Source organism: Pseudopipra pipra, chromosome 1 (genome assembly GCF_036250125.1).
Source record: "Pseudopipra pipra isolate bDixPip1 chromosome 1, bDixPip1.hap1, whole genome shotgun sequence".
NCBI classification, from domain to species: Eukaryota; Metazoa; Chordata; class Aves; order Passeriformes; family Pipridae; genus Pseudopipra; species Pseudopipra pipra.
Window position 1 is genome coordinate 89,488,513 of NC_087549.1, and position 288,358 is coordinate 89,776,870.

General features: G+C 41.6%; 3 protein-coding genes and 3 long non-coding RNA genes across 15 annotated transcripts; 4 read left to right on the forward strand and 2 right to left on the reverse strand.

Moving 5' to 3' along the window:
- Positions 1 to 952: 952 nt before the first annotated feature.
- On the forward strand, positions 953 to 7,053 carry LOC135418792 (uncharacterized). The gene is made up of 3 exons (XR_010432665.1): positions 953 to 2,696; positions 5,855 to 5,959; positions 6,220 to 7,053. It is a non-coding gene; the product is annotated as an uncharacterized LOC135418792 (long non-coding RNA).
- Positions 7,054 to 7,067: 14 nt separating this feature from the next.
- On the reverse strand, positions 7,068 to 36,579 carry ADTRP (androgen dependent TFPI regulating protein). The gene is made up of 6 exons (XM_064664353.1): positions 35,955 to 36,579; positions 28,670 to 28,804; positions 27,144 to 27,245; positions 18,007 to 18,122; positions 14,077 to 14,228; positions 7,068 to 8,175 (listed from the first exon to the last, which is right to left on the reverse strand). Exons 1-6 carry the CDS (start codon positions 36,105 to 36,107, stop codon positions 8,132 to 8,134), a joined length of 702 nt encoding a protein of 233 aa, XP_064520423.1. The 5' UTR covers positions 36,108 to 36,579; the 3' UTR covers positions 7,068 to 8,131.
- LOC135418801 (uncharacterized) lies at positions 18,117 to 54,772 on the forward strand. Of its 2 annotated transcripts, none has more exons than XR_010432673.1 (3): positions 18,117 to 22,765; positions 23,869 to 23,961; positions 53,969 to 54,772. It is a non-coding gene; the product is annotated as an uncharacterized LOC135418801 (long non-coding RNA). The 2 variants fall into 2 exon arrangements; XR_010432672.1 differs by lacking the exon at positions 53,969 to 54,772 and adding an exon at positions 31,098 to 32,222.
- Positions 54,773 to 105,253: 50,481 nt separating this feature from the next.
- Positions 105,254 to 237,012, forward strand: HIVEP1 (HIVEP zinc finger 1). 9 transcript variants are annotated; one of them, XM_064664453.1, is made up of 10 exons: positions 146,865 to 147,240; positions 147,569 to 147,716; positions 156,642 to 156,725; positions 175,633 to 175,686; positions 197,811 to 203,755; positions 209,949 to 210,082; positions 211,403 to 211,578; positions 213,590 to 213,694; positions 224,365 to 224,882; positions 227,798 to 229,549. In XM_064664453.1, exons 2-10 carry the CDS (start codon positions 147,677 to 147,679, stop codon positions 228,971 to 228,973), a joined length of 8,232 nt encoding a protein of 2,743 aa, XP_064520523.1. In that variant the 5' UTR covers positions 146,865 to 147,240; positions 147,569 to 147,676; the 3' UTR covers positions 228,974 to 229,549. The 9 variants fall into 9 exon arrangements, 7 of the variants coding, with proteins under 7 accessions (XP_064520550.1, XP_064520557.1, XP_064520545.1 ...); XR_010432676.1 differs by lacking the exons at positions 146,865 to 147,240; positions 147,569 to 147,716; positions 156,642 to 156,725 and adding exons at positions 169,530 to 169,794; positions 231,746 to 231,851; positions 236,473 to 237,012 and having other exon boundaries at positions 227,798 to 228,877; XR_010432677.1 differs by lacking the exons at positions 146,865 to 147,240; positions 147,569 to 147,716; positions 156,642 to 156,725 and adding exons at positions 169,530 to 169,794; positions 231,746 to 231,851; positions 236,473 to 237,012 and having other exon boundaries at positions 227,798 to 228,817.
- Positions 141,591 to 146,426, reverse strand: LOC135418833 (uncharacterized). The gene is made up of 2 exons (XR_010432692.1): positions 144,584 to 146,426; positions 141,591 to 141,937 (listed from the first exon to the last, which is right to left on the reverse strand). It is a non-coding gene; the product is annotated as an uncharacterized LOC135418833 (long non-coding RNA).
- A 31,429-nt stretch (positions 237,013 to 268,441) lies between the features above and the next one.
- Positions 268,442 to 272,718, forward strand: EDN1 (endothelin 1). Its single transcript, XM_064664531.1, has 5 exons — positions 268,442 to 268,838; positions 268,998 to 269,139; positions 270,130 to 270,288; positions 270,561 to 270,668; positions 271,436 to 272,718. Exons 1-5 carry the CDS (start codon positions 268,775 to 268,777, stop codon positions 271,572 to 271,574), a joined length of 612 nt encoding a protein of 203 aa, XP_064520601.1. The 5' UTR covers positions 268,442 to 268,774; the 3' UTR covers positions 271,575 to 272,718.
- Positions 272,719 to 288,358: the final 15,640 nt, after the last annotated feature.

The following is a 288,358-nucleotide window of genomic DNA, read 5'->3' on the forward strand; positions in this document are numbered from 1 at the left end:
CACCACCACTAAAAGGAAAGGCATTTTTTCTGACCAGATCAACCTAATTTCTGTCATGACTGTTTTGCTTGTTGGTTTTTTTCCAGCTGACCACAACAGTGCACTCATGGAATGATGTCCTGCATTGTTTCCTCTGAGTTGTTTCCTTTCCGTCGGCTCTGGAAGAAGCTTGCAACATGTGGAGGTCAGAGGGTCAGACCTGGACCCACGTGCTTGTTTCTCTAGACGTATAGATGCTGTTTCCCCAGAGGAGGAAGTCGCTGCAGCTGTACATTCAGTGGAACATACTTTTATGATGAATATACAGACACGTCACTAGGGACATATACTGGAGGATACATCGGAATGGCACAGACTTTGCCTACAGGCTGCGCTTTACGTTGGTAATGATTTTCTTCCTTATAAGGGATGGTCATATTTAAAGAGAGCATATCTGAGTCTCTCCCACAATCTGGTCTTGCAGGACACTTCAGGTTCGGGTTTTTTTTTTTTCTCTTTTCTCCCTCCAGTATTTCTCTAACATTCTTCTGTGACCTTCTAACACTGCAGATCATTTATCAAATAGCCAGTAATGGCTAAACAGAGGCTCATTGTAGCAAGGACTTGCAACACTTTGTTAGCAATAAATATGATGTGATTAGTAAATACATTGTGATTCGGTTGCATTTTGTGGAAATATCAGCTTCAGGATTTGCCAGAAATTCCTTTTTAGTAATTTTTTTTTTAATAAGCTTTCATCTGAAATATTTGAAGTGACTTTTCTTTGCTTGCTTAGTTTTTTCTACACTCTGATTCAGGACTTAGGTTAAAGTTCAGCTCTGAATTTGTGTCAGAGTCTAGAACCGAGGCTTACAATGACTAAGTAGAACAATGATTAGACGTAGAAATGTGATGGAAAACTGGAAAGGCAATTTTCACACTGCGCACAGCATGTATGCGAATTTGTCCTGTCTTTCAGGGCTTTCTTTATCAATAAATGTATTGCTGATGGAAGATGAATGATCTTTTTATCAGGAAATGTGCAACACAGACAACAACAGGTTGAAGTTCCACTGGTTGACCAAAGTGCCTCTGCTGTGGCCTGGACTATTGATAGCAGAAAAGCTAAGGTGATCCTTCACTGGTATTTTATGAACTACACATCGGAAATAAATTCAGTAATTAAGGTGGCAGTTTGAAATAACTCAATTTTTTTCCCCTTTATGCTTTTCTGCAGTTTTGAATTCAATACAGACTGCCCATAAGCTACAGGCTATATGTATACCTAGTGAGTCTATGATCCTTATGATTTTTAGATATTTCTTCTTCAGATGAGGGTTTTCTCACAGTGGGAAGCATAGTCATTTTATATTCCTTCCCAAATCCTCATTCAAACTGACTCTTTCTAAAACCAGAGCTGCATAAAAGCATCATTTAAGGTGCAATTGCACAACCACTGTGCTCACAAATAATATGCAAGTTTCAGTGACAGGAGTACTCAAATATTTGTTTTCTTTTCACTTATACAACAACATGAAGACAGCTGCTTGACTAAATGCTTCACTATCTCTTAATATAAATTCTTCCTCATAATGTTTTTCTCTCTTCTATCCCCTACCACTTACTTATTTCTACTCCACCCACTTTCAATGTTCCTACAAGCTTTTCAAATTGTTCTGCTGTTTTTGGGTTTATTTGTGCCGTACACCATCCATAAAGGCATCTCTGGAACTTATAAGTAGTTTTGCAAAGACAACAGTGGGAGACAGTTACACATCATATTATTTTTGGCTAGATCCTACAGGAACAATGGCTATTGTTTGGCAAGCTAGCAACAAGGAGGCTGCATTAATGATGTAAGGATTTAGAGCCTGGGGGTTGTTCCTTGAATGGTTGTGAGCCATTTTAAGGTATGTGTGATTCAACAACACTTAGCAACATGTTTTTAAAAAAGAAAAAAGGGAAAAATGGAAGGTAAAAAAAGGAAAAAAAAGAAAAAGGGCAAAACAACCATGAACCTGAAACTATGGATAAAAATAATGTCCCGTATGAACGTTTGGTTTTTTTCCTCTTGCACATAATTGTTACATGTGTTGATCAAAATTGCCAACTTTCTATTTATTTTCCCTCTCCCTGTGATTTCGACTTAATAAGATGGTGTCGGCTGTTTGCGGGATGCCACAGTGGGACAGCATCGGGGGTGTGGGACAGGGGTTGCTTTTGGGCTGGGGCTGCGTTGGACTCACAGACGTGCAAGTGAAATAAGGTCAGTGCCAAAAGACTTCCCCAGTGCTTGAGGAGCAAACGCTAGTGCATCTGTGGGAATTCATGAGTCGGATCTGGTAACGAAATATTAAATTAACACTGTTTATAATCTTGAAGCGAGCCCCGGTCGCTGCGTCCCGGAGCGTCACCGGTAACGTTGAAATCGCCCACAGCCGCACACAGCGCTGCAACGACCTGCTGTGGGAGAGAGGTGGCAGGCTGCCGGGATGGGAGTCGGCCCTTCCCGGAGCTTGGGGGTGGCGGGGCTCCCCCGGGAGTTCCGCCGGCAGCTCCCGCTCCCGCCCGTGCCCCGCCATGCTCCGCGCACCCAGCAGGCGGCGCTGTGGGGCCGCCGCGCTCCCGCCGCCCGCGGTTCCTGTCGCCGGGGAATGGCAGCGAAGGGAGCAGGAACGGCGTCTGAGCCCCGCGTGGAGCGGAGGTGCGGAGTTCTGGTTCGGTTCTCGGGGGGAGGGGGAAGCTCAGCGGCAGCGGTATTCCCACTTCAGTGTTGAAAACAGGGGCACTGGTGGGGCCGCACCTCGAGTCCGGTGTTCAGTTTTGGGTCCCTCAGTGCAACAAAGACATTGAGGTGCTGGAGCCTGTCCAGAGAAGGACAAAGGAGCTGGTGAAGGGTCTAGGGAACAAGTCTGATAGGGAGGAGCTGAAGGACCTGGGGTTGTTTAGCCTGGAGAAAAGGATGCTCAGGGGAGGCCTTATTGCTCTCTACAACTACCTGAAAGGAGATTGTAGCCAGGTGGGAGTCAATCTCTTCTTCAAGGTAAGAAGTGACAGGACAAGAGGAAACAGCCTCGAGTTCACAGAGTATCACACAATCACAGAATATTTTGGAAGGGACCCACAAGGATCATTAAGTCCATCTCTTAGCCCCCCACACGACCATTCCCAGGAGTCACACCATGTGCTTGAGAGTGTTGTTCAAACACTTCTTGAACTCTCTCAGTCTTCGTACTGTGACCACTTCCCTGGGGAGCCTGTTCCAGTGCCTAGCCACCCTCTGGGTGAAGGATCTTTTTCTAATATCCGGCCTAGACCTCCCCTGATACAACTTCATGCTATTCCCTCAGGTCCTGTCACTAGTCACCACAGAGAAGAGATGGTGCCAGAGGAGGTTTAGATTGGATATTAGGAAGCATCTCTTCACTGAAAGGGTTAAAGAATTGTCAGGCACTGGAACAGGCTACCCATGGAAGTGGTGCAATCACTGTCCCTGGAAGCATTCAAAAGACATGTAGATCTAGCACTTGGAGACGTGGTTTGGTGGTGGACTTGGCAGTGCTGGGTTAATGTTTGAATTCAATCGTCTTAGAGGTCTTTTCCAATCTGAATGAGCTTATGATTCAAAGTGTGGTTCTTCCCTTTTTGAGGCACACTTCCACAATTGTTCTTCTCTCTGTCCATGTCTAGAAAAGCCTGATGAAAAGAAATGCTTAATCATGGAGCTCTTCTTATATACGTGTCCTTATTTCCCACTTGGGCACTGATGCCCGGGCACAGTGAGCCCCGCTGTGGACGTGCCATGGGAGAATGTGGCTGTCACATAACCACAGCCTGTGTGAGTTCTGACTCAGCACTGAGACTGCTCCCATGTTATGGGGAGTTCCTTCTGCTGGCCAAGGCAGGGAAGGGTGCTTCATGGGCCTGAACAAGAACAGCCCCTTGTAAACCTCTGGGTGAGAGTTCCACCAGCAAGGCAAAATGTTGTCTTGCCTGCTCAACGCTCCCTGTCACCTTCAAGCCTGAGGCCAGCCACCTCTGCAGCACAGTTTGTCAACTGGGGGCCTGCACTCCCCACAGATGGGCCTTTGCCCGCGTGCACATATTGTGTGCCTGCATTCTGTGCCAGATCCAGGGGATGCTGCTACCAGAGCAGTAGAAGGAAAACCTGGAGTTTCCAAACACAGGCAGAAGTGATGGTGTATTGTAACACATGATCTTTTAGCAAACTAAGTGATGGATCTGTCTTTCACCTGCCAGCTGGTGATGGCATCGTCACTGGGTGGTTCCATATCACAAACTTGAATTAGCGTCTCAAAACGAAAAGCAAGTTGGTGTTGGTATACACTGGTTTCCATCTCCTCTCCTTAAGGAACGTAGTCCATACCAACAGTGAAATCATATTGTTCTACATACTTGGAGGAGGTAATTCTGTTTGTCTTGGGTGTAGAATAAAGCATTATTCTCTTTTCTATGTGCTGTTCTCCAGGTAGTGAGGGAAATTACCCTCTCAAGCCTAAAGGAACTTGAAGGTTTGCTTAAATGATTTGAGAGCAGTTGATAGAAGGTGACAGTTGAAACACTAAGTATTAAATTTTATAACTCAGAACTATTATTGGGCCATATCCTAGAGGTTTAACTCAAGCTCTTGCTTTTAAAAGTGACACCAGTGTTTGGAAGTTAGACTGAAGTGTATTGACATCAAACACCTTAGGTATTTGGTTTGCTTTTCAGAAACAATAAACTCCTTGCAGGGTAGGGCCTCTGGAGACTTAAAAAAAGGCAAAAAATCTGTTTTGGAGCTTTGGACCACTTGTTACAGGCTCTGGCCTATTGGAATTGTATTTGGTTTTTACCTGATTTTTTTTTCCAAATGGTTAATTCGAGGACAAACAGGTCTTTGCTGTAAGAAAGAGCTTTAGTTCAAGAGCACATCGTGACATTGGTGTCATATGAATCCACCCAGCCAATAACCTCTTCCTCTGAGGTAAAAGGTTATTACAGATAATCAGTAAGATTAAATACTAACAAAAAATATTATGAACCCGTACATGAATGCAATTATATTTTCCAATATTTACTGAATAACTTGCCTGGGAAGCGGGTCTTAGTTTGGCTCTCATGGTTGATTCTAAGCCTTCTCTTACCCAGACCCCCGAGACTCTGGTTAATTTTGTGGCACAAAATATTTAATTATGTGCTCTGCCAAGTGAATACAAGCTCTCAAATTGAATTTCAGTGTCCCTGGGCAACTATTTTAAACACTTTGGTAGAATATAAATGTGTATTTTCTGCATGCCAGATCCTGGCTACATATCCATCAAAGTAAATCCTCAGTAGTTCCACTGAAGGCTTGGAACAATCCTAAATTATGTTATTGAGGTCAGATTGTGACCCTGAAGCTCTGGCTGGCACCCAAACCAAGAAATTTGTGTGGGAAACGGGATGGAATAAAGTAGCACTTGCCTATGCTTTTTGTGGGAGTAAACTGTTACAAAGGTGTGAGTTAAGATGAAAGCTCCTAATGGTGGTGGATATTGCTGTCCAGCTGTTTCTGTTGGAAACATCTGTGTGTGTGTGTATGGGATGAGTCCCTATTTTCTGATGGTGCTCTGTCTCAACTAACAACCAGTTTTGCTTTTACCTCCCCTTACTATTCCCATCCCCCTCACTCACTCCGAAGTAAAACCACTTAATCTTATAAAACAAAAGTCCAGGGGTAGGTTCTAGTTTAGGTGGGTTTTTTCCTCTGGTGAATTTAATCCTTCATTTTCTCTCTGCCAGATGCAAGTGGCAGGTCTAAATAGTATTAATTGTGGTTGTCATACTGCAGAGTGCCCCGTTGAAAAAAATAATCGCTGTTTTTTCACCCAAGGGTTTAAGCAGCGGTCCCTCCATCTGAATGGGAGGACATCGTTTCCCTCCCCATTGAGACTGCACCGTGGAGCAGCATGAAAGGATTGCTGTACAGCTGCGCTGGGTGAGTGGGCGGGCATCTCATTCAGTAATAACATCTAATTTATACAGCCATGAAAATCTACGGCTATAAATAAACAGTTCTGACTGACTTTTGCATACTTACTCAAAATAAAATGATAGAGGGTAATGGACTGGAAAGAGAAATCTGGTGTAAATGTCGTAAAGGGCAGATCCTCACTCAGAACACTTCGGTAAAGCCTTTTAGAAATCACAGGGAAAATGTTGATTTGTGAGCAATGAGACATGCTTTCCTCCTTTCAGGGCTTCAAGGGCATCAGGGAAAGGAGCAAAACAAGCCCAAGATCCCAGCAGTTGTGTTCTGAGGACAGGCATTCCTGACTGCTTTCCCAAAGTGCATGCAAAGTGCATGACTGGAATCCACTTTCTCTCCATACAGGATGTAGCAGAGAACAGTGCCTCTTCTGAGCCCTTTTCGAAGAAAGAAACGACATCTCCCGTGATTCTCCTCAAAGCCCTAGTTTCAAATCCTCCTTAAATGCCCTGTATTCCAGCAGCACAGTCACCACATCAGATCCCAGAGGTACTCTGGTGTGAGCAAGAGCTTAGGGTGAAATCTGCCATTCAACCCCTCTGGTTGGAAGTGGAAAGACCTATCCCTCTGTTCTGGGGACCAGACTTTGTTTCGAGTTTCTGACATTTAAACTGTTTGTACTGGACTATAAGTACAAAATAAAAGAATTAAAAAAAAAAAAAAAAAAGAGAAAGAGATAAAAATGCACAACAAACCTGCACTTTCTCTTCTTCCCTAATTCCCTTAATGTTTTTTCTTCTGTCTCTCTTTCCTCTCACCAGCATCTTCCAGCTGAATTCTTTCCGTTTCTCCTTTAGCTCCAACAGAAAAGGAGGGAGGGGTGTGTTTGTGTGTGGGGACCTGTAACAGTTTACATTCCCCTTGCAAACTTAGCTAGAGCTAGTTATCTAGATAAGCTGGGAAATACTGAATGCATGCACGTCTTTCATTGAGTTAACTTAGTTTACAGTCTAGGCCTAGTATGTTAACTTCCTAGATTAGAATTTTTATCAGGTGCTTAGCATATGAGAAGAACAATCTTATGTATACACATTATCTTTTATTGCTCACAGGCAGCTTACAATGTGTTTCATTTTTACTAAGCTCCAGCAGCGTTCGAAAGGTGAAAATAACACCCCGGTGACCTGCATGCACAGTAGCTCTAAGCGAGGGTTTTGGCAATGAGCATGGAGTTAGACATTTAAGTACTGCAACTAGTTTCAAATCCTCTTTAAATGCAAGAATAATAACAAAGATTTTTCTTTTTCACATTGACCATTATGGAACACTTATGTACTTTCAGGCTTGCCTGTTTATTGGAGTTTGCAAAGCAGATCTCCAGTGTTTTAGATGTTAACAAGATGTTGAGGCTAATAACAGAAATCAACTATATTGAGGAAGATTAGTAAACATGTGAATGGAGTGTAATTATATGGCAGGCAGCTTTATGTTAAACAGTGCTTTAAATTAACATGCTTTCTGTCAAAGCAATCATACAGTCAGTATAATTAGGTTACTTTTGCTGTGAGATTAACTGAAACCAAGAAAAATGAAGAAAGTGTTGCCCTCAGATTTCCTGTTAAAATGAAGGGGAGATATTAAGCATGTTAATATTACAGAAAGTTTCTTGTTAGAAGAACTTGGCTTCATGGTGAACTTTCTGAGCAGACATTTCTAATTACAGTCCTTGTTAGCCCAATTTGTTATCTAGCTAGCTTGGAAGTCACAGCACTGTTAAAATTATCTCTCCTCTTAATTTTTTCCAGACTTGATGAAGGGCAATCCAAACAAGAGTTGGCTTGCTTTCACGGGTCTTTCACAGAGTGGTGCCAAGCTCATGAGGGAGTGCATTTACCAGTGACGAGTTTTAACCATGGACACATCCTCACGTACATTGTGCAAGAGATGAGAAATCTGTGTAAACAGATGAACACAATTTTCTTATTCATAGCAGTTTCAGAGTTATCATGTAAGAGGCAAACATTTCATTTTTTCCACCAGTTTTCCATATGTCTGATGTCATAATGGCTTCACCGGAAGCTGCAATGCATTGGAGAAAGGATTTATCACAGCTGCATTTATTTTCCTCTACTTCATGGCTTCAGCATTCATGGAGAGATCGTTTGGCTTCAAGAGAAGGATTCACTTGCTTCTCCATTTGTGGTCCAGTATTACTATTGAATCTCCTGTTTGGACACAGAGAATAAGATATTATTGGGGGGGCAGGATATAGAGGGTGGGGGAAGGCCCATTAGGAGGAGGAGGATGTGAACCTGGCCCAGCCTCCCAACATCCCTGGGGAACTCTACCCGTCTGGGAGTGGGAGTAAACTACGAGTGCATGTCTTGGAACAGCTGCTAATGCTAAAATGCTGCAGAAGTCAAATGAGCCTGGGATGTCCCCAGCAAGTAACCTATTACTCAACTACTGAGGAATGATTTGAAATGTACCATGGGCCTCATCCATTGAGAATAATTGTGCTTTGCCAGTGGGAGAAAGTATCTACCACCAAACAAACCTAGCTTGGGGTGAGAGTATGTGAAAAACTTTAAAAATAAAGCTTGTCTGGAAAAGCAGCAGATAGATTAATACCTTCACTTGGATATCTGGAGAATCCTCACATGGCTGGTCAGGACAACACAGGACCTACTGAAATCCCACAGCTTTCTGAAGCACCACTTAGGGACCAGTTGTGCTACTGTGGGGCACCACATGTGGCAATAATCAAATATATTTGGGTACATTATCTAACACACTGTCTCAGCCTCTCTTCTTCCCTGATGATGATCATTCACTCACATGAGACTCTCTTTTATATGTTCCTTCCATGTCCATAGATTTCTGAGGCTCTGAAACACTAATTGCTGTATTTTGTTTCTCTCCAGCCTGCATAGCGTTTGGCGATTGACCTGATATGGAACAGAATCTTGGCATTTATTCCTTCCGAGATGATCTTGTATTTTGTACAGACCAAACAGATATTTTGAAGACCACAAAGAAAAAAATAGCCTCTTAGGCCAGGGCCAGCATGTTAACCAGCACCTGTTAATGTCTGGCCTCCACTGATGAAATCATAAGCCCTGGGTTGCCACAGCTTCTGATCTGGTCTGCCTCCAGTGGATCATCAGATAAGGTTATCACCAAGAGCAGGACATGTAAGAGGTAGTGCAGATTTCCTTTAAACAGCCAGTTGTCTCTACCTGAGGGGTAAGCTGCAGCTTGGGGGAATGACAAAGATGAAAGATATAAATATGTCATCACAGGTTTGTGGCACAACTACGACGAATGGATGAGACCAAAGTAAATACTCATATTTGCAAACTCTGGGATTTAAGTCCTCTTAAATTTGAGTTCCATTCATCACCAGCAGTATGGTGAAATTACAGATATAAACATTTTTTGTTCACTGAAAGGAAGAGATAGACTTGGACTCATTCTTTTTTTTTTAAAGGCATGATACAACAAATTAAGATATCTTCTGGAAAGGGGTCTGAGTTTAAGAATCTCTTCTGGATACTGCAATAACTAAGGGTGTAACTAGTGCCTGGAGTGATAACTACCTGCAGAACATCAGCATTTTAGCATGCATACAAAAACTGTTCATAAGCCTGTACCAGTACATTGGTAACACAACTTCATACCCCACACAGTAGCCCTTTGCATCCCTTTATTTGCCATTTGAGTTTCTGCAGTCTCAAGGTCTGTTCAGAAGAATGAGAGCATCAAGAATTCAATCTTTTTATAGTATTGCCTTGCATTACAGAGATTTGTGTGGTGCCACATAGGCTGGATTTCCCAATAGCTGGGTGTCAAGAGAACTTGGTTTCAAAAGCACATAAATACAAAAATAAAACTCAGAGAAAATAATCATGTTACATGTTTCTGGAAAGTGCATTTAATGCAAAAGTGCTCCAGAAAAGAAGAGGAAAAACAGGTTAATGAGAAGATTGCTACCTAACTTTAGTTCAGCCTTAAATAAATACATAAATATGATGTAGCACTGTCTTTCCAAGATATTCAATAGCTCATAGAAGATCTGGAGGAGCACATGCATCTGTGCACTGAGCATGAGAAAGTTACTCCACCATAAGTTTTCTCTCTTTCCTGAGAGCAATGGCTTATTCTTGTTGTGCTGCCTTATCCCTTGCTTTATAATATCTTCAATTTTGGCTTTGCCCTTGCTGATGTTCCTCAGCCAGCTGCTGGCCAAAGCTTTCCCTTTTGGAATACAGCAAACATACAGCTGGGCCTGTGGGAACTGCTGCCTGCTCTGACAGTCAGCCTCCCTTCCTCCCTTTCTGCCTTGTTTCTCTCCCAAAGGACAGTTCCACCACCTGGGGATGAGCATTCCTCTGCAGTTGGTAGAGGCTTTGTGGTTGTAAAACCTTGCAAGGGGTTTGCCTGGTATCCCTCAGGAGGCGTTTCAATCCCTAGTGGAGCAGGTAGTTGTTGCTAGCTATAGCTTCTCTCCACCTACATTTCAAAGTATTGAAATGAAGCAGCTGATGAATGTTGTTTTGGGGTTTTTTCCCAGATATATTGGAAGACAAATGAATCTGCTCCATCCTCAAATGCTGGTTCTAGAGAAGAAATCTCAGTTGAAATGCTGCTCGGTCTGATGTGGAGAAATTTGATCCAAATTTCTCCCAAGGATCTGGTTGTCTCAACAAGAGCAAAACCCGAAGGAACACTGCTTTGCTTTATTTTTGAGGATTCTAGTTTGACTGGTCAAAGGAACATGAGATCAGTTGCCTATGTGATGTTTTCCACCCATCAGGAATGGGAGAAGCTATCACGTGGTTGATCTTTGGTACTCAGACCCTGCAGCCAAATTGTTGACTGAGGTAAATTTATGGCAGTAAAAGAATCAGCTCATTGTTTCAAATTATCCTCTTTGGAGTTTCTGTATTGCTCAACATTGTCTTGTACTCTAGAAACTCTGGGATTTAAAACAAAAAGAAGTCATTACTGGTACTATTTTCTGTGCCTCTCAGGCTGTGCAGCTGGGTTGCCTTAGTTACCACCAGTCCAACTGTGCAAGGGGAGGGAGAGGCACATGAGAGAGAATACATTTTTAAAACATCCAATACTGTATGAAGCAGTTTGTCTATAAATAATAAAATTAATTTAGGGTATGTCATCTTCTGGTTGTTCTGAAAAGGAAAAACAAGGTTATATTATTCTACAACCTGGATTTTCTAGCTCTCAGAAGTGATACTGTATCCTTTTGGTCAAGCACAGGACAATTACTTGCTTGAAGCAGAAAGCTGCCATCTGTAGTCTTTGGAATAAGTTGGAACTAACTAAGTGTGAAAAAGAGTAAATATTTATGTAGCTGGTTTTAGGAAAAGTAATAGTGGCTCAGAGTTATAAAGGAATGGGGAAGAGTCCATAAGAAGCATGCTATGCTGTGGGACAAGCTTCATTTGCAGCCTACAGTCTGCCACACAATCTATGTCCAGAAGGAAATCAGGCTTGCCACTCTGGTGGAGCTATTTGTTAATTATTTCTTGCACCTTCGAGTAAACACATCTGGGCACAAACTCAGCAACCGTTCTTCCTTTGACTGGGAAAGAAAGAAAAAGCAGCAACAGCCCTGGAGTTTTTTTCCTTTGGGGAGGATCCTGGTGCCGGCAGCCAGGGCAGGGCGCTCTGCCTCGTCAGATCCCACCGGTATGAGGTCTAATTGCTCAGTGGCTACAGGTGTTATTGAAGAAGGTGTTTTCAGATGTGCCTATAGGAACCTAGTGGATAATTACATTGCTCTGTAACCCAAACTGGGCCTTTGGGGGACTGAGCAGGAAGCAAAAGAGAGATCAAAAGTGCCCTTCCATGTACATTTTCTTTTCAGGGAAGCAGGAGGTAGGCAGAGTAGAGAGCACAGAAAGATGAAGAGATCTGTCCTCTACCACCACAGAGAGTTTTACTTTGTATGTGGGGGTTGGGTTTTGTTTTGTTTTGTTTTCTGCAGGGTCATTTTAACTGCATCATCTGCCTTATTGCGATGGGAAGGTGAGACAGGAAAGGGTAGGATGAAAAAAGGTACATGGAGCCATTTTTTCTGGGGGAACAAAGGTATGCTGGAATTGTGTCTTCATTCAGTTTGCAGCTCTTTTTATTCTGGTAGTGCTGAGCCAAAGATTTGTCTCAATCAGGAACATATTAAGAATTTGGCACACTGTAATTTGGAATAGCTTCCCTGTGGCTGTGCTTCAATGCTTATTGGGACCTTGTTATCGACACCAGCTTAAGGAAGTCCTACCCTTCTCTTGAGTGGACACAGCTGGGAAATGAATTGGGAAAAAGACTTTGTACCAACATGGGGAACTGTAGCTCAAGGGAAATATCTTGCACATGGGTGAAAACACCATGTAATTGTTAAGGCCAGGATTTTATGGCTCCTTTGAAAAATATCAAGTATACGTGGAGAGGCAGACCCACCACACACAAGAGGCCTCCAGGGATCACAAGAGCACACCATGTATCAGTGGAGAATATCATATATGCTGTGTTTATATACATACTCTGAGGTTGCATTCATGCTACCACAACTGGAGGTGCTTTTCAGCCTTTTTGTGTGCACAGAAAAGTTGAGTGCTTGCCCCAGTTTATTTAGTCAGCTGTTCAAAATGTGTTTTTGCAGTTAATTTGATCTCTGCTTAGTATGACCTTTTGTCCAATCAATTAACACATTGGAAATCAAATTATTTTAATTCTGATTATCTCCAATGTATGCATCAGGCATACTCTAGGCCTGAAATTACTATACTCTGACATGAAAAAAAATCTGATACCTCAATGTATCAGATATCTCATATAAAGACTCACACCATCTTGTAGTGATGATGTAGTCTTTGATTGGTAATAGTTACTATTTATGTGATAAATCTGAAACCGGAACTAGTGCGGAAAGGCTGCAAATCAGTTTTCATTTACCAGCAGTCCTCATCTCATATCGTGTTTATGCAGAATAGAATGCAGCCAGAATTTCCAAACGTTGACACGCAGACCAAGCATCTTATTTGCAAAGGTATCAAGCGGTGAAGTTGGTTATTCAGCACATTTGAAAGTCAATCTGCTGCTTTTAGGTAGCTGAGTATGGATGGTGAGAGACTAGCTACAGACACTCTACTTTGGCTTGACAGGCATGTGAGACTTTGCAAAATGGATCAGGCATCAAATGTTCCCTGAGAACAGAGGGAGGTTGTCTTATTTATTTTCAGAGGTGTTTTTGCAGTGTTTTTTCCTTCATCAGAAAGCCAGTTTAAGAAATTGCAAATGTTCACACATTTGTCCTAAATAAAATACACACATTTTTCTGACAGAAACACTTTCATCCTCAAAAACTTAATCTTGAATTAAAAAGGAAAGAGGAAACCAGAAGGGATAATGATGACAAAAACAACAGTAACAACAACAATAATGATAATATCCAATGCCAAACACCCAAAGGTGCTTCCTCAGTTCTTTCTTTCCTCCAACTGTTGAATGTGTCCTCCTAAACTGTTTTTTCCCAACTGCCCATTTGTCCAAGAAAGCTGTCTTTCATTTTCCTTAAATCACTACCAGTTATAACACTACCAAAGCAGAAGGGAGAAATTCTCAAGAGTTTGTAAAACTTTCTGAAGTGCTGTTTTATTCATGGAGCTGCTGCCACGATGCTTTTGCTTGGATACAGTAATGCATTTCTATAAATTGTCAGTAAACAGTGCTGTTCCCTAGTCTGACAAACACCACGTGATGCAGGTGTAAGAGTTTTAGCCAGGGAGACAAGGCTTCTCTGGACCCTTCTTTGAGTAGGAATTCAAAACCAGTGATTATGTTTGTAAGAGACGCTTCTTTAGCCACATTTGAGAAAGCTGGCCTGGCCTTTTTTCTGGTAGGGTTGGGATCCTTGCTTCAATTTGTTCTCCCTTTGTTAGTAAGTGGGCAGGACTTGGCAGTCACTATCAGATACCCAAAATGCCATCACCCCCCCTCAGTGTACTAGTGCCCCCTTCCTCTCCCTGCCTGCCTAAGCAATCACAGCAATTAATTTTTGATTTGTTTTCATATGGATAGAAGTAATAAACGAAACTTGGACTGACCCCATATCATACGGTTGAGGAACTCTCCAAAATTGTAGAAAGAGACGATGACAGCAAGGCTACCGGCAAAAAAGGCTGCTAGTCCAGGTGGGCTGAACAAAGCAAAGAGAGGATATACCCACTCTCCTGTTACAGAATAAATCCACAGGACCCTAGGCAAGGAAGGAGAGAAATCACCTTTGGTTAGGACCATTCAGTTAGAAGAACCACTTAACTATTTCTAACTCCTGAAAGGCCAAGTTATCAAAACGGTCTTGATACAGAGAAAATTAGATCAGCTGTCTATACATCTCCTCAGCACTTGGGCTATTTGCTGTGAAGCACACTTAAGCTGCTGCCAAATTAAATGGGTTTCAGTGCAGGTTGAAATGCACAAAATGTTTTGCTGTCACCCCGGTGACATTGGCTATTAACAGCAGTAAAATAACACTAAAACAGCGAAATGTTCCTGAACAGGAATGTGCCCTTGTATATGCTAAGTGAAGCTTATTCAAATAAGCTCTCACATGTGTTTGCTCTCTATTTACAACAGCTTTTCAGCCCCTATCCAGATCTCGAGGGCTTGTGGAGACAGTGCTGCTTCTCCCTGCCTCAATCCTGCTGCTGTTGACCACTGTTTTGAGGAGTGGAAAGAAGTTTTCAGGAGGCAAGAGGGCAAGGACAATTCTCCAGTATCTTTTCCTTTGGTCTAAGAAGAGGAAGAGAAGAGGAATGGGTAGATAGGAAACAGATGCAGCTGCTTCACTCCTTTTTTCCAGAACTCTTTGTAAAGCATAGTTTGGAAAAGAAGGAAAAGGAAAAAGATTAATATGTCTGCTTTATAGGGTTTATTTTCTTCTGCTTAGGCCCTCTCTTTCTGCTTTTTTCTTCTTTCAGAAAACATGTTGTAGTGCCTGTCAGTTCACTGGTACTATTCTCATTGTTTATGGCTCATAAAAGTGGTTTGTAGAAAACACCTGAACTTAAGAATATAAAAGTGGTCTTTATATACTAAATATAGGAAAAAATACAATTTTTGTGACTAAAATTATATATATTTGTGTTGAATATGTAAAGAATATAAGAAATAGGGTTGGTCTCCAGTGATTGTTGTAAGATTGTGCCATTCTAATGATGGACAGCACTTCCCTAAAACAAAGCTTTGGGTCCAAAAGATGCTAAAAGGTTTAATTCTTGATTAAAAAACCCCCACATATAAGGTGAACGCCATACTTTCCACCATCAGTGCTAACATGGGAATGCAATCCCACTCTTTCTGATGGCAACCAGCCTGCTACCTTATGCTGAGCATCATTCCTCAAAGAGAAGTGACAAACAGGCTGCCCTACTGTCTTGCAGCTGTGTCTTGACACTGAGCAATGGGAGAGTTCTAAGGACAAAAAAAAAAGTTTGAAAAGATGATTCTTCCTTTCTTTAGTTAGAGAAGGAAAGAGTGGGGCATAAAAAAGGTGGATTTTTACCCTGCCTGTAAATTGAGATTTACTAATCCTCATCAAAGGGATAGAGTGGAGAAATGGAGGGGATTGGTAGTGGAGCTGTCTGGACTGAGCACAGAAATGTTTAAATATAGAGACTTATTTTCATGATTTAAGGTTCTTTCATCAAACAAACAGGGCTGTGAAACACAGAAGTAATTAAAAAATAAAAGCCTGCAGAAAAGGCCACTGAGGGGCTAAGCAGAAATACTGAAGACCAGGTGCTAACTGGAGCCTGTGCAAATGTCGGCATGTGTTCTTCACTGCACAGGACTACTCTTTCCGTGTTGTGTCTCAAACAGTAAAACAGAGAATGAAAACTGCCTTTATTTTATATAATGAGGAGCTAGATTATCTTGATGCAATTTGGCCAGCTGGTGTGTCTCATATGAAGCACTCCACCTTGTGTTCTCAAACCCAAATAAATGACTATGCAGGGTATTCAAAGCTACAGTGAAACCCTGCTCAGAGGCAGGTGCCTGGTGCAAGCCATCGCTGGTGCTTAGTTTCTCTGCTACCTTGCAGGGACCAGCTCTCAGCCCATTGACACTGCAGCAATGGCAGTGGCAGTTCAAGGAGAGGCTTTTAGGAAGGACTCTGTTGCTTTTGATACATACAGTGCCTCAATGGGACTATTAAATCACCAGGTTGCAGCACCAACAGTAAAATGTGTACCTATGTTAAGACTTCAGTGCACAGGCCTGAAATTCTTTATGTTAGTTGAAAGCTGTTGTCTGTGGTTGCAGGGAATCAAGAAGAGGAGGCCAGAAGAAAGCAAATGGGAGGTTTCTTGCTGACCTGGGAGCAGTATTGAAATCCTAATATTTCTATCCAGTCATCAGGGCCCTGGGACAAAGGGGCCAAGCATTCTAAGGTACCACCTTCCACTCAGGACCCTGGCAGCACCATGCAGCACCAACTCACAGAAGATACTGGGAGGGCTCAATTGTGTTGATGCTTGTGTTAATCCTCATCCTTTGGTGTGGATTCAGATCCTGATATGAATTGTGTCTCCTGAAGGGTGAAATTGCTCAGCCGAAAGGAAATTTAGGGGAAGACATGGCACACATGGCTGTACTAGTTGCTGGAAGAGCAGTCTGGTCTCAAAGACAGTAAAACTCAAATGTCAGAAGACAAGCAAAACAAAGCTGGTGTTAAGCAACTGGGTAAATGAGAACATAGAAAAGGAATTCAGGAAGCCGTGGTCGTAATCCTATTAGGCTCTGGGTTGGATTAGGATAAATGGCTCTTAAGTTCCTTATGTAATGTAACAGTGAAGTCCCCTGCTTCCACAGTCTCTCTTACACAAACTGATGTGTTTCTAGTCACACGTGTGACTTTCATCTGTGCAGTTCATTTTCTATTCCAAATTTTCATTTGGTGGGCTGAAAGTAGTCTCTAGCTACTGGTGCAAACTGGTGGGTAGGAATGGGAATGATGGGTTCCCTCACAGTCCCAGTGACTTCTCAGAAACCTTTGCATGAAGACAGGTCACTTTCCTGCAGACCTGTATCCTCTTGTTATCCTCTTCTGTATCCTCCACCCTAAGGCCTGGATGTTTCCTCGGCTCTGGAAAGTGATATCACAGCATACCCTGAAATTATACAGACCCCTTCCTGAGCAGAGTCTCAACATGAGGCATCCTCAGAGTATTTTGAAGTGTTGGCAGCTGTCCATGGTTATATGGAGTGGTAGTGCCTCCAGACCCCGGTGCTGCAGCCAGGATGCAACAGATGCAAACCCAGCTCCAGGGGTGCATGACGCACACACAGGAGGTACACAGATGGCTATGGGCTGGAGTGGGAGTGCTGATTAGATATAGTTTATTCTCTCAAGATCGTTCTCCAATGTGTTGGGGATCAACTGTGGTACATTGTTGGAAATGTAGGCGGTGTCCACAGGTGGAATAGGAGGTGCTAGTGGGGCAGACACCTCCTTGCTACCCATTGGTTTGCACCTGGCTCTGAGTATCATTTTCTGTCTCAAGTTTCTAAACCCAGCTGTGTGTTTCCCTGCCAAATACTGAACTGAATTTTACTCCTCTCCTGCTTCCATGACCCCTAGACCTTTTGAGATTTGGTGTTTTTGCAGTGAGCAAGAGAGCAAGTTGAAGTAAATTGATGGTACTGGTAGAAATAAAAACTCCAGTCCAGCATAAATAACTCAGAGTACTTTGGAGTTTATGGCAATTTAGTTGCTTTTCTATAAGAGGCCTTAGAAGAGCAGAAGGTACTGTGTAAGGTATCAGTACCTGTACTGTGTTTGAAGAAACCTCGTCTACCTACATCTGGAAATAGTTTCCGTGGGTCTCAGCTGAGGTTTAAATGATTTCTCCACAAAACAGACTGTTGTCTTCCATGTACCTGGGCGAGAACTTAGATCTAAGTACAGCAATTGGCCTTGTTTTACAAAGTAGATCACTTGAAGAAAATGTTTTAAAATACATAATTCTTACCAACTGATATACAGAAAAGCGACAAATCCCAATAGAATCAATCCCTTCCTCTTTGCTGGGTAACGGTGTGGCAAGGCAAGGATTTCCAGGAGAGCAAATGGCAATACAGCTGTGTGCTGAGGAAAAAAGAGAGTCTGTCACTGACTGATTGCAGTGCCTCACCTTCAGTTATTGCTGATCACAAAGCTCAAGCACCTGCCTATAAGCAAAGGATTATTTAACAATACTGAGTATAATTGTATACAAATGTGCATACTTGGTTTTTTTCATAGTGAAGAAGTACCCCTACAGTAATGAGCACAAAAATTTTCTTGTTAGTATGATGTAAAAGGTACTGTAATGAGGTTTGCCTGTAGCGTTATCTGCGTTACTTTATAATAGATGAGCTCTCCTTTTGCATTTTTAATGCAATAATTTTTTTGTTAATTCCCACTAGAGTACAAAAGTTATTGAATTCTATTGTAATGTGCACTTGAGGATGTAAAAAGTCTGCTCCTTGAACTCATTAAGCAATTGTTGGATTGCCTTTTTGTTCTCTTCAAGTCACTATTGTATTTTGTATATTGTCATTTATTACTTACTCCAGTGCAATTGCGGTGTGTTGTGCTTCTCTTTTTAAACTGAAAAATGGGGTGGTAAACATACAGAGGACTTCACTTAGCTGTGATTGAAGATGATGAAGGAACTTCAAAAAAGCTTATTTAAGAGTTAGAAAGGAGTTAGCTTGCTGGAGAAGCGTGTTTTCTTCTCTTTTTTTTTTTTTTTTGTCAAAGAGTTTGTATTGTATTAAGTAGATTCAGTTTCAAAGACTTTTATGATAACTGTCTGAGCATGGAGGATTTTCAGCAGTGTGCAGACAATTTGGTGGCACTGACTGTTTTGTGGTGAGCAGCTGCCTCCAAGAGGAGGTGGGGATGTTGGGAGTGCAGCAGAAGGCCTTCTGCTCTCAGATGTTGAATGGACAGTGTAGGGACTCTTGGGATGCTAATGCCTTGATTTGTTGACTGATTTGTACCAATTTCAGAAAATAATTTGTTTTGGTGAAATTTCCAGACTGAAAGTTTGGTAATATTCCCTGTGCAAACAAACGACTTCAAGTTGCAATACCTAGGAGAGATGGCTTAAACAATGTTGAGGAACAACACAGCAAAAACAGTCAATGAGATGCAAAGGTGAAAACTAAAGCAACTGTAGCTGACTAGTTGGTTAAATTCCTATTAATTAAGGAAATATTTTCATTAATTAAGATAGGGGGAGGTATGGGAGGAGGGCAACAGAGGAAGATAGACTTTTAAACAGAAAAAACGTGAAACTAAGGATTTCTTTTGTATTTTTCCCTAAAGGCACAACCTGCTGGATGTATGGTATGAAGTTTCCTCTTGTCCTAAGGAAATGACTGTAACACTTTCAATGTATGTGTCTGTCAGAGACTTTGCTGAGTATCTGATATGACAGTATGGTGTCAAAGTTTTCTTGCTGTATATTTATAGTATAAGTTGTCACAAATACACATTAAATTCTTTAAATGCACATTGAGCTATATATAGCATGCATGAAAACAGTCTTTACCTATTTGTTTGAGACAGACATCCATTTTTGTCTGCTGCTGCCAAGTGACAACTCCCTGGAAGCTCCATGTCCTCCTTCAGCCCTCCCAACACCCCTGGGAGCTGCTATTCATACCTGGCTGTCCTACTATCAAAATAACCCTTTCGCCTTCGTTATCATTTTTTTCAGAGAAAAGAGATAGAAAAGATTTATTTGATATTCCGTTTCTCACTCACTGGCATTGAGATTTCCTTCTGTTTTCTTTCACAAAGATATTCTTCAGCTCCACAACCCGCTTAGTTGATCACATAGGTCTTGTATCAGTACAAGTGATTCCTGAGTTCATTTATCATGTTTCCTTTGTGAATATAAAGGTTTTTCCTTTTGTCCACAACTCCTTCTCATGTACACATACACCCCAGGCCAGTAACCATGTGGGAAAATCTTCTCTTGCATTTCTGCTGTCCCAGAGTCCACTGGTGGTTTCACGTATTTCTGCCAAGCCAAATTTGTCCATTAACAGTAAAATCACAGAGGAATTTCTGTCGAATATCTGAGCATGTTTATGACAGCAGATGTGTATTTATACAGCAGACACCAGAGGAACAGGAGGATGGCTACAGGGTGCAAAGCTTGCCCTTTGCCTACGACACACAGCTGGATTTCCACACGATTTTCCTCTCGCAGCAGAGGGACGTTGACTTTGGCAACATCGTTAGTGATAGACCATATATCATGGTTAATCATATCTACTGAAAGGCTTTAAAGGCTTCTCATATCCTTCTCAATAAAAAAAATTTTAAAAAAGTATTTTCTCATTCAAGTTATTTTTAACCATAGGTCTCTAGTGCATAGTCATTAAATATATTTTCAACCCTATTTAGCTGAGCTTCATATCCTTAAACTGACATATATGTGAGGAGTACAGTATTTGTATGGGGCCAAATTAAAATATACAGTTTTGCCTCCTCCTTTAAAGAAAACTTAATAATTAAGATCAGATTGACATAGATCAAAATATTGGCAAAAATTGCTGGAAACAGTGACTCATTTTTTATTTCAATTAACAGTTTCTCGGTTTCACATGTAAACAGTGAAACTGTCAAAAGTAATTATCGCAGAGGGAGAAAAAAGCCTATTTCACTCCAAAGTAAGGAAAACAAGCTAAAACAATAGCTCTGTGTACTGATGAGGCTATCAATGAACCAAAGTGAATCAGAGAGCTTTTTTTGACTCTTGGCAGGAATCCTGTTAGTACTTATTTTTATGTTCTTTGAAATATTAATGTATTTACTTGTCTAACAACCTCTGTTTGTTGAGGGAAGCTTTCAGCTTACAAATTTTGCAAGAGCAAAGTATTTTAAAAGCTGGGTTTTTTTATATATTTCTATAATGAAAAGATAAAAGTTATGGGACTTTCCAAATTGTCAGAGGCCTTTGGTTAGCTAATCACACTTTTAATCTGAATTCTGCTTCCAAACATTCAATTTTAAAATCCTTTGTGTCTCTTTTTGGCACTTATTATGATTTTTAACTTGTGTTTGGTTTCTTTGCTTCTTTCCTTACAAACTCAGGTGAATCTGAACTAGTTAAAAAATTGCAAATTTATTTTTGTAGCTCATAAACTCTGGCATATGAATACAGGGGGAAGAAAGTTTCTTAAACATATGTTGAACTTTATCCGAAACATTGGCATGTTAACTCATATCCTGCAGAGAAGAACATTCTTTTCCTTCTTTACTTTTTGTTTCCCAGGATACGTTTCAGGTTCATCAGTTTAAACTGAGATAAATAGTCCTCTCTGAATATTTTTTCCACTCTTTGATAAGTCCATATGGAATTTTTACTTCCCATGTTTTGAGTAATTTGTGCGTTTATTTAATGCTATATCCTCGTTTCGCCATTGAGAATACAAGCACAAGCAAGTTTCCTGGGGTTGAGAAGACAGGGTTGGGTAGAGTTTGTGTTCAGCTGCAGGCTCCAGCCTAGGCTGAGTTTTAAGCCCATGAATAATCTCCCCAGAGCTGCTGAGATCACTCGTACGCCTAACGCGTGTGCTGCAGTTGACTCGGTTTGACCTTGTTTGACTCCAGAGTGAAGGAAATGATGCCTCGGTTGACCATAGCTGTTTGTTTCTAATTTGTCTGCATTTACATACCCTCCATGTCTGCTTTCCATTAACATGTGAGACTTTAGGGAGGGATTTTTTTCACAAACAGTTACCGCTGGCCAACCTAAACTCCACTGGGCACAGTTGGAGACCATCAAGTGCTTTTGAAAAACTGCCTGTGTTTCTCCTTTCAGACAAATTCCCCACAGAGACTGTGTGCTGACAACCACTCGTGACCAACACTCATGCTTCTATCTTCTCCATCAGTATGTTACTGCAAAGAAAAAGCAAAACCCCACTTTGGTGCTGCCTTATGAGGCTTGTAAGCCAGTGTTCATTGGTTGACCCTTGAGGTGTTTACTCAGATATTCAGCTCTTTGTTGGGAAACATCCCCTTGTCTATGGAAATTTCCTTCAGTCAGATTCTTTCATAAACACAGCCTGTGTTATCTGAGCATAATAAAACTAAATGGCTTCCTGTCACGATGACCTCTGTTTAGTTTTATACTCATAATTTTCTGAATCTCTGTGTGCTCTTTCCTTTTTTGGCCTAATTTTCGAACAAATCCCCACTTTTGATTTATTTTGCTATTATTTTGCCTTCATTCAAATGCCTCCTTCAAAATTTTCTTTTCCAATATATCCTTATACGTTTTTCTTACTCTCTTAACCTCTCTTTAATTTTTGGGGTGGAAATGGCTTAAGCATTATTGTTCATTTTATTTCTTTAACTAGTACATTGCCATGTTTAGTTAAAGAAATAATTCTCTCTTAGAGTTACTGCATATTTTACGTCTTTTATATTCTCAGCCATCACTGCATTTCCAGGGAAACACAGATTTATTTTATGGATAGAGTGGGATGTACAAGGAGTCCTGTTACTGAGCAGGTGTGGTGGCAAATTAGTCAGGAAGCTATTGCTCAGTTTAATTCTAGCAGCACTCCTCTCTGAACCTTCAGCTACTCTCTCTTTCTGCCCTTTCCAGGTCCATTCATGCTCATCTGTAAACCAACATTTTTTTTTTTTCTTAGACACATAGGTAGTTCTGGAGCATTGTTGTGAAAAATGGATGAAACATCATACCAATTGTATGATCAAAGGTAAAAGAGTTTCAGAGATAAAGTTTCTTTCTTGCATGCATGCATTTTTGGTAATAAGGCCCTGGCTGAATATCCTACTGCTTACTAGCAAATGTTTTGTCTCAATGTCAATGCCAGAATTTTAATTGCATTTCACCCTGACATTAGATATGTAGTCTAAGAAACTGATGTTGCATTGCAGCTGGAGGCTGACATGAGACTGAAGTGACACATCCTTTGCTGTGGAATATTTGTCTCCAGCTGTTCCTTTGCGGGGTGGGTTACGGAGGCTGCACCTGTGCACATTGGGGTAGCAGCAGCCCGGGAGGATTCCCTGCCATAACATTTGTGTGTGAAACACATACTTTCTCCCTGAGGAAATGGGCTTATGTCAACAAAAAATGGAAACTTCAAAAAAATCTATGTAGTGCTGGGAAAAGCTAAGCATCTTTGCTCTTAAATGTGTGGGGTGATTAATTTTGTGTGCCATATCCCTCACACATAACATTCTTCTTTGCCAAAAGCTGAATGTAGCTGAAAGCCTATGAGTGTCCATCGTTGCCAGACAGCTTAAAATTGAGATACTGTGAAATGCAAACAAATGGAAATGTTTCTCTCTGGTATAAATGTGCAAGAATTATTAAGCATTAAATACCACTTGTAAAGAGAATAATTTAAGATTGCCAAAGATGAACCTGAGGTTGTTCTTGTGTGCACACCTGGAGTAATGGTCCAGTTAGAGTGGCCTGAACAAGTGGGTTTTGCTCTACGAACTGATTTTGCACCCCCTTTTTTGGTTAGTGATGCGGCAGCTTCCTAAAATAGCTGTAGTAATTTATATTCATAGAACTTATTATTTTCCAGATGGAAGTAAATCACTCTGATCCAAAATACCATTTCTGTTGATGTAGTTGTGTACACACTGGGGAAGGTAAGGCTTAGCTATGTAGGCAGAACACAAGCAGCTTGTGTATACCAAGAAGCTCCAAGATGAGAGGGAACATTGTGAGTCTTGCTGGTATTCTTACTGTCAGGGCATCAGTGGCTTGCTTCAGTGAAGGAAAATTACTTGTATGCACACAGCTTGTTCTCTCACTGCCTTGCGTTTTCTTTTATACATTCAGATACTGCTTAGGTACATCAGGGCAAGGTTCAAAGGAGATTCAGAGGCTCAGGCCATGTGGACTCTGTTGTCATCTTTGCTGAAAATCTGCCAGGTAAGACGTGTTTCTTCTGTGTCTCCATTTACCATCCCTCCTTTTCTATTCTCAGCTTTTTAGCTTACAAAGTCCTCTGAACATGCATTATTCACAACAACCAGTAAAGTGCCTAGGACACTAAAATGCTGATTTTTGTAAAGGTGAGAGGGTAACATGGCTAAAGAGTAAATTAGAAAAAGAGATGGCTGAACTAAACTTAGCTGCAGCCTGGAAATAGAGAAAATTTTGATTTTTTACAAGAACTACCCTACAGACTGAAAATATAAACCTTTTTTTACAAAAAGACAATTCTACTGCTACCATTTTTTGTGAACACATGTGGTCAAGGCTGGTGTGTATCTTTTGTTATAGATTAAAATGTTTTTGAGTTATCTCTTCCGAACCACCATCGCCCCTCTTTGTTTAGTGTTCAGTTCTGTCAGACTGATGTCAAAATGTAACATTCCCCAATACTGCCATGAAGTTGAAAAATATGTGCATATGGTTTAATAGAACCTGCTGTCTCCAGCAGTTAGTTGCCTTCTGGAGGGTATCCAGATGTTGCTTGGAAAGAGATGACTGGGAAAGAAATAAACAAATTCACTTGACAAATTGGCCAGCATATCTTTTGTCTCAGCCATCTTCCACTTCAAAAATCTTGTTCAAATAAAATAATTGTTCTTGAGACATAAGTAGGGTGGGGTTTTTTTCATCCATGAAGCTCCAAGTTTTGTATAGAGATGGTAAAACATAATTATCACAGGTAAACAGAAGTGGAAACTGAGGCTCAGCCTTTGGATTAAACTCAGGAAAAAAGCAGAGAGAAACCCAGATAGTCTGGAATATTTGACCCCTTCAAATATTAGCAAAATTCCTTTCTACATTAGCCATCCTTTCCGCAAAACAGAGGATATTTCTGCTCAGACCGCAAAAACATACCTAAACTGTAGTGCTCTCTCCACAACTCTGGGCTACCTGGTGGGCAACAACACTTTCCCACTGTAAGAGCAGTCCATGTGAGGGAAAAAAATGGCCAGTTCATTTTTGCAAGGAAGGTGCTGCAGCATCACCACAAGCAGCTCAGTATCCTGAAGTGATTTTGCGTGCTTGTTCTACAGTTACATAACAACATATGCTTTCTCTATTTACCATATTAAAATAGACCACGATTTAAAAAAAAAAAAAGTACTCCCACTGCAAATTATATGGCACTGACATTTACTACTGATAGACCAGTGTCTTTTTCCACCAAAGTCAGCTACATGCTGCCTCAATCTGCCATGAAATGTCTGGAATCTCAGAGCCATAATGTATAGCAATGTGCACGAAAATGAACCCAAAGAAAAAGTGTCCTCTTGGCAATCAGAATTTGGAGATTGTCCCTTAAAGTGTTGGTATCTCCCTGCAGCTCCCTAGTGTTTCCAGTGATAGTGTTGGAAGAAAGAAATGCCTCAGTCAAGCCTGAAGGCACCTGTTGGAAGGTGTGCCAAAACACAAGGATTGTCAATAGCAGGGATCAGTCTATGCTGGCGGCACATGTTTTACACTTGATATTGACTGGAAGGAAAATTTCCCACCCAGGAACTGTCAAGCGCAAGATGTCTGCAGTGTATTAAGAGCTTTAGAAATAAAATACTAGGTTGTGATAGAGGTTTGCTTTATGCAAAGTTTCTATCTCGTCAAAATAATTTTCAGGAAGAATTGTTTTTCCTTTTTTTATCACCTGTTTTTGACATTTTTGATAGGGAAAAGCTTTTTGTTGTTGTCAGAGTGACTCTGTTATGAAATGTAGATATAGGTAGGGTAAGACAGGAGTTATAACTAATATGTTTGAGAGATTCCTGCAAAGAGTTCTTGCATATGAAATAAAATGGTATGTCCTAGCGCCTCTCAACCTTACCATGTCAGAAAGAAATGTGGAAATGGAAAGGGCAAATTCTCAGCTGTGTGCTGGGATTAAAACAAGCAGCAAAGCCTATATCCTCTCAGCTCCACTATGTACCCTCCCCTTCCCCAGCACCTCCATCACTGTGAAGATTTTAAACCAGTTGCCCGTATTGCATCCTGGCCCTGAAACCAGCATGATGCTGAGGACATGAAGAATTTGTCATTTTTGTGGATGATGATTTTGAGAGAGAGTGGTGTCCTCTTGCACCCTTTCACAGAGGTTTGGACAGCCACAAAAAGGCCCTGGTTGAGATGAATTGGTGGACAGAGAGCTGGTGATGAGGTTAAAAGTCTGTGATGGCTGTGGTTTATCACTCGGGTATCAGCAATGCGGACATGCCTATGTGTGTTTGGATTCCAGTCACACATCTCTGATTATGCCTGTCCAAATCAAGTGGCTGCTCAAACCTCCAGCAACTGTCTTCAACCAGACACCCCAAAACCTCCCACGTTTACCTCCAACACCCATCATGAACTGCTGCAGTGGGTTGCAAAGCGCTATTCTTAAGAAATTAAGTCTGGAGAGAAATGAGTCTTCTATGCGATTATTTCATAGTTTTTGGCTCCTCTGATTCAGCCTAGCACTGAACCTCTCCCTTCTCTCCCCCTTCCCATTAGCCCCATGAGGCCTCCCTGACCTTGCAATCCACCCACAGTTTCTATGTTACTGTCAGCCTCCTTACACTTGACTGATGAGAAATATGTGATTATTCAACACATCATAAAAACGGCCAGAGCAAATGAAGGAGAAATCTGGAAAGTATTTACAGAAAATCTGTAAACAATCATTGCAATCCAGCTATTCAAAGCTGTGCACACATTAGCTTATTAGCTATAGACCTGTCAGATTTTCTTTGGTTATTTCACCTTTTTTAAAAAATTAAGAGCTGCTTTGTTATACTCCCAACCGTTTTGTATTTTAGAGACTTCTGTTAGCAGAGACAATTTCTTTCTTGAGCTACAATAAGTGAGATTTTTTTCCTTCTGACTGCACATCATTTCATTGACTTCAGAGGTTTGACAAGCACCAATTCACTGACATCCTTGTGTGATAAAAGGCTTCTTGAGGCAGCTTCAAGCACATGCATCTGCTTGCTGTGTACAGCTCAACATCAGATTCAGACAAGCAGGAAGGAGGAGGTGAGAAAGAAGAAGCTGTGAAACTCTTCTGGAAAGTGACACAATGCATTGATGGGACACACGTTGCAAAGTCTCCATCTTCTCTGCAAGAGGCCAAGGTGTTTCTTACTCACCATAGCATGGTTTAACCAGAATGGGATCACTCTATCAAGGCTTCTGGGGTAAACCAGCTCTCGATTGTAGGAATACAGTGTCCAAAAGGATATACACACAAACTGGAACAAAAACACAAAATAAAAGAAATTTAGAAAAGAAAGACAAACATAATTAGGATAGGATTTAGTTAGTGCTTTCATTTCTGAGAAGGCAAAACATTTTCTACATGAAAAATGATGACACTGCCAGATGAACTCATGTTATCTCACATTTAATCTGAGATGCAGTGTTCTGTGTTGATACTGGGAGAAAAAACCTCCTTTATAAAGTGCCAACACTGACATTTTCTGTGGAATCCAAGATTAGCTGCTTCTTCTTTTTTCCCTTTCCCTTTCCCTTTGCAGATGGGATCTTTTGATGGTCCAGGAGTTCTCCTCAAGGGACTGTCTGTCAAGCCTGTGTTTTGCTCAGTGACAAAGTAAAACCACATCTTAGTAAGACAGTTCACATAGTCTTACCCTTATCTTCACAATTCATAAACCTAATTCAGAAACTGAAGGTGAAAGCTGTACTTTGGCCCCCCTTTTTTTCCCAACAGAGCAGGATTTACAGTGGGAGAACTTAACTGGAGGAAATGATCCCTGGTATCAGTTACTGATACCTGGAAGCTGATTTGCATTTTGTTTGGCCTGGCTTTGTATTTGAGCACACTTTGTGGTTAGGGTTGGAAATCAGGGGTGTGAGATGCTGGAAGAAGGAGACCGAGCCTCTGTCCGGCTAGCATGGTGGGGATGCCTGGGGGGATATGACAGCAGCATTGTGAATACTGCTGTGCAGGGAAGACAAATTATCCAGTCTCTCTGACTCCATCCCTGTCAGGACATTTTTACTGAACCAGCTAGCTTGTGGACCATGTTTAAGCAGTGCTTCTCAGCCCTTTGAGATTCAGAGGTGGCTGCAGGCATCACTCTCAAAGAGTGCACCTACATGTATAAATAACCCATCAGTTCCTGTCCAGCCCCCGGTGTTTTGATAAACAGCATTGTCTGTGAGGGAGTAGGTGATACATGATGAATCTGACATAAGCTGTGACTATAATTATTTTTCCATGAATCTGTTTCTCTCCAGTGCTTATTTAAAGCCACACTGGCTTTAGAGAAGGAGATGTGAGGTTTTGTTGTGTCTTAGGTACCCTCTCATGTCCTCCCGACCTGTTCTGCCCTTTAGAGAAAAGCCCTAAGTTAATAAAGCCACAGCTATTTGAACCATGAGATTAACGGAGAGGTTACACCTCATTCACCCTTTGGGGTCAATCTGTGTCCACTCAAGGACAGTAACCCTAACATTTGTGCAAGAGGCTTTGCTTTCAACCATGACGGGCTCAGCATTGTTTCTTCTTCTAAACGGTCCAAATCTACTGCAAATTCAAGGGTAAAAGAGAGCCCTTAGTTCTTATCTCTTTTATACACATACATGGTATGCTATATACCCTTAAGGATTTATGCAAATGTTATTTTCTCGTACGGAGACAAAGGTTACTTACCGTGGACACTGGGAAAGCCAGGACACTGAAAAGAAGGTCTCTGCTGGAAATTACGCACTTAGCACATCGCAGTTTCTTAATTAGTCTCAACACATCAGCCAGGAAGGACACCCCATAGAAGACGGCCTGCAAAATCTAAAGTAATTACACCTAATGAGGAAAACTCATACAACTTTCATTAGCACATACCTCAATGAAATCTGTCCTTGCTCTTCAGGGAGCTGTTTTGTTCGTGAGTTGCAAGCCTGCAGTGAGGGAAATAGCTGTTGGCTAAATCTTTTTTTACTAGCTGAAACTGATTAAAGAAAGTTGTTCAGGAGATAACTTTAACAATATCTCAGTTAATAGACTAAACAGAGATGTGTGATGTGATTCAGATGGGTGAAGTGATTCAGATGTCGAAAGCCAGCTCCCTCACACTTTCTATGTTAATTGTTGACGTTGGATGTATCTGAGCAGGAGAGAATAAAATACGCCAGGAAATGTTTTCTGTAAAGCAATTGCTAGATGGATTTTCCCACCATTTAGCCAACACAGGTTCTTTCCAGGGACTCACAGTGCAGTTGATATCACTGTCAAGTAGTTCAAAATGCTCTAATATGAGAATTAGGTGCAGAAGTTATCCAAAACAGAACCTCTTTTGCTGAACTCAAATTCAATAAAGGATTTCAAGTGCTTAGAAGCAGAGATCCAGACCACTGAAGTTTTAGTTAAGTTTACATAGAACTATTTATAACTAATGAATTTTAGGGATGAGAGGTTGTGTTTTGGGTTCAGGGTTTTTTTTTATTTCTTTCTTTACATCATTTACAAGCAATGAGGGAGGGATTGTTTGGGGAGGGTGCTAGGAGGATTTGGTAAAGAATTAGGCAAGCGCACACAAAACAGAACTCCACAAATTATGTGTGAAATTGTCAGAACATTGTGGTTTAAGCCAATATTGCTTTTCTGATTGCTTCATTTTCTCTCCTAACACTACACAGCAGATAGAGACGAACCCAGTTTGTCAGATGCACAAAGGCAGAGCTTTGCAGAAAAATACTTCTCCCACTGCCTTGCATTCCCCACCGAGTCAGTTCAGTTTGGTTAACTCACAGGGTGGCCCCTTCTTTTTAAGGCTAGATTCTCCCAGAGTGATGCAATATGGGAAATGCAGACTACTGCAAACACGAGACCAGCTAGTGATACTTAAATGGAAAGATGGTTACAGCTTTCAGGATGAGATCTCTTTTGCCATGATCTCTACTGTGAATCAGATATTTATTTAAAGCAAAGTGTCTGAAGTTGTGGCTGGTTACTTCATCAGTTTCTGAAGAAGCTGAGAAGGGTGGTGCTTGGGAGGGGAAAGGATTAGTGCAATGCTTTTCCATGAGAAATTCCTTTTTTATCAAAGTATCTGAGGGGAGGAGGGGACTATGTTTTCACCATGGATGTTGTCAAACAAGTACTTCCGCGAGGTTTAGTCTGGAGAGGCTGAGTCTTCCTGGGCAGCTAAATGACCATAGTTTGCAGTTATCTACAACAATCCCCATCCATTTTGTGTCTTCTCAACAAAGGGAAAGATACATTCTTCCTGCCCTATTCTTTCTGCAGTCCAGAGAGTCACCACAGTAGACTATATCCAGGTGCCACTGGTGGAGTGTCCCCCCTCCCTGTGCAGACCCGCAGCAATAGAGGTAGAGAGGAGCTGATACAGGCTGGGTAACTGGCCCACAGTCACCGAGGACAAGGTATCAGAGGTCACGCATCACCTGGTTCAGCTGCAAAGCCCCATGTTCCCTATCAAGGCATTGGTTGAACAGCCACAATTTTATATATAAAAAAAGCCCAAGCAGCTTCATCAGAACCCACATATGGTTCTGTTCAATTCTGAGGCACCCAAACCAGCTCTTTTAAATGTGTTGTTTTTCTCTCCCCATTATTACCATTAGCCTCTGTAACTGCAGGCACTGTCTCAGTCAGTAGGGATTCAGCCCTCTAAGTCATGGGTCTGGTTCAGAAAAGTCCATGCTGGGATGCAGCATACTCAGACACAAACACATGTTCAGGGCCCAGTCCTTGGCCTCACCAGGGCACCAATACCAAGTCCTTGAAGAGCTAAGAAAAGCCTGGTAATAAACAGAAGCTCTTATTATGCCCTGTAGAGTCAGCAGCAACTTTCTGTAAAAAGCATAAAAAATTAACATGAGGGTGGTGACAGTCTGGTGACACATGGTGACTAATTGCCAATAAAGCAATTAGGGAGAGGCCTGGTTCCCAGAGGATGAGGCTATTATTATCTTGTTCATGGTCAGCCTTACATTAATCATGGGACAGGGATAGGCTGTGTCTTTCCCCGCTTCAAAATTAACTAAAACAAACATTTCTGAAAAGAAACAGTCCCAAAACAGCCACATTCTCAGCCTGGTAAATATTTCTTCATACACAGGGGAGGACAATGTTATCTTCTGTATGGAAAATGCTTATCTGAACATGTAACCTGACCCATTTCTCTGGCTGAACATGAAGAACAACTCCTGAAGAAGTTTGAACTCAGCCTCAGAAGCTTGGATGTGTGCTGCTGTAGCTCTGCCCTTGTTCATCACCGCAGTTTCAAAGGGGTTTCAGACATTTCAATGATCACCGTGTATTTCCAGAAGCAACAGAAGATTGTACAAGTAATTTTCAAGCCAGAAAACTGAACTTATCTAGAATCATCCCTAGTAATGCTCAATCTGGCACTGTGCACCCCTGGTAGATTTGAGTCAGAGCTCCAAACCCACACAGGTTATTCCTATAAGAAAGGTGCGTCCAAATATTGCAGCCCTTCACTAAAGGGAAAATGTTGACATTAAAAAAAAAAAAAAGGCATGAAAACATCAAATTATTCCAGATGTCCTGTCCTGTGAATTTCTCAAGCAGAAGTACTGGCGCTCACAAATCCATTTCAGTCGCTCATGGAATATAAATCTGGCTGTAAATAGAGAGGATTCCCTAAAGTATTCCCACACGAACAGAAGGAAGACTGGAAGCATTCAGAAAGCTAACGATTAACCCAAAGAGGAGAATATGGATATGATTATCCCTGCTGGAGAGAGGCTGCTTTCCCCTCTATACCCTGCAGAGTTCCATGGTGCTAGGTGCTGTACAAACATTTAATTTGGCCAGATCAATTTTCCAAACTGAGACTCATCGTGACAAAGACAAACCTCAATTTTTATCTGCTGCAGTGATCAAAAGGGTGTTTCTGTTTAACTAACCTGACATGATTTACTTTTGTGTATAAGATCTTGCCATATGTGTATATTGAAAATCTTCAACTAGTACAAATAAATCGGCTCCAAGCTCTACCCTTAAGGGACGGATAAATCCAATATTCTGAGCAAGTTATTAGAGTTAACAGTCAACATTTAGTGTGGATGCACATCCATTCATATGATAGTGTCCTGGAAAATATCTATGGTAAATACTGGGCCTATTTTTAAATAAATGCAAAACAGATTTCAGGGGAATTGAAAAGTATTTCCATTATGAAAGACAAAAGCGCAAGGAATAAACTGGGGCAGGAATGCAATTAATAGTTTTTAAAGGTGCAGTGTGCTCATTATGCAGTGATTTACTAATAGATTTACAGCAGTGAGCAGATTTTTATGAGCTTGGATATTTCAGGCAATGAATGATTCAGCTTGTACTGTTTTGTGTCACAGACAAATGAATACAAAACTGTTTTTATCTGTCATTTCTGCTTGTTCAATAATCAGTCAATGAACTCCTTTGATACAAAACCCACTTATCTTCCCCCCCCTACAAAAACATTTCCTTTCTGAATCTTGATTGCTATGATCATTAAGAAGATGAATCTGAAATAATGTCAGAGCTGTAGCTCTCTTGGGAGAACCACATGATTAGGAAGGAATTGAATGAGGTGCTAGAAGAGGGTCATATTTTCCAGCATCCCTCCAGCAGAGCTAGGAGACAAGTGGCATTTCCGTCCCCAGAAAATGCCACTTTTCCCAGTATTTCCATTTCAGATCAGAGTGAGCTGGCCACAGCAGCTTTCCACAGAGGGAAGTTTTTAAATGCAATTCCAAGGAGATAAGAGAAATTTTGGAGGGAAAATTTCCAAGGGATTCAGACAGCCAGTGCCAGAAGCCAGGCAATCACAGTCTTGCAGGACACAGGCAGAAGAGCTGGACAAAGGCTCTGTATGCCTGGCTTTGGGGAAGCCTCCAAGGCACTACCCAGCCCTGTCCAGCACAGCAGATCCACCAAACCAGAACAACCCAATGTGAAGCTTTTGCTTGCTCTTCTTCCCCATGACTATACCTCCCAACATTCCAAGGTTTTTCCTGGGACTGCTTCCAAACTGGCAGAAATTTAATGCATTGAATGTGCACCTGATGGATTTGTGTGGTTGACAGCCACCTCTTGTTCTTTGATGCCCCTCAGCAGCAAGAGGGAGGGCCTTAATGCCAAATCATGGGACAACTCTTTTAGGTCCTGCAGAGCCCCACAGAGAGCACCACAGCATTCTGGGACATATTGTCTTCTCATCCTCTTCCTGTCTTATATAGTGGATCAAGAATCTTTTGCCACCATTTTACCAACAAGTGCTATCCAGTTCAGTGGGAGAAGGTGGGCTGAGGGCATTTGTTTCCCCAATCCTCTTCCCTTTTTTGGTAATCCTTTCTTGAAAAAAAACCACATCTCTGTAGAAGAAGGATTACTAGCCACGAAGGAGTAATTTTGCACACCCTATCCCATTGCCACGTTTTCTGCATGAGAGATAGGCAACATCAACCCAAACCATCTCTCTGTTGGCTGACAACTCCATTTTAGCATTGGGATCAGATCAATGAGTGGTTAAAAGATGTGAGACTGGGGAACTGGAGCAAGGGCCCTCACTCATGGAGATTTAATAAGAAGTAAGCTATTTGGCAGATCTGGAAATGAGCTGGCAAAGGGAGAAAATACTGAGGTGGTAAACCTTTGTGAACTTTTTTTTTTTTTGGTCAAAGCGAAGCCTGACTGTAAAATTGCCAAAGAATTTCAGGATACTGAGTGCCTGACAGATCAAATACTAGGCAAAAATCAGTGCTGATGAATGCAAAGTAATGTTTTTCAGAAAGAAAAAGCAGCTACAGTTATATATTTCTCAACTGTGGGTTCTAAATTAGCTATCACCATCCAGGAAAGAAATGTTGGACTCACTGTGGATAGCTGTCTCAATTTGCTATCTTCTTGCCTACCAGTGATCAAAAAAGACAAATAGAGATTTAAGAACTGTCAAGAACAGATAAACAACAAACAAGGAAACACCTTTAGCCACTGTATAAATCCATCTCATAACTCATAACTCAGTGACAGCAGCCTGCCCTAGTTACTCCCTCCTGAAACTAGAAAAACTGCTACAAGGGGCGGTAAGGATGCTTTAATGAAAAAAGTAACCCTTTGTGAAGAGAGATGAAAAAACCTTGGACTTCCAGTTTACAGAAAAGACTAATGAGAGGAAAATCTGGTAGAGGTCTCTAATGAGTGGCAAAGAAAACATGAACAGGGATGGATGATTAAATTACAATATAGAAGTAATGAAGCACCCAGTTCAGTTGTCAGGAAGCAGGTTTACACCAACAAAATGAACTGCTCTTTCACCGAAGGCACACATGCCTCGTGGCACACAGGATAGGAAAAGTACCAGAAGTATGAAAATGTATGTTTTTCCTTTAGATAGATGAAGGGAAGGCTTTGAGTGTGTATTAGCTACCTTGGGCTGGATTTATATTCTGTCTGGGTTAGTCAGCATGCTAGTGGGATGATAGAGCCATGGAAAGTTCATTTTATGCATGTACATGCTCATGTCTTGTGCAGCCTTTCCCTGATCATCCACTGCTGGTCATTAATGGAAGGTGGATGATAATTTCAATGACTATTTCTACATCCCAAAATACTGGGAGGTGAGTTACTTGCTTTGTCCTCTTGTTCTCCTGCTTTAGAGCTGTGTGATATACTGGATGGTAGATTTCATTATGATGGTGCCAGAGTGTGGGAGTGGAGATGCTGTTTTGCCTGAAAATATGGCTAATACTTTAGTGGGGCCAGCTATCCCCAACAAATAGATATACTGATACCAGACAACATAGCAATTAACAATACAAATGCCACCCTGACTGTGGTGATATATATGTCCTCATCCTTCCACAGCTGGCTTGGCCACTGAGAAGACCTCTGTGGCTTCCAGAACCCCAGGTTGTTGTTCACATGCCATTCAACATCTTTCATTGCAAATGTTTCACAGAGTCACAGAATGGTTGACAGGGTCTCCAAAAGCCCCTCTTGAAGCTGGGGACCCTTTAGGCTTCCACTGAACTCCACCATGAGGTGTTACATTCTGAAGAGTAAAAGTAGAAACATACCCTGGACCAGACCTCCCACTGATGTTTAGCTCTGACAGAACGAATGAAAGGCTATGGAGGTCCCTGCGGTCATCCTTCAAATTAGCAAGTGTCCCTGAAATTGTTCCTTTATAGGAAAACTCTCCACAAGCCTGGTCTTTCCACTGCACCACCCTTTGGGCTGATGATGAACCCTTTGGGCTCTGAACCAGCCTTCTCCCCTGGCGCATCTCACATGCTTTCACTTTGATTTCTATCCTGTGAAATGTCAGCATATTAAGGGAACCAGAACACATCACAGTCTATGTTTTTCTGTGTATTTTCAGGAAATGTAGCAAACAGTTGATAGCATGGCTGAAACTCATGTAATAATGTCACAAGCACCTCTCTCTACAGGGTGGAATTTCTTTCCCTGATGTTCTCAACTGATTGACAAACTAAGCATGTACTCTGAATGGCTAAATTAGCACTGTGCTGTTTTGTTTTACGTTTTCTGTAATTTACAGGACATAAAAGTCTATTAAAAATTTGAAGTAAAACTCCAAGCAGCATTGTAATGCATTGAATTAAAGGTTAGAAAACAGGCACCAAACTTGCATATGTACTGGCTGGACATACCTATACTTTTCTGTCCGTCTCCTCAATGACAGCTTGTCTCTTTTACAGGGAGGCAGCTAGCTTCAAAGTACCTACTGAAAGCCAAAAAGCTCACCAGCCAATATTCTTTCTGCAGGAAACCTGTGAATACATTTCACAACACAAGCACAGATCCCTCCTTAGTTTCCTTTGGTGTATAAACTGTTAAAGGAAGCAGTTTAACAGCAGCAAATATACCAGCTGCATATGTCTTGAGGCGCAGATGGCAGACAAACAAATAGACATATTGGTATCACTGTACAACACGACTTGCTTACCAGATTGAGGACTGTCAAATATTTCCACTGCCCACCGTAAAGGAACACTTCAGATGGCCGCTCTTCTGTTCTGATGTATACGATGGAATAGGCTACAAAAAAGTACCAGACGAAGGCAAGGCAATGGTATGTGGCGAGAGTAGAGATTTCCATGCTTTAGCTAAGAGATAATTGGTCTGAAAGCAGCTTTTCTCTTAAGGTCCTCGGTTGCTGTGCATGGGATAGGGCAGGGCAGGAGGTTTTACTTCAGAGCAGACTCGGGACACGATGCCACTTTACTCTTGTCAAAAGGAAAAATCATAAGGCCGTGAACTTTGCTTCTGTTTGTTTCCCTTTTCACTGTACAGATAGGCTGCGGGGGGGGGGGGGGGGCAGGGGATGAGAAGAATAGGCTTATTCCCCGGATTTAAATGCCTTGCTCAAGATTAACAAAGATTAGTTGCAGAGTTATGTAAGTTTTGGGTTGGTTTATTTTTTTGCAAAAGTGGGGGGAGTTTTGCTGCTGATTTTGTGTAACAGGCTGTCATATGTTGGGTAGCAAGTGAAAACAAGTGGCATTTTCACTCGTAGCTGTGGTGCAGCCATGACTCCAGCTCAGCTTGGGAAGCCTCTGTGACTGCTTTTTCCTTGTGCCAAATGAAGAAGTGGGAAATGTAATGGTATGTGAAAGGAAAACCTAGTTGATTTGTTGATAGGCTATGGAGGTGGCAAGGAAGCTGATATGATTACTAGCAAAGGTCCTTGGGGTTGAAAACCACTGTGAGTGTTAACATTTTGTTGTGGGAAAAGGCTCTGCCACCTTTACCGGGCTCCCCACTGCTGGGATTCATCACAGCCATGCCCGGCAGGCTGGACAAACCCAAAGCTACTTTGAAGCTTTGACAGGGATGGAAACACAGGGCAAAGGCCTTAGATGACAAACATGAAGTGCTGAGCAGCATGTCTTACCCCCCTGCTTCTTTACTTGCTGCCTTACTTACCTTCAGACATCCCCTCTTCCCTAGCACAACATTATGTCACCATTGGTTCTGGGCTGAAGAAGAAAAGAACCAACACACAATGACCCTAAAATGAAGCAAACAAAAAAAATTCCCTGGAAATGCTCGTTTTTCCCACCCCACCTACCTCACCAAGCAGCCCTAATTAGCACTGGAAAATACACACAGCATTTCCCAGAGTTCCTGTAATTGTTGTGTTGTCAGCAGTAATTGCCACCTGAGTGTTTCATGTGGGCCTTGACAGGGAGTGGGTATCATGTCGCAGTCCACAGCTGGACCTTCTCCATGCAGGATGGGAAGATGGGATGCTCTTCCCATCCCTGCAGAGGTTGCCCCAAGGGGAAGGGCTGGGCTTCAGCCAAGCATTAAAGGATCTCGGTTTTTCCCCTTCTAACTGGCCTACAGGCAGCATTGAGCAATCTGCTATGTTTTGGTTTGGTTTGTTTTTTCTCTGTTTTTTTTTCCCCTTGTACTGGACGTAATGCTCCACATGGGATAATTTCCTATAAACTCAGAGAGCAATGTGCATGAATGTTGGGAAACAGACCTCGCACTAAGACACTTCGATATTCTCCCGTGTTTCATTGACTTCTCCCCTAATTCAGATTGCCTGCATCCAGATTCCCCAGGCATTCCAGCCATCACAATCCCAATGAAATATTGCTGCCCCACTTAGGAAAAATAGATGTAGAGCCTTTTGTGGTTATTTGAGACTAGAGGAGAAAACCCCTTGCCAGAAAAGAAAAAAAAAAGGGGAAAAAAGATGGGATTATGTTTTTTGTACTTGGACAGTGTCAACAGTCTTTTCATAGAATCCTAGAATGGTTTGGGTTGGACAGGACCTTACAGATCATCTGGTTGCAACCCCCCTGTCATGGGCAGGGTCACTTTCCACCAGACAAGGCTGCTCAAAGCCCCATCCAACCTGGCCTTGAACACTTCTAGGGATGACTGACCCATAGCTTGTCTGATCAATCTGTTCTAGTGCCTCATCACACTCACAGTGAAGAATTTCTTCCTAATATCTAATCTAAACTCACCCTCTGTCAGTTTAAAGCCATTACCCCCTATCCTGTCACTACATGCCTTTGTAAAAAGACCCTCTCCAGCTCTCTTGCAGGCCCTCTTTAGGTACTGGAAGGCTGCTCTAAGGTGTCCCCAGAGCGCTCTCTTCTCCAGGCTGAACAACCTCAACTCTCTCAGCCAGTCTTATAAGAGAGGTGCTGCAGCCCTCTGATTATCTTCATGGACCTTCTCTGGACTTGCTACAACAAGTCCATGTCCTTCTTATGTTGGTGGCCCCAGAGCTGGATGCAGCACTCCAGGTGGTGTCTCACAAGGGCAGAACAGAGGGGCAGAATTACCTCCCTCAGACTGCTGGCCACTCTGCTTTTGATGCAGCCCCGGAAACGGCTTGCTTTCTGGGCTGTAAATGCAGATTGCTGGGTCATGCTGAATTTCTCATCAAGACCCCCCAGGTCCTTCTCCTAAGGGCTGCTCTCCATCCATTCTCCCCCAGTCTGTATCTGTGCTTGGGATTGCCCTGACCCAGGTGCAGGACCTTATGTTTGCCTTGTTGAACTGCATGAGATTTGCCCAGGCCTATCTCTCAAGCCTGTCCAGGTCCTTCTGGATGGCATCCCTTCCCTCCAGGATGTTGACTGCACCACACAGCTCAGTCAGATCAGCAAACTTGCTGAGGGTGCACTCAATGCCACTGTCCATGTCACCAACAAAGATGTTAAACAGCCCTGGTCCCAGTAGGAGCACTACTTGTCACTGCATTCCACTTGGACATTGAGCTGTTAACCACAACTCTTTCAGTGCAACCATCCAGCCAATTCCTTATCCACTGAGTGGTACATCTGTCAAATCCATATCTCTCTGGTTTAGAGACAAGGATATCATGTGGGACAGTGTCAAATGCTTTGCTCATGTCCTAGAAAATCTAGCAGAAAGATTGCTGGGGAGGGGCAGTGCTGTTATGAGCTGCTCCGCCTCGTCAAGACTCATGGCTTGACAAAAGGCAGGAAGAGAACAGGACTGTGGCATCGAAGGGCCCTTTTTATTAGTAGTTTGCATACCAAAGGCACCAGGCAGTCAGCACCTTTAGCAAGTTATCTTCACACCAGTCTTTCTGAGGTTTTGCTGTAGTACAACTTTAAAAATGGAAGGCTGAGCATTCTGTTCAGTAGGTGCTTGGATGCATGCAAATGAATGTAAATGTATGCAAAATGGCAAGGTATGTTTTTTCTTTTCTGGAGCATCTTGGCCAGTGTGGCTGGGAAGGTGTCAAGTGCGGTGACAGTTTTCTGATGTGGACATCTGTCCCTCAGACTGAGACCATCTGCTTTCTTTTCCCATATGCAGGAAGGAAGATACATACCCTTCAGCCTAGATACGGGATGAAGTTTGGATGCAGAAACATCACAAATAGGATCCGAAATCTAACACTCCACACTTCATGGAGTCTTTCTTATTTCACAGCCAGTGTGATGTAGCAAGCAAATACACTGTACAGGTCATATCTTATGCCATGTCTCCATGGGTATGAAGGTTCAATGGAATAGAAAATTCAGCCCAAATCTTTGTGCAGTGAGTGGAGAAAAGGAAGAAGGAGCACACTGGGGCACAGGCAGATGTGCTGCTGCAGGTCTAGTGGTACGGTTTAGGGAAACACTATTTTCTATCTTCTTGGCACCACAGCCCAGCTCACATCTGCTTCTCCCCTGGAGATGAGCCACATTCACACACTCTGCCAATGCTCCTAATCTGCTTCAGGGTCGCATCTGATTTGAGCAGCGATAGCTGACTTTGTGATGAAGTAAAGTGGGAGCTCCCCGTTAATCCATTAACTATGGTTCAGCTGAAGGATAGTAACAAGTAACTGGGGCTTTAAATCACCTTGCTTCCACTAAAGCTCCTCCGCTTATGCCCTGTTCTATGGGAGTGACTTAGGCCATCTTGCTTGACTTTGCACCAAAATGGGTTTGACTCACTCATATTATTAGTATGGTTCAGGTACAGACATGACAGCAAGCAGTGTAAAATGGTAATATCTTAGGTGATTGCGTGTCTTCACTAGTGGACATGGTATTTCCAGGCTATCAAGAAGTCCCCAGTAAAATCCATCATTACCATGTTTAATAAACCACCTCAGTCTGTCACTACTGAAGCAGCTTGTAGAAATAAATATTCTTGTCTCCTCAAAGCTGACAATTCATTTAGAGAAAGGCACCAGTTAGGTGCCTTTCAAATATTGTCCAATATTTTTGCCCTGGCAAGATTTCCTCTCTGCCAGGGTAGCATCCAGTGATGGCAAAATAAGCAAGAGCAAGGCAGGAAATTATTGGCAGGTGATAGCAGTTAAGGCCAGGTAGAAGGAAGGGATTTAAAGCAAGCAAAATCTTGGGAAAGGTTTGGGGACCTAAAAAGAAAACTGGGGTTTTGTGCTTAGCTGTCTTTCCTAGGCACCGTCTGAGAATAAGGGACTGATACAGAATAGGATCTTGCCTCCCTCAGAAAAATTTTATAGGGTGAAAAAACTAAAAGTAGCCAAGTATGTTTTTCTTCCAGTTTTCTGACGCTTATGTCCTTGACGCAGTTCTGATATCTCACATGTGGATGTCCTAATTTAGTTATTTTTAATTTACTGCTTTGTAAGCTGGCTTGCATTAAAGGTACCATCCCTTGAAAGAGAGGTCCAGGGCTGCTCTTGTACAGCATCCTCTGTACACTACATGAGTGTGTCCAGAGACTCTGCCTCTGCTGCAATCTGGATTAGTTGCAGGTAGTGCAGGGGTCTGTGTGGAAGATGTATTTTCTTAAGCATTATTTGAGAAAGCTTTTTAGCACATAGTGTGAGGCTGCCTGAGTTCTATGTCCCTAGGGATATCTATAATAACAATGTGTTCTATGACAGTCTTGATGTATAAAATGAAACATAATTGGCAAAATTACAAGCTTGGCATAGTCTGCTCCAGGCATCCTCAAATCCTGAGACAAACTCCCCCAAATCATGTGGTAAGTGTAATTCACAAGACTTAATTCTCCTTGGTTTTATTTGTCTTGGGCTTTAGTAGTTTCTATCTGATTTTTGGAACTTTTCTTTGCAGCCGTGTGAGTGACAAATGTAAAAACGCTTTAACTGCTAATAAAAGCCCAGCAATGCAGCAGGGACAGCACTAGGTAATGAAGATCGATAAAAATATCCTGAGAGATTTCACTACAAATCTGAGAAGTGGCAATGCTGTAACATCTACCTGATGTGTGTGGCAAGCAGGAAAGTTATACAATTGTAAGCTTATGTATCCTCTTGCATAGGCCTCTCCTCCTTATCTTGTGTGAGATAATTTTTGTTATTACATATTTTTAAGGAGAAGGCAGGAAGTGGCTTACATCATCTTGGTATTTTTGTTCTGAATTGAATTTAAATGGTTGTTCCAAAATGCCAAAATTCAGAGGGATTTTTCAGTCCCAAAGGGATGACTTGGGTACAAGAAGAATCCGGATTCAGTAGTTTAAAGTACTTGCTTAATTTCAGAGTTTTTCCTTCTCATTGAGTTTCATTGGCTTTTAAACTGTATGTTTATTCAGACTGCTAAATGAAATGTCACTTTGATCTGAAACCAAAACTTCCTGTGTAACAATGATTTGACATTTCTGACTCTTTAAAATGAATGAAAATTATGACATTATTCAAAACAAAACATTTTCAGCTAACAACTTGGATTCTAAAAGTAGATATGCTGAAATTAAGAAACATTTGATCAGAAAAGTGCTTGCCTATCTCATTATCTCCTACTCATAGGGGAAATTAGTAACTGTTTACCTTATCACCAAACCCTAAAAGTGTGTTTTCTCTTGGCAAGCTGAATATTGCTTAGAAATGAAAGGCATGATTTTCACTTATTTTCAACAGCTTCCAAGAACTTACATACTTTTTGAAGAGATCTGTAAGTTGCTTCCTAATTTTCCCTTTTGCCTTTTCTGTCACAGAGGAAAAATTAATATTTAACTTTTTAGACAGATTGTCCACAACCAACCTGAAGTTCAGAGTGAAAAAAGCAGTTATACCACAGTGTATTAGGGAAGAAATGCTAGAGTATTTTTTAAATCCAGATACACAAAGTACGACTGGTTCTCATTAGACTCCTTCCTGCTAGATAATCGTGTTGGACAAGTTAAATATGTATTTACATTAATTTTTTTTGCTTTGCCCTTTCTAGAGGGAGCCAAGAAACTAGTCTTGTAAAGAGATGCATGTTTGATAACATACTGAGTATCAAAATGTTTTGATTTTGTGTGAGGTTTCCTCATCTACCACTGAAACTCAGGAACTTCTAGGGTAACACACAATAACTCTATGACAGAAGAGTTTCATAAAGAATTATGACACAGAAAGCACCTTGCTGGACTCATGGGATAAGAACTGGAAGAGGCAGAGTAGGAAAACCGCAGAAGTCACATTTTCATGAGTCTAAGGAGACATCACTGGCAGCTTTTTTTTCCACTTGCTGTTCAGAAGATAGCAGATCTAGCATAGCTTATTCTTAACATAGTCTATTTAAAATCATAAATAACTATTCCAAATACAAGCCAAAAGAGATCCAGCACTGACCCCACTAATCAGTGCTTGCTGAAAAGGTGTAGTTTATGTGCAAATTCTAACTTAGATAATAGTTTATGTGCAAATCTACCTTAGGTAATATTAGATTAGGTATTAGATAATAAGATAAAGCCCTATCTATAGTCTGTATTAGTATAGTACCTAAATCTGTTGTCATAATCTTTGATACTTAGATTGCAACAAATGCTGGGCAGAGGATATAACTGCTTATCCCTGTCATGTGCATGGAGAAGTACAACCCAAAACAGTGAAATGGTGTCCCAGTCACATTGAAAGCCTCTGCTGAAACATAAATTAATGATTATTCTCCTGAAGTCCTGGTGACATGTAAAGCACATTGGAAGGAAGGATGTAATTCTGCAAGAGATATTGAAGAGGTGCTGGTTTGCTTCCCACCACTGGTGTCATCTTGATAGGTAACCCAATGGGTTATAAAACATGTCAGAGTCCCAAGAGCTTCCTAAACTCTGCTAGGTGCTAGGGACCTTGCAAGTTGGCCAGAGTAGCAAGTACAAACATCTCCTCTCTGTGGGTACACTAATATCCTTTGTGCATCAAACTCCTGCCCAGTTCCTGCTCCCTACCAGACACTGAAGAACAAAGTAAATTTTTCAGTCTGTCAAAGGCGGGGTAAAGCAGAGGTTGCAACGTTTTAGTGACACTGACAATATGTTAACAGAATAACAAAGTTCAAAGCAGTGGGTTGGTTAGATTGCTGGTCTAGCAATGGGGGCAGAGGGCGGGTTTCCTACCTAAGAGCAGGCATACCATTGCTGGGGTCTTCACAAAAGATATCAGCAGTGCCTGACACAGCTTATGGATCTGAACCCTGCTTGTGTACTGAGCAGTCAGTTGCTAGTTGGTCCTTGCTGGAACAGGGTTTACTCAAAGGACTGTTCAGGCTCAGCCACAGCCTAAATCTCCTGCTCAGCTCTGCTGTGAGGCATTGCTGTGGCAATTAGACTCTCATGAGGCAATGTCAGCAGGCAAGTCTCTAGTTTACCAAGTGAATGCTGCTCTTCATCTCCTCCTTCTCAAACAAAAAACCAAATCCCTCAACAGAAGCTGTGTGTGAAACCAATGGTATCTCAGTGTCTTGGCTGCTGTTCTTCACCACACTTCTGTGACTGTGAAGAGCTGGCAGATTGCCCCCTATTACCCTTTACCCTGGGAAGTTCTGTCTGAATTTTCTTGTCTCTGTGGTGAAGAAGGGATGGGGAAGGGGCAAGCCCTGCCCTGATTCCTCAAGCTGAAGTGGCCTGCTCCCCCTTTCCCATTTCTTTCTGTCCTGATCACCAGGACCAACCCCTGGATAAAGATGTTTCCCAACGCTATCACTTTTGCGAGGAGGTCAGTACACTTCCCCCAGCTTCCTCTTAGCTGTCACTTGTATACCTGCTCACTGTAGTTCCTAATTTGCACAGACCTTCCTCCCTGGGTGGCTTTTCGTACCTCCTCAAAGTGCTGTGGTGAAATGAGTGTGGCTCAAAGAGCTGTGCCAGGCATTACCCAGTTCTGACACAGCACCTATCTACAGTATGCCGGTGCTCTAGCAGTGCTGCAGGTGATGGAGGTGGCAGTAAAAGCACTTCCTTTCTGGTTCTGAGACCATCTCTCTGTTTGCAGGCTGTCCTTGGGACACACCTTTAGCTTGCCCTCTGCAAGGGAGTGAGATGCTACTGGGAGCCCTGTGCTTCCTGTAGCATCTGTGACTTAATTTTTCATCTGCAGCCAGGACCTCTTTATTTGATGTAGCATGTCACAATTTCCTGGACTAGATTGATTTAGTGGTGGCTTCTGACGGGGCATTTTCCCATATCAGTTTACAAGAATGGTTGTCTCCTATAGCAAAAACTTACCGTATGTAGAAATGAACTTGAGTGAGGGAGAGAGGAAGGAAAAAAAAAGAGAAAAAAAATTCCTCGCAAATCCTCAACACTTTTTCATCCACCTAAACTTTCCTTCTGCCACTGTCAATTCCATTACATGATGCTCATTGGCACATTTCCTTTACTTACAGCTATTTTCAGTGCTCAGGAAAAGTGCCTCCAGCTTTTGCAACACTTCATTTGGTTACTGGTCAGATAATCAGATGTATTTGTGAGGAATTTGAGGTTGGAATAAGGCCATTTGCTAGGAAACTCTTTTGCTGCCTCCTTCTCCCTGCCCTCTGAAAGCATGTTGTGCTTCATTAACACTAAATGTGTTTGCAGGATCTGAACTTTCTCAGTCATATGCTTTAGCTGCTTAGTGAAAACATAGGCGGTTTGTACACCTTTATGTTTCTGGGATCAACTGGTAGGGGGAGGCAGTGTTTGCTGTTAGCTTCCCATCTCAAAGGCTTGGAGTTTTCATGCATTCTTGCTTCCTAAAAGTGGGGGTGGAAAAAAAATGGGCCCTAGCCAAATTCAAGATGCTGGTTATCAGCTAATCCTACTGTTTACAATTCACACAGCAAAAGAACTGCCTGTGTTTGGCAGTGAGTTTGAGTTCATCTGCAGAGTGCAGGACAGAGCTGCCTTGTTTTCTTCAGAAGTTTTCGGCTGGTGTTTAATCGTAACACTCAGTGGCGATGTGCCATACTGCTTTCTACTTTCATGTTTCGAGACCTTTTAAAGAGGGAGGGTATCATTGCCCTTGCTTTGAAGAAGGAAACCTGAGTTTCTAGACAAGCAGTGCAGGGGTGCTGGTTCCAATATGTTAGATGGAAGCTGGTAAAAAGACAAAGAACAGTTAGGAGTTCAGAGAGTTCTGTTTCTTCCCAAATGTTGCCCCACACTAACATGCATTGATGCTGAGTGGTGCTGCTGCAGATGTCTGACAATGGGAGTCTACTTGTGATGACTCCTTTCAGTATTGGTGATCAAGGCAGGAAAATACACGGGGGGAAAAAAGGACAAGAGTGAAAAAGCCTCACCTCATCCAGATCTGGATAAGGCTTTCCCTGGGAACCATCAGCACCAACCATGCAAGCCGAGGTGGTGATTTTCCGGGGTGCCAAGCCTGGAGCCTTTTTTGCAGCCAAATGTATCTGAGACTGGGTACTGCTGCCTTCCAGTGGTGCCACGCTGGCATGGAAGCAGTGCTGGTGTCACCTAATGAAGCTCCAGTGCCACCTCTCTCTGCACTTGGGGCTGCCAAGAGGAAATAACGGCCTCTGCGTCACTAGTGACAACTTCATGTTGTTGAACTAGTCTTTGATCCCTTCCTCCTCTGCAAAACTGCACAGTGGGTGGTAAATTAATCCCTGGAGTTCAGCCCAGCATGTATGCAGAAAGCAGAAAGCACAGGGGAAAAAGTAGGTGATGCTGCACTGCTGTTGAGAGCCTGGAGCTTGCCTGTGCCCTTGGTTTTAGCTTTAACTGACTTTGGTGGCAGAAGCTCTCATTTACATCAATATAAGTAAGCATAGTCTGTGTTTCTTTCCTCATGTCTGCTGGTGCAGTCGTACAATAAGCATGAATCCAGATGCCAATGCTCTTCTAATTATGCGTTGTAGTCATTGTGGAATAGAACAGCCTGCTTCAGTCTACCCTGGCTGCAATGAAAGGTAATGTTGTCAGCTAAGTGGGCTTGGTGTTAGGAAACTGGACAGTACTTCTTCATGACTAAACCAGGAACAAAACAGTGGAGAATCCACACAGGCTTTAGTAGTGAATGAAAACTGAGGAATAACCAAATAACAAATGTAATCAGTTAAAGGAAGGGACTTACAGTTCACATCAGAACGGCAGGGACAGAGACTACCTTTCCATTTTCACATATTTTCCTCTCTTACCCTTTTCTCTGTCTTGCACTCCTCTCCATTGGGATGTAAATTCCCAAACTCAAAAGCTAATATTATTTTAAGACACTCAAAGGGGAAAGAAGTTTTGCTCTGTATGTGACTGGAAAATGGAAAAATATACTCTTAACGTATAAAGGGCTGTAAGTTTTGTAATCTGCTAGCTAGCTTGGTGCTGAAGAAAACCGATGCTGTGCTAGAATAAAAGGCTTTGCTGAGAATGCCGGTGACTGGATCAAACTACTGTCTGCTGAAAATGTCTAGTTCAATCCCCCTAGCTGTAGCTAGGATGTTGCACATGACTGTAGCACATGCCAAGGATGCTTTGAAGTGCCTTTTCTGCTTTTATTTTTTTTTAAAAACAAAAAACAACAAACATGAGCTGTAAAACATGCAATTCAGGAAGGCCAAGTATCACGTGAGTATTGCTGTCTGCACAGCACAACGAAGGTCTGTGCTGAATGAGGTTAGGCCTCTGTGGTTCTTTGCAGATATTTAGTAACAACCTCGAGCAGAGCATTTTGACTTTCCACAAGTTCTTGTAGTTCAGCAGATATGTATTCCCCTCAAAGAGTAATCTATATACCCTGGCAACTGCTATTTTTTGGCAAAGTTGTATTTCACTTATTAAAGCTTAGAGTTAGGCTGTTCACATTTTCAGAGAGTCTTCTTCAAGGCAGAACAGCTATTCTAAAGACAGTGTACTGGGATAATGACTTTCAGGCTGTCCAAAGCTGCATTCCTTAAAGCTTCTCCATCAGTGCAATAATAAAGACTGAGCCACCTGCATCTGGGCTGCATCTGTACTGTGTGGGAGGTAGAAACTGTGGTGCACTCCACAGCCCTGCTCTCTTGGCTATCTAGATGAGGCTTGCTATTGAACTTCCCTCCTGTCACATGCCAGAATCTCGTTCCAGTGGAGCCATGAAATACATTGTGATAGTATGTGTGCACACAGGCAAAACAGAGTGGAAGTAGAAAAGGCTGGATCATGCAGGAGACAGTTTCCATGAGGATAGCAAAAGTCAGTTATCAAAAGTCCTTCAAAGGACCAGAAGGGCTCCTACCCAGGATAGCTTGAAGGTTTAGGACCCAAAGCTGGCAGAGGGATTGACTAGTGCAGCTTTGCCTAGTTCTGGTGGAAGCCTGTTGCAGAGCAGATCTTGGGCAGGGTGAAATTAAAGTGTAGAATATTGAGCAGATCTGGTCTGCAACAAAGATGACTTGCACCTTCATGGAATAGGAGCTTGTTTCCCAACAACACAAAAGTCAGGGCATGTGAGGATTTTGCTATAGATTATTGAAAATGTCATCTATGTGGAATAATCAGATAATTTAAAAAAAAAAAAAAAGAGCTAAGTGCCCCAAAACTGTTTCTTCAACAAAACTAGTTTTTGTGGCTTCCAAGTGACTCCACAAAATTCATGGCTATGCTAGACTTGCAGAAGCCACTCCAATACTGGCTCCAGCTTACAGGAGAGAGAAGATAACAGATTTTACCAAAAAAACCTCGTACAGTGGGGAGAAAACAAGATACAAGAACAGAAGTCCTCCTTTCAGTCTACAACAGGAGCCTTGTACTTCAATGTTGTGACTTTAAATACATACAGTTAACAGTAAATAGGATATCTTGTTTACTCTTTGGCTTTTTGTTCTAGATATATTGTAGAAATTACGAAAAAAATGCCAGAAATTCATATGGAAACAATTAGGAGGACATAGATTTAAGTGAGCTCTGAACTGACTCACTAGTGCAGTGGTCTGGGCATCTTTAAATGATGAGTTTGAGGATTGCCGTTGCAAATCTGAAGCTAGCCACGTAATTCTGTGGGACATGTATGGACCCTTAAAAAGTTACTTGAAGGGTATTTCTGCAGTGGAGAGATAAACCATCTGTTCTGTGTAACTGGTTTCATTGAGTGTACCTTCTCTTTCAATGAACCTCAATGGTCAGCTTCACATTTAGGTCACTCAGAGAAGTTTGGCTGGTAAAAAAAGGTGAAGTCAAGGAATGAAAAATATCATACGAGCTACGGGAAAAAGTAGGAGGGCAAGGGGGAAAGTAGACTGAAGGAATAGAAAGAGGAAACAGTAAACAGTTTCCAGGAAGCTGGAGCATAACTTTTTCAATCTGTTTTCCTTTTCAAATGTAGTAGATCACCTGTGCATGTAGGTATCTACATCAGTTCAAAGTGTCCTTGTTACATTTGGACATTGATTCCTTAAGGGAGGATATACTGCTAAGGCTTAGTGAAGCACTGAGGGGCATTCTCTCTTCTGGATTCCCTGTATTTATTTATTTTAACATATAATGTCTGTGCATGTGCATATATATATATATATATACAAAATGTTGGTGAAAACATGATGACTGGCCTTACATGGATTGCTTCATCTCTGTTGGAAGAGTGCTATGATGGAAGGAAGGGTCTGTATTGGACTTCTGTATGAGACCGTGGTGATAACCACTCTTCACTCAGAACCCACATTTAACCTGTAGGCTGCTTATACTGTGTTTAAGCCCCTACTCAAAGCAGGATAAATTGAAAGCTTGAGTAAATCCAAGTAAATGTGCTTGAGTAAATGCGCTGATTGGGATCTGTAGCTGTAACTGGGAGCTCTCAGATTTTAATTAAAATGATAAAGCATACATTTATCAGCCTTATCCCCAAACCAATGACCTGACCTGCCCCCAAAATTAGATGATCCTAGCAGCTGCATGTGTGGATGCTTGCTCTGTGTTAGGGTTAATTCCTTTGCCCTCACTTGCTCTGTTTTTTCCCCAAGGACCTCATGGTAAGTTCTCTTGTTGCTACTCCCTGGAACCTGCTAAGCTCTATGTGTCCTCAACGGCAAAACTAACTCATTTCCTTTCTTGTTTCTCAACTGTTGATATGAAATAGCAGATAGTAATCAGTCTCTTCCTCCCTCTGAATAGACCCCACCACCACCCTCCCCAATGAAGGATGCTTTGTTCTCTCCATGTAATCCTATCTTTCCTTGCTTCTGGTAGAATATTTCATTGGGGACAAATCTGTTTTATTTGAAGCGTTGGGATACAGAAAGTAAGCGTGGTTTTTCCTCTTTTGTTTCTGTTTTGGTAAACTTTGTTTGAAAGTCACTTGAAGCTCAGTGGCCCAACATGTTTATTTTGGAGAGAATACAATCCCTATTAAGCTACAGTGGTAATTTTATGTAATATGTATTTTGGTAAGTGGATAAGTTATCCGCAAGTCCCAGATGATGATATGTCTTGCAAGGAAGATGCTGAAGAGGGCCAAGATTCCAAGATTACTGTACAAAGTAAGAAAGCATCATCAGAGGGTGAACAAAATAGAATGTTTGCTCTGGGGAAAGAACCAACCGTCTGAACTCTGAACTTGTTTTCATGCACCTCTTCTTACTGTTGCTTTGAGCCCTTGACAAGTACTTGTTACAGAATTTCCTCTGAGACTTGAACGCATTTATTTAGTTCACCATTTGTGGTGGGGAGAGTGAGGAAAGGTGATGTGATGTGACCTGTGTGTGGTAGGGCCAGTGCCTCACCTACAACCTCAGGCCACCCTGTCCTGATCTTCCCACAACAAGTATTGTGGAGGTGCTGCCCTATGTGTTGGGCTCTTCTGGAATGGTTGAATTTTGGATGCTTGAATGATTGTGTAAATTGAAATGGATGAGGAGAGGAGCTGTGCTTGGACATGTTGCTGGGGTACAGTATTAAGTGCCTCCTCTGCAGGGCTGTTCAGCCAGTGAAGATAATGACTGCTGCTGCCACACTGGGAAAGTGGTCTTTAAAATGAAGAAGGCTAGGCAGGGCTTCTCCTTCTGTTTTCTTTTTTTCCTTTTTTTTTTTTTTTTTTTTAATAAAGAAATAGGAAGTTCTGAGGGTCTGCATCTGTCTGGCATCTCTCCAAGCCAGCATTTCTCAGGAGCTACCAGTTTTATTCTGGGAATGATTGTTGCTGTTTTAATTCTGCTTCTTGTCCCTCCCAGCCTCCATGTTTTTTTGGGCTCTGCTACATCCCTCCCCACCACCTTCCCTTCACCCCTTTTGGACAAACTGTAGTAGAGCTTGCCTTGGTTAAGAAAAATTGGGCTAGACAGGGTTGGGCAAGGCTTCTGACTTGTCACAGAAAGGGCAGTGAGGAGTAAATGTGGTCACAGCTGAGTTTATTTTGGAGACAGCCCACTGGTCCCCTGCCCTTTGCCCGGGCCCTGACACAGGCCCCAGCTGTGCCAGGGAGACCAGCAGTGTTGAGGGGGCTGGTCCTTGTGGAGGAATAAAGAGCCTGGAAATTCCCAGTGGAAAAGAGCAAACTCATTATTTTATTTCAACCTGGGACATGCAAGCTACATGTTTTTTCTTTTCCTTCTCCACTTTTCATTTACAATAGAAGAGAATCTCCAGATCCAAGTAAAAATAACAAAAAACCAAAACCAACCAAACAAAAAAACCCACCACCAACAACAACAAAAAAACCAACAACCCACCCAAACACTTGCATTCCTTTCATTTTCACACATATGTCATGATTTGGATAATCCTGCCATTCTAAAATAGTGAGTTTTAATGTGCACAAGCTGAGGAAAGCCAGTAAAACTGGGATGGCTCAGCAGGAGGAATGAGTTTCCCAGAGCTATGTTCTCCTCGGGGCTTTGCTTTCCATTTGCCCTCCTGTCCCTTGGGCACTGTGAAGGGGCTGATGCATCTGAAAGTTGATGGTTCTGTGCAACAGCTGCAAATAATCTCAATCCCATCTTTGGGTCGGAGGGGAGGGGAGCATCTGGCTTGTTTTTGTTTTGCTTTCCCCAAGCATTGTGCAGGCTGCAGTCTGTTGGCAGAGGCATCTAGCCCCAGCAGCTTGTGAGTCAGTGTGCTGGTGATGCTCCATGGCAGAAGGAGAGCTGCCCGCAGCCCGTTGTGACTGGGGAACCATGATCCTACGTAGGCGCCGAGCTCAGGGATGGGGATGTTTCTCCTCCTGCCACAGAGGAGCCAGGAAGATCCCCATCACCACTGACAGTGGTTAGGCACAAGGCACATGTATTTGTAAAGGTCTTTGGGAATACAGTTGAAAAACAAACTGCTTTCCCTTGATTTTCCTTTTTTTTTTTCCTCCTGCAATACTTAAAAGTCCCCTGGTGCTTCACCCTCCTTCATAACACTCCCACAGCTCCTCTGCCAGCATCTCCCTTAAAACTGCAGCTAAGCAATTACCACTGCTGCTCCCAGGGTGCTGGCTCCCGGAGGGATCAGTGAAGGGTCCCAGGGAGATCTCCCCACTTGTCTGCCAGTTAGGTTTAGCAAGAATTCTACGTTGGGGAAATCCCACGTGTCTCCTCTACAGCTGTACGCTGTGTATGTGTATATATATATATGTGTGTGTGTGTGTGTGTGCATACATAGAAAGATATTATTTAGTGGTATAAGCCCTCATTAATGGCAATGGGATTTGTGTGGCACACAGCCCCTAGGAAGCTATTTGATAGCTTACTCCTCATTTGCAAATCTTTGAAGCCAATCACTGTACCTGGTGATTAAGGGGTTTTTTTGCAATAATCTGGTGCAGCGAAAACAGAGGCCTCTTGGTGGTTTGCATGAAAAGGCTGCTGAGCGGGTCCTGTGATTCATGGGCCAAAAATAATGTGTTCTGTTTAAACAACGTTAGCTCTGTGATACAAACTGAAAAAAGCCAGTGAAATTTAAAGGGACCCTGTCAAATCAGCTCTAAAAATAATCCCAGCCAGCTGTGTTTTGGTGAGTGGGTGTGTGTGCTCACGTGGTATGCTCCCTCTGGTCTGCCAGTTTTGTCCTGGGTTGTGTTTTTTTTTTCTGAAACAGGCTAACATGACATTTGAGCTTTGCCATCTGGTTGCTCAGTGTATGAAATGACCCTGTTCTGGGAGAAAGGCTCTGCCTTTGCCGTGGGAAAGAGCACCCCCATCCCTGGCCACAGTATAGCCCCATCTCTCCGAGGGAGGTGAAAAGTGACTGGTTTGGGATTTAACATCCTAAAAGGATGCTGTAGTAACACTGCTGGGTACCATCCTTTAACTGAGCATGATGGTGGCAGCACAGGGTCCCATCCATGCCCGATCTTATAGTGTTTGTTAGGAACCCTCAGGATGGAGTGAAACCCCTTCTTCTCCTTGCACCTCCCTGAGTTTTGGAGGCATCTCTTTCCTGGGGAGTGTTGTGACACTCACCTACAAGCGCTCATGAGATGAGCTCCTCATCATAAGATAGCTCCTGTTTGTAGGATAAAGCTCACTTTGAAACTGGGATTCCCCTTCAGATCTGCAAAAAATTTTCTGTAGCATAAACAGGCATAGTTCTGCCAATTTGCACCTTGTCTGACCTCACCTTGCTCTTCCCAGGAAACAAATCCAGGCAAATCTCTGTAAATTAAATCATTCCCCTTTCCCTGTCCTCCTCCTGGGCATGAGAAAAGATGCATAAAAGATGTATATAAAGCCTGTGTATGTGTGTGATGCAGCTGCTTGGAAGAACAGAAGCAGGCTCCAGTTAGTTTCCTCATCTGAAGGAGAAATGGGAGATGGAGAGTTACGTATTTCTCAGTGCCATTTACCCATGTGCTGTATTTCCCCAAGTCCTACCTTCTTAAGTCAGAAATGTCAATAAATAGCTGCTGGGGAACTCTCTCCTGCAGAAATCTTGGTGAAACATCTTTACCCTATATCCAGAAGCAGCTGCCCTCTTTGCCCTTCCCTTTCCCACACACCCACAAACTTTCTTGCTACCCTTTCTGCCCTTTTGAGGTTTCTGTCGCAGAGGTCCCTGCCCCATGGTTGCTCTGTCACTGGCAGTAGGAGGCTGAGCATCTCCTTCCCCCTTGGGTAAAAACTTCAAAATCCAAAAGATCCTTAGATCTTCCATGCGAGGCAAAGGAAAGATGTTGAATATGTGCAGCATCTGAACAACTTTCCCCCTGTTGTCGCAGGAGGAGCTGAGTGCCAGATTGAGGTGCTCTTTCACCATCACTTCTGAATTCTTTTTCTGGGTATGATTTCATGTTAATTCGAAATAAGATCTCCAAATTGCAGTATTCTTGCCCAAAATAATTGCAATAGTAAAACTTATCCCAAATCCTCCTCCCAGCATGCTTCAGAGTAGCTGAAGCATTTCCATCCCACTCATTTTCTTGACAGTATAGGTAGGGATTGTATCTATTGCGTCATGATACCTGATTGACTGAAATTTGAAGCAAAGGTGGCTTTGAAATGAAGTTAAACAACTTTATTTTAGTACACTGAAACTGTAAATACTGCTATCAGATTCCTTTTTGGTATTGACAACAATTACTTTTTGATGTTATTTCCAAAACAAAATGTCATCAAAACTTGATGTCTTGGCATGATTTTGGGTTTCTCTGATTTTGCTGGAAGGCTGCTTTCCAGGGGAACTTATGCTCTTCCCATGGCAGTTTTCTTTTACTGGATACTTACTGCTTCAGTCATCTCCCACATGGAGGTGAATTGTGTATTTTGCTGGAACAATACAATAAAGCCGATTAAAATAAGGCTGGTAGTAGGGTAATTATACTGATGTTTGCATTCCAGTAATTGATTTTTTTTGTTCTAGAGGATTCTTCCTTGTCTGTGGGCTTCTAAGTGTAGTAAAGGACAGCAGTGTCTGAGGACGAAGAGAACATCTACCACCAGAAGAAATCTGGCAGATATTCAAAATATCAGATAACCTCCGGTGTTCTTCCAGAACACCTCTCAGGTGTTCACTGAGAGGGAGAAGTAAGAAAGCTTTCATTTTGATCTCATTACTAGCACTGAAATGCCAAGGAGTTCAAAAGAACTTTTCATCTTAAGAAGGAGAAAGGAAACTTTCAAGATGTTCCTCTGAAAATAGTGAAATGAAGACACACAGATTATGGTCTTTCACATGTACTGATCTGATCCTAGGAAGGAAAGACAGACTGGAGGAAGAAAAATAATTCTAAAGCACTTTTGACCTGGTGACAGCAGAATGTCCACTGTTCATCAGCATGAACTCATTAGTTGCCTGAAAAATCAGAGGTCAGAGCAAGTGTTGCAGAAAGCTTTTGTAAAAGTAATTTCCAGATTTCTACCAAAATCTCCAGGAATACATCCCCATTTTCTGTTTACTGTCTGCAAATGGGTTGGCTGGTGGGAGAACTATAGAATTAAAACCAAAAAAAAAAGGGAGGGAGCATAAAATCACAAGCAAATATCAGAATAGTCCCAAAAAAGCACATTCTGAATTCCTCATAAGCATAAGTGTGGGTGTTTTTCCAAAAAAAACAAGTTATTCATTCAAATGCAGTAAGACACTGGCTGATTCGTGTGTTCAATCATGACTAATCACCACAGCTTGGATTTTGAATATTAAATGTTTGTGGAGTCTGCTAACAAATTATGTGCATAATTTTTATCATGTAGATTAAGTTATTTGATGAATTATGTCAGACAACACATGTCTAAAAGTTGGGACATGTTGGTGGACAATCTGCAAACAGAGAAAGTGATGGGTGTGAAGAAATACGTGCCATAATTTCCTATGGATAATTTATTCATTTCTGAATTTGATTCCAAGATGTTTAGGTCTTAATTTTTCAGCAATAGCCATTGAGTTTTTGCTGGGTAACATTTAAGGGGGAGCTATCTCCCTTCAAAGTTAAGGTATCAGAACCTGGTATCTGCTGCTACACTGCAGAACTGCCTCCCAGTAGCTGTGTAGCTACAGCCTATTTGGTCTGCTCGTGTCTTGTATCTCCTTCTCATGTTGCTGCCAAATGCAGCTCAGAGAGGCAGGCAGAGCTAGTGAAAATGTCACTGGCATCTTGAAATTACAGGAGTAAAACAAACAGCCTTAAGTATATAAAGCTGATGGTTAATCAAGTGGAACTAGGAATTAGAAACCAGCTTGCTGAATCAGAGAGAAGCAATGGCCTGATTAAAGAAACAAAACTGAGTTGGTAGGTGAGAGCCACTAAAATGCAGGACTTCATCAGCATGTGAAACCAAATCAATGATAGACCAAGAGTGAATATGAAAGCACTAAGTCATGGTATCACAGAATGGTTTGTGTTGGACGGAGACTGTAAAGATAACCTGGTTTCAACCCCCTGTCACAATCAGGGACACCTTCCAGTAGACCAGGTTGCTCAAAACCCCATCCAACTTGGCCTTGAATACCTGGAGGCAAGTAATGGATGCATGTGTGGATGGGGCATCCACAGCTTCTTTGCTGACCTCAGGACAAAGATGCAAACATTATGGTGCTACACTCAGAGCTGGGTGAGTTGGATTAAAAGGTGTGTTATTTAAAGTATGGCTGAGGTACTCTCACTGGGTTGTTAGTGGGGTGCTTTACCAGTGTCTGCCTGACTACTTTCCTGGGATGGCCTTTCCTTGCAGTGAAGCATTTTAGCACCCCTGAGATTTGGCTGTAGGTTGTATTTTTTCCCAGTAGAGGCAGGCAAATTCTGTATCTATGCCTTACTGCAATTCCCCTCCGGCTTACTGCATATGTGTGCATGGCTGTTGTGTTGCTCACTCGGGCCCCTCGGCTGGTTAGTGTCATGAAGCAGGGATATTTTATGTATGATACTAATGTATCGCAGCCCAAGTCCATCTCTAAGGTATGAGCTAGTTTGAAAAACCTTAATTCAGACTTTCTAGTGTATTTTATAGGGTTAAGGACAAGAGTAATGCTGTGATTTGGACTTGGATTGCTTACAGCATTGACTGCACAGTTAATTGAGAATTTCATGCTTTGGCGCAATTTGTGTTTGTGGAAAAAGTCTGAAAACAACCTGACATAGCAATCAAATGTATATGGTAGGAATGAAAGCATACACAATATCTTTGCCAAAGCATTAATTTTGAAGTAGTTTTGTCAAATTAAATTTCACCCTAGCTTTCTGTTATGGAAAAATCCTAAAAACACTAGAAATATCTTTGTAGGGAAATCCTGGGTTCTCCAATTGCCATTGACTTCCTGTGACCTCCAGAACAATGAGTCTTCTTACACTGTCATCATCTGCATCCGTAGGAATGTGTCTGTGATTTGCCACAAATTAGGCAATGATAGGCAAAGAAATGAAAAAGAGGTTTCTCTCTCTCTTTTTTTCTTTTTAAATTCCAGTGTCAGCAGCTGGTTTTCATACAGGGCTCTGTCCCCTCCCTGCTTCAGCCTTTGCAGTTGATTCCACCAGTGAAACTTAACTATGCATAAAAATGAAATAAACTTGATTATCCAATCTGAGATACAAAGCAAATGAAAAGTATAAGCTGACACAAACCAAAAGGATGATGCTGGGTTTTTTTTCATTAATAGGATTTTCAATCATTAACATCAGCAAGTACATTTATTATTAGTCCATTTGTTTGGGCTCTTAAAGTCACACCATCCTTCTGATGACGAATTATGTATGGTAGCAATCAGGATAAGCAAACCTGTAATACAAGACAAGATTGTTTAAAAGGTGCAATCACCAGAGTGACACAGCACTGTAGATCTCACTGCTAGCAATAAGACCAGGAGCCCCCAGTCCTTCATGAGAAACTCATAATTTCAGTCCCCTGCTGCCTCAGCCACTTTCTTGAGGAAGACTCACTCACACCTCAGGTTAGCTCATTATGGTATGCTTTTACCAAAAGTCTCAGAGACAAAACTGGAGGCTTCATTCTCAGCCTGCTGAAGCTCAGAGAGATGGCTCTTAATTATTTCCACTGATGCTGGAACAGGGATGTTATTACACCTAAAAGGAAAATTGGAAAGTTCTGGGGAATCTGTACTAGCTTCCAAAGAGTACTTTGTTGTACATATGAGGAAAAAGGTTTCCTAAATATGGGACAATTTTTTACAAAGCTTGTTACTACCACAAGCCAGTAAAGTCCAAAAGTTGGTAAGCTTCAATTAAAAACAAAACAAAACAAAAAAACACACCACAAAACCTCAAGCAAAGAAACCCCCAAACAAACCAAAAAACCCAAATACAAAAAGTCCCACACCAAAACCCCCACCCCCCAAAAAAAAACCCAGTCACAGGATAGTTACTTGATTAACAAGAATATGCAGAAATGTGCTATTGTATGTTATCAAACTTCAGAAATGTGTGTAACAGTAGCTGAAGGAACTCACATGTGTTGAAGACTGGTGAGAGATCTGGTCAGGTAATCCCATACTTAACTAGTTCTTCATTCATACATGGGATTGTATTTCCCCAGGGGAAGAGCAGCAAACTGGCTGAAGTGAAACTTGCTTAGTCACTCCTTTGTCCACAAAACCACCCATCTGACCCATGTAAAATTTCCAGGTCTGTCATCCTTACAATCCTCATGATGGGATATTTAGAAAGTTGTCTGTGCTGTTATGGGGCATCCTAGAAAAGGGATCCCTCTGTCTTGGTAATCCCCTTTGAAGGCACAGTGCCACAGGCAAAGTGTAGGTGTGTGGAGAGGCAAAAAGATAAAGGAAAGAGGAAAGAGAAAGTGGAATTATTTGTTTCTCTCATAAGAAGTGAAAGGATTGATTGGTGTCATGGGAGAAATTAATACCCACCGTGACCATGCAGTATCTTCAGGCTTGCTTGATCTTCCCTTACATGGGGACCTATCCATCATCTACCGGATTTTTTTTTTTTTTTTGTGGAAGGATGGTTTGGGGAAAATAAAACACTTTTGTTCATTTACATGAGGAAAACAAAGGCTTCTCAGTGCACAGGTATCCATTTTTAGAGATACTCAGAAGTCTTCCGGACATGGTCCTGGGCAACTACCTCTGGGTGACCCTGCTTGGTCAGGGGAGCTTGACTAGATGATCTCCACAGGTCCCTTCTCACCTCAACCAGGCTGATGTGGTCCACCTCCAGAGTTTTCACTTAAAGCTTGTGAGGAGTCCATGTCTTCACTGGAAAATGGTGGGTGCCAGTTTCCAAAAACTTAATATTGGAAAGAGAGAGAGAATAATAAGCGAAGAACAGCAGAGCCTTTTCAATGCCTTAGAGTAATGAAAAGTGAATTCTCTTTGTTTTAGACCATGCTGTAGTAATTGTGTGTGTGCTTTCTCTATTGATAAATGTCTCCCTAACTCTGGCTGAGACTTCTCATAACAGGAATATCAGGGAAAAAGATTAAATATATGTCTAGCAGCACAACTAAACTAACAAACAATTCCACCCTCAATGCAGTCTTTTCCAACCCAAAGCTTGGAACACAAAAGGGGAAAACATGCCAGAATCCACTTCGTTCCTTAAAAAGCTGTTCTTTGTCTACAACTTTACCCACTCTGGAGCAAATACAGAAAAGCAAGATTTTGACTTTTTTTTTTTTTTTAAAGCTTTTTTACAACATCAGATGCTGTCTGTTTAGGGTTTCTCTGACCTTTGCAGTGCACACACGGTTCATTAAGTTAGAGAAAGACGTCATGTCAGTCCCCTTAGGTCTGACAAGAACAATGGCTTAGGTAGGTAATCACCGGGAACCTGCTGCTGCTTCTGTGTTTGTTGAAGGCCTGGGAGACATTAGAGTAGGCTTGGCCAAAGACAGTGCAGGGCAGGCACTTTTTTTTGGAGAGAAGTGACACAATAAGCTGAGATATAGTTGGAGAAAATATCTGAAGCATGGTTGAAAAGTTGAAACCCCACTAAACGCAAAGAATTCTTGGTTCTCACAGTTCTGTAAAGAAATGTCTTGTAGAAGTCTAGAACTGCAGCACCTCAAACTCTTTTCTAACCTTATGAATGGTCGATTTCCTCCTTTTCCTAAAAGACAAAAAAAAAAAGGAAATGTTTTTAATCCGTCATTTAAGGATAGTGGAGAGTCTGGTGGTGTCTTTGCTTTCTTGCTGGGGAAGTATGAGATGTGGCAACAGGGAACAGTGTTGTGGAATGACTAATGGAAAGGGAGGTACTCTAGTTTGGCATCTTCCATGGCACATGAGTAGTTATTTTAGGGAGATGCTTTTTCCCATAAAAATGAATGTCAGCTTTGCTAGCAGTTTTTTCTTTTCTGGTTGTAATCAGCACTGTGAACAAGTCCCAAAAAACCGTATTCACAACTGACTTATACACATAAGCATAGCATACAATAAATGTGCAGGATCTTTGAAAGCAAAATTCAAAGAACAACTGTCTATGTGATTGTTCTTGTTATAAAACAATTTTTTGATTCCAGAATTTTACTGAAGGGATAATGTGTTGTTTCCCAAGCTGAAAAAAAAAAAAAAACCCTGGAAATGAAATGTAGAGTTTTCCACCTGGCAGATCAATAGCTCTTCAACATTTTCCTTTTTCTTGTGTTTCCCAAGTGAATGCCTGTTATTTGGAAGCATAACAGAAATAAGACAGAAAATGACTGCAGGAAAATTTGAAGCAAAGTCTTTCATTTAAACAACTGTAACACACAAAGAAGCAATGAAATCTGATTTTTTTTTTTTAATTGCAAAAAGAAAGTGAACAATGCTGCATTATTGCACAACACTCTGGATTTGCGGGTGTTGGGCTGAGCAGACCCTTTTCTAATGGCAGGCAGTCGGTGTCTGGAGGAGCATGCTCCACAGTGGCATTTCCAAAGCATATAACATAGATGTCCACAGTTTTTGCTATGTGCTTAGCACTGGAGACTTTGATGGTGTTCTTGCATGATAGCTGAATGCATGAAAAGAGATCCCCAGTAATGGTTAAGTAATGATGAAAAACTAGGATTCACCTATGGCTGCAGAGACGTCTCCAGGAAAGTCTGAGTTGTGCTCAGAGGGACGAAGATTGGGCCAAGTTGTTCAAGCAATAGTGCAAGGGCATTGGTCGCTTTAAAACTTCTGAATCTGCAGTGAATTTGATCCTTTTGAGGGAACAAAGTTACCTATGTGGTGTTTTTGGGGGTTTTTTCCCCTTCTTTTTGCTGATTCATGGAGTTGCACCTCTAATATGAAACATCGGCTCGTCTCCTGCAGCCTCCTTGCTTGTGTGCAGCTGTGGTTTGCTGCTGGTGCTCAGAGAAGCACTGATGTTAGCAGGATAGTCTTGCACAAAAGTGCATCTGCCAGTGGCACTGAGCAGAGGCGTTGGAGCTATTTGATGCTGTCAGTGAGATAAAAAAGCAAAGCTATGTCTGTTTGAACAGCAGCTGTCGGGGTAACGGAGCTAACACAGAAGCAGAAACAAACTTACAAGTGTGGCCAAGCCCAATACTCTGGTCTTACCAGGTCTTCAAGAGGCCATAGCAGGGTGGTTGCTTTGCTTGGCAGATGGTTGATAGGGAGGGAGATTGTTGAATGCTCTGAAAGTAGGCTTGGAGTAAGAGGATGACACTGCTCAGCATCTCCTTAGCCATCCATCAGGTGAGTCACAGTGGTCTCATGCACATTGGGTTGTCCTGCCCCAGCACCTTCGACAGGGGAGCATTGGACAGGAAAAGGGATCCAATCATCAAAGCATACATGGTGCAAGGACAACACCTCAGCACTGCGTGTTTCCTGGGGTGAGTGGTTCATTTCTGTATGCAAGCAGGTACCGCTGTCTAAGACAGGGATGCAAAAAAGCTGCCAGCTGCCTGGAAATCCCTGAGATCATCAAGAAAGTTGGATCTGTCCTGACACCATAGGATAGAGACTGGCCATTAATCATTCACTCTCAGCCTCTCTCTTTGGGAAAGAGAGAGTTTCTACCCCATAGCACTAGGGTATGCCTTAACACTCATGGCACAAGCACTGAGAAAGGACCTGAGGAGAAGACCTGGATGGATGAACAAGCACCAGCTGTAGCAGGCAAGTTCAGCCCTCCCTGTCCAAATTCAGCAAAGCCATTGCAGAAAGGTGCTGGAGCTGGAGGACATCCCTGATGCAGGAGCAAAAGGAGAATGGCTGCTGTAACACAATTAGCTTAGGGAATTATGTGCTGCTCAGGAATGCCAGGGGTGTTTTTACATCACCTTTCCACAGCAACTGCTCTATGCTCACCCCACTATCCACAGAGGGAAGGAAACTGAAAGAGCCAAGGGATGGGTGGAGAATGCGTGATGAGGGTAAAAAAATCTGTGAAGAATGAAGAGGAACTTGGGTGAACATCGTGGAACACCTATGAGCTATGGCAACATTCCCTGTTTGGTAGGGACCTCTCACAGGGCCAGGTAAGACTGGTCTAGGGGCCAGCAGGACTGCTTCATGTATACCCTACTGACCCTTCAGGCTCCTTCTGTAAGCTCTTCCTCCTAACCTTCCCTGGAAGCACAGTGGTATCTGCTCAACCCTGGGGCAGAGGAGGGCTCAGATTATCCATCAGTGCACCTATCCTCAGTTTATGGCCACAGTCAGTTAGCACATACTTGGTATTGTGCCCCCTCTGATTTGATTTGATTTTAAAACCTCTGAGGAGCAACAAGTTTTGCCTGTCCCTGGTGGGTGCATTCCCAAAGCCACTAAAGAGGATAAAGAGAGTATTCTGGGTGAAAGCAATGGGTCTGGTTTTCTCAAAAGTTTGGTGGGTGATTCTGAGGACTCAAAAGGGAGCTGAGTTAAGGACCAACGGTTTCCAGCAGCCTCTAGATCACTTCGGCTATGTAAGGGTCATTAGGCAAGACTTGAAGTATTCCAAATCACTAAAGCCCGCATTTCCAATCTTGGCTATGTTTTATCCTAACCATCACCCTGAATGCTGCCTTTTATTCAGGACAAGTTGTCTTTTCAGCAGTGTTTAAATGCATTCTTAATGTGAATTATCATGTTTTATGGTAGAGCATCTGAAAAAGAAAGAGAGGCTTTAAGAAAGCTTTTTGCTGGCAATAAATTAGATCCAAATTTCTGTGATAAGCTGTAATAGCTCTTCAGAGCAGATGTATTTTATCAATTTAAGAACACAGACTGAGAAAACATGTACTGCATTCAGACTTCTAAAAAAGTATTTTCATATTAGTGTGTACACATTCAACAATAAATCTATAGAAGCTATTATTGTCCTCCAGTTAGACGTGATACATCTTGTGCTGTGTCTGTTATTTATATATAGGATGACAGAGTCACTTTTCAAACCACAAGTTGCTTCTTAATGTAAAGATGGGTACGAGTGGATATGATGGGCTACTGGCCCAGTTCAGTCAAGGGACAGGGCATGTTCCCAGGCAGATAACCCACCCACATGGAGTTTTATAGACCCACAATACCTAGGAGAAACCTCTCACAATTATCTGCAATCCAGTTTCCTGGCATAGGAACCTTCTCAGCTGCTGCGGTTGCTGCCACACCTGGTGTGAGATGTCACTGACACCACCTTCCTCTTTCTCCTCTTCCTCCCAAATGTCTGTGCTCCCAGCCCCCAGGGAGGGAGGCTGGCATTATCTGCCAGCCTGGACTGTGCTGGACCTGCTGCCATGTCTCTTGTTATGCCAGCAACACGTGCATCATGCCTCGCTCAGAGGAACGCCTCTGAGTGGTGATGAGGCTGTAAGTGGTGTGGGAAATACCAGCTAGGCTGTCCAACACTGTAGTGATGGTCCCCTGAAAAATCAACACATTCCCACTCCCCCAGGTGCTTCTGTGGCATTTGTCTGAGATTCTTCAGAGGAAGCAGGTCCACCTTCTCTGAGTATTATATGGTAGGTATGGAACATGGTCCTTTCCCTTGCCTTGTCATCTTCCACTTTTTCAAAACAGTGCCAGCTGTAAGCGATCTGTTTTTCTCACCTCAGCTGTATAGATTGTTGAACACCACCAAACAACATTTTTTTTTTTGCTTTTTAATATTTTTTTCTTGAGAAGAGAATATTTTGTAGAGAAGCCTGCTCAGTTTTGTACAGATTTGTATCTGTTTTTCAACTCGTGTGTGAAAATAGTCAACAGACTTTACATAAATAATCCTCATCAGAAGAAAGAGACAAACAAGGGAAGGTTTTGCTAAACAAAGGATTGATTTCCATATCTCTGTAGAACACAGGGCACCCATAAATTGAGGCAAAGGCCTTGAATCCCTAGGATCTTACAAATACAGACTGTATGACTTCTGTGAATGAAAAATTTTCCAATCCTATTGGCAGACTATTTTTTTAGAATTAGAGAATTGAGGGAACAGAAAAGCAGCTACTTGGAATTTCATTATTTTCTGGAGTGGTTTTCCTAAGGAAGCAAGTCTTATGCAATCATTTTGGCTGCCTGGCTTGAACCTCTCAGTGTTTGAAACTCTTGGTCATTTTTAAGCACATTTTTTAGAGGTGGAAAAGTCTGAGGCATTAATAAATTCCATCAGTCATGTGAAAATTAGAGCCCCATAAAATAAAAATAAAAAACAAAAGGCAAAATTTGTGCCTCAGTTCAGGCAATGTCTACAACATGATCACAGATGCTTTTAACTGCTGGAATACCCACATGAAAGAGAGACTTTATAAATTTCCCAACCACAGGAAAAGCTTCCCCAGGAGCTTGAAATCAACCACAAGACACAGATCTTCAAGGAGACAGATTACATTAAACTGAGTTGTGTGAGGGAGTAGTTTTCAAACTACTACCTTTTCCCCTTGCCAGGGCCATCCCCGTATCATTTGATTTCTCTGCATCCCTGAGAAATTTGCTCAGATCTTAAACATCTGAGAGAGTTTTCCCCGAACAAGGCCATGGATGCCAATAGATGTGCACATCCAGAGTACACCAGGAATTTTTCAGAAACCTTTCTGAGCTGAGGTCAAGCAGAGCAAGCAGAAATTTTCTGTCTTTCTCCACTGCCTCATTCAGTTTTCTTCCTTTCACAGGCAGGCAGACCTGGGTTAGGAGGTTTCCAGACCAGAAGTGCTGACGCGACATTATGCTGGCCACATCACTTCCTCCTTAAATTGTGTTTGTTTCTGTTTCACTCTGCGGTTGGACCAAGAAAGGTTGTTCAGGGTTTGTGCTTTCCACTTCAGTTCCTTCTTTCTATGTGGAGGAAATTTGCAGCTTCTCCTTATGACATGATGTGATGTGGTTCATGATTGTCTTCATGAAAACTCTTTTCTTGTCCTATTCTTCCTTAAGCTTCATGAGAATGACTGAATCAGGTTTGTTCACACTTAATTGTTTGTCACAGAGTGGAACAGCTCAAACTAGAAACACTGAACCTTAAGGCAGAACAGCCGTCAGCCCTGTGGTTCAGGCATCACTAGGGAAGGCCCATGTTGAAATCCCCAATCTGCCTGATTTGTAGAGGGAAGTCGAAGTGAGCCTGTCTACTGGAATGTCCCTTTCTGCCAGAATGAGAGCTGCTTTCCTTTGTGTTGAGGATGATAAGCTTCAGATCAGTCTTGGGTCAAGACCAGAAAAGCAGGTGAATGCCCATATAATGCATAGAGGAAGAGGCCATGCCAAAAAAAACACAGCTTCATTTTACCTTGCCCCTGTCCTGTCCGCCTCAGTGTGGTTTGTAGACAGTCAGAGACAAATGGATCCAGGAAAAAATATGAAAACACACGAGGATCACTGAAATGAGAGATAGTTTAACAATGGACTTGTCAGTGTTAGGTTTGCTATTGGACTTGATGATCTTAAAGGTGTTTTCCAAACTAAATGATTCTATGATTCTATGTCTGATCTGTCCTCTCTTTGACTGCTGGACTGAGTCATCCTGGGCACACTGAGATGGGCTTCTCTTTTCCTCTCTCTGTTTAGGCTCTGGTGCTCCTCAGGAGAAGTATTACCTCTTGTTATGGGTTTCTGTAAGGCATGTCACCATGGGCAATGTTGTGAGACCCCCACAAAGTCCGTTAGTCTCCTGTAGAGGCCTGGTGGGTGTATAAATGGGATTGGGAGGAGATATTACAGAAATTGCATAAAAAACTGCTTGCCTCTCTCTTAGCTGAATAGCCTTCTGTGTGGTTGGGAACTTTGCTGGCAGGGAAATGTGACATTTGCCTTTTTCTCTTCACACAATTTGACCCCAAGGGGCAAGAGCTGGAGGCTGTGGTTTCTGCAGTTGATGATTAGTTTCCTAAGTCACTGTCCCTGGCAGGTAGGTGTACCTACACACTTACTCTGAAATGTGGTAGTGGCTCTACTTTGTCAAGGTGCTCTCAAGAAGTAGAGATTACATGTTTTAATTTGACATTAAGATTGGAGCAGGAATTTTATTTCCTCTTAGGTGCAATCCCTGTTTAAAACAAAATCTCCGTGTACCAAACAAAACCCAGCAGGAAAAAAAAGTCCTAGTTGCACACCACCATTCACTCTGTTTTCTGCAACAGCTGAAACTTTCCAGAAGGCACAAAGCTCAGCCACATAAATTCTCTCATCCTCAAGCGTTAGATATCTTCTAGACATGTTCAGATGAACCACACATTCTAGAGTTTAGAGAAAGAGAATTAGAAGACTTTCTCAGAAGGGCTCAACTTCATACATGGTTGTGCACCCCTTCACACCAAAGAAGTATGCTTGCTTATTAAATGCTTCCAGTGCCAAGAGTGTTACTGCTACTCCTAAAGGTTGAAACTTACAGGAGAATTAGCATATAAACCCCTTGACTGGAGCACATGAAATGGTAAATTCGAAGTGGCCAAACAAAATTCTTGGCAAAGCCACAAGATAGTATTTTGTTTGGGAATATTCAAGGGCACGCAACCTCAGGGTGCAAGGAGACAGAATTTTTCTTAAAGAAAGGGACAAACCTCTAAAAGCTCCTGTCACAAATACAGACAGTAGATGACTGATCATCAAACAGCAGAAATAGTTTTCTGGACAGGTTTCTATTCAGAAATTCTCCCACGATCATTTTTTTAAATTGAAAATCCCCTGAAAAAAAATGGATTACTTTCTAGTGCTTAGAATAAAACTGCTCTATAAGTCTATATACAAGATATTGTACTTTGTGGAACTGCAGGTTGGTGCACACAAGGTCTCTCTCCTGCCATCACTCTGCAAACAGGCAATGGAACAGCCTCAGCCACTGCTGAGTCACTGCCATTGCACAAACAGGTTTTCTCTTCTCATGGGTGGGAAAATACTTGTCCAGTGGTGTTTGGACTTTCTGTAGCTCCAAGAGTGCTTGTGGTGTTATAAATAGCAGCGGTGGGGCTATTAAAGCGTGTAGGGCTGTGACTGACACTCCGTTTGAATAGTGCACTCTCTGCGGTAGAGTTACGTTTTTATTTCCAGCATATGTCCAGGATTTATAATTTATAGTCTTCCCTTCCTGGAGTTCATGATGCATCTGGAAGGAGAGGTTTTGCTTTCCCATTTCATGAACTGGAACAATCCTTGGTCACTGGGCCTGTTACAGATCTCTGTCCAAATGCCCCCCACAGTATGAAGCAATGTACTTTATCTTCTTCCTTTTTTCTTGGTTGCTTTAAAATATACCTTTCACCAGACTAGCCTGAGTGCTAATTCCCTGTCAACTATCTCTGAATCTCACCCTCCTACATGTCATCTCTGACAGTGTATAGAGCCTCCCCCTTCCCAAGGGCTGGGGAAGAGGGAAGAGAAAGGGAAGAAAGCCTCTGCCAGAGGCTGTAGGAATAGCTAAAGTTAAAGCAGACAGTGTCTGATCTGCTACGTGTAGCAGGTCACACTCGAGCATGGGAAGGTCTGAACTCAGCATAGGATGTAGTGAAGCTGCCTTGTGTTTCCACAGCTGGCAGGGTGCAGTCACAGATGCCATTGCCCATAGGTGGGAGACCTTCCTGCAACGGTGTGTATGGCTGCTGTATGAGAGGCAGCAGAGGATAACAAAGTGAAATCCAGGATTTCTCCAGCACAGCCTAGTATGTCAGGGGAGGCTGGGATCTGGCAGCAGGTAACACCAGCACATAGCTCATGTTGAAGAGGTAAAGCACCAGAGACGTGCCAGCTCTCTCCCTCCACATACAGCTAATGCCCAAGATATCTCTTCTAACAATGAGCTCTCTTGATAAGCAAAATTGGAAAAAAAAACCAAAAAACCCAATGCAGAGGAGCTGATGCAGATTAGACCTCAGCGTTAGGTAAAATATTCAGCAAGAATACCTCCTGCTGGGTTAGCTTGGGGGGAAAAAAGGAACAAAAAATCAGTGTACAGGAAGAGTGCAGATTTTTAGATATGGATACATGAATTTGAAAAGCCTCTTTCTTAAAGTAAGGAGGGCTCTAGAGTGCTACGTACGGACTAAAATATAACATGGAATATAACTCAGAAAGATATGCAGATGTAAGAGTATCTTTCAGAACTGGACATTTCGTAAAAGCTTATTTATTTTTTCTAAATACATGGCACTGAGAAGCCCTCCTGGCACAGACCTCATCTAACGAGGAACAGTCTAATGATTCTGTAAGATTTAATGTCTTTTAAGGAAGATCTCAAACCTCAGTAATGGGAGAATATCCATTAGAAAACATATTCTTAATTCTTTCAAATTTCTTTCTAACATAGAAATCCTAGATTCTTAGTGGGATCAAAGTTTGCCTTTGAGGAACAACTGGAAACAAATAAGAGTATTAGACATATCTTTGTAGAAGCCAACACTGAGATTTTGCCCCAGCTTTCCTCACAGTTTTATTAATGCATATGAGTGTTACCAATTGCAACTCTAGAGAGCATGTCCAGCCAAGCAGAAATCTAGTTTACATACCTTGCCTTCTACCCTCTGTGATTATTTTGCTCTCTATTAAATGGTTGGTTGGCTTCCTAATTAAAAAGGCAAAAAAAAAGCTTTCCATTTGCAAGAGTTTTGGGGCCTTAATCTCACAGGAGGTCTAACAGCGTGTGCTGTTGACACAGCTCAAACACTCACATCTCACTTATCCTGAAAAAGCACTGCAAATATGGTAATGAACTTAACACTTATATCAGCGTGAGAAGTCGGAGCAGCCGAATCCAGCCTGTTGCACTCCTCCAGCAGCAAACAGTGGAGGAACATGCCCTGCATGGGAACATCTGTGTAAACACACACTGCCATGGCTGTTGAGCCGTCATGCCCCTCCCCAGAGCTGTGCCTTTGTCATGAGGGTCTGTCACCAGCTTACACTATGGCCCACAGCCTTGCAGGATGCTGAGCTCTGGGGATGCCTTGTAAGGTAGTAGCTGTTTTTCCACAGAGACACTGGGGTGGGGGAGGAAAGGAAAGCTCTGTGGTTACCCCAGTGAAACCAGCAGAAGCTACTGGCAGGTGTGAGACTACCTGGTGAACGTGGCACAGAGGCTTCCCGTTGTGTTTGTCTTATTTTAAAGCGTGTTGGCAGGATTGTGCACGTGTGTGAGCTCTTACCTGCTCAGCACATCTTCTCAGCGAGCAGTCTTTGCCCAGCTGTAGCATATTTTATTTCCTCCTGCAGAGACCATGATCCAGTGGCTGTGCTCACTCTTCAGACAAATGCAAGTCAAGAGCTTGTAAAGCATGACAGAATAGAGCTTGCTACAGAGAAGAGAAATGAAATGAAGTTGTAGGGCCAGGAAAGTGAAGTTCACCAAAGGAAGCTACTCTCTGGTGAAAAATCAGCATGCTTAATTGTACCCTTACTGTAGTTCGGTCCTGGGGTTCTCTGCCATCACATGGGAGGCTCCCAGCAAGGTACACCTGAGCTGGCCACTCCTGAGCCAGCAGGATGTCCCACAGGGGGAGGCTCGGTGGAGAAAAACAGCTGTCATTTAAAGCTCTTGGCTTCTCTGCCAGCTTCAAGCACAAGCTGCAGGGAGATGAGATAGTGACAGTAATTTTGGGGGCAGTGATGGGAGATTTCAGATATGTACCCAGTGGCTCCTGCAGTCCTTGGGTCCTTAAATGTTCTGAAGGGTCCTGAAGGACATGGGGAGTCTTTTCAAGTTATTGATCACAGTCTTCCAGCCTCTCCAGTTCAACCCACGTGTCTGACCCTGAGGCTGAAAGCAAAAGATATTTGCCCTCCTGATGCAAAATTGGTGAAATCATTGCTTCGGGATTGCCAGATGGTGTTGTAAAAGCCTCATGTGCTCATCTTCTGAATGTGATAGTTTTGCTCAAACTTCAGAAGACAACTTTGTTGTCACCTCCAAAGCTGTTTCTTTCCAGAGAAGCTGTTGCAAATGGCAATAAAATTTGCCTTCTTCTCTCTACTTTTCAGATAAGTTATTCTTGGGTCAGGGTAGCACCCCACAGACAGCCAAGCACTGTAGTGCTAGACTGTGATTTCTGACTTGAGGGCTGCCTGCCACTGACACCAGCTCTGCCCAAGGAGGGCTGTGTAACCCTTAAGTAACCTCTCAGCAATCAAAAACCAACCCAAATCTGAGCTGCTTGCATGCCTTCCCTGTTCTCCCTCTTGGCAGGAAAAACAGAGGTGAACTATAAACAGAAAGGGAATGTATTCTGCCTATCAAGCTGCCAAAGCAGTCACCAAGCTGCATGGGATTGTTATTTGCTGGCCTAGAAATAGCTATGCAAGTATATTCAATTTTTCTGGAGAAAAATGGGCTTGTGGTCAATATTTCAGTTAATGTCCCAGTATCCAAGCTTCAGAAGGGAAGGCAGAAAGACCCCAGTGGTCACGTGGTCACCTCTAGGCTGGTGGCTGTGGTTTCTTGATGCTTTCTCAGGTCCCCAAGGACAGCATAGGTGGCCTAGACAGTGGGTAAATGCTCTAAGACCCCATGAAACAGGGAATAACAATGCTCCTTGCCTCTGTGTTGTGTTTGAGGGATAGGAAGGAGTGGGAGAGACTGCTGAAAGGGGATGATGTCTGCTGATGAACAAATGTCATAAGGGACCACAGTGCCAGTGTGGCCAAGCTTATCTCAGAGCCCAGCACTATGGCTGGGCATCAGGAGTGCCTGATGCTCACTTCTGAGCCCAGCTTCTACAACATGTGCTTTTTATGAATAGACATACTGCTCCCAGGTCATGGTAATGATTTCAACCAAATTTCTTACTGTTCCCAGTTTACATCAAAATGTTCTAGTTCTGTTTACTGAAGTAATTTCTTTCACTAGTTCACTTCTGCTTTTGCAAAAGGTAAGAGCATCTCAACCAGATTATACATTAATCTTGGTTTTGGTACATATTCTTTTTAGCTTTTTTTTCATGCTGTTCAACCAGCTCCAAAATTTACATCAGGGAAAATAATCCAAAGATTTTTTCTCCTTACCTTTGAACTATTGAATGCCAATACAACTGCAGATTTCTGTATCATAAAAACAGATTAAAGGCAAGGTAGGGTGTAACCTCCTTTGTGCCTAGGTAAAAGTTAATGAAATTTCATTGTTTCACTCTCCCATGATTATAAAAGTACTGCCTTATATTGCAGTCTGCAAAAACATAAATAAATCTGTGGTTTTGTATACAGATATGGTCACATAACTGTTTCAGAGGAGAGAATCTCTCCAAATTGCTCTGTCTGGGTACAGGCAATGAGTAATGCAAGTAAAAGAAGCAGCAAAATAGCAATCCTATTTAACCTACTGTAAAATATCAAATGTGGGCAAGAAAATATGGTTTAATCAGTATTTGCTTCAGTGTCCCTCAAAATACAATTGCTTTTTTCTCTGTTGGGACACAGTTTATCATGGCGCAAGTGCAAGTAAATAGTGCACTACAGGTCATATCTTACTTTGAACTGTGGGTAACCAGCTTTTCTGGGCACCTAGACATATGTGACTTCTGCTGGCCCCTGGTCAGGCAGAGGGTAAGTGTAAAAATAACGCTTTAGTCCTCCTGTCTGAGCTGATTTACCAGACAAGTAAGTTTATCACTAATAATAGAGCAACTAAAGCCAAGGAGCATTGCAAAGTACAGAAGGGATTTACAGCAACCATAAAGCAAGGATTTAAAGCAGCCAGGAAGAGAAATAATTGCAAATTGCAGCATAATTTAGTCTTAATGTCAGGTGCAAAGCACTAAGGAGCTAACCTAACAGCATGTGCCCATGCAGACTCACAAAATGCTTGCCTGTTTCTTAAGGGTTTTGTTGGCCTCCACCTCAATGATCCCCAAATGCAGACTGAGCAGAGACCTAACCCAGCAGGGCCCTGGACATCCCCAGGGACATACTTGGAAGTAGAGAGCTCTCAGCATCCTGTAGCACCAATCTCCCATTTAGGATTGATTTGATTACTCAAACTTCTGTTAAAAATGCTTTGTTACTAGATCCATTTGGATAGAAGAGCTTTATTTACTAGACAGGCTCTCTTCCTGTCATATGCATTGTCTTATTTTATGCATGTAAGCTGTACTGACAGTGGAGAAGACCACACTTTGTGGAGGATTTTAGAACAGTTATTGGTAACTTGAAAATAATAAAAGCTGTTTCAACAGCCATTTGTCTTTCAGTATCCCATTGTCACCACTCCCTGTTACTTAGAGTCAGGAGAGGACTCTCTTGGTAATTTTTATTCTGTTTTATGAGAGCTGAATGCCCATTTCAGATCTCTGGTACTGCACTGCTTGAGACTGCCGGCTTTTCTGCTTTGGATCATGCATGTTTCGATTTGCTGCTGTGCTTGTAAAGAAAGAGCCTTTAAAAGTGTCCCCTTTTCTCCAGCTGTCTTTGGGTTTTCTCTGTTTATCAGCTGTAGATGTACAAAAGTAATGTTTTTTAGCTTAATTTTCTATTGAGAAACAAAAGATGTTGAATTGTTGTGATTATGGGGGGCAATCTGACTACTACAGATTAAGGTAAATTTAAACAATGTTTGTGGCAGCCTGGCTTGGAGAAACATTCAGACAAAGAGATATAAAAAGAATAAAGACAGTAGAATAACAATGCATGGACTTAAAAGCACAGGCTCTATCTTCTTAAAAAATGTTCTCTACTTTTAGCACTTTAAAGAGTGTTAAAATAACAATCCAATGACAGTGCCACCTCTGGCCTCAGAGGACAGTATGGAGGACAGTGAGTTTTTGCTGCTTTGTGTCAATTCAGTATAAACTATTGATTAGGTCAGAAAAATGTTCTTCTCGGAAAGAGATGCTCAGTTGTCTTTATACTTGATGAGAGCTGTGACCTAATCTCTGATTCAGCATAGTACTGTTTTCCAGGTCTAGACATAATAGCTGCTGAACTAACGCTCTTTCTTGCTCAGATGTATCAGGCCATGCATCAGATGGTGATGCCCTGACCAAATCGTATTCAAACAATTCTGTCTGTGTCTCAGAAAATATTAATATTTTTAAATCAGCCCCTTGGGCAGTACATCACGTCAGTGTTTCTGGCTGCACAGACTTTATCTAAATACTTTGGCAAGCAGGGGCTTAAATCAGTTTTCTATGACAAACCACCTAGTGTAAATAGATATGGTTTTATCTATTTTAAAGCTATGCTATTTTACACCAGCCAAAATAATGGCTCTTTCTTTCCAGGAGGCAATCTTGAAAGCTTTACTAGATTGAATTTATCTGGGATGTACAACCCAGACGATTTTGCAAAATCATCTATGTGATCTTAATGCAGAAAGAGGAAGAAGTTTTACTGTTATTGTATTCAATTCTTTTGGGTTTGTCTTCTTAGAGCGATTATTTCATTTGATTATCACACAAGAATTTCATCTGTCATTTAGTTTAGGTGTACCTGAATTCATTATACTGTCTAATTTATATTTGATATAAAATGACAATAGCTTGAAACTGTATTGACAGACCTTTATTGAAGATAATTACTCAACAGGAATCATTCTGAATGAATTACATTGAAAATTCCCTTCAATTTTACAGCACTCCAGTGATAGGAAACATAACTATACGCATTTCCTTAGCTAAATTGTAGCTATAATTTTGTTTAAAACTCTCTGAATTCTTACAGGTAAATTTGAGCTCCCCAGAGAAGCCTGTAACACCTAAGCTCAACTTCTGAGGTTTGATTAATTCACAACTCAAGATGATATTACTACAGGCAGATGTCTCGCTCATCTCCCTGAGATGGCAGGTTGTCACTTGGTTCAGGGAGACAGTTTGATGGGAAGGGTTGGAGAAGTGGCCACCTTCCCTGCTGTTATCAAGAAGAGGATTTGTTGCCCATTTGAAGAGCAGGAAGGAAACAGGTCACTGAATGTGTGTCCAGTGATGTCTCTCCCTCTGCCCAATCCTGGGAAAGAACTGGAAGACCCAGGTTGCATCCCCAGTCCCTCCCCCCAGCTATTTCTGTCTCTAATCTCAATGGGAGCAGCTCTAGGTTCATGTTTGATTCCCTGCATAGCTTGCTTTGGGATTTCAGAGGCCTTATGCTCAGCACTTTCAGAACCAATCTGTAGAAATAAGAAATATTTCTTTTCATTTATGTGGCTACACATTTTACCTCCATAGATTGCAATAATTTATTTTCTCAATTTTGATCTATTTCTACCAAAGAGAGCTGTTATAAGTGAAAATCTAAGGTATGCATTTTATTTTCTTAAGCTGTTAAAATTCATTTGAAAACACAGGTTGCATGTGTGATATAACAGTTGTTATCCATCTTGTATTCCTTGGTTAGAAACTGACATGTATGGAACTGGCTTTCCAATGATTATCGCCTAGAGAAATTTTCTAGAAATTATACTCAGTCAGGATATAAAACAGCAGAAAGGAGGAAAAATAATTACACAGTAAACCATGGGAGAGGAGGGAAGAAAAAAAGGTTAACTATCATCAATGCATCTGAAATACAAGTGTGGTGTGTTCACACAGAGAAGGCATTCAGCATCCACCATAGCTTATATACGCTTGACCTAGTAAGTAGTGTAATTGTCACTCAGATATATTAAAATAGTATTTATTTCATGTCATATTTAAAAATTAGTTGAGTCACAAAAGTGAGAAATTAAGAATAGTGAAGATAGGAATATAGAGGTAGAAGGCAGATGAATAGGGAATGATCATACTGAGAAATCATATTGAGATTGAGTGTGCTACACATAAGTTAATTCTTTCATAGACTATTAATTAAAGGTTTATTTCCTTGTGTTGAAGTATCATTGTCCTAATGCATTTAGACAGAGAGGAAGAAAAGGAAAGGACGGGGTAGATGTAATTCACCATCAGGAGAGTAAAGCCACTGCATGTAACACAGTCATTCCTTCCACATGTTCTATCTCTCTCTCCCCCAGTAAAACACTTAGATTTTCCTCATCATCTTAGAAATAATTTATACTGTTATGCTTCAGCTGGTTTATTTGTATTCATTTTCCTTTTAGCCAAATGGGATTGTTTATTGGGAAGCATTACAGCATATCACTGAGTAGTCAAGCTATTTTAGTTTGGCTGTACTTCTTTCCTGCAGGTCTTGAAGGTTGCCTGCTGCTTTTGCTGAGGGTCTGAGCCAGCAAGTTTTCATTGTTTGCTAGGACTTTATACGGCTTTTCACAGAAACTGCTGGCCATCAAACTAATTGTGTTTCTCATCTTTGGGCAAGGAAATTTGTCCTGGCTTAGTCCAGTAACACAGTAGTTTAAAAGGACGATTTTAAAAAATTAGTTGAAAAGCAAAGAAATTAAAAAGAATTCTTAGATCCTACAGCAGAGGGGAAACACTGAAAAATCCTGCCTTAGGACTATCATTGAACATCTGGTTTTCAAGGGTCATCAGGTTATTTCAATCAAACCATCAGAAAGTGAAAATTCTACTGTATGAACTCAATAAAAAGAAATTGAATTACAGTGGGAAATACATAAGGAGGAAATCAGAAGAGCTAAAATGAAGAGGCAAAATATTTGGGAGCAGAGGGAAGAAGCACAAAACTGAAAAACAGTAGCAAGAAATCCTTGAAGTGTATCAGAGGGATAGAACTTGGAAAACAGTGAGATTACAGATTGTTAAAAGAAACATGGATGTCACCGAACCATTCAGAAGCATCATCAAGACTGATTTATTTTTTGTTTTTATTGATGTTGGCTAGAAGTACTGTTCAAAAATACGGAGAACAAAAGCTGTTGAAAGAACCGGACAAACTGAAGAGTAGAAAATCTCTAGGACTCTGAAGCCTGGTGAAACACAAAAATGAGAAAGGAGTTGAGTTAATTGTAAAAGCATTAATCTGTCATCCAAACAGGCATTATACTAATTATACACTAAAAGGTGTCAAGTATCCCTAAAGTTTGAAAGTGTCTTCTAGGGAGTAAGATGACTGCAAGTCACAAAGTCTTTTCTGTGAACTTGGTAAGTGAAACCACAACAGATCACAGAGCAATTGGGACACATGATAATCAGATACCAGGTAATGAGATGGTATTGTAAGAGATGTTCAACAGGCAAATCATAACTGGGAGTAAAAGGTAGATAAGCAAAACAGTGGTGAATAAGTGGAAAAATGGATGGATTTGTCTTTCAAGAAGACCTTTGCAAAACAGTTATCAATATTAGGGTCTAGAAGCTAGGCTTTTCAAAGCGTTTTTCTGTCTCGCCATGTTTAAACCTTTACTGATCCACACTGGCCAGCCTCAACTGGTCAGGGGCAGAGAAGGCAAAAAAGGAATATGGAACCATAGTAAAAGAGTATTTGCAGAAAGGCTGCAGAAAATCAGAACAGAGTTGAAGTGGCATTCACAGGTGTTGAAATTGTGCTGGTGACTTCCTCTGGGTTTGGCATTTGGTGAAAGGAAGCTCAAGAGAACCTAGAGTGCATTAAAAGATAGATGAAATATCTTTTTTTTAAACAAATCTGTACTTGGAAGAGAGCACAGAATAGTAGATGACTGCAGTTTTCATTTTCCCTATGCCTTACATGTTTGTAATAGGCTTCTGTAATTAGCGAACAATTTTAAATATTACATTGATGTTAGAACAAAGTGACTGGATGAATATGCCTTCACCTGGAACATAACATTGAATTTGAACTATCCCTTGTATAAAAAGTTACATCATATAAATTTCAAGGAGAGAAGAAGAAAACAGCTTAGTTTGGGCAAGAACATAGATTCTCCTTCTTCAAGACTTGAGGGAACATCAGATTGCTGGAGCATTAGAAAGAAATTCCTCTCTCAGACAGGCCTTCCTTAGTTGTCCACCACAAAAATTCTTATGTGTCCTGTGATGTAACTTGTATCATGGCAATACAACTTTCAGCAGAGGAATTTTGATGGAAACTTTAAATACTGCACATTCTCACTGAACCATAGTTTATGATGCAAAGAATGTTTCATGAGACAAAAAGTAGAGATTCTTTACTTTTATTGCTCAGTCTGTTCTACAGCACTGCCCAACTCAAATTTGCAAGATTAGGCTCTGAATTACTCACATTTTATGATAAATCTGAGACTAGCACCGAGGTTTAGGGCTTTTATCCTTTCACTAATGTTCTTATCTTTCAAAGTCTGTGATAAAAAGTTAGACTTACCCAGGGTCCCTTGCATCACTATCTGTGTTTGAGTTGTTGTTGGGAGTGTGGATATAATTTCACTTGATTTTGATATGAGTTTGCTTCTTGTTTTTATTGGAAAGAGCATTGGAATCAGCTTATGTTCTGAAACATTTTATCTTGTGGTTGAAAATTGGACTTTGGAGTTGTATATATAGTTTTGCTTAAACTCATATCACACTGTAAATGGACTTTCTGAAATATTTTTATGGTGATTCAGTAATTTGCCACTTGAAACAACTAAAAAGGTAAATTCATGAGATCCAAAATTATTTTAAGTGTTGTCTCATAGATAAGGAAACTCATACTGAAAGAATCAAAGGTAATATGAGTGGTTTAATTCTAGAAAAATGTAACTGGCAACTAAGTCACGGGCATTGATCTTACAATGTGCTGGACATGCAGTATTTCTCCAGACTGTTGTGGAGATACTTCTTCTTACCCTGACTTGTAATAGAGATGTTCCAGGAATTGGAGGGCTGAAGGCCAGATGCTGAGATCAGATAATATGAAGGATGTGTAACTACTGCACAATAATGGCTTTCATATAAAATAAAGACATAATAAGAGAGTGAAGAACATCTGTGATGGAAATGTCCTGTGATCTGATCTGATATGGTATAGCATAACCTGCAGCTTTTTTCCAATGCCATTATGTCAAATTATCAAACTGAAGTATATTGTTTGGCAGTAGTATTGAGACATTGTACCAAAGATGTACCAGGTGTGAGGTAGATAATCTGTTAAAACAAAAAGAAACCCCAACAAAACTTCTCATGTACCATCCCCTGTGTTCCTTAAAGAAGTAAAATCCTTTACACCTCACTGGTGTAAGTCAAATTGCCTAAGTACAAAATATGGGACTGGTTTATGTATATATTATCAACCTTCCCCAGCTTGAAACGACCCAGTATCTCAGCCTAGCCTGTCTTGTAGCAGAAACCTGTGAGTCATCTTTCCACTACTTGACCCTGACACCAACAAATAAATCCCAGGGGCTGAAAGGGACAGTTAGGGTGAGAAGAATAAGAAAACATATGGCAAGATTAAGAGATATGTCTGGTTTGTAATCTGAAGAAATACACCTTCAGATTTTCCCTCTTGCTCTGAGAAGGGAACTCTTAATCCTCTTGCTGCCACAGAAAAGCTTGGTCACCCTTCTCAGATAAAGTAGTCTACTTATCTCATCAATTCCCACTCACCCATTATTTATTTCACAAGTTAGAAAGCTGTCAGCATTGCATAAGAAACGTCAGCATGAATATTTGATGACCACAGCTGCCATAAGAAAAACAAATCTGATATACTGCTAGCAGCCATTAAATATTCTGTTTACTCCATAAATGTACACTTTTAGAAATCTATGGAGAGACACTGTCCAAAGAGATTTGAAGCTGGGTATTTAAAATGGATCTTAGTTTTGAATATAAATTATAAACTTCCCAGAGAGTCTATACAACATTTACATCCTTAGTGCATATTTCTACATTTAATGAATGCTTAGAACGCGATATCATTTTTTTTGCTTCTGACTATTGTGTGATGAAATGCAATGACTTTTCAGTTTACACTCTACTGGGATGCATTTGAAAGCCACATGAATGTGTCTGTGTTTTAATAGGCACCAGTGTTTTAAAAAGGTGGAATAGTTTAAAATTTTATTTTATGAAATATTTGGTTATAATTGCATATTTTTGCAATTTTTAATCCTGTTAAAACTTCAGCATCTTTGCTTTTATGCATAAATTCTCCCTGGATTTGTAAGCAGACTTCTTCGTGTTTTGCTATCTCTGTTTAATGCAGCAGAGATTTCATTTATCTGTGCTGAAATGTACAACTCCAGTGACTTATACTGTGAATAACAACAACTCTTTCTCTCAAGTTTGGAGTTACATTTAGATATTAAAAAAAAAAAAAGGCAACCTGATTTAGATTATATGTATTTTTTATTGCAGAATTCAAAAAATTTTAAGAATTTTAACTAGTAATCCAGTCAGTAGTGCTTGTCAAGGATTGGTACTCAGTTTATCAGATATATAAGTGAAGCTGCCAAGCTAAGGCAGTGATGGGAAAGAAGTTTGTCACTCAGTAATTCCCCCATAGAGAAGCTATTGAGCTTTCTTGAGAAAAAAAGCCATTTATTTCAGGAAAGATGTTGGGCACTAAATGTTTCTTAAAATATTTTCAACCTGGCCCCAGCATGAAAATAGTTTGAACAGAAGTCTTGGAAAGCAGGAAATAAAAATGGGCAACATTCAGTCAGGGGCCAGAGTAGGCAGAGGTGGTATTACAGGAGGTACCAAAATCAATACCACACACAAGCGGCAATTTAAGGTGATGCCCACCATGCCCATGCCCATGGAAAGGGCAGAAGTATCCTTCATGTTTCTACATTGTTTTTCCCAAAGGCTACAAGACAGAAAGGAAAATCCATCTGGTGATATTTAACTTGCAAGTTCTACCATTTTTTCCTTCAATCAAGGTTTATGTGTTTACAGATTACAAAATTTGCCACATTTTCCAGAAACTTCTGTAAGCCTTTTAGCCACACTCACTGCTTTGCGCACTTTTACAGGCTTTTGTGGCATTATTTATGGTGTAGACTCTTCATCTAGTATTAGATTATTTTGCATGAATTTTATTTGAAGTCCAGTTTAACTAAGTTGCAATTAGATATATGTAGTTTAAAAAACCTAAGCAATGAACAGTTACCTGAACATTATTAAGACTTATTCTTAGCACTCATCAAAAGAAATAAAAAATTCCCTGGTTCATCTATGTCTATCAAAAAGCAGGGCAGTGGCGGCAATCTGAATTCATCATGCTGTGTCACCTCTCAGGAATATAGGCCTTTTCTTCTTTGCAAACAAAGACTATGGATCTGATGGAGCTGGATATTTTAAAACTGCATCTTTAAAAAAAAATGTTGTCACCATTTCAGTAGACAAGGAAAACAATGCAAAACATTCAGAATGAAAGTGAAGTATCAGTTGTACCTTTTAAAATGTTTTTTCTCCTCATTGCCAGTGTTTCTAATATCTCTCTAGGAGTCTGAAATTAAACCATTTCCCTGTTGACTTGGGTTGACTTTTTGCCGATTGGAAAGAAAGAAAAGAATATGCTTTCCCTTTTTTCTTCTCTTCCTAACATTGCAAAAGCCCCGCAAGGATTCTCTTCAAAGAAATCTGATCAGCGATTTAACACAATATAAAATTTTATGTAAAAGCACTAAGAAATATTCTCATAAAAGCCATTTGGGAACATAAAAGAGACAAAAACAAATGTTTCGGCCAACATTTCCAAAAGAAGATCTATCATTTTTATTATTATTATTTTTAGACTCAGTCTTTTTCCTCATTCAATCACATGAGGAATTGACTTTTCATATGCATCTTGTGCCAGAATCCATGCTGGGAACAAGATGCTCGTCTGCTCTTCAGCATTTGATATGCTGGAATTGAGGATCCTGAGGGGTGAGAACAAGGCTCAGAGCAAGATTACAACCCTGGACTTCGGTAGAGTGAAGTCTGGACTTGGATATGCTTGGAAGAATCCCACAGGAAATATCCTTGGAGAGAAGAGGGGTCCAGGAGAGCTGATTGATTTGCAAGGATCCCAGAGCCAGCATGGTCCATCTCTATGAGCAAGAAATCAAGTGAAGATGGCAGGAGATTAACAAGGAGCTACTTACAAAATTAAAATGTAAAAATGTAAAAAGGAAGTACACAAGACGTGAAAGGAAGTGCAGGTGACCCAAGAGGAATATAGTGACACTGTGAGAATGAGAGTGCAAGGATGTGGTCAGAAAAGTCAAAGCCCATCTGGAGCTGAATCTGGTTAAGGGTGCCCAGGGAAGTTTTGAAGTCTCCATCCTTCAAAACCCATCTAAACATGGCTCTCAAAAACTGCCCTTAGTTGTCCCTACTTTGAGCAGGGAGGTTGGACTGGATGATTTCCAGAAGTCTCTGCCCACTTAAACAGTTTTGTAATTTGGTGATATCAGTGTAGCTGGGGTGCAGCGCAGCACAAGCTGGGAATGCAAAACATCCTGTCCTGTACTGTCACGTCCAACAGCTCTACAGCTCCTGAAGGGATCGGTGAGCACATTGCCGGCTTCTGAAGGAAGGAGTGGAAGAGATAATAAGGAAGAGCCACAAACCGCCCCCCTGCCCCAGCCCAAAAGTGGCAGTGGGGAAGCTTTAGTTACGCTCCCAGTGCTGGTGTTCCCCTGCAAGTGCTGCTGGTGGTCACCTTCCCACTGCTGCACATCCCTGCCCCTCGCCCTGCCCCAGCAAGGCACACCTGCCTCTTGGCATGCACCTTGTGTGAAACCTCTTCATAGAATCACAGAATGGTTTGGGTTGAAGGGGACCTTAAAGATCATCTGGTTCCAACCCCCCTCCCATGGGCAGGGACACCTTCCACTAGACCAGGTTTCTCAGAGCCCCATTCAGCCTGGCCTTGGATGGGTTAGGGTGTCCAGGGGTGCTGCAACAGAAATAAGACATAGGCAGAAGCAGTTTCCCCACTTTGCAGAAAGGGATGCAGCTGTGAGTGTTTCCCAGACCGCTGCCAGTATGGCAGCTGCCCTTGCCTGGTCAGGCTGGTTGCTCCAGAGGGGAAGATCAGTTGTGAGAGTCCAGCTGCCCTTCATACTCCCTTCCCAGCCACAGGCCAGGCTCCTCTCTAGAGGCATCTCACTTTAGAACAGGATAAATGTTATTTAATCTAGTAAAATTCCTTCAGATTGCTCTAGACACTTAGGAAAAAAAAAAAAAAAAAGGCTGTCAGCTAATTTTGGGCAGTCTTTACTGAGACAGTTAAACCCACAGGGAATTCTGTTGGCCTGCTGTGATACGAGTTAAACATAGGGGCACCAGGAATTTCCCTCCAGGCCAGATAAGTCTCACACAAAATATTTGAACTTTGCAGGCATGCACATTCCATAAGGCAATGCTGAGTATTTCATCCAAGAAATAACATAAAGAGGGCCCACACTCCAGTATAGTAACAGCCCTGTGTGTGAGGGTGACTGGTTCCTTTGGTCCGTGTACTATTCTTATGCAACTGTGATGAGGCCTGTACACCATCCTCCTTACTCCTACCTGAACATTTCTCTTTGATCCTTCCCAACCCTGTGGAACCTAATTCACATTTACTCCTTTGTGTAGAATTACTTCAATAATTTCATGTGGGCTACTCCAGTGTTTTCACTAGCATACCTGAGAGAATTATAGGTTCATTTACCTATTTTTAAAGTTCTGGAGTTTACTCACTCATTAAAACTCCACAGGAGGTGTTTATTTTGCTTAGCACTTAGTGTAAAGTTAAATTAAAATGAAGTAATAAAAAAGAAAAATTAAGAAAAGAGAATTTGTATATGCACTTCCTGCTCCTTAATTGAAGCAACTAATTGGTCTGTCCTGGAAGAATTTGTCTTTGGACAAACCAAAGACCTTCACACCCTCCACATCCCTTTGCAGACACCTAAAAGTCTCTGGAGAAATCTTTTTGTTCCAGTGTAAACTCCTACTCACATGTATGTAGTCATAGACAGCTTACAGACTAAAGAGGAAGGGAACAAAAGATGTCTGGTATGAAAGAGCAAGTCAATGGGAATAGTCCTAGAACTTTTCAGATGTTTTTAAAATGAGCTCACTGTGTTAATTGCTGTGCTTTTTATTTTTCTTTTTATTTTTTTAATGGCTGTGTATGCTGGTAGAGTAGAAGAGAGTGTGCTACAGCCAGACACTTGGGGTTTGTGTGCCTTACAACCTCAGTCAAAGAGCAACCCTCTCCTGAACTTTTTGTAGGTTATTTAGGGGTTAACTGAGATCCCAGATTGCACTGAAGAGATATGTATTGCTCCAAACAGTACCTGTGGATTAAATATATAATGTTTCCCAAAGAAAGGAGTATGCTTGTAACAAATTTGACCCTTAAAACCTGACATTTCTGGGGGAATAAAGGAAGACAAACAGTCCCCATCAGCTTTCCTCCCTTCAACTCGTACATGTAATTGTGAATGAAAGTTCACATGTAATTAGACACCTTAAAGACAAGGTGAAGTTCCCAGAGAATATTGATTTTTAAGTAGTGAATGTGTTTTCTTGCTTACCTTGTTCAATGCAGATTTCTTCTTTTCTGAGTGCAGAAAATATGCTTCTCTCTGGAAGCATATTTCACTTGCCTTGGCCATACTGATGCAAGTTGGGTGCCACAGTAGGAGAGGTCCATGCCTAATGCAAGTGCTTGGTTTAAGGATGGGCTGCAAGACTGGGGCTCTCGTTGTAAAACTGCATCCAGAAAATGAGCATTTGGAGAGGAAAGAATAAGGGGGCTGTCGTAATAATAAACACCTACAGGTTGACAGATTTTAAACAATCTGGAACATTTTGTCATTTGGTGTCTCAAGAAGAATCTAAGTTGTAGTGGCTTATTTTTTATTAATATAATATTTTATTATTTAAATAATTTTAATGGTTTTAATAAAACCTGTGAGAAATCTGTGCTCCCTGTGTTTGGGTAGCTCAGAGGAACAGGTTGTACCTCAGTTTCCTAAGATGGGGTGTTCCTTCAAGGGGGACCTATTTCTGCTCTTCTTTTGGGGGAACGTTGTCCTCTTTGTTGTAACTGCTGGAGGTGAATTAATAAAATGAAAAAAATAAGGAAAATCATAGCCAGCTGGCACCACCTACAACAGAAAGGACAGCACACACATGCAGTTAAACTTAGGATTTTTTCCAGAGCTGAAAATATGAAAAAAGCCATACAAGCCTCTTTCTTTGCTTTGTAAGCTATATTTTTTGAGAAGCATCATTTAAAGTCTATGCTTAATCTCTTCTAATCTTCTTCCAGTGAAATAAGAAATAAAAATAAGTATTTTTAACCTTTCCTTATGCTTACAGCTTTTGATATCAAAGGGAAGTGAGTTTAAAGTAATCATCTTGTAAAACAAGGGAGAAGTTCTATTGTCTCAGTCATGTCTTAGAACCTTTGTTTCAGATATATTACTCTGCAGCATTCTCCTGTGCCTCCTGCAGATATTAATAACACCATGTCACTCAGACCAGACTATCAAACGAATTTACCAAACTAACTGCAGAGCAGAATTAATTGAATCTTCCTCACAGTCGAGTATCTTATCATCCATACGCAGCAGGTAAGTTGGGCAATTGCTGTAAAAACTGAAGCCATGTGCATATGTTTAATGGTGATAAACAGAAGTAATTTGGGGGCAAAAACATTTGATGCAACGTTCCTTCATCCACAGAATTCCTCCAGTCTCAGCCTATATCTCCTGTCCACCTTAAATCAGATACTTTTACTGGTGAAAATACGGTGATTAAAACAAACAAGTGGACTAGAAGCAAGGCTGCTCACCGCCTCGCAGTCACCTTGCCTGCCTGCCTGCTGACAATGCAAGGGTACGTGCTGCGAACTTCCTGCAAATGGAGCACGAAGCAATCGGCTGCCCCGAGCTCAGCGGCACCACATGCTAACCCCGATCATTGTAGCATTGCTACCTGCACTGCAAATAGAGAGCCAGATATCTGTGCCTGTGTTCATGGGAAAGAGAGTCATGTCAGATGCACCAAAAAGGGAAGGTGCAGCCTGCGAACGGACCTCCCCAGAGAAACTGTCCGATCAGCAGCAGCACCCAGACATCATATGGCATTTTGCTGATGCTCTGTCCGATTTCGTTTTCTCACTGCATTCCTGCAAAACTACAGCCATCAGTTTTGCAGTTAATTGTCTTCTTGGAAGTGACAGACCAGGAAATTCTGATTGAAACACCTGCTTAGCAGTGACACGCAGTCTGCATCAATCAGTAAAGCTGAGCTATGAAAAGTCATTTCATTTCGCAGAGGATTTCAATATTGCAAAATCTGGTTTCATTTCAATTTGGAATGAAACCTAAATTTCAACATTTTTCCATGAAAGAGAAAACCCTTAGGGTCACTGCATTTCTGGCAAGCTGCTGAAGAAGGGAGGGTGCTGGAAACCCTCAGTCCCTCATCCCATGGCTTTCCACATGACCAGTAGGACTGGGACCAGTGAACCTGAAAACCACAGGGTCTCCCACTTTCCTGGGGAGCCATAAGGCTTCAAGCTGGTGATTCAATTCATTGTTCACAATCTGCATGGTGATCTGAAGAGATTGGTAGCCCCAGCTCTTCTCTCTCTTCTCCTTGTGTGAGTTGGTCCAGTCTGCTGCATCTGTTTGCTTCATGTCTTTTGATTTCTAGATGCATTCCCAAAGTGCAGAGCCTCTCTGAGCATCCCCTTCTGGAAACTGGGGCCCTGATATCCAGCTGATATCCATAGGAGTTTTGGAGCTGAGTGCCAATTTTATCTACAAAAACTTAGTAGTTGATTTGTCTTTGGTGCCAGCTCAGGTCAAGGTCAGGGCTGACCTTGACCCCCATGTAATCATTTTCTGTCACTGATGCAGGTCCTGAGACTGGTCTCAGGTCTCAGAGACTCCCTGATAGTTTAATCAAACTCTTTTCCAGAGCACCAGTTCTGTGGGTGTTCTGGGAGGTCACCTCCTTGGGGACACATGATAGCTGCAGCCTTTGCATGAGGTTTCCAGCCACATCCCGGTCCTCCCCTTTCCAGCCCCCCTCGACACTATTTATTTTAGGCAGCGCAAGGGAAATACAGATCTAGGCAAAACAATAACATATCTGTGTGCCGTATCATGCCTCAGTTTTCTCATCATGCTGAACATTTCTGAGTGCTTCCTGTGGTCTTGCTCTCAGAAGTGCAGACCCTCTTATCTCTGGACCTGACCCTACAACATGGACCACAACAGTTTTTCTCTCCTTCTTCTGAGCCCTAACCCCTTTTTTCTTCCAACATTAACATCAGACAGTCAGACAAAATTATGCCATTTGTCACTATTTTCTTTATCATATCTATTGCACTGAAAATATCACTGACCCATCTAGCCCCTTACCAAAGACTGGCTTTACATCTCTTTTGCATACACACATGCAGACTTCATCCATCCATCCATCTATTGCCCAAGCACTAGTGCTGGGAAAGGTCTGTGAAAACACGAGGTCATGTAGAATCAACAACTGGACATTTTCTGTAATCAGTCTCTTCGGAGGATTCAGTGCAGATGAGTCAACTTTCTCCAATGGGCAGAAAATACTTCCTTTAGACAGTTTCTGACCACAGAGAACTATTAAGTGCTGTACTTGTGATTCACTCTGAGAAAGAGCGTGCCAAGTCAAAGTGACTGGAAGAGGGAAAAAGGTTTCTAAGGATGTGAACTGTTGCCACCATTCTCAATTATAAATGTGCCTGAAGACATGAGGTGCTGCATTAGACTAACATGTGAACATAGACTCACTCTACTCCTACCTCAAGAGCCAAATCGTGCTTTTAAGGGCCTTGTTTTACCATCTTCAGCTCCCTTGAAGTCAAGGAAGGTTATGGTGTTTAACATTTCTGAAAAACAGGCCTAACATGCACTTTGTGTTGATGTTTAGCCAGGGACTTAAACAACAAAGTGTTTTCCCTCCCAGCATTGGGCCGGTCTGTTTTCTTGCAACAACACAGAACACTACTAAGAATTTATGTTTTTTCATGGTGACAGATTTTTCATATGGAAACCTCCATACATAGGTCTGGATACAGGTCTGCTTTTGTGATTTTTTTGGTTGATTGGTTAGGTTTGTTTTTGTTTAGGGCTTGTTTTGGTGGGGTTGGGTTTGGGTTGTAGGTTTTTTTGTTGTTTTGACCATCTAGAAACATTCTATGGGAGAATACCAGAAGAATTTAGCTTGTTTGCCTTGTCAAAACCAATGCTGCAAGAGATTATGGGAGTGGTGTATAAATAGTGGGTAAACACTGGAAAGATCATTGAGGCTAAAGGATTAGATTAGTTAAGAAAAGCTCAAGCTGGAAGTGAGGTGTTTCTCAACAGACATTATCTTTTCAGGGAAAATAATAGAAAGAGTTGCCTACTTCCTTCTTTTTAAAGACAGACCTTAATCATTTATTTAAATTCAGATGCAGTATGTCAGCAAGCCACAGCAGGGAACAATAATCAGACACACAGAAAATCTTCCCATCTAAGGTCCTATAAGTATCCTTTTTACAAGAGCCTGGGCTATTGAACTGGCAGAAAGCTGCCAGGAAAGGAATGCTATTTGAACTTAAGCCTGCTCATGGTGAATTCATTTGCAAATTCAAGCAGATGATTTCAGGGTAATTATTATTATGTTGCTTGCTTAGCTGCAGCTGTGATTTCCTTTTTGCATAGTGTAGATCCAGCTTTACAGAATGTTTCCCAGCACCTTCTGTGATAATTGACAGCTATATGTAAACCCTGCCGATTGTTTCACATAGTACAACATGTTCTTAATTGCATGTTTCAGAGTAGAAATGGATTGAAAAATGAATAGACAAATAAAGCAATAAAGTGTTTAGAATTTGTTTCACTCATTCACTTTTATATGTACTCTAGGGCATATTCTCCTTCTGTCACATGCATGTGAACTCAACTGTTGTTTAATGGAAGATTTGTGGAAATTCTGAGGAAAGATCATACGTCTCTGAAATTCAGGCAGTACTTTGATATCAGGTTGTACACGAGCAAATGAGAGACTTTCTACCCAAAGGATTATTCTCTGTCTTATTTCCTTTGCCCTATTATCTTTGGACACTATTTATTTTTAATAAGACATAAATAATGACATAAAAAAAAAGGCAGGGCTAGATTGTGCTGCCTATGCAGAGAGGTGTGTAGGAGTCTAATGACTGTTTTTCCTCAAAAAAAGGTCCCACAGGTATGCAAACTGCCCCTAGATGACCCTTGCTAGGATGAAGGCTGAATCATAGAATCATTTAAGTCGAAAAAGACCTATAAGACCATTGAGTCCAACTGTTTACCCAGCACTACTGAACCCAGCATTAAACCATGTCTCTAGGTGCCACATCTACACTTCTTTTAAATACCTCCAGGGATAGTGATTCAACCACTTCCCTGGGCATCCTCCTAATGTCCAATCTAAACCTCCCCTGACGCAACTTGAGCCATTTCCTATTGTCCTGTTGCCTGGTACTTGGGATAAGAGACTTCCTCTCACCTCACTGCAACCTCCTTTCAGATTGTGAAGACACACAGGACCTCTGCAGAAAGTCTGCAGTTAGGAATGAGAAGGTGGAGGTGACAGAAAGAAGTATTTAGATGCAAAGTCCCCTTCTTCATTAAGAGGATTCTTACAAAACAGGCTTGAATGGAGGATTGAAGGACTTATGTTTTTTAAATTGTAAAACAATATTTGAAACACCATCACTAACCCAGTAGACCAACAATAATCAGAAAGCCAAGGAATTCTGTATGACACTGGAAAGGATTTTATGCAGATGATGTCATTCTTTCTTTGAATGAATGCTATTAATCTGCATCTGAAGCATAAAACCATGAGGTAATGGAATACATTAGTTGCTGCAAACTGCCAGTGTCTCTAGGCCAGTGGTTACCAACATTTTTGGAGCCAGTCTCTTAGCTCTTTTCCTCCCAGCCCTTGTCCCCAGCAGATAACTTCCACCTTTGCTCATATCAGATGAAATTTCCCATTTCAGTTTTCCAGCCAGAGATTTTGCTGCTCTCCTGTGTCCCAGCTCTACACACTCCTGATGCTTTTCCTTGCTGCCAGCACCAAGAACAAGACCATAGATTGCAGCAGAACTTTGCATTCTGCTGAGCCTCACCTTCAACACAGACATACCTTGCAGGTTGGGAAGTTCTACGTTTCCTGAATTGTTCTCCTAGCTCAGCAGCAGTGCTGAAGGGGAATGTGAATGAAGAGGATCCATGTGGCATGTTTTCCAACCCAAATTAAACAAGTGTGTGAGAGCTCTTTCATAAGAACTCATTATTGCTTTCTTCCAGGTTCTTGGCATTTGCTCATGGGGGGACCTCAGGGGATTTTCAGAGCATTGTGTAAATGTCCTTGCAGAGCAAGCTATTAGCATTCACTGTGAATGTCTAAAACTAGTAACTTATGCTAATGTAATAGCATTTCCATTTGTGTTTGGTTTGGTTTTTTTTCTGGTTAGTTTGTTTGGACAGGTTTTTTTGGTCTAATTAGATCATACATCCTTTGGAGCAGATTCTTCTGTGTCTAATGTAAGTACAGGCAGATAACTGATACTGATACTCAATACAGGTTTTATAGTAATGTATTAGAAGGATAAAGATAGTCTTGGCTATTTTTATAGTGGTGTAAGTGCCAGGTCTCTGACCCCAAGATCTGGCCTATCATTCCCTGCAGACTGGAGCTCAAGCTCTGTGTTTCATGTTGTAAGCCATCAAGAGGTTTTATTTGTGCAGCTGACACGCTAAAATACTTAAAGTGTCTGAAATCAGGTTAAGATGTCTGTATGGACAGAGCCAGCAGCAGCTCCCACTCAGGCCTAGGACAAAACCAGAATGCTAACTGTAGTTCCTGCTACAGGCGTTTTTTTGACAGAACCAATTACAAACTCTTCAGAGATGCTTCTTTCCATGATTGGTAACCCATTCACTTGCTACGAGTCAAGCGGTTTGGAGAGAGGAGAAGTTTTCAAAGAGGAGTCTGGGAACCAGGTTTTAAGGGAGAACTGAGACAGATGAAGCTAAAGGGAAGATGACAAGCTTGCTAAGGAAATGAAACCTAATGGAGAAGGAGGACAAGTGTGCGAACTGGGAGAGTGGAGTCAGAACTTGTTCAACAATGTGAGACTGGAAAATCAGTCGTACAGTGGGACAGGGGAAAGCAGATAGGATAAGACTAGGCAGAAGACTGGAGCTAGATGAAGGGTCTACAGAGAGACCCTGGTGGGCTGAGAGATTTTTCAGGACAAAGCTTTGAGGTAGAGCTGCAACTGTCTGGAGAAGGAGGGAGAAGGCAGAGAAGTCATCCAAGGTAGGGAGTCCGTGCAGTAAGGGGATGCTTGTGAAGCCAAAGGGGGAGGAAGAGACTCAGCAAGGGGGAAGTGTAGCTGGCAAAGAGCCTCGAGGGTCAATTCACAGCCCAAACAAGGGAGGAAGGAAGTGAGGAAGGAAGGGATTCAGCTGACAAGGAGAAATGGATAGGGCTGAAAAATGGACCAATGGAGAAGAATCAAAGTAAGAACATTGCAGTAGGGTGAGACAGAGTCAATCAACCTTGGGAAGGAGAAGCAGAAGGAGCATGTATCCCAATCAACATCAGTGACAAATGGTGTCCCCCCCGGGGTCCATGCTGTTGTTTAATATCTTCATTAATGACATAGGCAAAGAGATCAAGTGCACCTTCATCAGATTTGCAGATGACACCAAGATGAGTGTTGCTGTTGACACACATGAATGGGATTCCATCCAGAGGGATCTAGACAGGATCAAGAAAGTAGGCCCATTAGAATGTGAGCTCACAGCCCAGAAAGCCAATTGTATTCTTAGCTGCATCAAAAGCAGTGTGGCCAGCAGGTCAAAGGAGGTGATTCTGCCCCTGTGCTCTGGTGAGACCCCACCTAGAGTACTGCATCCAGCTCTGGAGTCTTCAACACAGGAAGGACATTGACCTGTCAGAGTAAATCCAGAGAAGGGCCACCAAGATGATCAGAGGGATGGAGCACCTCTTCTACAAAGAAAGGTTGAGAGAATTAGGTTTATTCAGCCTGGGAATGAGAAGGCTTTGGGGTGACCTAATTGTGGCTTTCCAGTACCTGAAAGGAGTCTATAAGAAAGATGGAGAAGGAACTTTCTACAAGAGCCTGTAGTGACAGGACAAGGGGGAATGGATTCAAACTGAAAGAGGGTAGGTTTAGATTAGATACCAGGAAAAAATTCTGTGAGGTGCTGGAACAGGTTCCCCAGAGAATCTGGGGATGTCTCATTCCTGGAGTGTTCAAGGCCAGGCTGGATGGAGCTCTGAGCAATCTGGTCTAGTGAAAGGTGTCCCTGCTCATGGGAGGAGGGTTGAAACTAGATAGTCTATAAGGTCCTGTCCAAACCAAACCATCCTAGGATTCTTTGACTCTATGTGCCTCTTGCAGTATGTATTTTTTTGGTGCATACAGTGCAGCAAATAACACTGAAAACCACTTGCAAAGTGTGTGTGTGTGTGATATATACGCACACACATACACGAATATGCATAGTGGGAGAGAGCTTGTCAGATATATTGGGCAATGGTCAAACAGTAGTGAAAGTTGTCCTTTATAGCTCAAGTGGGTAATGTCTTCAAGAACATTATGCATTCTGTATGTTGGGGTACTGAGAGACAACACAAACACATTTCTGGCTTTCAGTGTGATTTTATAAACTTTGGAAATAATGGTCATGTAATTTTGCTTATTTTTCTTTATTAATATTTTAAAATATCAAGTCCTTACTCTTTGGGCAATGTTAGAATTAAGGTTGCAAAATATAGCTTTAGCTGCATCATCATACACACTTTTTTCCTCAGGACATTTCTTTCCTGAAAGCACAGGATGAATCTGCTCTGGGACAGATCCAGGGTTTACAGAGTCCCCTGCTTTGTTCAATATAGGAATTGCTAAATGTGTATTGCGTGAGGCAAAGAACTGAGGATGGAGAGTAAAGACTGCCAGAGCTGTATGTTGCCCTGGAAAATAAAATCTATCCTTGGTTCTGCTCTAATTCCTATATGATGTTAATCAAGCTTTGACAGTTTGACAGCTTATTTAAGCAAGTATGTTTCATATATACTGTATTCCAGATTTGAGGTGCTGATGCTTATGTTTGCAGCAAAAGCCAGTGTAAGTTGTTCCCTTGTCAAGTAAAGTGCTGTATGATGCTAAAGCTTCTGAAAAAAAAATCAAACTGGGCATTTAAAATTAATGAACAAATGGGTATTTGTGATACCAGAGTGACGGGTGTTATAGATATTAGTAATTCTGTCTCCACCACCGGGTTTGAATGGCACCATTACTAAGGCTTTGGTGCCATGCCTTGAGCAATATGGTGAAAAGAAATATTGAACAGGAGCTCATTAATGGTGCAATCATACATAATGTTCTGGCTGCAGCAGATCCTGTCTCATGGGTTGATGACCTCTCAGATCTGCTGGTAGAAGAGCACATTTCACTGTTCCTCAGTTTTGCAAAAATTATCTGCCTTAGCGTGGGCACTGCTTTGACTGCTATTTAAAAGCATATACACCCTCATCCTGACCCCCCAAAAAACCCTGAATCATTTGACAGAATTTGAGTTAGCAAATGACTACAGATGGAACTGTGCTGGCAGATAAGAAAGTGTGATCATATTCTGAGTAGAGAAGGGGTGATGAGTAGCTGGTGGTAGGGCCAGGGCATAGACTATTTCTTGTGATGAGCTGTGATCAAAACATATCTGACCCTGTTCTGCTGGGATCCCACCCTCAGCAACACGCAGTGCATGGAGTGGCCTTCACCCAGAGCAAAGGAGTACAACATGACGTTGGTCCAGTGCTCACTACACAGGACTAAACTAATGCTGCATGGGTAACATTTCTAGTAGTGTTTCTCAACTACTAAATGGTGAACCTTACAGCCTGAAGTGTATTCTGAGCACATTTTTGTATGTCAGCACACATGGAAATACATGTTACATAAAGTATATGTGTGCCATGCATATGTATGACTTTCCACAGGAAATATATTTTTGCTACCTTTTCTTTGCTAAAGGAAATACTCAAGGGGAAGATGAATCAGTCCAATGGCACAGCCAAAATTACAATGACAAGTGGACCTCACAGGGAACATTTAAATCCCATAGGTATTTTAGAGACACTTAGTAACTTCTGGTGCTCTTTAAATATTAACATCTGCTCTGGACTGTTGGATGAATGATAGTTTGGAAAGTTTTTTCTGCAGATCCATGACATAACGGTGCCTCAGCTGAAGAAGAATGTTTCCTTTAATCAAATCATTGTGCAACGTCTGATTCACCATGGAGTTGCTAAATAGTGTGTCCCAAGTCTCTGCAGCAGATATAAGGGATAATGGGGCATGTTGAGGGGAGGAGGGAGTGGAAAAGGGAAATATGTTTTTTTAAACCGGGCCCATACTCTGAATCTTAGGCCAGCAGTGAACAAAACTAGTTTCCTAACTGAAACTGGAGTCTGAAAGCTTCTTTGACTCGTGCCAACTGCTGGTGGTCCCAAGAGCAGTTTGAAAGGAGAAGCAAATAGGCTGAGTGCAGCAAGCAAGCGTCAACTAGCAGTGAGGATGTCCTATTCTTAATCCTTATGCCATCCTCACAGAAGATACAAGAATACATAAGGTGATCTGCTAACTTCATATTAACAAGTTAAGCAACTCCCCCCAGAGTGAAGCAAGATGACTTTGAGGACATTTTTGTTTGTCTCTGCTATTCTAAAAGGCTGCAGTGGGCTGAGCCCGGAAACCTGCCCTTCTGCTGTAGTGTACCTTGAGTGATATTCAGGTATAAAACGTGAAGGATTGTGAAGGATCTACCAACGGAAAGGAGACTTAACATTGGCATAATTTCCACCACCTGGTATGGCTTTTCTGCACTGAAAGAAAGATTGAAGGGTAGCTACAGCTCAAGATCCATTTTACGGAAGTTTAAAAGACAGAAGGTGCACCATTGCAGTGACATGAGTGTTGTATGCAGGCCTTGAAATGGATTACAAGACACTTCACCAGCACATAAACCTTCCCTGAGGGAACAAATTTTGCCTGTTGGGAGAAGAATAATCTATTATTCTTTGAAAGAGAAAAACTGAGTTTAAAAACGGAAATGGTCTTCTGATAAACTGCACCATAAAGGTGGAGAACCCTTCCTGTGGCACACTGGATGAGATAACTTGGAGTAAATGTCAGTTGGTTGAAGGGGCTGTCCACGTGGTAACCATTCATGCTGTGTACAAGTGGTGTGCTTGATTTTTGTAATCCCAGACAAAAGTAGACTCTTCTGAAGCACTGTCAGCCTGTGAAAAGCTTTCAAAGACCAAAGCTGCTGTTGAAAAACCAACAGTGTGGCCAGCTTCCAGCTTGGCATCTGCTGCTAATGTTCCATCTACCTAAAATTGCCATTATAACATAGTTAGAAAAGGCGTTTTTCATTTCCTGCTCTGCACTGGTGTGTAGAGTTACTGTGTGCTGTTAGCAACTAAGTGCTGGTTTTCACTTCAGAAACAGATGCCTTTTATTGAAGGCTGGATCTTGGCAGCCCCCCATAATTACGAAGGTGAAAAAGGGTGCAAGAAGCTGCCTGGACACAAATGTTCACGTATGGTGCTCTTTCCATCATGTTTGAATTTCTTTTTCCACGTCCTCAGCTTTGGCTTCTAAGATGTTAGGCTTCTCTCCTGATATGACCATGCTCAGGCAGTATGAAGAGAAGCGGTCACTGCATCTCCCCAGCATCTGAGAGAGCTCCTGGATGCAGTTAGCTGCAGTCCCTGTTGGTGGAAAAGTTATGGGCTGTTCTGTAGTTTCTAAAATATTTCAGACCTCCTCCATTGACATGCTATGCAGCTGCCAGCCTCTACAGATCAGAGCATGATGGCCACTCGTGCTGGCCGGATTTGAGTGTGAATCAGATGCTTTTTCTCTAAAGCTGTTTCAGAAGCTGAAACTGTCCTTGTCCTCACCCTGGATAACCCTCTTCTGCCAGTGGTCATGAATCATCCTTGAATAACTCTTCCATAGAGATAGTTTTGAAGTTCTGTTGAGTCATCTGCGCAATCTGGGAGGGTTTGCTGTATGCTGGCTCCACACCTGCATTTTCCAGAATAACTCAGTGGGAAATGCCTTGTGCAATTGCTCACGGTGTCCTGCACGCTCACATGCGGTACCATGCACCACTCCTTTTGGTTACCCTCATCTCTTCTCAAAGCTTAATGCAGCTTTTGCAACATTCTTGCTTTCCAGGTCTTAGTTAAGCCGGGTCATAAACACATGTTTACTGTGCGACTGTCTCTACTGGTTGAAGATAATGCTGCCCTGAGGTGTTAGTTACTGTCCAAGTGCCAGAGGTCTCCACTCCCGCCAATCTACCAGCAGGTGGAAATATGTTTACGTACACCACTTGCTTCTTTACAGAATGAGCTCAGTTATCTCAAACTGCTGAAGAAGGCTAGTCTGAACTAACCCACACGCAGTGGAGCAGCTCAAGGAGTGTCCACGCAATCCCTTCTGCTGGCAAAGCAGAAACTCTGAACTCCATGTGGGACTCTACGTACACAATCACAGCTGAAAAAGTAAAGCGAGTAGAAGACATTTATTTACAGCCTTGAAATCCATCTGACTTCAACCTGGTCCGTTGGAGGTAATGCTAGCACAGGGACAGGATTTTAAATATTAAAAGATTCCAACATAAACTAAATTAAAATCTAATTACACAAATTTGCACTGAAGAGCGAAGAATAAACATAATATCTGAACACTATTAAAGGATTTGCATTTGTATGGGAACATTTGCAAAATTAAATGTTTCAAAAACTGTTTCAGATTATTTTTCCAGGAATAATTATCATATAAAATCAGACTGTAAATACAGAGAAAACTAAATTAAGCTGGGACATGAGGTAAAGTAAGTTATTCATAAGAATCATTGTTTTGTGTTTCATATACTTTTTTTCAGCAGCCATAAAATGTCTTGCTGGAGGATAATTAGAATACAACCTTGCTCCAGGAAACCCAGCACTTGCAAGCCTAATTCTGTGTGTTTGTTTGCATGGGAGTCTGTCTGTACACTGCTTGGAACAACCGGACCGATGTGTCAGATACTCACTAGTTAGAGCAGAGAGGAGGCAAACAGCACGTGAACTAATTTTTCAGTTGATTTCTAACTCAAGAAGGACTACAGGTGCCACCAAAGACCACAAATAACAGAGAGAAGCTTAGAAAGGTTACTCTTGCGGAATGGAAAGACCAAAGGGAGAATCAATTTGGGGGAAACAGTCTAAAAGTGAATATAACAGGTACCAGTGACAGTAGAAAACAGTAACAAATAAAAAAAAATAAACAATTATAATAATTAAAAAAAAAAGGTGTAGGAAGTGCAGACAAATTCTTTCCACATTTATAATGATTTATATACAAGCAAACTAAAATTTTAAAGTAGCTCTAATGTAATTTTGAATAATGTAAATTCAAATACAGGCTATATTATTTGCAGCTTGGAGCTTTTGTTTAAAAGTACTTGCGATCCCTTTATTGCAGCTGTGTCTTTCTTTGACTTCCTAATCTTTTGCTTGTTGTGTGACATCAGATACATTTTTAGATTTAAGGTCTATTCCAAGCCTTAAAGGTTCTAAAATTGTAAGCCAGATGAAATTAAAAGGGGGGTTTAAGAAACAGAGAATTGATGTAGTGCCATACACGTGTTATATATATACAAGTATATTTTGCAGGTTTTTTGCTCATTCTCTCTGTCAGGCTCTTGAGAACACTAACAGTTCTTAATGAACCTGGCCAACGCCAGCTGGGACCTCCACCCAAACTCCTTGAAAGGGTCCAGAAACCCTTTAAGCTTACTTGGAGACCATCAGCCTCTGTCTGAGCTATTTGGAGGTGTTTTGGTTTCCAGCTCAGCCTGGCTGGGACTGGCTATGGAGACCTTTTCTCTGGAGCTCGATGTGTGGACTGGTTTCCCAGCCTGAATTTGGCACTGTCTTGTCAACATGTCCCTACTTGGACATTGCTGGACCTGACCTATGAACTGGCTTCCTGGTTCTGATCTTGGATCTTTGACTTGATCTGTCACCATGCTTTTGCCTTACGATCTGGACTCCTGGTTGGACCTGGTCACCATCCCAGAGCCTGTCCTGCTTGGCTCAGCTGAGGCTGTGGGGCAGGCTATGGGACCACCACAGTTCCTGGCTTGCCATCTCTTGGAGAAAAGATCTGCTTTTGCTGCTCTCCGATGCTTTCTTCAAGTATGTATGTGAGTGCATAGAGGTGAGCTACTGTGGTCAGTGTTCCCAAAATGACAGAAGATGGTGACTCCTACCTACTCCACAGAAGCCCTCTAACTGAAGTTACCTTTTTGGCTAAGGAAGAAAGAGCTGTTTCTCACTGGCTATTCTTCCCCTGAAAGTAGGAAAGTAGCTGCAGAAGATAGAGATAAGGAATAGAAGTCTCTGGCAGCATTGCTATATTATCTTTAACATGGGAGGAAAATCTAGATAAGGATTTTATTTTCAGATGTGAAGATCTGTGGTTCAGATTTGGCTAGAGGACTTTGCCCACAAATATAGATAATCCTCTATTCAATGTTTCACTTCACTGGATTGAGCCTGCAAAGCCTTCCTAGCCTAGGTAAGAAACGTGCACTGATGAGGCTCATGTGTTTCCAGAGCTCAGTGTTTAGGTAGTACTCAATTTTTCTTATCAGTCAGACCAATGCACTTGTGTTTTATAGGTCAAGAGGGCTTGGACTCTGCAGTTGATGGTATTTCTGCACTAGACTTCCAGAATCAACTTTTGATCACTTTTTGTCCCTGCATCCAACCAACTCCACAACATCAAGGAATGTTTTTGGTCTCAGTAGTAACAGGACTGGGCAGCAGGTCCCAAACTTGAAAACAAGGAGCGGCCATTTGCACTTCCATGTCCTCTCTGTGCTCCCACTAGGAGCTGCTTAAGAGGCATACACCAAATGGTCATCCAAGAGGGAGGATGATAGAGAAACGAGAGAAGTCCTTCCTCTCCTAACCTGAAACTTCTCAAAAATTGTGTCAGATCAGGAAAAATAAGGTGGAACACGTAGTGTCTCTAATGCAACCTGGGTAGGGAAAAGGTGCTTTGAAGTTGGGAGAGAAGTAGTATGGAGAGCAACTAGACAAAATACACAATAGGAAGACAGGTCCTGGGAAGAGGAGTAGGAAATGAAGGAGTAAGTAAAAGGAATGTGTAAGTGGAAAGAGTACTAAAAAAAAATAAATTATAGGCAGCTTGTGATAGAAAAAGGGGAGGTAAAAAGGGTGGGTACCATGAGTTTGGCCTCCGTAAACCACACTGAATTATCATGCTTACTTCATCCTACAGTCCAAAACAGTAAAGTGTTTCTGCATCTCTTGGTTTGTGTGAATAAAATGTTCTTGGCATCAGCTTTGGTTTTAATATGATTGGTTTTTAAACATAATTACAAGTGTTTTTACAGCTTTGTGTATTTCTATTTAAGAGACAACAAAAAGTAATGCACAGTTGTGGTTTTTTACCAGACAAGGATCTCTAAAATGTTACACCAGAATGGCACTACAGCCTTGATAATAAGAACATGCATGGTGGAGCATTGCAGAATTGGCTCTGAATATTTGCTGACAATGACTCTGACTCAAAAGAAAAAACAAAACAACCTGTGATTTGGTAGCCCTGTTGATCTTGATGCCTCATTGTGCAAGCTGTTCACAGGATCAGATACCCAAAATGGAGCCTTAGATGGGAGGAGAGGTTCAGTTATGTTTCAATTCTCTATGAATTCTTTTGATTCAGCAACTTTCACTTTCCTTTTCTGTTTGAAGTTTACTGTGGAGCCAACAGCAAGATCATCAGGGATTCTAGGCATGCATGGTCCCACTAAGCCAAGGGGAGAACTCACTTGCTCAAATGATGCCTGTAAAACTGGATACAAGAAGCCCTTGAGAACATGCTCCAGCTTTCTGAGAGTGCATTAGTGAGACTTAACAGAGATACAAATTTTTTCCTGAAGATAGGTACAGGAAAAATTACTCCACAAAGGAAATACCTCTCTATAGAGGGATTTGCAGCTGTGCTATGTACTCTTCCCCCTCTCTGCACTCAGGTGCCTGAAGCCTTTAGGGAGCTGAGCTGTTCTTTGCAAGCTCGTCTCCTATCTGTGCCCAGCATCTGCTTCACGTGGCTGGTTTTCTTTATCTCAGCTGGCCTGGCCTTCATGCTGGATTTCTTCTGGTCAAGTAGTGACAAACTCAGTATTTCTAAGAAGTGAGTGCACACGGTGTGTGGGTTTTATGGGCTGACCAGCCACTCCTCCTATAGGATTTCTATGGCAATAATATAATCTATAGATCCTGAAGGAACCATACCAATTTAATACAGTTGAGGATCCATTGTCCTAACTTTTGCTTTTCCTTGTGTTGCCATGAGCTTATCTGCAAGCTTAACTGTGCGACAGTGTCAGATTCTCCTTTCCACAAATGTACGTACATTTAATTCATCAGAATGGCTGTTACACAGTTTGGTCAAAATAAGATAGAAGCTATATTTTTGTGACTTAAAAAAAGCCTTAATGCTTGCTATAACGACAGGGCTGGGGAATGATTCACCTCTGAAGGAAATAGTGTGCTATTTCTGTTGTACCACTTCTTAAGCCAACAGACAAACAGCTTTGAGGCCTGCTGCTGCACCTTAGAACATGTTTTGACGTTGTCTTTCAAGTGTTTAAACAGAAGATATAGTCAGTTGTGAAATGTCTTATTCCTTTTTGGTGAAAAGGGGCTTCAACTGGAACGTGATGAAGCTGTGGCATAACTTTCTGGAAGAGGTGCAATGTGAAGCTAGACCTGAAGAAGTCTGTGTGGAGACTGCCAACCCACACAGACTGGAGCAACAGCTCGGCCAAGGGGGGGAAAGAGGGCTGGATGTTGCAGCAGTCATTGGTTGATCTGTGAAAAAACAAATCCAAAATATTTCTCTCCTTACTGCAGTGAGAAGCCAGCCTTGAACCATGTATTTTATTTATATCACTGTAAATCTCCTTTGCCTGGCTTTTCTCTGTCTTGTACGCTACAAGGGTAATTGTTTATTGAGGTGTGAAAATGCATATAGGATGCAGTTGTGCTGCTGTGATAGGATTTTTGGAAAAGGAGATCCATGGTTTTTACAGTGTCAGCCTTGTGAGATTTTGGGACAGCTGCAAAACTGTAAGTGCTGTGTTTTGAACTTGCATTTCTTTCCTAAAGTGTGTTTTGAAAATATTCTACACTCCTCAGCATTGGAACATGACCTTGTTAGCTTCAGGTTAAAAAGATTTATAAAATCACTGACTACATCTAGAGAAAATGATTTTCCAGGAGACCCCATAAACAGTTAAATTACACATCAGGATTATTAACAGAAAGGCACCAAGGTAATTCAAATCAAAGTCATACATTTAGTTATTGTTGTAGCCATTTGGATTTAAGGAGGACTGAACATCTTTAAACGACAGCAAGAGCACAGCTAACAGAAGGGAAGCTGTCTGGTTTCTGATGCACCACTGCAAATATTCTGTATACTGTTTGAATGCCACTTCATAGTCAGAGAAACAAAGCTAGAGGAAATCGAAGCTTTGCTGTTGATCTGTGCCTAATGATCTGCAATGTGCCTACAAAGTAAACATCCTGGTAATCAAATATATTTTAACTTGTTTGGGAATTTTCAATAGAATGGAGATAATTTTCCTCTTTGTGGATTTCTTCTATTCACATCTGTAATGGGATGGAGGCAAGGAAAAACATTTCCATAGAAAGTAATGATGTTTTGGTTATTTCCTTTTAACCCTGCAACCTTTGAACTGCTAAGCTAACTTAATGTGCTCAAAATGTGATATTTAAAAGAGTTCTCCCATACATGCCTGTGGCAAACATAATACTAGAGAGCAATTGAATGGCAAAAATACTTGTAAAGAAGGCATGGGGGTGTGTGTGTAACATTCAGATATGTTAAAATGTTTATGGTTGAACCTAAAGAAAAAGCACAGCACTGAAAGCATCTTGGCAAGGTGCACTTGTGTTAAGTGCCTTATGTGTCTTATGTTTCTCTAAGAGATAAAATAAAAGGCTTAGCAAAAAAAATGCTGGCAAACCACACCATATTTAAATGAACAGTTCAGAACCTAGAGCTACTGAGAAAGAAAGATCAGAGTGAACTGGTGGGGTGAGGTAAAGAGGAGATGCAGTGGAAAATATGAGCAACTTCATGAAAAAGTTCAGAAACCTGTCTAACTCAGAAGTAAAAATACCTGGGTGGAAGGGAGTAAAAGGGCTGTGAAAATTTAGAGCCTGCTGACCTACAGAGAAACAGTTCTTTCTGAAAAGACAGAAGCAATTTTCAGTGAAAAGTCAAAGGCTCTGGGACTTGCTTTTAACGGCTACCTCTATGCTAACTTCAGAGCAACGGCCCAAGCTCAAACTTGCCTCGTGTTTGGACACAAGACTCTGCTCAGGGCCTTGGGTGAGCTCCATCTCAGGGAGGAGGAAGGGAGTCTGTACTGTCTCAGTCCTTTAATATAACCCCAATGGTATCATATCATGCACTGCAGATGAACCTTTGCCTAATTCCAAATCCTCCACTCCCAATCTCATAATTCTGTGTGGCAATTATCTCCCTCCCAGAAGGGCTTAATGTCACATCCCAGAAAGCCCTGCTACACGTGTGAGGAATTCATTGCTTGTTGGTGGTCCAGCCTGCTACTTATCCTGCGAAGTGCAGGTCAGCAGCAGCAGGGGCACACCGTATGCCCACCACCGGGACTGCCTTTTGGAGAAGAAGGCAGTTTACAAAGTGGTTTAACCAGTCTCATTTTAATTATTTTTTGTTTGTCTCCTTAGACTTTGACGTGCTATCATGGAGGGTTTGGCCAGACAGGGAGGCCAGCCTCCAAAGTGCTGAGGATGAGTGTAGGAAGGATGCTGCACAAGGTGTGAGAATAGCACTAGTCTCACTAGAATTTGCAGTACTGAAGGAGACCTCAAATGCTAGAAGATATTCCCCTCAGAGGATGCTTTGCTCTGTGGCTGGCCTCTTGTCTGATTTCTTGTCCTGTGACTAGACACATGAGGCCTCATGAGCTGGGAGGAAAGACTGCTGATGTTGGGCTGTGGTGGTGATTAAAGTAGGGTGAGAATTTCTTCCCCTTCCTGGAGGAGCTGTCTTGTGATTACCCTGGGGAAGCACCTCAGTAGTTGGGGCTCTTCAAGGAGGGAGAAGGACAAATAGTCAGCAAAAGAGATTTTAGCATAGCATCTTAAACACAAGTATTCTTCTCTGAGATGCTCTGATGTCATTAAGATGAACATGATGTAAACAACTAGATATGGAATCAGCAATGGTAAAGTTCATTGAAATGCCTGGTTAATAATTGGAACCTGGAAAAAAGGTGAAGCTCTGTCAGTGAATTGTGCCCTATATCACTTGATTAACGTGAAGCTGGCAGATTGGTACTTTTTCTTGGCCACAGGAATCCATACCAGGTACCACCACACAGAGCTGCAGTGTATACATGTAAGTAAGAAGGAAAGTTGTGCCAAAATTATTCAATGGAACAGTTTGCATTATTTAATGCCAGTTTCTCCAAATCAGAAAGAACTGACCCAACTTATGGGACAACACAAAAGCAACACGCCTTCAAGACATCCTGTGAAGGCTGGAGATGCAGGACACTGCCATGCAAAATATCCCAACCAAGACCAGCACCTTGCTAGGAGTAGCAAGCTGTGGGGAGCAGTGCACAGCCAGGTCCCTGCTGTCACCTTTGCCTACCCCCAGGAAAGCGTCTGGCTGTTGCTGACAAAGAGAGAGTTGTGAGTATCTGGGGTGACAGCCACTGCTAGAGGAAAGGAGAAAAATGGCCTCACCTCACAGCAGCAGTTGCTGTCCTATCTCTCCAGCCCTGCTGCAAGAGTGAAAAGCCCTGGAAACACTCTGAGCACCAGCTTGTACCAGTAAGCCAAGATCCTTTGACTTTCATCTGAGTAGCACCTAATGAGGAGCCTCAGAGCACAAGCTAATAGACAGCAGTTCTTTTAGTGAAACCTTTATGTTAATTCAATACAGACTACTTATGGAATTTCCCTTCTCTGAGAAAATCTCGACTTCTATAGAGAAACAGTGCTCAGTCTTGTTCATTTTCTTTTCAGAACTTCAGAAGTTCCCTCAAAAATTCCCTGAAGCCTTAATAATAAAAGATTCTCAGTTGCATGTCAGGATGTAATGTACAATGTAAAGTTTTCACATTTGATGCTCAGCACAGTTAAATTTACCACAGTGCTTCACATTCAATATATACCAAGAATTCCAGCAAAATCACACACTGCTCATCTAGAGATTTATCATGGGGTGCTTAACAATGAATCATTTAAAACTACTTAACGTATCATGGTTTCTTAAGAGCCTACTGTGTGTATGTGTATATATTTATACATACAATACCTGTGAGCCACTACAGAAGAACAGCTTCTGAGAGAGGAGGTTTTTAGCGTAAAACTAGAAGAGGTTTAAAATAGGTGTCCTGAAAATGCAATGGAGTTTTCGAAAGAAGAAAACCTCAATAATTTTCTCCATTCAGATATACATCCAGTCATTTAAAGGGGATCTGTATCCTGTAGGGCTCCTTTTAGGTGAAATTTTAAAAGTATCTAAATTCTGCCATGGAGGTGGTTTTTTTAATTATGTGCATATTGATGTGGCATTTTAGATCTTGTTGAAAACTCTTAAAGAATTTCCATCATTTGCAGGTTTGAGAAGATTACTATGTGCCTCCTACTAGCAATCATCCACAGTACTTTTCCCAAAGTACTTTAGTGAGTGGGTATACACTTCCTTTTTACTGATGGAAAAACAGACAGAAAAAGATGAAATGGTCTGCCCAGGATAAACAGCCTGGTACGCTGCCTTTTCAAAGCCCTTGGGACTGTGCTTTTTACCTGCCCAGGGAGAAGCTTTCTGGAACCACATTGAGCTGGGCTGGAGGCAGCTCTTTGGCCCTTAGTTCTGTTCACTCGATGGGAGCAGGCTGAGGAGTGTCCCCAGGTCACAGCTGCCTCTTTGGCCGCTTTTTCAGATGGCCATGGGAATAACTCCAAGGGGGCAGACTTTCAGTTCTTGGTTTTGTCCTCTGACCCAAATCGACTTTGAGATGACTGGTTTTATGTTCAAGGGTGGATCAGCTGCCACCATCTGATATGCATCCCTGGGGACCTGTCTCCTCTTTGACACCTCATTGAGTCATTCTTGTAAAGACACTTGTGCTTGTTTGCAGAGGAAGGGCATCTACTATATTCCTGTGCAATACACGTGGTGAGAGGGCTGGATTTTCACACTAATGGGTGGGATGCAGTTGGACTACTTTTAGTAGAAGAACCTTTTCCCCGCTGGCTCCAGGGGATTTGCTACTGTCTTGTTTCAACTTGCATGCTGGAGCATCTATTTTGAACTTAGACAGGTCTTTGAGAAGAGGTGGATGTCCTAGAACTTCATGCGGCACCAGCAGCAGCTGTGATGATGGGCCCTTTTATTCAAAGGGATTCAAAGGAATTCAAAATTCCTTGTATTGTGAGGGAGGGCCAGCTTCTGATGCTTCCTCCCTGATGATTCTGGTGACCGCAACCTGAAGCTTTCAGACAACGAGTAGCAGAAAGAGACAGATGCTACATGTCACAAAGGCCAGCAGGACAGACTTTCAGGGACAGCTGAACAGAACAAGTGGAGGTTCAGACCTAGCTTCAGGGGTCACTCGATCTCAGGTTTGTGACTGGTCAGACCTGGTACACTAATTTAAGTTTAAGGCACCTGCAGGATCGCATTCACACTGCTGTGTTTAGGCTAATAGCAATTCCTATCTTTGGCAAATCAGAGCCCCAAGTCTAAAAGCCAGAGGGAGAAGACAAATACAGTCTCTAACAATAAGAAATCATAATTTTCTTGTCTGAGTGGAGTAGTAGAACACAATGTTTCTCTCGAAGATACTCTTTGAGGGTCTGATTTTTCCATAAATCTCCAATTCAGCAATAAATACCATCTCTTGCGCTAACCACCAGGTTACAGACTAGCCAGGGATTTCACTTACTAATCTCTCCTGTGTTGCTTCTGGGCAGGACATAGGACAGGCTACCCACAGCAGAGAATGTGCTTCAGAGCTGTAAATGCTCTCAAGGTATAATTTAAGTGAACTCAAAAGGAAAAATAGCCCAGAGACAGTGCCTGTGGCCAAAAGTTCAGGCAGAAGTGGTGTTGTGTCAGTCCATAGCTCTGCAGCGAGCTACTCTGCGTCTTCCTGCCTTGGTTTCTCCCCTGTGAAATAGGGACAAAAGTACTCATCCATCTTACAAAAATGATCAAATGTGGGTTGAAAGATCCTACAAAAACATTGAAAACTCTGGGAATGGTGGTTCTGTTCTCTTAAGGCAGGGTCTAGTCTGGACACAGAACTTCAAAGGGAAGGATTGTAGGAAGGCCAAGGCGCTTACAGCTGAGCATACAAGCTGTCAGGGGAGAGCAGGCACGGGAGGAGGGAGAACAGAGAGGTGATGCAAGAAATATTTAATTGGGTTTATTTGCTAAAGACATCACGTGCAGGCTCCAAATGCAAAACCCGATGGAAAATCCGAGCAGCAATGAAAAGCTGCCAACACCGCTTTGTCGGGGAGTTTGGGCAAGAAATGTAATAAGCCAAAGCCCCCTTTTCAGTAACAAAAGCCCGGCCCGGGCCCCCTCGCCTTCTGGGAGAAGGTTGGGCGCTCCCTGCCCCGCGGCAGAGGAGGAAGGGGGGGCAGCCCTTGGCCGGACAGGGTGACTCCGCACAGAGCGCACTCACATGTGGGCTGTACGCACACACACCCCCACAGCTGATGGAAGAAACCAACCGCGGCGGCACAGCCCCACCGGGCAAAACCCGCGTCCCGGGCCAAAAAAGGGGCGCCGCGGCGGAGAGCACGACGCGCCTCCTTCTCGTATTTCCTCCCCCGCCCACTTCCAGCGGCGGAGGGGCTTGCTGCCGCCGCCGGCTGCCGGCCGGGATGGAAAGTTGTAGCCGCGGCGGGATGCGCGGCGCGGCGGTGAGTGTGCCCGGCGGCGGCGCCGGGGCGCGGCAGGCCGGGCGGGCGGGCGGGGGCGCGGGGAAGCCCGTCCAGGCGGGCGGGCGGGGAGCAACCTCCGGGATCTCCGCGTCAGCCGCGGCTCGCTGCGTGTCCGCCCGTGTGTCTGTGTGTGCGTGTGTGTGTGTGTGTGTGTGCGCGCCCGGCCGTGCCGCTGCCCCGGGGGCCGGGCCGGGCCAGGGGGGAGCGCGACGCGCACCCGGCGCAGCGCCCCGAGCGGCGGCTGCCTCGTGCCGTGCCGGGGACGGGACCCCCCCTTGAGGAGACCCCTGGGGGCCGAACGGCGAAGGGGGCCCCCCTCCCTCGGGGCAGCAGCAGGGCTTTGGGGCGGCGGCGAGCCGAGGGTCCCGCCGGTGAGGAGGAGGAGGAAAAGAAGAAGAAGGAGGAGGAGGCGGCGGGGAGCTGCCCCCCCGGCGCGCCGGCCGTGCCTCCCCCACCGGGCCGCGAGGAAACCCCCTCGGTGACCCCTCCCCCGACCCGGGGAGGGGGCGGGACCGGGAGACCCGGTGACGTCACTGCTCCGGCCCCGCTTCCTGCAATAGAAAGTGAGGGAAGGTAAAACACCCCCCGCCCCCCCCGCGCTCCCCCCGGCGGTGACCGGGGCGCCGGGGGGAGGGGCGGGGCGGGCCCGGCGGGGAGCGCGGCTCTCCCCGAGGGGACCCCGGCGGATGCGCCGAGCCCGTCCTCCCTCCTCCCTCCCTCCCCCGCCGGGCCCGCCCCGCCTCTCCCGCCTGCCAGGGGAGGCTCCCACTTTCCCCCCCCCGCGTTCCCCCGCATTGTGTGTCCCCCCCTTCCACCGCCCCACGGCCGAGGGGCAGGGCTGCGGTGGGGGCTCCCGGATGGGACATGGGGGATGGGGCGCCCGGAGGAGGGGTCTGCTGCCGCGGGGGGCGGGCGCGGCCGGGGGCCCGGGGGCTGCGGAGGGGGGCCGTGCCGGGGGGCGGTGCCTTGGCCGGCCAGGGGGGACGGTGCATGGAGGAGGGGTGGGTGCCGGTGCCCGGCTCTGTGTGTGCGTGTGTGCGGGCGCGGCGGCAGCGGCGGCGGCGCTGGGTCATGTTTGTGTTTGAGGTTGTCAAGTGAAGGAGGCTCCCGGCCCCCCCGCTCCCCCTCCCTCTCTCCTTTCCTCCTCCCTCCCTCCCTCCCGCCGCCGCCGCCGCCGCCGCCGCGCAGGGGTCGCCGCGCTCCCCGCCGCTGCCGCCGCCGCCATCAGCCGCCGCCGCCGCGCCGGCCCCTCCGCCAGGTTTGCAGCGGGCCCCGCGGGGGGCGGGAGGGGGCTCGGGGGGCGCTGCGGGGACAGGGGCGCGGGGCGGGACGGCCGCCCCCCGCCGCCCCCCTCGGCGTGGAGCTGCGGCAGCCACAACACAATGTGTCCTCCGCCGGCGGCGCGGGGGGGGACGGGCGGGCAGGCGGGTACAGGGAGGACCGCAGGCCCCGATCGCCCCCCCCCCCCCCTCAAACCCACCCCGCTCCGCCGCGGCCCCTCCGGGACGCGCGGGGACTCCGCGCTCCGCCTGCGCCCGCCCGCGCTGCCCCGGGGGTGCCCCAGGCGGGTTTGTCCGTGCGCTGTGCCCCCCGGCTCATCAGCCGGGGTTTCGGGGGCGCTGGGAGGCGCGGAGCCCCGGCCCGGCTCCTCCCGGCCCCGCCGCCGTCCCCACCGGGTGCCGGGCCGCGGCCGCCCCCCCCCGTCCCTCTGCCCCCCTTTCCCACCCCCCCGCAGCATGTGTGCAGCGCTTTGTTCGGTGCGGCGTTGCAGAGGGGTTTTCCCAGGCTCCTCCCTCTTTATTCATTCATGGATTTTTTGCCTCCCTCCCTTCCCCTTCCCTTCGCGGTCCCGCTCGCACATACCGGCGGCTCCCCGGGCCCCGGGGGCGCGCTGCCTCCCGCCCCGCTCCCCCATTTTGTGTGTGGGGGGATGGGATGTGACCAGTGCGATCGCAGAGGCCCGTTTCTCCCTTCTTTTTTTTTTTTTTTTTTTTTTTTTTGTTCAACCGAAAGAGGGAATGACTTTTGGCGTGGGTCCTGCCCGGTGTTTCCGCCGTGGCTCTCGTACGGCCATCTCTTCTCCGAAGGAGAGGGTCCCGCTGGCGAACGGGGACAGTGGTGGCCTTAAAGCGTCAGGAAGATGTCATTTGTGCTGCAGGGAAGCGTCGGGAAGGGTTCCTGATTTACGGAGTCCCCGGGGGATTTCAAACTCTCTGTCCGAATAACTTGTGTAAAGAAGTGACGGGTTTTATTAGAATCTTTAAAAACCTCAGCCCAGCCCCTGGGACTTTCCCAGTTCACCTAGAGGAAAGGGTGACTGGGGTTCAAGGGGGTGCTGGTCGCTTCAAGCCATCCAGCCACTTATCTCCATTTCCAGTTTGTGTCTGAGACCTGGAAAATGGACCTGTTAGCATAAGGTTTTATTTTATTTCCAGATATTTCTGTTATGCCCGCAGATAAATTGGTAAGCGTGAACAACTTGACAGGCAGTGTGCTCTGTTTCGTATTTTTCCATGTTTTTCCTTCAAGGTGCCATAATACCCTAGTGAAGAACCATTTAGTCAGAATAACATTTTCCAGCTTTCCTTTGTGTCAGTTGCAGTAATTTTTTTTCTTCTGTTTGGGTCTTTTTATGCAGCAACAGACAAAAGAAACATTAAAAATTAATGATTATATTTCTCAACAGTATGTAGACTGAAGGGGTGGTTGCAAGTAGTGTATTTTAATTGGGTTTAAATTCAATTTTTACGAAAACATGGTTGTCTTAAAAAAAACAAGCAACCAAAACAAAACAAAAAAAGCACCCCTAAATTAATACTTATAACAAATGGTAAAAATTCTACATAATTCCTCCTTTGAGTAGCTGTCCTTAATCAATTTACCCATATTAGGGGCCGTTCTGAAGTTCATTTAGTTTTTAAAAAATTTCTTCCTAATGTTTGCTAAAAAAAATAATCTGTTAACATGAAGTAGTATTACTATAAAAAGAAGTGGAAAGTGGTTAATTTTTTATTTTGTTTAGATAGAAGAGTGAAATTACACCAGTCATTTTTTAAGTTTTTTTGTGTAAATAGTTTGCAATAGATCTGTGGGAGATTTCGCATCCTGTATGATTTAAGAAACTGAACAAAATGCTCCTTAAACAGTAAGCAATTCATAAGAAAGTGCAGGTGGGTTAAAAGTGACTGTGATCCTCTCCTGTACACTGATATTTCAGCAGAAATATCCCGTGGGGAGTTATTCGAGACTTGCATGCTCCATGTAAGGATTCTGTAGGTAGCTAATATTACAAATAAGGTGATGCTTTGTGTGCTTGCCCTCCCCTCTGCACTCCCCTCACCCCAAGATGAAGATCTGTATCTGAAAGCCTAATGTCAAATTTTGTTTCATTTTCTGGATTTATTTGCATGGGACAAGGGTTGTTGGAAAATGTTTTCTGGCTAGAAAACAGCTGACAAATGTGGAAAAGTGTCTTAGTTTTCTCATGCTTCCTGAGTAATCCTAAGAGGAGTTTCATCTTCACGTGATTTTCTTAAGATACTGGAACACTTCACTCCATGAAACCTGTTGAGGAATACATTCAGTGCAGGTAGCTGGGTGTGCAGCTGCAGTGCAAGCTGCAGGTTGAACTCTGGCTGGCGGGAGCCCCGGGCAAGAGGCTGGGAACTGGTGCTGACCCTTTGCACAACAAAGGGCGCAGGGATCTGTGGCCCTGGCCAGATGACCAGAGACACATCAGGAGACAAGGACTCAGCTGGAAGACCCCAGACTATGATGTTTGTAAGACTGTGAGGGTATAAAAGCCCAGGGGGTCCTTCGGGATCCTTCCTCGGAGGCACCAGCTCAGGCTGTTATTCTGTTGTTGCACCAGGAAAAAATTAAAGGAACCAGAGGTCTGAGACTCTGCTATGGGAAACCTGGGGTTGAGCCCATAAGGAAATCTTGTCTGACTGTGTGAGCGTGGGGTGTGTAGGGAGTCAAGTGGGCTCACATCTGCACAGTGGAGTTGCCTGCTGCAAAGGGGCTTCGATCCCAGCAGTGTAATTGTCTGGTGGTGGGAGTTTGACTGACAGGGTGGCTCCTGGATGGTCAGACAGGAAAGTTTCCTTAGCAAATGATAGGTACAGAAATACTCGTTGCTAATTTCCAAAGGTGTTTTGAGGATGAAAAGGATCAGATAGGTATCTTTATTTACCTTACTGATACCTACATCTCATAACTTTCTTTCTCTGTTTTTTTAGCATACGGATTAACTGAGCCCTTTGACAAGTTTATGGAGCTGCCATCTCTCTGCTTGCTGTACTTTTCGTTTCTGAGAGGAGAAAGTTGTGCATGAGATTAGAGGAAAATGCCTCGGACAAAGCAGATACATCCCAGAAATCTGAGAGGTATGTAGCTCTCAGTTGAGAAAGAAAAGCTTTTTGGGATTCTTGGTTGCAGTTTCAATTACGAGGTTAAAGGAATATGTATTTAAGAAGTTGGTTTTGATCCAAAAACAGTTTGCAAGCAAGTCTGTGAGACTGTTCTTATTTTGAGAGAAATAACTGGAATATATTCTTATTCCTGCAGTCCATGTGCTTGACAGCATTCTTGATATTCTCCAGCTTACAGCAATAACAAGCAAGAACTTTGAAAATGCAAAGGAAGAAGCAGTTTCCTTATCAGAGAATTTACAGTTGAAATATAGGGGAGGTGGGAAATGGGTGTAACATAGAAGCAACATGACATCTGACAGCTGGTAGTTGTTTTTCTTAATAGTAGTCAGTTTGGCTTGCTTTTGAGGGGATCAAAATCTTCTCCCATGCATGACTCCTCACTATTTATATATTACCTGTCACCCACGCTACCTGGGGCATTGCTAGATTTGAGCTTGGTGTCCTTCCTCTCTTGCCTTTGCACAGCTAAATGGTACCTTGTTGGCTATGGAAAGGGGCAAGCAGGCAAGCAACCTGCTCTACAAACTGGCAAGCTTACATGTCCTGGTGTTTTCCTTGAACAAAATCCCAGTGCACTTTTACCAAGCCCAGGACTGGCAGATGAATGTGAGGAATCTGATCCTATGGTTATTTGTTACTATGTTGGTAGAAGTGGCGCTAGAGGAATTAAATGAGGAGGAAAAATACGGGTCAATTAACAAGCAGACATATTTTGGGGGAGAACACTCTTCCATCCCCACCCTTTCACACAGCTTTCAGGAGAACATGCTTCCACCTGCACCCTCACATGTAGCTGTCATCAGCTTTTCTAAATTAATTTTACTATTGCAGTATGGAAGCATCCCTTCAGAGAATAAAAGCCATTACAAAACCGCAAACATCAATATAAAGCTTTAGGGGCAGGAACAGCATTTGATTCCAGTTTTAACTTTTTTATGCCAAAACCCAGCAAACATTCATGTGTGTTGCAGTTAGTTTACAGCTGAGAGTCTCTCAAGGGCTTGTGCCTACAGCTGTATCCGAGACCTTATGTTTGCATACTGTTGTCATTGCTACCACTAACAATCTCTGCTGGAGAAGACATTTTTGCAATGTCTTTATTCAGGAAGTGCTGAGTAGCATTTTGGTATGATGGATAAACCTCTATGACAAATGAGGAATTCCGTGTTTCCCCCTCTTACTGAATGTGAAGCAATAAATTAGAGCTCAGTTTTTAATATTGTGGTTACCAAGTTGCTGACATAACTGAGCTTATGTTTTCTGGTCATATATGAGAGTGATCTAATTTTAGTACTCTGACTGATATCTACTCTTGTATTGCTTGAAACTTAATAGGAGTTAAATCTATTGTAAAGCTTTCTTTTCACTTAAATAAATGCATTTAAAATAAATAATCTAATTAAACTCTTAATTGTGTGAGAATTTAGTTGCCTTTTTTTCCTTGCATAATTTCTCCAATCATTTAGCTTTTATCAACCCCTGTAACAGCAGTTTTCATCAGTTCCTATTTTCTCCACAACTAATGGAGTTCTTGAATGAATTAAAATGGCTTAAACGCTGAGAAGGGAAATAGAGGTATAAAGCAAGCCCATAGTTTGAAATTATCTTGGAACAGCTAAACGACACAGGTTGGTGCAAACTTCAACACCTTGTGAGCATATATTGCTACTATCATGGGTTATTAGAGGTGAAGTGATTTGAAAAATCAGTTTACTTCTAATTAGTTATACAGTTTCCATTTTTAGTCTAGATAATTAGGAAAACTGGATTTTACTTTCGTTAGTCATTTATCAGTCCCTGAGAGTATTGCAGAAAATATTTGCTTAAACCCTCAGTTTTTGATGGAACTTGGGGAGCCTGAAAGATTTCACAGGTCTGTTTTCTGACAGCTTATTTTGATGTTTGCAAAGTTAGACATATCCTAAGTTGATACTCTTAATTAACCTTTAAGACTTTAAAAAATCTCTGTTTTAACACTGTGATTTAATCCATGGTAATTAGAATTGATGATAAGTAAATCTGCAACAAGCATAAATGTGTGTGGTCAAAGGTGAAGTTCAAAAAACTTGGCAACGAGAAAAAATATGTTCCATAACTTTTGAAAGACAAACATGTAAGATTAAGTAACTTGTAGTTTTAGATACAAGCTATTTTTAAGTTCTCTAAACCTGATTGTCGCCTTTTGTACAATGTACAAAGAACACTCTATGGCCTTACCTGGCTTCTCCCTCTCTGGTCCTAACTCCTTTCGTTGCCCCATAGCAATCAAATTGCCAACAGCTTTAACTAGACTTGCCCAGAGCCCATCAATATTTAACTTTTTTTGAGAGATCACTGTTGAACAACCCGTGACACTCTCTGTCCTGTTGTGCATCAGATGAGTTACTTGGGTTACACTCACAGTCCAAATCAGCCTGGAAAATAAACAACCAAGTCCAAGAACCTAAAGTATTTTTGCTTAAAAAAACCCCAGTGCAATCCCTCTTTCCCTTCCTGCCAAGAAAACACACAGGAAAAAAACCACCATAAAGATCCCCCCCACACTCCCATTAGTTAATTTGAGGTTTGTTGCAGTGTAGCAAAGTTTTGAAGGTTTTAATGTTGCCCGTGTTTACCATAAGCAACCTTATTGTCTGGGGAAAATAAAGTAACATTGTTTAATATAGAAGGCTAAATTTAAGATTTTGGCAGGAAACCTTAAGGCTCTTCTTTTTGTGGTATGGCTTGCTTTTGCTCGTTTTGTGTGCTTCTGGGAGAGCTGACAGCCTTTGGCAGAATAGCAGTAGCCCTAAAGTATTAGGATCAGTGAAGATAAAATTTATTATTTGTGGCCTTTCACTGTCTGTTTAGAGATGAGTCAATATAGCACTATACTAGCCTGATTTTACAGCCGGAAAAAATATCTCTGTCAAGAAGATGGTATATGGGAAGCATTATTTTGCAAATAAAATAAAGTTAATTAGTTGACCATTTGTTTTCATGAATGTGTTAGTGACATGGTTTCGGTGCCTGTCTGCATCTGAATGAGCATGTTGAATCTGAAGGTACCAATAAGGTGTGTGCTGTGCTGCACTTGTTTCATTATGTTGTTTTGTCACATCAGACTTCCCTCCTTCTCACTGCAAATCAGTCCTTAATGTGAAAAATGTTACTATCACCAGTGGACTGCTTTGGTGAGAGACGTTGTGCACAGTGTCAGGCTTGACTGACTTGCTTAATGGTTGCAGTCATCTCCAGCAGTAGGGATTAGTGGCTAAAATTTGAGAAATTGCAGTTTTACAGGTCTCAAAAGGACATGGATTGGATGCATGCAACTTCTGGAAAATGCTTAGTATTTTTAAAGGTGGAAGCCAAAGGTATGCCTAGGAAAATCCTGGCATGGGTTGCCTTCAGCGGTGTGACTTGAAGTGAGTTCATAAGCAGGTGCTCCTGATGTTGTCTCAGTCTCTTAAATATTAAGGGTACATATCATGTTGTTAATCAAAAGCATCATCATTCCTCCTCCAGAAAACAAAGAGGAAAATATGTGCAAAAGAGGAAAATACCTGTCTTACTTAGGCACCCAGAGGTCGCATTTTCTTATTTTACTCTATTTGTTTTAGCTCACTAAAACTAACAAAAAGACTGCTTTGCATGCGGTTGCACCCTGTATTTACATGGCCAATTGATACACGTGTGTAACAAAACATTTCTTAGAATCTGTAATGTATTCCCAGAAGTACAGTTACATTAGAGAATCATGCTTTTAGCAGGGCCGAGTGGGCTTGGTTTGTTGTCAGCTGGTTGTGAGGATATAGAAGGAAAAACAACTCATGTTTTTGTTTACTTAGAAGTACCCAGTTGCAGAGTTTAAAATGAAAACTTTTATTATGTGTACATTGCTTAGCACAGTGCTGTGATTCATTAATACAAAACTGTAACAGAAATATTTTGAATTTCGTCTCTTTCTAGATAAACTTTCTGTTATTTTTAGGAAGATGTGTTACTGCTGTTTTTCCCTCTCAGTCAAATATTTCTATTTGAAACAAATGAACAGATAGGCCCATAATGTTCAAGAGCCATCTCCCAATCTTTTAACGCTTTGCATTTGATAAGGAAATGCAACTGTAATATGAGTAACTTTGCTGAATAGGTTGATAGGTCTGCAGTAATCTGGAAAGCATGCCTAAATTTGCTGGAAAGCTGGGTATGTTCTGGGCCTTACGATGTCTGAAGAGCTAGGCATCTACTGCATCTCAAGTGTGAGCCAGCAAAGGCTCTTTGAGTTGTTTTAAAATTGTAATGTGCTTTCAGTGCTGAAATAGGTCTGTCTATGCTGAAAGCTGACAGGTTGATATTTCTTATTAGTGTTTGGTCATGTAGTCTATAAAAGTTGGGAATCGATTCGTGTGCTGTGCTTTAATTCATGATTTGCATCAAATGACTTAATAAAAATGTTGAGCTTTCTCAAGGCTTGTTTCTGTAACTTGTACTTGTTGATTCAGAAGAAATGTACAAGCACAACATTTGACTTTTGGGTCTTGGTACTGTTTCTGAGACAAAAATAGTGCTCTAATTTAGGGTGTTCCTGAGGGGCTGCTGGTGCAGTATTGGTACATCAGAAGTACTGGCAGTCTGTGCTCTGTTGCTTACCTGTGAACATCTGTAAAGATGTTGCATATGTGTCTTGCTTAAGTTTGTGGAGCAAGTGCAAGACACAAATGGAATAAGAAGTCAGAGATTTGACTTGTTGAGTTTGCTACAGAAATATCCCTTGATTTGGCAGCAGTTCTTGTTTCTTTATATCGGATTGTGTTGTATCATTTCTTCTATATATAATTTCTTCTAAAAATTTGAACCCCAAACCTCCCTCATGAAGGGAGAGAGAATGCATGGCTCTGTTGGTGTATCACCAGCTGAAGTACCAGCAGATCCACCTGTAATGAAATGAATAAACCTGTAGACCACAGAAATACTCTCTTTCTGTGTGTCTTGTATTTCTCATTTGAGATGCAGAAGGATAATGTTTTTGCCTTTTTGCCTTTTTTTGTTTTACTTGTTGTAGTGTAAGATCTTTTGACTGTATCTTATGGTGTGTATGGTCCAACATCTTGCACATTGTGTATTATCTTGGCTGCAGCCCTTAAATTTTATTGTAATGTGAATAATGTCTATGTTTACATGTGAAAAACTGTCTAAAGTACTCTCCAGTGTAAGAAAGGCTGGATTTAAAGCTGCAATTTGCTACCTTTTCCCATCACCTGTGTTGTTTCTGTCTCATTGTGCCATGTTGCAAAATTTGATCATGTGTTTTCATCACGGTCTAGTTCTATTCACTGCACAGGATGGTTGGGGTCTTATGTCAGTAGCCATAGGTGATGGACAAAAGCCTGTTGGGAATGAATTGCAAGAGGGGAAAGAACAGTAGGGTGGATAACACTGGATGATGTTACTTTGAGGCAGCCATATTTAATTTCTGCCTCTAGCACCGAGTTTCTTGTGTGAGACTGAGCAGTTCTGTTATACCAAACTTTTGCAGCCACCCACTAATGGTGAGTGCTGCACTTTGCCTGAATTGAGATACTCGGGCACAAGTTCTGAGCTTTTGCAACTGCAGTTGGTCCACTATGGCAACAGTTTGGTGCAAAATACTCCAAAAGTGCTAAGTACGTTAAAACAAAAAAAATCAAGGTCTAGGTGATGTAATCCAAAATTAGCCAATACTTTTGGTACACTTTTTAATCTCTCTTTGTCTCTTAATCTCTCTATGTGTCTGTTTTCTGCTGTAAACTGGAGATACCGGTACCACATCAGCTTTTAATGACTCAGAAGACCAAGTTGTTAGTGTTGTGAAGCAGGCACTTGGTGTCTAAATAACGGAAAAGATGATGAAGAAACTGGTAGTAAACAGAGCCAAGCAGTGAGCACAGCCCATTTTGCTCATTGGCTTAGTTTGTGTAAACACCCTTACTTTTGGCATCCTCTGACTTCTTGCTGCTTCACCTCACAATCTTAAAGCTTACTTCCTAGCTTTTAAAATACCAAACTAAAAAACCCAAGAAATTCCACCGTATTGAATCACAAACCTTCTCATATGAGTCACTGATGTGTTGGGACCTCAAACTGCAGTGCAGCTTCTGCTATGTGAGCCATGCAGTATGCTAGTGTACCCTGCATGGACCTGGCATGGGGCCGTGGAGAAAGGATTCGCTCTGATCAGTGTGTGTTCGTCATCATGTGTCGGAGTTTCACGCTGTTGCTGAGCAAGCCCCTGCATAATGAACAAAATTTGGCTGAGATTTAAGCAATTAAAAAAGATGTCCAGAAAACTAAACTTCATTGTAGCTGGCACTGACTGCTTTTAATATGTATTTATAGATTTCTGCAAATAGGAAAAGAAAAATAATACAAAGAGAATCTGCCGGATACAGACAGTGGTGAAAACGGGGGCTTTCAGAGGGAGTTAAAATAACATGAAGGAAGGAGATATAAGAATGGTATTCCAGCTAACAGGATTGCACAGAAATACATGCAGGAATGTTGATAAAAGTAAAAGAATGGAGGAAGGAGCTTAGCTCTGTTCTTTTGATTGCAGGAAACAACAAATTGTGTTTTTTATGGAATATAAAATCGTCATAATTGCAGTTAGATCAGGCTCAAGCTGGAAAGAAATGGTGAAGGGTAATGTCAAAAAATTGAATTTCTACAGAAACAAAAAAGCAGCTGTGAACTGGGGCTTGAAAGCTATGTATAAGCCAGTTAGATTTCTTTCAGAATACAATGAAGTGGAAACAGTGCAGGTCTGTAATTGCCTCACCTTTATGTCCTGTATCTTCTTTGTTGCTAATTGAGCATGGAGTAAGAAATGCTACAGAATTTGACATTTGCTGAAGCATGAACTCCAGTGTGTTAGGAAGGTCATGAAAAAAATGGTAGTTGTGACAGAAACAAAAGTAAGATTTCAGCAGTTGTTCTTTCAAACATTTCTATTACAGCAGGCAGTTGGCTTTGGGATGAAACTAAGACCAGTCTTTCGAGGCCAGGAACAATTACATTTTGTAAGAATCAAGCTTTCTTATGAGCATTTAGAAGAATATGGCTTTCTGTTCAGTTGGTTTTTTTTTTTGGTTTGGTTTGGTTTTTTGTTTGTTTGTTTGTGTTTTTTGGTTTTGTTTTGTTTTTTTTGTTGTTTTTTTTAAATCCTTGCATCTCAGAATAGATTTTGGGTTGCTAAGTGTGAATGTAAGGTAACTGTTCAAATGGGGTTGTGTGCATGTGCAAGTGTTTGTGTGTAATAAACCAAAGCAACAAGCGAAAAACCCAACAGCCACTACTAATATGTAACCATTAGCAATTAACATGTAAATAGCAAAATCCTGGATAGGGCAGAGAAGCTTGGTTGAGAGAGCCCTTTCGCAAATTTATGATCAGCTACATCTTAAATGTCTGCTTAAAAAAGGCGAAGGCTTATGGTCTCATGTTTTTCTCAGTTGGCTTTTTTATGGCTTCAAAACTGTGCAAGTTTCTCTGTTGACACTCCTGTTGGTATTTTCAAACTCTGAAGGCATTAGTCCACTGGGCTTTGCAGTTGTGGTAGTGTTACTGCACAGTCTTATATCCAGCCCAATAAACTTTCCAAGAACATTGTTACCATTTAAAAATACCTTGTTTCAATTAATTCTCTTTAATAAAAAAGGTACCAAAGGAATTTGCAAACGTAGTACTGTTTCCTTCGAAATTGCTTTCACCTGTGTTATGATGCTTGAAAGGATTTGTGTGATAAATACTTACCTGCTGCTCCAGGTGAGGATTCTTGGACTGTGAGAAGAATTCCCGGCCCTTGGCAAGGTGGACAGACATGCGGGACCTTGGGCAGGGAGCTCAGTAACAACACTCAGTTACAGTTGTCTGTATGTTAGGTGGTAACATCTGTTTGACCTAGCCCTTTGCAAAGTCGCTGAAGAGATGAGAACTATCTTTTTGTAACCACAGTCAGTTGTTACCTTCAAAACAGCCACTGGTAGCCCACCTTAATGTATTCAGTAAACTTTGAAAAAGACTCTGTTTTGAGGTTTACGTTGTTTTGGTTTGATTTTTAATCCAGAAATTGTTCCTTTTCATGGTATGTTATCTGAGTTTCTTCTTACAATCAGACAGTTTAATTTCAAATTGCAAATGGCTGTAAATATTTATGCTGTAAAACATAAAGGAGACTTCCTGGAGTCACACATTTTCAAAGAGCTGGTTACACCAGTAGAAATTTCCTAGTCTGGTTCATTCTCTGGTGTGTTGGACTTCTGTGGTAAGCATTTCAGTTCAGAAATTGCTTATTAGCTTATGGAGAGAGAAACTCAGGCTCTTACTCAGTTTGAAAAGTAAGATTTTCCTTGCTATGTTAAAACAGATAAATAAACTGGACTTTAAATTTCCAAATTACATGAGTTGGGCAAAGTGCAGTCTTTCCCTCCACTTGTTTAAATGCATCATAACTTAGAATATTTACATTAAGAAGAAGGAGGGGGAAAATAAAACCCCACAGCAGATGTTTGGAGCCTTCAGTAATGCATTTAGGGAGGAAATGGGGAAGCTCTAGTTCAGTGAGTGAGGCAGTACTATTTGTTTTTATACAAGAGCTTTTTAAATGCCTTTAAAACTTCTCTCAGAATGAGGTTGCTCAGAGAATATGCTGACTTAGCAATTCCTGTGTGACCTTTGGTGGCAGGCTGAGGAAGAAATATCTTTGTAAGGATCCACAGATTGTGAAAAGTAGAAGGAGGATTTTTGTTAAGTCGAAGTTGAAATAGTCTGTGTACTTGAAAATTTAATCTTTGTCTAGGACTTTGCTGATACTCATACAATTGTATCTGGCTAATGCAGTAAACTGGATTTAACATCTTTGATTACCAACAGAAACACTGAGTAGAGAATGCTTGTTCATATGTTAAATACCCTGTGAACTTTCTTCCCCTTGAATTCCTGTGTGTTTAAAAGATAAGTTCCCAGCAAGTCCCCTTTGTAAATCCTGGGGTAAACCTCCTGAGCTGAAATTGGGAAAGGTTTGGAATGAGCTGCAGGAGGAAAAGCAGCAGTTCAGCAGGAGCCCATGGTGTAGCGTCGCTACAAAACAACTGTGTGTGTGTTCCTAGTTACCTATGAAATATGTGGCCTATTCCCGGCCAGCAATGGTAGTCATGGAATATCCAGAGCACACCGCATGATTTCCTCTGATTTTTGGCATAATTTTTAGGGCTGGGAAGTAGGATAAGTTAATATTGAATGGCACTGTTTTTAAGTACTGAACTCTGTTAAGTCAGATGGGAGATTGCACACACTTGTTCTTATCCTAAAGGTTGCAATGCAGACACAATACAGAGCCAGGAAACAGAAAAAAGTATATGCAATATATGCTGTGGTTTTGCTGTTCCATTACCTGTAATGAATCTCTAGCCACTGTGCTTTTTGAAGAGAAGTGCATGTCTCATATTCAGTAGATGTATGGATTTTACTCTTCTTCCCAGCTGCAGGATTTCTTACAGAAAGAACTATTTCTGTCACAAGTCTATGAGGGAAACACTATGGTGTATGTATTAATAGTGTTTAAAATACTGTATTCTGGGTTTTTTTATTAGCAAAATACCTAATCTCCCCAAATGTTCCTTTAATTCTTTCTTGTCAAGAGGCAGAGCTAAGTGTGTATATTGCATAGTCTAATACCTTGAATCGTAAAGGAGAATTGCCTGCTTCAGTGTTAGAGGCAGTGCTTTTGTGGCTGAGAGGCAGATTGGGAACTGTGGAAATACTATGTTACAGGGATGATTTAGTAATTTTCAAACAAATCTTTATTTAGTTTACACAGGGCACTTGCTGCATTTGTCTCAAGTATTGCATGCATTTGTTAGAGGTGGGAGAGTACTCTATTTTGTGATAAGTTTATGGAGCATTTAATTTTGTTTTCCTCTGGTGCTTTTTTCTTCTCTTTTACACAAAGTATATTTCTGTGACAACAAAATGTTACATTTATTTTAGAACACTCTATGTATGCTATATCCAGATATATGTGTCCAGTAGCATGCTTCAGAATAGTTTTCTTTATGTGTTTGTCCTTTCTTTTCGTAAAATTCTGAAATGGTGATGTAACTTTTGGAGATACCAAGAGGAATTGCTGTTCTGGTACAAGATGGTTTTACTTTTGTCAGACTTGTGAAATGTAGTATGTTTTCAGTACCCCTTCAGCAGGATTTGGTCCCAGGATTGCTGCAGAAACTGGCTGCCATGCCTGCTCACGTACATGAAATCCATTGCTGCAGTGGTAGAAAGAAAGCCAGTTTCTGTTGTTTGGCTGCTAAAATGTGGGTCTGCTTCCCTGTCGAAAGGGTCAATCTTCTCTCTCTTAGGCTAATTAATTAGGCTAGTTGTTAGGCTTGCTCAGAAACCCTGCATTCTTAACAGGTTTCCTGAAGCTTTCAGTTGTCTTGATATGTCATCAACACAGGGCTAACTCTGAAATTCTCCAATGGAGCAGGCTGCAATCTCCCAGTTGAGGCCTTTGCCAGATGATCCCATATCCTAGAGTGAGTGGCCATCACGGGCAGAGGGGAGCACACCCCAGAGCTTGTGGGAAGTTTTCATAGGTACCCAGGTGGGATATGGTCTCAGCGCAAACCAGGTTTTAATTATTAATGTTTTTCCAGTATCTTATGGCTGACTTCTATCATGCCTTTTCAAAAATAAATGAATTGCACGCTTCTCTTTAAGACTGTGTTTTTCTTCACAGCTTTTTTTTCCTTCTTCTTCTGTGCTTTTTTCCTACCATTCTGCCTGTTAGTGCACGTATCACCAACAGTCTAGTGAGCATCTAGAAAACGAATTCATACTGTCATCTTATTTCTCCTTGATTTTTCCTCCTATTCTTAAGCCTCACAAACCTTTGATACTGCAAACATCTCACATGCTTCAGTTTGCTCTCTGAACAAAGTTGTAAGTATGAAGACATTTCTACTAAAGCGACCCAAAGTTTACATGATGAGACCTTAAAGAATACAATTGAAGTATGTTCTTCAGGAATAACATCTGTACAGTGCTTTGAGAAAGCAGAACAAGAGAACCATAGTGTATTAAAAAATTAAGATTCAGAGGTTTTAAGAATGTGATATATGTGTAACATGCTTGGGAAGCAAGGACAAGTAATGGATTTTCAATATATCCAAAAACTGACTCCATTATTTTAGTCAATATTTCTAGAAACGGGGTTTCCAGGATGAAGGAGGAAGTGTGCAAGTGGTTGCATTTCTCATAGGTCTGTATAAACACATTTAAAACTGTTTGGAAGTACAAAATAAGTTAATATTGAAATATTTTCCCCAACTTTTACAATAATTTTTGCACCTTTTTTTTCCTTCTTTTTTGGGGGGCATAGACATGCTTGATTTTCCCATTTGTAGGAGATTCACATTCTAGCATTTTTAATTTGGAATGTTTGACTTCCATGCTTTAGTAAAATGCTGACCAGATTTTCACAGTAGATCTCTGTAGTCAAAGGAAACTTATGTGTGATAAGCAGGCTGATGTGCCCCATGTGCCTCACAGCCTCCTTTCTTGCGTCTCTTTGAGCATCAAGGGTGACAGATTGAAGCCATGAAAAGGTATTTTCTTGTGGACCTTACTATGTTGCCTGCGGTCAAGTGGTTAAATCTTATAAATGCTGCTTGTGAATTTCTAATTTTCAGTTTGACTGGTAAATCACAATTTGCACACCATGGCCAGTGACAGTCCTAGCTCACCAGTGTTGTCCTTCTGTACTTGTATGTGTTAATTTATAAAAATTGTTTAATAATGCTTGGAAACATTATTAAATGTTTGGGAGGATTCTGAACATTAATTTCTTTCTGGTGGAAAATAATGGCCTGAAAAGGATGTAGTGGTCAGCGTTTTCCAGAGCTGAAAGTTTCTGGTTAACCACATATTTCTGCAAGGGCTTTCAGAAATTTAAAATGCTCTAAAATCTACTGATGTGAGGGAAAGGGACAGAGGAGACAAAGCCTGGTGTTAAGATAATAGAAAGAGTTCATATAGATGTACAGTTATGTACTGGTTACCTGCAAGTAAATTGCAGTCTCACATTTCTAGGAAACATTGTCCTAAAATGTGTCTCTTGAGCCAATAAGAGTAAGTAATCAGCTTTTTCTCCAAGAGGCTTTAAAAACAAAATATTGGCAACAGTAACTAAGGCGGTATTTTACAGAAGAACCCCCAGTAAATGGAAAGCAAGCTGGTAATCAGTTTTGATTAACGGATCTGCATTCTGTTATTTAAATGTTTACATCCTGATTAGCATTTAGGCTGCATTTAAATATGCAATTTTATTTTAGCAAAAAATGAGACATGGAGAATGGAGATAATCTTTCAAATGCTAAATGCTGGGGATGTGAGGTAAAGAATGTGCGCCCACCTCCCTCAGCATTGTAAAGTGATACTGATGTGACTGATATTTTCACTTTAGTTGTGGGATTATGGAGTTTCTTAATCAGATAGGGCTAAAGGAAAAAGTGTGGGGGTTGGTTTTATTTTGTTTTGGTTTTTTTGCAAATTCTACTTAGTCTACAACAGGCTTCAGTCACAAAATTAAGTTTTAACTGAAGTATTAAGGCTTTTGTTCATGAACTAAATGTCTCCTCATTTTATTAAAAGGCAAAGAAAGTTAAGCAGGTACTAAAGTTTGCGAGATTTTTCTTGATTATTTTAAGAATTGCCCATCTATGATAGCATCTGATCGTTTAAATCTACATTTCCGTTGTGATACTTGCTTCATGTATGTGTGCAGTATAGTCACTGTTCCTTAAGTTGCACATAATGTTTTATTTTTTTCATGCAAAAGCACTGATTCTGGTAGCAGTTGTTAGGTACCAGATATAGTGGTTTGCTTTGACGACTCACTTCTGCTGCAAAGTTGAGACTTTTTGGCCTAAAGAGCATGCACATCTTTCAGGGTTGCAGATCCTGGCTTTGTGAAAAACTGACTGATTCAACAGAAAGGTTGACCTGCCACGTAAGCACACCATAAAAAACTGAGCATCTGACAGCTCTGTGGCTTGAAATAGTGAATCTGACAGAGGCATATGGAAAATTCATGCAACAGGGATACTGTATCAAAACAATTTTTTTAGAGAGGCAAAATGGAATCCTTTCCCTCCCTTCCTCCGTCCTTTGCTTTCTCATGACTCTGTTTTTACGTTGTTTGCCTTTTAAATGATGTCTCTTTAAAACTTGATATCTTACACAAGGATTAAGCATTTCTCAAAGAATTTTTAAGTAGAGTGATTTAACTTTGAAGAGGAATATTCACACAGGGATAACATCAGGAAGGGGGGATGCTTTTGAAAATCCATGGCTCCTCTTCCCCTTAACATGACTGGCTGAAAGGAGAGACAATGTACTGTGCTCATGAGTTGGACAGGGAATTCCTGCCCATGATAACTTGACTCTCTTCCAATACAAACTCAGTGTCCTTCTGATGAACAAACATGCCTTTTGATAACACAAACCTTTTCTCCCCTCCACCTGCTATACTTCTGTTCCATTAGGTTTGGTGTCTGCTGCAGGATTTTGTATTAGTCTTCTATCTGGGCTTATAGAGCAAAGACTTGAGTTTGCATAGAAGGGCTTCTGGTTTTGTTGAGCTGGCAGAGGTTTTGAGGACTGTGAAGGGATAGAAAGTAAACATAGGCAAGCAACAAATTGAACAATCACCCTTCTCTCACAGTGAGCAAGTCTATAACTGATATTACTGGCTTATTTTCTTTAGCCTTTTTTTTTCTCCCCTCCTGCTTTGCACATTTTTCACCAGCTGTCGTTGGACTTCCATATTTTTTGCTATGCTTCTTTCAACAAACCTTTGAAAATAAGATATTGCTGTTACAACTATCACAAAAATAAGAAGCAGAGGCACAGGAGGATTAGGAGACATCTTAACCAAGGTGTGTAGGCACCCACTGCCTAATAAGCCCGAGGAGCTATTGTGCCCAAAGTCCTTGCTCGATCAGGCCTTGGAATGGTCAGTTAGGGTCATGCTGGGAGATGAAGCAGGGTCTTTCCTGATTGCCCAGGGTAGCAGTCATCGCCCCTGACCCAGTGTTTTCCAACAGGACCCTTCCCTAAGATTTTTGAGTTCTGTGACTCTTTTTACAAGACCCACCCCCTCATTATGTATTGGTGCCTAGCGCTGTGGGGTGTCAATTAATGAGATGTAGATGTGTTTGTCCAGGGGTCCATGACTTACTGTGCCAGCAGGACGTGACTCTGAACAGTATCACCAGCTGCCTGGTCTGCTCTTCCCTCTTACGAGTTTCATCTGAGGGAAGCTCTCTGTGGTGAATGAATTACTGAAATGAAATGCCTGAAGGTACAGTTAGTCTTTCATTCATCCTGAGAAGTAATTAACATCTGGATATCTTGCCACTGAGAATTAATTTCAGTAGTGGCCAAGTCCTTCTCTGTGTCCCTGCAACAATGTGTTTCTTCAGTTCAGCTGGGCTGTTGCAGTGAATATGGCAGATATGTTGCTGAACATGCACATCCGTGTGTAGGGCGAGCCTGTGCAGTGGTCTACAACACATACTTTTAATTTTTTTATCTTTAGAAGGTTCAGCAGAGCCTGGCCCCAGTTATGTACAGGCTGTGGAATTCTGATCTGTATGCAATTCCATGAAGCAGCTGACTTCATGCCTGTAGAACTGCACTAGCCTAGGAACTGTAAAACATGAATTATGGGGATGAGAGCCACACAGGAAGATAGAGGGAATCTGGCTGCCCAAAGGTTGGAAAAGTTACTCTCCATCACTGTTGCCATCTGCATGCCCAGTAATGCTGAGGAACCTGGTGTGATGCTGCGTGGTGGAAGTCGACATGGGTTTATCCTTTATGTGTGCCCATATGAGAAAAATGTGTTTGGTAAATGAATTTTAAAATGCCTGGTTTGTTCCTTCTTCATATGTAAATCCCAACGTGGGAACTGCAGATATGCTTAGTGTTTAAAAGTTGTAGAGGGCTAATGATGCTGCAGCGTGGGTGTGTGAAGCCATGCTGCTGCTTTTTGTGTTGTATCAATGGCCAGATGTGTACAAACCGTCCAGGAGTCTGCCAATATGTGGAGAAGGGGCTGTCTCTCTCCTGAAATGTTGTTTCTTTGCTCCCTTGGTAAAGCTCTGCTGGATCCACACATTGCTTGGCTTCTTTTGGTGCTCTTGCAAGCTACACTAATATTCATTATAATAACAATGCAGACTTCTAAGTAAAGAGCTCATTGGAAAAAAAGATGAGCTTTTTCCAGAAACAAATCCAATCACCCCACCCATTTTCTTTCTTCAGAAACTGGAGCTGAGGAATTGCTACAGGAATGCTCTTCCAAGTCACGGTGGTTGCTTCTTCCCTTCCTAATAACTGCACTCCTACGGTGGTGAGGAAGTACAGCAATGCTCTCAGACTCAGTGTGTACAAAATCCTCCATACAGTCACAAAAAAAGTAGTTTAAATTAAAGTGGATAAATATATTTTCAAAGGGAAACTTTGTCCATACCTATATTTATCTGACACTAATGTTGGAACTTGCAGATGAGAGGAAGATGGGGATAAATATTCCAATAGTCCAGCTGAGTCATCTTTGCTTCTTCCTGATTATCCCTTTCTATTCATTATTAATGCCCATGGAAATATTTTTCCTTAAACATTATTTTATTTGCTTTTCTTTTTAATCAAGAAAAATCATATACAGAGTATCTTACTTAAAAGTTAGATTAAGAGAACATGTTTGTGCAACTAAGGCAAGAACTAAAAATTAGAAAAGCAGATTTGTGTGCTTTCATTCAATATTGATTCATTTTACATGTACTCCTGTCCTGTATTGAGCCGAGTCTTTTTCTTTGCAGAAAAAGAGAAGCATGTACTCATGTCAAGAGCATAATTCCTAGTTATTTTCAGCAGGTGCTTAAACACATTTGTAAATTCCAGCTTATAGCTGAGCAATTCACCCTCTACACCCTGTATGTAAATTTTTTAACAGACGACTCAATGAGGGGTTTGAGTGTATAAGTGATACCTTTTTTTTTCATTGTGGAATTCCCATTGAGAGGCCAGGCCTAAAAATACCAAATGTTTCTGCAAACAATTCCTGCACACTGTGTGTTGAGTAATACAGTTACAACCAAGGGGAGAGCTTTTGCTGACAGTTTCCCAAATGGATGCAGGAGTCCAAACTGAGCTAGTTTATATATAGTTTTTATTACTGGTCATAAGCTCTTACCAGAAATCCAGATGTGCTTGAATCATGCGGCTGATTAATGACACAAAATGACTGTGGCTACAGGATGAAGGCTTATTTTGTGTGCCAGAGAGGATAACTTTAACTAAAAATACTTTATAGAATGCAAATAGAGCGAGTTAAGGCATGTAAACAATACCTTCTTATCAAGGTAAGCATTTGGATTGCATGCTATTGAAATGTGTGATTTGATTTAAAGAAATCTAGCCTTTTCCAAAGGAGTGTTTCAATAAATAAATATTTAAAAAGCCCCAAAAAAACTAAAACAAAAATTCACCTCACAACATTTCTCATTAAATAAAAGGGAAATTCAAATGGGAAAAGCCAAAGAGAGTAGAGGAACTTCACAGAGCAGAGGAACTTTACAGAGCAGGCAACAGTCCTTCTGAAATAGTAGAAAATTTTGTGTAAGGGAACCTGAAGTACTTTGGTTTTGGAATGTTTTAAATGTAGCAAATATTTGAGTGGCTGCTAATTTGAAATGTTAAGTTCTGCATGAAAGTCAGTAAGCTTGTGGATTCAGATATTTCTCAGTGCTTGTGTCCAGTAGATGCATAGGCATGTTTATGCAGCATTGAAAACCTTGATTTTTCTTCTTCCTGCTGCTGCTGTACTGTACTTTCCTTGGGAAACATCCTGGTTCAGGTATTGTGGAGTTTCATGTCAGAGTGGGCTCTCTCCAAATTAAATCCCTGCAGAAGGAGGTGACTGGCACAGGGAACCTGTTCTTGTGGCCACATTCGCCAGGTACAAGTTTTCTTTGTTGCTCAGAGTGGTAGAATCAGGTCTTTTTACTTCTGGGGACCATTTACTCATTTGTTTGGCGAAGAAGTTGATTAGAGTGATGCTGCCATTGTATTGGTATCACCAGTATCTCTGTCAGAATGGTTTCAAGTGCAATATGTAATTGGAAGTAATGTGGGAGAGCCCAGCAGCCCTTGAGGAGTTGTGTTGTTGATTTTCACCACAGTTGAGACCACACCTGAAAGTGACCAAATGACCCCCAAAAGACCTGTCAGCACTGCCCCATGGCACTCGGGTCAGTCACTGTGTCTCCGAGTCCCCTCCGGAGTGTAATTTGCACTCTAGCAATCCAGTTTAAAACTAGCATCAGGAACTACTTACACCAGCAGCTGTTGTAGCCCAACATGTGCCCATGAGTAGCTGTTAATAATGCTTGAACTCTTTCTTAGCTCATTTTCATTTATTTTTTGGTGGACTATTTAGATTATTGTCATAGACTGGGATGGTTTCTTCTTTCACACGGCGACCTTTTATTTACCTTAATTTCTGTAGAAATTCACTTCTGAGAAGAGGGTGGTGTTTTCACCAAATTCTCTGCTTCCTTTGGAAACACAGAAAAAGGAAAACATATTTCCTGTTAGTGACTGTTTTAATTTGTATTTCTGCTTGCATGAGAATATATTACAGAGAGTGACTTGTTTCAGGGTCCTGTTAATCTGAGAATTTATGTTTGTTTTTTTAATTTTATTCCTGGCAGTAGAATTACATTCACCGTTTCTTCAATTTCGAATCTAATTTCTAAAAGTTATGGGAATTGTAATGTAATCGTCTCCATGAAATGTCAGATTGCAACTCATAAGAGACACTTCCAGGGTTTTTTGGGTTGCTTTTTTAACCAGTGGCTCATTTAGGCTGAGTATGAGTGGGGCTGTTGAGCCAGAGGCACTGTGGCACTGTTGGGGATGGTCAGGTACCCTTTAGCCTTTGATCACTTTAGTAGTCAATAGTATTCTGTTTAATCCTGATAAAACTTACTGAAAACAGTCAGATGTTTGCGCATGTATTTTTTTTCTAGAGATAATAAGCATGCTGATGGGCAATTCTTTGTTCCTAAGGCAAGCATAGTATTGATAAAGAAGTGATTTCTCTTGGGACATGAGAATTGAGTCTGGTTTATGTTATTTCTGTATGCATGTCTGTCCTTCTAGGCTTGTAATATTCTCTGGAATTCCCATAGTTTTCTGCAAACAGTTTTATTATTAGATGTGTGCTTTCTGAAGTCTTCATTTAGGTTATCTTCAATATCATGATATTGAGGTCACACCTAGCAGTCAGACAGCCCAGGTCACGTGTGTGTGTGTGTGTGTGTGTGTGTGTGTGTGTGTGTGTGTGTGTGTGTGAGGAAAAGGAGAGGCAGAAAGGGAACAGGGGTGGAACAAGGGGTTATGGAGGAATTAGAACTGTATAATTTACTTACCTCTATGGGAAATGTCTGCATCTGGTTATAAAAGAAACTTTCTTAGATCTTTCCTCAAACTTGATTTTTTCCTATTTGCCTGAAGTAAAGATATTGGAAAGAGATATGACATTACAAGAGACTGTGGAGCAGATTCTCATAGGAGTATAGATTTTGCTGTTCTGGAGGAGATTGTTTTTTAAATTACTGATATACTTAAAGAGCAACTCTGAAAAATGTGTAGAAGAAAAGGTAAGAATGAGGATAGACGGTCGATGCAAAAAACACCCAACAAAATTAGATCCAGATGGAGGAAGTGGGATCTATGTTCTTGAGCTGTAGAAAGGCTCTCCCACGTTTATCCCTGTTTCCCATTATTTTCAGCACAATGGAAGGAACTCTGCCATATTTGTATATCATGGAACTGAGAGTAAGAAAGTAGTAATGAGTCTGTTGTCGGCGTGCTGTGCTTTCTTTAATTTACAGCATCCTCACTGTGCTGTGCTGCCACAGAGGACAGAATATAGCCTTTGTCCCCACTCGGCGTTAGCGGAACCAAGAATGATGCGTGCAGTTGGCAAGGGCTCCAACAACAGAGTCCCCATTCATTGCTGCAGAGCAGTTTGTTTTAGCTGTGTTACGTAAGCCATTTGTGGTATAACTCAGGACATTGCACAGAATAATATTGGGCATGGATATCCAGCTGTTGTGCTAGATATTGAGAAGGGAAAAAGATACCTTATTGCAGGCGGTTGCTGGAACAGGCCTTCAAAAGCTCGTTGAATTGAAGTATTGCAACCCATTCCCTTTGTGACCATCCTATGACAAGTGCTAGAAGAAGTATTAGGCAACTGCAGTAGATGTCCTACGTGCACAAAAATATTCAGTTTTACCCTTTATGAACCTAATGCCAGCTTGCCAATGTGAGTTTTGTGACTGGAGTGGTAAGAGAAAGCTTTTTCTGAAAATTGCATAAGTTCCCAACCTCATGGTGCAAGGGTGATGAAGGGCCATAGGAACTATAAAACAGATAACATTTTTCTCATTGAGCTCTGAAAAGTTACTGCCATTAGATGTTGGACTTCCTGAAGGTAAATCCACCTGCCTTTTGTAGTTAACATTCCACCCAAGAGTATGCAAAATAATAATATTAAGTAGAATGTTTTGGATTATCATGAAAAGAAGAAAAAAGAGCAGCTGAAATACATCAGAAGTTGACGATACTGAAAATACTGTCTTGCCATCCTAAATGTTATCTGATGAAATAAAATGCTGTATAAAACTCTCATCAATTAAAGCGATGGTTCTCAGTGGTTTGTGTTGGAGGACTAAGTAAATGAAAGCAAGTATTTCCCAGAGTCATGGATTGCCTTTGCCTTTGTTTTGTCTGCCTTGTGCCAGGAGGCACTGGACATTGCCTGCTTGGCAAAACTTCTTGCTTTTCCCTTGCATTTGATATCACTAGTCTCAGTGTGACCTTGCAAAGCGACTAGAAATGCTGGAGAAACTTCGAGAAAAACTAGTTTTGTTTCAGCCAGGTGGTGGGTTAAGTCCTTGATTACCAAGTTAGCACAAACAGAAAATGTAAAGCATAAACTAAATTCCAGACACAGAGACTGTTGCTATATATTCTATTCAGCCTTTTTCTCTATGATTTTGTCCAAGGTGTTTTACAGCTACAAAAACCTGAGGATCCAGCTCTGCATGGGTGCTTTTTGCATTTATAACGATCCCTTTCTAAGGGGAAGTCTTTCCTAAGACTAAAGAAAGAAAAGTTCCGATCATGTTTCTGTTGATTTTTTTTTTAAGGTCCTCTTTCTTGTTTTCTTCGGTTATGTGGCAACCAAGATGCTGGTTGTATCGTATCCTTTAATCTTAACTGGGAACAGCTTTTTCTGCTGAGGAGTATCCTTAAAATTCCTGTGTTTTAGTTCTGAATTTAGTTACATCATGCACTAGAAGTGTTTTATTGAATCATGTAGCATTTTGTCTTCTAGAGTAATAACACTTTATTGTGATTATGTATGACATTAACATGCACTGTTAGTTTTACTTAGGGATCAAACCTGACATATTAAATCAATAACAGACTTGGCCTTGGGGGGTGATATTTCTAAATTGTCTTCAGCTACTAGCCTGTTCTAGAGTTGGTCATTTTTTGAGGTTCTGGCCATCACAGTGGTGAATTATTGAAAATAATTTGAGAGTCTATTGTAACTATGAATTCATAAATATACATGGGTGGGAAGTGCTGATAAAAAGTTTAGGTCATTTTTCTTGGGTTTGGGGCCTTATTCAATTGATTGTAAAATTGAAAATACACAGTTGAATCATTTTATTAGAGGACAGCATCCATTCCTTATATATATAACCAAGTCTTCTGTAGCTAGGCCATGCAAAAAGAGAAAATGGGCCTTTTTTTATTTTTGCATTTGAAACTAAATTGAATTTAAAAGAGGTATAAATGTAAAATTAGGGAATGTTCCAGTTCTGGAACTAAACCAAGTGCTTTGTGTTCAAATTTACCCATTTTTAAAACAGAATACTTAATCAAGAATAGCTACTAGCTGTGCATAGCTAGGCTTTGAGTGTACAAAACTTCTGTGTGTCTTATTTGGGTTCCTAAGGAGGCATTGCCCAAGTATTATTTAAGTATCGGTTTCAGGCTGAATGTTTTCTGTCTGCTTGTTTTGCAAGCACCTAAAATTACTGTAACTGAGAGAACGGGAAAGAGTGTAGTTTGTGCTTTTGATAACAATATGTATGTAATCAGCACCTCCTGGTTAATGAATTAGTTGGCTGTTTCTTTCATACAGCAATAGCAGGGAAAACTGCTGGGATAATCAGCAAGTATTGGCAGAGGGATTCAGCAATGTATATATCGGTTATTATATTTTCTTTAAATAGTTTTCAAGTAAACGAGATCAGAATTTTGAATATGTAACCCTAGGTGTCTAATTATTTTCCAGAAGCTGGGGCAAATAAAATATTATTAACTGTGCAGTATTTAATTACTCTCTTAAACCTCAAGGAATCACACCAAATGGTTGTATTCCCCTTTCACAGTGCAATCACAGTTTGCAGAATGAATTCTTAATTTTGATTTTGAAACATTGAACATATTTGAAGATTTTGTTTTGTTTTGTTTTTTTTTTTAACCCCGAAAGCTCTCCTATAATGTCAATATAAATATCTTTTTCTCCTAAAGTGGTGATAAAAATATGTTCTTTCCACAGATATCTGTTGTGACTGCCATATATAAAATACTTTAGGCTCAACCATGCATGCAGAAGCCCTGTTAAAATTTAGAGTTCACTGCTTAGAGCTGTCCCAGAACTTGTGTGTTAAGAAGTAAATGCATCAGCAGAAAATAAATTTATCTTTGGTCATGACTACTAAACCTGTGCCCTCAACAGTGTTACGTTCCAGCATCGAGACTTATCTTTAGACATCGTCTCTGAGGAACTGGACTGAAAAACAAGCCAAAGTGGGCACAGGGCCATTCCCAGAACAACAGAGAGAAGACAGTGCATGCATGACCAACAAGCGATGCCCATCCCTTTCTCACAACAAGAGGTGCAGCAGTTGTAAGAGGAGCAGCAGCACAGGAACAATTGTGGTTGAGGGAAAGCTATGCTGCTGGCCTCGGTCCAATGCTTGTTTCCCCAACCCCATGATGTTCTTCAACATGGGTCTGCTTGTGACTAACACTGTGCTTTGGGAGTGAAGTGCTGGTGAGGAAGCTCCTAGGACAGGCTGGAATTTAGTACTGGGGGAAAACAGTCCTGGAGGGAATGCTTGCAGGGGATGTTCAGTAAGAGCTTCCTCTTGTTATCCACATTTAGATAGATACTTCTGCTGATGGTGGGGATTTTGGGGATTTTTGAGGGATGTTCTTTGATTGTTGGGTTTTTTTTGGTTTTGTTTGTTTGTTTTGTTTCTTTTGTTTTGGGTTTTTTAACAGAACCAACAGTATCTTTTTGTTTAAAAGAAAAACAGTGTAAGCTTAAGATAAGATTCTTTTATCTTGGCTATGGGAAAAACAGTAAACCAGTCAGCTAGCTTGGAGGGGTTGTGTTTTTCCCAATTAAGAAGCCTCATCACTAGCATAATAGTTGTGTAGAGCTTATAATTTGCTGTACATGAATGTGAGGTACAGTTTCCTTGCTTCAGTGGTGGCAGCTGCTGCCCAAGGACGTCAGTGCTGGGGAGCAGGGGGCTTCCCTGGGGACAGGTGGGCTTGCACACAAGCCAGGTGCCCTGTTGGAAAGCTGATACTTGTCCAAGCATGGAGCAAGGCTTCATGAAGTGCAGAAGGCTTTGCTAACTGTGGCTTTTGGGAGGATCCAATACCTTTGCCTGCTCTGATGTGTGAAGGTAATTTAAATAATTTCAGCATGCCCTTGGGGATCACTGCCCCATTTCCTATGGGGTGGTAGTGACCAGGTCTCAGTGTGTTCTAGTGATTTGGTGTGACCACTTTCCCTCTCTACTTTATTGGTAAACCAGTGATAATTCATTTATTATTTTCTGTTTAGAAGTCCTACTGTCCTTCTGTAAGAGGTCTGGTAGCAATATAGTGGATTACAACAGTATTTTCATCAAATGTCTAACAAAATAAGTTTCTGAAAGGACTCAGAATTGTGGGAAGGTGTTATGCAAACATCATTTTCTAGTACAAATAACTAGAGGAAACCATGCTATGTATTTTGTATTAAAAAATAACAGCGATTTAAGCTACAAATAACTGTAGAAGTTGGGATCACCAAGATAAAAGAAATGGCCCACACAAATGACTTAAAATTTTGAGTCTGACTGTTTGTACTCTTCTCATATCTAAAGGCTGCCAAATTCTAGATGCTGTCTTTCCTGGGAACTAAGCAATGCTCTCTGGCATGATTTTCACTTCCCCTTATGTCTATATTTGAAAAAGCATATGTGTAGTCCCTAAATGAATATAGTGGTTAACAAGCTATGGATGACAACCCACAAAACATATTTGCTAAAGCAAGTTTCATACTGCTTAATGGAAAACAAATACCAAAGCGACTAAACCAGGAATATTGCTGTACATGCATATATTTCATGTATGAGAAAAGTTGAAGGAAAAAATCGCCTTCTGAGTTTTTCTTGGGCACGCTTCTTCCTACCGGATTCAAGTTACTGTAACTCTGGGGGCAGAACTTGGTTCTTTAGTACATATTTATGTTTTTCCTGGTAAGGTAGGACATGCTATATGGCAGAAATAGCCAGTTACTGATGTTACTTGAGTAACAGTTTCATCCTTCATGGTTCCTAAGGAAGGAATCATCCTTTACATCCTAAGGAAGTAAAGCTAGCAGTGTCTCCCTAAAGCAGCACTGTGAAGTCATTCTGTAGTTAGCAGTGTCTCTGTTGTTCCTAAAAGAGGCCATGCAGGGAAGCTGGTGAAGGACTGCAGTGTTTGGGGAAAACCGATGCCTCACAAGCAGTGCATCACCCCCAGCTGAGGGATGATCCATCTTGCGTGCAGGTGGGGAACAGACCACAGGTGGGAAGGACTGTGTTGGGATAGAGCAAATTTTTCTGCAGTTTTCAAGGGCTGATTGCCATGGGTGCATGCAGCCCTTGCTACTCAACTTGAGTAGCACTGAATTTGGGACGCAATTCAGGTAGTAACTGGTAGCTTGAACACATCAGGAGATTAGAGGTTTTATTACAAAACTCTAAAGCTTAGTAGTGTTCTTAACCTGGGGTGCTCGGTCCTGAGCCAGAGCTTCCTGAAGCTTGCTTATACTATTAGATTTTTTTTTTTTTAATTAAAAAGGAACTTGAAATGTATTTACTTGCCTTCTTTCATCTAGTAACTCACATTGGCTTCTTCCACATGACTACACTGCTGAGAAGGTTAGGAACCTAAGAAGTAAAACTGAGATTTCTGTAACTTTCTGCTTCCTCTCTCAAATCCCTTAAGAAATTATCAAACACTGGCAAGGTTTATGATGTAATTAGAGGCTTACTACACCTTTTATAACTGCCTAATACTCCAAGTAGAAGAAAAAACTCAGTATAACATGTGTAACCAAGCACACTGGTCTTCAAAAACAGAATTTAAAGCCCATTTTTTCAAATTACTTTCAGATACATATGTAAATACACTTCGTTCTGGTGATATCAGTGAAAGTTGTTAGATGGGCAGCACTTTTTCTGATCTGAACCACACCTTTGTTTTGTTTTGTTTTTCTTAATTTTGGTCATTAGTTTCCAAATAGTTTCCTGATACTAGTGCACTTGGTATTTAGGAAACAGGACATATTAGTTAGCTGATTTTGGTAAAGCGGCTGTTGCAGAATGTCCACCCTTCTGACAGGGTTTAGCCCAGGAAGTTCTCTGTTTTGTGTTTAAGAAAACAGCTTTGTACATGCATGCCTATCTAAGTTTTATTATTATTATTCCACTGCGAATATTTGCTAGTTAACTGCTGTGGGAACTTACGGTGGTTTTCTGATGAACTTTATACAAACCAGGAAGAAGTGGCCTTCCTCATTTGCTCTAGTTGAACCTGCTTTAGCAGGAAGGTTGGACTAGTCCCTTCCAACCCCAACCATTCTTTGATTTCAAAATGAGTTGAGGTGTGGCTTCTAGGTACTTTCCAAATGAGTGCAGCATGACATCTCCTGTGGCCCATACAAACCTCAGTCAGTCCAGCTGTTGGTACCCTGTGAATGCAGCCAGAGGCTAGATCTGCCATGCACTTGCATGAGATTTTGGCTACTTCATCAAAAAAGGAGCATAAATAAAAGTATAAAGTAAACTTTCTGTTTATTTTCCTTGGAGTTCAGAGTGCATGCGTGTGTGTGTGTGATACATATACTGATAGAAACAAAGCCCAGTATTGCACCAGTCCTAATGCATCTGCATGAGACAACAAAAAGAAATACACTTTTCAGATAAGCAGCCTTGGTCCTGGTAATGGTTCTGATAAACTGTTTGTTAAAAGCTGCTGTAAAAACTCAACAGTTGCTTTGCATGAGACATGGCTCCAAAACAAGTTGCTGAAACTTAGTTATTCATGTGCTGTGGACAATACTTTGCTAAGGAAAGTGTGTGTTAGTAATGTAGTTACTAAGATGTTTTGTTCTGCCTGAGTTGGTTTCTCAGAGAGCTTTAGTTCTTAATACACAGCCACTTGCGGTGTTGCTGGTAGCCGAAATCTTCACCAAGACTGCAGTCCTGTCAAATTTTCACCATAAAAGCACTCTAGAACACTTTTAATGGGATCATTGGCAAGGGCTAGTGGCTTTAAACTGACAGAGGGTGGGTTTAGGTTAGATATTAGGAAGAAATTTTTTACTGTGAGGGTGGTGAGGCACTGGAAGAGGTTTCCCAGAGAAGCTGTGGATGCCCCATCCCTGGAAGTGTTTAAGGCCAGGCTGTATGGGGCTTTGAGCAACCTGGTCTAGTGAAAGGCATCCCTGCCTATGGCAGAGGAGTTGGAACTAGGTGTTCTTTAAGGTCTCTTACAGCCCTGACCATTCTATGATTGTATGACTAACATTTCTCCTAGCTTGGAGAACATGCTTCAGCCCTGGACTCCTCCTTCAAGCCATGCAGTGGAAGTCAGGATGAGTGTGTTGGGGATCCAGCCTGTAGGGCACAACAGTTCGTACCAATGGTTGACATAAACCAGACAAGCTGCAGCTGTCCAGATCAGGCCAAAGCCCCTTAAAACCCAACAGCAGTCCCAAGACAGGAGAACACAAAACATTTTGAAGTCGCCTGTGTTGTTCTCTGACTTCTGCTTTGTCCTGTAAAAGCAATGTAGTTTCTGTCCCCTCATTTTTAAGACATTGTTCTTCAAGAGTTTTGTTAAGTGTTTTCATTTACTCTTTTTTTCCCAGCCCAAGGACTGAAATTGATTTGGATTAAAATCACAGTAATTTTTCACTTTTTCTATAGAGTGACTATAACTGTCACATTTCCATGCATGCTTCTGTGTTACCTGCAAGAATATGCCAAAATATGTACCTCTCTATCTTCAGTCAGTCCTTCAGGCTCTCCTTTTTTCCACCCTCTGTATGTGAAATGTGTCTTGATTTAGTCAGCCTTGATATGAGAGCAGAATCTGATGTTTCCCTTGGTGTTTCAGTATTAGTCTGTACGGTTATTTCTGATGGATCAGTGATGGTTGGAGACCTTTGCTTTTAAGTATTTGGAGGAGGGGGGCACCAGGAGTGTTCCCATTTTAGTGGAGGTCAATATGCTTGTCCCATTGCTTTGCTTCCACTACCTTCCACCTTGTGGCATGGCAAAAGGAAATTAAGAGCATCAGTGGAGAAGAGTAGCTAGTGGAGAACTGAAAAGTTTGGAAGGGAGAAAGAGGGAGGAGAAGAAGAAAGGGGGAAAGAACAGATAAAAAAACCTACCCTGGAAACCTAAAAGAAACTTTTGGGAGAACAGGGAAAAAAATAACTTCTTTGTCTGAACCCAAATTTGTAGCTGTAGCTAAATCACAGTGAGATGGCAGATGCAACTTGTTTGGACAGCTGATGGCTGATCAGTGCTTAAAATCAAATGAGTGATGTGCCTAGTTTTTGAGGGATGGTATAAATAAGTAAAATAGTTTTTACCTCAAAGTACTAGTAACCTGTGTAGACAAAATACACACATAGGAGAGGAAAAAGCTATGTACTTTATATAGAAGCAAGGTGCAGGGAAGCTGATGTCCTCAAATAATATGCATCATGTACTGGTAAAGTATGAAGGAGTGAAAGGTAGCGTTCCAGTAGATTTTTGCCCTCTCTTATTTGTAGGCCTCTTAGCAGCTAACTGCAAACCCCTGCTTTTATTTTCTCTGAAGCTGATTACACGGACTTTGGGTTTTTATTGAAGTTTAGGTGACTTGCAATACTCCACGTGGCTACGTCATCTTTTATCATTCTGCCTTGCTGTTGATGGGCAGCCTATGCCGGCCCTCACCCAGGATTACCAGGGACAGCAAGACTAAAGTCTCTCCTCTTTCTGTATTTTGAAATAAAGGGGGTGGTCCTCTCATAGGCCTCACTGGGCACTTGGTGCTGGGAAAAGGGCAAGATGGTTTGTCTGCAGGCAGAATCACAAGCCTGTGTGTCCCCAAGGAATGATCTAACCTGCTTACCCTAAGACAGGGTCAGCCAAGTCTTTGTCATTTCTGGGAGCAGCTAGCATCTCTTTATATAGTACATATAGATACATGTTCTCATTCTAATAAAAAGATACAATATGTATCATATATGATGTATACATATATATTGTATATATATATATAAATATATTCTATTCATGTGCTTTTCTTTGTCAGAAAGGTTTTCTCACTGTCTTGGTAAAGTCTTTCTTCTTGCAATTTGGAAATACATTCATTTTCTCATTCCATCTTCCTTCTGAACAACTGAAGACTGTTACCTTGTCTCCCTTCAGTTTCCTTTTGTTTATATTAGATACTTAATTCATCATCTTTCTATTCTTCTCTGAATATCTTCTGACTTGTCTACATATCTCATGCAGTAGTGAAATTTGACCAAAATGTTCCTGCTGACATCCCAGTAATGGTGAGTATAGCAGAAGGCTTTCCTCACAGACCTCTCTTGCTGGCTGTCTGTTCCAGCACATTTGCTTTTTTTTTCAGGAGTGTGATATTGTTGATGCTTATCTAGCTTATTGTGTGCTGTAACCTCTAGCTCTCTTCCACAGAACTTCTGCTTAACTGGGAGAGTGCAAGTTGGGCGGTTGATGAAAGATAGAAACCTGCTTGTAAGGCTAGCATGGGATAATGAAATAGAAAAAGGAATGACAATGGCTTAGAGGAAAACTACTTTATTAAGGAAACTGTAAAAATATTTCGCTGGAAAAAAAGGAGAAAACGTGGAATATTTTTTCCACAGTCACTAAAACAGATGCCAAAAGGATTTTGGCATAAAATGTGCTGAAGTTCAGTTTGGGTATCAAGGTTATAAAGTGTTTGAGGCTAGGAGATTGCCAAAGAAATGTTTTGCTTGTATATGCAAGACAGTATTCTTAATAGTATTAGTGCCAACATTTTCCTGCTTGCCCTGGTGCGTGCTGAAGTCTGTCACTTTGCAGCCCAAGTTGCTTTTCTGTGTTACCTTTTCATATTCCATGTGGAAAAAATTTCAGTTCAAGTGATCTTTGTATAAACAGTTAGATAAATTCAGTTGGGTTTTTGTGTATGCATGTTCTTGTAACAATAGTAATTTTGTACATTTCAAGAAATGGTACTTTAGACTTTTGTGGGGGCTTTTTATCCCACATATTGAATGTTACAGTTGCTTGTCTGATGTCGGGAGTGGGCACCTATGCAGAGCAAGTTCTGTGATGCTTTTGGTTATTAAGAATGTGCTACACATGCACAGCAAGTTTTTGATTTCTGAAAAGAGGGGAAATCCTCACTCATTGAAACAATTTGTCTTCCAGATTGGACAAAAAACCATGGGTCTTTGTAGTGGGCTAAAATCCTGCAGAATTTCAGCACTGTATTTTTTCCAGTAATCCTAAGATTGTTTGTTCAGCTGCTTTTATTCAGTGTAGCACTTAATATGAGTATTTATAAAAAAGAGAGGCGGTTAGAGCGTGGAACCTTCTTTTTCTTAAGTTCTTTGACATATACTTGTTGCTTCAAACCCCTTTCCACATTCACATTGTTGATTTTGTGTGCATGCAAAGGAGTATGCTTGAGCACTCTCAGGAGGGATGTCAGCAGTTTGTACTGTACTCCTGAGTCAGCAGAAGTTGCTGGAAAAAGGACAGAAGTGTAGTAACTGCAGTGGCGAATGCCGTGCTTTGCGTTATGTTGTCTGATCCCGATTATGGGTCTTAAGCCCCTACTGACAGGCGCAATCCCCTTGTTTATGGATCTGTTTCTAAATGCGTTCTTTCGGAGAGTCACACAGCTATGACTGCACCCTGGTTCATTTCAACATTTCCTCATTAGCCTGAAGGGAGCTCTCTAAAACCTGCTACCCCATGCTGCTTCCATCCTCAGCATGAAAGGGGATGGTCTCACAGAGCTGTGCATGAACCACGGGCTGGGATGAATTTGGGAGCAGGAGAGAAGGGTGCTCCATGGTGGCTGCAAAACCATGTCGTTAAATATTGGCTATATTCTTTTATAATCTCTGATCCAACTATTACCGACTTGGCCAAGGACTGGATTGCAATCATATGGGAATGTGGGAGCTTTATTTCTCCTTAGGTCTCTCACCTTAGGTTATTTCGAACGAGAAGAGCAAAAACTGAATTGAAATATATTGTTTAATGTAACATATTTTTTCCACCTATGCTACAGTCTGTGTTAGGGGTTTGGGGTTGCTTTTTTGTTTTTGTTTGGGTTTATTTATTTATTTATTTTTAAACTAACCAGCTGAATCCACAAAAGAGTGCACTTAGTAACACTACTATGCTTCTGTCCTTGAGCATATGCACTGCTACAAAGGGACAACTACCTGTAGAATTGACCTGTGTTTCATCTTTCAAGGCTCACACGTTGGTGACTCCCTTATTTGTTGTTTAGGATGTTCTGTGATCTGTGATGAAATTTTAGTTGCATGGTTTACAGAAATGACGAGAAACTGCTGTTTCCGTGTTATTTTGTTCTAAATAACTCAAAAAGATGCTTATACAAAGCTATGGGCGCTCTACTGCATAACTAATACTACAATAAAACCATGGCATTTAAATAAATAGCGTTAATATAAAGCATTAAAATACGTAGTTGAAAGGGAGCCCTGCCTGTCTGCTACGTACAGACAAAATTCTGTCCTACCTTTTTATTGCTCTGGAAATGTAGATCCAGGCCTCTCCACCAACAGTTAAAAATAGATAGCTTTTGCTAAAGTCCCTCGGTTGAAATTTAAGGAAGGGTAAAAAGAGCAAGAGCAAAGAGCCAATATGCCCCTGGAGAGTGGATGCAAGGGGAAATCAAATTTTTCTTTCAGGAAGGCAGGATCTGTATCTCTTGGTTTTTGTAAAGGTACAGTAGGGTTTGAGCCATGGGTGGATCCAAGTGCAATAAAACAAATTTTGGGGTCACCCTGGTGAGTTACACAGCCACCAGCTTTTCCTGAATTTTTTGTAAAAGAACCCAAATTGCGCTCCTGATTGTGGCTGAATTGTGATTTTTTTTTTGATTGGTACACAAAATACTTTTGATGCTGGAATTTAAGTTGGACGTTAACAATGATTCCTTTGTGTAGCAGTCCCTTTTGAAGTAGAGAGTCCTGTGTCTACAAGAAAACAGTATGCAGAGAAATAAATTCTGCTTTCAAGTCTGTATTTTATATATATATGTCTTATGCATCTTTTTTACACAATGTATGCTAACATGAATATTAACATATGAAAAGGAAATAGGATTTTAAACTATTCCATTGACTATGTAAGTATCCCTGTCCTTGTTTGATGTTTTTTTCTTCAAATAATCAGCAGAGAACTTTAAGCCTTTGGCATTTCACTCCCATCTTACACTAGTTTTCAGTAATTTCTTCTTGAGTGCTGATACTTGGTTCTGTCGTAGCTATTTGATACTAAAGTTTCTCAGAAAGCTTTCATATCCATATTCACTGCTCAGAAACTGCCTCTCTGCTTTTTTGAGGTCCTCATCTTAATTTCTATGACAACATTTCCTAAACCATTTCACATATTAATTTCTTGTTTTGGATAGAAAACCAGTGGTGTTCTCAGCTGTGGTTGAAAGCCCCAGTGTGATATCCAGCAGCTCCATGGCAGGGCTGTGACCTGATGAGAAGCCCTTCCCCAGGCTGGTCTGAGAACATCAGTAATGGTGATGGTTGCCTCTCCTGAACCCAGTTTATCACCGAGCACAAGGGAACCACCCAGGCGCTGTAAATGCAGCTGCCTCTGGCCCATCCCAGGCTGCATTGCCTCGTGTCATGCAGTGCTGTTGTTGGTTATTGAAGGCATCTATGCCCTCATGTTGGCAGCCTACTAGACTATCTTCTTCCAGCTGAGCCTCAAGGCTTATTCCATCAGAACTCAAGAGAGATGTGCCTGCCTTAGCTGTGTGCTGATGCTTTCAGTCAGATGGGGTGATATGGAGTAACAGGCCACTCTTGATCATGTACTGTGTGCCTGATTTAAGGGCCCCGATAGATCCTAGTTCAGAAGAGTGATGTGTGTGGCTGCCACTGGGCAACGCGATTGAAACCGCACCCTGAGGACAGTGAGAAGAGTGCTGTTTGTGAGTTGCCCACAGTTGGAGCCGTGACAATGATACACCAAGAACTTGTAATGAATCTTATGAGTCATTCCATTGCTGTTTGACATCTCTGTTTCCTTTAACTTAGGGCTCAGAGGGAGCCCAGAGACTCCTTCCTTCTTCACTTTCATGAGGAAGACACCTCTGTGTGGTCTGGGCAGGCAAGGCACTTGTTGTAGAGAAGAACCTTGATTTGGAACACCACACAGAAATCCATCCTGGAGAACCAACATTAGCAGAGAGTGAACAGCCATTCTGTTGTCATCTTCCAAGAAGTAACTGCAAAGTTGTATCATAAATACTTGCGTCTCTGATCGTCACTGTAGAACACGCTGTGTGACAGACAGCCTTGCTTAGAGGTCTGTATCTTAGAGATTGCACTGAGTCATATGGTTGATTATCTAAATGTAAATAATAATTGAGACATGTTAAAATTTGAATTTCATTAGGTGGAGGCTTTTAGACTTAAGCAAATGAATTATTTTTTTTCATAAAACACTGTAACATGCTTACTAGCTTTGACAAAGAGTTTTTTCCCTTGATACAGAGATAGCAGATAATAATAAGCAGACAAGGTTATGCAACAAGGGGATATTTTAATCATCTTTGTTTTGGAAAAGACAGGCCAGAGTGAGGTACCTCTTAGAAACAATCTACTTCACTGATACTTTTCTTCAACAGATTGACAGCATCTCAGAAAAGAAAATAACTGTTTGCTATTCCTATTGTAGACTTCTTTCAATCACTGCGACAGATGTTCCAAGCATGTTGTTCCTCAGTTAGGTTTCTTTAGTAGTAAAAATACTGCGGTCTAAATATAGTTTAAATTGGTTGAGGTACCTTGTTTGAATATGATTCAAAATTGCATTATACCTAGTTTAAATCATAGTGTAACAGGACAAAACCACTGGAAAGACTAGTTAAGATTGTTTCAAACTCAGGTAGGACTTTTTATTCAATCATATTTAAAGTGGTTCCAAAGTGCTATGTTTTTCTAACATATCTTGCAATCTGACTTAGGATAAACACTAGATAGCATAGTGAACTCCCCTCCCCCTGTTCATTATTTGGAATTACCTTGGCTAAAAATGGAAAAGGTACTTACTTAAATAATTCTCTTTTCCTGTATCTGCCATGATGTCTTGTAACAGCTGTATATTGGGAATACTCAGGTTTTATTATCCTTTTTTTTTTCAATAAAACGAAGTTTAGCATTCAGGAACAGTTGAAATGGCTGGATTAAGAGGGAAAGCCAATACACATGTACAATGTACCCATTATTCCTTTGGAGAGTTGGAAGTTGAGAAGGCTATGGCCCTTATGACCCCCCTTTCCTCTGCCAGGGAGTTCCAGTTCAAAGCTGTTCTGTCATCTCTCCTGCTGACTTGCTTCTGGAGGCCACTGGGAGACCTAACAGGATAGTGCAGGCTGAGTTCTGCTGAATGTGTTGGTGTTAAATAGCTCCTCCTTTTTACTCTCCCCCTCATTTTTTATCTAGATGACTGGTTGTTGCTCATGAGACCCACTTTTGGAGACCACTGGGTTGGGAGCACAGCTGCCTGCCTGGAATTGGGTCACGGTGGTGTGACAGTAACTGCACTGGCGTGCGTCCCTTACAAGTGCGATTCCAGTCAGTGACGTTGATCGGGGGGAACGAACGCTCTTGTTTGGATACCGGCTAGCTAAAGCTTTCTGCTCCCTCTTTTTGACATCTGGCATGAGGACATGTATACAGATGAAGTTGCTAAATTGTGGTGTCTGGGACAAGGTGCTCTTTCGGTTCCAAAAATGAAGAGTAAAGCAACAAAGTTCAAGGTTTATTTCGTCACTTGGACTTTCACTCCAGTGGAAGAGATTGGGATTTCAGCTTTAGAAAATGGAGATCTTCAGTTTGTTATCTATTTTTTTTCATTACTAGTTAACTTCTTAATAGACTGTTAAAATAATCCTCCAAGAAGGAAGTAAAAGTAGGGAGATGCAGGTGCAGTGATCTCCAGTCCATAATGACTGAAAACAGTTAGAAACCTTCATTTTGTGCTTTTTTGGGGGGAGGAGAGATAAGCTCACGTGGTAATCACATGCTGCCAGGTCACTGCAAGGAATCTGGTGGCAGCAGAAATGCCCTCTTCAAGGTCCTGCTTCTGCGGGAAAACTCACTGGTAGTTCACTTGAGCATCCAATTTTGAGCCTTCACAGAAGAGAGTGGTTCACATATGCTTTGTCCTGAAGCCATTTGGGCCCTGCTATGATCTCACGTAAGGAGATGTTTTCTTCTAGGTTTGTTTTATAAATTTGGAGTTAGGATCATTCATATTGATCTTTCTTTTTCTTTGGTTTCAAGAGCTTCTCTGTGCAGCAGTGAAGATTGTAGCTGTTTACTTACTAATTTCTTTATGGTACTTTTGTTGATTTAGTCCTTGTAGGCATTTAAGCTGTGAGAACAGTGGGAAAGACTTTGAACACCTAATTTTTCTCTGGTTTTGTTCATGTGATTAAACAGAAGTCCTATAGCATTCTCCCAAGGAGGCACTTTTTATGGGTAATTTTACTATCCATGGGCAGCTGGATGCACTTTCGGGGGTTTTTTGCAGCATGATTCTGGCCTTCTCTTAATTGTTTCTATGATGATTTTTGTTTGTTTTTTAATGAAAGAGTGAAAGAGTTCTTGAGCATTCCAACAGGCAGCCTAGGGAAGTGGTTGAGTCTCCATCCCTGGAGGTATTAAAAAGACGTGTACATGTGGCAGTTGGGGACATGGTTCAGTGGTAGCACTGTCTTAGTGGTTGGACTCAATGATCCTAGAGGTATTTTCTAACCTAAATGATTAAATTACTCTAAGATCTACTACTTCTTGGGTTTGCTTTCCTGTTTGAAGAGCTGAGTGAGGCACGTAAGAACAGTTGTGGCATCAAGGTTTCAAACTTCATCTCTTTTGTCCAACTCCCATGCCAAGGTATACGAGCATGGTGAGGCCTTTATTTCCTGAAAGTTAGATTGGTCATACAGGGACAGACATCTGAGATAACTTTTTATTTCTTTGTCCATACCTGTTTATAACAACAAGGTTTCCAGCAAGAAGGTACTGCCTTTAGCTCAGGATTTAGCAGGGCAAATTACTGCAAGTGAGAAGAGGCAAAGTTTCTTGGAGATGAATGCAGTAAAGGTTGTCCTGCCTGCCCCACAGCATTTGGATATGCTAATAAGAATGGGAAACACCTTGACCTTAATGTAACCTTCTGCCCCGGTACTTTGCCATCTGTCTCCAGAAGTGCAGGAGGAGATTTGCCTGCTTCTCACAAACTCTCCTACCAAGGTTGTCTCCCAGAAAGGGAAAAAGAAGAGTTATGTAACAGTGTTTTCTTTCAAAACTGTATGTTATAGAATTCAACCAAGACCCTGCTTTTAGCTCCAGTGGAAGTCTAAAACTGGCAAAAACATTTTCCAAGGTTCTTTTTTATATGTGTATAAAGAAACTTAAGGAACCAATAGTTTAGTATGCGGGGCAGAATATTCCTAAATGACAGCAAGGAGAAAGGTTTTCAGGAAGAGCCACAACATCCGATTCACTAGTTAGCGAGGTCCCCCTCTTCAACAGGCGATACAATTTCTTTGTCAAAAATCACCAGCAGAGAGCTCGGAGGAGAGGCAGTGTGCTGTGAAACAGAAACTGAGCCCCTTTCAGCTATGATACCTCCTTGTTGAACATTAATGAACTGTAGCGGCTATATGTAAGGTTTGTGGCTTGTTACATATGCTTAGCTTGTCAAAAGTTTCTCGGGGCATTAAGGGCAGGCAGTGTCATTTGTGCAATAGGCAAAGCTCTCTGCCTGTGGATGTTACAGTGACCTTACTTGAACTGATAAATAGCTGTCTTATCCACGACCTTTAATAACTGAAATGTATTCACCATTTACAGCCTTTTTATGGTTTGCTTCGAAAGAGCTTAGTGGATAAAGTATATATATGTATATATATATATGTATGCATTGCTGTGTGATCCTTTCTGGCTTGTAACAGCATATCAAGGAATTCAAGAGTTTAGGAGTAGCAAAGCAATCACTTTTCCATGTACTCTCTTTCTTCCTCATGAAAGGTGCTCATTCACAGGGATGCATGGTGTTGTGGAGCCTGTTATCTTAAAGAAAAAAAAAATTAAACAAAACACAACAGAATGTAATGTTGGGTTTTATCCTCTTAATGTAAAATAAGACTTACTTTTTGTTTGCATTTTCTGGTTTAATTTGAAAGAAAACAGAGATGATATTAAAATATAATGAGGGCAATTCATTTTGTGGTTCATAGTGGCTCGGATTTAGAAGAAAAAAAAACCCACCTTAATCAGCACAGTACTTAAGGGCTCCCTGTAAGAACATTGTGCTTAACCTTCAGCAAATGCTTATGGGCTGCCCTGAATAGTAATGGGTTTAAGCACATGCTTAAGTGTTTTCCTGAAGGAAGACCTAAGCATCTTGGCAAGTGTTACATTACGGCTTCGTTTACCTTAATCATAAATCCCAGCATCAGAGGCAAACTTTTCTTTCATCTCTTGGCAGATATTGGGGTGTATAGATTTTTCCACCTCCGTTTGGCCTGCTTTCCATGGCTCTCTTGCTGCAACCTGATCAGTCCAGGCTGACCTTCAGGGGTGCTCCACATGGGCTGGGGAGCCTGCCCCCATGGCTCCGATTGCCCGATCAAAGTCTGCACTTTGCCTTTCATCTGCCGGCTCTCTGCCCTTCCCAGGGTTATTAATTTGAAGAACTTAAAGACGCAACCTTTTTCTCCTGCGCCCGTTCCCGGGGAAGTAGGAATGAGAATTGCGTGTTCTTCAACGGCTTTGCTGTGGTCAGTTTTCCATGGTGGGAGATGGGATTGGAGCGGGTTCTTGGTTAGCTGTCGGAAATGCAAAAAAAAAAAAAAAAAAAAAAAAAAGGAAGAAAAAAACAACAAACCAATCCCATAAAAACGGGGGGAAGGGGAAAAAAAAAAAAGGGGGGGGGGAAGAATAAAAATGGGAGAAAAAAAAGAGGGGGAAGGAAAACGAAATAAAATAGTAGAAAATTGGGGAGAAAAAGGGGGAAGAAAAAAGGAGAAAATAGGAGTACAAAGGAAAAAAAAAGAAAAAGGGGAAACAAGAATAAAGGAAAACAAAATGAAAAAGGGGGAAAAGGAAAGAAACAAAAATGGAAAAAAATGAAAAAAGAAAAAAGTTTAGAAAAAAGACAAAAAGGAAAAAGGGGGGAAGGAGTAAAAAGAGGAAAAGAAAAAATATCAAAGGAAAAGAGAAAAAGGTAAAATAGGTGGGGGGGGGAAGGAGAGAAAAAAAGGCAAAGGGAGGAAAAAAAAATAAAGGAAAAAAGGAGAGGGGAAGGAAAAACGAAAAAAAACAAGGATAAAAACCCTCAAAGCAACCAAACTACACACCCCAAGGCAAACAAAACCCCCAAACCGAAGAGCACCGGGGAGAGCCGGGGCCCGCAGGCTGCTCCGGGCTCTCCCGCGGGGGCCCAGCCTGCCGGCAGGGCCGGGCGCGCTCCTCTTGCGTAAGCGGCGGCCCCGCCGTCTTCCCGCTGGCTGCCGTTGCCATGGCGAGATAGCGGGGGAGGATTCCTGGGATCCGTAAACCGGGGGAGAGAGAGAGAGAGAGATTACGTCTTAACCCGGCACTCCGCTGCGCCTAACGTGATGTGTCAGGGTCGCCCAGGTGTCCCGGGGGAGGGTGACCTGGCGGGCGGCCCCGCACTGTTGCAGGCATCGTTTTAAATAAAATAAAGCTGGGGAGGGAGTCGGGGGTGGCTCTCGGGGTAAGAGGATTAGATGCGTTCGCATGGGGGCTTGGATGAGGAAAATATCGCAAGGCTTGAGGGAAGTGGGTTTGAGGAATTGGCCTCAATGGAAATGGGAGCCATCCGTGTTTAGGAACATTCCTAGTGCCTGCTGAGAACTGCCTGGCAAGTGCTAGAAGGGGATTCTTTTTATCTTCATCTGCATATTTTATTATCACGGTTAGTTGTCCGTGTTTTATTTGTAAGCTGTGCACAATAAACACATCCTGAGAATCTCTAAGCAGCGAGTCCAAATATCACCCCTATGCTGATATCGAGCCTAGATCAAATCATTGACAGATGTCTTTTACATGAATGGAAGGAATGACAGAAGAAGGCATCACTGTCTGCTTGGGTAAGTTTTCTTTCCGTTATCTTTAATTATTATTAGTGTTTTACACTGTCTCTTCCTTAGTGTCAGAACGGGAGCAGTCAACACTGGTGGGGTCTTCTTGTGCTTTTGGTCTTCTTGCTACTCTTTGCCTGCTGGAATTCCTGGAAGCAGACGAGAATTTACTGAGCCCTGTCACTGTGTTCTCTTGTCACTGCAAGGATGTCATTAGTGCAGGCAAAAACTTTATAAATTCTGATATTCGATTTTAAGTTTGGAAAAGATACTGTCTGGTCTAGAAGAGAGTATGAAAAATACTGGGCTGCAAATTACTGTGTTGTAAACATGTTTCTTAAGAGAAAAACTCTGCCTGGGTTAATAATAATATCCATTGCCAGAAAACAGATGTGTGTAGGGAAAAAAAAATCTTAAGTGAATTTAACATTCTTAAACAGTTTTACAGCAGTGGGATAAGAAATGTGTTAGATGTAAGAGAGTACACTACTGGGAAATGAGCTTGCATTACACCCACAGAGCATTTACTGTACATTAGTTATAACCCTGTTGTTTTTGTTGCCTGCAATTAATTGAGTAATTTCTTCCATGACTGAAACTGCAGGTTAAGCATGTTTGCTTTGAAAGCCAGTCTTCTGAATCAAGACGGCTTTTACACTTACCGTATTAACAAGCTCTTGCAAAGTGCATTTTGTGCACTATGGTTATGAATTCCTGAAAGGTATTGGTGGGGGTTAATTCACTGTTACATAAACAGCCAGTAACAGCTTTTGATTGTACTGGAATTGCTCTAAAATAGTTATTAGCTTCAAGGCTATAATAATGTTTTGCAAATATTATTTGTATGAAAAAGACAGAAATGGACTATAAGAACTTTAAAGCATTGAACTGAGGACACTGTTGTATACATAGGCAAAGCTGTAGTGTAGCTTTACCAGTGGTTTTTACAGCTGTGACGAGATCTGTATTTCCCAGTTGTACTTAGAACCCAACAGATTCATAACCAAAAGCCAAGTATGAAGACATTTGAGAAGGGGATTGTTGCTTTAGTTAGCAAAGCTTACCTGCTACCTTATGTGCATGCACGCTGATATTCTAAAGATGCAGAAGTCAGAGCTGGCATCACATGAAGGTGAACAGTACAGTTGTACTGAACTGTGGGAGTGCAGGGGCAGCACGGGGAGCCAGGAGCTGGGGTTTATTGCAGCAAGGTTATACTGCAGTTCAGCTCACTCAAGGTGGTGCAGGAAGGAGCTGAGAACCAGTTTCTGAGTGCCCGAGTCCCTTGGCTGGGAAGCAGGGGTGCCTGGAGGGCAGCAGATATGCCTGCAACCATTTCTGGTGGCTTCTGGTTTTGAAACTTCCCATGGGGAATTTGCTAGATACTTTTGCTGTTGGAGTGTTTATTTAGCAAAGCAGGCCTGGTACCTGTTGAAGCAGCCTGCAGAACTATCAATGTTGTCTTTGGGTATGAGCAATTGTTGTTTGCTCAGAGAACTGGAAGTCTTTGGATATGAGAACTTTGCTTATTTTTAGACATCCTTGGTTACCCCTGGACTAACTTACAGCTGTTCTTTTCAGGAACTGGAAATATTGCTTCTGCTGTATTTCTAGAAGTAAAGAGTACAGTGAGGGGTTTTTTTTGTATAATTCAGCTGGTTTTGCATGTGATTGTTCATATTGACAGCTCCTTTCCAAGAGATGAAGTAACTTATGTTTTGGTTGTTTCAGCTACAGGGATTTGTCTCTTGTTTATTTTAAAATGCAGTATTGTTCTGCATCACCAGCAGTTATTTATTTAGGCTTCTAAGGGAGACACATGACTTGGCATTAGCCTTTCTTTTCCTCCCATCTCCCCTGACCCCAAAGTAGTTCAGCCTGAAACTTGATAAATTAATCACAGTTACCTTGGCAAAGTTATAAACAAATGAAGATGGATGAAGCTTGACCTTAAAATTATTTTGGCTGGGCATATGCAGCTGAAAGCATTAATTGCCGTTTTCGCAGCTACCTTTGACAGTGTAGGGTTTCAGTAAATGTTTCCTCCTTGAAGGAAGTGAGACATGCCATGTCATCTGCTTCACTTCTGGAGCCTTCCTGAAGTTCCCTGGATTTATGAGTCATCTTAATCGATGTTGTGTAGAAATGCCTTTCAGATATTTTCACTTCCCTGACATGGAACTAGTGTCAGTTTACTTCCGTATCTTTATTTCGGTATATGTGTGCTTGTCACAGGGAATTACGTGTTTGGGCACCATTTAAAAGTGGCAGACCTTTACTACAGTCAATACAATTATAATGGAATTAATGACATTTTAAATTAAGAAGAATTTTTGTCTGTTATGTACTATGATTTGATTATAAACCCCAGCAGTGCTGATGGCCCTGGAGTTGATAGATGACAGGACACGGTACGTACTGGAGTATCAGCTATTAATGTTGCTTCATCCAGTCCTGTTTGTATTGTGAAAAGACATTGAGAAGGTGCCTATAACTCAACCATGAAGTTTATTTAGAAGGAGACTCCAGAAGAACATCCAAGCACGAAACTTTCCATTAATATATTTGGAAGTCTTTTTGTGATAATAAGTCTAACAGTACAAGTTCTTGTAGGGTATTTTACCAAAAGTGATGCTGAACCGTCTCCAGGTTGCCTTTCATCTAGAAAGTGGGTAGTACAGGGAGATGAAGGAGCAGGGATAAGACTTTTGGATCTTATCAAAGATCATTCTGCTGGCCCAGCCAGAGGGGAAATGTCAGGTGGGAGGTGGAGATGGTTTCAAAGACCCACATGGGTTTCTCTTGATGGGGTCTAAGTGCCCATTTGAGACACTGTACAGGTGTACCATACTGTTTCAGTCTTTTCTGTTTGGGTTTTGTATGCTATAAAGTATATGGTCATAAACCAGTTCATGCTGAGCACAGGAAGATTTTATTCTGGTTGAACATCTGTGCTTTATTATATGTCTTTATCATCGTGGGTTTATTACTTAATAATAAGTTTTATCTTTAAAGATCATTTTCTAAAAGATTGAAACAGGTATTACCTCACCTAGGAGTTATGAGTGTGATTGTTGGGAGCAGCTGGAAGTTGAGTTAGATGAATGCTGTTTTAATTGGCAGGAGTTCTACCTTCAGTTTCTGTGGGAAAATTAATTAGTTAAAACTCAACACCAATGTAATTAGAAAATTTTCAACTATATTATGAAGATTCTTGGTTTTAAAATTAATTGCTACAAGTTGGAAGAAGAGGCTACTTTCTAACTAATTTTGCATTGGCCATACAATAACTGGTTTACATTGTATTTCAGAGATGCATACAGAAGTCAGTTGTGTTTTTGGAGAAGGGTTTTAGCCGTAGCTTTGTGTGGGCCCAGTCTGAGAGAATCCTATAGGGTCTGATTTTCAGAAAGCCCCTTGCTGAAAATTGGGCTGGTTTAAGAGAACTGTGTTTGGGTGCTTTGACTCACTGGCTGTTTTTGAAGTCTTCAGTCTCACTATTTAGTACTACCTGTCAGAATGTGCAAGAGAGGTTTATGGCCACCCGTGGCTGCAATAGCCATATGTAACGAGACACTGACACAGGTTGCCCAGAGAAGCTGTGGATGCCCCATCCCTGAAAGTGTTCAAGACCAGGTTGGCTGGGACTTTGAACACCCTGGTCTAGTGAAAGTTGTCCCAGCCCATGGCAGGGGGGTTGGAACTAAATGATCTTTAAAGTCTCTTCCAACCCAGACCATCCTATGATTCTATGAAATAGCAGCAAATCAAGCTGCCTTTAAATTTTTGTGTGTCATTGGAACAGACACCAATAAATGAGAAGATATGCTCAGGGGGACATCTAAGGGGCTAATTCTAAAGTATGTTGTGTGTAAGTAGTTGACAATAAGATATCTATGTATCACTGTAAGACTTCATGTATGCAGCCACTGTGTTCCTTAGAAATATAATTATCTTTCCAATAAAATATATTTTTCCCTCTGGCATCATCATCTTGTCACGTTCCGTCCTTGGAGCATGGAAATGTTTTGTGGTCTGGAGCTATAAGGCACAAAGAAAGGTTGTAGTGGGCGCCAGTACCGAACTCACATATCCCATGACAAGTTCCTTAACCCTGAGACCAGACTTCCCCGTGGTAAGTAATTCCCTATGGTGTTTCACCCTCACCTCTTCGTCATCATCCCACATATTCTCTGCCTCCCCATCAGTGAGCCATGTGGTCAAAAGCAAGAATCCCCTTCCCTTTTCCCGCTTGCCATAGGAGAGGGAATTTTATGCTGCTGGTAGGCGTCTTGCGGCCTGCTTTTTTTATTGCTCTGTGCCTGGATGCTTTCCAAGGCAGTCAGTCCTCACTTTCATCTACGCCCTGGGATTCCACAGGTGCGACAGAGAAGTGAACCTTTGTGTGAGATTTGGCTGGTTTGCAGAGGTGCTTGCCACGGGGGATTGGAAGTCATAACAAGGGAGTTCCCACGGATAGGTGGATGTTGTGGGGTTGTGCCAGGAAGTTTTGGTTTCCTAAGAAAATTGAAAGATGAAATTCTGGTTCTCCTAAAGTCCTTTGGAGCTTTATAGTCAGCCTGAGCATGGTCTGAATGCTTTTCATTGCTCTTAAGGTGTTTAAGTTCAGAGCTTGGTCTCTTTATCCGATGTCCTCTGTTGGAAGTGTTTTGGTGGGGCAGTCAAATACCTGAGTTTGAAACATGGGGTTGGGGAAGGCATATCAGCTGTACCTAATTTATTCCCTGTGAGATATTCACCTGTGCCTGCCTACCATTGTAGGGGACACATGGAAAAGAAAAAGACAAGCATCTTGAGATCCATAATTGTTTGTAGCTTTACAATGGCTACAGTGTTGTTAGTGCAAAAAGCTAAACATATCCCTATTGAAATTACTTAAAACAGGAGTATTTTCAGAATGAATCCCTATAATGAGGTAGTAAATTCTGTTTATAGATTGGAACAAGCAATAGATATTAAATCCACACTTAAAAATGTGTGCCAAACCATTCCTTGTGGGTATGTCAGATGACCTTCAGATTTGCACTCTACTTGAACATCTGCAATTAAAGCTCATTGAAATTAGATTCATAGGTCATTGTTGACGTTTTTTTTAGAAGTGTGACTTTGTTTTCCTTTATAACTTGTATTTAATGAGAAAAAACAACAAAAACTAAAATGTCAGAAAACTCAAAGAGACCAACCCCCACCTGGCTACAACCTCCTTTTCACGTAATTGTAGAGAGTGATGAGGTCTCCCCTGAGCCTCCTCCAGGCTGAACAGCCCCAGCTCCCTCAGCCTCTCCTCATAGGATTTATGCTCAGGTCCCTTCACCAGCCTTGTTGCTCTTCTCTGGACCTGCTCCAGGACCTCAATATCCTTCCTGAACTGAGGGGCCCAGAACTGGACACAGTACTCCCGGTGTGGCCTCACCAGCGCTGAGTACAGGGGAAGAATCACTTCCTTGGACCTATTTGCCACACTGTTCCCGATCCAGGCCAGGATGCCACTGGCCTTCTTGGCCACCTGGGCACACTGCTGGCTCATGTTCAACTTCTTGTCAGTCCAAACACCCAGGTCCCTTTCTGCCTGGCTGCTCTCCAGCCACTCTGTCCCCAGCCTGTAGCGCTGCAGGGGGTTGTTGTGGCCGAAGTGCAGGACCCGGCACTTGGCCTTGTTGAACCTCATCCTGTTGGAATGAGCCCAACTCTCCAACCTATCCAGGTCCCTCTGCAGAGCCCTCCTGCCTTCTAGCTGATCAACACTCCCCCCCAACTTAGTGTCATCTGCAAATGTATTGAATTTGGCTTTTCAAGTTCTCCACGTCTTCTAATTTAAATTAGTAATAAACTTGAAAGAAAGATTTGGATAAATTTTTGTTGTTGTTTGGGTTTTTTTTTTATTTTTTAAGAAAATATGAAACTTGCCATTCTAGAAAATATTTTATAATGTAAAATTTGCTGAATTTCTGGCAGAAAAGTTGTTTTCGGCACGTTCCCTCTGACAACATCTTCTTGTCATCCGCAAGGGAGCCTACAATTTTTCTGGGGAAGATATGTGTCAGCTCAATGTAGGCCACTCCAAGCTATAGAAAATTAGTCAAACTACTACAGCCAAATAATGATAGCTGTGTCCTTAGGTAGTATTAGAATGGGAGGAATGGCCATTGCATTTAGAATTTCAAAACACTGGAATGTCCTAATGAGAATCTCATTATTAACTGGTGTTAGGAAGTCTCCTTGTACCTTAACAGTGCGTTCCCCAATCGTGATGTGTTTCAGATTGTTTTGCCCTGATTTCATGGATATGTATTACTTGTTTTGGAGATAAATGTGAGGATAATGTTCCATATAATGCATTTTAATCTCCAGTTGACATTTAATGTCAACCTGTTTTCTTAAAACCTGGTTTTTATAGGGGGAATTTTACAGGAGAGCATATGGATTGATATGCTTGATCTGCTTCTTGTTACACAGGATTTGCAATATAATACTTAAAGCCCCTTTGATAATACAGTGCAGAGATTTTTACTGGCCTGTACAAGATATTTCCAAAATGTGTTTGCTAGTGCAGTTTACTGAAGCCTTCAGGTTTTCCTTGGCATTATGCCTTGAGGAAGCTTTACTGTTCCACTGTTTGTTTTCAAGTTTTACTTCTTAAATATAAATTAGATGTAGTATAGAGCAAAAATTTGTACATTGATATGGCCAGCCATCTCAAATCTGAGCTAGAATTGAAATATTACAAATAAAAGTTTGGGTTGCTCTGGCTAAGTCTTGTTGAATTGTGTGAGATGGGGTGTATCATTTCCCGCTGCGTATCTTCAGCAATCAGCAGTGTAACAACGGGCTGATTGGTTATTTACTTTTTATTTTCTCTCCCATAGATCTTATGTCAACAGCATTCAAGCAGAGTGTAGCATGGTTATTTTCACTGTATCTTTGTCGGTTGCATAGATCAAAACGCAAACAGTTTTACAGAAGTTGCGTTTTTATATCCTGGCAACTTCTTATTTGTCCTTGTTCCTATTAAAATGTTTAATTTCCCTCAGACAGCTTGACCTTTTCCTTCCACTTGAAATAATGACAAGGGCAAATATTTGTCAACATCCTTTCAACTTGATGTCGGTATCTTGGAGGTATCTGCAGCTGAGGTGGTGGCCAGTGGTGGGAATGCCCCTCTCTGCCTCCATCTCTGCAGCACTCCTAGTGGTGATGTGCAGCTGCCAGGGTATCACCACCAGCCCCAAGGGCCACCTAGAGAGCTTGGCTTACCCACCCACCCTTCCAAAGCCCCGGGTGGCTGGGGAAGGACATGAAGAGCAGGCTGCAGGTCAGTTATCTTCCTTTCTCCTGGCATGACACTGCATTATTCCAGACCTCTTAGTTGTATTCAGGTGTAACGTAGTGACAAATCAAGGAAATATTAGAGTACCTCCAAACCCAGTACAGCTGTGAAGTTCCTCTATTTTGCTTTGTATTAAATGATTAAAAATGGTGTTTTGGGTGAATGAATGATACCTGAACAGACTCAGTGACTTTGTCAGGATGTTTAGGACCTTGAGCAGAGGTATGGATTTTGGGAACCTGTAATGCTTGTGAAATAGAATCAGTATTCGGAACCTGTAATGCTTGTGAAATAGAATCAGTATTTTTTAAGAGTGTATATATAAGTTAAAGTTCTTGGGAGAAGGGGACTAACTGGTTTTTTTTTCTCCCTTTTATATGTGTCTAGCACACTGCTCATTATATGGAGTCCTAATCCCTCACTGGCAGACAGTGGTATGAATACCAGTGATTTCTCCTTGTCTCCTTCAGACCTGTATGATTAAAAACCTACCTATGTGACTAAAATCCTGCATCAGCATCAAAGTGATTTGGATTCCTTCATGCTTTTAGCTACCAAGGTTGCCAGTTAAAAAGACTTATTCCTGCTTACACATGATCAGAGATCTCTGTTGCACTCTGCCTGGCACAGACCTACTGATGATGGATGTGACTGGTACCTACACAGAATGTGTTCCCAAAGGGAAGCTTTCCACAGTTTTGAATGTCCTTTAGCTGAAGACTTGTTCAGGAGGGAGAAAGTATTTTAAAGGAACTGGCAGGTACAAATCCTTATAATAAGGCTCCTGTGGTCTGTGCATGTGCTGCCTGACAGACCTGCATTTGGTTTCACTGGTGGCCTTTCAAATGCAGGGTTAGATTTCTTAGATGTCACTGCAGGTAAGCAATCCCAGTTACCTCCCCACACAAAGTCTCTTTGCCTTTTCATGGGCACATACTCTCTTGATTGTTCATATCCTGTGCTTTGCTGCGGTCTTTCTCTTGCAAAATGGGTTGAAGTGTTTAATTTAGGAAGAACAGGGTCACATATTGCATGCTGCTGCAAAATGGTGGTGGGGCTTGCTGGCGTAGGTAGCTGTCTTCTGTGGCTTTGGGAGGAATGTTCAGCAGATACTTGATGACCTTCTGTAGGAGGAAAAAGGTGCACAGGTGACAATGGAGGAGGTTCTTGTGAATGTCAAGGTCTCTTGCAAGTCTGGATATCAGCCTACGTTCCAGTATATAGGGAGAGAGTTGCACTAACAAGAAATTAATGTCTCCTTTATTTAGAAACTGAAGGTCTTGGTGCACCACATTCAGAGTGCTTCTGTGGCTTCACTTCCAGACTTAAGTCTGAGTAAACAAATATGTTCCAGCTGGAAAAGAACTGATTTTTCTTTAAAAAAAAAAAAAGCCTTGGAGTGCCTTGGGTGTGTTGGGTAATTGTGTACTCAAGAAACGCACTTACATAAGTGAAGACACTCCTGTAACCCTCGCCTGCCAGGAAGGCAGGCGCTGCAGAAAATCTTCCTCATCTCAGAGGAACTCCAGTAGGTGCAAAAGCGGGGAAGAACCTTTATCCTTTGCACTGTATTTATTCACAAACAGAAGTTATCTTTGGCATGGCTGCTTGGCACCAGAGGATCCCTGGTTTTTATCCTGTGGAGCTGCTTTTTCTTGTTGGTGTTGCGGGTAAGTTTCCTTTTCTAACATGGGAGAGGTGGGTATTTTCCATAGTTTTTCACAAGGCTTCGCCACCGCTGGTTGAAACAGCCCAGCAAAGCACCTTCTGGAGGCAGGATAGGAGTCAGAAACAAATGTGGAGGGAGGTAGAGGCAGCATGCAGCAGAGCACGGTGTGTAGGATATCGGTCTGGGTTTCCTAGTTCAGTAAAGAAGACCCACACAGATTGTGAGGGACTTTTTACAAGGGCATGTAGCGACAAGACAGAGGATAATGCCTTTAAACTGAAAGACAGTGGGTGGTAAATTAGATATAAAGAAGAAATTCTTTACTGTGAGGGTGGTGAGACACTGGAAAAGGTTGCCCAGAGAGGTGGTAGATGCCCCATCCCAGGGAACAGCCAAGGTCAGGTTGGACAGGGCTCTTAGTAAGCTGATCTAGTTGAAGATGTCCCTGCTCTTTGCAGGGGATTGGACTAGATGACCTTTGAAGGTCCTTTCCAACCCAAACTGTTCTATGATTCCCAATCCTAAACGGTGGACAGTGGTGTCCAGATCTACCTCTCATGCTTAACAGTGTGCATTTAGGGGAGTTCTAAAAGAAGGACACTTTCTGAGCAAAACTAGGCTATACTGTACTTACTAAATAAGCACATTTTCCATTAATATAGTTTATAAAATGTACAAACAGGTCTTACTGTTTGCTTACACTGCTTATGGTACAAATGTCAAATCTAAATGCATGTGAAACTTTATTTCATATGTTTATTTCAAATGTAATTGGATTTTACTGTGAAAACATTTCATGAGTTAAGTTTGAGATGTGTGACAGAACAGCAAAGATATTTAATACTTTGCTTAATTTAGAAAAATGACCTTTCAGAGAAAAAAACTGTGCTTGTCAAAAATATACTGATGAATTAATTTCTTGTGATGCCAGTGTAATAGTTGACTTTTGAGAGCAACCTTACAGATAATGAGTTTTATTTTTATCTTAGATCTGTCTGATTGTAGTGCTTCTCGCAAATCAAGTCACTTTACTGACTTTTAAAGCTATAAATAAATAGCAAAATTTGGAAGCAAAAAAAACCCAACTAAAAAAAAAAAAAAAAAAAAAAAAAAACAACCCAGCAAAATTAAACCAAATCAGAACAACGCAGATCTGACTGATCAGTGGGGATGGATACCTGGGATTTTAAACAATATTGCATTGTAAGATCAGTACCCCCTTTCACCACCACCCACTCCCCATCCCTACACCACCCTTGCAATACTATCTAGAAATACTATAATTTTATTCAGCTTTTAAATGACCCTAGTAGAAATGTGATAGCAATGGTATTTGCATTAGGAAAAACGAGATTTGTTCCCACAGATTAAGTCAATGACTTTTAATTTGTAAAAATCTGCAAGGAATTTGAAAGCCACTTTAGTACTTCTTGTAGGTTTCTGACTGCTTAAATTGATTTATGTTTAGAACCTAATCTTGCTCACTTTGACAAAGCTGGCAACTTCAGTGGGTTTATTTGTGCAGATAGAGTGAGAAAGATTCAGCTTTTGATATAAATACTTTAGCTTTCTGGTTTCTGAGAACTGTTTTCTTACAGTTAATTATGCATCCTTAAGAATGTGTACATTCATGCGCATATGTAGAGGGAGAGATGGCAGCTTAGTTTGCAAACTATTGAGCTTTGATTTTCCTATCAATGTTTTTAATTTTAGTTTGAGTCAAAACAATCTCCAAAATGTTAAGATAGGCTCAGATCACAAGAGTTAAGAGTCAGGTGACATATATTGTCACATGTAGCATCATATACTGTATATAGGTGCCTATTACTGTAACATCAGTATGTTTCAATACATTACTTGAAAACTTTTTGCTGGCTTGGTTCAAAGTGGTCCTTTGAGGTTCATTTTGGCGGGGACAGATGTCAAAACAGGAGGTTTGTTTTCTTGTAGGCCATTAGCATAGCTGTTGGGAGTTAGGGCAGGTGGAGGGGAGAGTGCAGAAGATCACTTAGCATGGACAGGCTTGGGAACGGGTTTGTGGAAGCTAAAAAATTGCAAAACCAAAATTCCTTTCTGTGCTTGAATTAAATTGAGATGATTTTAAATAAAGTGGTGCCAACTTCAAACAGCTTACAAGTTTAAAAGTTGGTGTTGTTTAAAAGAGATACTGAAGGGTCAGTGTTCAGGGTCAGGCGTGCTTCTGACTAGAACTGAAGTGCCTGTATCGGCAAACGAGAATGTGAGTTAGGCAGTCTAAAAGGTTGCAATTTGGGTGAAATGCAACAGGAAAGCTAAAATGCATGATAAAATCACATGGCGTTAGCTTGATCAATAAATTTTAGCAGTATTTTAATTTTCTTGTGTTAGAAATGTCATCTTAGTTGTTTGGATTGAGTATCACATTTGCTGAAAATACAGTTAGCTGCAAGCTGCTATTGAAAACAGCAAAGGCCCTTTTGCTGTTTGATTGCTGTGGTTTTGATGGAGTTGGTGAGTAGCAAGTCACCATCATGTTTTGTAGGTTACAGTCAGGTCACTCTGAACTAGGCTTGGCTGAGCATTTTTGGTAATATTGCAAATAAACTCCAGCTTCGCAGCGGCAAACTTACTGTAATTCTGTGGTGATCTCCTTTTGGGTGGTAAGTTTCTTAGAATAGCTTTAGTTATTGTTGGAACAGAGGCAAGTTTAAAGGGTATTGCATGCATGTAATGGTATTTCATCTCAAGCAAAACAAAGGATGTCAGTTTCTAAAGCAACCAGAATTATTTTTAACTCTTTCCTTATTTCTTTAAAACAAACTCAGAGTGATTCATCAGGATCCTGTCTTGAAGTGGCCCCTGCAAAGCGTTTTCAAGGGAGAATAACAAGTGGTTCAGTGGGCAATTTTGCAAGAACCATCTGTGGACTAAGGTGTTTTGTGGGGGGTTTTTTAACCTTTAAAGCAGTGCAACTAGCAGCTGGGTGGTATTCTGAAAATCACATCTGATCTTCCTCCAGGACGTTATCTGTTTGCCCTTATCAGGATGTGTTCTTCTTCATAAAGTGTGTGCTGAGATTCCCCGGTATGCAGCTTCAGTGCTTCATGACAAAAACTGAAGAGCTCCTGTCTCATTGTGTTTAAAAGTGTTTCTCAAACAGAATAGATCAATTAATTCATTTGCAGTAGGAAAGCTAAATCTTAAACACATGTATTTTAAATATCTGCCTGAAAGCGGGGAGGAAATGAGAGCTGACATAAATTAGTAACACAAAATTGGTGAGATGTTCAGCTCCTAAAACTTACAACATGATATTTGAAGTAGTGTTATGAAGTTACAGTTTGGTCTTTTTTTTCCAGTAATGCTCAGTTTGACCTTCCCTATTACATTTATTGTTTAATATACCCTGATTATGTCAAATATTCCTCACCTCTCTGTAAATTAAACTGCTGTAAACTTTTAGACTCTCCTCATTGGGAATCATCTACAGGCTCCTAGGTATTTGTATTGCTCTTTGAACTTTTTCTATTTCTGAACTAGTTGTATAATTATTGTCTGTACTTTCCCTGAAGCAGCCCAGTATTTTATCTGCAAATACTGTCATGTCCCACAAGGAATTAAAGAAATAAATCAGCAAAGTGCTCAGGAATAAACCTTGTGTGCTATGTGGTTGTTCTCAGAGAGTCATCAAGACCTGCAGGTCACCTCCTCAGTGCCATAAACCAAAACGTCATAAGTTCAATGTTATGAGTAGTTTAAACAGATACAGGGATTCGACCTATTTCCTTCTTTCTGTATTTCAGTGCTTTGATTATGGCTTTTTGCCTTAGCATTCTTGTAATAGCATTCCAGGTACAAACACTTTTCCATAGTCCACAATTTAGGCTGCTAATGTGCTGGTTGGGTTGCATTGCTCCAGCTATCTTATGAGGAGGCAACTCCTAAGGTGCCATATGATAGACTGTAGTTCAACTGGGAATTAAGCTAGGAAATTAAACTATTTGCATGCTCAGAACTATATCCTGATGATAATTTTAAAACAGTATCTGTTTTTCCAGATTTCAATCTCAATTTTTTAAGGGTTTTTTCATGAGCACCTCTGGGTTTGTCCCTGCTTTTGTGCTAAATTTGGAGTAACAATTTCCAAATCTTTTGTTTACTGTAGCAAATGAGGTAATAAAATTGCAGCCACTAAAATTTTCAAGATCCTGTACTACGAGTGCAAAAGCGTAAATTTTATCCGGTATATAATTGGTAATTAAGGTCAGATTCTGTTACTGAATCTTATCTTGAGTTGTTAATGAATACTGGTTAAGTATTCAATTTGAACAAAACTTGATTTCTGGAAGTTCTTAAAAATAAAACTGTCAGAGTTTAATATGGTTGGAAGTAATTACTAAATTGGTTAAATGAAAACTAAGATATTTAAATACCTAAACCATAAACTTCACATGAATGTTGGAGGTGTAGGGTGTGTTGTTGACTTTTGGATGTGACTGATTGTTTTTATTCTTTTTCTCTTTGAAAGTATTATATGCTTAAAATTTATTCTACAGCATGAAAGCCAAGTACGTGACAATCTATACAACATTGGTTAATCTTGTATCAGAATTAACCTGAGATTATTTAGTTTGTAATTATGAATTGTAGCTACAGAAGATGAGAAGCTATACAGAAAGACTGCCAAAGATATGAAAGCATCAGGTCATCTGCTGTAAGAGTATTTATTTTAATTAAATTTAGTCACTGGTAAAATATTGTCCAATGTTTTGTTAAAAGGGAAAAGAAATAGAAAATTATGTGTTTAGTGTTTTCCTACTTGCTGTGATTTCTACTAAGTAGATTCCTCAAAGTAGGAACTGATCTATCATTTTCCGAGGAAAGAGGAATCAAAAGAAGCAAATCATTGAAGTGCATCATTTCTACAGTGTAGACACTGTTTATTGGCCTTGTATTGTACTTCATAATTTTCTTCTTTTTTTTTCCGTGTACTGTCTTTTATTCTGCCTTTGTTCTCCTGTCTCCTTTCCTTTTCCTTCATCCTCTTCCACACACAGCAAACTATTTGCCTCTACTTTTAAGAACCACAAAGAAAGAGAGAAAAATTGTCTCTGAGCTCTGTGCACACCCTGAGGTCTCCCCCAGGTTGGAGCCTTCAGAAGACTTTGACCTACTGCAGTTCACATGGGGAATAACAGATACGTGCATTTGGTGGATACAAAACACTCACAGCCTTAAATATCAGCACCGGGTGAATCTGGTGGCAGGAGATGGGATGAGGATAGTCTTGCTGATGTGATTCTTGGCATAGAAGGGGTTAGTGAGAGAGGAAACTGGAGAGAAGTTGAGGAGCACCAAGCCCAGCCTTGCTTTTGGCTTTTCTGTGCTGGGAAATCCAGTCATTCCAGCAGTTTCGTGTGATGGTCTGTAAAAATGAGCGAAGTGAATAGAAGATAAAAGTGGAGAAGAGTAAGTCTTAGGGAAGCCACACTTGTTCCTTGGCAGACTGATTTGTTGGTTTGGTTGAAATGTTCCTGGCGTTTAGTGGGGCTCTTACAAGCATTAGTGAGAAGTTGGCCAAACCTTTTCCTTCAACACAACTCCAGGTGCCTAGGTCAGAGAGGCTCAGTGATTTGCTAGTCACCATGAACCTCCTCAAAGAAGAGAAATCAAAGAGCAAGAGAGGTCATCTAGTTGGCCTTGTTCTCTCTCCTCCTTCCCTTCTTTGTGCTTGTGAAGATTCCAAAGTTATTTTTCTTCTTCTTAACCATGCACAATTTTTGCCTCAGTTACCCTTGCTTGGGCAGGAAATTTGGAAAGTTCAAGCAGAAATTTATTTTAGCTGAGCTGTTGAAAAAAAAAAGAGAAAAATACTTCAGTAAATAGGTAAGACATTTTAAACTGAAATAAACAGAGTATATCCGGGGGGGTGGTGGTGGAAATGCCCTTTAAAATCTGAATAGTTTGGGAAATTTTTGGCTGTTTCTTAAGTCATTAATTTAAATGCTACCAAGAAAATGTCCGAACAAACCTATTAAAAACAACCCCAAAAAGCGGTTTCAGAACATTATATAATGAAATGCGTTTTCATTATTTTAGTCAAGTAGCACATTCTAATTATTTCTTCTCCTACCCACTATATTTTCCAGAAGTCATTGTTCCAGCAAAACAAACTAAAAAATATCTTATTGTAAATTAGTGAACAAAGTTGTATATAAGTCTTTCTACTCTGTTGTGGCACGAAGTTGATGTGTGTGAAATCTTTTTGTTAAAGGCCAAAAAAACATTATTTGTTTGAGGATTCGCAATCCCTGGATGCTCACTTCAGCACATCGCTGTTGGAATGAGCTCCCTCCAGGCTGAATTGTTCACTTCCAAACGCAGGATGGGATGGTGTGTGCGGCAACTTGCTGTGGCTTTCTCCTCCATGTTCCTCACCACCCCCTCATCTTCCATCAGACAGCACAAAATTGAGCAGGAATTCTAAATAAAAAAGGAAAAAACACCTGGGTGATGTTCAGATTGCAGAGTGCCATCATTTTGTAGGTGTATAAGAAACAGCTCGTTAATTATCTTCCTAAGCTTGCAAGTACAAAAAGAAGATATCACCGCTGAGCCTAGAAAAAGAGAGGAAGGGGACTAGGTATTGGACTGGCTTAGTTTTTACTTGCTGGGTTTGTTTTTTTTTCAAGAATTTATATGAGTTTGCTGTTCCATAGCAATAGGAACTGTACTTCTTGTGGGATGAAGTGAATGTGAGATAATCTATACAATTTTTGCTTCATTTTTCAAAATGCTTTATAGAATATTAATAATACACTTAACTATCTGCATACTACTATATTTGCTTCCTATTCTTTATTTACTAAACAAAACCTTCTCAGCTTCTCGTACTAACTAGCTTTCTTCTGTATAAAAATCAATGAGCTAAATTTGCAGTGTCAACTTTATGGAATACTTTTTTTTAAGAGCTGATTTGTTATCCAAGGGTATCTTGGAGGTAATAAAAAAAGGGAATGACAGCCTATTTTCTTTTATTTGTTGGGGAGGAATTTATTGTATTTCTTGGAGAGGAGGGGAGAGAGCATTTCAGGGTTTTTTCCTTCAGGTTTGATGCTGATTAACATCCAGGGCAAGTAATTTAAGAACCCTCATTACTCCTCCAAGAAAGAGAAAGAAGCGAATTTTGATCAGGAGTTTACTTTGGAGTCGTCATTAAAGATTTCACTATTGTACTTTCACAGTTTTCTCTATAAATTTAGTTCTTTGTCTCTGCTTCCTTTTAGTGGGTTTGTATGATCTGAGCAATTTTGACTTTTTGCAGTGGTCAGGAATGAGGACATTGCTGTCCTTACAGGTGAGCCAGGGTGGGCAGCATGCCTTCAGGTGGGACCAGGAGTGGGGAGCCTGCAGCAGCAGTGGTCCTAGGGCCAGCCTCCCTTCTTGGCTTCCAGGACCAGCTGGAGCAGGCAAGGAGGAGGAGAGAGATGAGAGTCAACGGTGGTGGAGACAGGTTTTAACAAGTGTCTTGGGACCAGCATAATCCTGCTCCAAGCAGAAATCTTCTTGGAGAAGAGAAACAGAAGGGAGCTTAAAAATGGCTCATGCAGTTTGCAGGGTAGCTAGGTGGGTGCTTAAAGCCAAGCACAGCCTTAGCAGACTGGTGTGTGGTTGTGACCAGAAATTATCCCTTCATAATAATGTGAACTAAATCCTTTCGGTACCAAACATTTCCCTGATGTGCCTGATTTCCTCCCAGCATGCCTGCTGATTGGCCCCCTTCTTCCCCAAGTCATACCTTCTGGAATGTCTGGGAAAATTTGGATGATGTAGGGTAATTGTCCCACAACTTCCTCGCTCTGCTTAGGGTCTGCCTATAACTAGGGCATGATCAGTTTCTGGAGAGATGGTTTATCCCCACTTCCACTGTCTTTGACAGGAATGGCACATGGGCTGCAGAACACCCAAGTGCTCAGTGGTGCAAAAACTCAGACCTGGTTTTTAACTCAGGTCTTGAAGGAGAATGGGAGCAGGTAAAGGAAAACAGTAAAATAAGTCACTGAAGTGAGGTATTCACTTAATACGTAGATTTTCAATCCGCAGTTTGTGTTTGCCCTGAGAAAGGAACATGAACTGCCTAGGGCTGTTTTGTTTGTAAGCCTCTTAGAGTGGTTAAGCCTCTGTTCATGGCTGCAGCATGCCGTTAACAAGAAAAATATATCTTAGTGACTTGCTTAAGTTTTGTGTTTCAGGTATACCTAGTTCTGCATCAGCTTGTATTGACTAGTTTTTCAAAGGCATTTTTCATTTTGTTAATCCAGTTTCTGTTGATGTTTTTCACTTAAAAGCTGCAGCTATTAACATTTCATTCAGCATGGAAAAAAGTCAGGGCAAAAATAGAAAATTACTATGGAAAAGTAAGCTTGCAAAGTCCACAGAGCAAGGTTTAGCATAACAAGTTAGTGGTGGACTTTTAGGTTTTTGTTTCTTTAGTGCTAAGACCCACCGATGCCATTATGACAGCTGGACTTCATTCACACAGCATGTAACACTTAAAACTTATTAAGTTCTTGGAAAAACAAGCGAGCAAAAAATGAGATACTGTAGTTAAATTGATGAAAATTTTTGACTTTGCATTTAATGTTTAGTTATACTAAAGAGGAATTTTGAATTTGAAGGTGTGATTTTGCAGCCCTGTTCAAAGGGGATTTACCGAGTAGCGTGAAATGGCAGCTGCCCTTCAGGCTGGAAGAAGCCCTAAGCTGTGTGTTAGAGTCAGTCCAATTATAAGGATGCTACATGAAGATGCTCCAGCACTGGCAGGAGCTGGTGAGGAAGGAGTGGGCAGGGTGGCTGGAGGTGATGACCCAGAGGCACTTTGTACTTTGATCTGCATGGTGTAGGGATGATGTTGTTTGGACGGGCTGGATTTTAAAGACAGGTTGGAAGTAAGGACAAGGTTTAAAAGAAGAAAGACAGAGTATCGAGTCAACTCTCCCAACATACCCCAAGAGAAAAATCTCTTGTGTGTAAATTTATTGAGAAGCTGATATTTACACATTTTGCAGTCGATATCTGCTCCTTAGCAGACAAACACTGCCTGCTGTTTTACAGTTAATAGAAATGTGCCTCTGTCAATTCCCATTTGCTTGAGTGGTCTGGGAAAAGAGCAGGCATAGTGAATGGCAGTGTTGCCGATTTGATGGAGTTATCCAGGGAGGTGAAGATGAAAATGCAAATGAAAATGCAAAGGATTTCTAAATGACATTAGGTTGCTGTGCAACTGTATTGCAAAATGACAAGTGAAATTCAGTGCAGATAAATGCAAAGTGATGTCCACAGGAAAAATATTCAGACTTCTCATTTAACTTGAGTTGTTAACACTTGGGCATGAGATGTGGGGGTCATATATTTGTGGGGAGAAGTCAACTGTGTACTCGCTAGCTGTCAAAAAACAAATTAAACATTAGGAATGTTGATGGCAGTAGTACAGAAAAACTTATCTGTTACAGTAGCATCTGTGGTGTGTGCCTTCATCACGAACAGTGGGATCGATTCTGATGTCTTCCTCCTAATTGCCTTTCACTTCTTCACTTCCATCTCCAAAGAGGATAAAATGGCACTGCAAAAGCCGCAGAGGTCATAAGTCTATTGAACAGCTTTTGTGTAAAGAATGATTTAAGTAGATGAGGCCCTGCAGTTTGAAGAAGAGAGATGTGAAAAGCTACCATGAATTCAAAACCCACTTGGAGAAAGTAATGTAGGAATAATCTGTGGGACTCATGAGGTTTAAGTACAGCTCTTGGGGCTCACTTCAGAGTGGCATGGCTTCAGAATCCAGGACTTGCTTTTCCCTTGACTTCTGCTATTGGCTGCTGCTGGAGCCAGTATGTTGGGCTGGACTTTTGGCTTGACTTGTAGGCTTTTGATTTGTTTCATTTTTTGTTAGTCATCAATAATTTTCTTTTTCCTTAGCCAGCAGTACTATTTATTGTCCATCTTAATACCAGGTAATTATAAGAACTTCAGTATTCAAAGTCCTATTAAAGATCTAATAATTTAAACCATTTCTATCAAGATTTTGGGATCTCAGCAAAGAGAGGATTTTTGAGGTATATACTAAGCTTAAGAAAATTAATCTGTGCTTAAACAGGTTTGTTGATGCTATAGGTTCCTAGTGCTGAATGTATCTACTTACCTTATGTCTGCCTTGTAAACTCGGTGCTGTTTGAGAAAATCCATAAATAGAAGAAGAAATTACATAGAAGTTTGACCCCTCAAAGAACTTGCAGAAAGCCTTTATGCTGTTGTCTCAGATGATGAAACACCAACTCTCAGTGTTGTTCTACCAGTTGAACCAGTTTTGTGCCTTTTTGTCTTGGGAAAACCCTCCCTCAGCAGCCTTGCAGTTGAGAACAAATGCTTTTAGAGTACCAGAAAGATGGATGGAAACATTTTTCCCAATTTGGCTGGAAAGCGGCTGGCTCCACTGTTTGGTTTAGGTTCTGTATTTGAGAAAACAGAGAATTAAAAGAAATCTTTTGGGCTCCATGTACTATTTTGACATATGTTTCCAGTGAGTGGAAACGTTGTTAGTTTGTTGGTTGGTTGGTTGGTTTGGGTTTTTTTAATGGTTGCAGGTATTTCACTGGCATTTATTTAATCTCTATGTCAGACTTAAAAAAAAAACAAAAACAAAAAACAGTGAAAACCACACCTTTTTCCAGTTTTGGGACAACAGATCATAGGCCAGTAAACCTACTGGAGGAGGTAACCTGTCTCAGTGCAGAAGGTATGAAGGTGCTCATAGCAGCAGCTTGGAGAAGGTGTTGTACTAGAGCTTTAATATTTTAACTTCTAGCACCTATATTGGGTTAGGTATAGGAAAAAAAAAATAAAAACAAAACAGAAAGCCAAAATTAAGCCTCGAACAGAGAATACCCTAGAGGCTGTTAAATAATTATTACACAGATTTTAGTGATAATAATCATCACCCTGTCCTAAGTAGGCAGCTGGAATCTGGCAGTGGGGCAAAACAATGCTCCAGGATCAGCATAGCGATGGGGTAATTATTGTGCTAGATGGCTAGATGGATAATTGCACGCAAATGGAATGCAATCAGTACCTGTGTTTGTAATTCGGTACCGGAGGGAGACAATGTGTAAATGAATTATCTCTGGCGACTCAGCTGGTGCTCTCAGAAGCACACACAGGATGCCAGATCACCTGGCTTTGTGGGGCAGGTGAAAAAGGAGCTAGCTGTGGAAAGTGCTACCCTTACACTATGCAGCGTGAGAAGGTGCCAGGCAGGAGGTATTTCTGAAGATACACTTCTGAAATTTTATGCTTGGCAGCTACTGTGCCTGTCCCCACAGGTGCCTTGCTTGTTGTTATATCCTTCTGTAAGGCGACAGCCATCCAGAAGACTTCTTCCCCCCCCACCCCCTCCTGTGCTCAGTGTTTAATGAATTTATAAGCCTCACAGTAAAAATTCAAATCATGTAAACAAACAAACAAGAAAAAGCTTGAAAGCTCCCCAGTCATAAATTAATGACACAGGGATAGAGTAAGGTGCTTATGTAACTTATGTACATACACCTTGTCAACCTCATTAGGAGCCCTTATCATTTTTGAGTGGTATATGTGATGGCAAGAATAAAGCCATTATAAATTTATATACAACCTCTCCATTGACTGTTTTCATTGTATATACTGTATAGCAGATCATTGTTGAAACAAGTTTAAGCTGGAGATTTTAGATTGTATTTTCGCAACCCTCTTTTTTTCTTAAAATGGATAGTAATAAGAGGAGGAATTTTATCTTCTGTTTTCAATGGGGTTATGTAATGTATCTGTCATGGGTTCTTCATTTTTAAATGCAAATAATTATATATGGCAGGGAGTATGATGAGCATTCAAAGTTGACATTAAAATGAAAATGCATCATTTTTTTCTGAAAAACTCATCAAACAGGTCATTAGGCAAGGTTATAATGACTAACTGAACATTTTAAGATGTTTAAAATCTCATTTTAGATGTTTAAAAAGGTAGTTGATAGTTTTTAATATGACAGCTGCTCCTGCATCACCCTGCTAGTTGCTAAGAGTTTAGAATTTATATAATTTTTAAGAGGTCTTTTTTCCCGCTCTCTCTTTCAGCTATACAGTCTTCAAACCCAGTAGCTTCTAACAAACATAATATTTAATCTGTTTCACTTGCATTTTGGTAGGCTGCAGACATCCATGCTGCCAGTGATCAGGCTCAGCATTTGGCAACCCATTAAGCTGTGGTGCTGTGATTCTCTAAGCCCCAAACAGGAAAGGAGAAACAACAAAATAAACCATATGCCAAAAAATGTCAAATTTCCACACTATAAAATTACAGAAAAGATGAAGGGACTGTGTTTCCTCATCTGATCTCTTTTAATCTCATTAAATTGGAAAAGGGAAATGTATGGGGACAGAAAAGTGGTTTCTAATTAAAAGTAGATTTAAATCTGAGTGAGAAGAGTGCTTCATCCAATGTGTTTTGTGAAATGCCTTCTTCCTGCTGCGTGCCAGCTTTGTAGGTGTTCATAGGCAGCAGTGTGAACTTGGGGCCATCAAAGGCATCCTCAGATGCTCTGATCCACCTCCCCTTGCACCTCCTGGCTGCAGTGTCTCTGCCTTCAGCAGCGAATGACAGTGCTGCCGTCCCCAGAGTGCAGTTGGGACCCCGGCTGTGCTGCCTGGGTTTCCAGTTTGGAGGCTGTCCCACTGCGCAGGGCCGCCTGCATGCAGGGGCCTGCCGAGCCTCTGCTCCTACCGAGAAACACTGGCTGCACCACCCCTCAATTAACCTAATGGGCACCTTGTACAGACAAGACTCTCGGGGTTCGGTTTGGGTTTTTTTTCCCTTATTGTTTTTCTTAATTAGCTGGTTAAAGGAAGTTTTGGGATTCATCTCAGTTAACCAAAATACACTGGGACTAAGGTGTTCTTGTTTTAGCAGGTTGCAAAGAGCCTTTCCTCCTCCTAGCAAAAGGGAAAAGACAAGCATCACAGCCCCCTTGCTGTGGGGCGTGGGCTCTTCTGCATCCCCTCTAGTTCCAGGTGGGTACCCCCCAGCTGCAAGCAGGGTGCCTTGGGATTAAACACTGCCACGGAAACCTGCCATCTGGGAAATGCTCCAGGCTTGCATCAGCTTCCTACTTCATTCAGTCATTCATCGGCTTCACAGGGCTGCCCTTCCTTCCTGCCCTGCCTCTGCCTGCACTGCATGGGCACTGGTGCTCGGAGCACAGGTCTTACCTCTGGGGGAGGTGGGTAATGGCTCAGATGGGAAGTGGCGGTGGGCTCAGGTCCCTCCATGTCAAATCTGAGTCCTGGAGGTGTTCTAGGCCAGGTTGGATGGGGCTTTGATTAACCTGGTCTAGTGGAAGGTGTCCCTGCCCATGGCTGGGGTGGTTAGAACTATATAGTCTCTAGCGTCCCTTCCAAACCAAGCCATTCTATGATTTTATGTTTTATAAGCCGGGCCACTCTGCACCGCCTGTCTGGTGCTCAGGGTATTTTTTTTATTATTTGTTTGTTTGTTTAATTTATTTAATATTAAGTGCTTTCAGGCACACTTCTCATCCAATGAAAAGCGAAGCACTTTACTGACACTTTAGCCTGGCAGGTTTCAATAGTCTGAAGATGGAGATTTCCACACAAGGTCTTGGCCTCTTATCCCTTGCTCTCTTCTTGCAAGAAGAAAAACTGTTGCCATCTGAAGCTGTTTGGCAAAGGAGGTATTTTTGCAATGACTCAGGCCTAAGGCCTGAGAGTTGTTCTTGTCTCTAACTGAAGGTAAAAAATATGCTGACATTTCCCTTCCAGCTGTTTTGGTTAAGTATTTGAACATATAACCCTAGCCTTTCAGGCAAGATATAAGCTTGTATTTTTAAGTTTTGATGAAGTAGCCTGTTCTCAGTATCCAATATGGTTTAAATCTGCTAATTTTCCACTTATACATAAACTGAATATGTGTGATTTACAAAAAACAAAACAAACAAACAAACCAAAACCAGAGCCCTCTTTATTGTTCTAGAGCAGTAGTTGTACGTCTTCAACAAGAAGTCAAAAAAAATCCCCTTTTTACAGCGATGCAGACACATGCAAATATGCACAATGAAAAATACTCATGTTTGGGCAGTTTGCAAAAGCTTAATGAACTTTTCTCACCCACCACTCCCATGTAAGCTTTCCTGGTGGCTTATAACTAGGTCTTCCTCAGTGACTACTTCTTCATTCCTCTGTGTGTTGTCATTGTATGGGGTGACTTGTTCAACAGGACCAAGTCATCTCATTATGCTGACATGGGGACTCTTGTGAGCAAAAAAAAAAAAAAAAAGAGATGAAAACCCCACAAACAAACCCACAACTGGACAATTTATTTTACTCCAGCTTAAATTGCTGTCAGAAGTTACTGGTTTCATATTTTGCAAACCTCACACTTTTCAGTATTTCTGCTTTCCTTGCTGAAATTCCTAACCTTTATTTTCCTTCCTGAACTCACCAAAAAAATAAGGCCCTTAAAATCTTTCTAAAAATTCTTATGTATTTCTAATACATGTAGGCATGTTCAAGTTGGTATACATTGATATATTTAAAAAAACCCACCTCTATAAACTGTATTTGATTTGTGAATTAATTAAAATCTGTGAGGTTATATCTTTCAGTGAAGATCAAAAACAGAGAATGTAAAGCTGTTGAAAAGTCTGGTTTATTTTTTCATTTAAAAACCCACCACACCACCATCATATCTAACTCAGACTGCTGGTATCCATTTAACAATCTATCACAGTGGGAGGTGTGTAAAACAAGACACATATTTTACTGTGTGCCAGTCTCCTTCCTTGCATTCCTAAAAAGCACAGTTGCATTATATATTTAAAACCTCAAGGAATTTGATGATGTTTCCACACAGCAGATACCTGCTGGGAGAGCTGTGTTAGAGAACAACATGAAAAGGTTTAATGCTGGAGTAAGAAAAACCGTTGCACACATGTTGTTCATTTTCTTTTATGTGCATGCAGGTACGTGTGTGTATGTACTACATAGATATAAATAAAACATGATGTTACATGTGATTTGCATTTTTGTGGCATGCACCTGCCTGGGATAACCACAAGAGCTGGCTTGTTACACTGCTGTCATGTGGAATCTCCTTTCTATACAGTGATGCATGTGATGATTTTCTCTTTCATTGTGGCTTCATTTTTCCCCTCTACTAAGCACTTGGTGAGAAGTGTCCCATCTTAAATGAGAGTGTATCTGTCACTGTCATTTTCTGCTAGATGTGTACTACTCCAGAAGGCTGTCTACTGAAGGTGGGGGACGTTAGGACAGCTCTTAGAGTAAAGTAGTCAAGATATGTACTATTCTGACATTTATAGGAAATAAAGAGGGCGCCCTACCTACCATGTATTAGAAATTTCCATTAGTTAAATTACTTTCTCTTATCCTAATAGAAGTAAATAATGTTCCGGTGATAAAGAAATGCTACCTTTGTAAAATTTTCAGGTTAGACAGTATCACAGGTTTAATTCTGAAATAATACAAAACCAAGCAAGTATTGGATTGGATAATGTTAGTTCCAAATAATAGAGGACCTGTCAGTTTTCAGTTCCTCTGGGGCTTTGCAGATGATTTTTGTGTGATGTATTTTTTGCTTATAAAGAGTTTTCAAAGGTATGTACCATTAGAGCACCTATAATATAATTATGAAAGAATATGGTATGTTGTCTGAAATAATCTTCGTTAAGATGTTTGACGTACAGCTAATTTAATGAGACACAAGAGAAGGAGATGACTGGATAATATAAATTTGATGTAGTTACCAAGTTATTGCTGGCATACCTGCGAGCTGGCAGAAGACCTGGGGAGGCTGCCTTTTGGTGTTGATGGGGTACTTTGCTCCAAGCCTGCTCTCAACACCTGCTCCATGGCCCCTAGAGATAACCCAGTTCTTCCCTCCAGGCTGAAACACAGCGGTTTGTAAGGCAGTTGCCTATGTAGGATCCATAGTTGTGAAATGCAGCAGGCTGGGAAGCAGCTGCCGTGGATTTTGTACAATGGTTTAAACATGCCTTGGTGTAATAACCAGAGCAAGTATCTGTGTGATATCGGCCATTATGAGGATGTAGACCTTCAGTAAAACATTTAGCCTTAGACTGATGTTAATACCCATGCCTCATTTACAGTCCAAGTCATTGCTCTCGGCTTCCGGCACCATTTGAGTTTTTTCAGTGTTCACAGTGCTCAAAACTGTTCTGCACAGGGATACCTCCATAGGTGTGGAGACATAAATGCAGCAAATATAATTCATTGGGGAAAATGTATCAGGAGATGCAGGAAGTGTAGGAGACTTTCTGGCGGTGTACCAAGCACATGTTTACCTAGCTATTATTTCTGCTATCTGTGGTTCTTTGTTTGGGATTACAGTCTGACAAAGAAGTGGCTGGGAATTACTGATAGGAACTGATTTTTTTCCACTAAGAGAAAGAGAATTCAGCTAAGGAGATCAAAGCATTTAATCTTTCTGGCAGTCTAATGTAGTGTGGTTCCAAAATTTTTCTCTATGAAATAGGATGATTGTGAGTTTAAATGCATATATTTCTTGTAGCATTTATGTGAAATATGCAGATAATTATTTTAATAATGAAACTCCAGTTGCCTGTGTACTTAAGTTTTGATGACTAATCTTTTACATCCTCTGAAGGCAGAAACACTGTATATTGCATGTTAGATGTATCTCTAAACAGAGGGGAAGTGAGTATGACAGCCAAACTATGGTTTTGATTTCTTGTTGCTTTTTGGTAAATATTAATGCTTCATTTACAGGTTAGTTTGTTGATTTTTTTTTCTGTGTATTCATGTATTTCATCAACTGTTGTGCAACTTTGTGAGTTGTTTCTTCCATAACCCTTCTGTAAAGGAATAATCTGTGGGAAAACAGGATAGCACTGTTGGATACATTTTTCTCTGATAGCTTTAGTGGCACATGTGTATAAAAGACGCGTTGTTTACTTTTCCTCTTATTTTGTTAGAAATGGTTATTTACGACTTATTTGGCCCTTTCTATACAAAAATGCATTGATGCATCTAATATTTCACCAGTAACTAAAATACAGGAAGGTGTTAAATATCATGTCTTCAGTGTTTAAAGTAAGCCTGCATAAGTAAGCCTGCATAACTGGCTTGGGAAAGAGCTGGTGAAGGGTTGTTCTCTTTTGGAGTTGTTTGTTTTTGTCTTCAGCAGCCAGTAAGTCAGTACAAAAGAAATTGTGATAAAACTTCCCTTTAAATATGTATGTATGTCTCACTAGCCTGAGAAGCAGGAAGAAGTTTGGCTTTTAAAATTACGGTGGTAGTCTTTCTCATTAGAACCTCTGGGAGTCTGCTGCGTTAACCTCCTTGTGAGATGTTTTGGTTCATTCTCTGGGACAATGTACAGCAGAGAAATTACTGAGCTTTAGTGAGGAAGGAAACCTGGTACTTGTTCTGAAAAACAGAAATGCAGAACTGCTCAACAAAACTCAACACCTGCAAGAAGGGTTTGAATCAGTTATAATTATTTGGTTCTACTGAGAAAATAATTGGGAAACAAATTCAAACTTCAGCTGTGAACAAATGGTTCCAACGTACTTGAGTGGTTCAGCTGATAAATAATAGAGAAGTCATTTAAACCCATCGATTTAGCAGTGTGTTGAAGAAAGGACCATTTTCTAGAAACCTTGTGTTGTATAGGAAGGGTGAGTAAAAGTCAGACTGAGTAAAGCCTCAACGTTCGTGAAGAAAGAGGTTGAGGACTTTACAGAGCTATCGTCCTCCTTCTGTGCATGGCAGCCATAAAGTCTGATGTTTCTTGAGTTGCACCAGTAGAGTTTGAGAGGTTTAGGATGAATCCAGATACATTCTGTTAATAAAAACTGCCCCCACCAAGGGAAAAGAAAAAAGATAATAGAAGAAAAAAAGGTTTTCCCAGGTATTTTGGAAAATGATCAATTGTATCTGAAAGCCATCTTTCAAGCTCAGATTTAGACTGGTCAGGCCATAGTTTGATGTAGAGCTCAGTCTCTCCCACCGCCGCTGCTTCTTATCAACACGACTTCTAATCCTGAAGCCACTCAGGGAACTGTTTGCTACCAAAAAGAAATGGGTGTCAAATTTTTATTTATTGCAGTTGCCCCTTGCTTCTTGTTCTGCACATGCAAGCACATGCACATGCAGAACGAGGTCTCCCCTTCCCACAGAACCTTCTGTGCAACAGCGGGAGAAGCACAATTCTCATTCCAGCACCACTGTGTCTGGGGGGCAGCAAGTGAACTGTGAAGACAGGGAGAGAGTAAAGACTCAAGGCCTCTCGTTGCTCCCACTGTGTATATGGAAATTTCCTGTAATTTCACCGAGGAGTAAGGTTGGGGCTGCTGCTTGCCCCCTCCTACCCCTGCGTGACAGTATTGGCTCCATTGCTTCACTTAGCAAATCCTGTTTGCTGTTTCTATCAGTGTGTTTAATGCCGCATTGTCTTGTTCTAACAGCATTTTTCAGAAATGTATTAAAATACTCTGTAATGCACCATAATACCTATTCCAGAGAGTCCTCTGACTGCATACATTATTATAGATGGTACAAAGCCACAGTGGGATTAGCTGTTGACTGCAGATCCGATGCCAGTGCTGCTCTTTCGGCAGTTCCGTGTAATTTAACATGTCAATTGCCTCCCTGGTAAAACATGATAAAATTTTATATGGCTGTATTACTCATAATGTACCACATATTTACACATGAATGGTATCACTCCTAAATATAAGCAGATATTTCAAGATGGATTGCAGTAAATGACTTACTAAAATCTTGTGCGTTTTATATATGTATTTTAATAACGACTTCTCTTTCTTGCAGACAAAATTGAAGAAGCACAAAAGCAACTTAATGGAACAGAAGAGCAACAGAGAGGTAATAAACAAACCCAAAAAAATGAAATTGAAAAAAATGAATGTATTGTGATCCTAGAGGCTGATCCAAAGCATGCCTGTGTCAGTGAAAAGACTGCACTGGGCTGGGTACTGGATGAGGCCCAAGGCATATCTGTCTGCAGATCAGGAGCTCTGTGTGTGAGGCCCCAGTTCTGCTGAGACACAAAGGCTTTGTTTTAACCACTCAAGTAGCTGCCTTGACCTTGATGAGATTGCTGAAGCTGTAGCGTTAGGGACATGCACTTACTGACTACAACCTCTGCTAACTCCTGCTTCATTATATGATTTACCTGATCATTAATAACCATATTTGGTTCATGGCGAGCAATATGTGATGATTTCTAAGAAATGCTGAAAGGGAACTGATCATCACAGCTCATTTTAAAAAACAGGTGACCCGTGGCAGATTTAATCTGTGTGTTAGAACTCTGAAAGCTGGCAGAAAGTCGTTGCATTTCAAGGCTGGCTGACTGCGGTGGTACCTCTTTGGTTGTGTGATAAAGCTCATCTGCACACCCACAGAGATGCCCAGATACAGAGTGGGGAGCCCAAACAGAACTTTGCCAAGCTAGTACTTGGGCCCATCACAGGTGAGCCATGAGAGGTCCATCTCCACGACCCAGAGTAGCACAGGGGCAGGCAGAAACCCAGATTAAGGACTCAGAGAAAGGGACATCCTGTTAGTCTCCTCCCAGGCCTGTCCCTGCAGAGCCTCAGCCCAGCATCCAGGAGTGAAAGCTATCACCATGTGCAATAAGGGAGCAGCACCCCAGTTCACTTTGGGGCTGAGAGCGTTACTAGCTGGGGGTGTGGGACACATTGGGGGATGCAGGGGAAAAGCTTTAGGGAATTGCACGGAACATACTATGGAATGTCTAGGAGGTGAACCAAAGGTGGAGAGAGTGAGGGATTTGGGTGATATGGGAAGGAACAAATGTGGGGAGTAGATAACTGAATAAAAGGTTGGTTTGCATGCCAGCAGGGGCTGGCCAGGACACTTGTCTGGCCACAATCTGCTCCTGACCTGCACAGTCTGTTCTGTCTCCTCAATAACTCCACCTTCAACTTTCTCCAGTAAGGGGCTCTTTTACTCCCTGGGTGTATGGGTGTAGAGGGGGTTGTCTGTGGTGCAGCAACTGGGGTGAGTACGGGTGTGATTGCTGGCAAAGATAATGAGTGAGTCAGTGAGTAGGTAAAGTGGGCTGGGGGACGGAGAGGGTTTGGAGGTCTCTGAGGGCCATCTCTGGGTTGAGAGTGGATGCTGGTCTATAGGGACAAGAGCACAAGAGAGGGTCTGTAGGGATCAGGGAGTCCTGAACAGGTCTGGCTGTGTGTGCAGTGGTCTGCACAAGCAAATGGGGCTGCATCCTTGAGGGCTGATATGTCCAGATACAGCAACTGGGGAGACTGGGATCCAGGGCTGACTACTGGGCAGACTGAGTTTCTGAGCCTAGCTGCTGGTGAGATCCACCTTGGACACAAAGATATATTCCCATTAATGGACCTTAGTCCTGCTTAGCCAGATCAGGGAGCAGCATGAGGTAGGAGTGCTCAGAGTGTCTGTCTGTGATCTGTATGTCCAGCCATATATATGTACATAGTGTACATATGTATATAGCCATATGTATGTGTTTACTCTGTGTATGTGTCCCTGTTGGGAAGCCATTTTCAGCCTTGCTACTGATTGGACCTGGGGGCATAGAGCAGCAGCAGCCCCACTTCTCTTGGGCTGCCAGATTTGGCATGTTTTCCTCTAGCACTACCTTGTGTCAGTGCTTTGGCTTGTTCTGGGTAGGTAGTCACCTTTCGTGGTAGCGAGCTGCCCATCTGACCTGTGGCACATCTGTGAACAGTGTGCTTTATCCTTGGTGCTTTATCCTTGAAGGTTTATTATCTTTTTCAACAATGAACTTCAAAACTTTTTGAAGATTGGAGAGCAGAAGAAATACCCAAGAGGGTCTCAACAGGGTCTCCCCAACCCAGCATTTGGCCTCCAAATGGCAATGGGACATACTGTTTAAGGACAGCGCGTAAGCCTGGCCACTTCTTTAGTCTGTTCCCCTTATAATGTCCAGAGATGCAGGATTTAGGGATGTCTGCCTCATCCTTTTAGTATATAGACATTTATGGAGCTGTTATCCCAGAATACATTTGATTAAATGCTGTTTGCATCCAGCATTTTCTGGCAGCAAACTGCAGTAGTTCATTAGCAATCACATTAAAAGTGCACGATTTTATCTTTTCTCCTCAGTTTCAGATTTTCCTTCAGTTTTCAGCAGATGTCCACTGGTTCAAGCACTGTGCAATTTGTTAAATAGCAGTTCTACACTCACCTTATCTACTGCCTTCATGATTTTATAAATCTTGTACATACCTAGCTCAGCTTTCTTTTCACCAAGCTCATACCTGGTTTCATTTTTCAAGAGAAGGTTTAATACAGACTGTCTCGTCTGGGCACCAGGACTGTGATGTTACTCTACTTATTTGTAAAAGGTGGAAGAGAAAAAACATGAGTGGCTAGGTAGTGGTAGCAGTTCTCCAAGTGTTTACAGAGACTTTTTACAAACTAGACATTCTGCTAAATAGTTCTTACATATTTCTGTTTAATGGATCATGGATAAGTGGTATTGTCATCCAAATGTAAAAAACTTGGCATGTAAATTATAGCTGTCTGTTGTTGCTGTTGGCCTTGCAAAAGTAATATTACTCTGGATAATTTTTTTGATGGACATGTTCAAGCTAAAGATGAGCTAACCTCTGCTTGCAGGCATTTGTTCTGATGTGTGGCCCAGTAATATCTTTGCATAAAGGAAGATAAATTCTCTAGTGTAAATTTAATTACATACTCTGAAAGGGATGAGGTTACAATGATTTATGTGGTGGTAGTACTCAGCATCTCGGAATCAGAGATTTGGCTTAATTTTTGGCTTCTAACCTAAATTCTTATGGCTGGCAATAGAAAAATAAATGTTTATGGTGAAAACTGATATAGAAATAAGTGAGATAATAAGGTTACTCTTTTCAAATTAAAAATGTCCTCTGCTATTTTGGTTTTTTTTTAGTTTCTTAAATGTCTTTATAGATCAATTTCTTAGTAACATGAAGTAAACAAATTTTTTATTTGAAGCTTTAGAGTCTGAAGGCCACTGAAAAAAGAAAATCTATGTTTTATGCTAAACAAGTAAAGAAAAATGTGCACTTATCCACATAAATTATTTGAAATCACAGTCCAGTGTGTACAGATTCATATGAAGTATGATTGTATATTTTTCCTTTTTGTTAATTTATTGTGGTTTTCAGTTCATCTAGATCACTTTGGATTTGTTTATTCCCTATCTGAAATGATTAAGAAATGTAATTTTGTGGACTTTATCATAAGTTAACTACTGCTCTCTCAGAGTTGTCAGTGGCACAACATATTTGCAGGGAGAAATTTTTCACACATTTAATCATGCTGAGTTTCTGCTGAGTAGCATTGTGCACTGATCAGTCATAACTTTATACATGTGTGGGATTTAAGTTAAATTTAATAGACTACAAAAAGATGTGCAACACCTCATTTTGCTGTTAGCTATAGTAATCAAATTAAGTGCAAATTGGAATAGGACTCAATTAATTGCGAAGGACACAGTAAATGAGCAGGCATAGTTTTCAAGTTTGCAGATTTTTGTTATTTAATATGAAGCTGCAACTGAAAGTCCTGGTTCTTTTATTTTTTTGGAGTGGTAGTCCGCAAATACATTCAGATTATGGATATTCAAATGGCCTCGATTCAGATGGCCACTTAAAACCAGAAACATGTTACTTTAGGGACTGTGTTCAGCTTCTTGCTCAGTGTGTGCAAGGTCGCTAGTTCTCAGGTCATTCATTTCATTTTCTCTCTGCTGCCCAATTGCTACTCTGAGTTTTCAGTGGAAGCTGTGCTTTGCTTATCTTTGGTGCTATCTCCCAAGGCTGTTTTACACCTGGGTGTGCCCCTACTTTGAGGCTGAATTTCATCTTCTGACATATGAACAGGGTTTCATTAGTGTGATAGAGAAGGTCTTGCTCCACATGGTGTGCTTTAAAACTTGGAAGGGATGGTGAGCTTGAACTACAGAAAATTTCTGCTTGAGAAGGCCATGAAAGTTTTCACTGGTGTGGGACCCAGTGGGTATTGTGAGGTGGAAAGCAGTCAGATGACTCCTCCTGCTTTATCTTTGATCTTCTGCTGGCCATCCTCCTAAGAAAGCCATCCAAAGGAAGTCTCTCTGTTTCTTCCTTCCAGAATGGTAAAGTTGAGTACTCTCAGATCCTTGTGATTAATTGCCACAGAGACTTCTGATTTGGTCATCCCTAGAAACAGTCCAGCCACTGAAGTGCTGTAAGCATTTGTTTCCTTCTTTATCCACTGCAGCAGTTCTCTGCCTGTCAACAGCAATGTGGGTCCTGGGTACATCAACTCCACCACTCCTGTCATTGCATTCTCTAGGACTAGTAGAACTAACTTGGTTATCCCCATACCTGGTGTCAGCAATGCTAAAACTGTCACCTAAATCTCTCTCTCTGCTTCTGGAGCTGCTAAGGGAACTATAACTGGTGAGAAACTCTAGCAGCACCAAGATTTGCCAGAAAACGTATGACAGAACTCCAAAAGGACTGCCACATGGCCTGATGTATACTCCATATTGCCCACCAATCCTGGGGTCTTTCAGGCTGGTAGGACTCAACTACATCATTTCAGTTAACTGCTTCTTGCCTTGTCACAGCCAAAAGGGTCAGTGATAAGTTTCTAGATCAGATGGAAGATGGATTTCCTCCTTTTCCTTATCATTCATGGCTATTGCTGTGTCCACAGAGTATATGGTGGTCTGGGATGAACTGGAGGCATGCACATGTTTCTCACCGTTGTTGGAGTTTAGACTTGCAGGCTGTCCTGGTTTTTTTGTTTTGTTTTGTTTGTCAGGTGTGAATTCATCCCCCTGAATAAGTTGCTGCACTTGCTTGATCAAGTTTTTGACTTTCTGCCATGTCATGGTTTAACCCCAACTAGCAACTAAGCACCATGCAACTTGCTCGCTTACTCCCCTCTGGTCGGATAAGGAAGGGAACTGGAAGACTATAAAAGTGAGAAAACTCATGGATTGAGATAAAGACAGCTTAATAGGTAAAGCAAAAGCCATGCACACAAGCAAAACAAACAAGGAATTCATTGACCACTTCCTATCAGCTGGCAGATGTTTGTCCATCTCCGGGAAAGCTGGAGTCCATCATGTGTGACAGTAATAAATGCCATCACTCCAAATGTCCCCCTCTTTCTTTCTTCTTCCCCCAGTTTTATTGCTGAGCATGATATCATCTGGAATATCTCTAGAGTCAGCTGGGGTCAGCTGTCCTGGCTGTGTCACCTCCCAGCTCCTTGTGAATCCCCAGCCCTCTCGCTACTGGGGTGATGTGAGGAGCAGAAAAGGCCTTGATGCTGTGTAAGCCCTGCTCAGCAGTAATGAAAACACCCCTGTGTTATCAACCCTGTTTTCAGCACAAATACAGAGCACAGCCCCTGTGAAGAAAATAAACTATCCTAGCCAAAATGCAGGAGCACATGCAGGAGATGGGGAGGTGGGTAGACTATTTTTTCAATAGGTAAAATTTTAAACAGGTTACTGATTGTCTCTGTGAGCCATATACAGTGTAACAAATATGTTCTGAAGTTGGACTTCCAGTCCCTCTAAGGTCATGCAGGAATCTGCCAGTCTCTTCTGATCTCTTCCCAGACATGGCATCATCTCTCTCTCTATCTCAACTTCAAGGAGAAGCCTGTTTTCAACCTCTCTTATTAGGGATTCGAGGCTTTGTACCTGCTACCTCAATAATTGCAGCTGACTTTACTCAGAAAAATTGTGAGATTTATGTCTTGAACACCACCTTTCCTTCAAGGTCTGTGCTCCATAGCATGGACCAGGAGGATCTGTGTTCTGGTGGCTCTTTTTGTTGCAGCACTCCTAGTCTCACCTGCAGAAAAGGTGATGTAAATAGCAGAAAGGAATATTAAGTTAGTTAAGCTTCAGATCACTGCACTGTGTTAGTCACTTGCAGTTTACCATTCTGATAGTGAGTCCTCTATTTGGAGTAGCCACTTGAATTGAAAGGTCTATGTTAAAATCTATTTAGCACCTAGTTGAGTCTGTCATTTGCCAAGTTACTATACTTTCTCACTCCATCACTTTCACATTCCTTAAAGAGGTTTTCCAGTTTCTTGCCTGCAACTGGAGATGCAGCATGTAGAATTTGAGGATGAAGCTGTTTATTCTCCTGTGTCATCGCTTTCAGATCCTCAGCATAGCTGTTCACTTCTTAGTGTGTGAGGATGGATTTCTAAGTAGCTCTCACTTATTTCAGAAGTCCAAGCAGTTGTGACAGATCTGTCTTGATGATTGAGTTCCCTTCCACAGGTACCATGGATATGTCCCTAAGACAGTATCAGAATTCCACAGAGATCAGTTCTCTTTTTAGAGTCTCATGCTTTGATATTAGTACTGCCTCTTCACTTTCATACAGAAACATTGTTGGCAGGTCCAAGTCTTTTGCCTGATTGTTCAAATGGCAGCAGGTTCTGTCAGTGTTTACTGAAAAACCACCTGGACAGAACCATTCAAAGCCCTGGTTTGGACTCCAGCAAGGTTGAAGCAACTTCTGGAGTGCTGTTGAAATATACCTCAATTTCCAGCCTCTGTTACGGAGCTACCTAAAGCCTCCTTCAGCACTCTCAGTGGGTGCTGATCTGTCTCTGAAGCCTAAGGGTTGACAAAGTATTTGTTGGAGTGGCTCTATAGTCATAGTTTGCACACAGAATGGTAAGACTCTCCATTTGCTTTCTTAGGTCCCCATATAGGTGTGTGGAACCACTCATAGAGTGAACAGATTTTTGAGCTACTGTGCATAGAAAGAGAAAAGAAGGGAGAGATTGCGTTCCAGCAGCAAATATTCTTTGAGATGCACAATCCACATGCACATATGTTCCCCTCCCACACTCGCAGTCCCTTCAAAGCAGTGTGTTGGCATGGAGGAGAGGCAACCGAAATTAAATGCTCTTTACCTTGTTTGCCCATCTGCTGTTTTTTTAACTGGAATATTATTTTTCTAGTAAATTGAACAACAGTGAGATTTGAATGAGGAAGTTTGTCTCTGTAAATGAAAGCATGAGACTTTAGTTCAGAAATGTAGGTTCTGCTGCAGATTCATGGTAGACATATTTTGTGTCTTCAGAGTCCTTCCAAACCCTTCCTACTTTTTCATCCATCTTGTTAAATGGATGCATATTGTTGACAAAATTATAGAGGGAGTTTGAAATAAATTATTATAAATATACCAGCATTCTGCTTGGATAAACAAAGTGTTGCGTATGTCTTGCCTTAAAGATTGATACTGTTTTCATGTTGTCATGTCCCATCTTACAGATGACTCTCACCGGCCCACCATTTGGCCCCAAAGGAGCAGCCAGGTCACTTCCTTCGTCTCTGCTCCTCACAGGCACTCCCAGTCCTGCTTTCTGCTACTGCACCTCTCCCTGCCAAAAAGCGCGTGGGAGCACTGTATGCTGGTGACATGCCCTGCTCCCTAGGTCATCATAGAATCATAGAATGGCTTGGGCTGGGAGGGATCTTAAAGATCACCCAAGCCCTTCCAACCCTCCTACCATGGTCAGTGACACCTTCCTCTAGACCAGGTTGTTCAGAGCCCCATCCAACCTGTCCTTGAACACTATCAGTCATCTGCAGTCAATACCATATTTTATCATTTGAGGGAAATTGAATGAGAAGGGGAGAGATCAAAGAAAAATCTGGAAATACGATGCCAAACAATTTATGAATTTTGATTAACCAATTTAGTGTGACCTCATCCTCCACAGATTGACAGATTGTTTCCCTGAATTTTTTCAGTAGGTTTGCACGTGAGCTCTCTGGATTCTTTGCTGCTGTGGTACCCATGTACTATCATTAGTCCAAAACATTTTCTTTCCATTTTGTATTTGCAGGAAACTGCCTTACTTTCTGGGCAAGATACGTAACCAAGATCTTTCATTTGATTCTTTTCATCTTTTCATCCTTATCTTCTGCAACTGTATGGGCTAGAAATACAGTCTTGTAAATGGAAGCATATCATCTTCAGAAATTGCAAGTTACAGTGGTGTCCTATATGTTACTAAACACTGGCAAGAGGATTAGCTTGCGTTTTTATTTTTTTGTTGAAATCCACCAGAGCTTTTACTTTCCAAATGTTCAAAACTACCACTTAGCAATGATATTTCATGCAATTTAGTTGTACATTTTCCCGATATCTGATTTCACAGAATCATAGAATCAACCAGGTTGGAAGGGACCTCTGAGATCATCAAGTCCAACTCTTAATCCACTACCGCCATGGTTACTAGACCATGGCACTAAGTGCTGCATCCAGTCTCATCTTAAAAACCTCCAGAGACGGAAAATCCACCACTTCCCTGGGCAACCCATTCCAATGCCTGATTACTCTCTCTGTAAAGAATTTCTTCCTAATATCCAACCTAAACCTCCCATGGCAGAGCTTAAGACCATGCCCTCTTGTCTTACTGATACTTACCTGGGAGAAGAGACCAACCCCCACCTGCCTACAGCCTCCTTTCAGGTAGTTGTAGAGAGTGATGAGGTCTCCCCTGAGCCTCCTCTTCTCCAGGCTGAACAACCCCAGCTCCCTCAGCCTCTCCTCATAGGGTTTGTGCTCAAGTCCCTTCACCAGCCTTATTGCTCTTCTCTGGACCTGCTCCAGCACCTCAATATCCTTCCTGAACTGAGGGGCCCAGAACTGGACACAGTACTCGAGGTGTGGCCTCACCAGTGCTGAGTACAGGAGAAGAATCACTTCCTTGGACCTGTTGGCCACACTGTTCCTGATCCAGGCCAGGATGCCATTGGCCTTCTTGGCCACCTGGGCACACTGCTGGCTCATGTTCAACTTCCTGTCAGTCCAAACTCCCAGGTCCCTTTCTGCCTGGCTGCTCTCCAGCCACTCTGCCCCCAGCCTGTAGCGCTGCAGGGGGTTGTTGTGGCCAAAGTGCAGGACCCGGCACTTGGCCTTGTTGAACCTCATCCTGTTGGAATGAGCCCAACTCTCCACCCTGTCCAGGTCCCTCTGCAGAGCCCTCCTGCCTTCCAGCTGATTGACACTCCCCCCCAACTTAGTGTCATCTGCAAATTTGCTGATGATGGACTCAATCCCCTCATCTAAATCATCGATAAAGATATTAAACAGAACTGGGCCCAACACTGATCCCTGGGGGACACCACTAGTGACCAGCTGCCAACTGGATGCAGCACCGTTCACCACCAGTCTCTGGGCCCAGCCCTCCAGCCAGTTCCTAAAACAGCAGAGAGTGGCCCTGTCCAAGCCGTGGGCTGCCAGCTTTTTCAGGAGAATGCTATGGGAGACGGTGTCAAAGGCTTTGCTGAGCCCAGGTAGACACATCCACAGCCTTCCCCTCATCCACCAGGTGGGTCACCTGGTCATAAAAGGAGATCAGGCAGGTCAGACAGGACCTGCCCTTCCTAAACTCATGCTGGCTGGGTCTGATTCCTTGTCCATCCTGTAGGTGCTGTGTGATTGCACTTAGGATGATCTGCTCCATAACCTTGCCAGGCACTGAGGTCAGGCTGACGGGCCTGTAGTTTCCCAAGTCCTCCTTCTGGCCCTTTTTGTGGATGGGCATGACATTTGCCAACTTCCAATCATCTGGGACCTCCCCAGTGAGCCAGGACTCTTGGTAGGTGATGGAGAGCAGCTTGGCAAGCTCTTCCGCCACCTCCCTCATCACCCTTGGGTGGATCCCATCTGGTCCCTTAGACCTGTGGGGATCCAAATAGCTCAGCAGGTTGACAACTGTTTCGTCCTGGATTACAGGGGGCCCATTCAGATTCTTATCTCTTTCTACAAGCTCCAGAAGCCAGCTGTCCTCAGGACAACCTGTCTTCCTTTTGAAAACTGAGGTAAAGAAGGTGTTAAATACCTCAACCTTTTCCTCATCTTTGATAACTATGTTCCTGCCCATGTCCAGGAAAGAGTGGAGGTTTTCTTTGCCCCTCCTTTTGCTATTGATGTATCCGTAGAAGGACTTTTTGTTATCCTTCACAGAAGTGGCAAGATTAAGTTCAAGTTGTGCCTTCATCTTTCTAATTTTCTTTCTACATGACCTAACTATATTCCTAAACTCTTCCTGAGTAGCCAACCCTTTTTTCCATAGTTGGTAGGCTCTCTTCTTTCCTTCTTTCTCTCCTAATTTCCTTCAAAATCTCCCTGTTCAGCCAGACCGGTCATCTTCCCTGCCAGCTTACCTTTTGGCACACTGGGACAGCCTGTTCCTGTTGCTTCAAGACTTCCTTCTTGAAGCATGTCCATCCCTCCTGGACCCCTTTGTTTTCAAGGGTTGTTTCCGAGGGTACACTCTGAACTAGTCTTCTGGATAGGCCAAAATCTGCCCTGTGGAAGTCCAGCGTAGGGGTTTTATTGATGGCCCTCCTTGCATCCCTGAGTATTGAAAACAAGTATTTGTATCTGCATTTAAATATGTCAATATATCTGTCTGAAAGGGAGTTTATTAAAATTGTTCTGTGTGTGTGAAACTATAAGGCTTTAATTCAAGACTGAACTATCTTCCTAAAATATTTACATCAGCTCAGACAGCCATGATTGGCTTAATGCAGGAACTATTTGTGTTGTACAAGATCTCACATTTTCATAAAGTCACATCTATTCTTAAAATCTCTGGTGTTTTCTCACTGAAGGAACACTGCATGCTGCTAATAACAACAGTGACGACTTGAAAGGTCATTTCTGTCTTCAGGCATATTCAATGCAGGGTTTTGTGCCCATGATGGACAGTGAGAAAACTCTCCCAACTTCCCTAGATGCAGAAATAGTCTCTGATATGATTTAACCTCATATTTTTTTTGCACCTGTCTTCAATAGTTAGGTACATTTTAATGTCCTCACTTTACCAGTGAGGGCAAACTGATAAAAATGGGGATGTTGACATGTTCTTTGCTTTGAGAGACAACTTTAGAATAAGGGCTTAACCCAGGGAAGATTTCTAGCTGCTGTAAACCTCCTGGGTTGTGAGTCAATGTCTGTATCTGTTATTTCTATTTTAATTTTTTTGGTTAGTACATTTAGTTTAGACTACTAACAGCTGAAATCTGCTCAGTAAATCCACTGCTGGTGCTAGACGTAGCAAGAGCTGGTGGTGTTTTGACAGGCAGACAAACAGATTTACAGTTTTAAATTGAACATTTCATTCTTTGCAGCTATTATGAGAACTTGGTTAAAACATTAATGGGATGTTAAAGTAATAGTATTTTGACTTTTCCTGACAAGTATAGCAAATTTCCTGAGTGACAGTTCAGCAAAAGAGATTCCAACCTGCAAGTATAATTTTCTAAGGGACATTTTGAAAATTAACATTATAAAACAATTGTTGAAAAAGCATTTTCTTGATAGTAAATGGAAAGTGTCAATTCCAAATCCGCAGTACGGGTATGTTGTTAAATCAGTGGCTATGTTTCAGACACAGTAACATTTTGAGCTTGGTCCTATTTTAATGAATAGAAGGCTTTCTTGCAACTTTATAGAATCTGAGGCCAGAACAAGCTCATTTTTGTGGTGGGAGGATGCTGAGCTAACAAACTGGCTAATTAGAGAGACATACCTACGCATGTGTAGTAAATGCAATAGGGTGCTAATTTTAGCTGATGCGAGCTGGGAGCAAGCCAGTTGTGGAAATGCAAGATTTTTTACTTGTTACTTCCTTGTAGTCTGCCTTGCATATGAGTAATGAATGTTTTTTTCATACTTTCCTGATACTCCTTTAGCTCAGGGAGTTGCTGATCTTCTTTGGTCTCCTTCTGAAGGGAAAATATAATATATAAATGGATGGTGAGTTGGATATTGTGCACAGCCCTCTGGTAGCTTATAAGTTGACCTGGGTGGAGTCTTCCTTAGGAATCTCCCAAAACGGTGCATGTGTGGATGTGTCCTACCCTGGGGGAGATCATCCTTCCCACCTCTAGAATGCCAGAAACACTCTAGAATGCCTCTAGAAACCCAGCTTCCATGGTTAGGATATTCTTTGTGTCTAGATTTCCATCAAATCAACTTCTCTTGCTTTTGTCATGTTCACAGTGCCATTTAGTCCCAAAAGAAAGACCTGCAGTGTAAGAGTTTTCCTCCTGTCTTTGCCAAACCTCCTGTTCCTTTCTCTATTTTTAAGTAGCATGGTTGTTAGGTGTGATCTCTTTCCTCCTTTTCTTTCCTCCTCAGTTGCAACAGGCAGTATGGAAATTGCTCCATTTGATCCCTACTTTTCAAATGGAAGATTATGTTAAAGAAATGCAGAGAATGTGACTAAGGACCTAGTTCTGTTTGAACATCGTTATATGTAAGGGTGATTTAGTTAACATCTTGTTCCTTTCATTTCTGTTTTTTCCCCTCAGACCCATGTTTGGGCATTTTATATTCAGTATCTCATCTGACCATGTAGCAGTTGCTCTGTGCTGATAACTCTTAAACTGGCTGCTGTTTCATGAGCCTGTCTGTCATTCTGTTTTCATGGCCTTTCTTCTTCAGTGTGTTAGAGGTAGAAGTTGTTCTAATGATTTGTTAGCCAAATCCTAACTTTCCAGTAACAACGGGACATCCTTAAATTACAAATACTTTAGTCGTGAAACTGTTGACAACATTCCCTGACATTCAAAGAAAATTTCCAGATGTCCCTGAGCCATTTTAGTGAATTTAAACAGCTTTATTCTTACATGGATAACTAGGTGGAACTGGTTTCTGCTTAGGCTTTGACTGGGAGCTCATTAATTTGCCTTTAGGGAGACATCCTGTCTTTTTGCTTGTCTTTGGAGTGCCCAGCAAGGAAGAACTTCTCAGACTGGGATTGCTACCGATGTTAGCTATCATAATGTCGTTTCTCCACCTGCTCCTAGCCAATGTCCTTTATCTTAACAGCATTTAAGATGTGATTATTTTTCTTAGATTAGTATGAAGGGTTCTGTATAGATTAGGAATATGGAGATGTTAAAGGGCTGTAATGCACAGTTATTCTGTAAATGCCATAGGGCTACTTAATATAGTAAATATTCTTAATTTTTTCCGCATGTTTAAAAGACTGTAGTATACGCCCTTGCTGAATGTTCATATATTGCCATTTTGTATGCATAGTTAGGCATTAACCATAGGCTGTGTGGTCAGTGTCTGCTGTTCTTGCATTGCCTTTCCTCTGTCTTTCAATGTTAAGTCCTGTGAAACTTTACAGTGGTTCAGCCTCTGCTGGTTTCTTTACACACATGATGGTGGGAAATCTTGATCAGTATCAAATGTCATGTTTCGTTTAATGCGTTTCATACTGGGCAAGAAATTAATTCTTTTGGGGGAAAAAAATAATCCTGTTTCACTTTGGTCAGAGATTTTCAAATGTGCTGAAATGTTGCATTTGATTCCTGTTCACATATGGATGTTGGCATTTCTCAGCTGAGGCTCTCATGTTAACCTCACTTGTCAGATGTTTATTGCTGTTTGATCTTCATGGTCTTCCTCATCAAGCATGCTGATTTTATGGGTAAAAATCTGCTGATTGTTTCTTTCTTCACTCAAGTCAAAATGCTAAATGCACAAAATGAGACCAAACTCTTGTAAAGAAGATATTTCTTGGTCTTCTTAGCATAGGGCAATTATGTCCTTTCACCCCATCAGAAGTCAATGTTGTCTTGATGTGAGTATCCATGACTTGAAAAGATGCTGCCAGGAAGACAACCCCAGTCTGCAGCTTATCATTTACTCTTTACCTGTCCCAAGGCCAAACAAGAGTTGACAGGCTCTCACACCTGGGATGAAACTGTATCACTGGGAGCTTCCTGATAAGTTGAAGCTGTGTGCCTCTGGGCAAAGGTGTCTCCCTTTCTGTATGCTAAAATGTTATTGCGCAATTTATAAAGCTAATCTGCCCTGCCCTTGCTATGGTGCCAAAGTATTTCACCTAGTGTGTGAGGATTAGCCCAGAGGATGCCTTTGTGGCTGCACTTACAAGGTTATATGTGTTCTTGTTTCTTGGGGACGATCCTTTTATGTTTTGAATTAATGACTGGATCATATCAGTATCTCTTCACCATACCTTCCATCAGTCCAGAACATTATCCTCCCTTTTCAGCTGTAGTGTAACTTTGCAGTTCAAACACTGGTGAGAGAGATGCTGAGACCTGAGGACTGAGGAACCCCTTGCTCACTCCACCACCAACTCCTGTCTCCCTCACACTAGTTTGAAATACAGGCAGGCCTATTATTTCAGGGAAACATTACTCTAAGGCAATAAATATTTCTTCCTTTTCTCAGTGTTACCTTCAAAGTGTCAGTTCACTTCTCTTAATATAGAATTAGTGGAAACAATAGATTGTATATTTTAAACTTTACCATATGTACTAAACATTGTTAAATATTTGCCAGTTCTTAACTATTGCTTACTTTTTGATAGCCAGTAATATGGGTATTTCTTGCAACGTGTTTAGTTGAAAACCCAAAAATTACATATGAACAGAATGTTTTTACTTTGCACTGGTTTTGTTGAGGTGCCTGTTACTTTTGCCATTACTAAGATGAAATGTGAGCAGAATTTAGTGATGTGATTTGTTTGGTGGAAGTTGCAAGTGAGAAAAGGAATTAAGCAACAAGCAAAATAGAAAAGCAGGATTCCTGGGGATGCTGTTCCTGGTGCAGCCAGAGAATGTGTCATTGGTGTGTATTCTGATCCTGATGACTTAATAAGATGAAGACCTATGGAAGCATGCCAGCAGTGTATTGAGTATAAACATGAGCAAAAGTACTTTTAGACATTCAGCTTTATATATTCCAGTCTCATAACAATGGAAATCAATGAAAGCTGTGATGATTATCATAAAATAGTCAATAGACTGCTATGATAAAGTTACAAATTTTGGGGACAAGGGGACACTGGATGTTATTTTTTACCTTGACTTTAAGGATGTTTTTGACACTGTCTTCCACAATATTATTGTATCCAGGTTAAGGTGGTAAGGTCTGGATAGGTGGACTACCAGGGGAGGAGTTCAACAGGTACAAATGCAAAGCCCTGCACCCAGGCAGGAGGGAGCCCCAGGCTGGGGACTGGCAGTCCAGAAGCAGCTTCATGGAAAGACCCTGAGAGTGTGGTGGGCAGCAAGCTGGACATCAGCCAGCAGCATGCCTGGCAGCAGGGGAGGCCACAGCATTGTGAGCTGTGTGCATGAAAGCACAACCAGAAGATCAAGGGAAGGAATTATCTTCCCTGCTCATTAATCCTTAGACCACCTTTAGATACTCCAGTTTTGCCCCCCCTCCCAGTGCAGGCTGAACATCAGAAACCTGGAGTGAGTTTAGTATTGAGGGACCACAACCATTCAGGGCCTGGAGCACTTGTCCTCTGAGGAGAAGCTGAGGGACCAGGGCTCATTCAGGATTGAGAAGAGGTGGTTTTGGAGGGGGTTGTCATGAAGATGGAGTCATATTCTTCATAGTGTAGCGTGTTGAGAGGATGAAAGGCAGTAGTAACAAGTTCAAACAAGAGTGGCGTGGACTGGCTTGTTCCCAATAAGGACAGTCAGGCAGCTGAAGATGCTGCTCACAGAGGCTGTTTAGACTCCCTCCATGGAGGTTTCCAAGATCTTATAGGACAAAGCCCTAAAGACCCTAGTCTGATCCCATAGCTGGCCCTGATTTGAGCAGGAGGTTGACTAGAGATTTGCTGAGGTCGCTTCTCACCTGAATTGTCTTGTGATGGTACGAAATACTGATTTTTAAATTTGGAAAATATATTTAGTCATAGAGGTACAGTGTATGATTTCTTGGTGTATATATCAGTATACATTTTCTCTACATTTACTTTTAGTATATAAGCTTCACATGCACTGATTTTATGGGCTTACCAGGATGTGATAGTAGGGAGCAATAAAATTTGATTTGACTTCACAAAAATGTGTGCTGTTATTGAGGTTAATGGCACTACTCAGATGGGTGCTGGTACCACATATTAACAGAGGTGCACCTTTCCTGGAGCTTGTGTTAGTAGGATGTTTGCTAGTTTGGTTAATAATGAGAAATTATGCTAATAAAACAGTCGTTCCAGTACAAAAATCTAGTGTGAAATGACCCTTTAAAGAGGCTTGGGGAACCCCTCTCTGCCTGACAGCCAGTATAATACCTTTGATGGATCACATATCAACCCAGATCTTAGTGCTGTCTATTAAAAACACCAAGAAAATAATCATGTGTTTACAGGCAGTGTGAAATAAAGGAAGCCATATTCACCTTATCCCTGCCTTATCTAATTGTCTGCTATTTGCTGATATGAACAAAGGGACAAACATTGGCACAGATGAACACTTGATCCAATCCCTGTCAAAGGCTTTGGCCTTTGAACTCCTCCCTACTTTTCTTTGCAGTTAATTCATGTCCAAATGTGCTTTACATTTGATGATCAAGTTTTTTTAAGAGTCTGGTCTATGTATGTTAGGACTGGTGTTCTCAGTAATAAAAGTACTTAAGCATACATTAACCTTGCTGACATAGGTTCTTAAATACCACTGCTATCTTGGAGTTCCCCAGGTTCTTTGACTTGCCTCCTGACTTCTGAAACAGGGAGTGACCACCTCTGGCAATCTCAATAAGTCTGAAATTATGCGCCTGAAATAAGACTTCTAAAATTGTTGGTGATTGACTTTAAAATCCTATTCTATTTAAGAGCGTGGTGCTTGTGTTAATCTTGTTCAAATCTTTCTGTTGACTTGTTGTCTGTGAACATTTTCATAGTTGTATATGTGGTTATGTAGTTAAGATTTTGTTGTTTGGGATTTGTTTTACGCTTCAGAAAAACTATAATTTCAGGAAAAATATTTATGGCTGTACTTAACACAAGAAGGCAGTATAAAGCTAAAGAGGACATTTAATAAAAAATGAAAGTTTAGTTATTCCTTGCTGCATTTAATCTAAGTTCTGGTGGCCTTATATTTGCCGACAAGACTTATTTCTTTATCTCGTAATGATGTTCTTTATTCAAACAGACTCAGTGGGGTGATTCATGACTGCTTTTGATAGTTTCAGTGAAATCAGAATTAAATAAGTATAAGATGTCAACAATAAGAATATTTGAAGTATGTAAAGACACTGGGAAGCTTAGCTTTAATCAGAATAAGATCCTTAGTAATGGTCTTTCTCTTTTGGAAACCTTTCCATCTTTGATTGCTAGCATTGTCAGGTGTCAGAGGAACCTGTTAGCCGTAAGTTTAAGGCTTCAGTTAGTAGCTGAACACTTTCAGAAGAGACTTGATCTTACTTGCAGTGCCCTGGCAGCTGAAGTACACATTAGGAGCTAAAGATCAGACACTTGGATTTGAAAATCTGGTCTCTTGTATGGAAGCCTGCAATGATTCTTTTAAATTCTGCAGCATAAAGAGTGCATGAGATGAAAGAGTGCATGAGATGAAAATTATGCCATTCATTGGGCTGCAGGGACAGATAGTGGTTGCTTGCTCCGTGCTCACAGGGAGGCACTGAGGGAGAAGGGAGCTTGGTGCCCTGCTTCGCTTCCCTCTTACTCTCTTCCTTTTTTTTAAGTGCAAGCACGTAGCTCTATTAGAAGGGAAAGAAAGAGAGTGGGTGTTATAATAACATGTAGGCTTTTAGACAGGCAGTTCTGGAAGTTACTTAAACAAAACCATTGAGATAATTTTGTCAAGACACTGTCTAGTTCACTAGTAAATGCTTTGGAAGAAAAAAATCAGATTGCTTATAACCTCTTTTTATTTGCTGCTTGAGTTACTTTGCCAAATTGCTATCTACACCATCACACCTGTATTCTTTTGCTCTATCTCCTGTGCATAGAGTGACGTGCATCAGATAAATTGTAGGTGAAAAAAATCATGTTTGGAAATATCAGTTTTTTCTTGTCATGTTTTGAGTGCAGAATTCATACCAAAGCAAAAGAGAGCAAACAGAACAAAGCCAAAGCAGGCAAAGCGCAAAAGAGATGCTCTGATGTCCCTGGGATATGAAAGACAAGGTGCTGAGAACAGTGGCATTGTCCCCTCTTCTCCTAGGCTAGGTAACTTAATCCTATTTGATGTAATACAACTTATGAGAAAGATTTTTTTTAGACATCTGATTGAGATAACAGCACTTCTCAACAGCACCACTATACCACCAGGGAAAAAGGGGAATTACCACTGATGAGAAGGGCTTGTTGATTGCAGAGGGAGGTGAGCAGAGCACACAGAGCATCAGGTAGAGAAAGAAAGGCAGAACAACTTCTTTTTTCTGTTTTTTTTTCCATATGAGGATGTTTTTACATTCTCTTTGTTCAGTGTCAGTTTGTTGATGTGGGTACATGGCCCTGACAAGTCATCACGCTCCTGAAAGTTGGTAGCTCTGGAAGGCAGAGGAGTGTGTAGCATTTCGGGACTGGCGCTTTCCACCAGTGTTGTTGATGCCTCTGGAAATACTGATGCAGTTGACCTTTGTGCAAGCATGTAGCTGTAGATTAAGAAACGTGTGGTGGAATATCTTCAACATAAACTGGAAATACAAAGCAAAGATTTATACAAGAAGAATGACAAGCTAAAAATAAGTGAAACAAAGTTGTCAGGAGTTCCTTTTTTCCCCAGAATATGATAGAAATTTTGTTGTTAGCAAACATGAGGTGAATATTTCCATTGACAATAATAAGGATTTGTAAATTATCCAGGAGTAGGGCACAGGACTTAAAACTATTGTTAAGCTTTGTTAAGCCGTTGTCAAGAAAGTACAAGATTTTATAGACAGGTGCACTGAAGCAAATCTGTTACTCCACCTCTGGGATCACAGAAGATGTAGAGTCAGAAATATAAAAACAAGAAACTAGTTATCATGATTTCTGTAAACTGGAATTTTATTGGTATAGAAGCAACCAAATTAGTGGTTATGAAGACAGAAAAGAAATTACTATTTCTCTACATAATGCAGTCCATAAATTGCCTTTGTTTATTCTTTTTTCTTTCCTTTTCCATTTCCCAAACCATTCTTATGCTCTGGCATATGTCGAACACTATTTTTAAAAAGTAAAGCAGAAAAGAGATTATGGAAAATTCTGATCTTGTAGTCATAATGAATTAATCTTTTTAATTGCTTGATTGGTAGATTAGAAATACATTTTTACTTGGTAGATTAGAAATACATTTTTACTTTCTTTAAGGCTTTTGTGAGCCACATTTTGTGAACCATCTCTTAGCTGTGTTGGTTTCCATTTCACCAGTGCAGGTTGAGTATGCTTTTTGTTTTGCACTACATGGTTGGAACCTAGAAACAGTAGTTATTGAATATTCTGAGGCATCAGGAAGCAGCACATCATTTGATTGTTCAGTTGCTGCAGTATGAAACACCTTAGACTTTTTGGGGTACATTTAGTTGAATGTTTGCAATTCCTGATACTCTTACCTTCCTAGTTATGTGTAATCTGCCCAGCTCTTCCCGTAGTGCTCTGGTACAAACACTGGCAGTATGATCGGTGTGGGGGCGTGATTGTGACAGGATAAAAGCTACAGTGTGTGCATAAAAGGAACCAAATTACTTACACTCAATTAACATGGCCATGTTTCAGAGAGATCACCAAACCGTGGCTAAAAGCACCCTTTTATATAATTACCTTGTTATTTTCTCTTTGATTCGTGTAAAACTGTTTTTTATTGTTATTGAAGAAAAAACTGTTGCAGTAGACTATGAATTTTAAGGAATTCACCATTAATAATATCAGTGATAACTTATTACTGTAAGCCACTGTTTAATTGTGAAGCAATGAAAAGTAAAAAACTGTGATGGAAGAGTGCTTGGCTTTGAATATATTAAATCGAATCTAATAGGAATAGGTTTTGGTGATAAAGCAGTAAATCTAAAGTTCATGTAAGTGAAGAATTACTGCAGAAATTTCTTTCTGGATTCACAAGAGGAGCACACAGTCCCCATAACTAGGATTTGGAGCCAGTGATTCAAGCATCTTTTGCATAGGACTGCTGAATGTGACAAAACAGGCTCTTACTCTTCGTAGTTATGCTTTCCATAGTAGGACTGGGAGAGGAATAGATTGGGTTCTGCAGAGCTTCCACATTTGCTATAAATTATGTGTGTTGCGGTTTCACCCCGGCTGGCAACCAAGCACCACGCAGCCAAGAAAGACTCCATAATTCCCAGCCACTGTGAAGATAGTTAACTGTACCCCAGCCAAAACCAGCACATTGTGTGATGTGTAGTCTCTAATCTTTCAGTTTGCAAGGTAATCTCCTGAATATCCATTCACCCTAAGTGAATATATGTGTACAATTAAGTTGGCATGGAGTTGGAAATTGGATTTTGAATTTCCAAGTGTCCGGCAGTAGCACATATCCTAGTTGGGTTATGCTCTGGCGTGGATAAAACATAACATCTTTTTGCCTTTTTTTCTCCTGCTGGTCACTTTGCATTCTGTTCTGCTAGACAAGCTTTAAGCATTGCCTGGATTTCCTCTCCGTGGAGCAGGAATTCCACCCTGGATTCATCAACTGCAGTATCTCTTGTTAGATGCACACGATGCTTTGGCTTTCCTCCCACTGCAGCACGGAAACCAGGTGGTGTTTCTGCAAGGGGATAATTGTGCTGCTCCAAGGGCACCATAGGGTTGGTGGGTACTGAGATGTCAGAGCTTTCTCCACTTGCCTCCTTGTGAAGTTGACTGTGAGAATTTTGTCCCTTTATATGTTATCTTAAGGCTGTTCTTTACCTAGAAGTGCACATAAGCCTCTGTTACTGAGTGTGCAGGTAAACATACTGCATGGGGTTACTCAGTGCTGCTTCCCAAAATGTGTGTGCAGCTGAACATTCTCAGAGCCATCAGCCCTCTAGTCACATCAGATTCTTCCTTTGCTTTTAATATTGGCAATCAGATAGATAGGGTTTTGGCTAACAGCCTGATGAAGGAGTGTGTTAAAGCTTAAGAAAATGAATTTACATCCATTTAATATTCTTCCGCACTACCAGTGATGCTAGCTGAGGCAATGGCTATGACTGCGTGTATGTTAGGAAAGAAGTGAAACAAAAATAAGAATTAGCTGATAGATTAAATATCACTCATTTGAGGTAGACAAAGGTTTGAACTCAGGTATCTATAAAAAAAGAAAAGCTTCTAAGTATCAACACTGAAATTCAGTCTATAGGTATTTTTATTATAGAGAAAATTGGACTATCTACAAATATAAGTACTTGCTGCAAAATTATTCTGCTGAATAATACTCCAGTTCGTTTACTTTTCACTACCCCCCTGAAACTCTGTGTGCATATCTGCTTAAAATCAGCAACAAGTGTAGCTAGTTTTAAAATAATTCAAATTTAGTTTATTTTGTTTCATGATGCACAAATAGAAAGTCATTTAAGTGTGACTGATTTTATTCATCCGCAGTAGTTGCTCATCTGAAATGCTATTGAAGTTCAGTAATTGGAGCTCTGAAATACAGTATTTGACAGATGGTGTGGGTGGTTGTGCCATTTCCATGATAAATCTACTTACAAATATAACCGTGAGGAGGTTGTGTTCATTCCTTGACTACGGGGACATACAGATGGAAAAAGTGACAAACATGACATATGTGTCTTGGTTCTTCATTTTCCTCCTTTAACAATTTGGATTTTTAAACTAGTGCAAGAGAGAGGCTTCTTTTACTTATCTGAAAAGGAGTTGCTAAAATATTCCTTCAGTAGCCTTTCTTTTCTTATGTTTTCTTTGAAGCCTTTCCTATAGTGAATTACTTTTGTAATGTCTTTGAGCATCAGTTAGAAAGCATTGCTCATTTTTGATGAAAACAAAATAGATCTTCACTAAGATACATTTACTGTTAAAAGAAAGTATTGGAGGCTGGAGAGATGGACATCAGTCCTGTTGCCCCAGGGCTTACTGTTGAAACCTAGAGATTCTAAAGTGATATAAATAAAAAAAAAATACTGCATTATCCAGTTTGAATATTCTTTTTTATTCTCTTTGTGTTTTAACAGAAATCACCGATGCTGGTACTAGAGGAACCCAAGATACAATTAAGGGTGTGAAAAGAAAAAAGATTGTGTCTGAAAACCATCTTAAAAAAATACCAAAATCGCCTTTGAGAAGCCCCACTGAAGCCAAGGTTAAGCAAAATATAGAGCCTTCACCACTAAAAGCTCTTCCAGATGCCTCTGAACACGCCATGGCACAGGATCGCCTGCCCGTGCAAAATGGAAATCAATGTACCAAACAAAATGGGGGAGCACTTAGTAGTGAGATAAGTGTTGAAACAACCAAATCTGAGGCATCAATGCAGACAAAGCTTTCACTGACGCATCCGTCCTTAGATTTGTGTAAGCAGGCAGCGGGGGATACTGATGCAAACCAACTGAACTCGGCAGAGAGGAAGCCTCCGTCAAACTCCTCATCAAGTAAAACAAAGACTGACAGTAATGAATGTATTAATTTTGTTGATTGCAGTACGTCATCCCCGTGTACGCGTACTGCATTCGATGTCTTATTAAAAGCTATGGAGCCTGAACTGAACACCTTAGCACAAGAGTGCCCCCCTTATGGGATGCAAATAGAGAAACTGAGACCAAATAAAACTGTAAGCACCTCTTCTAGTCTCACGTCCAATACAATAAGCGTCCAAAATCAGTCTGCTTTGTCACAGCATGAGTTTGCAGCTGGACCTCACTATTACCCGTGTACGTTGAACAATGTGCATGTAGCAACAACAGCCAAGACTGGACAAGCACAAGGCCAATCAGTTTCTCATTCACAAGACCTTATTACTAAGACCAGTCAACAAAATCACCAGGTTGTTATGTGTCCAAGTTTAACTAGGTCGCTGGTGCAACAGCAGAGTCAAGAAAACCCCAAGCTCCAGCAGATATACAGCATAGCAGTAACAACTTCTGTCGTTCACACCTCATCTTCCACTGTAACTCAGGTTTTTTCTCAAAACCAGTTAGTAGCTAGTTCGTCTTCACCTTTGTCAATTAGCACATCAAGTTCAACACACTTGCCTATAGGTCCGGTGTATAATTCAGCCCAGATAGCATCAGTTGTAAACCATGGTGTAGAACAAATATGTAACCTCTTAAAAGACCAGAAGCCTAAAAAGCTAGGGAAATACGTCTGTGAGTATTGCAATCGGGCCTGTGCCAAGCCCAGTGTTCTCCAAAAGCACATCCGATCCCATACTGGAGAGCGACCATATCCCTGTGTGACATGTGGGTTTTCATTTAAAACCAAAAGCAATCTGTACAAGCACAAAAAATCTCATGCACACGCTATCAAACTTGGACTTGTTCTACAACCAGATTCAGGTGGCCTCTTCTTATCGCATGACTCAGACAAAGCACTTAGCATTCATTCAGATGTGGAAGAAAGCGGTGAAAGTGAAGATGAAGGCACTGCCGATGAAAGACAAGATGATCAAGAACTGGAACCTGCACAATTAATGAAAGTAATTTCAAGTGCAGAAACATTGCAGAAAGGAAGTCCTATTCCAGTAAGCAACCCAGATTGCATACCAGGTGACTCTTCATTGCATGATGCAGAACCTCAAGTAAGGGCAGCTTTACCTAAAGTAGTAGTTCATCCTGTAAATGTTTCTCCATTAAGGGCTGATAGCCCAAAAGTAACAGAACCTGCACCTGAGCTTGCTGCAGCACAGAGAAAAGGAGATTCTAAAGTGACAACTCTTCAGTCAAATGTAACACATACAGCCTCATTCAAGGAGAATGACATAAAGCAGCATCAGAAAGTAGAAGTGGGCCTATTAGAGGAACAGCTGGGATCTGCAGTAGGATCAGTGCATGCCCAGCTCCAGAGACAACAGGCAACTGATGGTTCTCAAGATCAGCAAGGAAAATGTCTTTTGAGCCCCAGAAGTTTAGGTAGTACTGATTCTGGTTATTTCTCTCGTTCTGAAAGTGCCGATCAAACAATGAGCCCTCCAGCTCCTTTTGTAAGGGGATTGTTGACCTCTGAGAAAGATCCAAATAAAAACCTGCCCTGTGTGCCACGAACAAGTGGTGTGGTGGCATCAGTGGTACAAACTGTTTGTGCTGAAAAAAATCTGATTCTCTCTGGCCAAATGCGACCTCCCTTGGCAACAAAAACTCTTGAGGAGCGTATCTCAAAGTTAATTTCTGATAATGAAGCTGTTGTAGATGACAAACAGTTAGATAGCGTGAAACCAAGAAGAACATCTCTTTCGAGAAGAGGAAGCATAGATTCACCAAAATCCTACATATTTAAAGATTCTTTCCAGTTTGATTTAAAGCCCATGGGAAGAAGAACTAGCTCAAGCTCTGATATACCAAAGTCTCCTTTTACGCCCACTGAGAAATCAAAGCAAGTTTTTCTTCTTTCTGTACCATCCCTTGACTGTTTACCTATAACACGAAGTAATTCCATGCCTACCACCAGTTACTCAGCAGTACCTCCGAATGTAATACCTCCCTCTCATCCCCTTCGAGGAAGCCAGTCATTTGATGATAAGATTGGCTCTTTATATGATGATGTTTTTGTATCAGGACCTGCTACTCCACTGAACCAAGGCGGACACCCTCGAACCCTTGTTAGACAGGCAGCAATAGAAGATTCTTCCACTGGTGAAAACCAAGGTCTTGGACTGGTGCGATCTGTAGAAGAAAGTTATGTGGGGTGTAATTTATCAAGTGAATCCTTATTACAAAGGAGCAAATCCTTGGCACAGGGATCAAATTTAGAAAAAACAAAGAAGTCCCCTCAGGTGCGAGGAACAATGTTTGAATGTGAAACCTGCAGAAACAGATATAGAAAACTGGAAAATTTTGAAAACCACAAGAAATTTTATTGTTCAGAGTTGCATGGACCTAAAACTAAAGCAGCAATCCGGGAGCCTGAGCATAAAGCTGTTACAAACAGTACACAGCCTCAGATTCTACACTACAGGGTCACTACTTCAACTGGCGTCTGGGAGCAGACACCCCAGATAAGGAAAAGAAGGAAAATGAAAAGTGTTGGCGATGATGATGACCCACAGCAAAATGATACGAGCATACCATCGAAGAACACAGAAGGCCAAAGCAAGCCAGCAAATTCTTCCAGTCTGTCAAAATACAATGCGACAACAGTGGTAGGATCACAACAACCAAGCAAACTTCTGCTTCAGAGTTCCCAAGTTCACCTTGTGGCTCGAGGCACAGATCAGACTATTGAGCCAAAGGTGGCTCCACTCATTGAAAAGCAGGCAAGTTCAGCTGTGCAAGAAAAGATGGAGTTGAAAAGACAAGGGACTGGCATTTCAGTAATACAGCACACCAATTCACTGAGCAGAAATAGCTCATTTGAGAAATCAGAGTCGTTTGAAAGACTATCACCAGTTTCTTCTCAAGAGCCCAACAAGGTTGCAAAGCATCACTCTTTGAATACAGTTGTAATCCAAGAAGACAGACAGTCTTATCTGAACAATCCCCAGCATCATCAACCCTTGTCGTCAGAATCACCTAGAGGGGAAGTTCAGGGAAGCCAGTTGGTTTCTAATGAGAGAAGCACGCCACTTCAGCCGTCAAGACTTGTTCGACAGCATAACATCCAGGTTCCTGAAATACTGGTCACAGAAGAACCAGACAGAGACCAAGAAAACCAGTGCAGTGACCAGGAAAAGACAGAAAGGTTTAACTGGCCACAGCGCAGCGAAACACTGTCAAAATTACCAACAGAAAAGCTTCCACCGAAGAAGAAAAGAATTCGCTTGGCTGAAATGGAGCATTCATCTGCTGAATCAAGTGTTGACTCCACACTTTCTAGAAGCCTAAGTCGGGAGAGTAGCTTGTCTCATGCCTCCAGTTTCTCAACTTCACTTGATAAAGATGAAACTTTGAAGGCTGAGAACCCTTCCAAAGCAGAGCCTGCTAGTAAGTCGTCAGAATTCCTCATGATTCCTGCTGGTTCACACGCACTGTCTGTTCCTGGACCTCATTACCGGGAAATGAGACGTGCTGCCTCAGAGCAAATCAGCTGCACACAGCCCTCAATGGAGGTTGTGGACTACAGAAGTAAGTCTTTTGACTGTGGAAGTATGTCTCCGTCAAAACCTGTCCCGCTTGTAGAGATAGCCACTCCGAAAGTTTCATCTGCAAATGGAGCTGCTGGACACGTGCCTCTTCTAGAAAGGAGGAGGGGGCCATTCGTAAGACAAATATCTTTAAATATTGCTCCAGAAAATCAACAACCTCAAGTGAAATCAACCTCTTCATTGCAGACAGCTCATGCTACAGATGTGCCCACAATGCCATTACACAAGCTGCAGACCTCTGGCAAATCTTCAGTGGACTTTCCTTCAAGTACACAGTATTCACAGACTAACTCCAGGCCTCACTCAGCAATTCAAAGTTGTAATTCTGTTGGCCTGTCGTCGGTTCAGGAGCCTCTAGATCATATGTTGAATAATCAAGGACCGCCATCCTTGACTCATCAGCCTTCTCAGCCATCTACTAAAACATCAGCCAAAGGGGAGCAAGCAAGCACAGACTCGCTTTCTTGTCATCCTGATGAAAAAAAGGATTGTTTTGCTCCAAAGTATCAACTTCAAGTTAAAACATTACATATAGGTCAGCCATGCTCTTCTAAATTGCTAAAAAGTACTTTATCAACTCAGACTGGTCCAAGTCAAGTTGGGGTGGATCAGAATTCATCCTCCTTTGAAATGCAGACTAAACTGTCTGACATGTCTAATCCATACTCTGTGCCTCCTTTAAAGCAAATTGTCCCTAATAACTGCAGCAGTCAGATTCCTCCTTTTGTGGTTCCTGTCCGTATTCACAGCAGTATGCCATCCTATGGCTTTGCAACTGTTACACCCCTTCCTCACATTTTAGTGACCCAGGATCAGGTAAATCAGTCCATCTGCAATACAAATGTTGTGACAGTGCCAACGCTTGAAGGCAAAACTCAGCTGCCAAAATCTCACAAAGATTATCAGAGGACTTTGCCAAATTCATTTGAATTTGAAAATTCACAACCAGAAAATGGAACCAGAAACTCACCTTTGTCAAGCTCTTCAAATATCATTCAGAAAGTGCCAGTTAGTGGACTCTTCCCTCAACCAGAAACTACAGCTTCAAGTAAACGAATGCTTTCCCCAGCCAACAGTTTAGATATTGCCATGGAAAAGCAGCAGAAACGTGTTAAAGATGAGAGTGGAGCTGCTTGTATGACAGATGCTAGACCATTGCATTCAGTGAATGTTAGATCTAATGACCCTACTAGTAAGCAAAAGAAACCAGTTTTGGTAAGACAAGTTTGCACCACGGAGCCTCTTGAAAATCACCTCTTGGATCCTGACAGTGTTACACAGGATGAAAAAAGCAGCAAGACCAGTACTTCAGACCTGCCTTTGCCTGACCATCATTCATCTGACACTGGGGTTTCAGAAACCCTAAAGAAGTCACCAGAATCTGAAGACCTTAAGTCTTCAACATCGCCAGTGTTTGCAGTTAGAAAACCATCTGAATTGTCTCCAGTGAATAACCAGAATTCTCTTCTCAAGGCTGTAAGTAGCAGTCAAGAAAGAAGGTCCCCAAGTAACAATAATGAGAGCAAGCACATCAACAACCCTGGCCAAGCAAAGTCTGTAACAACACTGGCTGCCATGAATGCAGGAGAAATGCAGAGGTTGTCATTTCCAAGCCTCAAGACCACAACAAATTTTACCTGGTGTTATCTCATGAAGAGAAAACCGTTGCATCTACTGCAAAACGATCAGAAAATCTCTGCGTATTCTACATGGACCGTTAATCCTAACAATCCCAATCCACTTGGTTTGTCGACCAAGGTAGCTCTCTCCCTCCTCAATTCCAAACAAAAAGTTGAAAAACCACTGTACACTCTAGCAAGAACTACTCATCCCAGATCTGATGTACTGGTCTATTCAAGCAAGTGGAAGAACAGCTTAACCAAGGTACTTAAACAATGTTTGATGTATACTGATCATTTACAGAGGATTTGCTTTGGAAATTGTGCTTCCTCATATTTTAGAGAATGTAATATGCCTGACACATACAGTATATGTGCTTATTTATTTTAGTTATGCTGGATCAAACTGCTAAAAAGATCTTAAGTAATTCGATTAAGAAACCTGTTCATAAGGATTTATCGCTTTTCATGGAAATTAGTTCCTGGGTTTAAATCCGTATATGGAGTGTTTATTGTGGCAGGAATATGTTTGACTATTTTTTTGTCATGCAAAGGTAGAACAAAAATAACTCTGATAGAAATATTTTTAAACACTTTTAACTTAAAACAGGTTAATTTAAGATCATAATTGCATATTTTGCCTTAAAGGTCAGTTGGTATTTTCTGTTACAAAACAGTGCTCAGCGTGAACATGTCTGTGGAAACATCGTGAAAACAGTTTTCACAATTGCTGATCATCTAACTGTGCGAGGAGGAGTATACCATTTCCCTTTCTCCCATCTAGGTTAATCGGTGGTGTGAAATAATGACAGAAATAGCAAAGTTTATACCAAAATTTACACTGCCGTAAAACCACCAACAACTTCTTGGATAAATATGGCTCAAAAGGTGATGTTAAATCTTGCGCTGAGGAATATAATCCAGGCAGAGGTTGTGACCCACATAAAACACTATATCATTCCAGAGTCCAAAATGTCAGAGCAAAGTACCCACCTTTTATTTCCTTAGCCGTCTCGGGGCTGCACAGTTGTGATCAGGATTTTACTTGCTGGACAGTTTTATTATAGACAGGACGAAAACTGTGCTGGTTTGGACTGGTTTTGGTGTTTCTTAGTGATTGAACCACTTCTATGAATGGGTAAAGGTGGCTCCTTGCCCAATAGTATGGCAGCAGCTGTCTGTGTCTCTGTAATGGACCCAGTACCATATTTTATTGTCTCATCTAGTGAAATTGTAAAGCCTTCTGAAGTGTGCTTGATTTCACACTTTTTTTTCCTCTTTGCTGTGTACACCGTGTCTTTGGTGCCAAACTCTTCTTTGGAGCTGGCAAAAACGCAGCATCAGTCACAGACCTCCCTTTCTCCAGAATCCTTCAGGGCATGGAAGTGTTTTGGTGGGGGCATAAAAGCAATTGTAACTTGTCCTACTCCTGCAGGCTGCCGTCAGCAAAATCCCTGGTCATTGGGATGGGACTCGGGGTCCATACTGCCAGAGGTCCCTCTAGAGGAGACATGCCACAGCCTCAGGAAAAGACCCATATCTCTGTGGGTGTTGAGTGACAGAGATTTGCTGTCAGAGGTCACCCTGGAATGCTTCTGTGTTTGCTAAATGTTTTGCTAAGATACAGAATTGTCATTGTGGGGAAAAAAGCAGTAGGATGAGAGGAAGCAACTGTATGAGAGGAAGAAATAGTTTCAAAATTACAGGACGAGTCGAGAAGATGCACTGAAACCCTTAAGGCCAAAAGAGCCGTAGAGTTAAACCTGGTCCTTCTGAAATCAGTGAGAGATTTTGCTAATATTTATATTGGAGTTTAAAACTTTATCCATAATGTCTCATGCAGAAAATACATACAGGCTGCCGGCTTTGTTATGGTGCTTTAATTGAATTGAATTGTTGGTTCCATGTTAGTGTGCTGCCTTGGTTTAAACTCTTACTACCTTTTTTTTAGGTCTACTTCTTCATACATTTTATGAGCTGTTGTACTTAATAGTGCCAAATTAAAAAAAAAAAAAAGAAAAAGGAAAAAAGGAATCAAACGTTTAGCCTTTTTCATTGTACGTAGTTGAACAAGTCCTTCTAAGGCAAGTCTCACATCAGTTGTGTCATTGACTCATGTTTGTTTTATTTTTAAAGAACAGTCTATCAGAAGAAACTCACTGATAGCGAAGCTGCAGCATGCCTCTTGAAGAAAAGATTTTGTCTACAAACAAACTCTGTTTAGATTATAAATAATAGATAATAATTTTTTAAAAAAATATTTTGACAGCACCCTTTTAAACGCTCCAGGAGCGCTTAAATGCTGTAATAGGCAGCTGTCAGGTACCTTTACAGTGCTTCTGCCACAAAGAACCACAGTTACTAATCTTTCTTCAATCTTGCTTGCTGATGTTTTGAATGAAGCGCATGAGCATTGTGAAAATGAAGAGTTCTTAAGCTCTGCTTGTGGCTGATTTACAGGGTTTGCTCAGAGCCATTGTGAAGGAAGAAAGTGCAGTAAGAAAGCACCAATAAAAGTTTAATTGGCACTTCAGATGGTGTGAGCGAGGTATAGGAAGGCAGTAATTAAAAATTTCTAAGACTTGATAGGTGTTTTGACCTAACACCTCCAGAACTTGTCTGCTTTCCTTTCTAATGACTCAGGCAGCAGAATTTCAGCTGCTTTCCAAAATGATGCTGCTGCTGTTGCTAGAATATACTTCTGTGTTACCAGTCTCCGGTCAGACCTGGTAATGGAATAGCTCATTCCATCTTGAAAACTTCCTCACAGAAGCCATGTTTGAAAAAAGCAGAAACTGAAATTCCTCATTCAGTTCAGGCCCAGTAACTCTACTGTTTTGGTTTTTTTATTTGAGACTGAGGATGGAAAATGTTGGAGGTCCTTTTGGAAATTAACATTCCATTAAAAAAAAAAGCACAAAGCCAAAAAAGAAATTATCAAATAATTCTAAAAAAAAATGTGATTGATTTTCTGCTTAAAAGGTTGATGGGGTTCTGAGTTCCTTCAGGAACCACAGTTTAGATTGCAGATCTCTGGGAGTTGTGTTTTTTCAAGTGGTTTGCACATTTTAACCCTGACCTGATGAAGAGCTTTAAGTGCTGCTATAATCCAATTTATAAATAATAAAAATGCAGCACCTTCGCTCTCACAGACTGATTTGGCATATTCTGCTCATAGGGCTTTAACTGCTGATCTTCTCATCGAGATAAAGCGACTTGCTGAACTGTTCCTGAGTTTACCCCCAGAACTAAGTCATGATTGCAGAGATTTCATGCTACTGCATAACCACTACTCATCAGTGTCACAAAAAAAGCAGTTCTTTCAAAAATAGGTACCATGGGAAACAAAGATACACATGAACAAAATGCAAACAATAAAGAACCCTGGGTTTTATTTGCTCTTCACAGTTCACTGCTCAGAGGCAATAGGTGAAGTTGCCACGTTCCAGTGATTCAGAAAACAAACCACAAAATGTTATTATAAAAGAAGCTCCTGGAATTAGTGCAGCACGTGAAAATGTAACAGGCGGTTTCACCTGCACAGAGGCTTATATAATCTCCCTGCTCTTTTTATTTTGTTGTTCCATTTATTACTATTTTTCACCAATTTTCCTCACCTGAAGTCATTAGTGTTGTATCAGGTCTTCTTCAAGCCCCCATATTGATCTTGGCTCTGCTTCCTGAAGAGAATCAGTAATATGTGCAATATTCCAGGGTGATGATTTTTGAGGAAGAATAGGCTGAAGAATGGAAAGTTTCTCTTAACTGTGGAAAGCTTTCCCTTCTTGGATGATGTTCCACAACAGGTCCAGCTCACTACTAGAAAGTAGTTAAATGCAGAAGATTTTTATGTGTAAACCAATAAAAGTTTAAAGACATTAAAAACATTTTCCCCAAGTGGCTGTGTGCCAATGGGAAAAATGTTTAATGAATATTCTAATCTGAAATTTATAATGTTGATGATTCAGGCTGTGAGCATGTTTTTTTTCCAAAGGATGTTGTAAAGTACCAGAAGTATCTATTGAACTCTGGTCTCTGGGCAGCCCTAAGAGCAATTTTTTTTCAGTTTTATACCAGTAATTGAGGACAATGGAGTTAAATCGGAGCAAAATGAGTGAAGTAGAAATGAATCATGGTCCTTGTCTCAATGGGAGAAGAGAGACAAGACTGTGTTAGAAACGGAAGGCATAAGCAATGGTAGAGAGGAATATTTTACAGTGCTGCTGTTTTTCTGCCCTTTCCACCAGTATGTGTGGGGGTTTGGTGGATTTTAGGTGAGGTACATTAAAGGATTTCCACACAAGAAACCTGTGCTCCTTAGAGATGACTGCTCTTTAAAAGGTACAGAGGGCCCAAATCGTCGTCATCATCCAGTTGGAATTTTTCATGAAAAACTAAACAGACTGGTTTTTTTCATTGTCAGTGAGCATTTCTGTAGATTTCTGTGACAGAAACTCAGTGTTTCTGCTAGAGCATCTTTGATAGCAGCATTTTGCGTGTTTAAGACACCGAAGCAATTTCTAAAATAGCATATAACCAGTAAACTAAAGTACATCAGCAGAGGTAAATAGTAATTTGAATACCTGTGTTAGGCTATCTTATGCCTGTACATAAATACATGTGTTTAAAAAAAGAAGGGATGGTGAGAGAATCAGAAGTATTTGGCTATACTATATTGTGTTAGTTTTTTGCACGCCGGATGCTTTTGTGAATATACAATTTATTATAACACTGTTTCATCATAGTTTGGATAACAACATGGGCCAAATACTGCTGGAATCTTTCTTTTTCCTTTGTGTTTTCATTCCTAAAAATTAAATCTGGAAAAAATACTTAGTATTTAGGATTGAATGATCAGGAACTTAGAGATTGCATTATTCCAGCTGCTGTGAATATTTATGTGGTATTGGGTTTATTGTGTGTATTCTGTATTTTCCATGACTTTTCCTGTTTAACTACAAATGTCACCTTGTTATTCTTTGTTTGCAGTGGAAACAAAAGCAATTCGTGTACCAGGTAGTGTATAGGAACTACAGCATGGCTGAGTTGCCAGGAATAAGCTTCACTTCTGATATTTCTCATCCACCTTGTATGGGTGCTGTTAAAACATGCAGGGTGAAATTTCTTTCTTCCTACACACAGGCAGAGTTGTCATGTGTGCTTTGGTAGAACTGCTCGGATATTTGAAAATGCAGCCCAAATCAATCCAGAGGTCTGTATGAAGGCATATGGATTGGATATTGTGTATGTGCATATTTCTAGGACTTTGAATTGATAGGAAGATGCTTTTCCTCTGATCTGTGTTAATTCCTTATCAGATGGGAAGTAGAAGTAAAGGTAGTCTCTGAGGCTGTGTGAAGGACAATGGGCAAGGACCGGGTGCCAGAATGATGTCACCTTTCAATATATGTAATGAACAGCATAATTGATCAGTCATTTTAAGTCAGCCAGTGAAGTCATTCCTCTTGCCAAGAATTCGCAAGCTTACAGCATTAAATTTTATAATGAGTGAAAAACATAAGGCCAGACTTTTTTTTTTCCTCATAATTTTATTCACTTATCAATATGAGCAAATGTGGTAAATGTGCCAGCTACGTGGGTAGAACAGTTTATAAATATCGCAGTAATAATTGCTGGCTAATTGGATCGTTCCTTCATTGTTGCCCATTTTATAAATACCCTAGACTTGGAAGGAGTAGATTTCAATTGGGAAATGTTCGGGGAACTCATCCTCCTTTAAAAAAAAAAAAAAGTTCCCTTTATTAGTAATTTGGGAAAATGGAGAAATGTAATTTTGTTCTGCTAGGCAACTGGTATGCTTTTTCTTGTAATTTGGTCTGTTAGTAGTAATGAACTGTGGAGCCTTGCTTTGGAAGGGTAACCTCACCAAATTGTGAAGTCATTTTCGACACCAAAACATAGGTATATTTTTTAGAAAATATTAGTACTCAGAAATGTTACTTATTAGTATCTTCCCTTGGTACACCTCTCCTTCCCACTCTTCTCTTTGCTCTGCCATGGGAAGGCGGCTCCTTGCCTGGCAGGCAAGTTGGTCCCACTGCCACATCAAGTGCAGGGGAGCAATGCTGTAGCTGTTTAGGAAGCACTTGGATTTGAATGTACACATCTTTCTGTGTAGAAGGCTATCTGTAGCTAAAAAGCATCACCTTCACCTTCCCAAAAGAAAAAAGAGGCATCTCCTACTGCAGATTCAAAGCATCCCTGACTTCCTACAGAGCCATAATCTCCATGTAGATTTAGCTGTCCGCAAATAGACAATGCATATTAGAGAAGAAGTTTGGCAAAAGATGTATTTTGTTTCATGTATCTTAACAGTTTCAAAAACCAGTTATTAGAATTGTGGCTTTTATGATGCTTTTATTCATCATAACTTGAATGTTTGCATAGCATATGAAAGACACTAATTTTAATGATAAGCATATCTCGTTTTCTTTCAGCGAGCATTAAATAGAAAAAAAATGACCGCAGCTGAATTCAGCAATAAGGAAAACTCTGAATCAAGCACTGAGCACGATAAAGAAAACTCCTTTGTCAAAACTGTACCAAGAAGAGTTAAAATATTTGATGGAGGGCAAGTATTGTACTTTGTATACTACGTATCATCTAAAAGATATTTTTCCTTGATTCTAGACTTTGCAGAGATATTGCTTCCTGATTGATTTATTTTAAGCAACAGTTCCCATATTGTGGTCTGTGGATGTTGGTTATGTTTCCAAGAAAAATGGAAAGTCATCAGAATCATGGAGCCATGAGAGTTACGAGAAGGGGTAATAAAATAAAGAACAGTAGGCAGTGCAATTCAATTTTTTTCCAAGGAACAAGCATTAATCAGCGGTAAAGGCAGCTAAATACAGCCAGAGATGTAAATTCTTTTCCTGTATTTCTCTTACATGATAAATAACAGCTATTCTGCAGTAGGGCTGTATAACTGTAACTAGAGAGGATATAGTCCAGGGGCTAAGCAGCAGCCTGTGATATAGGCTGTCTGGTAGTTTGCTGTGGCATACATAGCCTGGAGAACTCCTGATTTGAAAAGTGCCATGGAAATATTTACTGAGAGCCCTAGTCCCTGCACCATAATACTTTAAATCTGTTGCCTGATACGAGTAACAGTTACTTTAGCCACAGTGTTGCACTATGTACAACCTGGTAGAAAACAGATTTTTTAAATAGAAAAATGCCAGTGACACCTCTACAATTTTGGAGCACAAGTGGTGCATATTTTATTGTTCTCCATTTATTGGTTCCCAGTTGGAATCTAGTCTAGGCAAGCAGTTGAGCTATTACCAGCATTGCTGTGTGTCTGCACAGATCCAAACGTTGCAGGGACCAGGTCACAAAAGCTAAGCGCAACCTTTGGCATCCTTGAGTGGAAATATGAAGGGTGTAATTGAATCTGAATGACTTTTTTTCATCTAGAGACAGTCCCCATAGTCTGAGTCCAGAAGACATTGATAGGGAATTTTAAAGACTTTCCCACTGTCGTAACTAATGTTGTTCCTTTTCTGCATCCAACGCAGAGCCTTAAAGATGCTCTTTTAAAGCTTCCGCATGGTGCCCAAACCTGCTTCCAAGAACTGACACCTTTAAAAAGTATGTTCCTGTGCTGCAAAGAGGAAATTTGAAATCTTTAAATGCTAACTGTCAATGGTACCTTTATTAAAACAGATAAGCTGTTATTCCTAAACAAATCTGATTACCTAGAGAAAAAGATTGGCATGAATTTAACAAATAAATGCAGAAGCTGAGCAGAAAAAGAGCATGATTGGTTTTCTCAGTCATTCATTTTCATCTACTGTGTTATTTTAGAAATTCTAGTAGATTGGTGTTTCTAACTAGAATAATTTTCCCATTACAACTGATTGCCTTACTCTTATGGTACTGTTACTAGGTACAAGTCAAATGAAGACTATGTGTATGTTCGAGGAAGAGGGAGAGGGAAGTACATCTGTGAAGAATGTGGAATACGTTGCAAGAAGCCCAGCATGCTGAAGAAGCATATTCGCACACATACAGATGTCCGTCCTTACCACTGCAATTACTGCAACTTTTCCTTCAAAACTAAAGGCAAGTGCACTTTACTGTGTACATTTTTCCCCTTTTTTCTTTCTGCTTTAAAGTAGAATTCTTTTCTTCTCATAATTGGCTGTTCATGAGCTAAAGAGGTTGCCTCTCTGGGGAGTTTTATTGTCTAATGCTTCAAAATATTTGTAATTTCCAATTTCCTGCTTTTCCTTTATCTTCTGTATGTTTATTCAGATAATCACATCTACATATGAATTAACTGTGTGGCATGCCACAGTGGGTGAGAAATTGGAGTGGGAGAGGGAAATCCTGAGAGTATGATGAAAATTAGGTGAAGACAAGTGAGATGGTTAGCTGCTCATCCTAGATAGGGATGGGACACAGAATTTTATGTCTGAAGCACTGATCTTTTGGAGGTATGAGGTGGACATATATTGTACTCATATTGACACTCAACCAATTGCTCTAGGAAAGAAATTAGCCTTTATTAAATTGCTATATTGAAATTATTTTTTTTACCCTTGAAGAACAAGATTCACTTTCCACTTGACCTTTTAAGACCCAGAGTTGGACCCCTACTTTCTAAAGCCTGTTTACAATAGAGACTTAACTGCATCCTAGTTTAAGCAGGCAGTATAATAAACAGTGGTAGATCCAGGCAAGAGAAATTTACAGCCAAAATACTTTCAGCAAAAGAATTCTAAGCCGTAAAATTTTTCTTGGCCTTGAACATAATTTAGCAATAATCCCCCCAGCTGTAACCTCAGAAACATTTGTATTTTTAGTGGGTTCAATGCTATTTAGTGGTTGGGTGGAAAACTTCCAAGAAATAACCCGGTGCTGCACAAAGTGGGATGAATAGGCTTTAGATGTGTCAAAACTTATCACTGCAAACTGGCAGACTGGGTCATCATATTGCCAATACGATGAAATGCTGGAGTGCAAACCCAATAAATTCTCATTATGGTTTTTGCAGAGTAGGGATGCTGGCCAAGTTCAAGTAGTTAAGTTCTGCCCATGTGAAGTTCTCCGTGGTTTCAGCTGTAGCAGATACTTGTATTCATGTCCTCTTCTGCAGCTGGTATGCCCAGCTGTTGCCGTTATTGCTGGCAGAGTCAGTCACACAGTTGGGTGCTCGATGTTTGGTAAACCACCCTTCATAACAAGACAGTGTAGTCAGCAACTTCATGCAGTATGTAAAACTGGAAAATTTGCTATTTGTGAGTCAATATGTTCATAACAATTATTTCAACATTTGGGGTGAGTTACTACCTTCATTTCAAAGCAGAAATAAAGTATTTCATAACCGTAGAAAAGTCACCATTACACTGTAATTTCTCCCATTTAAACACCTCAAAGAAACTTTTTTGAGAGACAATAGGAAGTTTCAGTATAAAGTAAGCAGTTACTTCTAGTAACGTGCATTTTGTAAATCTTGTCATTTACAGATCTGAGACACTCTTAACTTTTTCTTGATGGTATTTGCCATATTTTCTTTTCAAAGGACAAGGGAGAGCAGCCTGTTGGGCCTCTCAGCTATGCATTCACTTTTGAGATTCAGATCAAATATGTTCATGTTCTGATTTTTAATAAAATTGTTGTGTTTGCTTAAGTCGGCAGTGAAAATGTTTACACTAAAAATAGGATTCATCAAATACTAAAAGAATGGCAAGATATGAACTTTAGTTTCATGTAACAGTTTTGTCAACATGACTTTGAAGACTGAATCAGCCTTTTTTATACTTTGCCATAAACAAAGGAGGGATGTCTTACACAGTGCAAAATACATTGTCATCTAGGATTTCCATCCTATTCTATTGTATCTCAATAAAAAACTTCTGGAAATGTAGCCAGAGAGCTAGTAGCATTCAGGATGGTGAATCTACCTCAGCCCTTGACAGCTTGCACTGAGGGACAAGGTTCTAGCAATTGTGAAATCAAATCATACCGGTTGTTATAAATGTACCTGAAGAAGAGATAAACACACTGAGTTTATATTTGTAGACATTTATAGTAACAGAGTAGTTACTGTTTTATTTTTTTTTTTCTTAAGGAAATTTAACAAAACATATGAAGTCAAAGGCACATAGCAAGAAATGCATGGATTTGGGAGTCTCAGTAGGCTTAATAGATGACCAGGATGGGGAAGAAGAATTTGGTAAGAAATAAGTCTTCTTTCTTTACTGAATTATTGTGGTTATTTTGTCATCCCAATTTCTTACCCTTTCTTTTCCAAAGCTTTTCAATTCTTGTACAGGGAAAAGATACAGAGATAAAAATTTTAAGAGCTAGTCCAAGGGAGCAAGAAACACTGGAAGAACTTTCAGCAAAAGAAATGACAAGCATATGCTAAGGATAAATTGCTGCTGAATTTTTCACAAAGTGTTATGCAGTTTAACTTTATCACTTTCACAGATAAATTTGACAAGACTGAAAATACCAGAAAAACAGCTGTTTGCCTAGAAAAAAATGTAGTCAAATGTAGTGCTTCTTTGAAAATAATTGTGCATGAAATGGTCCAAGTTTTGAGATGCATATTTCATTAAAATGATATCACTAACATGCAACACAAATCACAACTGTGTTGCTGAGTGCTTTGCAGGAAGGCTAGTCATCTTCCAGTGTAGCGTTCTGTCCTCCTTCACAAATAATAGGGATAAATCCGCAGATAGAGATCACTTAGAAATTAAAAAACATTATTCATCTTGACCTGTTCTACTTCTTCATTACTGATGAGAATGTTATCAGAATGAATGCATTTGCTAATAATTGGAATTCTGCACTTCCTGCATCCGAAGAGATTTCCACTGGAGAGGAGGTGAAATCAAAGAGAGCCAAACCAGGTTCATGAGGGATTTGCTCAGAGTGATAAGAAAGGTGTGCCTGCACCAGACGCAGTGAGACGGAAAACAGGATTGTGCATTAGGACTGTTTTGGATCTCGGCATGTCTCAGTGCAGTGGTGGCATTTTTTCCTTCCTCACATTTCTCAGTGGCGAGATGAGTTGTATTGCCTTCCCTTGGTGTATTTTTCTTCCTCCAGTGGAATAGTTTATTAGATTGTGGATGAGGTTTTGAGAAACGAAAGCAGTGGGGGTCTTTATTTAAATAGTACAGGGAAAGAAAGATGAATGCACTTTCTCCCGTATGACAACTACTAGCAGAATAAGCGAATCAGCTTGAATCTAATTCTGAAAAATGATGGCAATATGACTCAGCTGGTATGATTCAGTAGTGTGCTAGGTAGAGAGAAACCTGCATTTTCCCTTTTTTGGCATTCTTTGATACACTGCTTTTTCGTAAGCAAAAAACGTCTCCCTTCGCAATTTGAGGTACCAAATAAATAACACAAAAGATAAGTGTCAGGACGAATTACTGTCCTTTTCTTACAGAGGAAGTTTTTATTAACATTTTCAGCCTTTGAATGATAGAAAATGCATCACTTTTTTAAGTGATGTTCTGTGGCTTTTGACATTTTTGTTAGTTTTAGAAACTACAGCTGAACAGATATTTTCGTTTACTAGGAACTAAAAACATTTCATTGATTGATAAATTGATATTCCAATTGCATACATTAAAAATTGCATTTGTCTTAATAATGTAATGGGAAATGTTTCAAATCTTGACTGAATTTTCAGTAACTCTGGGTAGAAGGAAGCCATTTCAAGCATTTGAAAGAATGTTCTCCTTTGACTTCATGACTATTTAATTGAGAAAGAGAGAGGCTCTCTCTTTTTACATAACATGTACAGGCATGTTTAACCATAGTATAAATATATTATACATTTCCTGAAATACGTTCTTTGCTTCAGCACAGTAATTACTTAATAAATTAAATATTCCAATTTAGAAAAAAAAAGCCAGACATTCAACAGAATTTGCTTCATAATCCTTGAAATTATTCATGGAATTTAATTTTATGACTGCAATGCCTTTTTTTTCCCCCCCTAGAGTAGAGAAGGTAACCTTTCTTTAACTGGAACCCCAAACAAAAAACAACTTGGTGATAAAATCCCTACCTTCTCCAAAGAATCTGGCTCAAGTACCCATAGTAAAACCAACTGTGCAGCACAAAGCTCAGCAGTAGAGCCCTATCCAAGAGGCAGGGTAATTAAACCTATGATAAACATTCATTTGCTGCAGCCAAACCAGTCCAGCCTCTCCAGTTGCTGCAATGCACAGGGCATTTACAATTATCCATGTAAATTCTGTGAGTAACTGTACACTTCAAAAATGTTATTTAATCTGTCAGCTCACCTAGCCACGCATGAAGGTATTTTTCACGATAATTCAGAATCTTGGTTGTCAGCCTATTTTTAAGGCAGAATCAGGAGGGAAAAAAAGTGTGATATATTTGCATACATACTTTTTTAAGTGTAAGTGGTTCTGTTGCCCTATCTGAAATCCTTTATGTGCTAATTTGGGCTATATTCAAATGTGATTGAATATTTTTTTGAAGTGTCTAGGCCATCGTAGTTAACGGCTCTTTGGCTGCCCTTTCCCCACACCAGTGCAGGAGCATGTAACCCACAAAGGAAAACATGATGGGCCGTGGGTATTGAGCTGCACTTGTGGTGTTATCTCTTTGGCCCTTTCACCCTCTCCCTCTGACGTGCGTTGCTGGCAGGTTTGGGCCATATATCCTTCAGTGTTTTAAAAAACCTCTTTAAAAGCATACATTTTTGTTGTGTGGTTGATAAAGGCGTTCTGTCTCTTACAAAGTGTTCTGCTTAATCCCATCCCTTTCCTCACTTGGAAGGCAATGTGAGATGTGGAAGGCAATGTGAGATGCAGTAGAGTAAGGTGCAGAAAATCTGATAAGAAATAATTATGACCTCAGAAAAAAAATTTCTTCCTGTAAACTGTGTGAGATTGGCTTGTTTCCTGACCTGTAGAATGTCTGTCTGTCTGTCTCCACCTAATTCATTATCCTAACATTTGGAATACTGATTATTTAAGCACCTTTGCTTAAAATAACTAAGCTGTATGTTTTTGATTTTCAGTTAGAGAATTTACACAGAAATTTAACAAAAACACCAATCCTTTTTTTTGTGAAGGAATTTGCTGATTCTATTTTTATGTAGTCTTTTTTAAAGGGTAGGCAATCACAATTATTTAAATACATAATTCTTTAGATTCATAGGGGAAGCCAGCTTTGACCGACAGCAGTAGAGATGAAGTGCATGCAGATTGAAGAAGCAGTGCAAAATTGTGCACAATTCTGAACACATGCACACACATACACACACAGAGAGCCTGGTTTTTTCAGTAATCTGAGAAGCTGAAATTTTGTTGTGCTGTAGAGTTTAGGAAAAAAAGAAAAATGCTCTCTAGCTGTCTGAGACTGTATATGATCAGAGCTTTTAACATAGCATTCTTTGTATTTGGACTTGTCATCATTTGGATATTAGTAAATACTTTCTGACCTGGGTTTTTGTATGCAAAACCATTCCCTCATCCATTTATCTTTCATCTTCTGCTCTGTGGAATGTTCTTGTCACCAAAATACAGGGTTACAATGTGAGGAATGTTAATATCTGAATTAAACTGTCAGAGGAGGTGAACTGTTTAGTGTGACAGACCACAACTGGGGATGTCCTCTTTGGCTGTGCTTACCCAACATTTTGCCATGCAGTCTTAAAAACAGCAATAATTTGTGCTCAAATTAAAATACTTACAAACTTTAAACTTGTAATATTTCATATGTAGGCTAAAATATGAGTACTATGGTATGCCTGAGTAAACTTGCACAAGATAGTTATTTAATAATGAAATCAGTAGATGGGCAGAACTTACTAAAGTGGTCTCTGTGCAGAAATTTTATACCAAAATGTCTATTATTTTACCAGCAAAAAGACCTAATTGTAAGTTTCAGATATGTATTTTTATATATGTGTATATATATATGCACACATTAAAAAAACACTTTCATTTTCTGCAGTATTAAAAAGGCTCTTCTGAAGATACAATAGTTCTGAGTTAATTAGCTATATGTTACTTACAGTAGATATTAAGTAAGTTTCAATGGCTCTTCATTAGCTTAATCATGACTGTGTTTTCACTGCACCTACATTTAAGGAGTGAAAATAAATGAAAATCCTTGCAATAATATCCTCCTTTTACGAAGAGAATGGAAGGCTGGTTCTGTATAGATTACAATAAAATTATTTTTTTGTTGTTAATATCAGTGTCTAGCCTTCAACTAGATGTGTTAGGTGTGCTGAACCCCTACACCTACAGCCTGACAATAGACTACCTAGTGCTAGGCTTGATTTACAATATACAGGTCACTTAGGAAGGTTTTGGTGTAAATAATCTGTTTAAGCAGTGGCTGCTGTTCTTTTGGTTTGATTTACTTCATTACTTCTCATACTTTAGGAGTGAAAGTCAAACGCCCACAGATTTTTTTTTCTCATTTCTGAGGAGCCCTGGCAATTACCAGTCTGAATTTAACCCAGTAGATGTCACTATGAGTCCTGTTTGAAGGTGGTGAGCAGTGGACAGGAGATGAAGCAAGACTGAAATCAGTTAATTAAAGCCTATGAACAGATTTAGAATGACAGAAAAACAGCAAGGTCAGGTATAGACCTTGTATATAAACAATGTATATATACATTGTTTGCTGTACTTTTTTTTACCTTTATAAGAATTTGTTTGAATGGTTGTGGATCAGTTTATTACAAGACTAACACAACGGGTGAAAGGCAGGTCTAAGCTGTAATTATTTATAAGAGTAGAGAGAATTGATGACATACAGACCTTACTTTCAATTTATGGTCATATAATGTCATACTGAGAAATACTTCTGCCTTTCTTACTGCAGTCTACATTTTTTCTTGAGTTTGATGGAGAATATATAATATAAATCAGATTATTTTTAAATGCTTTTACATAGCTATTAATCCCTAACTGAAGATAATTCCAGAATTTGAGGTGATTTGGATTACTCTGAGGCTTTATATTAATCAGATGCTATAAACCAATAAATGCAGTAAATTTAAATTTAGATGTTAATAGATAGTGAGTAGATACTTAGTAAGCTATGTCTTTAATCTGCATAAGTAGAGCTAATAGGGATCCTGTCATTGCCTACGTAACTGTACATTTTCTTAGGAATGTGTAAAACTGAACAGTCTGGACTTGTATTCTCAGGTCTTTCTTGTCTTTCTGTGAGTGAAGGAATGACAATGAATATGTTGCTCTTTATGAGAAAATCTACTTAAATATGATTAAGTTATAACCAAATATGACTAAGTTATAAGCCGTTGAACTTTATCACTGGATTTGGTAGAGAAATTGCTAAGTCTGTAGCAGGTCCTCAATAAGTCAAGTTGTGTGGCAATAATATTGCAATTAAAATTAAAAGCTGAGATTCTGAAGAACCTTTGTTTTAGTGCTTTGCAGTATGGTGATAGTTAAAAGTACATGGGGAGACCTATTTCAGTTACCTAATTCATAGCATCCCAACTGGAAAAAGCAGTATGTGGACTTATCAGCTCCAGGCACTTCACTAATGGACATACTAGGATGCTGATAATTCCAACTAATGCTATTGTGCTAAAGAACTTACAGCTTTTTCTGTTCCACTTTGGGGTAAAATGCCGGTAATAACAGAGCCTTAGCCAACAAGCTCATCATCACCACAAACACAGTACGGAGCTCACTAACTGAGGACCAAAAGCAAAATAAATGAAGGACTAAGATGATTTTTTGACGATGATTTCTATACATCAATACATAGGATTAAAAACTCAGTTTTCTTAAAAATAATTGTAGCTCGTGTGCAGGCAAAATTCCCAGTCAAAAGTTTAGTCCATGTTTCTGTTATGCCTTTCTTTCCATCTGTTCCTAATTTTTGCAGAGTTCAGGTCTGCAGACAAAGTGCACTTTCTCCTGTGAAGTCCAGGAAGAAGAAAGAGTCTTTCTAGGGGTTTAAAAGACAAGGTTGCAGCAGTTGACAGAGAATGAGAGGCATTCCCTACTCTTCCAAAAAGACTATTCATAAAAAATTGAGGCTGTCTTGAACAGCCTTTCTGTTAAAATGGTGAGAGTTGAGTTACAAATTCAAAAGAGAAGTAGCTTTCATAAGCCTTTACTTAATAGTGTGAAACATTTTTCCTGTTTTCTTTTTTAAAAAAAGAAACTGTGAACTTTCATGCCAAAAGCCATTTCTCCATATGTTAGTGACCTTTAAATTTATGACACATCCTTCATTCTAAAATATCGCACACTGTTTTACAACTTCATACAAAGTTAAACACAGAAGTAATTTTGTTCCCTTTGGAAATTGAGTCAGTTCTAGTTTTATATATATACATACATGTGTGTATATATATACATGTATATATATATATATATAGGCTACATAAGCATATGGTAATAATTGTGCATAGTTCAAGATAGGAAGCAAAGAATTAATTTTTCCGCAATTAAAACTGCAAGGGAACTTTAGTAGGCAGTGTACAATTACCAGAATGGATTGGGGCCAGTACTACTTGCTTAATAAGACACTGCTTGGAAAAGAGTCTTTCAGCACAAGGAGTGGTCACAGCCTCAGCCCGATGCCTCCTTCAGAGAAGATCTATTACCTGCCTGGGTCTTCCAGCCTGCTGAAACTGCATCATCAGGTCCTCTCACAGCTCCACACTGATGCTTAACGGGATCACTGATTGCAAAAGCTTGGGCACCTCTTGTTTCAGCAACCATACATGCAGGTATAAAAGCCAGAGCAGTGTGTTCCTTTGTGCATTGCCAGAACAAGCAAGTCAGGAATTTTTTTTCTCATCTGATGTTGCAAAGCGGTGTGGGAGTAAGGGAACTACATTCATTGCTGTCACCTCGCCTACACTGCAGGCTCTGGCTCCAGGTAACCACACTCAAATAGAAGCTGGCAAATGCACAAAGGGTGGAGGTAAACAGGGAAACAATAGAGGGAAATGATATCCCATGGAGTTCTGCATGTAAGGAATCTGTGTTGCAGAAACAGTTCCCCTTTTACTTTCCATGGTTTTATTCTAGAAAGCTGAGATGTATGCAGAAAATTCCTACATAAGCAGCAATTGCTAGTAAATCCCAAAGCATTTTTAAGTGTTGATTTGAAAAAAGATTGTTTCTTCTTGTAAATCGAGGCATTGTTTGCACATATGTTTTCCTTGCTTTGCAAATGTGACAAGTCAGTCTAATCACTTCAGGTAGTTCCGCTTGCCAGTAAAAACAGTCATTTGTGATTGACAGGAGCTTTCATAGAAAATGTGATTCATGTGGAGAGAGGGAGAAAAAAGAATGGAATCAGTAGAATTTCCCAGAGAATAGTTATGTGATGTTGGTAAAAAGATTGAAGTAAAGAGAGAGTCCAGAGTGAATTATAAGACTTTGCAATGCTCCCTGCATTATTTAAGGAGTTGTAGGATCGTGTGGATCACCCTTTAGATGTAATGCACAGAAAAGTCTTTGGGATCTGTTACGGAGGCATTGAGGGAATCACAAATCACAGAATATTCTGAGCTGGAAGGGACCCTTAAGGATCATTGAGTCCAACTCCTCGCCCCCCACAGTATAGCCCGAGGAATCACACCATGTACCTGAGAACATTGTCCAAATACTTCTTGAAGTCTGGCAGGCTTGATGCTGTGACCGCTTCCCTGGGGAGACTGTTCAGTGCCCAACCACCTTCTAGTAAAGAACCTGTTTCTAGTTTCCAACCTAAACCTCCCCTGACACTGTTTCATGCTATTCCCTTGGGTCCTGTCACTGTTCATCACAGAGAAGAGATCAGTGCCTGCCCCTCCTCTTCCCCTCATGAGAAAATTGTAGACTGCAATGAGGTCTCTCCTCAGTCTCCTCTTCTTCAGGCTGAACACACCAAGTGTTAGGCCACTCCTCATACGGTTTCCCCTCAAAAGGCCCTTCACCATCTTCATTGCCCTCCTTTGGACACTCTCTGATGGCTTAATGTCTTTCTTATATTGTGGTGCCCAAAACTGCACACAATATTCAAGGTGAGGCCGCACCAATGCAGAGCAGAGTGGGACAATCCCCTCTCTCGACAGGTTGTGCCTGATGCCTGATGCTGTGCCTGATGTCCCCAGGACATAGTTGGCCTTCCTGGCTGCCAGGGCACTGCTGACTCATATTACACTTGCCATTGACCAGGACTCCCACGTCCTTTCCACAGCACTGCTTTCCGGCTTCTCATTCTCCAGTCTGTCCGTATATCCAGGATTGCCTCATGCCAGGTGCAGAATCCAGCATTTGTCCTTGTTGACCTTCATATGGTTGGTGATTGTCCAGTCCTCTAATTTGTCAAGGTCTCTGTAGGCCCTCCCTACCTTCCAGGGAGTCAACAGCTCCTCCCAGTCTTGTGTCATCTGCAAACTTGCTTAGTGTCTTTTCCAGTCCTGTGTCTAAGTCGTTTATGAAGATGTTGAAGAGCATGGGGCCTAAGGTGAAGCCTTGTGGAACCCCACTAGTGACAGGTCACCAGTCTGATGTCACCCCATTCACTGTTACCCTCTATGCTCAATCCGTGAGCCAATTGCTCACCCACCACATGATGTGTTTATCCAGCTGTGTGCTGGACATTTTGTCCAGAAGGATCCTGGGAGAGACAGTATCAAAAGCTTTACTGAAATCCAAAAAGATTACATCTGCTGGCTTCCCTTGATCAACTAGGTGGGTTACCTTGTCATAAAAGGAAATCAGGTTTGATGAGCAGGACTTTCCCCTCATGAAGCCAGAATAATCTTCTCCATAACCTTACCGGGCACTGAAGTGAGACTAACAGGCCAGTAGTTTCCAGAGTCATCCTTCTTGCCCTTCTTGAAAATTGGGAAAACATTAGCCAGCTTCTGGTCAACTGAGACTTCTCCAGATTCCCAAGACCATTAAAAAATCATCAAAAGAGGCCTCACGATGACATCAACCAGCTCTTTAAGTATTCTCAGATAAATCCCATCAGGCCCCATAGACTTATAGGGATCCAGCTGGAGCAGCAGATCCCTCACAACTTCAGGGTCAGCTGGGAGTTTTTCATTCTCACAGCCATGGTCCTCCAGCTCAGGGCACTGGAACCCCACCTAGCCCATCATCAGCGTTGAAGACAGAGGTAATTGTTTCCTTTCAGAAATCAAACATATGTAGAAGTTCTAACATTTTTGCAAATTAATGGTGAAGAAACACTGTTTGTGTGAAGAATAGAAATGACAGAAGTATATATAGAAAAAAAAAAGTCTAATAAGTCCATGTGTTATTGTTAATAGTATTTTTAACACTCCTACTTGCCATATTTTTGGAATGGACCTCACTGAAGCAATGTTTCTACTAAAATGTATTTTTTATTTCGAACAGCTTTGTCTGTGAATGAGAATTATAAATGAAGACTATTTAAAATTCTAAAAAATATTTCTATTAGGATCATTCCAATGACCTGGAGGATTTGGGGTATTTTTAATAACGTCTGACATGTTCGTATCTGCCATAGTGAGTGGAGAAAATCTACAGTTTCCATATTTAGTTAATGTACAAATTACTGTGTAGGCAAAGAGGGGCAAAGTCATTATAGAGGGATTTTTTCAAAGAAGCTATTAGTTTCATTCCTAATTGCATTGCTCATTTGAAACCATAAAAGCTTGTAATGCTGTGTAACTTATTTAAAGGTAGCTCAATTAAACCCATTTATTTTACCTGGAGTTCAAGGTGCTTATTTTGGTTTTGGTAACAGCAGCCTAAAGTATAGGTAGTAGGTTTGACTTCTTTTAAGGGTCTGATTTTTTTCAGAATTGTTCATTTTGATGTTAAGTTGCTGTGTAGATTTCCCTAGAACAGGATCTCTTGAGATTTTAACTAACCAGCCCTCATGGCTTTTACAGAGCCAAATGATTTTTATGCTGATATTTTTTTGGACAGCTCAACAGACAGACCTTTAATCAAATACAAAATATTAGTTCATTCAAAGCATTTTGTCTTTTGTAAAATATGATCCCAAACAGTCTGGCTTGGAATCAGTACAGCAGATGGGATTTTCTGTCACTTTACTTAAGACAATTTTTTCTTTCCAAGTCATGATACAAAAGAAGGTGAAAAGCTGCAGTAGATATTTAGTAGAGAAATTTACCACTAGACAGCAGTTTAGCTTTAAGACTTGGAAGTCAGGAGGGCTTCTTCATGTGAGCAAAGATTCATGCATAGGTAAATTTTGATCAGATTAGGGCTTTCTTGCCTCCTAGGACATCTTGGGTGATTTGTTCATAAACCTTTCAAAACATTAGCATAGTGAAGAAATCTGGTAAAGTCTAATTTTGCTCTCTTTTGCCTGTTAACGAGACAGATTCCTGACTAACAGCCTCCAGTCTTTCTGTTTGCGTCCTTCAAAAACCTTTGCAGTAGTGATTCATATTAGGTACAAGGACACCCACCACCCACTTATGAGTCAGAAACAGCTAGAGAATATCCCACTGCTAAGGTTGACAGACCATCTTCATATATCGTCACTGAGAACCTAATGAACCAGGAATCTGCTCACTTCTCCCCAAGCGAAAGAGTGAAGGGTGACTTTGATCAAATGGTTATAAATGGCTTAAAAGAAAACAGCCAAATCCAGAAGCTTGAAAACAATACAGAAGCAGAAGATGAAAGATTATGTACTGTATAGTTAAATATGTACGGTGGAAAATAAAAATAAAAATTAAAGTCTTCCCTGTTTTTTTGATACAATGGGATGTGACTGAAAAATACATGTGCCATGTACTTTTTTAGTGTTTCTAGTTGCTCTCTCCCTTCCCAGTCAGTCCAGGACCTTCATTGTCTTACCTTCTAATTCCCACTTTTGCAGGTGAGAAGCAAAGAATTGGGTATGACCGGTCAGGATATGATGTGGAGGAGTCTGATGGTGGAGATGAAGATGAAAATGACAATGAAGATGATGATGAAGACAGCCAGGCTGAGTCAGTGCTATCCACAACCCCCTCAGTGACAGCCAGCCCCCAGCATCTCCCCTCTCGAAACAGCCTGCAGGATGCCGCCAGCACCGATGAAGACATCAGACTTCCAGACTGTTTTGCTGGGGTTCACACGGACTCCATGGATGGTCTGCCAAAGGCGCTGCTGACGAAAATGACCGTCCTTAGCACAGTGCAGTCAGTTAGCAGGACCTCCAGTTCACCAGCAGAATTCACCCATCAGGAAGCACATGAGGATAAAGCCCAAGAGAGAGGAGCAGATCCACACGGTGCTGGTGTGGCACTGACGGACATCGCTCCTACGTCCCCAGGTCGACATATGTCTGTGGATTACCCCGATCCAGAAACATCCTTGGGCCATTCCTTAATATCAACTGCAACTCTTACAAAGGTAGGAGTGCCTGACTCCAGGGAGAGAACAGGATTTTAAACCCTCTTTCTGAAGATCTTCTTAGAGATTTTTGAAAGATCAAAATGTTTGCCTTTCCTTTTATTCTTAAAGTTGTTGGATGTTGAGTCTTTCAGAAGAGTTGAAAGTAATCAAAGCACAAATGTGTAGGACTCTAGAAACAAGGATGTTGTAGGAGCACTGCTTTTCAAATGCTTTGATTTGATTGTATTCTTCCTGAAAAGATTAATTGTAATATGGTCATTTCAGCTGATGTTTGGAGCTGGTAGATTGTATTACAAATAAGAAGGGAATAACAGATATGGCATAAACAATATGTTTGTTATTCCACATGTGTCCACAATATGGGGAATAAACATATGCTGGTGGTTTTGAAGTTTTCGGAGAAAAGTGATAGAATTCCGAAGTCTTTTCACTCTGAAATATGATGATATAATAATTGGTGATTCCCAAGGGAAATTAATCTAGTCTCAAAGGTTTTTGCCTTATCACTATAAAAAAATTATGCAATTGCTTATGTCTCCTCCAAATATGCTTAATAGTAGAATTAGAAAGAGCACCAGATGTTCAAGGAAACTAGGAGATTGCCTTTGCACAATAGCAAAAGGAGAGATGAACACAGAACTGAGACCTCTCAGTGCTCTCAGTTTTTCTCCAAACTGAATATTTTAATCAGAAAAGGATAAGTTTTGCCTATGCATGTGCTAGACACACAGCTTTTCAAACAGTGTGCAGAAAGATGAGGTCAGTCTGTGTGCGAGGCTGCAGGACCGTTCAGTAATTTTGGCCGCTGTTGTCTTTAAAACTCTGCCTAGGAAATCACAGAAGGGAACTGGCAGGTGTTAAGCCTTTTTACTATTCAGTAGTAGTTTTAATGCACTCTGTTGGAGATGGTACAAGTCACATACCCGACTGACCCTAAGGTTATCTCTTGAAATTTGAATTCTTACTGCAAACCATGAAGGCATTTGAGCTTTTCAGAATACTGCTCAGAAAAATGTGATGCAAAATGTAGTTTAATTAAAGGGATAATTAAAGTACTGCCTTCTCCATGATAAATGAAACATTATATACAATCATATCATCTAGGTTGGGAAAGACCCTTAAGATCATTGAGTCCAACCATAAACCTAACTTTGCACGCAGTTATAGAAAAACCAGTATCAGGAAATTTTCAAGAACATAAACAGTAAGTAAAAACTTAATTCTGCTTTAAGTACTTATTGACTTGTTTTTTCTTTGGAAATCTGTACTACTGGATTTACTTTTTACGAAGTTTAAAATAGCTAACTATTGGCAAGGAGAAACAGTAAAAATTATTGCTGCATTGCATTGTTTGACAGAGGTTCATTTCTGCTTGTAAGAACTGTGAGTTCATATGGCAAATGTAAATTGGAGCAAGTTTCTGGTGTGACAGAGAATAAAACAAAGTCGTCTCTGGTCATGGTATATACCTTCCAGAAAAGGGGTAGGGTCTTTAATTTGGATTTTGAGTTCCAGTTGTTGCCAATGGATACCGGAAAGACATTTGACTGAGTTTACTCTCTCATGAAGTAGAACCACAGAAACCTCAAGTAAATATTCATACAATTAAAAAAGGTCTTCATTTATATAGCTCTAATAATTGTCTACATTAATATATTAAAATTTACAAAAAAACCCAGAAGGCATGTAAGTAATGCAAGGCAGCAGTTCCTTTCCAGACTACCTGCTCCTTTCCCAGACCAAAAGAAGTGGGAGCCTTGTGTCTCTGATGGTTCATCTACAGTCTGTTCCTGTTGTGAATGGGTGTGGATCCCACTTCTTGTGATCAAGACAAGGAGCCAACACAGCTCCGGAAGGCTGTTGTATGTTCCTTTGAAAGTATCCCTACCAGTTTATCAAGATTTATTGAGAGATGTCAGTTCTGAGAAAGATGCTGGTTACATTCTGACACCTGTCTTCCCGTTTAGACTGGTTGTCACTGCATAGTCAGTTAATCATATTCTCCCTTAACCAACATTCCCTACAGCAGTTTTCAGAAGCATTTCTGTTTGTTTGTCCGTTTTGTGCCTGCTCTAGAGATCTCTTGAGAGTTTGGTCAAAACTACAGAATTACTGTTTAGGACTATATAAACTAAGTAAGGTTGCACCACTCTTTGTGTGTTATGAATATGCCTAAAACTAAAAGCTGACTGTGACATTGCAGTTGCACTTCAAGACCACTCATTTTAGGAGGTTTTAGGAAAGGCATTGCCAGCCTTGGTCAGTAAAAGACTATATGAGGAGAAAAGGGATTATCAGACCAGGTGTGCGCACCAAATAAATCACAGTAAGCAGAGGCAGCAACAGGATGTGAGTCCCACATCTCAGTCCAGCATCCACCTATTACCTCCACTGGTGCAGGAACTGTAGTTGTCATCCATCTCTTGTAATTGCACATCTCCTGTCTTGCTACTTTAGAAGCACCTACAGACAAATGTGCCATGATGCTGCCTCTGCCTGCCAGAGGCTGTAATGCCTTCAGGAGAGGAACCCAGTGCATCAAAAATGCCAACTTATGCTTATTTAACCTTCTTGCATCAGGTGATTTCCACATAAAACAGTTCTCCAAAGCCTTCTCACTTCTTAAAAAAACTCATAGAAAAGATATTCAGCAATGTTTTTGAGTACTAGTGTTTGAGAGAAATTAAGCAGGCTAATTAGGAGAGGAAAATTCTATTAGTGGGTGAGGAAGAAGTCAGAAAAAGAAAGGAAGGATATCAGTTCATTGTTCAAGTTGAGCAGCATATACTATGAACCAGTTTGTTGTTTTTAGTTAAAAGGGGGTATGAAGCATTCCAGCTACCTTGTGTTTTCATTGCACTGGGGGGTAGTGGTGGCTGCTGCATTAACACACCTGTGTTGTTCTCTCCCAGAGCATGCCCTCCATCAGTTCCTCCTCCTCACTGGCAGACCACAGCATGCAGACAACAGCGCCATCGCTCTACACCGAAATCTCTGAGGAGAACCTGGCCAGGTCCCTGCAGCAGGCTGCCGAGCTGAGGGCTCCCCAGACTCACCTCTTCAGCCACCTCCCTCTGCACTCACAGCGGCAAGCCAAGGCACCCTACGGCATGGTACCCGTCGGAGGCATCCAGGTGGTCCCCGCCGGCCTGGCCACCTACTCCACCTTCGTTCCCATCCAGGCCGGGCCGGTGCAGCTCACTATCCCAGCCGTTAGTGTGATTCACAGAACTACCAGCGCCCTTGGTGAGGCAGGTGGCGCGGCCGCTGGCACCACCACAAATCCCATGGGGGTTGCCGAGGTGAACAGCGTGGTGCCATGCATTCCCATTGGCCAGGTGAGCGTTCCAGGCATTCAGGGTCTCAGCACGCCCAACCTACAGCCTCTGCCACCTCTGGGCATGGAGACGGTGAACATAGTGGGCCTGGCAAACACCAACATCGCCCCACAGATGCGCCCTTCAGGAATTACCCTCAACGCTGTGGGCCTCCAGGTGCTGACCGCTGGCACGGCCCCACAGGGCACCCCGAGCCCACAGGCACACATTCCTGGCCTGCAGATACTGAACATCGCCCTGCCGACCCTCATTCCCTCCGTCAGCCCCGCCAGCGCTGAGGGACATGGAGCCTCTGAGGCACCTAGTACAGGCAGCAAAGCCTGTGAGGTCCAGCTGGAGCCAGCTCCTGTTGGCTTCCCTGCGGCCGAGGTCGGCCAGCCCAGCCGGGATGCTTCTCCTCAGGTGGTGGCTGGCGGCCAGCAGTACGGTGGGAAGAGCCATCCTGAGCCCACCCCACTGACCAACCTCGAGCAACCCATTGGTCCAGGGAAAGCGGATCCTGAAAAGACTGACCTTGTGAACCCTACCAAGCCAAAGCGTGACCTCCCTTCCCACCAGGTGAAGAGGGCTACCCCGGCAGAGCCCCACTCCAAGGTGAATCCCAACACATTAACCAAGTCCCCGGTCCACCGAACTGTCACCCCGGACAGACAGGTACACAGGCCAGCTGCCCCGCCCCGGCAGCAAAACACGGTGCAGTTTAGCGATGGCAGCAGTGACGATGAGGATAGACTTGTAATAGCAACCTAGTTTTTGTTTTGCATTATGTTTTTATTTTTAGGGATTTTTTGGGTTTTTTTAATAACACTTACAGGTTTCTTTGCAAACCTTCTTTTCCTTAAAGCACATTTTTCTGACACAAACCCATTACTAATCTTCGTGCAATCATGAACTCTTGACCAATAATTGTTGTTCCTTGTCAGCTCCAGCCATTTTTGTACATGTTGTATAGACGATTGTGCCTTTTTGGAGTTTTATGTTTAGAAACCTGTACAGATTGTTGAATATATATATATAATATATATATATATAAAATATGTATATTAAACCCAGGTAGTTGCTTGTGTTTAGTAAGTAAACATCCTATGTCAGATAAATAAAGAATTAAATTATATGTTGCACTGTTAAATGTAAATTTTTATGGCTGTGGGACAAAGTTTCTGTGTACAGATCTAGTATGTAAAACTCCATATTTATTGTATCCATATTAGTCTTGGAAAAGGGTCTGTCCATCTTTCTTGTGTAAGACGGTAGCTTTACACTTCAAAGAGAAATACAGTATCTGTGTTACAAAATATTACAGTAAAATTTTGTTTACTGACTTTACCATTGCTTATGTTGTGCCTTCTTGATGCAGCCTGGTAGTTGGAGAGGCGCCTGACTTGTTTCTTTCAGTACCCTTCAAGCTGCATTCAGCTTGAAAGGATCTGGTGGTGGTGTATTCCCCTGTGGTTCCACCTGCCGTGGCAGAGAGAGAGAGAGTATGCTCATCAGGCTTGCTTGGAGAGCAATCTTCTGTTTCAAAACATCCGGTGATGGCGGAATGGGGAGGGAGTCCTTCAACTTTTTGTAGAGCGAGCATCCATCCACCCCATGTTTTTGCCTAATTAAAATTTGAAGACTTCCCTGAAGGAAAACAGCAAAAGGGTCAAGATGAAATATTTTTTTATATGTAACCTTGAACTATAAACCCACTTTTTATTGATATTAAAATGTTGTTACACAAGAAAGGAATAATTCTTTGTGTGTTAATTGCAAAATCCACCATACAGTTGGTGAAAATGCCACTGCTGTAATGAGGATTTGGCATTACCATCAACATATTACAAGACTGCTTTTCAGGTGATCTTCATTTACAGGTAGTCAAAGCCATTTTCTCCCTCAATTTGGCTTTGTCTTATTCATGCAGGGCAAAAAAAGGGACGAGAGGTCTTACACGTACAAATAATGTGCCATTACATCAACAAACCTGTCATGGGCATACAAAAAACCATGGATGGATCCCAGAATAATGAAATTTAACAAAATTCTTCACTATTTTTGCACATAGTGAAAACAATGTAAAGTATACCATGTATACCACTACATTTTTGAGGCGTTCAACTACTGCAGGAGACACTGTCACAAGTTACAAGGCTAAACATTCCTAGAAGTTTCAAATTGACATTGGATTTGTGCTGTAATTTTTAAATGGAGTTGGCTTCCTGCTGTGTCCTTATATCACATTCTCACATAAGTTTATATAAGAACTTTAACAACAAATTCCAGTAGAAAACTGGAAGATGTAAATTAAAAGCATGATCACCTTTATGGAAATAACAAGGATGAGTGCATATAGAACAACTGGAAGAACAGGGTAGGAAGCAAATCTGGAAAAAATATTGGGAGTGAACCTGAAAGTGAGCTGGGCTTCATTGTGCACAGATTAACTCCTATACTCAGCTCAGAGAAGTAATTCATACCTTGTACTGCTCGTATTCAAGAACAGCACTATCCTAGATCCATTTTTAACTTTACACCAGCTTTTGTACTGTACTCACATGGTACTCGTTACATTATTCCATTACGGTGTGTTGTAAAACTGTAGGCGATGTTGAATGAGCTTTATTAACTTTCAGAAAGAGTGCTTCAGTGCCAAGAAATCATTTTTATTACTTGTGATTATCAGCCAATTGTACTAATCTAGCAATTAGAAACACACATATTAGAAAGGAGAAATTACTCTCGTTTCTGACATGAATGTAGATAAAATTCCTTACCGTTCAGAGCCTCGCTGAGGGCCCAAGCACCTGAACGACAAAGTACTCTGAACTCACATTGAACTTAATGAGAGTTAAGAGTACTCAGCACCCTGCAGCGTTGGACTTCAAATTTTTGAGTGTCTTATGTGCAGCCACTGTGTAAAATGTCACTGTGCATTTGTATGTTCTTTTTATAAACATGTAGTAGTGATGTCAACGTGTCTTAAATCATTATCATTTATACCTATGTGAAATTACCTGAACTAGCCAAAGTTGAAAACAAAACACTGCTGTCTTACACGTGCTTTGAGAACCTGAAGCTTTTTCTAGCAGAATCAAGTGATGGTTTGTAGCTAATGAAATCAGGAAATTTTGCATGAGTTTTAGCATCTTTGAAATGGACACTTACACTTAGCAGTAAACTAGAACTATGCTGATTAATTTGAGCATATTTGTCTACAGCATGACTTAAAAAAGATGACTGAATCAGATTTACACCAAAGTAAAAGTATCTCCAAAATTTTGAATGCCATCACAAGTTATTACCATTTCTCTGAGTTTTTTAAGGCAGCAGTAGGTAAGAAATTGCTGTTCCACATGCCCTGAAGCATGATTTTATTAAACTCAAGAGATTTACTGTGTACACATCTTAAATATTTACTTGACTAGCAATTTGTGGTGTGCTCATTTTCTGCTCAGGATTAATTCCAGGAAGTCACTAATTTAACAGAAAATTTAACCTGGTGAACCAGGTGATCTGCATCTGTATTTTCTATTCTAGGTGTTTTGAAGACATCAAGGTCAAGAGATGAAAGCAGTATCTTGAAGAGTAAAAATGACATGACAACAGATATGTCATAAAGAGGAATGTTAAGACGTGTCATTTGGTAAGTTAATAGCAGGACAATAGAGAAAAAGGACCAAGAGAATGGGTACTGATTCAGCTAAGGCCCAGAAGTTGTGATTTACATCTGAGGATGTAAAGGTGCAGATTGAGAGGTCGGGACAGATACTGAATCATCACACTTACCCAGGCAAAGCAGACAAGCCATATTTGAAGCAGGAACTCCACTAACAATCAAGGATTAGGAGGTAGTTGTGGATGTATGTAATGTTGTTCAAATGGAAGTTGAAGGAAATCACTTTTCTTGAAGACAGATGTTTGTGGTCCCAGATGTTATACTATTTCACTACCTTCTAGCATGTTTCCAAATGTATATTCCTTAAGATGCCTCTACAACTTGTGCAAAAGGAAAAAAAACCAACAAAGTAGGAGTGTGACCAGACCTGGGAGATTAAACTCCGTTCCTCTCCTCTGTTAGCGTTTAGCAGTTCATTTTAATCATGCATGTAACCAACATCTATACTATATGTCAGCATACATATAGTATGTATATATACTATACACGTGGGTGTCCTGCATCAGCACAAGCCTGTGACCGCTGCATTAGCAATTATGTTTTCATTCTGAATTAATTCCTTTTATTTTAAATTTTGTTCTATCTTTATTCTCTTGTCCAGAGTCATTAGTGATAGAGCATTCGCCTTGCCACAAGGATTCTTCTGTTCAAAGCAGTAACAAACATCTGAGATATCTGCCAGTGCAGGATTAGGCTGCTCTTCAGATGGTGTGAATTATCACAGCTGAATTGGAGTAAATATTACCGGGGCTGTTTACTCAGCCATCAATTTTTAACAGCTCTATCACATATCCTCTGGCAAATCCAGCACAGCTGTTTAAACATTAGAAGGCCAAAACAAGTGTTGCTCCTCAGTGTACCCAGGCACAGTCTGGCATCTTTACACAACCTGTTCCCATCAAGAGAGTGCAAGCAGGTGCTAGCTAAAGGCTGGGTGCAAATACAGCTACAGTACATGGCACAGTCAGCTTCTATGAGACCCATGCAGATGCTTCCCTGTGATTTGCCCAAAGCTCTCACTAGAAAAAGAACCAACCAGTGGCCAGTAGCTCTTCTCTTCTGACTCAGACCTTACTTGATTTCTCATTGCAATACATGGTGCATGCTGGTGATGTGGGTACCTGATTTTGAAGGCAGCATGTCCATATAATAATAACAACAGGTTTGGAACATGAACTCTATTAGAAAGTGTCTATGTTTCCCATTTGGGCTTTAATAAGCTACAGCATGACCTACTTGTCACTCCTTAGGACAAAAACTAAACCAGAGATGGACGCTTTTCATGTAAGTGGCATCAGATCTTTTGACCTGTAGCAGATCTTTTGACCTGTAGCATTACATCCCCAGACACAACTCCAAACTCCTGGACCGTGGCTGGAATAAAACAAACTCTACTAGGTTCAGGGATGCCCTGCCCTGCATTGGTTACTGCTGCTGTTTACACCTTTGCTCCTTTTCTTTCTCAAGTAATTTGCTGAGCTTCAGGTTGCTGTAAATTATGCCCTGAGGCTAGAGCAGCCCACAGTTGGTCCATATCACCAGTCCCCTGCCAGAAAGTCTGACAGCAGTGTTTTGCATACAAACAAATTCAAGTGTCCATCACATGCATTTCATCTCAGACAACCTAGTTAGGGTGAACACAATGTGGCCCACCTCAAAGATATACCATAAAACAAAGACATACCATGCTTTACACTTCACTAAATGTTTTGTGTGGTTTCTTAAACAGATTTATCTTGCCTTGAGTTTACTGACATATATGTTAAACAGAACATAAAATTAATTTGTCACTATACATTTTATTCCAGAAGTCTTTATTTTTTTGCAAAATAATCCCCACTAAGGCTTTATAAACACTGTAGTTTAAACGTGTAAACTGCCCTTCAGACATGTTTTTAACATGGGGACAGTTTCATCAAAACAGAAAAAACCTCCTCAGTTTTAGCATGAGTTTTAGCCAAAAGCCGTGGAAACCAAACAATCCACAAGTAAGATTGCTCCCTCAAGATACTCTTCAACTGATTTAGCTGATGGGCCACTGCTTCTGTTGCTTTTGAAAGATCCTCTGAGACCAATATGACCATCTCATAGCAGGGAATCCTTTCCTTGCTTTCATGGTTAATAATATGAATAATACGTGTCACCAGCTTAGGTGACTTGTGGTCAGTGTCTAGTTGTGGATGTTAAATTATGAATTACTTAAAATAACAACTTAGAATTGTCTTCCCATGTCTTAGGGAAATTTCCTTTCCTTGTAAGGAGGCTCAGCACACACAGATGGCCTTTTTTTAATGATACATAAAATACCAAAGATTTACACCTGATAGAAGCCATTTATGGCTTATATCTTTGAAGATGAGGCCATTGTCTTAGGTCTAGATTCTGGATTGCTAATTCTGTTACTGATTTAGGATGAGAATAAACTACTTTAAAGTACTTCAAATTGATTATTAGGTAATTTTATATGAAATGACTGTGTGTGGATGACCAAACAGCAGCAAGGATGTAACAGCATGCAATTAATTGAATGGATGTTCATGTTTTGTTCCAGAAATGCTGAATCAAAAAAAAAAAAATCTTTATGGAAAAAGGTGCTATTGCCATCATGTTTGTCTGTCCACTTCTCCTCTCTATACTGGCCTGACTACTCAAAATGTTATGAGATGGCTGGTGATTTTCAGATATTCCATGAGATGTAAGGAAACCACGCTAGCTGAAAGATGGCAAGGCTTTACATTCCTACAGTTCAGTCATGGAAACAAAACTTAGAGTTCTAAGATGAGTCAATTAGCTAGGCATGCTTAGTTTTCTTTGGTAATAGTAGGCTTGTTTTTCCCAATAAGGTCAAATGTTAAGGCTTGTTTGGTTTTGTGGCTGTACTCTTTAGTGTATTTGAAATCCATTACCACGGGTAAGGCATTTGTGCTGGAAACAGGCCAACCAAAGGCTGTTTGTAAAGCAGAATGCCCCTAGCATTTCCTCTTTTTGTTAAGTTAAGGCAGTTACAACATCCCTTTGGGCTTCAGAAGTTCCATTTGGAGGTCATTCAGGTCTAAGCTGCTTTGGTGTTGGTACCTAAATACCTTGCCGTTGGATTCCTCCTGAGAAGCAAAGCATTTGACATAGGTGACAGCTACATCTCTTATACAACAGCTCTCTAAAAACAATCACTGACTGCTGAGAGTTGGTCCCCACCCCATCAGATCCCTGCTCCAGATGCAGACATGCAAGCGAGTTCACAGCCCTTGCTTGCACAGGACTTGTCCCCATCGCAGCAACAGCACCCCCACCTTCATGAGGGGGTTTCCCCGGGGTGCCTGTGTAAGGCAGGAGTCATCTTTGGATGAGAATGTGCAGGGAGGGACCCAGCATGGAGGAAGCATCACTGTGAACATCCACTCACCTCTCAGGAGCAGAGGGCCACAGAGAACCTCTAAGGATTTTACTCAGTGCCAGGCCTCGTGCAGGTGCAGATTTTGAAAAAGGAGTTAGGCATCATTGCAGGGGCATTGGAATAGATAACCTTTAAAAGGTTAACTCAAACATGATTTCTATGAACAGGACCTACCCAGATCCAAAGCAGCTAAGTGGAAAGCCATCATCTTGAGACTTAACCCTTTCCATTCCTTATGATCAAGGTACATCAAGTCAAAATGAAGTATTAAAAGGCACCTTTTGACAGAAATTTTTGACAAATCAGGAGGAATTTTGACATGAAGCCAAAATTCCCTACTTGAACAGAAAATTACTATAGTTCCTGTTCCTGCTAATGCTCAAAAATTCACCAGCCTGAGCTGCTGCCTGTCCGGCACCCAGCTCTTCTCCAAAGGATTAAGCAACAAGGCAGTTTGCTTCAGGAACACTGTGTCCAGAGAGGTCATACCCTTTATACAATGCAATCACAAGGTCTTCATTCTGAACATATGAGCATGAGGAGAAGGAGTTGGTGATGTCCACTTCTTACACGCTCCGCCACCGATACTGCAGTGGTGGCACCCTCTGCCACTCCGTCTGTGAGGTGTGAGGAAAAGTAGAGTCACCATCCTCTCATGGGAGGCTGAAGGGCACTTGTGCTGCACCAGCTCTCTCCTCATCATGCAGGGACTATATAGCAAGGGAGGTGGGCACCTTCGTTGGTTACACCTCTTTCCCAGGAGGCTGCTCCAAACTCCTGTGCTCTAGCCAGACCAGCTGCAGGCACTTGCTGGCAGAAACGAGGCCATGAGAGAAGAAAGAAAAACGAAGCTGCAAGACAGAGCAAGCCAGGGAGAGCATTGTGTTGTAGCCAGGCTGTTAGGTTGTTTGGGCACAGGAAGGCAGCTCTTGTATTTCAGACCTGTTACCCAGTGTTAGGTGTGTCCCTCGTTTGCAAAAACAGTTTAGGTGCCAGAACAGAGGCAAATGTTGAAACAGTGCCTCTTTGCAAAACAGAAGTCATGTTTTCATCTGGACACCAGACAGTTTTGCTCCACCAAAATATCAAGTGGGTGGTTCAGAAACCATTTTTGACACTTAGAGGTTTAAATTTTGTTTCTCTCTTTGTTTATTCGCATACCTATAATCATCCATGACTCTTTCTTATTTACAGTGTTCAGAGCAAGAGCTCACACAGCTAATGCTGGACTGGATAACTGGCTCCCCTGTGGATATCCTGTTTTCCTGTGAATCATCATTCCTTCTTGAGACATCCTCCAACTCAGATCAAAGATCCAGAATGTATTAGATATGAAGACATCAGACAGCTCAAACAAATTAGAAAAGACACACAAAGAAATGCATCCCAGTTGTCCCTCCTGTCCTGCTGAAAACTGGTACAGTGAACACAATTCTATGCACTTGATACAAAAGAATAAAGACAAAAGGAAGAAAAAAAGAGGGAGACTTTGGAAATGTAGTTTACCCAGAGACTTCTACAAATTGCCCTTTCTAGGTATTTGCACTTTTGTACTTATCTAGTTCTCCCTTGCAGTTGGAAACTCCTCAGGCTAGATCCTCATCTGATGGAAACTGACATCCGTGAGCTTCAGCAAGAACTGCACTAACTGCATCAGCAGAGGACTTGGTACTTTCCATTTAAGTATTGAGCCTTGCCTACAAAAACACAAATTAAAGGAACATGAAAACCTGTTGTCTGTTTTTTCAAGTTTATGTAGTCTGTTGTGTCCTCTATGGTTTTATTCAATTTTTCATTTAGCTATATGAACAACTGAAAAGATCCTGTAGCAGTGAAATGCCAAAACCTAAGGTCGTGAGGTCAAACTAGATTATCTTAATAGTCTCTTCTCCTCTTGCAATCTTTGAACACAGGTTTTATCTGATAAGGGAGTTAAAGTCTTTATTTCAGCAACGTTTGATCTTGAAGATTGCACAAATAATTAGTCTTTTAAGATTCTGAACTTCTTTTAAAATAGAATTTTAAACTCTCCTTTTAATGGATGCCTTTTAATCCTCATGTTTAAGAATAAGAGCCATGTTTGATCTAAGACGACATACAATGTGTTTGGATAGTAAGAGAGACCATTTTTATGGGAGTGTTTGAACAATATATTGTGTTTTTTCAAGAAGCTGTTCCTCCAGTCAGTGAAAAGTACTGAATGAAGGACTAAAGGACAGTCCTTTTGCTGTCATTAAGGTCATATCAAAGGAAGATAAAATGTGCTGCTCTTACATCTTAGAGTGCACTGTGTCAGGCTTTTAGTCCTAGAATTGTAAGTCTTCTATTAACCTTCTACACTTGAAGGGGAAAAGAAACACTTTTAACCTTACACACTTCGAACACTCACTTAAAGGCTGTGGAGAGAAGAACACTCAGCAGGAATACGCTCTGCAAACACTCATCAAAATCATTAGATCTGCATATTCTTAATCAATGAGGTTTTGGCAAAATAAAGGGGGCGTTTTTTATCCAGACTTTAGTTTGTCCAAGTCCCTGGGTGGGGTTCAGCTGTTTCTGTTTTCTTTGAGGAAAAATGTCCTCAAGGTCTGGTGCTGAGTTGTTCTTTGCCTCCAAGAAAAACCCCAGTGTGGGAGTAGCAGCATATGGCAAGGTTTGAGAGGCATGTGAACTGAGCCCAAAGTTTGCCCCTTGCTGCAGCTTCCCTGTCTGGGGCAGCCGTCAGAGCCACTGCAACCATCCAAAGGAGTTGGGAGTGGGTTTGAAGGAATAAGGGCCAAATAACATGAAAAAGATAATCCTCTGCATAGAAACAGAAACCTCATTGCCCACTCCTGAGAACAAAGGGATAATCCTTTTTGTTTTCATAATAAGTGGAATTTCTGTTGTTTTCATGACCTTCCCCCTTTAATTGGACCCATGTATACAATACACATGTGCTTAGCAATGCACTGGAAATAATGATAACATCATTTTCCAACTTTTTTAAGAGAAAGGGGGGCAATTGTTTGTCTGCCCAATCTAGAAAGCAATCTGTAGATGCCAGGTGGGAATACCACAGCATATGCTTGAAACTTCACTGGACATGTAGAACATTATACCAGATGCTTTACCTCCCCCAAATTCCTCTCTGTCTGTTCATCCAGGTCAGTGATGAGGGAGCTGGACACTGCTGACTTGTTACCCAGGTGCCAGCTGATGCCTCAAAATGGTTCAGACTTCCACTTCATCCTACTAGGGACCATTTATTGAGCACAAGTTTTGTTCTGTATGTGCACAATAATGCAATTTTGTGACTTGGGCTGGAAGGGACCTTAAAGATCATCTAGTTCCAACCACCCCTCCCATGGGCAGGGTTGCCACCCCATGTGGAGTACTGACCAGACAATAAAGCTATCTGAATAATGATGGTGCCAAACCATCAATGCCCAGGGGAGAAGTGGAGCTGGGCTAGGTTTGCATGTGTCTCACTAGCAATTGTCTTGTGAGTTTCTGGCACAGGCATAAAAGAGAGAGCTGTCTGAGAAGGGGGTGGACTTTGATGCTTTGGAGGGTGATAGCAAATACTTCTAAAATATTTGTTTGGGTCAGAAAATTAAGACAAAGAAGACAAAGCCTGGCCTCTGCGTTGTCGTTGTCATGAGCAGTCTCCTGCTGCCTTCAGGAGAACCAGGATTTCACTCGTGGATTCTTAAGGCTGGCGCAGAAAGAATATGTTACAACAGAGCATGGGTATTTCTGGCACAATGGGGATTGCTTTTAATGACACCAGAAAGTGATTTTTTTTTTTTAACCCAGCATTGCTCCTTCAAGCAAATTAAAATCCGATACATTTGCATTTCTACATGTCATTAAGCCAGCCACCTACTGCAGTGCCTAAAGCTTGTGTCTGCTGGAAAGATTAAATCCTACTAATGTGCTTTTCCTAACGCACTGAGGGAATCTGGAGCCTTTCCTTTTGAAGCTGACTTGCTTTTTGACTAATTGCTTCTGGTAACAGTTAATAGCATTTTGCAAAGGCACTTCATCTGCTGACAGCAGATTGATGTAAGGAAGGGACACAGTTCAAGTTTCCAAAGGGAGCATTGGGAAACCCATTTCCAGCTTCATTAATCTGTTAATAATAAAATTAAAGTACAAATAAAATGTGACAAATTGAGTTCTGTTGTGAAAGTCACTTTAACAGGAGGCTCTGAATAAAGGTCAAAACAGACTCTGATTTCTGCTGTGTTCTAATAGTAGAATCAGAGGAGAGCAATGTAGAAACACTATAATTAATCTGCCAATACTATAATTGTCCCCAAATGATACAGAGTTTGAGGAGTGATTTTTTTTTTCTTTTTCCTTGGGAACATTTACAAAACCTGGAACATAAAGCTCTGTCACAGAACATGTAAGCGCTAATCCAATTTCACAGGAAACTTTCAAGAATGTAGGTATGGTAGAAAGGCTTGCTTTCACTGCCTGGCTTCTTGTGGCTGCTATCTCAGTCATAACTTAAGTTTACCCAGCACGGGGGCAAAAGAGAAGAAAAACCCTGCAGGTGTAGATCTTGTAGCAGTACTCAGAGAAATGAGCCTGACGTTGGAAACAGGCTTCATGGCAGAGTCAATAAGCCAAGTCAGACATCCCTTTTCTGGCAAGGGTGAGGTTGGCTTGCCAATCTTGTTTAAAATGAAAATGGTACTACTTTTAGGGTTATCCCCCAAACCTGTATCCCAGTACCCCCTGCATCAGCCTTAGTAGCCACATTCTAGGTTAGCAGGAGATATTAATCTAGACTCTACTCTTAAATAATCCTCCTGCTGGGATCTTCAGCTAATACCATGAAAAAAACCCCACTGAGACTGAATCCAGTCTCTCCAAGGCACAGTGCTAATGGATTCTGTGGAAAAATATCCGGTTTGTCCAAGTCCTTCTTCTTACCATTGAGCAATTGCTCCAAAAGCAGTCAGTCACAGAGCATCATTTGGGAACACAGCTGTGGCGAATGGAGGGGCTTCCTGCAGCCCAGCAGAGCAGCCGTCTGCTGGGATCACCTGAACCAAAGGCACACTATTAAAGAACCCAGCCAGGCAAACAAATACATAAACATGCTAATGTGAAATGTTTGAGGAGAATGTCTCATTAAGTCAGGCAGGATAACGATATGGAAAACAGATAGCTCTATTTTAAAAATCAGCAGGAGGAAAAGGAGAAGGCTGTCTTTTTGGTTTATGGAAGCCAAAAAGAGTCTGTACAACCTCCTTGTCTCCAGTCATTTTAGGGATAATCTCAGACACTGAAGAAATCAGCTTTCCAGTCTGAGAAGCACCACATGGAGCCAGTTATGTCAGGAAAGAGGCAAGGGGAGGGGGAGGATAAAGAATAAGGGAAGGAGGACACAGTTGTCACCTGATCCCTGAGAAGAGCTTGCAGTTACTCATATGGGAGATGTGAACAGCATGGTGAGGAATTGCCCGAATGTTGATGGGTTGAGGGCCTGGGAAGGGCAAGAAGCCTGGAGAAGATGCCTGTCAGTGTGAAAACGCTTATAGATTGGAAATCAGATATAAACTGGACTTAGAGGCCAGGAACTATGTGGGAGATGAGCTATTAAGGAGGGAGGCAGAGTATGGAAGGGAGAGAGGGGAGCAAGAATGCAGCCTGCTCTGGATGGAGGAACCTTTCAGTAGCACAGTGCTCTCTCAGAGGAAGGAGAAGGACAGAGGCTTACATAAGTGAGCAGATTTTTTGCCACAATGTGTAGTGAGAATTCTTCTTGTGCTCAGTCTGATTTTAGCTGCTTGATTTACACTCATTTTCCATTTAATAGCTATTTGTGATAATTATCAAGTCAGATCTCTAATTCTTGTGCTAGTGATTTGAGCACTAGAAGTGGTACTATCAATCTGATTCAGTTTGGGTTCACAGAGAGTTGTCCATGCCTGGACACCACTTGAGCAAAGTGATGACAGGCAGGTCCAGGATTATGGGTGCTTTGGGAGGTGACAGTTGCCTGATTTGAATTTACTTTGTCAAGGACTCTCTCCTGCTAAGAGAGCACTATCTCCTACCTTCTTGTTCCCATTTACTATCAGTATCCCTTTTCCTATACTTCTAAAACGGGCCTCTCTCATGCAGTGTTTGTATTGAGGTGGGGAAGGCAAGCTCCTCCTGGTTTCTCTCTTTCCTCCTGCTTGTTTCTCTTCCATCCAGCAGAAATCTGTGTGTACTTGACCCAGCATGAGCCTGAGGGAGATGGCCACAACAACTATAAAAAACATCCCCAGGTCTGTTTGATACCCCCAAGTTTCTGAGTCTTCCTAAAAGTCTTTGCTAACCACACCTGCTGCATCACAAGGAAGGGAGCTTCGTATTGCTATTGCCTATGTATGGGATCCTGCATCTGCCTATTGTAAAAGTAATCGTGCTCCAGGCTTTTATTCTCTGCCTTTTTGTTTAGTATATAACTCTCTCATAATTACTTTCTCTTTCTCCTTCCCCAAGAGTTCTGCCTTGAAAAATATTAGAAAGAACAATCCTATGAAGAGAATTAATATCAAATAAGGAAGATCTAATGCCTGAATGCCCAAACACAGCTCCTGTAGTCCAGTACAGTATAACTCTGGGATCAGCATTTACTCTAAGTAATTCCAACTCTGTGATTTAATAATTTTTTTTTTTTAGGATGGGAAGAAGGAAAGGGCTGTTCAAGCTGGCAAATAAAGAAGCAGCAAAGATCTAAAACTGGAAGCTTAAGTGAGACGTGAGTTGTTACAAAGAGAGAAGACAAATGAGGATATATCCAAAATGAGAACAGTTTAATATGGGATGTTCCCCATTCCTTTCAGCCTTTCATCAATATTTGGATAACTTTCTGCGTGGCTCAATCAGAACATCTGAGCTTGACACAGAATTTGTTGAATGAGTCTCTTTGGCTCATATTAAACAAAAGATAGCATAGAGAGCCCTAGTGCTCCCCATGGCTGTAAAATTTATGAGCATAAGAATTTATGGGAATGGAGTTTGCTTTTAAGATCCCATTGCCTGGCTGGTTGCCTGGTGTGGGGGAAGGACATATCACCTTCAGGGATATGTGCTGGACACTGAGCCATGACTGCTCTCAAGGCACTCAATGTCACCAGTGTCCTCAGCTGAGAGCTGGACCTGACTGAGTATTTTCAACACATTTTCTAGGGGAGAAAAGTCCAAGCCTGAAACGTGCCATGATTTATGTACTGCCACGTTGTAAGCAGTGCCTTAGAGACACTGGGGGAATGGTCACCACATCAATCGCAAACCATAAAATCAGGTGTATATCGAGTCAAAGGGGTAACTCATTGCTTCTAAGACTAAAATTCAGCAACATGAGTGAGTCTTTGAAGTTCCAGGGCCCAAAAGGCTCAGAACAAGTACAGACAAGAAAATACCGTTGAGCCTTTTTTTGCAGTCATGGGAACTGTGATCTCTTAATCAGTTTAAAAACACAGATTATACCTTTGTGCTGGAGGTGTAAGGAAAGATCTGCTGTCAGAAAAGATACTGATAACTGCTGGATGGGGTTTCCTGTCCACCAGTGGAAAGTAGCATCTCCCAGGCTTGGCAGAAGCCCCAACTGAGGTCCCCCAGGCAGCAACACCAAGCTCTCAGCTGGGGCATGGGGACAGTCTTGTGAGAAGGGGAGCACTGGTGGCAGGCAGAACCATGAAATGCCTGTGTCCTTGTGCCTGGAAGAAGCAGGTGTCATCAGAGCATAGCCAGAGGATGGGAAGAAAGGTAGGGCTGATTGGGTCAAGGGCTTGGGGGTCAGCAACCTTGCAAGTTTTAGAGCAGAGGAAATAAAGCCCTCACATGTTCAGGGAAGCAGGACTTTATAACTTGTCCTGTAAGCAAGTTCACACCAGAGACATATGTGTATTTATCTGTACAGATCTCTGCCTCAACTGTCTTCCTACAAGGAAAAAGAAAGCCAGTAAGGCTACCAGTTTAGCAGGTGCTTTGACAGCCCAGCCAGCAAGAAACACACAGCTGGGATACAGCTATCAAGTCTTCATCAGGACCATGGGAACCTCACTAATGGGATTCTCTTTCCCCCTCCCTCCACTCTCCTTTTACACTTGCGAGTCTTAATTTCATTTTAACTGTAAGTCTCTCATATCTTCCCTAAGTAAACCTATGTTTATGATATTAAATACATTTGCTGTGTATTGGTATCAAGCAATTGCTTTTAAAAGATAATCCTCCATTTTCTGTTATTACCCCTTTATTTCCACTGCTATTTTTCTTGGTGAGTTATATGGGGAAGAAATTACTGCTATTTTGTCTTGAGGTTTCCCTGAGGAACCATGTCAAAATGAACAGTCCTTTTACTATGCTTTCCTATATAGATTGAATAAAACGAAATAATTAAATGGCTTCTGAAAGAATTCAGTGCCTAAAACCCTGGGGAAAAATAATGGTTCCATCTACACCATTGTGAAAGCCTTTACTGAAGCACAGTGTTTATGTTCTGCATAGGGTCTTATGGTGTCATCCCCATCACCAGCAGATCTGAGTGCTTTCCAGGAGTGTGTTTAAGTGACGTGACTAAAAAGTGTCGCCTGTTTGTTCTCTCAGGCTCTCCCCACTGGGAGAAACCTGTGTGGTTGAGAGCCTTGTTTTGGAAGTATATTGCTTTTGTTTGAGTCATATTTTTATTCTTGTTTTTAGTATACTTGTTATCATCTGTATGTGTTAAAGAAGTTTAGTGGCATTCAGGGATTGAGTGTGTCTCCTGGCTGCCTGTTCTCCTGAGTGCTTTGTTCTGCAATAGGAGATTAAGAAAAAAATGAGTGTTAGGGAAGTTTTTCTCAAGTTAGAAATAAGAGGCTGAATTTCACACTAGTAATACATGTAATTTGTGCCTACAAATAGGCATGATGAATAACGTCTTGGCTTTTTTCGCTGTGCAAAAATATCCTGCATCCTTGCAAAGTCATGGTTACCACAGCCCCGAGCATGATTGTGGCATGGAAACCCTGAACTCCCTTTGTCTTTTTTTTTCCTTACAAAGCATGTGAAGTTTCCTCGACTTTGGAATTTGCCCTTCTTGTTGGATCAAACAGTCCAAAGCTGTTTAGTTTTCTGGCTCATCTGTTCCCCCCGCTACTTCTCAGAGAGTGAGAATTAATGGGCTCAGTCCTGAAAGACACTGATCTCTCTGGCACCAGTTCAGCAAACCACTTATGCAAGGGTTTAAATTTTAACCACCCATGAGTTGCTGATGTTAATGGGACTGTAATGGGACTGTACCGGGCACTGCAGTGGGATCATCTTCCCTGACCCTGCAGCCTGACCTGCCAACATCCCTCTGACTCCCACGCTGCCATAACTTGGGGTGACCTCAGCACGTTTGTTTATCCTGGAATTAAATGAGTATATGGGGACTTTGCTGAATCTGCCTTAGACTGCCTAGCCCTAAAGTTCAAATTCCTGCAGAACAGTCCCAATGGAAAAGCAGATGGGCAGGATTGGCTCCATAATATTGTCCAGAGGCTACCTTGGCCACGAACCATTTCAGGCACCTAGGACATGGCCAACCTCTTGGGATACTCTCTCCTTCTCACTGACCCACTACATTTTCTGAGGGTTATTTTGCATTCCAAAGGGGTTTCATGGTGAAGGGAGAGGGGGTTGGCACCATGGTTTGGGTACTGCAGTGCCATGTAATGGTGAGAGGAACAGGCTAGGCCACTGTCTCAAACAATGCCTGTGCTCTCACAAGTTCCTTGGTCATTATAGAAACAACAACAAAATTCGTCTTAGGCATGATCACTCACAAAATTTATGAACCTTCAGAGGCAACTAAAATTGACTCATCCCTTTTCTTGAGGGGGGAGGAGGAGACAAGCTCCAGTGGTCCCTATTACTCTGTTCACTAGAAAAAATATTTCTGTGTAATAACCTCAATACGGAGTGATAGGCTTCTATTGTGTATTAAATTAAAATCTCTGGGGGGACATTAGGCCATGTAATTCATATTTCTCAGAAGCAATTTAAGTCTTTCATCAAAAAACCCTCATAATAACTAAGCTCTGTGATACCTGATAGCTACATTTTCATGTGGAGGATGAAAATAGCCAACAACATGTTAACTAATTCCATGGGGAGAACAATTGTAATGATAAAAATAATCTGACAAGGGCATGAATTTGCAAATATGTTTCTTTATGGATTGCTGGGAACAAAAAGGCTGTTTTAAACATTTTCTTTATGTCGAGATATAGGTGAGGACAACTTCCCTAGCCTGCTCATTAAGGATGGAGTACATGAACAGTTTCCAAAAAACAGAGGCCCAAAAGATGCATCTCTAAATCTTATTTAGAAAAAAAATCCCATGTGCCAGGAAGATTGCTTGCAGAAGTTGTCATCACTTCTACTGCATTAAATTGAGTGAGAGAAGGAGAGTTCCCGTGCAAAGAACTGATGCTGGATCAAACCTCATGCTTTGAGGAGCACATGTATAATTTCCAATTGGATTCTTTTCCAAAAATTCTCTGTGAGTGTAGGACAGCCCCAAACCTCAACAGGCTTCCTCCACCTGCATCCTGAGAGAGCACTGATATGGTAGAAAACATCAGCAGAAATGGGCCTTAGATACAATTTAGCCGCTGGAGTGGGCAGGCATTTTCTGATGGGAAAAGAAGCATTCCTCCCTCTCCAGCTGGAAACTTTATCTGACACCATTGCTTATGACAGCACATTGATGGATGCCTGTCTCTGCAGCAGTTTCCATCTGAGAAGAAGCAGAGCCTTTGGTAGGACTCTCAGCAATTCCACTCGGAGTGAGGGGTGTTTCTGTGCAAATGCAAATGCAAAGCTTCAAGCTGATAGCCCAGGTCAAGGAAAGTGAGGATATGGCTGGATGTAAAGAGGGGAGTGGGAGAATAGGAGAAAATACAACAAAGTATTTATCAAAATAAGAGACACTATTGCAGTTCAAGTGGCACTAAAACATCTGGAAGTCTCAGGGAAGGATAGTGGCTTTGCCAGTATATTCACAGCTTTTCTTAAAATAATTTTAATTATGATTTTAAGCATAAAGCTGCTTTATCAGGATTCATCATCTGTTGTTGAAACATTTTCCACTGGAAACCCTGGTTTTTGCATATCTCTAGATATTTTACTGCTATTAAAGTAACATCGGAAAATATGCTTATCACCCCATACAAAACATATTTTGTTGCACACAAATGCTTTAATCTATTTTTGTATTTAATCATCTATAAATAAGCAAACTTAACACATAGTCAGAGAGTACACGTGCAAGCCATGTGTACATCAGATACTAATTTTCAGCACACACTCAATTTGTCAAAAAAAATTGAGCAGAATGCTTCCTAAGCCTGGTTAGTAGGAAATTGGGCTGAGGCAGAGTACAGTTACAGTGGCCTATGAAAAGCAGAACAGGAAATTAGGCCCATGTTGCTTATTTTTCCTGATGGAATTGTGAAAGACAAAGTTTGCAAGGAGATATTGCTGGCAAATGATGCATCTACACTAGAAAAATTACCTGGAGTGGACATAGAATCATAGAATCATAGAATCGATTGGGTTGGAAAAGACCTCCAAGATCATCGGGTCCAACCCTTGGTCCAAATCCAGTCCATTTACTAGATCATGGCACTCAGTGCCACGTCCAATCTGCATTTAAAAATCTCCAGGGATGGTGAATCCACCACCTCTCTGGGCAGCCCATTCCAATGCCTGATCACTCTCTCTGTAAAGAATTTTCTCCTGACATCCAACTTAAATTTCCCCTGGCGCAGCTTAAGCCTGTGCCCCCTTGTCCTATTGCTGAGTGCCTGAGAGAAGAGACCAACCCCCACCTGGCTAGAACTTCCCTTCAGGTAGTTATAGACGGTGATGAGGTCACCTCTGAGCCTCCTCTTCTCCAGGCTAAACAACCCCAGCTCCCTCAGCCTCTCCCCATAGGACTTATGCTCCAGTTCCTTCATCAACCTTGTTGCTCTTCTCTGGACCCGCTCCAGCACCTCAATATCCTTTCTGAAATGAGGGGCCCAGAACTGAACACAATACTCAAGGTGTGGCCTCACCAACGCAGAGTACAGGGGAAGGATCACTTCCCTGCTCCTGCTGGCCACGCTATTTTTGATACAGGACAAGATCCCATTGGCCTTCTTGGCCACCTGGGCACACTGTTGGCTCATGTTGAGCTTCCTGTCAATTAGTTACCCCAGATCCCTTTCTGCCTGGCTGCTCTCCAGCCACTCTGTGCCCAGCCTGTAGCGCTGCAGGGGGTTGTTGTGGCCAAAGTGCAGGACCCGGCACTTGGCTTTATTGAACTTCATCCCATTGGAATCAGCCCATCTCTCCAGTCTATCCAGATCCCTCTGCAGAGCCCTCCTGCCTTCCAGCAGGTCGACACTCCGTCCCAATTTAGTGTCATCAGCAAATTTGCTGATGATACACTCAATCCCCTCATCTAAATCATCAATAAAGATGTTAAACAGGACTGGGCCCAACACAGACCCCTGGGGAACACCACTGGTGACCGGCCGCCAGCTGGATGCAGCTCCATTCACCAGCACTCTCTGGGCCCGACCCTCCAGCCAGCTCCTAATCCAGGAGAGGGTACACTTGTCCAAGCCATGGGCTACCAGCTGTAGAGCATGGGCTCAGCCTACAGGTACAGGTTTATCTGCTGAGATAAGGCAAAAGAAAATAATTGTGCCCTGCTAAAAGCCTTTTCTAAAGATAGTACAGACTGAGGAGACCTAACACATTCTGCTATGGCCCAAATTATGTGGTTAACCCTTTGAAGAGAGACCATGACTCATCAGCACTCACTCCTTAACTCCTTATGTCTTGCAAGGTAGCAAGGGAAATTATTTGTTTCACCAAATCCTATCAAATCACTTTATCCCCAGAAAACTATCTGGAAAACCGCAGAGGACCTGTAATAAGCATGTCCACAGGCTGGGGAGAAGCCAACTACTGTTCAAGCAGGCCAGGCCACCTGAAGCCGTGGAGAAGGAAGGGGTAGACTGATAAGAAGTTCTTATTTTCACCATTGCAAGGGCTACTAGCCATTTCCTTTTGCTTTCTTCTTCTCTCTAACTGTAGCTATCTTAGTGTTGAGTTTATATGACTCAGTTTATGTGGAGCTCATCAACAGGCTGTTCCTGCTATAATTCCCTTCTCCAGCCTGTACTGGGAGAACACCAAGGAACAAGTCTGAAGGAGATGAACTGCCAGAGAAATAGGCCAGTGTGTTACACAGGAACTCCTTTGTAAGCAAGAATATTAAAAGGATAAAAATCGATTCATAATGAATTCGGGAGGCTTTCTCTACATACTTTAACGGCTTGGTATTATCTCATTGAAGAGGCACTCCAGGTTCACTAATATATGTTGTTACACAAGCAAAGCACTCCAACATTGATTTTTCTCTTGCTAAGGATTATGAATCAACATGATTTAAGCAGCTCTATTGCTAAGAGTAATGACCAGTCCCTGAAAGTTTAGCCAAGCACAGGAACTTTCTGGACAGAGGCAGTTTTGTATCACTGCTTTTAATTACATTTGAAGATACAGATTGTCCATTAATATTTGACCTCTAATTATGTTTTTAAGAGGTGGCTCTGTTGGAAAACAGTTATATCATGAAGATGTATGAAGCAGCTTAAACCAAAGCAATTTCTTTTTTTAACTCTACAACCCTTTCAGGAACCTTCACCTGAATGAGTAGATCTGCTTTTACCAGCAGGCTAGGGGGGCTCACGAGTGCACCATCAGTCAGGTCCCAGAGGCTTGTGAACCTGATAGGAGTGTTGTAGTTGTGTGCTAGGTGAGTCTAAACTAAAATGCAAGTAGCTGTTGCCCTGGCTTGCATCTGGAGGCGCTGAAAGGATGCAGTTGCACAGTGGTAGCTGTGAGGTGCAATAGCTGCAGCAGGCTCCCCTCCACCTGCATCCGCATCCCATGGCTTTCCTATCAGCATGACTGAGTTGAACTTGCTCCAAGACATCCAGCACCCGTCTGTTGTGCAATATTTCTTAGCTAGGCAAGAGGGGGAACAAACCCTCCTTCTGCCGATTCCCCAAGAGCAAAAATAAAAGCCATAGCTAAGCAGTAAGTATTTAGTGCTGGAATCGGGAATGAATTTACTTGGCCGTGCACTTCCCACTGTGGCAATCAGCAGCTATTTGATGTCTGTGATGGCTGCCAAATCGAGTGCCCTTTTGGATAGCAAAGAACCAAGCAAAGCCCTCCTGGGGATGGCAGAATTTGTAGTTCTCTCTCCAGGATCCCACTACCTACTCCGAGCTGAGAAAACCCTGAGTTTCTTTGCCATTTTTCTCTTCTTTCTGCAAAAGTCTCCAGTCTCTAAGCTGTCCAGATGTGCTCATTACATCCAGCAGGCCTTGCAAAACTTTCCTCTTGAAGGAAAAATAAAAAAAATAAAAGTTCTGCAGTAGCAGTTCCTGTTGAAATTTATTATTTTAATAAGATCCTCTGAAACACTCAAAACTAAAGTAACAGCTGTTCAGAGACCAGTTGTTTCCCCTGAATTCATTGAATTTCTGAGTGAGCATGGACATTTGGGTTATAAATTTGATCACTTCTAAAACCAAAACTCTGAAAACATCCAAACCAGAAACAATATCTTGATGAAGTTGAAAACTGAATTTAGCATTCAAGTCCCTGTTTCCTTTTCCCTCCGGACAGGAAAGAAAAGAGCACTGGTTTATTGCTGTGTTACTAGTGGCACAGAGTAGCTTTAGATGTAACATAAGGAAATCTCTTGTGTTAGAATGAGGGCCACATTGCAGGGTTACATCAGAATTTCCATTAAGAAACTACACAGGCATATTCTCTTCTGTGCTTCCTGTACAGCCCCTGCAGAATTCACCGTGCTACTTCTGACTTACACCAGCACAGGAGAAAGGGAAACCAGTCCCAGTACAGCAGGCATGACTGTGGGGTGATGACAGGAGTCTACTGGTGTGTCTACAGGTCTCCTGCTTGCGTGTTAGGAGGGAGGGACATAAGGGTCCTCCAAGACAGGAACTAAGGACTGTAAAGCAATGACCAGGCAGCCGATTTGAAGTGAACTAAAGGGTATATTTTCTTCACATCAAATACAAGTGAGCCATAGCAACTGGCTGTGAGATGCTGTGAACAATAGAGCTCATCTGTTTTCAGAAATCTATGTAACTCAGTGAAATAGGAATCTATGGAGGGCTGCTATATTTGAAAGCACCATCTCTGGCTCAGGAAGCCTTCTGTGACTCATAGGGTGTCTCAAGCTACTACATTCTCTGTTCTCCTGCTCCTTCCTAGGAATCTACTTTGGACTGATGTTGGAGGCTTTTGGTCTGACCCAGCACAGCTGTCCCTGCACATGGAAAGGGATTGTGTCAGCATGACATCCTTCCCATAACAAAGGATTCAGGAGGCACAAGGGATTTGAAGGGGATGCAGTGTAGCACCTAGGCCCTGGAAAAGGGTGAGTAAGGTGAGACAACTATTTGGAGGAGGAATTAACCCAAAATCTTGTGTACCTTTTTGGTTTTCCAACTGCTGGATGACACAAACTCTTCAGGAATCCACTGAAGACCTCCATGGCAGCTCAGCCCTTCTTGTGTTTTGACTTCAAAGACCTGCCAGAATTTCCTTAGTTTGTTTGTTTGTTTGTTTACACAAACAGTGCTCAGGATTATGTTTACCATGCTTAATTTAACAGTACTTGGTCAGAGATAGTAGAAGGTTTTTTGCATACAGACATCCCTTAAGAATTAATCAGACTATTTTCCCTACTGCCTGAAAAAAGCAAAAAGCCTCCTGTCTTAGGACCTTTTTGTGAAGATTTTTCCATGTTGTACTTTGTTCTGTTTTTCAATTAAACATGTCATTGGATGGCACGATGGATGTGGAAAGGCTGTTTCCTTTACATTGTACATTCAGATGGAATTTATTTCCCTATGTATCACATGTGTTAAGCCCAAAACCTTGGTCTTACAGCAGGTCTGCAGTATAATGCCCCCAGATCCGTGCCATCATCCTTCATAGGCATGCAAAGGAGTGTGAGACCTAGTTAGTTCCTTTGCTTACATAGAAAGCAACTATGTGAGAGTGTAAACTGTTCAGAAACTGTGACCTTGGCAGAGTTTTACTTGTAGAAGTAAAGTGAACAAACTTGCTGGGCTGTGTAGGGAAATATCCATGCCTTTTCAAGTCCAGCATGGATGACCTTGTGCAGGGGTGTGGGATGAGCTACTAAGATAACTGTGTTCCTCTCTGATCGCTTGGGTGGATGTCCCTGTTTTGGGTTGGATCAGGCATTGCCGTCCTCCTCCTTCTCCTCCTCTGCATTCGGCTCTTGCGCTATCACACACTGAGCTGTGCAGCTGTTGTCCTCAGCTTCCCAGCTTCCTTTCTGTGCATTCCTTCTCCAACAAACTTTCCCTAGAAGACAGTGGGAGAAAGCTGAGTCCCTAGAATGCTGCCACAGTGCCACCCTTTTCTTATCCAGAGACAAGGAAACACCTCTGTGTATTTTGCCACTAGTAGTCAGCTAATCATGAACTCATTTGGGTTTTTTATACAGCAATTGTGGATGATGAGGGAAAAGGACTTTTCCAATTCCAATATGTTTAACTCATCTTTCTTGAGAGAAAAACTTCAGTTATACACATAACTTTAAAGGCAACATCTAAAGGTCTCAAGGACCTTAGATAACTATAAGCCTTGCATGAATTTAAGCAAGGCACCACACAATTTTCTAAGTAGTCCCTGCACTTCTTCTACACCCGAGTTTGAAGATGAACTGAAGAAGTAAGCATATCCCATCAGTCTGCTTAAAGACCTGAGCCCAAAAGAATAACTACAGACTAATTATTCTTCTCCTGCACCCATGTGAAATGCTTTGCAAGAGCCACTTATGATCCTCTTATTTCACCCACCGATGGCAGAGGAAGCCCAGGAGACAGCAGGACGTGACTGGAGACAGAGCATGTTATCCATCTTTGGGAAAAAACACAGTATGCACCCATCCTCTGGTTGAAGATGACTGAACCTCCCTATGGATGTGCCATTAGTTGGATTGCTTCCTTCAAAGCCTCAAAATTATGCAAGCTGAACCAGGGCCTAAAATGACATCCTCACACAGCTTTTAGTGACTGTATGTGCAGTGGTTTTAGGAGAAGTTGCATCTCCCCCACACTCTGGGACCTTAAGTTATTTCATCTCAGTTACGTGACCACCTCTGCTGCCATCCCTCCGGCTTTCTTCTCTTTCTCCCTTTCCCATCCACACCACAGCTATATCTGGCTTCAGCTACGAGCCGTAATCTTCTTTTTTTCTACAGGCTTATTTTCTTCCCCTTTTAGAACTGCGTAACCCTTTGGGCATGCCAGATGCAGTGAGGGATGAAGAAGTTAAGGGGGCAAAGAAATCAGAGATATTCCTTATAATTTATCATAAAAGCCAATTTATGAATTTAGCCCTGAAAAATTTTTCCAGGTACAGCCCAGTGGAAGGAAGGAGCCAGAGCTGCCAGCTAATTACCCAGCCCACTAGAAAAGCTGTGACAGGCTCCTAAAACATATCTAAGGAGAAAAACAACAAAAGGCAATCTGCTGGCATTGGGAGTTGTCAGGGGGGGAAGGAATAGGTTATTTCAGAAGGATTAAAAGGTTAAAGGACTCAGTGTGGAGAAGTCAGCCCAAATCCACCCAAAGCTGTTAGCATGGGATCGTCTGAAAAACAAATCCAGGGGCTAATCCTTCAGCCTCCTCAGTAGAGCCTGTCAAAGATATTCACCCTCCTCCTGCTAGGCATGTCCTGCATCTAGATGAACTTGTGTGATGACCCTTCTCATATGTCCATCCAGCTGTGACACCACCTCATCCTTTGTCCCAGGTTTGCTCCCTGCTGAAATGCAGGTACATGGGAACCTGTAGGGGCAAGCAGGAAGCCCAAGGGTGAATTCTTCACCCCTATAGTAAATACAGGCACTGTCACTCATCTCAAAAGCAGGGTATACCAGGAAAGAAAATAGCTAGCCTTCCAAGACAGCTCCCATCTTTCCAAGTAGGAGTCAGGGAGATATGTTACTCTAGTATGAGTGGGACATAAATGAACATACCATGAGTTGGGGTCTCTCAGCAGTGTCAGGGCTGAATTGGACTTGGCATGGCTATGTGTGCCAAAGTTTGCTTCAAAGCGAAGTGTGTGTTCTGCTTCCTAGCTGTACAGTGGAAAAGGAGGAAACATGATGACGAGTTGTGCTGTGATCATCCCAAGGCTGTGAACATCCCTGGTGGATGTCTGTCACCTTCCAGATGTAAAGAGAAATACCGAAAACCGCTTATTCCACACCAACAAACTCAGTGTAGTTTTTGAATTCCAATCCCTTCCTCACAGTCAAGGATAGGAGACAGCTTTATACCATCTATTGCATCCTTTGCTCCACAGGTGTTTCCAAGAGTTGTTCCTGCCACACACTAGGCTTTTCACACAGTTCAGGTTAGCAAAATAGGCTGCAGAGCATAAAAGAAATAGGCACCTGCTCCTGCTGATGACCCACAAGCTTACCCACTTCATTTTCTCTTCTAACACCTCACTCTGAAAAGTATAAGCTTGGTTACATCTCCTTACAGACAGCAATTCTCTAGACAACAGGGCTTTTCAGCTCCTTCAAAGCAAAAAAACTGATGGTTTTCTTTGGGATGTGGCTTTAAGTGAAGGTGTCTCAGTCAGCTCTGAGTAAGTCTGCATGTGGGGATGAACCGCAGACATGTCTCTCTCTGCGGGAGAAGGATCCTTCTGGTTCCAGCTGTGCCTCCTTTGCCTAACGCTTGTGAGAAAGGGGCCTGCTTTGCTGCCTCTGCCGCGCCGGGAAGGGCACTGTGTGATGTGACTGCTGGCATCGCCCAGCCCGAGGCTGCTGCTCCTCGGCTCCTGGCACCAAACTGTAGATCGAGGCACCACCTAGAGGCACGCGGGCTGTAGTAAGCCCGGAGGTAAAGCACGGCCGGGCTACGGCTTTTTCCCACCACAATAACAACGTAGTGCGGCGCCTGTCACTAAAAACAAAAGCCCCAGAGTTGCCATTTTCCTTATTTTATCAAAACAAGTTGATTAGTTTGAACCATAAATGCAAACCTGAAAGCCCCCCGAGAGAGTAAGATGTGAGTCAGATGGTTTGGGAGGGGAAATTCAGCCCACAGAAAAGAGTCCCATGGGACACTTTAATTGGGATAGCTCCATAATCCAGGCAAGATGTGCTCAGTTTACCAGTTACTTGATTTGGGCACTTTTCTGGTGAAAGTCCCAGCCTCAATTTTTAGCTATTAAACAAAAGCAGATTTCAGTAATTGGTTGTTGTGGTCACCCACAACATCACTTTGTAGTCTTTTCTATTCAAGACTTTGTAGTCTTGAATAGCTGAGCGACCTCTCCAGGCAGATCAGACCAGGATTATAGCACTACTGAGGGAAAAAGCTATTCCTCTTTTCTGAAGTCACTTCCTTTGGGACCTTGATGCTGAGTTGAATTATCGATTCCGTGCTCTAAACCACCTGGGCTCCTCTCCTTGCACTCAGATCAGCTCTCCAGAAACTGGTGAACTAGTGCCTTCAGAAAACAGATCCATATGCCTTAACTTTCCACCCCCTTCTTATTTTCTTCCTTCCAGGTTGTCCTTCTTCTTATTGCAACTTCTTTTTCCACTATAAATCTGTTGCTGGCTTCTCTCAAGTAGGAACTTAAAAAAATAATTCCTAGGTCTGAGAAGGCAGAGTTGGGTTTGTTTGTTTTATGCCACAGGGTATTGCATCAGTGAAGTTAGTTATTGTAATGAAGTAGCTCTCCATAGCAGTAACTGTATCACAACTGAAGACTAGCTCTGGATATATTTGTGCCTCCAAGTTGCTATTTTCCTACATTTGGTCTCCCTGACTAGAGAGAAGCTTTCGAAGAGATATCTGTGGCCACTTTTAAGATCCAGAATGGTGTCCTGTCTAATATTTCTAACATCCCCAGACACGTGCAAAACATCACTAAATCCTTGTGGTGAGAGAAGCATACCTCTGACAGACCTGAATGGGGAGAAAAAAATTTTCCTGAAGCCTCTTAGCCTAAGATCAAGCCTCCTTAAAAAAAAAAAAAAAAAAAAAAAAAAAAAAAAAAAGAAATTCCCTCTGCTCAGTGAAACTCCCAAGCTTTGGATTTTATATGACAGGGACATACTCCCCAAGAGGTAAGTGACCACAGCAGGGTGACAGTATGCACCTGTCAGCCCATGAACTTTCCTTTCTTGGTATCCACAAGAATGCAATACTTCCAGAGGAGTTTTAAATCCTTCTGTCACATGGACTCTGCCATGTTTTGGCACTCCAAAAAAGACACACATCTGACCCTCATTCTACAAACACTCGAGCGTGTGCCTAAAGATATTCTCAAAGCCACTGGAGCTGGTCATGCACTTAAAACCGCTGAGCACAGGTTACCTGTTCAAAGGAGCACAGCAGCACAGACCTTGCTATTTCAGCAGCTACATGGATCTCTGTTGGAACTGTCTCTTGAATCACCCCCCATCAATGTGTATAAGTGCCTATTTTAGGGCTTGATCTTCTGAGATTCTCGTCTTTCATACCTCTTTTATGGTTGGTGATGCTCTGGGATTCAGTTAAACATCAATGCTACATTGCATAGAGGATGCAGCACTTTGGAGTTCCTTCATTGCTCAGCTGTATTTCTCATGCAGTGGGTCAATGTGTCTGCTTTAAGACTCTGGGCTGTCAAATAACCTTTGAGAAAACCATGCCCTTGCTGATAAGACCAAAGAAATGCAAAATAAAATAAATAAAAAAGGCTTTGTCACAGCAGTTTATATTGCATGCACTAATCAGCCCCTTCTTTTGCTACAATGTACTTTGTTACAAGGAAATGTACGGCAGGTTCCCTATCTCAAAGCAGCAGTTTACCTACTGTAACTGTTCTGCAGGAGGAGAATGGGGAGACAGAGCTCCAGTTCCATGGGCCCTGGAGCAAACTGGTCTCTTTTGAGGCAGTCTCACGCTGTGGCCAGCCCCAGGACCACGTTCTCTGCCCTCCCAGCAGCAGCTTTGGAGATGGACAATGAGGACCCCACTTGGTGATTTCCCAGAACTTCCCACAGCACAGTGCAATTTGTAAGGTCCAAGAAGCCAGCCCATTTACCCTAACTGCAGTTCTACCCATTTATGTTCTGTACAGCACATGTGCCAATGGTGGTAGAGTGCAGCAAGCAAGGTCTTAGCTGAAGACAGAAAAATAAAGAAACACAGCTGGTTTGGGTTGGAAGGCACCTTTAAGATCATCCAGTTCCACTCCAACTGCCATCGGCAGGGACATCTTCCACTAGACCAGGCTGTTCAAAGCCCCAGCCAACCTGGCCTTGAACACTTCCAGGGGTGGGGAATCCACCATTTCTCCAGGCAACCTGTTCCAATACCTCACCACTTTCATCATAAAACATTTCTTCCTTATGTCCAATCTAAATCTTCCCTTCCAGTTTTTAACTGTTGCCCTTTGTCCCGTCACTACAGGCCCTCTTAAAAAACCTCTCTCCATCTTTCTTACAAGCCTCCCTTATATGTTAAAAGGACACGGTGAGGCATTTCCAGAGACTCAAAGATGATTGTTTCCAGTAGAAGTCTCTCTTTTCTCCCAGCATTGGAAATCCCACCTTCTCATTGTAAGAAATATCTTACACAATCCCAAGCAAACTGCAAGGAAAACAGGATGCTATTTCATTCAAGTGTCACACTGATATTTATATTAAATGAAAGAGTGGAAAAACTGCGAACAGTAATGGCAGCAAAAGGCAGATAGCCTTAGGTGCCCTGCTTCTTCCTTTTCTTATAACAAGGGTAAGTGGATGAAAATGAAACAGACATCTGGTAATTGACATGGTGTAATTTCTCTGGAAAAAGGAAGTGGGAACTTCTGGTTTGCCTGATCCTAAATCATTTTCATGTGACGAAAGTGGGTTTTGAGAGGGTCACTTTACCTTGTTGCTTTTGACTTTCACTTTGCCAGAGAAGCAAGCAAGCTGTAAAGAAACAGAGAAAGCTTTGAGCTGTGTCATGGTCCCATTCCATGAGTGAAACTTTTTGAATCATCAAAGGAAGCAAAGCATTTTATTTCTGTTTTCTGTTATGCAAAACAAAACATTTTCAAATTTACTGCCAGCTCCACTTCTTCTGGGAAAAGATACAGTTCTGGTAACCGGTGGCTGAAGAAAAGTTAAAAAACTTGGCAGCAGGATCAAAATTCTTGAGAAAGGAGGCCTTTGCTCTTCCTTGAGTTTGACCTGGAATTTCTCTTAACTGTTGGTTCTTTATCCTAGAGAAAAGTGTGATTTAAAAGCCATTTTAAAATCTAGGAACAAAACTAGATGTATAACTCACTGCTGAAATGTGCTGAGAACCCAATACTGAACTTATTTCAGTCAGAATCACAGAATCAACTAGGTTGAAAAAGACCTTTGAGATCATGGAGTCCAACCTTTGACCTAACATCACCTGTCAACTAGACTGTGTCAGGAAGCATCACATCCAGTCTTTTCTTAACTATCTCCGGGGGTGGTTACTCCACCACCTCCCTGGGTAACCCATTCTAGTGCTCTTTTGGTAAAGAACTCCTTCCTAATGTCCAACCTAAACTTCCCTTGGTGCACCTTAAGATTGTTCCCTCTTGTCCTACTGCTGGTTGTCTGGGAGAAGAGGCCGACCCCCACCTGGCTACAACCTCTTTTCAGGGAATTGTAGAGAGTGATGAGGTCTCTTCCAAGCCTCCTCTTCTCCAGGCTGAACACTCCCAGCTTCCTCAGCTGCTTCTCATAGGACTTCTGCTCCAGACCCTTCACCAGCTCCGTTGCCCTTCTCTGGACCTGCTCCAGCACCTCAATGTCTTTCTTGAACTGAGGGGCCCAAAACTGGACACAGTACTCAAGGTGTGGCCTCACCAGTGCTGCGTACAGGGGAAGGAAGAATCACTTCCCTGGTCCTGCTGGCCACACTGTTCCTGATCCAGGCCAGGATGCCATTGGCCTTCTTGGCCACCTGGGCACACTGCTGGCTCATGTTCAGCTTCCTGTCAATTCAAACTCCCAGGTCCCTTTCTGCCTGGCTGCTCTCCAGCCACTCTGTCCCCAGCCTGTAGCGCTGCAGGGGGTTGTTGTGGCCAAAGTGCAGGACCCGGCACTTGGTCTTGTTATGCCTCATATCATTGGATTCAGCCCATCTGTCCAGCCTGTCCAGGTCCCTCTGCAGAGACCTCCCACCCTCCAGAAGATTGACAATACCCCCCAACTTGGTGTCATCTGCAAATTTTCTAATGGTACACTCAATCCCCTCATCCAGATGATTAATATCCAGATATTAAACAGGACTGGGCCCAACTCTGAGGCCTGAGGGACACCACTAGTGACTGGCTGCCAACTGGATGTGGGCAAGTTTGGATCCTCCTTACTATTCTGTCTTTGTAAACTAAAATGAAACCACTTTTGCTCAGTTTCAGGTGGTGTGAAGCCAGCTTAGCTTTTCAGAAGGAGTCTTTCCACTTGAAAAAGGAAATATATCTGCAAGAATTTGAAGAAAGCTGGACTATTCTGTCAGTTGATGGTTTGACCTAACCTGTGTGATATATGCAGTTCCTATTTTCAAAAGACTCATCCTAGACCCAGTGCAAAAATCTGGTCGTTCCTGTTTGTATCTGTTGAAATTGAAACCAATGCTACAGTCTTACAGCATAATTCTGTTAGGAAAGGTGGAATATGTTTGTCTTTAAATAAAAAGAAGACACTGTTAAAAACTGTGAAGAAATTATAAATGTTGGGAAAAAATTGTCATTATGAAGCAAGGTTCACATATAGTTATGCCAGTGGTAACAGGATAACTACAAGTCAGTTAACTAATCTGAACATTAATTTAGTCAAAGGATGATGAATGGGTTTCCGCATATACAGTACTGGTAGCAAGAGTGGAAAAGTCTTCATCATCCTGTCGTTTGCTCTGGGATACCTCTCCCACCGAGGCTTCCAGCACTTCAGCTGAATACAACTATAATGCTGAACACTTATAGGAAACTGAGGAAATTGCATTGCCCTTTTTTGGTGTAGCAAGTAAACTTGCTCAAAAAAGCAGGAACAGAAAGGTCTGGCTGCAGGCACCAAGACTGCAGAGGAGTTCCCAGGGGCACTAGTTCGGGCTCTGACAAGCAGTCAAAATGGAAATGATGGTGAAAAATTCATTGTAGAGACATGCCTCAAAGATGCTTAGTAAAAGCAGCCAGAAATGCTGGCCTTATTCCTATATGCTATTTGTCATGTATGTCATACAGCAAATATTGACGTACAGCCCTGTCAGGCATCTCGATTTTTAGCTGCTCATGGGAACCTGGAGTCATATATAGACCTTTCCCTTCCAGTGGTGTCTCACCCTCTCACATTTCCCAGGCAGTTTGTGGTGTGGTGGGGCAGTGCTGATGCTGCAGGTGGCATGCACACTTCAGAACAGGCTAGTTCTTGCAGCTGAGTGTGGGGAGGGGGGGTGTAAGGTAATCTTAGCTCAGTGCTGGGGCATCAACTGTCCTCAGGCTGCTATTCCTGTTTTCTTACCCTTGACGTGTCACAAAATCTCCTTCTTGTCAGTGTCACTGGTGAGCAATTGCCATAACAACCCCTGGATCTGTGTGGTCCATATTTTGCCTCTGACACAGAGTAGATATTTTAATGCATATATGTCCCTTGAAAAAGAAAAGGGTATCCCTCTTATTGTTCCTTTATAAATAAGAAGGAGAATTTCTGAATTCAACTTCTTTTTTGATAATTGCAATTAATCTACAGCTTCTCTCTTCTGTCAGCTTTTGGTGTAACTTGTTCAAGCTGAGACTGTGTGCCAAAAACAGCTGGATCACGTTTAATGCAGTGTTTCCTCACAATGGTGCCTTCTCCTGGGAGAAACAAGGACAGATAAAGACTAGGAACTCCAGTTGGAGAGAGATGATCAGCAGTTCTTTTACCGTCGAAGTATGTTCTGGACAAAAAACCCCCACAAGCATATGCTTAAATGCACAATGAGTATACCTTTGATGCTAGAAGCATTGGTTTGGAATGAGGCTGCTTTCCTGTCCATTTTCCAGGCAGTCATGCACAGAAGCATAGTGCTAGGGGATCTGGGAGCAAAGCAAGTACCTGGAACAAGTAACCAAAGAATAACAAACCCATACCCCTATGGCTCAGGCTGCATCTAAATCCATGGTGTTTCCTAGCACATACCCATTTCTCTCACAAAGAAAAGATTGGAAGCAGCAAGCCCACTTATCTAACTCCAGGCCTAAAAAGGAGGTGGCAAAACAGTCACAGCGGGGCTACGTGTTGGTAGCCAAAGGGCTGTGCTATAAAGAAAGTTCAACAAACACCATTTTTGGAACAATGCATTTTTCTAATTACCTTCATTTCATCAAAGCTTCTATGCACTCAGGAAAGGGTAGAGCCGCTAGCTCTCAGAAATCTACTGATTTGAGTCTTTGGAGACTCATACAAAGGTGGAGCAGGCCACATGACAGGTGGAAAAACTAGGCACGAAAAGTCAATTAAATTCATTAACTCAAAGAAGTGTCTCTGAGCAAGTTGCATGAAGATCTCCCAAGTACTTTTTCTGAGAAAAGCAACATAAATTCCAAGAGATGGACAAATCAAAACAGCAAAAAAAGTCAGTTTTGATAAGCAAACCTCTGTGTACTGGGAGGGCTGACAGTATAGGGGGAAGGATATCAGACATGAGTTTGAGGAACTCAGCTCCTTTCTGCACCCACACAGCAATTTCTCATGGTCCCATGGGCAAGTTACCAACTTGGATTCATCACCAGCTAACTCCAGATGTCAAGAAGAGGATGGTGCCTAAATTAAGGACTGTCAGCACCTTAGGCCCCTTTCTATATTCAAGAGGGCAATTCAGACACCAGGTGAGTCAAGATATTCCTCTAATTTAGAAAGCGTAGTAGAGTATCTGCTGTCAGACAGGATGAGAACTGTCCTCCTCCCTTCAATTCACAGCTCTGGACATTGGGATGGCATCACTGATTCTTTGCCAAGACCATGGGAAAGTGACATTTGTTACAGAACATGAAACTCTGAAATGCATTTTTGATAGAAACAAGAAATCAGTCGGAGCACTGTGCACTACTCTTAGCAATTTGCTTTAGAAGATTTTCTGATTGGAAGCATTGGGCTTGACTTCCATGCAAGCCAGACTTGCCAAGAAGTAAGTAAACAAACCTGATAAAGCACATTTTCCACTAACTGTTATTTGCAAATAAGTGTTCAGTCATATGCTGCTGTATTCATTGAAGAGCTTGTATACGGAACCAGATCTGGCTTTCTACAAGTGATGCCTTTTGTTTTGTATTTTGCTTTTCTTTGCTAAAGCCTTCTGTTGCTGGCTTTTCACCAGTCTCTTGTATTTGTTGATGATAGTCTTTATATAGTTGAACTCTTACTTGCATAACCCATTCTTAAGAGGCTGATTATTAACACATGTAATATTTTACCATCTTTTCACACTTCTAGAAGACTTAGTTCATGCTGTTTGTATTTTGAACTTGACTTGAGGAATGGAGCTGAAGACCAAGCAGAAATACTTTTTTTTTTTCCTTAAACAAACTTAAAAGTCCAAGCATGGCTACGAGAATATATCACAGTCCCATGGGATCAGACTGTTCAGCCCAGCATTTTCTGACTGACATGGCTGAAGGTGGATGTGTCTGCAAGAGCACAAGGATAAGACAGAGAGCTCCTTCTCCAGAATTCAAGGTTTTCTGGGCGAGGAGTAAGGCCTTTGTCATATAACTTCTATTAATGTTGTCAGTGACATGAGAATTGGGTCAATTAAAAAATTAAATCCTCTTAAAGCACCCCAGCACAAACTGTTTTTAATGCCCAAGGGCTAGGGATTGAATTCCTTCAGGGCTCCTGTGTGCAGGATCCTGAGCTACCACAGCAGAAATGACCACCCACCTGAGCCATCCTGTTACCACACCAGGCACTCCCTTGGCATTATTGGTCACCTCTGTCACCTACACAAGGCCTGGGAGAGAGAGCTCAGGTCACCTGCCCCATGTTCCACCTACAGAGTGTAAACTTTTGCCCTGCTCCTGATATTCTTCTTGCTGCTCCTCCACAAGAGCAAACACAGAGTAAAGGATGGAAACAGGAGGAGCTGCTACAGCTTGCTGGACAGGGAACAGCCAAGCACCTCCAGCATCCCTGTGGCTCACTTCAGTGGGAAGTGGACACTCTCTCTCATGTCATCAAGGTAGAAATGGACAGTAGAAGTAGGGGGGAAGTTCCTGTTTAACTCTCACCTAAAAGTTACATGAATTCTTTATTCCCAGACTACTTAAACCTTTTCCTTTTCCCACTTGATGTTTCCCCTCATTTAAAAGCTGGTGGCTAAAAAGGCCAATGCGAGATAGACAAGTCCGGTTGCAAAAGGCACAGTGGAAAGACTCCTTAGGTGGTATCAACAAGACACAATTCTTTCTTTGTTGTCTTTTCTCCTCAAGAGTGATCCTGTGTGCGTTCTCAAAAGAAACAGCAGCATTATAGATAGTGTGTCTCCAGACCTCCTGATTTGAGGCCAGAGTAGACCAATGATGAAGATCAATATGGCCAAGGTTGAGATGTTGTTTCAGGGAGACCTTGTATCTCCTCTTTGGGGCTCCTCTCTTGCAGCAGCCAGTGGCAAGTTCACCATAGAGCAATATCTTAGGGAGGCGGTGGTCCTTCATCCTTGAGACGTGTCCTGCCCAGCACAGCTGTGTTCTCAGCAACATGGCCTCAATACTTGTGACAGCTGCTTGTTCTAGAACAGATGTATTGGTCACATAATCTGACCAGTGGATGTTTAGGATTGTACAGAGACAGCATTAATAGAAGTGTTCTAGGAGTTGCAGATGGTGGCGGTAAATGACCCATGATTCGGATCCATATAAAAGAGTAGACAGCACAATGGCTCTGTAAACACTGATCTTTGTGCTTTTCTTCAGGTGTTTATTTCACCAAACTCTTTTATGGAGTTTTCTGAAAGCACTATATGCCTTTGCTAACCTGTTGTCTATCTCTTTGTCAATCTTACTGTCCAAGGAGATGATGTTTCCCAGGTAATTAAACTGCTGGACTGATTTGAGCTCTGATTGGCCAATGCTGATGTGGGGATGATGGAAGACTTCCTGAGGTGCAGGTTGACAGAAAACTTCTGTCTTCTTCAAGCTGACTTCCAGCCCAAAAAGCTCAGCAGCCTCAGCAAAGCAGGATGTTAAACACTGCAGAGCTACTTCTGTGTGGGCGATGAGGGCGTCGTCATCAGCATAAAGCAGCTCCCGGACAAGATAATTTAAGGTCTTACTATGGGCCTTCAGTCACCTTAGGTTGAACAGGCTTCCACCAGTACGATATCGGATGTAGATACCATTTTCTTCGTTAAGATCTGCCGTAGTCCTTTGGAGCATCATGCTGAAAAAGATTGTGAATACTGTTGGTGCAAGAACGCAGCCTTGTTTCACACCATTGGTTATTTGAAAGGGCTCAGAAAGTGCATTGCCATATCTGACTTGGTTGTGCTGATCCTCATGAAGTGAGATGATCATTTTAAGGAATTTGGGGGACAACCTAAACGTTCCAAAATCTGCCATAGACCTTTCCTGCTCACAGTATTGAAAGCTTTGGTGAGATCAACAAAGGTTATACAGAGACCTTTGTTCTGTTCCCTACACTTCTCTTGCAGTTGTCTGAGAACAAATACCATGTCTGTGGTGCTCCTGTTGGCTCTGAAACCACACTGGCTTTCAGGTAGAAGTTCTTCTGCTGTAGCGGGTATTAGTCTGTTCAAAAGTATTCTTGCAAGGATTTTACCAGCAATGAAGAGCAGAGTAATGCCTCAGTAATTTGAACAGTCTGATTTATCTCCTTTCTTCTTATATAAGGTGATGATAACTGCGTCACGAAGGTCTGATGGTAGTTAGCCTAGTTGGGCACTATTTAACAAAGAGGTGGGGCTGAGGTTCTGGGTTTAGTGGCTGACCTTACTCCTCTCCTCACCACTTTAAGAGGTCCACAAGTGAGACAGGTACCTATGTCCTTTGCCAAACGTCACTAACTGGAGATGGGGAGAGATGAAGAAAGTTGCTATACAAGAAACTAGGCTTCTGCCCAAGGACTCTCATATTTTTAAGGAGACTTAAATCTATTTTAGGCTGGATAGTGAAAGATCAGAATAAGGTGATTTCCAAGAAGCCTAAGTTAGCATGGAATCCTAGAATGCTTTGTGTTGGAAGAGACCTTTAAGATCATTCCATTCCAACACCCCTGCCATGGGCAGGGACAACTTCGACTCGAAGGTTGCTCAAAGCTCCATCCAACCTGGCCTTGTGGATGAGACATCCACAGCTTCTCTGGACAACCTGTTCCAGTGCCTCACTATACCCACAGTAAAGAATTTCTTCCTGTTCTACACCCACCTTCTTTTAGATTAAAAACATTCCCCCTTGTACTATCACTACATGCCCTTGTAAAAAGTCCTTCTCCATCTCTCTTGCAGGCTCCCTTTAGGTACTGGAAGGCTTCTATAAGGTCTCCCTGGAGCTTTTGCTTTTCTAGGCTGAACAACCTCAACTCACTCAGCCTGTCTTCATAGGAGAGCTGCTCCAGCTCTCTGAGCATCTTTGTGGCCTCCTCTGTACTTGCTCCAACAGGTCCATGTCCTTCTTATGTTGGGGTTCCCAGAACTGGATGCAGCACTCCAGGTGAAGTCTCACCAGAGCAGAGTAGAGGGGCAGAATCACCTCCCTCAGCCACACTGCTTTTGATGCAGTCCAGGATACAATTGGCTTTCTGGGCTGGAAGCGCGCATTGCGAGCTCATGTCAAGCTTCTTGTCAACCAACACCTGCAAGTCCTTCTCCTCAGGTCTGCTCTCAATCCTTTCATCCTTCATCTTGTATTTGGGATTGAGATTGCCCTGACCCAGGTGCAGAATCTTGCACTTGGCCCTGTTGAACTTCATGAGGTTCACATGGGCTCACCTCTCAAGCCTGCCCAGGTCCCACTGGATGTCCTAGTTAGCTCTTTAACTTGCATGTTACGTAAAAAATTTGTTTCTTGTGTAGTAAGGGGCACAGGGGGACTGGACAGCCCCTAAGAGGAAAATAAGGTGCAAGAAGGGCAGCAAGTGAAGTAAAGGGACAAGTTATGCAACTTTTACTTAATTGAGAATTGTGTTTCAAATCTACAGAAAACAGCACATTGCTCCCCTTGCTCCCTAGACAGAAAGGCACAGTTTTACAATCTCCTTTTATTGTTTTGCTGATAAGCAGGCATTTCACATTTCTGACACTAAACAAAATGTCCTTTAGAAAACTCAGTGCCATGGCCTTTTCCAGCTGGAACGTTACAACCACAGCCTGCCTGGCCAGCTAAGTTTTCACCGCGTAACACAATGTCTCAGCTGTGGCTGGCCAAGGTGCTCCAGCTAGAAAGGGACAAAGCCTGCTGTGGGAGTAGTCAGCTTCAGCTCCTGCTTCCACCCTTACCCACAGGGGTAGCAGTGCAAATATGTGCAAACTTCCCAGCCCTTGGGGCGAGCTGGCATGGCATGCACTGGGATGATTGGTTGGGTACCTGACTTCATATTTCCATCCTGCAAACCCTGAATGCTGGTCTAAATTTAGCCTTGTTATGCATATTTTATAAGACCCCTACTGGGACCCCTACTGTTACAGACTCCTCCTTTAAACAGCTTTAAAGTGAGCAAATCTTCCTTCTTTGTCAAAACTCTCAAAGGGTATTTCTGCATGGCACAAATCTGCCCCCCAGTACCTCCCAGTGTCCAAGAAAGGGTCAGGGTTACCTCTTCCCAGGGAAACCCACCTCCTTGCCTTGAAATCCTGGCAGCCTGAAATGACCCATCTGGACCACTGGTAACTGAACATAAATTTGTTTTTGCATTACACAAACAAGCAACAGGAATAGCTTGATTCTGGTTAGTCTCAAGATCTGAAAGTGGAGCTATCAGAAATCGCTGAATCAGAGGAAATGGATCTCTGACAACAATAATATTTGTGAATTCTTATGAAAAATTACTGTAGATGTTTTTGCTTAAAAAAAATGTAGAAAAGAATAGCACCTTCAGAGGTGCCTGCAATGTGTTTGTGCTCTGTTAGTTACAGGAAACATGTATGTCGTTTTTGTCAGCTGACAAAATACTTTCTAACAAGGCATTTTGACAAAGCTGAAAATATCTTACACTGAGTCATTTTGGCTTCAAGTGCACATCTCGGAAAAAGGAATCTCAGGAAAAAAAAATGTAAGTAAGTACTGGCATGAAAGACAACCTTCAAGTGACAGGCCTGGAAAGGCTATGCATACTTGTACTCAATACAGAATGATAACTATCTTTCAACCCTCAAAAATGCTTTGTGTTTTTTCTTTTCTTTTTGTTCATTTGCTTGTTTTAGTTCTGGTTTTTTTGTTGGTCGTTGGTTTTGTTTGTTTTTTTTTAACCCCCCCAAAAAATCACTTAGTTTCTTTCCCAACTTTTGGACACTAATAGAGTTTATTACTTCAGAGGGCTGTGATTACTTTTTGCATGTAGCTGTGTGACCTCTGCTGGCAGATTCTTATCATGACTGCAGCAATTCATACATAGAGGTACGGATACATTGGCATTCCAGTAAGTCCTGCCCTACATTCACAAGGAGACACAATACACAAGATAATACAATCCCTGCTCTGAAAAACAGACTCCCACGCTGGAAAGGTGTGGAAAAAAAATATTGTATAACCTAGCTTTCTCCACTCGCAGAGCTTTTATAGGGCAGTTTTTAGAGAACCTTTGATAAAGAGATACGACCATTTCAGGACGGGGCCACTAGTGTTTGTTCAGCATAATGGTCTAAATGTTCATTATTGCTCGGAAAACCCCTACACTTCATCCTGTTAGAAGCAGGGAAGTTACACCGAGGAAAGGATTAGTCTCTACTTGCATTCCTTTCTTGTACTCCTTCTCATACCACCAGCTAACAGCCATTGTGGGAGAAAGGATACCAGCTAAATGGACCTTTATTCTGACTCAGCACGGCTGCAGACAGTCTGTCCACTATGATACAGTGGCACAGTATAATTTCATACTTTAAAAAAATGGCCATTCACCTGACAGATCACAATGCAACTTGTGCTTAACAGCCTCAGTCTTTGTGATATTCAAGGTCATTCTATTATTACAGCACAGTGCACGGAAATTCCACAAATACCAAGAGAGCCTTATCTATTTATCATAGGTGAAATTGGCACGTTTTGCGGCACGACGGCTCCACAGCGGATCACAGGCATTTGAGTTCACTTAAGTTTATATTCAGGGGCTGGTTTACTCCGTTAGGAGCTCAGTGGATTCCATGCATGTATACATCTGTGATGGCACTGCCATTCCTCAAGTGTCCAGTTTCCACACTGGCAGCTACTGCACCTTGACACAAGGCAGCAAAAACAAACACGCCAGAAAAGAGACCTTGCGGTGAGATACGAGGCATCGGCCTTCCCTCCTTCCCTTTACACACCTGCTCACACCTAAAATACGCTCTGTGGCACGGCACCTTGCCTTACCACACCAGAAAAGGGGGATTATACCCCGATGTCCCACCGCTGCTGCCAATCCCAAACCACTTGAGACCCCAGAGCCCACCCAGCAGGGCAGGGTCCCACGCAGTCAGAAATCCTTCATCCCCTCCAAAGTGACCCCCGTGTCGCACGACCGAGTTCTCCCCCAAGGCGGCAGACTGAGCATCGGGCCAAGCCGGGAGTGCTGAGCCCTGAAGCCCTGAACCAGTGAAGCCCTAAAGCCCTGTGTCACTGAATCACTAAAGCCCTGAACTCCCGAGTCCCTGGACCCTTGAAGCCCTAAATCCCTGAAGTACTGCGGCCCCGAATCCCCGCGCCCGGGATCCCAGATCCCAGATCCCAGATCCCAGAGCCGCCCTCAGGTGCGATGCGCGGGCGGGGCGCCCCCTGGCGGTCCCCGGCGCGCCCCTCCCGCCCCCCGGGCGCCCGCTGCTCCCCCCGCCCGCCGCCGCCGCCGCTCTTGAAGTTTGCAGGCGATTTCCTTTCCAGCCCCGGCCTTATCTCGGCCCGCACGTTGCCGCGCGGTGACTAATAGCAGAATAACATTGTCTCGGGATAAAATAGCGCCGGGGCTGTTTACCCGCTCCATGGGGGTTCGCTATAAAAGGGCGCCGGGGACCGCCGCGCCAGCCAGACGCGCCGGGGCGCACCGAGCCGCACCACGCAGGGCACCCGCCACGGCGCTCGGTCCTCACGCCGGGAGGCACTTTCCGCGCTTTTTTCTCGACTTTTATTAATTTTCCCCCCTTTTCCACACCCCTATTTTTCCGTCCGCCCTCCGCCGCCTGCTATGGATTATTCCCAGATGATCGTCTCGCTGCTCTTCGTGCTCTGCCCGGGGCTGCTGCCGGCAGGTAGGTGCCGGTCCGGTGCCGCTCGAGGGGAAGGTCGCGGGGCCGCAGCCGGGCTCTGTGCCCGGCTCCGGGGAGGGATGCCCGAGGGATGCTGCGGAAGGGGATGCGCCTTTGCCTAGCCTTGCCGTGGGTGCTGAGCTCTGCCGCTCTCTCCCGCAGCCCCCGGAGCCGAGGTGGACGCCGCGCCGCCCCCCGCCGCCGCCGCGCACCGCCGCGCCCGGCGCTGCTCCTGCTCCTCGCTTCTGGACGAGGAGTGCGTCTACTTCTGCCACCTCGACATCATCTGGATCAACACTCCAGAGTGAGTGGAGCGAAGGCGCTTCGGCAGTTCCCCAGCTCTGGGTTCCCCTTTGGTTAGGAAAGAGGGAAGGGAGGGGAGCGTGAAGGGAAAAATTAAGAACCAAAAATCCCCTGCAGAAAATGGGAAGGGGAGGAAGGAATATTTCTTTGCACACTTTCTCCTATTGCTTTCCCCCCTCACCGCTCCCACTTTTCTGCCGAGTTTAGCAACGAGACTATTCACCGGGAGAAAGCAGACAGGATTTGACCGCTTAGATTGAGCAGATAGCTCCTAATAGCCCTAACACACCTGCTTTCCTAAAATCTGGGCAGGAGTATTTCCTTTGGGTGCTGCTCAGCAAAGGCTGCAGGATACTTTTCAGTATGAATCAGAAGCAGACAAAATGCTAAAGGCATGATTTTGCCAGCCTGAATTTGACCGCCTTTCTTTCCGACCAGTTAGGAGGCTGGAAGGCATACTTTGACACTGGGGGGCTCCTAGCTCCCTTTTGCTGCTCTCTGCTGCAAATTAACACATCCCACGTGTTAACAGGATCATGCATAGTACTCATTTCTACTCTCTCCTCACCAAAAAGTAGTGAGCCAGAGCCTAACCTAGGGCTGCAAACACTGGCTGTGGTGATTTGTTCTGCTGCTGGGTTTCTTATGAGTGCAGAGGATTTGTTCCTCACTTTTATTGCTTCTTTCAGTGTTGGCAGTTGCCACAGTTCAAAGAGATGAGGTTTCATTGCTTTCTATTGCACAGGGAGGCACAGCAGCCTTGTGAAAACACAATTAAAAGGTCATTATCCTTGTCAGTAGGCATGCTAATGAATACATTGCAGGATCATCAGAAGCATTTGCATTGAAATTGTGACTAACGAGGCATTCCCAATCCCACAACCTTTACTCCGGCAATCAATCCCATTGATAAGACTGCCCAAAATACGGCAGAGTGCTTTGAAGGCAGAGAATTATTTGAATGACTTTCATGTTGTCCCTTTGATCGTAGGAAGACTGTTCCATATGGTCTCGGAGGCCCTTCTCGATCCAGAAGATCACTGAAGGACACGGTGCCGGAGACACTCACTGAACCCAGCAGCAGATGCCGATGTGCAAACCAGAAGGACAAGAAATGTCTGAACTTCTGCCAGACAGGAAAAGATCTCTGGTGTGTCTCTTGTTGCTACTCTTTAAAAGGCAGTGCATGTAAAAAGGTTGGATTGTGGTACACTTACTCATTTTGGCACTTGCTGAGCAAATAATCTCCCCAAAGCCGTGCCTCCTACCTCATAGTGCTCACACTGCTATGATACATACTAAGGTTTGGCCCAGAAAGATTGCTTATTACATGCCTTGAGAAGTGGTTGGTGAGATGTCTCACCTTGTGGACTGCAGACTTGGTTGGTTTTTTTAATAGCAGCACCTTTTCACTTTTAACAGGGCTCAGTCCACTGTGGAGAAAACCTCACATCACCGCATCAAAGCCGGCAAGTGCATCGCACCCAAATGCATGAACCGACAGCTTGTTGACAGCAAGAAAACGAAGTGGTGAGTTTCTTCTCATCCCATTGTAGTTCCCCGAGGCAGCAATAGAGAGCACAGTTCACCTGCCTTCAGGTCATCATGGGCTTAGCTGGTGATTTCAGCTTGAGAGTTACAGAAGAATTAGTGGGGATATCTTGACAGCTTTTCTTCATGCACTGGGTTTTTAGCTCGTGAGTAAAAAAGGTGCTGAGCTCTGCCTAGCATCCTCCACTTTGCATTCACTGGTCAACCATATGCCCATGTAAAAGTACGCCATACAGAAATTTGCCCATACTAAAGAAGGCTCTTTAGTTCTGCTTTAACAAGCAGAACGGGATTTATGGGAACAAGTAGCCTGATGATTTTGAGTGAAACTTAGGCCCTGGAAGTCTTAAATAATTTTTTGAAAATGGGACTTGCTTGCTTAATTACGTGAAAAATGTACTCATTCATAGGAAGTAGGATCAGGTTTACCTAAAAGAAACAAAATAGCCAAAAAGAGTAACACTGGAAACCTCTTGGCTGGATACATGCTATTTAAGGAAGTCTAGAGCATCTTTATCTGAGTGAATATTTTAACTTATATTAATGTTTGCATTGAAATTATGAATACAATATTTCAAGTGGCTTAGGTTAGCCTGATTCTGACAGAGGTATACCAATTAACAGTTTATGAGGATCCCACGGCAGAAATCTAGACTGAGGTTTATTTAATCAAAAACCGAATGTTTGCACACTGGAGAAGCATCTTCATTGTCACAACGATAAATGTATATTTCTCGTTTTTGCAGGCTGGAAACCATTGGTAACAGTATCAAAGCTTCCTTCAGTATTGCAAAGCTGAAGGCTGAGCTCCAGAAAGGACAGAAGCTCAAACATAACAGGGCGAACAAGAGGCAAAGCATCTGGGAAAGCCTGAAAGCATCCTAGTGGGAAGATCACCTGAATCTTTCTCCAAAACGTTTGCTGACAAAGCATCACCAAAACTCTCTCTTGATTCCAACATTCCAAGATGGTGAAGGGCCTCTCTGTCCAAGTGTTTGCCCAGCGGAGCAAAATGATAAGGAGACCCTGTATTCGGAGGTATAAAAACAAAGGATTTTATAATTTTTGGAATTCAGATGGATGGGTTGAAGGGAAATCCACGGTCACATACATGAAAAGACATCTGTCTGAGGAAATATTTGAATATTGCTTCTGGAAACTTACCCATCGGTTGAGCAGCTTTCAGAGTCTACAATCAAAAGCATCTTGCAAGGAAGACCTCACAGATGTGCTTAGCAAGGACAGCAAGCAAGATCTAAGTGTACAAACTTCAAAGCGAAGAACTCTACCTTTTCATTAAAATGCAAAAATGAAAGCCACAGTGCTACTTTAATCAGGACTTACTGCTTATATACATGTCTACCTCGCGTACTGTTTGTTGCACTCCTTCTAGAGTATTTTTACACCTTGTTATTGCCTTTACTAATCAGCTGCAACCCTTTGTCTTTTTCAGAAGTCTAGTTTACTTGTACAACCAGAGTTATCTGAATGTGGGTTAGACACTCTGGTTGTTTGCATAGTCAAAGTCCTTTGGTTTTGGATACCAAAGGACTGTTCAACATAAAATAAAAGTTAGAGGATACTACTAAGTTTCCCATAACAAGGATATTTGGCTAACTGAAGTTCTAATAATAGAGGTTGTTGTGTCTCACATGCCACCAAAAATGCATTGAAGTGGGGATGTACCAGAGGCTATTGTGAGATTTATTCAGGGCCTTTTTTGCTGGAAATAAACTTAAACAAAGGGTTGTTTTGAATTAAGTCAAAAGGCTAATATTGGGTGAATGTTTATAGCAGTGAATTTGTTCACATTGTTGAATTTGCTGACAGGTTGAATTCTTATGTGCTTATTTTTTGTGTCTTGTATTTATATTCACACAAGTTCTTCATTATATTTACCATGTTGAATACACATTGAAGTAGGCCATATTGGTCTATGCATGTTTTATGTATTTCTGTATGAAATTGGGAAATGCTTTATGCCTATCAAGGTAAATATCTTTGGAAATAAATATTTTTAATTACTGTATTGGCTTGTTTTTCCTTAGGCTGTGGCTCCATGATCATGAAGATAGATTGCCCCACATACAATGCTGACCTAGGTGAAGTGTGTGCACATGACTGCCCTTCTGTCAGGTTAGCCAGACCATGGCACATAAAGTTTGTGCCAGATGTGAGACAGGAGATAATACTTGTTCTCGCTTCAAGCTTGCTTATCCAAACTTTATGGCAAACTTTGAATTGGCCAAAGTAATTTATCTTGCTCACATGGCTGATGTCTTTTTCACTCAGTAGGATGAATTCTAATGTTGGATTTACTCTACCATTAAAATATGGGCAATAGGGGTCTGGGTATAGATGAACTAGAGGATAAAATACACACTCTGGATGCTCTGTGGGCTCTCTTGGACTAGGAGGGGTTATATTACTTATTACCATGCTATCCTCAGAGTGTCAGCCCAGCCCATGCAAGTTTAAAGATGGAGACCTCAATGGAGCTTCAATGGGGCCCAAACTCAGGAGAGAACTAGAGAAATAGTTAAATTTTTACATATCTCCAAATATTGTTGTAAAGCAGTTATACCTAGAAAGATGCTTAAAGCAAATAAATGGATTTAATCATCTCTGATCCTATAGGGAAAGAAAAGTACAAGACTTAATCCATGAAAAAAACTGAGTCTGGTACTTTTTAAAAACAAACCTTTACAAAGAAATACAATACAAGGATTGTGACACAAGCACTGGCAGTCACCACTGAAAATTTCTGAATTTCTGGATTTCTTGTCAATATTAATTTCTTTGCAGCATTTTCACACCCAAACACTCTAAGGCTGCATAAACCCCATATCATGTTTTCTTTACACTGTTCTGCCGTGTACTGGAGCAGTAATTCAGTGGGGACATGGCATTGCTGGCAGTCCTGGTCTGACAGGAGCACCTAGCCCAGGCAGTGAGAAGGAGTTGGGAGCTGCTGTGCTTCTGCAGGGCAGGATGCAGCCCCTGGAGCTGCTCTTTGATCTCTGCATCACCCGCACTTAACTGCTCGGGATGTGCTTGGATCAGTGACCTCTGTCAGACGTGAAGAGATCTCACTAATGCTCCCTGATTTTCCATTTCTTCTCCTACCAGTGGTTGCCTTTGGCAGGGAAAATAAACAAGCAAGTAGTTAAGGTGCTACCTCTCACTCAGCCAAAGTGACAGGTAAGCAGGTAGTGTGGGATGTCCCTGCTAGGGAAGGGACAGCATCCCATCCCAGTTGCTCCTGTTTTGTCTTCCAGAAAAGAGCATGAGGAAAGGATCAGTTCTGGGAGTGGAGGAGCACTGCAGCAGTGTCTGTGCTGTTATTAAGGCTGGCTATTTTGATTTTGTAAGTGGCTGAGCTAAATGATGTCATAGGTGGGCTTTAGTAGCCCATATTCCTGGCTAGCTGCTTAAAAGATTCTTGAGAGACCATCCTAAAAATAAACCTGTTCCTCCAAGGTTTACTCTGCTCGTACTTGGACTCAAAAGCTGGCTTCCATTCTCCTCTCCTTCCCAGGAAACTGCGTCCACTGCTGGCTCATGCTGCAGCTTTGTGTAGTGATGGGCACCCACTGGCTTTTTGGGTTAGGCACAGTTCCCAGCATCGTGCAGAGTCCCACACAGCACTGAGCCTGAGTGGCAATGCAAAGAGCCCAGGAGGCAGGGGTTTGCAGGCTTTGGGAAGAGTGGCAGAAGCCATTTTGTGCTGTCCACCTGTCTTCAGTGGCCTGCTGGTGTGCAGCAAGGGTGAAAGGGGGCACACCTCTGCTTCTGCCTCCACCTTCACTGTTTGCCTTCTGGCATAGAAGCATAAACTGCAGCTTACCCTGGTTTGCATTAATGAGCTGGACCAAAAGCCAGAATATAATAGTCTGTTTGTCTCGCTGAATAAGCAAAAGGGAACATGAAGCATTTTATCTTATGGCTGGTTCATATACAAGTACCAGAGTCTGCCCCGGAGGTTTGCTCCCTCTCAAAGTGAGCTCCACGGCAGAGAGAGATTCAGTAACTTAGGCTAGAGCCCCCAGTGAAAAAAGAGGAGCATGGTATGTGCTGGGTTTTATGGCACTGAACACAGAGCAGTGTGAAAGTACATTCTTACTTATAATAAATGACCTGAGTGAAAAAATGTTCTACCTGAAGCCAATGGAAACATTGTGCTGACTGCAAAGGCAAAGCTGCAGAGTAAGAGCTCTCGTTCTTCTAACTAGAACTAATCTCACTTCTCTGAAAAAGTGAACCTTTCATGACCATGATCTATCTCATTTTTAAGTGAGAGGTTCTTATAATCCATGAGGAAATTTGAGAAGGATAAAGGGAAGCATGTAGAGAAGAGGGCCACCAGTTTCCAGTGTGGCCGAAAATACACCTGACGTTATGACTGAAATTCCAGCTCAGATCAAGAGCAAGGAAAAGCTCCATTCCTTAGTTGTTACCAAAATGTATCACCCTCCTCTGAATTTTCCTGGGTTCAGCATGGTAATTTCTAAAGTTACAAAAAGTTTCACAGGAAAAGATAACTATTCTCCAAAATTAAGCTTGAGGTACTTATTTTTATTCAATGCTGAGTGCAATTCTTTCTTTCTCAGCTGGTTTATTTTCATTTTCGCTGGATAAAGGCTGTTTTGACTATAGATCAAAATGAGGTATACAATAAAACAAAGCTTTGACGTGTGAGTCAGGCTTCAAGTCAGGAAAATACTACAATGCTACTGAAATTCTTTCCATCTTATCTACATAATTCTGACCTAATTTTTCCAGAAATGGCAACTCTAATCTGCACCATGTTATCATAAACTGCCCCTAAATAATTCACGCAGGATGTCCTAATGTTGCCTATAGAAGTTACCAAATACCAGCCTCTTTGTTCACGTTTCCTTACATTAGGGTAAATTTAGCCACCGCAACACACTTCTGTATTTACAAACACAGAATGAGCTGGATAAACCACTGTTTGAATGCTATCTGATGTTTACTTTCTTCACACTCAACTGTTTGCCTCTGTGTATATAAAACTGTATCAATTTTGACTTGGCCTGCATCAAAACACTATTATTAGGTTCCTTGGGGAGAAATCCAGCTTCCATCCTCAGCCAATGCCTTTATTTAATGTACTATTCTTCCTTCGTGACCTAGGAAACAGAAGGACCGACTTTTTGATTAATTAGAGGAGAATGCTTGGAAGCTGTGATGTTAAGTGTAAGTATGCAAAGAGACTGAAAGCTGCAGATAAAGTACAAAGATAGTGGCAGGATCATTTTTCCTGTGGTAAACATCGTGAGAATGACATTTCAAAAACTTAGCCAGAATGGGTGTTCATGTCTTTCTTTATTTTATATCTCTAATCAAATCTGAGCTAGGTGAAAAATGATAGGGAAGCCTATTTTGCTCAATATGGTTAAACAATCAGTTGGTATGTCTCAGGAGTGTGCCTGAGACAAGCTCCTCTGCTCCGATCGGGTCAAGGAGACCTGAATTCTGCCTGAAGTCCACTGATCCAGTCAGCCAGCCAACAATTCCCTCAGCTTTAGAGGCATCATTTATGCCAGTGCAAATGAGAGCAGATTTGACCTAGAAAGGCTTCCTTCTTTCTGGTATCACTGCGCTGGGGACAAATAGACACTGGTTTGCTGGTGCTAGTTCAGGCCTTCAGTGGCTCTTGCTTTTCTTGGTCTGGGTTTGGGGTGTTTTTGTTGGTTGTTTGGCTTTTTACTCCCTGCAAGCATTTCCTAGTAATAAATTAGATAAATTTCACTTTGGTAAGCAATGGGGCAGTTTGCCTCTGGCTCAAAAAGCTGCATTCATGGATGAGCCCCATGGAGTTTGCGGTTTCATTGACCTTACCAGCTATTTTGGGGGCTGCAGAAATTATTTGAGTTCATCAACTGTAATTCAAGCCCACACTGTTGTTGTTGTGTTTTTCCCTCCAAGGAAATAAAATTAAAAAAACAACCCTAAAACTAACTTTTTTCCTAGCTGAAGGAAAAAATGTATGTTATGTGCCAGTCACTAGAAACAAATCCAACTTCTAGTCTGGCAAGAAGAAAGCAGCACTGTATTTTGGTCATATATATTGGATTTACATTTTCCTCTGCTTTCTTCACCTCTTTTCACAAGCACAATTCAACTGAGGACTTGGTGAAGTGTCCATCATGAAAAAAGGGCCAATGCTCTTGTGCAAAGGTAGCCACATGCATTGATGCATTGAACGTTTTGATGGACCAGAACTTCTTTCTCATCTTTCTTTCAGTCCTATTGTTGCAAGAAGTCTGTTTTTCTTCTGTTTCATATTTTAATCTTCTCTTATATCTAACAAGTGTGAAACAGTGATATTCACAAACTAGACAGCAAACTAAAGTGGACAGAAAAACTGGACAAATGGTACATGTTGTATTCTTATCAGAAATGTGCAGGCCTTTAAGGTATGTATTTGCCTGTGGGAGGATTTCCCTTGAGTAGCATAAACAAGCACAGAACAAGAACCACGATATTATATGCTGAAGAGGTGTCTTGAGAGTACCCTGTGGGTTTTTCCCTCATGACTGTACCTCTCAGCTGACCTCAAAGGAGACTGTCTTTCCACACACAAGGACTACCCAGCACATCCATCAGGCAATTGACTAAATTATGAGACAAGGCAAAAAGGGATCAAAGAACCCATGCTGCTGAAAAGAGTGATCATCACTGGGCTGCACAGAGCCTACCATGCTTGATGCAGCTACCAGCATACCCTCTGGGAGACAGGAGAGAGGGTGCCTGCAAGTTGCAAGCCACACCAGCAGCCCTGATCATTCCCCTGGAAATGCAAACCGTCCTTCCCACGTGGCTGTGGGTTCACTCTGGGTAATGCTGTGTGGGTGGCTTTGTGCTCTTTCCATACATATTGTCTCAAAACGACCCCACAGGTTTTATCAGTACCTAATAGCAGATTTTTCTGAGAAAACATCTCAGCTGGGAGGCCTCTCCAGTCATCTCATCTTCCCTGTGAATGGACTAAACTGGCATTGCTCAGATGAGTTTGGAGGAACATTCCTTATTTCACCAGCCCGATGGTTTTACAGTGTATCAGTCATGCAGCAATAGCCTACAGCTGTGAAATCCACCTCAGCAACGGTCTATGTTTCTTTCATGTAATCATAAGAAGAACATTTTCTTAATTTTCCCAGAAATTTTACTCCCCTACATTTCTAAAATCCTATGGCTTTTCCTGAGAACTTGGCCTGCTGTTTTTCCTTCTGGGTCTCTGCTAACTATTATGTCATTCTCGGTACACATTCAGCTGGACACCTTACAGCTATGTGCTTTCCAGTGGCTTCCAAATGTGCATTAAGGCTGTTAATTTAATTTTACTTCACCCTGAGTCTGCTTCATCATAAACACAAGGATGTCTTTCACCTGGCTGAAAAGCAAAGTGCTCATGAGTGCCATCCTTTGCCCTGAATTGGCAATAGATTATGGATTACTGGTTCCAGTGCTGACCCTTTAGGAAAGTCAGAAAGTTGGCTGGGTATTACTATATGGTAAAAATTTATTCTTTGAACTAACCACTTTCTGCTGAGTAATCATTTTTCTCCACAGACATTTCTATAAATGTCTGTACATGCACAGGGGTCAACTTTCTAAGCAAACTCCAGTCTTTCCTGTATTTTATTTTCACACAAGTATTGCTGTGCTGGTTTCGTGGCCAAACATAACTTTTGTGAGCTGCTTCTATATGAAGCTGTGATAGTAGCTGTTTCTTCAGCCTGTGATCCGTGAACACCTGAAGAACCATGAGATGTAATTAAGGGATGCAAGTTCATATGTGCTTTATGACAGCCTGCATATGTGAAATTCCTGGAAGAGTTTGCACTTCCACTGGAAATTTTTTGGTGGCCCACATTACAAATTAATTAAACTTGTGGTTATCCATGCAAAGTAGGTTTGAAAATAAGTTGCAAAATGAAGCTGTCAGCAAAGGAAAGTGCAGAATTGAGTCCAGCCACATAGGAAATAACAAAGATACTTTTATTATAAAAATATGATTGTATTAATACATTATCAGGTACTGCAAAGTGTGTGTGCAATCAGGTACATCAGGGAAAATTTGAAACATTTACCAACCCTGCATGTGTAGTTGTAAGCATAGAAATGTGTGCACAGGCAGTGTAATGTATTGCAGTGAAGGTCTTTCCAATGTTGTACAACACATTTTGAATCTACGTCCCACTGTCAGAAAACTCCAGAATCAAGGGGCTCTCTGTCTTGATATCTGGGGTTTTTTTTAATCCCTATTTAACCTGCAGAGTTCTGGTCAGTATAGCAAAATTCCGTGGGTGCCCTTGCAAAGGATGTCGCAAAGGGTGCAAGTGTTCTTAGCACCCTTCCCAGGCACTGCTACGCAGAATGGTTGCTTTTGCCCAGGCTTCTCCTCTGTTCAATCGGTTCATGTTGCTTACATGTTTGGTTTTTTCTTTTATTTACTCTGAGGTCTATTACGAGAGAGTATATTTGTCCTCAGTTTTCCCTCTCTGGACAGCACAGCTGGGAAGCTCTGAATGGTGTATAGGCTAATTAAAAACAGACCACAGGTTTTGGTTGCTTTTTTTTTTTTTTCCTTCTTTTTGTTGCATTCCAATTTGTTTAGCTGCGCGGCAGGGATTTGACAGGGACATTGTTAAGGAGACAAAGAACCTGTAGCTGGAGTGACATTAGTGTGCTAATTGATGCCTCCTTTTCACCTGACAGCCTAATCAAATTGGATCAGGTATCAGAAGGACTAATGAAACATTGGAGAACATGAAATATTTAGCAAATGAGTGACCTGCACATCCTACCTAGCCCTGTCTACAGTCACAACTTTGCAGGGGAGCTGAAGCAGAACTACCCTTCTATCTCCACCTGACAAGCTCAAACAACTGATAAATTACCAGAACTAATTGTTGCCCTGACAGGCCTTTGATCCCTGGAAGAGTTAATTTATAAATGATGAGCTCCTTTTTCATGCCACTGCTGATGGAGCTGTTGAAATAACTATAAAATCAATAATCCTTGAGGTCTGGGGATCTCTTAGTTGTCTTCCATTTATTCAGGAGACAGTTCAAAGTATTTGCAAATGCTCATTTCTGCCTCTTCCCAGCACCTTGCCCAGAGAACATCAGGCATTGCTGCAGGAGTGAGGCTTGGTAAGGGCAGAGAGAGAAAGCATCTGAGAAGCAGGTCAGTCTAGATGGCATCGAATAGGAAGCAGGATGGTCCTCAAATCTTACTCACAGCTCCTTGGGATGGTCTCTCTAGGAAGAGAAAACTGTTAAAAACTACTGTAGCAAGGCAAGGTGGGAAAATTTTGGATGATAAGCAGCATCATGGGGAATAGCAGCACCTTCAAGGTGGCAGTGGAATAGAAATCCTACTTATGGCTCCCAGTATCCAGCCCCTCAGGGAGCCCAGCTGGTCTGTTTGTGAGGACATGCTGCATCTTCCAGAGGCAGAGTTCCTGACTGTCTGCCAGCATACATCTCCTTCACCTGTTGCCATCTGGTTACAGCACAGCAGACACATGGGGTACAAAATTCTGCTATGGCCTCACCTGCATGTGGCCAGAATCCACCCTACCCAGCAATGACTGTACTTTGCTCAGTGCAAAGCTGGCTTTGCTCATCTGGAGGAATGAGCCAATATTTAGCTAAATAGGGTCCCTATAGGGGAGATCTCATGTACAGAATTTGGTCCCAGACCTGTCCTACAAGAGTGTGTCATGATTACCACATGATGAAGAACCTAATGGAACCCCATTCTTGGGCTGTTTAAGCAGGTTGCTGGTGCTTTTACAGCAGAACCCTTTACAGAGCGTTCCGGACAGTCCAGAGGTCATGTTTCTCTTACACAGTCATTTGATGGCTTCTTTTTTATCTCTGATGAGAGAGCATTTGTTAGAAAAATGAAACACCACAACTCAAGTGTGTGCATAAGGCTGGAGCTACAGAAAGTGTTGACTGATGCTTCACTTTCCCCTAAAAAGCTTGTTCACAAATGTGAGGTTTCGTAATGAGGTTCAGTGTGGTTATTGCAAGGCCACCTGGGGCTTGGCCACCAAGGCTTGTCCTCACCACAGGCAGAAGAGGTGCTCCCTAAGAGTGAAATTCCCCTCTGGTGTCCTCCAGACTGAGGAACACTTGGACAGAGTCACAGCATCTGTTACAGAAAGGAAGAACGGAGACCTTATCAGCTTTAAATAGGTGTTACTAGCAGAGTGAAGGAAATGGTACATGCACATGGTTTATACAGTGAAATCCTGCACTTGTCCACACGAATCCTGTGCTGTCTTACTAGCCTTAGAAGTTCTCCAGACCTTCAGCCTATAGTAGTATGCAGGTGATCCATAGGGAGTTTTTTCTCCAGGCCACAAGGCCTCAGGGCTGGGAAACTTGATCTGGAGGACAGCCCTAATCACCATGCACTCTAGGGAGCTACACCTTAAAGAGGCAACAAGACAGAGATGGGAATGATGCAAGAGTGAAATGAGACTGAAGAGACTCAGTCTGCACAGCCTCTTGCGGCAAGTTACTTTCTGACCTAAGGGTGTCATGCAGCTACCAACAAAGAACTGCCTTCCAAAACAGAAAGGGTAACAAGAATGCACCAAGATGAGCAGAGCTGGGTAATCAGTTCAAAGTTCCCAACCAGGTATTAATTTAGCAGCAATTCAGTACTGTGGAATTTATTCTCGGTATGCTATTCACCCAAAGCCAGTATGCTTCCCAGCTGAGTAAAGGGTTTAGAAGCAGACACATTTGCAGATTAGGATCCACTAAGCAAGAAATGAGGGTGGAGGAAAGGAGAGTTACAGCCAGCCTAATTTTATGAGAAATGGTTAAGTGCAAAAGTCTAGGGGATATTCTCTAAGAAAATGAGATTGCTACCAAGACATTATGCTATAGGTAAACAATAAAGGAGGTGGGTATGAGCCAGGAGGACAGGTTGATATGGAGAGGTCAGAAATAGGATGGCAGCAAAATATACGGGAAGGATCTACTGGCAATGTGGAGACACAGTGGGAAAAAAATGCCTAGTTTAATCCTACTTGATTTACATAGATCATCGATGCACCAGAACTGAGAGGAATTTTTCTCTGGAGACATCTGACTTTCTTCTTTGACCTTGTGAAGGAGCCTATGGAGGAATATCCACCTTATCCTCACGGAGTAGCATTCAAGGGATGAAACCACATTAAACAGATGGAAACGTATTCAGTATTCAATTTTCTTACGGGAAACACAAAATTCTCACAGAAGAATAGCAGGACAGCCATTTATCAGTTGTTTTCCCATAGATAAATAACAACCTTCTGGTATGTTTTAGAGGTAAGCAGGAGCAAGATGCACTGTATAACAGCTATGCAATAAACTGAAGGTGTGATGAAGGAAATAGCATAAAGGAAACTCTTGGCAGAAGAAACTTGTCATCTTAAGCTGAGTTTCTAGGATGGGTGTCATTGCCATGAATTAAGTCTAGGACATCCTGAGGAGGCAACAAGACAGAGGGAAGAAAGAAGGGAGAGAGAAGGTAGGCTGAAGAGAATTTTATTTCCATGAAATGTTGAATGAGGCAGTCTGACCTATCACCCTCACATTGCTGTGCTGACTCAAGAGGAAGAGATTACTAGTTTCAAATATCATACTGAGAAAAAAAAAAAAAGAAAATTTCTTCATGCTTTTTTCTGACTTAGTCAGCTATTTGAAGAGCTTAGAACACCCAGATGTTATTTATATCGCACACTTCCAGGACAATTTTTCATTGGGAAATCTTCTCTGAAAAAAAAGGAGAAGAGTGAGGTAATTCAAGGACAAGTTTCAATAATAAAATTAGTGAAAAATAGTAATTTCAGTGTGATTAGAAAGGATGTAGAAACAGCACAGGACTGTCGATCTTGATAGCATCGGAGTATACGCAAGGATCTCACTGTAGATCAGTTCTCACTGTACTCACTCTCAGTTGGAAGAAACCTTGTGAGTGAATTCCATGTGTTCTACCATCAGAAAGTCAAATTATTTAGACAGAACTGGCCTATTTCTCAATGTAAGTTTGGCTGGTGAGAAAGTCAGGATGGGTTAGCTGAAGTTTCCAGAGTAGTATCAAACACATAGGACAGAACAGGTCCAAGGCCACTATGCTCTACCCTGAAATATGTAGATGAAGAATTATGCTAGCTTTGAGCTATGTGGGTACTCAGTGAAACCTAATTAAGTGACTTCAGTGCGGAAGAGAGAGAACAAAGTTGTGAGATAGGGCCACCTTGACTTGCATCGATTTCTTGTTAATGTTTGACAGCAGAGGGTACTGCCTGCTGCTGCAAAAAAATATTGTAATGGCAAAAAATATTCTCCTCAGGTCTCTAATATTCACAGCCAATCCCATGTGAGAATGTGTGTCTCTTGTTCCTTTGGATAAGCTTAAATATTTTTTTCTCTTCACTGGATGAGATGATAAAAATGCAGGTAACTTCTAAATTGATTTTGACCTTTCACTGCAGATGAAAACAAGGAAGAGGACAATAGTCTATCTCTCGTACTCTTATGAACAACTGCACATAAAGTTTTGTTGGCTTGTCTATTAATTCAGAGACCTGTATTCAGCTGCAAAGGTGGAGCAAGTTTAGCTTATCTCCTGTCTGTTTAATGAGCAGTTTACCTGGCAGAGATGCTGCTCTCAAGTTTACTCGTGTTTGTGTTTTGCAGCATTGCAATGACGCAAAGAGCTCTGCTGAGATACAGGGAACTCTGTTACTCATTGGTGGTTGTTGTGTAGAAAAGGCTGAGGCAGCGTCTGTAGACACTGAGGTAGTGTATTGAATGGAGAATAACAGTAAGGACGGCACTTGCTAAAAGTGAGTTTTCCAGTCAGGCATTGTCTTCTAACACATCCTGGGTAAATGGTTGCACTGGTACAAAAGCAAAAGAAGGTGGTTAGAGGGATAAAAAACATGGTCCAACCAATCCAATTTCTGAAATGTTTACAACTGTGGGAAAGGGCAGAAGAGAAAGGTAGACAGGGATGGCATGGAAGTTACACACTAAGATTCCAGATGTGTCATGAGAAGTCCAAAGTGCTAGAGATATACGCTGGCTGTTCATGATGGGACTAAAGCCCCTTGAGCAAGCCCTGTCCCTGTTGTATTCTTCAAGCCCCATTGACTTCAGTGGGACTTTGGCTTCTGCAAAATAATATCAGAGATGACTTTTCATGTGGGCTTTGAAAATTCATTGAACTGGGGTGCAAAATCATGGGGAGAGCTAGACAGATTTAGCCCCCTAGTGAAATGCACAGTTACTAAGAATTAATGTAGCTTTTTTCCAACTGCTGATATTAAGCCTTCCAAAATTGTCTGAGTAATGCTAGCATTTTGGCAGTGTTGATACATCTCTCTTTCTCAGTTTATTGATTTATCTTTCAAGAACTTAATATTGCTAACACACTCATAACAATTTGCCGTTCTGTTCCAGATAGTAACAAGTGACAGGGATAGTCGGTTAAGTTGAAAGGGAGATTTGAGTCTTCAGCCTTGGCCCTTAAATGCTTGCAGTGACATCTTAGATGTATGTAACCATTTTTTTCTGGTAATATTTCAGTTAAAGTCTGATTCAAACTAATTTGTTTGGGAAATTTTGTTTCAAGCTCTCATTCTTCCTGCACGGTTTCGCTGGTTTGCATCACAAAGATAGATTTCATTATGCAATTTTGCATTCAGATATAAATGAAAACTGATGTGCAAAGCTGAGTGAGCCGAAATGCTTCTGTGTTGCATCTCCAATGTGCAACACTATTATGGGAAAGAGAGAACTGGTGAGAAATGAATGCTGTCATAAAAGAAAGATTTCAGTACCAGAGTCCTTAATTTGGAACAAAGTAATGCTGACATAAGACATAAAAATATTTTCCGTTGTGAATCAGGTGCCTTGGCCAAGTTCTGGAAAGAACTGAATTCTTTTTCTCTTTATGTTTGAAAACAAAAAAATGTACTGTTATCAGGACTTGACATAAAAATAGACGCATTTTATTTAATGTGTCAGCACTCGCTTCTTTTACAGCTCTGCAGTATTCTGTGTGTTTTCTCTGACTTGCTAACTAAGTTTCCAGTGCAATTGAGTTACAACTCAAGAACTTGATATTCAAGGTTCCTAAAAATTTGCAATTTTGTGGTATATGAATGCACCATCTGTTCTTCCTAATAAGTAGCTATTCTTAAATCATATTTTGTATGGTTTCTGCTGTTCTTTGACAGAGGGTCTAGGAAGCAGCTTAGTAAACTCTGACACATCAGACAGAAATAACTTCAAAAGAGTTTTGATATATGTTTCCCTCCAAATACAGGAGTATTCAGTCACATTGATTTATTTATAACGTATGTTGTTTAGCAGACATTGACACACTTACAAGGTGAAAACTCGTTTTCAGTGGTTTATTTCACAGAGCTAGTACATGTTTTAAAATAAAATACTTTTCATTAAGTATTTGACTCTCTGGGAAAAATAAAAGCCTCAAAGTTTGGTTTTTGAAACCTTTTTTTAATTTTTTTGGATGAAATGGAAGAAACAGACCTTTTTCTTCCAGGACTCTCTTCTATGTCATTAGTGTCCTCTATATTATTTTCCTACTATTTTCCTTTTCCCCCAGCAATTAAATGGTTAAATGGGGGGAAGAGGGGAAGGAAACAGGAATAAAAGTTGAGAACAGAGAAGGGAAAAAAGTTTCAGTCCTGATTTGTTGTTAAAAATAGGCCAGCTTGTTACAATGACCATCTCCCTTGTTGCAATTACTGATGTAGCAACAGCAAGTTTTCAGAGAACTGATAGGAAAAAGTCACTCTATTGCCACCATGCCTCAAGGACTCCACTCCTATTTTAGGTTGTCTTGATAATTCTACCTAAGTAGGCAGGGGAGACCTGGGAAGTTTGATTTGGAATAGTTATGCAAAATGCAGCTTTCTGAAGATCTCGATTTTTGGAGAAAATCAGACAAACTAATGAGACAAACAATCTTGCCTCCCCCTTTTTCTCAACTGGCTGCATCTCTCAGTCTCTGGGAAGGTACCATCTCTCCCCTACTGCAGTCTTCATCCTGTGCTTTGTCCATCTGTTTGGGATAGAGTCAACAAACACATGGCAGCTGAATTCCGCATTGAGAAATGCTCTTGCCCACAAGTCCTCAGGGATGCCCACAATTGGCAGGAGTGGCAGGCAGCCCACCACACCAGCAAAGGGACCTGCTCAGATCATTCTTCAGGGACATCAGAGGACTGGGAGGTGTGTGGAGGAATAAATCAACGGATAGCTCAGAGAACTGAAGAACTGAGGCAGGGATGGAGCATACTCATCGACAGATTGAGTTGCAGCTCTGATGGGAACCAGACATGAGACACTTGGGAAAATTAGGGCATAGAGCATCTATCTTTCTCCAGCTTGCCTGGAATATGTAATTTCCTACGCAGCCTGCCATTTCACAGCTGTGACTTTTTCATAGTGTTCTTTTCAAAAGAAAACAGGTCTGGCCCCTAAAAAAGATTTACCACAATCCAGCCCCAAGTGTCCCCCTCTAGCTGGTCTCTCTCTATCTTCCAGCTGTCCATCTCTTGGTTTTAATGAACTGAAGCCATAACAAAGTCCAGACAACACAAGGGCAATTCAGTACTGGATTTCTTTCAACAATGCTAATTCCTCTGGCCTTTACAGGGGCATTGAACCAGAAACACACCTCAAATGGGTAGAGGGTAAAACAACCCAAACAAACAAGTAGGGGAAACAAACTAGAAGGTTAAAGAAAAGATAACCTAAGCTTATTCTTGGGAAAGTAGAGTGTTTTCTTCCATCTCAGTTCACCCCATGGCCAGGCAGGTCAGGACTGTTGGTACTGGGTAGCTCACTTATGAAAACAAATATTCCCTTGTTAGATAAAGTGCCACGCTGTTGATATTCAATGCCTTTTCAGGTTTTAAAGCTCTCACCACCAAGTAAAAATCATCCAGGCTAATTAGGATGTGCAAGTCTTTTGTCCTGGTTGCGTTTTGTGTACCAACATACATGTAAGAAAGCAGGACCTCCAGGAGGGTACAAGAACATGTGTGAGAGAGAAAGAAGAGGAGATGAGCATGTCAATGCACAACAGACGAATGTGTCTATGTGAGCAACAAAAAGAGATCAAGGAGCCTTTTCTTATCATTGAAGATATATTAGAAGATTTCTTCTTTTAAAGAATGACCGGGATGACACATGATTTAGAAATAAGGATAACAGGGCATTTAATTTCTATAACTCATTCCACTAAGTTACATAAATCATGATGCCTGTTCATTAATTAGTCTCAAAATGATGAAGAGAGAGAACAGATAAGAACACACATCAGCAGCTTCTGCAAAATGATAGTCAGAGCTCTAGAGTTCCTTCCCAGCTGGAAGTCAGGGATACCAAGAGACACTGTGTGTGCAGTGGGAGATGCCGTCTTACCTGGAGGAAAAATGCCATCAGCTACAGCACAGGTTGAGGTATAGCAGCAGTACTGCACCATCTGCCTCTGTGCAGCAGCTCCTGGCTCCCACCAAACCCAAAACTGACCAGAAACTGGGAAACAAAAGTTGCTATCTCTTATAGACACCAGCCACAAAATACTGTGACTCACAGATGATTGCTGGCCCTGCTGGTTGCTGTTCAAAGTCTGACCAGCCTTTGGCAGCCCTGTGGCAGATTGCCTGCTACTGCAGGGCATTATCTTTGGGCTACCCATAATTTTTGGACAAGAACTGACTCACTGTTAAGACATGCTCTGCAATCTGTAGGAAACAAAGTGTCAATCCGTGCCTGAGATCATCAACCCAGTCTATGTAGGCAGAGGAAGAGCTCTTGAGTTAACAGTTTAACTCTTTCCAGTTCAGCTTGGACCTGACATAGTATCATTCAACCAAATTATTTCTAATGCCACTGTTGGGTTTCCATCGTACTCTTTCTTGCCATAAGAGGACTCTTCTGGATACACAGGCACGAACTATTGTATAAAAATCAACAGTTTTTTTGGAAAATAGCACACCACTGTTCACTGGCAAAAAATTTATAGTCTCCTTCCCTGGACACACTCATAAGCCATTTGGACACAGTCCTGAGTAACGTGCTCTAAGGGACTCTGATTGAGTGGGGAGGTTGGACAAGATGACCTCCAGTCTTCCCTTCTAACCTTGGCTGTTCTGTGACTCTGTGATCTACGAGCTTGCCTAGAGACTCTTTAGGTAAATCACTAAATTCAGGGAGCCTACATGTAAAACTGAAGGAAACAAAAGACCAAAATCACTTTACTACAGTGCAAGTCTACAGCTGAGCAAAGGTTCTAGGTTCACAGGCAGGAGGATTCATTCATGCTACTAACTACATTTCTGAAAGGCATGCATTGACCAAGAAAAAACCAAAACCCTCTAAAAATAGGAAGGAAGCTCTTCTTCTAGAATGAAATATACTATTTTTATACATCAGAAACCAAAGAATCACTGAGGCAAAATAGCACCCATGTAGTTACTGAGCAAAACAAACCAAGATGTTAATTAAAATTATTTTGTTTCTAGCAATGAGTGCTTTTATGTTGATAAAACCCATAAACAGGGGCGTATTCTGGAACTGTGATCCCCATGA

Excerpts from the sequence above, each read along its gene's own strand:
- ADTRP (XM_064664353.1), bottom strand. The coding sequence starts at position 36,107 with ATGGAAATCTCTACTCTCGCCACATACCATTGCCTTGCCTTCGTCTGG. Across the intron at positions 14,229-18,006 it reads GCTTTTCTGTATATCAGTTG|GGTCCTGTGGATTTATTCTG; the intron begins GTAAGAATTATG and ends TTCCTTGCCTAG. Across the intron at positions 8,176-14,076 it reads CCTCAACCGTATGATATGGG|GAGATTCAATAGTAATACTG; the intron begins GTCAGTCCAAGT and ends GTGTCCAAACAG.
- HIVEP1 (XM_064664507.1), top strand. The coding sequence starts at position 169,545 with ATGGGCACCTTGTACAGACAAGACTCTCGGGGTTCGGTTTGGGTTTTT. Across the intron at positions 175,687-197,810 it reads AACAGAAGAGCAACAGAGAG|AAATCACCGATGCTGGTACT; the intron begins GTAATAAACAAA and ends GTGTTTTAACAG. Across the intron at positions 211,579-213,589 it reads CTTTTCCTTCAAAACTAAAG|GAAATTTAACAAAACATATG; the intron begins GCAAGTGCACTT and ends TTTTTTCTTAAG.
- EDN1 (XM_064664531.1), top strand. The coding sequence starts at position 268,775 with ATGGATTATTCCCAGATGATCGTCTCGCTGCTCTTCGTGCTCTGCCCG. Across the intron at positions 268,839-268,997 it reads CCCGGGGCTGCTGCCGGCAG|CCCCCGGAGCCGAGGTGGAC; the intron begins GTAGGTGCCGGT and ends TCTCTCCCGCAG. Across the intron at positions 270,669-271,435 it reads GACAGCAAGAAAACGAAGTG|GCTGGAAACCATTGGTAACA; the intron begins GTGAGTTTCTTC and ends TCGTTTTTGCAG.